Consider the following 277,043-nt stretch of genomic DNA (forward strand, 5'->3'; position numbering starts at 1 on the left):
GCTTCAGGTGAAAGAGACATTAACCCTTAGCTATCTGTTTATGACAGGGCGGCAGGCGGCTCCGGTGGACCTGCTGCAGTCGTGCCTGCGGAGGGTCTCCTGGTCCCGTGGCTCCGGTGGACCTCCCGCAGGCACGGCTGCAGCAGCTCCACCGGAGCCGCAGACTAGCGGACCCTCTCCGCAGGCCAGCGCACGGGGCGGCGAAATGGCCATGCGCCTAGGGCGCTAAAAACGTTAGCGCCAGTCCTGCTCTCAAGGGGGTTTCCTTCTAAAAACTCGCTCCAGCTAAAGGAAAAGGGAACAAAGAACATTGTTCAAAAAGAAAAGCCTTATTTAAGAGTGCACATTTCAAATACATTCAGACTGGCTTCTGTTTTCTTCGGGTATCTTTAATAAAAGGTGAAAGGGATTTTTAGTGGTATCTTGGTGACGGTACCAAGCAGGCTGAGGTCTCTGTATAGCCAACCCTGAACCTTGTTTAATGTCGCAGGGTCATGCTAACACCTTTGACGTTTTGGGCCCATATATTCCATCAAAAGTAATGTAACAGCAGCCAGTGATGACTGTTTCTTTCTTTCTTTTTTTTTTTAGTGGAGGGGGGAAGGTGTCTGTAGAAAATGTCTCCACTTCGGTTTTACTGTCAGTGGGTGGCAAGTCGAATCCCTTGTTGGGAAATCCCAGCATATGCCATTAAGTGCTGGGGTAAAGAGATACCCCAGTGGGTGGGGCTTACTGCCGCTAAAGGGAGTGAGCCGCAGTTGGTGGAAGTAAGTGTCGCTGCACTGGGGCTGCACCAGTCACACCATGGCCATCGTGTCTGGGTGGGCCCTGCTCCAAAGCACAGTGACCCACAGCAGATTTAAGGTGCTGTCCCACTCCTTCCCCAAAACCCCTTTTCTGCAAGGATTGGGCTCTACGCTTCACAACTATTCACTGCTCCACAGAAAGGCAAAACAAGACCCAGCTCTCTGCACAGGGGTGAATTCCACCCTAAAGGCCCAAATCCCACAGTCCTTGCTCAGGGCCATGATGCCCTCTACTTCCATGGATTAGCCAGCAGGAGCAGACCAGAGGGGTAGGGAAACTCAGTGAGATGGATCCATGGGCAATCCTGTAAATCTTCCCCTTGAAAGGCTTGTGGGGGGGGGGGGGTGTCACCAAACCTCCTAGATCACATAATTCTGCTGCAGCAATAGATTATAACCATCCTGCAGGCACAGCTGACCCACCTTATGGTCCCACTGGCTGGGTCCCCCAGCTCTAAGGTGGCGTAACTCCACCCGTCTGGCTTTCACCAAATAAATCTGGCAGTTGGGTAGGGGAGGGTGCCATGAAGAGAGATCTCTTCCATGCCCCTCCCCAGTCACACTCCTAAGGCCCTACTCAGCCACTTCAAAGGAATCAAGAGTGGGAAGATGGAAAAGCCTAGTAGAGCCAGTCTATCTCTAGAAGCTGCTAGGAGCCTGGCTCCTCCTGCCTTAGCCCTTAAACTTCTTGTCTTTGGTTGCCCGGGTAATTATGATTCTTCAAGATGCTTTGGGGGGCCATGCATTGAAAAGGGGGCCAGCTAATTCTGAGATGTAAGCTTTTAAATAGCTGTGTAGAGGGAGTGTGATGTGCTACCAGATTTCACATTGTGCAGCAGGGATTTCTGTTTATAGGTCCTCGGTTAGCTATGTGAATGCCTCTCTTTAAGCACATCCCACTGATAGATACATTCAGCCCAACTTAAGACTTGAATGAGAGTTGATTTTTTTCTCTGTGTCTAAAGAAAATCCTCGTAAGTGATTGGCTGATTTGAGGATAAGCAACACCTCTATTAGACTGTGTTCCTGTTTCATTCCTCTTCTTAAAGTTTAGTTCTGCCTAGGGCCTTGATTCAACAAGGTACCTAAGTACCTGCCTAGCTTTAAGTATGTGATTAGTCCAATTGACTTCAAATCAGTCAACTATCTAAGAGAGAATTTCCTCTAGATATGGACAGAAAGCAAATCTTAATGTGGATTATAGCTATAAAAGCTGTATTCTTTTCCCCTCACACGGTGTGTGTGTGGGGGGGGAGGGGACTAGCAACTACTTTTGTAAGCAACAGCCCTTAATGGTGCTAGAAAAATGCCAAATATTATCTTCTCAGTTCTTAGTGTCTGAGCTATTCTTTCACTAAGTGACGTAAGCACTTTATTAAGGCTGCTGACTTTCAGATATCTTTGTTCTGTAAGCCAACTTCTGCCACCCAAAAAGTGCCTCTTGAGCGTAGGCAGCAGCAGACATTCTGGACGGAATCAGCTAATAAAATTTACTCTCCTGAAAACAACAAAGAAGCCATTGAAGTAAAAAGAGCAATAAAGAGTACATCAGTTTTGTTCCCTCCCCCAAAACATTATTATTTTAGTTTTCACATGTGCTTGCATCTAATCTTCCAGCCATTTTTTTTCAAACTCGGCCTTGGCCTTTGTTTCTCACTGTATCTGCAGCCTCATTTTTGTGTGCCATGTCACTTTGCAGGCTGCTGTTTGAAAGGCAGAATTCTGTGGTGTTCTAGATCCCAGAGTGGGATTTGTTAATACAGAGTTCACCAATGTCCAGAGGATGACCCAGATTCACAAAGAAGCGGGGGGTGGGAAGTGTAGTTGACTGTTAACTAGTGCATGGTTTCAGATGCTGCTGATACAGCGCAAGGGAAGAGAGTCCTGAACAATTTATGGTATTCTGAAGTTATTTAAAAATCAGATGTCAAGATCAAGTAAAATATTTGCCTGCAACTCATTCCTTAAATTCTTGAATGGTTCCCGCACCACAAATGAAAAATGGTCTCTATGTGTTTGCAACACACATTGTCTTCAGTTAATTGTTTTGGGGTCATGGGGCTTAGTAATTTAACATGGATTGATGGGTTATCATATTTTATTCCTTCACGGGCTCAAATATTTAGGATGTTCAAGGTCAGCCTTTAGGCAAGATTCAAGTGTACTCAGTGTCAGTTTAATAGCAGATACATGCTTTCTGGTTGGGTTGCACTGCATCCTCAGAGGGGGACAGACTCCGTGATTTTAATGAGTCTCTTCCACCTCTAAGTCCTTTGATCTGAGGCTCCACATTGGTGCACTTACACTGTAATCGTTGCATGGCCACAGCCCTCTAATGTAGATACACTCCACACACAGTGGAGTTCACAGAAGTATAACTTCAGCTAGGGTGACCAGATGTCCTGATTTTATACAGATAGACCCAATTTTTGGGTCTTTTTCTTATATAGGCTCCTATTACCCCCCACCTCCTGTCTGATTTTTCACACTTGTAGTAAGAGGAGGCCGTGAGATATAAACCTTGGTATCAGAGGCCTGGTATGAGGCCTGAGGCCTGAACTAAGGTAATGGTCAAGGCTTTGCTAACACAAAGCAAAGTTAAGCTGTGGGCCAGAGGCAGGCCCTGCTCACAGAAGCTGGCAAGGAAAGGGCTGATGCTGCAAAAAGAGACATACCTAAAAGGTACCAGACACCAGATATCAGAACATTTGCATACTTGTACACTGCACACAGATAACAAGGAACAGGTTGACCCATCCCAATGACGGGGCCAAAAGGGTAATATGACGGATAGAGTTGTTTTGTTCGAACCAACATGTACAAGGTGAGAGGCGGCATCTTACTGCGTCGAGGGGTTGCACCTCAATATGTCAGGAGTGATATGTAACTTATTTGTACCTCTTTATAAGAATGCACCTCTAAGTGGATGTGTCTGTCCAGCCTAGGGGGCAGTGGAAAGTCCCACTTCTGACTGAGCTGAGTCCATTGTCAGGGAGTACATATGTACTAGCTAGCAGCACCTTGGCCTTCTATGCCGGGGAGCTGGAGACTGGGTTTCTCTTCAACAATAAACCTGTCTTGATGTGCCTTCGTACCTTACTAGAGTCAGTGGTCATTTGGGGTTCTCTCGGTGTCTGCTGTGCCAGCGATCTGCAGAGCCGGGGCAGCACACAGAGGGAACATGCACGCAGCCGACTGATATCAACACTGAACAGAGCACAGCATCACACTGGTAGCATCTGACAACACTTGCCTTCTGGTCAACCTAACTTCAGCTGGTAAATCAGAGTGAACTGTACTCGTGGAAGGTAATTTTGTGCTGATGCAGGGTCTCTGCATCAGGGGTTTGTGCCCCGGTGACTGCACTGATGCAGCTACATGACTACCAATGTCCTTAATGCAGACAGGATCTTCTAAAAATCAACTAGGTAAACTTTTCAGCAATCAGTAACATATGGAGGCCAGGCGTGTATCTTAATGAAAAAATCTACAGCAAAACCATTCATCCAGACCTCAGTTTAGCAAGGTACTTAAGCACATGCCTAACTTTAAGCACATGACTTCAGATGGACGTCAAGTAGTCCTATTGACGTCCATCTGCTTAAACAGATTAAGGTGTATTTCTGTAGCGCAACCTACAACACTAACTCTTTAAAAGCCTTCTGGAACAAAATCACATAATACACGCTAAGGGGAAATTCTGAAAGATCACCCAGTAATTTTATTCATTACAAACTGCAATCCAGCTACACGGTCCTCACCTCCTCGTTTGTTTGTTCCATATTCTGTCCTTTGATATGTTCCCCCTTACACTGCAAGCTCTTTGGAGCAAGAATTTTTACTAGTTTGTTACAGTTTAGCCACTATATAAACACCACATACGTCAACTAAACATACAGAAGGATTCTGCTTGTAACAAATGCTGTATTGTGATTTGATGCATTCTTTAACCTTTAGCTGCTTTAAAACTCACTGGGCTGAAGGGTTAGGGTTAGTGATCGGTTTAATGGTGACACTTTTAGTGACTGCATGGAATTGGGACATAGGAGGATTCAATTTTTGCAGAGGAAAGCTATAGCATTCTTCCTGCAAATGAAGATAAGTAGGGATGCCTGTAACACTGCAGTCTATATTGTTTTATAAAAATACGCTAATGAGTCAATATAATGTAACTGGAATATGCTTCATGCAAAAGGTCTCTTGTAAGGTATCATTACAAATCTATAATCTGAGTGTGATCATCCTATTTATATAAATGTACCACTTGTATCTGCAATTAGAAATATGAAATATAACTCTGACGGCCTAGTGTAATTATGTAAAGTGTGGGCCATTAATGGTGGTTTGGAATCTTGATGACTCCCATTAACCAGGACCATTGTCTGCAGATGGTTGTGTTTTACCTGTAAGTCTTCCTGTATACGTGTGTGCTGGCAATGAAGTCTTGCAGTGATATGTGATCATGTCACCTGAACTGGAATCCATCTTTAACCTGGTGTCTTTCCATTGAGAAGGAAGGGGTGGGAACTCAGAGCGGGACAAAGAATTCCCACCTTATACAAAAGATATATAAAGAGGTGGAACAGAACAAAGGGAGGAGAGGAGCCATCATGAAGAATCCCCCAGCTACCACCTGAGATGGAACAAGAACTGTACCGGGGAAAGTATTGTGCCCAGGCCAGGAAGGTGTCCAGTCTGAGGAAAAAACTTACTGAAGCATCTCTGAGGGTGAGATTATCTGTATTCAGTTTGATTAGACATAGATTTGCGCGTTTTATTTTCTTTTGCTTGGTGACTTACTTTGTTTTGTCTGTTACTACTTGGAACCACTTCAATCCTACTTTCTGTATTTAATAAAATCACTTTTACTTATTAATTAACTCAGAGTATGTATTAATACCTGGGGGAGCAAACAACTGTGCATATCTTTCTATCAGTGTCATAGAGAGCGAACAATTTATAAGTTTACCCTGCATAAGCTTTATACAGGGTAAAATAGATTTATTTGGGTTTATACCCCATTGGGAGTTAGGCATCTGAGTGTTAAAGACAGGAACACTTCTGTTAGTTGCTTTCAGGTAAACCTGCAGCTTTGGGGCAAGTAATTCAGACCCTGGGTCTGTGCTGGAGCAGACAGGAGTGTCTGGCTCAGCAAGACAGGGTGCTGGGGTCCCAAGCTGCCAGGGAAGGCAGGGGTAGAAGTAGTCTTGGCACATCGGATGGCAGCTCCTAAGGGGGTTTCTGTGATCCAACCCACCACAATGCCAGTGGGGGAGGGCAGGGGGGCAGAAATAGTTGCAGCACTTCCTAGTCTTCAGAGACATGGAGAATCCTGAAAGAAAATCCAGAGGAGATTTGAAGTGCAAAGGTTTTCTCAGACAGTTATACGGTCAGATAGAACCAGGGTATGAGGCCATTGCCTCAAGAATGGTCTCATGACACCTCTGTTATCTCTAGCCTAGACCATTTTAAGATTTTAGTTCTAAACAAAACCAAAAACATTCAAACCTTTAAAAATTACCTTTTGGTTCAGAGGACAAAGACATTCCAATAGAAATGGGAAACAAACCATAACCAACTGGTGGGAGGGGGAGACAAGATTAATAAAAAAAATCCCTTTGTGATCCCTGATCCGGCTTCAGAAACAGAGTCAGAAGATTGGTGCTATTTAAAAAATGAGTAAGGGTTAACTCAGCTTCTGTTAGACTGCCTCACTTCACTGTTGTGGTGATCCTCTGTTACAGAGTATGGTTTCTAGTTTGTTTACTTTTTCAATATAGTTCAACATGTTCACGCAAGACTACAAATATGTACGGAGCATAAATCACTTCTGCTATGCTGTGGTCAACATTATTTTCTTGTTAGTTAACATTTTATTAATGTATAGATCCACCTTTTATGCCCTGATTCAGCAAGGAATTTAAGCATGTGTCTAACATTTAGCATGCAAACAAAAGGCCTTGATCCAGCAAAGCATTTAAGCATTTGATGAACAGTAAGCACATAAGTAGTTCCATCAGCTTTGATGGAACCACTCACATGCTTAAATTAGGTATGTGCTTATGTGCCTTGCAGAACTGCGGTTTATATTAGGATGCTTTGACTTGTTATGAACACAGACAGAAGCTGGATTTTGATGCAGGACACGGAGCATTCACTTTGGGCCAAATTCTGCCATCAGCTATTCACGATCAACTCCCACTGGACTTCCCTGAGGATTGTGTGTATATCTGATGGCAGAGTGTGGCCCATTGTGCTTCAGTAGGTCTTTTACATGCAGGTTGAATAGTTACAGAACATATATATGTGGTGAGGGTGACCTGTAAGTTGCCATTGATATTATTTTTGCACCATGCTATTGTTTTTGAAGGCAGAAAGTTAAAAACCAGTAAGCAACCAAATTTAAAGTAAAACTTAGGGGGCTATTCCTCGTGTTTATGTCCACAGCACTTATGCATGGGCTCGAGTCCCACTAACATCGATGCTTAGCTGTAAGCATTTGCTTAAGTTCTTTCCTACTCAGCAATTCACTTAAGCACAGTCATAAGTTCCATGGATAAAATGCCAAAGTGCCTTGCTGAATAGGAATGGACTTAAGCACGTGTAGGCACGTGTTATCCTCACACACAACTATTTCAAATTTGATGACAATATATATCTCCAGATCAGTGGCACCGCTATGGGCACCCGCATGGCCCCACAATATGCCAATATTTTTATGGCGGACCTGGAACAACGCTTCCTCAGCTCTCATCCACTCACGCCCCTTCTCTACCTACGCTACATTGATGACATCTTCATCATCTGGACCCATGGGAAGGAGTCTCTGGAAAAATTCCACCATGATTTCAACAGCTTCCATCCCACCATCAACCTCAGCCTGGACCAATCTACACGGGAGGTCCACTTCCTAGACACCACGGTGCAAATAAGTGATGGTCACATTACCACCACCCTATACCGAAAACCTACCGACCGCTATGCCTACCTTCATGCCTCCAGCTTCCATCCCGGGCACATCACACGATCCATTGTCTACAGCCAAGCACTGAGGTACAACCACATCTGCTCTAACCCCTCAGACAGAGACCAACACCTACAAAATTTCCACCAAGCATTCTCAAAACTACAATACCTGCATGAGGAAATAAGGAAACAGATCAACAGAGCCAGACGTGTACCCAGAAGCCTCCTACTGCAAGACAAACCCAGGAAAGAAACCAAAAGGACTCCACTGGCCATCACTTACAGTCCCCAGCTAAAACCTCTCCAACGCATCATCAGGGATCTACAACCCATCCTGGACAATGATCCCACACTTTCATAGGCCTTGGGTGGCAGGCCAGTCCTCGCCCACAGGCAACCTGCCAACCTGAAACATATTCTCACCAGTAACTGCATACCGCACCATAGTAACTCTAACTCAGGAACCAATCCATGCAACAAACCTCGATGCCAACTCTGCCCACATATCTACACCAGTGACACCATCACAGGACCTAACCGGATCAGCCACACCATCACCGGTTCATTCACCTGCACGTCCACCAATGTAATATACGCCATCATATGCCAGCAATGCCCCTCTGCTATGTACATCGGCCAAACTGGGCAGTCACTACGGAAAAGGATAAACGGACACAAATCAGATATTAGGAATGGCAATATACAAAAACCTGTAGGAGAACACTTCAACCTCCCTGGCCACACTATAGCAGACCTTAAGGTGGCCATCCTGCAGCAAAAAAACTCCAGGACCAGACTTCAAAGAGAAACTGCTGAGCTTCAGTTCATCTGCAAATCTGACACCATCAGCTCAGGATTAGACAAAGACTGTGAATGGCTTGCCAGTTACAGAACCAGTTTCTCCTCCCTTGGTTTTCACACCTCAATTGCTAGAACAGGGCCTCATCCTCTCTGATTGAACTACCTCATTATCTCTAGCTTGCCTGCATATATATATACTTGCCCCTGGAAATTTCCACTACATGCATCTGACGAAGTGGGTATTCATCCACGAAAGCTCATGCTCCAAAACGTCCGTTAGTCTATAAGGTGCCACAGGACCCTTTGCTGCTTTTACAGATCCAGACTAACACGACTACCCCTCTGATACTTGACACGTGTAGGCAGTTAAGCACATTTTGTTTAATCAGGGCTGTCATAAACAGATAGCTAAGAGTTAAGGTTCTTTTACCTGTAAAGGGTTAACACAGGGAACCTGAAACACCTGACCAGAGGACCAATCAGGAAAGAAGACTTTTTCAAATCTGGGTGGAGGGAAGTTTTGGGTGTGAGTTCTTTGTCTTGTGTCTGTGCCCTCTCGGCTATGAGTGATTTTTCTATCTCCTGGCTTTCTAATCTTCTGCTTCCAAGTTGTAAGTACAAAGATAGTAAGACAATAGGTTTATATTGTTTTTTTTTGTATTTACATGTGTGTAGTTGCTGGAGTGTTTTGAATTGTATTCTTTTTGGATAAGGCTGTTTATTCATTTTTTCCCTTTAAGCAATTGACCCTGTATATTGCCACCTTGATACAGAGACTATATATTATGTCCTTTTTCACTCTTTTTATATAAAGCTTTCTTTTTAAGACCTATTGGAGTTTTTCTTTAGTGGGGACTCCAGCGAATTTAGTCTGCAGCTCACCAGGGAATTGGTGGGAGGAAGAAGTCAAGGGGAAAATCTCTTTGTGTTAGATTTACTAAGCCTGATTTTGCATACCCTCTGGGTGAAGGGGAGAGATTAGATCTCTCGGTACTTGTGTTTCCAGGACTGGAAGCAGGAAATCTCCTAGGGTCGTCCAGGGAGGGGAGCCTGGGAGGAAGTACCAAGGAAACAAGGGGAGGGGGTTATTTCCCTTTGTTGTAAGACTAAAGGCATCTGAGTCTGGGGGTCCCCCAGGGAATTTTGGGGGGACCAGAGGGAATCAGGCCCTAAAAATTCCTGATTGGTGGCAGCGCTATCAGATCTAAGCTGGTAATTAAGCTTAGGGGAATTCATGCTAACACCCATATTTTGGACGCTAAGGTCAAGATCTGGGAAGAAATGTTATGACAAGGGCCTATAGGAGAACACAGCCCACTTTACCAGCTGACCAACAAAAATGTACTTGTGAACTAACTGCACTGATAGAAGAAACAATATTCACTGAGTCTGACCAGTCATCAAACATGTCACTAGATTATTTACATGTTCTCCATCCAAGCAAATGGGAACATGAGAGGCCGTGTGCAACATGGGCACTTCCATCTTGCTGAAAGGGATGTGACAACATGGATCACGAGTGTGCGAACGAGGACCCATGTTGTCACTTGCCCATGATCAGCCTGACTACATGTACTATAATCAAAGCCACAAGAGAGAAAATGAGACCAAAAGGCACTGGGTTTTCCAGGTCTGCTTCCATTTAAGTATGGGGGCATTTTGCCAGAATCGTGCCCTCAGTTTGTAACTATACGCTCAATCAAAAGCAAATGTAAGTTGGTTTCTCTCTCTGAGCAGAGCAGTAGGGCATGATCTAATTAAAATGCACCTTGATTGCCCATTCCTACCTGCCCTGTACAACACAATGCCCCTTTGGAATAGCGATGCAGTCATTGTATACCCCACAATGAATAGCAGTGTTCTCGTGCAGCACAAGCGACATTGCTCTGGAAGATGCAGAGTCTCTTCCCAATTGAATAAATTGGGCAAAACAACTCCGTGTGAGGTGGGTAAACACTTTGTTTTTAATGTTCAAATGTTAGCTCAACAGTGCTTGAAAAGAGCAATTTTATGAGTTGTACTGGGGCAAAGCACAATAGCCTAGTGTGCTAATTAATTACCAACTAGAACTCTGGAGGCAACTGAGTCAGCAGAGAATATATAATTAAGCCCAAGACTTTTATAGATGTATTTTAAATGTTCTTCTAGAATTCTCTCTCTGGAAAAATGCAGAGGAGAAGCAAGTACCTGTTAAAGAGAATGCAGGAAGGTTGCAGTACCCAGCCATCATGAAATCTCAGCACAGAACTGTAAAAAAAAGTTTCAAAAGTGAATTATATTGATTTTTCTTTTTTTTTAAAATGTAGCAGTTGTGATCCCAGCAAGTGATCTTAAAATATTGTTCCAAGACCTAGGAGCTCATTGAGTGACAGAGAAAGGAATAGAGACAAGCAAAGACCCTGATCTAGCAAAGCACTTAAGCATGTGATTAACTTTAAGCACGTGAATAGTCTCCTTTACTTCAAATGTGTTAATGGAACCGTTTGTGTGCTTTCACCTTAAGCACACACTCAAGTGTTCTGCTGGATTGGGGTCTAAATTCCCCTTTGATGCACTGCATATTATGTACAAGACGACTTCAAAATGTTTAAAATGAATATTTTCCTTTGTTGGGAGGTTGAGTAAAACTTCCATTCTGACTCCTCTGTGTCTGTTGCTCATAACATTTTCAAGCAAATAAGTTTGGAATTGAAATTTGCTCAGAAAAATTTTTTTTTTTTTTTGTGAAAAGTCTGAGAGGAATTGATTTAGAGATTTTTGAATTATGATTGCATGGAAAAAAAGTATCTGTTCTGATCAGTAATTCTGTGAAGAGATGACAGAATTGGCTGAACAGAAAAACAAACAGCTTGCTTTGTAGCATTCACTAAGATCTAACAAAATTAGTAAGTGGGAAATTTTGTGCATGAATATTGGAATTATGCTCTCTGTTTTTCTTAATAACCTGGGCTTAGAGTATCTCAAAGATGAGAATGGCAGAGTTAAAAAGACACCCTGTCAAATACCTAATGTTCAGAGATATCACAAGCTCTAACAACAATTTTTATTGGATCAGGTCAGTGGTCGATCTAGCCAGTATCCTTTTTACCAGTGGCCAGAACAAATGCTTCAGAGAAAATTAAGATGTTTCTTGCACCTAACATTAATTAATTAACAATATTAACTACAGGATAACCAGTACTCAGTTTGTTCCTAACTCAAATAGTTAGAGCATGGCTTATGCCCTGAACTTTCAGGGTTTATCCCCCTATCAAACTCTCTCTTTTATTAAAATGTTTACTATTCCAAAACTGGACAATTTTTTTATCTATACAAACGTCCAATTTTTTTAAAAAAACCCATCAAAAATCTGATAAGCTTTTGGCCTTAATGATATATTGTGGCAATGAGTTCCAGAGGGTAACTGAAAGAGAAATTAGAAAAAGCTAAAAGAGCATAGGACCTTAGAACTACCTAAAAAAGAGAGTGGACGATGAGTTAAGGTTGGAATCTCAACCTTAATGTCTTGCGCTCACATATAGAATGTTACATGTTAAAACTGTTCTTTGTATCAATATATTATTTTCACAAATAATACAACATATAATGAAAAGCAGCTTCACTTTAGTTCAATTCTAGGGCTTAGGCCTGCCCCAAAAGCCTAGGCCAGCCTGAAAGCTTCTTTTTCACTAACACAAATGGTCCAATAAACAATATTACTTCACCAATCTTGTCTCTCTAATATCCTGGGACTGACAAAGCTACAACACTGCACAGTCTTGCACCAGTAAAGTTTTGTCACTGACTTCAGTGGAAGCAGAATCTCACTGCTATGGAGGGAAAGCAAGAGAGATGCAGTAATCATCCTATTTTAGCATTTAGGCTTGAATACGGTTTGCCCTTGCCTAACCTCTCTCTCTAATCGATGCTTAATGTGGTTTTGAATTGCTAATCTACATTAAATTTCTTTTATGCAGAGTCATCCAGGACCAACATATGGTTGAGGAGCAGGGAGGGGGAAAATAACTGATGGACGAGGAACTGTTTTCCTGCTAAGTTTTAGCACAATGTCAACCAGACTAATCAAATGGAATCACCTTACCGCTTGGGTCATCTGAAGTGAGGCTCAAAGCCCTCAAGGGAGTGGAGATTTGCTGGACACATTTTTTTGACACATCCAAGGACTTTAGGAATCATCCAACTACCTGGAGCCCCTGAGCTGAGAAGGAAAGAAACTTGACTGCTCCACATTCTAGAACAGGATCAGGAGTACGCCACCACCAGGATTATATGGTTCCTCTCCCCTTTTTTCTTCCAGGGGTCCAGGTTAGAATCTGTTCTTCTGACAGCAGGACCATTGTTACTAAGCAGCATGTAACAAAACCCACATTCCCAGTATGTACGTCAGGGAGCTCTGTTATCCCAAAAGCACTGAATTTAATATCTTATATAAATAGTGCACAGGACGGAAAAGCATTGTGATTAAAAGATGACCCAAAACATTCCTTTGTAGGCTAGTCTTAGAAATTCCCCAGGTAAAACATGGTAAACCCACGACAAGGATTTACAAACAATAAATGTTTTTTGCTGAAGTATCCATTATTTCTATAGAACTGAAAAAGACTCGGAAGTAACCTCCACCTTGCAAGCCCGTCTGCTGCAAGGTGGTACTAGAAAATTCTTTTAAAACTGCACGTGCCATTGAATGTTTCCCTCCATATGTATATAAAGATTTCCCACTGGCTAGAGAACTCTCTTTTCTCCAGGATGGGCTCCTCTTCTTACAAGACACATCCAGCTATCATGGGACAAGACTCCTCTTGCCAAAGTTTAAATGTTTTATTATTTTTTTCCCACAGCCTCTGGGAATTATTCTGATCTGACCAGGCTGGTGTAAATCAGAAGTAACTCCAGTGATATCAGTGAGGTTCCACTGAAATCTGGTTTCAGTAAGAAACAGGCAGTGCATTATTGAATTCCTTACACAAAAATGGTCCTTAGTGTTTATAATGTCAGAGAGTGGTTTACTTGCTTGACATTCTTTGAAGATGTAACCAGAAGGTAACTGATCTATCACCATTTTGTTCCCAACTGTTCTCATTGATAAAGTAGCACATTTTCTCACTAAGTACATTTCTGTTCTATTTTTAGAAAGCTTGGGTCTCAGCTTTGAGATCTTGAGGACAGCCTAAGTAGAGGCAGGCTACTGACAAAACCAGGATAGCTGTGCTGCCGCTATGACGACAGGCTAGCAGTGTGATTTCACAACACCCACAACCACAACTACAGCCTAAGAAACAGAGCCTGTAAAATGGGCTAGCCAGACCGGATCTGTGAGACTGTTCCTCACAAGAGGAAATGCCACATGATGCTGACCAGGGACACATTTAATCAGTCCATTTACAGAGCCGATGGGAAATACTTACTAGACCATATGGTCCAAGAATCCATGAGTGCACTGCTGACAAGCTTATTTTTCTCATTGGGACACGAAAAAGGATTCCTCAACCTCATTACTCAGTTCTGGCAGTGCTGCCGTATTTCACCTTTCTGCCACTATTTAGCCAACACAATAGCCCACTACAGAAGAATAGGAGGATTATTTAGGTGCCCAGTTATGGATTTAGGAACCTAACTTTTATTGTCTATATTTAAAAAAGTCTCAGCATCTGGTGGAGTGAAACTGTTCTCACTACAGCGCCTCAAGAACAGTTTTGATAGCTCCTGTGGGTCTATAGTCTCACAAACACAGGCTGTTGCAGGCAATATCTTTTAATGAGAGATTCCAGTAATTATGGAATTGTCCTTACCACACTTATTTGACACTCATGACATGTTTTTCAAATTTTAAAAACTCAAGCGCAACTTTAAACAAAGCAGAAAATGGCATCGGTAAATAACAAACACACAAGAAACGTACCTGACTCGGTATGGGGCCAGTGGCATGGTAGTGGTTACGTCATAGCATAGTGCACATTGGAGCACTACAAATATGAAAATGCCCACCTATAACTTCTATCTTCAGGGGAATGCAAGAAAAGGTTTGCCTTTGTTTATGTGCTGAATGCTCACCTCTCTCTACTGGTTGCTGTAGCAACTTGTAATGATTTCAGATCTTTCAATGCTATGCTAAGCCCTTCCTTGACATGTGAACACCCTGATGTAAACTTGGAATAGAACTGTCTTAATCCCTATGTACCAGGACCTCCGCAGTGCGCTCAGCACTGAGAAAACACATCCACGTCTCCCCAGAGTGATGGATAGCTCTCTCCCTGGCTCCATTTCAAATCTTCAAAGCTTCATGTCATACAGACACATTTTAATACATTAACCTTTATGGAAAAGATCACCTCAGCCTTTATTCTTCTTATTTGGCCCAGTGCAAAATTAAACTATTTAACATCTAATTGGAATAAACTGAATTGCAGGTAGCTTTAAAAATGAATGACAAAATACAATTAAAAAGAGGATCAGACACTTTAATATGGTGGATATGGAGGAATGGGAGGGGAAGTGGAAAGAATGTTATAAGGTCTGTCTGATACACAACCTACCATCAGCTTTTCCCACACACTTCTGTATTAAAAATCACTCTTTCGTGTACAACATGCACTTAAAATTGACAACACGAGGTGTAATCCATTAAATATACTGTCTATAGACAGGAATCATTAGGGATGATAAAAGATTAAAATAAAAAAGCACCAGGGCTCAAAGGCCATTCTAAGATGATGTATATCTGTAGGGATAGTGTCATGCCATTGATCAGAGATCTACTGCAACATGCTATAAGGTCTGGTATTTGGTCCCCTTCTTGCACACATTTTGCTGAATGTACTACTTTGGAAAAGTGACATCACAAGCTCTGGATGGGCGAGGGAGAGGGGTAACATCAGACCCCCAGCTTATTGGCTTGGGTGAGGACGACTTTCAGCACTGGCATGAAGGCAGACGTCTCGCTGAAGTTGCTGGTGCTGACTATGTGGGTGTGGATGTTCAGTCCCTCTGTGTAGTTGCGCGTTTCGATGCTTTTCGCAATGCTGTGCAAGCCGTTGATGATTGCTGGGGAGAGCTGAAATGAAGCCGAGGACACAGAAGGAAGTTCAGCAGAAGGAAATACATCCAGTATGCCAAAGCCAGAAGACTGAATAGCCCAGGTCAAGTATCAAACCACAGTGCTGCTGTGGCACCTGGGTCATCCCTTGAAAAGAGCTAAAGCATTTTGGACCTAAAATGTAGCCTAATGAACTCAGTGGCAGTCTCCTCATTGACATCAACTGACTTTGGTCAGGCCCTTTTATACCAGTGTTTACAGGCTGTTCAGAGGGGAATAATATTAACTGAATCATCAAAATACGAGAAGAAGAAAAAATGCCTGCAGAGCTCTTCTGGGATGGGGCAGGGGGTCAAAGCAAGCCTGTATTCTGGGACATACAGGCAATTGCACACATGACTTTACACCATTATTACACCAGCATCTCCCTGAGTTCAGAGCACCTGTGTTAGTGATGACTATGAACAAGACACATTAATGGTTTTATTGTTATTTATTTACTGACTTTAAGGTCTGTCTCCTCTTCTGTAAGCATGCCACGAGCAAGTGTCAACAACAAAAAGATTTACCACTAAGGAAAGAGGGTCTTGTGGTTATGCCACTGGGGATGGTACCAGGGGTGGCTCTAGCTTTTTTGCCACCCCAAGCACTGGCGGCGCGCCTGCGGGAGGTCCCCGATCCCGCGGATTTGGTGGCTTCCCTGCGGGAGGTCCCTGGTCCTGCAGATTTGGAGACTTCCCTGCGGGAGATTCCCAGTCCCGCAGATTCGGCGTACCCACCACCGAATTGCAGCCGAATCCGAGTGACCGGGGACCTCCCGCAGACAAGCTGCTGAAGGCTGCCTGACTGCCACCCTCACAGGGACTGCTTGGAGCGCTGATGCCTGGAGCCGCCGCTGGCTGGTCCTCAGCAGAGCTGAGTTCAGTAGTTGGCTATGCCACAAAACTTCCTGTGTGACCTTTGACCACTCACTTAGTTCCCCATTTGTAAAATGGGGATGATACTTCCTCTGTCTGATTTGTCTGTTTAGATGGTAAGCTCTTTGGACCAGGGACTCCTATTGTTTGCTTTTAGCACAATGGGACCCTGATCTCAGTCAGGGCCTCGAGGCACTACCACAATACAAATGCCGTAACTCCACCACATGCATGAGAAGTCTGCACACGCTCACAGTGCCAATCGTTCTAGGTAATGCTTAATATGTGAGCATTAAACCTGGATCAATGCCATCTTTTCAAGAAAGTCTCAGAAATGCCTACAGCATAGGAACAGACCTGCGAAATGGTATTCTACTGAAATGTCATGCGTCTAACCAATGATATAATATATATAAATGCAACATCATATGGAAAAAATATTTAAAGACAAAGTAATAAAAGAATAAAACCACTTACTGTCTGTTCCCTAAGTTTGTCATACAGAAACTCCAGGCGTTTGTTGGCATCATCTAATTTCCTCTTCGTTTGCTGCAGGGGAAAAAAGGAAGTGGAGTGGTATTAAGAACACAGTTCTGATCTGATAGTGAGACTATGATTTAGTCACAAAGGGAACCATATAACAAATGAACAGGAGCAACTGAGATTCCCTGATTAGCACTGGACTTTAAGCTGTTTGCTGAGTACCTTTTACCACTGATTTTACTACGAAAGATGAAGACTAGATGATAGTAGAGAGTAGCCAACCCCCACACCTAAGGTTCTGCCCACCTACTGCACTGCAGTAGTACAGCACACGTGTAGTTTGTGAAACATCCTGCGATGTTTTTGGGATTTAAAAATGTGTGACATAAACATATAGTTTACATTTTGTTTTGCAGCTAACTGGAAAAACATGAGTTCTGTTGAATAAAAATAACACTAAGATCAAAACAGCCAGCTGCTGAAGGAATTATTTTGTCCTGAGAATTCAAGGACTGACAGTAATAAAAGACAAAAACAAGAAATGAAATTCACTAGTTTAAAACCTATTCTGATTCTGTTTTAATGGCAAGGCTATTAAGAGTAAAAACAGGAACATGTAAATAAATTCTTACTGCAAGCAGGAAAAAACAAACAAACCCAGGCTACAAAACATCTTTTGTGCCCATTGAGGGTTCTGATTTTGCAGAGACAGAATTTTATGGATGCAGTGTGATCTTTTCTGCCACAAAAATGATATTTCTCTTAGAATAGCAAGTTTTCAACTGTGATAGATTCATGATTCCTGCCCAGGGTGTGGGGTGGAATTTCACCATATTCCACCAAAAGTGCCACATTCATTAGTGAGATGGTGAATTTTCATCCCATGTCATGTTTGTGAACCACTGTGAACAGTAACTTTTGCACGACTAATCAAAGTAAAAACAGAGTCCTCCAGCTGTAAATGGGACAGTGAAACATAGATTCATAGATTCTAGGACTGGAAGGGACCTCCAGAGGTCATCAAGTCCAGTCCTCTGCCCTCATGGCAGGACCAACTACTGTCTAGACCATCCTGGATAGACATTTATCTAACCTACTCTTAAATATCTCCAGAGATGGAGATTCCACCACCTCTCTAGGCAATTTATTCCAGTGCTTAACCACCCTGACAGTTAGGAACTTTTTCCTAATGTCCAACCTAAACCTCCCTTGCTGCAGTTTAAGCCCATTGCTTCTTGTTCTGTCCTTAGAGGCTAAGATAAACAAGTTTTCTCCCTCCTTCTTATGACACCCTTTTAGATACTTGAAAACTGCTATCATGTCCCCTCTCAGTCTTCTCTTTTCCAAACTAAACAAACGCAATTCTTTCAGCCTTCCTTCATAGGTCATGTTCTCAAGACCTTTATTCATTCTTGCTGCTCTTCTCTGGATCTTCTCCAATTTCTCCACATCTTTCTTGAAATGTGGTGCCCAGAACTGGACACAATACTCCAGCTGAGGCCTGACCAACGCAGGATAGAGCGGAAGAATGACTTCTCGTGTCTTGCTTACAACACACCTGTTAATGCATCCCAGAATCATGTTTGCTTTTTTTGCAACAGTATCACACTATTGACTCATATTTAGCTTGTGGTCCACTATAACCCCTAGATCCCTTTCTGCCGTACTCCTTCCTAGACAGTCTCTTCCCATTCTGTATGTGTGAAACTGATTGTTCCTTCCTAAGTGGAGCACTTTGCATTTGTCTTTATTAAACTTCATCCTGCTTACCTCAGACCATTTCTCCAGATCATTTTGAATTATGACCCTATTTTCCAAAGCAGTTGCAATCCCTCCCAGTTTGGTATGACCTGCAAACTTAATAAGCGTACTTTCTATGCCAATATCTAAGTCATTGATGAAGATATTGAACAGAACCGGTCCCAAAACAGACCCCTGTGGAACCCCACTTGTTATACCTTTTCCAGCAGGATTGGGAACCATTAATAACTACTGAGTACCGTTATCCAGCCAGTTATGGACCCACCTTATAGTAGCCCCATTTAAGTTGTATTTGCCTAGTTTGTTTATGAGAATATCATGCAAGACCATATCAAATTCCTTACTGAAGTCTAGGTATACCACATCCACTGCTTCTCCCTTATCCACAAGACTCAGTTATCCTATCAAAGAATGCTATCAGATTGGTTTGACATGATTTATTATTTACAAATCCATGCTGGCTATTCCCTATCACCTTACCAGCTCCAAGTGTTCACAGATGATTTCCTTAATTACTTGCTCCATTATCTTCCTTGGCAGAGAAGTTAAACTAACTGGTCTGTAGTTTCCTGGGTTGTTTTTATTTTGCTCCCATCCCACTACAGAGAAAAGCACTGGGCAATCAACTGCTACTGACTAGTCACGGGATTCTTTCCCACCTCCCACAAAGATAACGTGTACAAGACATTGTTGGGATGAGAAACAAGGGGAGGAGGAAACAGCCTATGATACAAGTAGGTATCAAACCAAAACTACATCTCTAGTTTAAATGTTAGATAGCAGTGCAGTAAATATGACACAACGCCAATTTGTGAACAGTCCACTGAATGCTTACTACATTGACAAAGCCATTATTGTATTCCAGCACCAACATGTCAGCTTACATTAATAATGGAAACCTGTGTCTCTGTCACTGGTTAAAAATATTCAGCATATAGGAGTCCAATAGCCAGTCAATCTCCCTTTCATAACCTACTTACTGTTAGCACAAGCTGAGGAGTAAAAATTATTCTTTACAGCTGCAGTGTTATTGACTCAATGTAAATCTCTCAGAGTCCCTCCGATATTTCCATTGTTTACTTAGAAATGTTTGATTTCTCTAGAACTGGAGTGACAACTCAGGAAATGCACTGAAGCAGATAAAAAGATAATGGACTGGCACTTACAGGAAATGAGCCAGGCACAGCTGTTGTACTTTACCAGTGATAACCCACAATAAAATGCTTCTGCAATAGTAGTAAGACTCTAGTCTAGTCTCTGTACGTTGCCACTAAAGGGCAGCATGATTAAACACTTGAGCAGATCTGAAATCCCATCCTTTAGAACAGGAGTTTGTTTTTTGCAGGGCCTCCCTTTGAAAATATTTCAGGCTGTGATGACTACCCCCATACCATGCCACCCTTACTTCTCTGCTGCTGCTGGCAGCGGCACTGCTTCAGAGCTGGGTGTCCAGACAGCAGCTGCCGCTCTCCAGCTGGCCAGCTCTGATGGTAGTGCAGAAGGTAGCAAATCGCAACCCCCTCCTTCAACAGGCTTGCAACCCCCTTTTGGGTCAGGACCCCCAGTTTGAGAAACACTGCTTTAGACAGCAGTGGTCACATGGTGTGGGAGGACGCAGGCACCACTACAGAGACAAGAGGCACTGAATAAACCCAGTTATTAAAAACTGGTTACCTAACCACTTAATACTTTCCCCCCTTCCCCTCCTTGTGAAGCCTGTTTGCTATCATGAAGCACATGTCACCTTGTGACACAGAGCCCATTGGTGCCAAAAGATAAAGGGTTCTCTACACTGGGTCAGGAACTCCTGACAAACTGACTACACCTAACACATTGCTGCTATATAGAATACCATATGAGATCTTAAATGAAAGCCAGGATCATGCTGGGCAAAAATATCACTGTGAAATGTGTGTACTCATTATATTTAAGAAGTGATGTCAATATACTGAAAATTTGTCCTTACAAGTTTGTGTCCAGATGTTACTCCCCAGCAAAGGTGAAAAACTGGTTTAGCCAGACAAAGGGATGTATATTTGCATGACTGCTTAGGTTCATCTATAGATTAAGCATGGTAAGCCAAACACAATGGGAGCTACGCCTGCATTTCAAGTCAACATATGGCTGTGAAATAAACAGATGTATGGGAAGACACCTTGGAGCCAGTTCCCCAGGAAGGGAATCACTGGGGTCTCCCCATCTTTGGGAACAAAATCTTGAGTTTTTGGAAATATAAACAACAAAAAGACTTTCTGTCATCTATCGACTGAGGAAACCGCTTAAAGGACAGGGGTATTCATGAAAACAAGTATCTTAGCTATGACTAAAACAGCTCTGTTAAAGCCTGAATCCTTAGGAGAGAGCATATTATTTCAAACAGGAAAAGGTGACCATCCATAAGTGTAGACCTGGGATGGCATTTTATGTTTTGTTTTATTTGAAATTTACTCTTCTAATTATTCTTACTCATTAGCTCTTAAAATCTTAACCTTTGTTTTTAAGTTTGTATTTGTTTTAGCTATAAAGAGATTGCAGTGCTGTCTTGCTATAAAGGATCTGATCTCGAGTTGCTCCAGTCAAGCTGTTCCCTTCAGGGACAGCTTAGCTGGTAATGCCCGTGAGTGCCCAGTGACAAGGGCTGGATATTCCAGAGGAAGACGCTGGCAGATGGGACTCAGGGGCTGGGTGTGTGACTGTCACTAGCCCGCAGAGAGAGGTTGGGGTTGTGGACATCTGGAAGTCAGGGCTTGTCTGGGGCCACAGGCTGTTGCTTTCAGGGAGCTGAATTACAGCAGGCATCAGGCAAAGCTGCTTCATGCTGTGGGCAGGTGGTGATGAGGCACCTTGCACCCTGAATCCCACTGGGGAGTGTCACACACCTATCAAAAATGGAGGCATACAATGATCCGTCTGCCCTGTCTCTCAGCTCGGATGCACAATAGCCTCAGCTAATACTCAACTTGGCATATGAGATTTCTTGCTCCAGTTAAAGGAATGGGCTAAACAGACAAACAATGACATGCCAAATCAGCTTAGCGTAGCTCCTACCTTAAGGGGGTGGGTTTGGTGTGAAGAGAGGCAGAGGAATCCCTTTTCTTCTAAACAGAAACACAGTGGAGATCCCATTGCTCTCCACTTCCCAACCCAGACCAGAGCTCCAGTTCTTCCAGCTGGAAGAGAGCCAGAAGGGAGCCCAACGATGCCACTAATACAATGGATGGACTTTGCCCTTGCGGACAGAAGGAATTCCTCCTGCCTTTCTCCCAGTGGCAGTGCTCTACCTAGGCCTACTTATCCAGAGACAAAGTGATCCAGACCTGGAGCCATGTCTCCTGCGTGGTGGGGCAGATCATTAGCACTAGGCCACAGCACTAGTAAAGATCTGAGGTAGAATCCTGCTCCCACCGAAGTCAATGGGAGTTCTGCCATTAACATCAGTGCGGCCAGGATTTCACCACCCTTGATTGTTTCCCATTTGAAATGCCTGTGGTTCTTTGCTGCACTGTTGCTGAATGGCTGCCATGTTCTGTCCCCAACGTGGCTGCCTCTCAGTGGTGAGTGGGTTTCCATCTACAGTCTGTGTCTGATTTATGTTTGTAAAGTGCCTAGGGATCCTTTGGGCCAGAAAGAGTTAAAACGAATGAGAGATTTATCACTGGTTAATGCAGTCACCACGGTGTATGTCTAATTAAAATACTTCTGCATCATAGAGTGCCGCTCCACTAATAATCACCCAATGCAAAGACCTACTGGATCTGTGGCAGATGACAGGCATCTCTGGATGAGAGCTTCAAATGTGGTCTTCAGAATAAGGTGCTCATCAGGAATAGGCTTCTTTGTAATCTTCTCCGCTGGCAACGACTGCACATGCTAAAGAAGAGAAGATGGGGTACTAAAGTCACTTTGGAAACTCCTCCGGAATTGTAGGTACTCTATCATTGTTTCTTAAACTCGTCCCAAGTTACTAACAATCTGAGCACGTTCACGTGCTCCTCCCCTCCATGTCTGCGGAGCTGAGATCATTGAAGAGGCAACATTAGCAGTGTCTCAGCTGGGGAGTGCATCCGATGTCTCCTCTTCAGCAGCAGCTGTGAAAAGCAGGGTAGTTGCAGGGAAAAACTACTCGATTAGCCTGACTGCCTGGCTCAGGGTAGTAGCAAGTGCAAAGCAGCAGCGACTCGGTGGTTATGGTTATAAAGGGACAACTCTGAATGAAGATGGTGGATACAAACCCCACTGATGCTCTTTCAGCTGTGTAAGATCCTGCTACTCATAGTGGGATGAACACCTCCTGGTATTAGTCTTGTTCTGGTTGGGGGGAAGGGGATGCATGCTCTGAGGTTGAGGTTGGTCGATATAAACAAAGGATGGGTGGGAGAAGGACACAGGAGATACCTGTAATAACTGATATATAATCTATGTCCAATGGTTGCCATTACATTGTTTGTTATGATTATCGGGGTTAATTCCAGCAGAATTTCCTGGCATCTCTGCAGGAAAGGGGATGATGGCTTCAGATTGCCCCATTCACAGATACCTAATGGGACAGGCATTGCTACCTATGACCAGGCTGAGATCAACCATCAGGAGGGGACCCAGTATGGGAGGTACTAATCTGTAAGCCCATGGAGGGTCTGTCAGGCAGGAAGCTGGGGGGGGAGGAGGTATAGCTCAGTGGTTTGAGCATGGGCCTGCTAAACCCAGGGTTGAGAGTTCAATCCTTGAGGGGGCCACTTAGGGATCTGGGGCAAAAATTGGTCCTGCTAGTGAAGGCAGGGGGCTGGACTCAATGACTTTTCAAGGTCCCTCCCAGGTCTAGGAGACTGGTATATCTCGAATTATTATTATTATTTTTTTTATTAAGCTGGAAACACAGAACCTTGGGACTGACAAACAGAGAGAGTCTAAAGCGGTGGGAGGAGGGGGAGGGAAGATGGGGGGCACAGGGACCATGGAAAGCAAAGTAAACTCCGGCCCCCAGAAGTGGGGGTGCCCGGGAGAATCTAGGTCAGACAGATATGCCTGTAGATTGTTGTGTTAATCCTCCTGTTTCCTTGTTATGCTTGGTCATACTGTTAAAGTCACAAAGTACTTTGGTTTGTCAAAGCTGTACTGGGTCTCTACATTCACACTGGTCACAGCTGTGAAAGAAAGGCTGCTGGCGGTCAAATTTAGTCAGGCTGCTCAGCCATCACGGTTGGTGCACAGGAGGCTGCAGCCCACCCTCTTGGCTGAGAGTGGGAGAATCGTGAGATTCTACCCTGGAGACGCAGCAAAGAATCCTGTGGCACCTTATAGACTAACAGACGTTTTGGAGCATGAGCTTTCATGGGTGAATACCCACTTCTTCAGATGCATGTGGTGGAAATATCCAGGGGCAGGTATATATATGCTAGCAAGAAAGCTAGAGATAACGAGGTCAGTTCAATCAGGGAGGATGAGGCCCTGTTCTAGCAGTTGAGGTGTGAAAACCAAGAGAGGAGAAACTGGTTCTGTAGTTGGCAAGCCATTCACAGTCTTTGTTCAATCCTGAGCTGATGGTGTCAAATTTGCAGATGAACTGAAGCTCAGCAGTTTCTCTTTGAAGTCTGGTCCTGAAGTTTTTTTGCTGCAGGATGGCCACCTTAAGGTCTGCTATAGTGTGGCCAGGGAGGTTGAAGTGCTCTCCTACAGGTTTTTGTATATTGCCATTCCTAATGTCTGATTTGTGTCCATTTATCCATTTCCACCACATGCATCTGAAGAAGTGGGTATTCACCCACGAAAGCTCATGCTCCAAAACGTCTGTTAGTCTATAAGGTGCCACAGGATTCTTTTCAACCTCATGAAGAAACTTGCACAAATACAGACAGATATCATCTTCCTTTCCAAATGCAAACGGATGGACATCATACCAAATGGACTAAAGGTAAAAAATCCACTGCTATCTACATACTACACAGACCACAGTGAGAGATTATGTCATACTCTATCAAAAAAACTGAGGAACCACCTGATCAGCATCCTATACAGCAAACAGGAAAACATCAGAAAAGAGCTCTCCAACCTGGAGACTCTCATTAATAACCAAACTTCTATACAAACGGACTTCACTAGAATAAGACAGGAGATCTACATTACTCACTTCACCTCTCTTCAAAGGAAAAAGGACTGTAAGCTGTCTAAACTCCTACCTGCCACATGGGGCCACAACAGTGGTACTCCTAACCCACCCAGCAATATCGTCAATCTATCCAACTACACACTCAGCCCAGAAGAAAAGTCTGTCCTATCTCGGGGACTCTCTTTCTGCCCTGCCACCCCCACCAACATGATACAGTTCTGTGGCGATCTGGAAGCCTACTTTCGCCGTCTCCGACTCAAAGAATACTTCCAGGACAACACTGAACAGTGCACTGATACACGGGTGCCCTCCCACCAACAGCACAAGAAAAAGAACTCCACATGGACTCCTCCTGAGGGTCGAAATGACAGCCTGGACCTATACATTGAATGCTTCCGCCGGCGTGCACAGGCAGAAATCGTGGAACAACAACATCGCTTGCCTCACAACCTAAGTCGTGCAGAACGCAATGCCATCCACAGCCTCAGAAACCACCCTGACATTATCATCAAAGAGGCTGATAAAGGAGGTGCCGTTGTCATCATGAACAGGTCTGACTATCAAAAGGAGGCAGCCAGACAACTCTCCAATACCAAATTCTACAGGCCACTTCCCTCAGATCCCACTGAGGAATACACTAAGAAACTACAGCATCTACTCAGGACACTCCCTACACTAACACCAGAAGAAATCAACATACCCCTAGAGCCCCGACCAGGGTTATTCTATCTACTACCCAAGATCCACAAACCCGGAAATCCTGGACGCCCCATCATCTCGGGCATTGGCACTCTCACTGAAGGACTATCTGGATATATGGACTCTCTACTCAGACCCTATGCCACCAGCACTCCCAGCTATCTCCGCGACACCACTGATTTCCTGAGGAAACTACAATGTATTGGTGACCTCCCAGAAAACACCATCCTAGCCACCATGGATGTAGAGGCTCTCTACACAAACATCCCACACACAGATGGAATACAAGCTGTCAGGAACACTATCCCTGATGATGCCACAGCACAACTGGCTGCTGAGCTCTGTGCCTTTATACTTACACACAACTATTTCAAATTTGATGACAATATATATCTCCAGATCAGTGGCACTGCTATGGGCACCCGCATGGCCCCACAATATGCCAATATCTTCATGGCCGACCTGGAACAACGCTTCCTCAGCTCTCGTCCACTCACACCCCTTCTCTATCTACGCTACATTGATGACATCTTCATCATCTGGACCCATGGGAAAGAGACTCTGGAAAAATTCCACCATGATTTCAACAGCTTCCACCCCACCATCAACCTCAGCCTGGACCAATCTACACGGGAGGTCCACTTTCTTGACACCACGGTGCAAATAAGTGATGGTCACATTACCACCACCCTATATCGAAAACCCACCGACCGCTATGCCTACCTTCATGCCTCCAGCTTCCATCCCGGGCACATCACACGATCCATTGTCTACAGCCAAGCACTGAGGTACAACCGCATCTGCTCTAACCCCTCAGACAGAGACCAACACCTACAAAAGCTCCACCAAGCATTCTCAAAACTACAATACCCGCACGAGGAAATAAGGAAACAGATCAACAGAGCCAGACGTGTACCCAGAAGCCTCCTACTGCAAGACAAACCCAAGAGAGAAACCAACAGGACTCCACTGGCCATCACATACAGCCCCCAGCTAAAACCCCTCCAACGCATCATCAAGGATCTACAACCCATCCTGGACAATGATCCCACACTTTCACAGGCCTTGGGTGGCAGGCCAATCCTTGCCCACAGACAACCTGCCAACCTGAAACATATTCTCACCAGCAACTGCACACCACACCATAATAACTCTTGCTCAGGAACCAATCCATGCAACAAACCTCGATGCCAACTCTGCCCACATATCTACACCAGCGACACCATCACAGGACCTAACCAGATCAGCCACACCATCACTGGTTCATTCACCTGCACATCCACCAATGTAATATACGCCATCATATGCCAGCAATGCCCCTCTGCTATGTACATCGGCCAAACTGGACAGTCTCTACGGAAAAGGATAAATGGACACAAGTCAGACATTAGGAATGGCAATATACAAAAACCTGTAGGAGAGCACTTCAACCTCCCTGGCCACACTATAGCAGACCTTAAGGTGGCCATCCTGCAGCAAAAAAACTTCAGGACCAGACTTCAAAGAGAAACTGCTGAGCTTCAGTTCATCTGCAAATTTGACACCATCAGCTCAGGATTGAACAAAGACTGTGAATGGCTTGCCAATTACAGAACCAGTTTCTCCTCTCTTGGTTTTCACACCTCAACTGCTAGAACAGGGCCTCATCCTCCCTGATTGAACTGACCTCGTTATCTCTAGCTTGCTTGCTAGCACACATATATATACCTGCCCCTGGATATTTCCATTACATGCATCTGAGGAAGTGGGTATTCACCCACGAAAGCTCATGCTCCAAAACCTCTGTTAGTCTATAAGGTGCCACAGGATTCTTTGCTGCTTTTACAGATCCAGACTAACACGGCTACCCTCTGATACTTGACAGGATTCTTTGTTGCTTTTACAGATCCAGACTAACACGGCTACCCCTCTGATACTTGATACCCTGGAGACGTAAAGCCTTGAGGCCTGAAGTCTGAACGGGGTGCATTCAGAGAGATCTCTGAAGGGGGCAGAGATGCTTTGAACCATGAGACGGTTTATTTGATTTTGCCTTCTCTCTCAGCCTCTCTCTGGATTTGTCTACATGAAAAAATTGTACTGGTTCAACTTAAATTGATTTTTATACCCATTTCAACTGTGCAAACTCCCATGTGGACATTCTTACCTCAGCTTAAGAGTGGCTTATTTCAATTTAACGGAAACCAATTCCCAATCGACTCATGCTAAACCAAAATAAGAGTGTGCACACAGACTTTTGAATCAGTTTAATTAAACTGGTGCCACTTTCTCAAGTAGTTGAGGCCTAAGATGAACAGAGAACGTTCTCATTCTGTGTCTGTTCTGTGACTAGCACAATCAGTCCCCAATCCTGGAGGGGGTGGTTAGGTACTACCGGAATACAAAACAACATCTTAATTACCGTTACCTGTATGGTATTGCCAATTGGAGCTCCTGGTGCCCCCTCTGTACTAGTTTTTGAGATAGCCGGAGGCATGACTGACTGCCCCAGGGGCTGCTGAATAGGCTGGAAAGGGTTTTGTAAAATGGGCTGCCCTGATGGAAGATGCGAGGGCTGAAATGTAGCCTGGGCTGCAGGTGGCAGTGAAGTTGGCGGCTGCTGCATCTGGGATTGTGGATCCAGGAGAGGATTCATTATTGGGGATGTGATGGGAGCAGGAGGCATGAAGTTATCAGGTATCTAAAGAAAATCAAACAAAAAGTTTACCATGCCTTCTCTGTTCATTATTTCCACAAAAAGGGCTGTATTGTACTAACCCTGTCTTTCAAACACGATGCACCTGTAATACAGAAATGTAGAAAACAATCCCTCTCTGCGAGCTCCTTGTACATTTTTACTTATGACATATAAATTGGCACTGTTGTACAAGTGATAGATAACCAGTACATAAAAGGTCTCTGTTCCAAAAATCTTGTAATCTAAAACCCCAATCCAGCAAACACTTACACACATGCTTAACTTCAAGCCAAAAGGTTAGTCACCAATTTAAAAAGCATGTGATTAAGCATTTACAGGATTGGGATCTACAGGCAGTAGTGGGTACAACGTAGTAGAATACACTATGGAACTCACAGAGTGGCACACAGTCATTAGAACACGGCATTTTTCTTTCAAGAAAATGAAAGCGTAAATGAGAGTGAATCTCAGTTAACAGAAAATTAAGTCCCAAATATCCAGATTACTTAATGATAGCATTACTCAGATGGGAGATAGTCTACGAATACTTCATTTCTTATTGTTTTTTAATCTGTATTGATATTTTAAGATCTTCTTTGCAAGAACAGTTTTTTATTCTCGTCTGTAAAGTGCCTAGCCCACAGCTAACACTATACAAACAATACACTTTTCAAATGAGAGTCAAGCCTCTGGCAAACAGATTTCTATTAAGTCCAATTATTAGTGCCTTTCAGAACTAGTGCCTAAATGTTTGTATGTACATACTCACAAAAGGCTACAAAGGTGAGTGTGTTTTGGAGAGGAAAGAATCAATGACTAAATGGGATGCTGGTTTCTGTTACAACTACAGTAATGTGAAAAACAAACCCCAATTAGACTTTCCACACTTTTTAAGGGTATTAAAGGAAACAGCAAGAAAGTCAAAGATGTTAAGTATAGTTCTGGTTGAATGAAGCTGTAATTATGCCTGGTTGCTTGTCACGGCATGTTTTGGTCACGCAAAAACAGCAAAACTCGCAGCTTTAGCTATAAAAAAAGAAAAATCATGGCCCTCAATGTTTTCAATAATAAATATTAAGTCATTAGTCATGGGAAATTATTTTTAAAAAAGCCTTGTTGGGAGGAGGGGAGAAATGCAAAATATTCTTTATTTTACAATAAAAAAAGTTTTAAAACTATTTTATAATATTTAATTGTTTAAAAACCATTATGAAACCCACACACTATTATACTGAAAATACACAGTAAATAAATCAGTGCGTAAATATTCATGATGGAAGCTTGGATGGTACCAATTAGGGCGGGGTGACAAAGATCATGACTTTTTATTGAAATAACTCCCCAAATCTAAAGATCAGGTTGTGTTATAGCAGCCATGGCTATATCCAAAACATTCCGCAACAACTAATCCAATTACAAAGTATTTTCTAACCAATTTATCATCAAGGCATTATCCATACTGGTATGCTTCCTCCTCCTCTTTGAGAGTATTAACCCCTCTAAAGTTACCCCAGACTGGCAGCTTTGGAGACCAAAGCCCTGAATTTGTCATGTATAGGAACAGTGCAAGCTTCCCCAACTCCATGCTGCCAGTGATGTATGGTAATCCTGACCTGGACAGACAAACAAACTCCACGGGTTACTAGTTACTGTTGTTTTGTCTCTGTGCACATTCACAACCTTATTCTGTGTGCTCAGGCTGCCATGAAGAAATGGACAGATCACCACTTTCTCATTTCACAAGGCCCAGTATGACAGCTGGCAGATGCAAGAATTTTGATCACTGCAAGATGTTCCACAATGAACCCAGACACTAGAACTGAAAGGCTCATTCTACCCTAATAGAAGTGTCATGAGCGCCTCACTCCCGCTATCTACGCTGGCCATGCTGCATTTTCCCACCCAGACTCTTTGATAAAGGTAAAGTTTTATATCATGGTCTCTCATCGTGACACCTCTCACACCATTAGTAAATACCAGGGACCAGATCCTCAACTTGTGGACATTGTTGTAGCTGAGAGAAGTCAATGGAGCTATGACAACATACACTAACTCAGGGTCTGGCCCTAGGCAAACATATTCACGATTCACCTGCTTTTCTGCAAATAACAATGGTCCACAGTATTTTTGCCCCAAAATGTGACCATATTGATTATTAACAACAATTTCCCCAAGAACTCAGTCTCCTTTGAATACATATTTCAGGGTGTTTATGAATGTATTTCAGAATATATGCTGAAAATTTACAATTCTTCCTTCCCTTTAAATGCAACTTTTATTCATGATGCTATTAAATTGCTGTTTGATGATAACACTTCATTTTTCTTCTTCCAGCAATTGTTTTCATACCATTTAGTTAAGAGACTGCTTTTTAAAATGCATCATACAGTACCTTCTTCTTCTTTGTCATTCTGTTCAATGCAGGAGGATCGTTCCAACCATTCTGAGGTCCTATAACAAAAAAAGGCAACGTTAATCATGTGTTAGAATCCTAGAAGATGGGGAACAGACCTATTTGCCCCACTACACCTCCAAATTACTGCTCTACTAACATCTAAAACTCTTAAGCAAGGCTGGCTCTGCCAAAGTTGTAAAACTGGTGGTTACGTGACCTGCTCACCAAAGTCTGGGTTCTCAAATCTGCTACTGCACCACTAATTGTGCTAAGCAGCAAGCCCTGCAGTTCATCACACCGAAAGCCCTTGTGCTCTATCTGCCTTAGAGAGGTTACTTTCTTTATAGCTAAGCTGGAGTTTGACCTATTCATCTTGAGCTTCCCCTCCTGTACATCATACAAATCCCCTGAATGCACTAAATTAAACTCCTAGTGGTCAACATAAAAAGCAAACTACCAACCTCCGATCTCCCAAGAGAGCAATGTTGCACTGCCAAACCCTCTAAATTTTGGCAGTGTTGCTGGCAGAAACACAGTTAGGACCGCACAGCCAAAATATGTTAACATAGTCTCTCAGTTATCAGTTTTGCTACATCTGTTTGTAACGAAACAAATCAGACCATTTGCTGGGCAATTTCTTTTGCACAACCACGTTAACGTTATGATAAAAGTTAATCAATAGTCGATACCTCAAAGAAGTTTGGAAAAAAGCAGTTAAAGGGCACCAAATTCTGCTTAAGATATTTTCTGAATGTTGCTGCTCTGTGTTTTTGTGAAGGATGTTTACATAGCAACAAGATGTGTTCTCCAACAACAACAAAAGGAAAACAGAGAGGATACTCCAAGTGAAGAATAAACATCAGAAGGGCTCCTAAAATCCTAGGTCACACTCACCTGTGCACTCTAGAGAGAGAGAAGGCAGTTATAAACCAGGTTTACAGCTGCGTTGGGTCACAAAAGCAGAGTAGGGCTGTCTGAGCAGACTGGTGATTCTGACCCCTTGGCATTCAGGCCAATGTCAGTAGTAATGAGGACAGAGAAATACGGAATACAGGCTAACTGTTACTAAATCATTTTTTCAGTGGTTTTCATGAGAAATCAGGTCATTAAAAGAAAGCGTTTTTTGTGTACTTGCAAAATTTGCAGTACAAAACTTAGATTAGTGAATTAAAAATTGTTCCAGTATTTCATTATCCACGTTTAATGGGGACCACTGTATTAAAACTCAACATTAATGCTGCTTAAACTGGGGTAATGAGGATTTATTGTACAAAGCCACAAAAAGCCAAAAGAAAAAAATTCAATGGACTTTTTTCACCACAGTGTTTTTCTTTTAATAAACTACGAATTTATGTTCACACAGTGCTCTGTGTTACTTCAGTACAGACTTAACTGGACTCTAAATTTAACAAGCATTTGAGAGTTTTGTTAAACAAGTTCCATAGCCATCATGCCCATAAGACCTTAAAGAGGCCTATTAAACAATTAATTGAAAATCTTTTATCTGACTTCTTGTTAACCAAAACTCAAGGTCACATCCCCTGACCAACAAGATCATCAGGTATTATTTCCTCTACCTATATGACACATCAGTTTTCATAAGATTTCAGAGATGGAGAGCCTGGCTTTTGTAGCACAGACTATGACATCAAATTTTTTTAGCATAACTAATACTGCTAATAATTGTATAGAATTCAGTTAAAATGCATCAACTCATTTCTGTGGTTAAAAATTCCAGTTCTGGTATTATTTATGTTCATTGGGGTATTATAAAATTGGATTCAATTAAAAATGTATTGACAAAGAGCATTGAATTTAGTGTACTATGAGGGTCACATGCATTCCATTAATTTCACATTGTGGCTTAATGATTTCCATTTTATTCTGTAGCTAGTTCACCTTGCAGGGTAGAGGCCTGGTCTTGAGAAGACTGATTTTCTGTAGATAAAATGCAAAAATAACTAAGGCGTTTAAAAAAAAGTAAACATAGCCTAACCTGTAATTATTTTTCTCATAAGCTATTTCATTTCAGCAAGTGTGCAAAGCTTGAATTTTTAATCACCTGACAAAAATATCTAATCTAATTAAATTGCCAGTTTAATAACAACATGAATTAGTGCTATATACTGCCCCGTCAACCCTGCAGAATGACTTTCCTCTGCCCTCCCAAAACATGAGTCTGACTCCTTTCCCATTTAGAATGTCATCATTTCAAGTGGCTCCTAATAATTGTTGCAGAATCCTGACTCGCTTTGTTATCAGGCCAACTGAACCAAGAGACTACTCAGAAACAAAATTCCCTCAACACAATGGCTTCCGCTCAGTAAAGCATTTAAGTATGTGCTCAAAGTGCTAGACTTCAGTAGGACTTAAGCACATGCTTAAGTGCTTTCGTGAATCAAGACCTATATGATTATTTTGTATTTATACTGCATGTCAATATAATGTTTGTTATGATACGAGGTTCGCACAGAAATATAAAACAAGATCCCTGCCCTAACTGAGCTGACAATCCAAATAACATGACACAGCAAGACACTTTGCATCATCTAGAAGGGAAAAGGGGAGCACTAGACAGCTATTCTATTTGCTAGGCATATCTGTCATTAACCCTGGTTTTTAGAGATTTATAATCCTTGCACAAACTTCTCACTGGACTGAGACGTGCACTGTCATAACCCCAAAAAAGAAGGAATACTGTGCAACAACAAAAAAAACCTGACTTCATGCTTAAGATGGATGCCACAGATATGTTCCTTAAACATCTGCCGTTGTAAAAGTCCAGATGGTTTAAAATGAAATTTGAAAGCACTTAGTTTCTAATATGATCTTATTCATATTGCTTAGCCTACTAATTTTTATATTTTTGTGTAAAAAAAACACAAACGGAAAAAACTGCCCACAGAGTTCTAGCTTTTATACCTCCATATTTGAAGGATGCTGGTTTACTGCATATATCCTTTAATCCTAAAGCATTCGATTTTTATTTTTGAATGAATAAAGTTTAAAAAGAAAAACAAGCCACATCAAAATTGTATTAAGATCCTGCATTACAACATATGAACGCACAGAAATTCAAAGTCAAGGATCAGACCTCCATTACTAGGCATAACCATCCTGTTTGCCTAAATTCATAAACTGTGGTAGACACTAAACATCCTGGATTGAATACAGATACTGGATTAATGGTTTATTACAACAATCTATAATCCACTAACAACCCTCCACCCCGCCTCTCTCCTCCTTTCCTCCCTATGACTGGAGGGGTGTTAACAGGCCACTTCGTCTTGAAATGTGTGTTAATTCCTTATGCTAAATGATCTGTTCCACCTTGTATTTAGCTGTGACACTGATAAAGGGCAGGTCTCCATACATATAAAATGCTGCATCGGCACAGCTGCGCTGCTAAAATAAAGATGCTCTTTACTAGGCCAACGGGAGAGCTTTTCACGCAGCGCTGTATACGGTGAGTGGGGAGAGGGCTTAGGTCAGTGTAACTACGTCGCTCAGGACTGAAGAGCTCTGTGTAAACTTGTCTCTCTCACCAACATAATTTGGCCCCATAACAGATGTTACCCCATGCACCTCATCTCTCTGTTTGCACCTAGACATTTGGAGGTACAGCTATGAGCTTAACATTGGCTTTATGTTTTCATTTATTTAATATAATGGTCTCTTACTGAGTGGCCTTTTTCACTATGTGGCACAGCTTCTGTGAATAAGGCACGGTAAGCAGAGTCTATTTATCAAGAGTACTCTGAGGGGATGGAGTTTGAAGAGAATATATATTGTACTTTCAGCATTAAAAACATTTTAAAAAGCAAGTTTCCCCTCTCTGGTTGGTACAGTTTTCTGAGAGAAATGATCTAACAACCTGAACAGAACAGTCTGTTGAAGGTTCCCTGAAACATCTTTTTTACAAAGTTCTCTCAATTGCAGCCACATGGTTCCAACTCGGCGGCCCAACCCTGTGCAAATGAGAAATTCAGCCCTGAAGATGCAGTGAGACTAAGCACGTGACTAAAGTTAAGCATGTGCTCAAACGCTCTGGTGAACAGGGATGGACTTACACACATACTTAAAGGCTTTGCGGCACTGCGGTCTCAGTGCTGAAATCTGCTGATAATCAGTTAAAAGAATTTTCAATACCCAAGTTTAAACGTTTTAAACTTTACACCAACTCTCCCCCCCCCCCAGACAAATTCAGCCCATATTGCTCATGTTGACAGAACTTGATAAAAAGTAGTGTAGGTCACCTTTGAGCAAAAAGTGGAAATTGAAAGTGGCCTATATTACAGTGCTTGTTACTATGGTTGGGAGCTTCTACAGTGAGAGCTGTACCCTACTGCGAAAGAGCCATATGGACTATATTGTTTACACTTTTAACACAAGAAACTTAACAGGTGACAGATCTCTCAACTGCATTCTAGTGACCTATATCTAATAGTAAAATGAATTAGAGAGAAAACTGTTAAAGCGGTTTCCTGCTACCTGCATTTTTTGGAAGGTACAGGAGCAATGCTGTCTGCATTACAGTGTGCAGCTTTGCTTCTGCAAAGCTAGGAAACTTGGAAGCAACTCCCACTCCACCCGTTTTACTAATACCTCCTCCTCGTGGTGTACACAACCCTCACACAAAGATGGGGAAGGGTATCCAACTGCCTCATCATGAAGAGGAAAGGAGAAGGTATTCTGTCCATTTGTAGAACAGATAGGCTATTAACAGTCTCAGTAAGATGCACCCTTTGGGAAGACACATCCCTACAATGTTAAACAATGCTGCCCAGGCTGACAGGCCTCCAAAACTGAGCCAACTCTTCCCTGGACAGAGTGGACACTTTCCTCCTCACGTGTGTGGGTAAATGTAATACCCATGTAAGGAACTGGAGCCAAAGCCTGGGAGACAGCAGTCCTGTTTATCCAGAGAACAGACACAGTCAGGGTAGGGGCAGAACCAGCTTCAGATAAATGCAAGTAACATCAGTGTGCCCCGAGCCACTCTTTGGAGCTCCAGACTGATTGCTCAGGTTGGTCAGAGAACACATCAGCTTCCACTCCCATTCAAGCCATGATATCTCTGATGAGAAGGACAATAATGTTGCCAATTAGTACCAAGTGGGTCTGGGCTTTTTGTGTTGGGGATGCTTGTTAATTGGGAATGGACCAAGACCAAATACATTTCACATCGACCAACAAACAACATTAGCCTTTCAGTCACTACCAACCTGGGTCGGATTCCAGCTGGCAACCTAGAAGCTCTATATCCCATTAGCAACGCCTTGAGCAAACCATTTCCCCACCAGAAAGGACATTTAAAAGAAAGTTCAATGGTTTGATCTCAGAGCCCATTAACAGGAAGCTGTCCCTTTAAACAATGGAATCCTTGCCCAAACACAGCCCTGTTTTCAGTCTGCTGCATTACTCCCTTTATCCCCTTTGAGTTAACAGAGCAGATCTAAAACAATGTTTAAATCAGAATTGCTCATGTAGACATCAGGACTGGAAACGCTGTTTAAAAGTTAGCTGAGAAATAAGCGACATTAATAAAGAGATAGGTTGGTCATCATGCAAAGGTCACTAAAGCAGCTCAAACCAAAAACAACAGTAAAGGATGCTTGGGTCACTCTCTTATCAGACTCAAACATGCTTTTGTGCTCTAGCAACAGACACATGCTATTTTTGTTTTATTTGTTTATCTTATAGAAAAAACATGCCATTGAAGTGTTTCTAAATAATTTGTGACCCGCTTTCAGGGCATCATAAGCACAGTAATCCCATCACAGTTGATGATTAGGAAAACAGAGCTAATGACTGCATCTCTGTGAGGCTATTCAGTAGAAAGGGCTTCTTAAATTAAATTTGATCCAACACTGGGCTTGACCCTCCTTTCATTTATAGATGTGTGAGACTTGGGGATGACACTACTGAGAAATTATGCTAGTAAAAATGGTGCGAGTAAGAAGAGAACCAGGCTCACTGCATCCACAATGGTTTCATATTTGCTCATTTTTAGGTATGGGTTCACCAATCACGTAGCAATTTTGGCTCCGTCAACACGATGGTTAAAAGTGTGCCAGCATCAATTGCATATGAACACTGTTCTAGCATGGTTCCTCTGACCAGGGCAGACAGAGCTTCTTTTTCTATAGCACAGCGTGACTCTCAGAAGATCTCTGTACACATTGATCAGGGAATCAGAGCTATTATGCTAGCATGGTTTCAGCTGTGGTAGACAAGGTGTTACAGCTATACTATGCACAGAGAGGATAATGCCATTTTTAGAAACACTGTGCATGAACCCTAAAACGCAGCCACGTTTTATATTAATAATTCACCAGAACACACAAACTACAACAACAAAAATCCACATAAGCAAAATAACTCCTTTCAAGCACAGACCTGTTCTTTGGGATGCAGGAAGCTCATTGGTTGCAGGCAGAGTACCTGTTGGTCCAGTAGACAGTGCATAAGCCACAGAAGTTGCTGGAGCTCCTGGTCTGCCATGCTGGAAGGATGCACCAGAAGGAGGGGCGGGGAAAGAAGAGCCAGGATTCAAGCTTGTTGGAGAGGGTTGAGGTTGTCCTGGGTATAACTGAGAGGGCGCAGAATGGGGAGAAGCAGAAGGCATATAGGGAGGGTTAGCGTAGGAGGCTGAAGTAGGAGGAGCAATAGGTTGTTGAGGCTGATAGAGTGCGGATCCCCCCGTTCCAAAAGAATACTGCTGTGGTGGCTGATAAGCTAGATAGGGGGAGAAAAGGGAGAGGTTTTGTTAGTAACATTATTAGACTAAGAGAAAGCTACTATCCTCTCCAATTTTGATGCCCCATTCCCTCTTCCTAGCTACCAAGGATCACAACTTTCCTCCTGATTTCAGCTGAGCAGAACACTTACATTTTAGACTAGTTCGATGGCTTAATAAGTAGAAAAATGCACCGTCATGTAGGACACCTAACTTGAATAGCAAGTTCAGGCCTCAGACGTTGTGGGCCTTTCTCCAAAAGCCAGCTATGGGGGAGAGTCTTGCTACTGGTAGGTAATGAGCTAATATCCTGCTAGCGCAGGTTAAAGGTGCCAGCTTGTCCCTCTCTGTAGTGGAGGGTCAGATTTCACATCAGCTTCCCTTAGTGGCAATGCCCACCTCCTCCCTTCCTACCCACTTGAAATGGCTTCCTGGCTACCCAGTTCCCACTCCCACAATGTGGTGCCTGGACTCAGAGGGCCATGTCACCTCACTCTGTTGCTGGAGCCTGAGAGGGAGGCAATGGGAATTATGTCCTTTTTCACAAAGACCTTGATTATCGGCAGCTCTCTGCTTCTCTCCCAAAACTCATAAGTGTCAGGCTGTTACACAACCCATACACTCAAAATTAACAGGTGAGGAAAATTAACAGGTTTTAGAAAGACTGGTGGCTACTTCTGTGGGAGCCTTCTAGATTTCGAAAGTTAGGAGCAACATCATCCACACGATAGCCCGGTCACGTAGGAAAGTAAGGTCCCCACTTGACAGATGGGGAAACCCATACAGAGGAGATAAATGACATGCACACAGTCACAGTTAGTAGCAGAACCAAGGCCAGGACTCAGGTCTCCTCACTGCAAGGCCCCGATCTCATCACTAGATGACAGAACTCAAACACTGTGCCTGGTCTAATTTTGGTGTTTGTCATTTTTCCTCGGCTCCCATAGGATCCTTTCTCCATATTCTCTCTCCCTCTCTCCCCCTGGTTACTCTTATACATCCCGTGTTTCTTTTGTTGTTATTTGTTTTAAACGGGTTACTGCAGCTTCCCCTTCCTCGTTAATCTCCATCTTTGCCCTTATCATGGTCTCTTCCCTGTCCCCTTTTTCTCTGTCTCTCTCTCACTTTGAGCCGACTCTGCAATAGTTGAATTAAGTTAAAATTCCTCCTCAACAAGTAGGCATGCTGCTTGAGAAATACCTGGCTCTGGAGTACTCGTAGGGATCTTTGGCTCTCTGAGCTTTTAGGAATGGCCAGTCTAGGCCTCAATCTAAGATTTGTTGGTAGCCACCCGCTTAATTATAATTTAGCTGTTCAATAGGCAGTGCCACATCATCCCTGACAAAATACCCCTTGGTATGGTGAGTGAACGGGAACAGTAGCAGGAGTTTTCTGTAGATTGTTCCCTCACCCAAAGAGTGGCACTGGTTTCCCCATTGGTCTGAACCTCCCAAACAAACTCACTCCTGCAAATGCTGTGTAAATAAGCCATTGCTACTTACTCTGTGGGTACGGCTGTCGTGCCCCCGCCGGTGAGTACATGTTGTAGCCGGGAGAGGCGGCCTGATGTGGCGACACATTCGGATGAGCAGCCCCTGGTGGCATAATAAAACCTGGGGGTGGAGGATTGTCTCCCTGGGAAACAAGAATGCAGTAAAGAGAAAAGAGATTACATGTAGTCAGTGCTGCTAACAAGTCGACAGCGGAGGAGTTGAATGGGATTTCACAATTTCATATTTAAAGGCCTTGAATTGACATGAACAGAAAATAGCCATTGCCACTGACATAACTGTGCTGATCATTTCATCACCTTCGTGAGCCAGGCTTTTTGAACAATATAAAGGTGAACCACAGCCACATTTACACAGGAAATGAAGAAGCAGACATCCTTAGAACACAAACCCTCCGATATAATGAAGAGATGATGTGTAGCAAGTCACAAAAAATTGCCATCTAGATATTTTAAGACACTTTTTAAAGGTTAAACCTGATATTTCCAACATTAGGCGGAAAGAGAGAGAGGAAAAAAAAGACTACTCTTGCAACACTTGCATGATTCCACCGCCAAAAGGAAGCTGTGGAAGTTCTCACTTAAACTTAAATTTTGATTAAAACACCAGCTAATGCTTTTCCAGGGCTAGCCGTCCGGGTAATATCTGGAAATGTAACAAGAGCTGAATGGAAACAAAAAAATCAGATTGACCTGAACACCTGTTGCTGTCTCCCAAATGCACCGGAAAGCATCAAGCATACAAACTGTATACGGGGGTATTTATTTATAAGGAGCAGGATCTGCTCAAAGAGGAATAATGAATGTTATACCTGTGTGTCAGAGGGAGAGGCTGCAGGAGGATGGCTGGGAAGGGCAGTAGGAGTTTTGTTACTCCAGGTAGTGACAGTAGGGGCAATTCTAACCTGAATTGAACAAAGAAATACCAATCACAGAAAATAAAATTAAAAAAACACAAAACAAAAACACCCTAAAGAGTATCACATTACCAGATGCAACGCAGGTTATAGAAACTCTGAACACACAAAATCAGGCATCCCAGTGCTTCAAAGCAGCCATGAAATCAAGATAATAAAATAAAAATAAAGACAGAGCCTAAATCATTGCACATTCAAAAGCAAACAGAGAAGACAAGTGGTCAAGAGTTTTGGTATCTAAAGGGAACTACAGCAGGAAGATGGACCATAGAGAAGGTACTAACAGTTAGAAAGCGGACTGGTGTTTGAACAGCATTATACATGCCCCTAAAGCCAGCTCTGTCAGAGTGTCATTATTACAAATCTCCCTTTTGTCACATTTTTGTAACTGCTGCAAAAATTCACCCCATGCTGAGGGCTCACACCAAGCAGCACTTACACAATAGCCTGTAAGTGACAAGGCTTCAATGAAATGGAAGTTGACTGCCTTCACGTAAGTGGAGTTTAACTTGGGTTCAGATGACCCTCTCAGGTGTCTTATTTTAAAAAGACAAATTTGAAATCCAGCTGTAGCACATGCACAATAAGTTTCTTCCTCAGTGTTAGTCTCTTCCCATAACTGGGTCCTCAGAGTGCCCCCGGGATACCAGATATCTCCTATGCCCATGTTTTCCGTACTTTCCCAAGGCCTTAGCCCTACATTGTAATCACTATCTTCCTGACCAAGAATGAATGAGCAGGACTCTGTTGGCTTATCTATATCACATCTTTAACTGGCAAGAAATGGCGCTGTTGAGGAATGGGAGATACTGCCGTACACTGAATTCATAGCGCCTACGTTGCATGTCAGAGGAAGAAGACAGGAGGTGAGCCTTAAATCCAGGTCTTTGCATAGTTAGAGTAAAAGCAACAACATTAAGTTACCATCCCACTCAGGAATGACTTTAAAATACCTACTTCTAATAACAGTAGTGGTTTGTTTAGTCTGGAGAAGAGAAGACCAAGAGGGGAAATGATTACAGTTTTCAAGTACATAAAACGTTGTTACAAGGAAGAGGGAGAAAAATTGTTCTTCTTAACCTCTCAGGACAGGACAAGAAGCAATGGGCTTACATTGCAACAAGGGCGGTTTAGGTTGGACATTAGGAAAAACTTCCTAACTATCAGGGTGGCTAAGCACTGGAATAAATTGCCTAGGGAGGTTGTGGAATCTCCATCATTGGGGATTTTTAAGAGCAGGTTAGACAAACACCTGTCAGGGATGGTCTGGATAATACTTAGTCCTGCCACGAGTGCAGGGGACTGGACTAGATGACCTCTCGAGGTCCCTTCCAGTTCTATGGTTCTATGTATTTTTTTATATAATGAGCCATTACAACAACAAATATGAACATTTTAATAACTTCCCAAATATGTATGTGCATGATTTGATCAAAAATCAGTTTGCAATTTTAAAAAGTTAATTAGATGCTTTTCGCCTACAGAAAAAAAGAGTATTATAGTGAAACACAGATGGAGGCCCATAATTAAGCACATGCTTAAAGTTAATCACATGCTTAAGTGCTGGCCTGAACAGGAATGATGGACTTACACATGTGTTTAAGTGCTCTTCTAAGCTGGGACCAATGGCAAGTAAACGAAAAGTGAAGGCTCAAATACTACGTTTTACTTTGCTCTGTCCAATCTACATACTGGTGCATGTCTGTTTGTAACACCCCGTTCATAACAAATCCCTGCAGTACCTAAATGTAGAATTGTGTTTTTAACACAAGGAACCTGCAAGTCAAAAATTTCTTTGCACAGTTCACTTGGAACGTACTTGTTGGTTTGTGTTTAAACCATAATTTTACCTGTATGTAAGTTTTGCTGTTTTTTATTAAATAAGCACAGGCAGTTTTCCCATCCCCTTCCTAGTATTTAACCCTAACGGGTAGAAAACGTGAAACTTCAGTTTGTAGCATTACCAAGACCATCTCGTATCTAGGAAAGCTAACATTTTCCATAACAGAACATGAAAGTTATTGCGACTGCAGTATCACCTTTAAATACAATTCATTGGCTACAGGAAGGAAGGCGAGAGAGAAACAGAAAGGAAAAGCTGGTTTAATTATTTGTAATAATGTATCTGAAAACAAGCACAGTGATACTGCATAAATCTAATGAAGTCTTTTGCCCACTCTGAAAGTTACTTTTTGTAAGTTCTACATCCAGGATATCATCTGGGGTTAACTCTGCAGTAAGGCATTCAAAGCCACGGATATACAAAGGAAGACAACAATGCAAAACACCCTGACCCTTCAGCCTTTCCTCTTCATTCTGCCCTCAAAAAGGCAAATAATTTTGTTTCCCTGACGCGATGAGATGCAGCATAACCCCTTCCAGAATCCAAAAAAGCTGGGAAGATGCAACTACTTGATTTACTTGAAGCATTAGATGCCTCAAGGCCAGAAAGTGTGAACATTCTAGTAAATCCACATCGTCAGCACCCAGGATGTGAAGGGAAACCCAAAGCGCAGACCTAGTTTCTCGTTTCCATTTTCTCCATTTAAAAACAGTTCCTATACCACTAATACATGCCTTCTGTTCTCAAGGAATTAGCTGAAAGCAGCTAGTGGCAAAAGGGCCAGCCAATCAACAATGGCTTGCTAAGGGATTGGCGATCACACTTAAACTAGGAGAACAGCTGAGATGGCGTGTCTCACACCATCCCATGGCAGTAATGGCAAGCCTGTTTCCCCCCATTCTATTATGTAGTCTGGTTTGGTACAGCCTTGAGTCCAATCTAGCACAAAGGTCCCCACCTCCTTTATATCTCATTTGCCTTCCCACCCAATGCCCCCCAAAACAACTTCCTCTTCTACCCCAGATTCACTCACTCATTCTTCCAGCACATCTCACGCTCTGGTCTTCCAGGCCTCCCACACCAGCACTTCAACCCTGTCCAAGGTGCAGATGTTCTCCATACACAGCTCCTACTCCACCTGCCTCTTCCCCACACCCCGGGGAAGAGATTTTAAGCATGAGGCTGTACTGGCCACCCAATCTGTCCATCACTGGACTCATAGCATGGACCAGCAGAATCGGCATCATCTGCCATGAGTTTGCTATTGCAGCTGTGCAGCAATTTCTCTGGATGATTACACAGCAACGGGCTGCAGAGCAAATAGCCAGCCCGACCTTAGCTGAAGAGATGGTAACTGCATGACATGACTGCATCTAAAAAGCTGCATGTGGGAGGGGAAAATAAAATTTAAAAAAAAAAAAAATCCCTGAAGCTATAGTGCTTTGCACTGAAATACATTTGAAATTAAGGAAAAAAGTATCTCCAACCCCAGGCTGCTTGATAAGATATGTGAGAGGTGTTTTCAAAAGCAGAGTAAAGGAAGCATCTACAGAGATGGCAAGAAAGCACAATGGAATTGTTGTCCAAAGGGCTTGTAGGTACATCACACACACTTTGGATTCATGAAAGAAGAAGTGCACAAGCCATCATCTTCAAACACCACGTAGTGCAAGCACTGCTTCAGCTTGACAGCTGTAGATCATTTACCTGCTGATAATACTGCTGGACCGGGCCTTGGGTCATCTGCATTTGTCCAGCCAAAGGTCCAGCTCTTCCCTTAGGCACAGGTTCTCTCTCATACGGGGACTTTGGTGTCTCCTGTCCCACTGGAAGTTCTCCTCGAGCTCTGCAAAGTCTGTCCCGCAACAGCACGATCTTTGGCTACAAATAGTAAACCAAAGCAAACACATAATTACACCAAGTGGAATCTGTGGCCTTAAATCAGCAGAGAGACGGCCACTTACTGATCAGTTAAACTTCAAAGGACTTTTCAGAAGAGGACAGGATACTCCACTGAACAGTGTTCTGGTTGGCTGAAGCAAATCTGTTTGTCAGCCAGAAAACAGGCATTCCAGCTGGATCTGGTGCAGGTGACTCTACTGGAAGTGTGGGTTGAATCCCAAGTTTGGTATTCTCATTCCCAGGCCGGCAGTGGTGGGAATGACAAAGAAATGTGGAGAGGGGAAAAATGGGGCATGGGGGGTGATTGCAGCTACGACCACTGGTGACTGGCTCTAGAGAGCTCTTCTCAAATCCGCACTGGCCAGGAGAATGGCATGCCATGAGCCAAGAAAGGAGAAGAATGAAATGCAATTCTCACAGCTCAGAGTGACAAGAAGAAGAACTTCAGTATATATACAGGAATTAACTGATAGTCCAATAGCCACCCTGCAAAACCTATGAAATTCACAGGAAGTGGTTAGCAGGAGAGGAATTAAAACATTCATTGTAAGAGAGCATTGTCACCTGGGGACCACAAAGCCAAGTCTTGGCTTCACCTTGATTTATTTTCCAGCCCCCTCCCCTCTTTAACTTCTGAGGCACCAGGAGACGATTATACTGAGACCATGTTCCATTCCAGTGACTTTTCCCACCTACGCACAATACTAATCCCTGTCATTGCCGTTCTGAGCGGGAAGCAGAACCCCAAACCACATTGGAACATGTCTTCAAGTGACAGTTTTATACACTGTTATGTGCCACGCAAAGGTCTTCAATTAAAGCTTGTTCATCTAGAAGGGGGCAGAAGGAAAGTTAAGGCCACTTACCTGGTTGGTGTCTGCAGGAAGGAAAGCCAATGCAGTAGCAATGCTCCCCTGTGCAGCCAACAGATTGGCATACTGACTCATCTTCTCAGCCAGAAGAGCCCCGACAGCATCAGCGTCCATAGATCGTGTAAACTGCACAGCCTTACGCAGGATTATTACTTTCTCAATGAGGTCCTGGAGGATTATGACAGCGGAAAAAACAGCAAGTTCATGGGATCAAGTGAGAGAAAACAGCCACTAACTACAGCATGTCAGTAATAGACTGGAGATCAACCTTGCATACCACACAGTTCTCATTACATTATTTTAAACAGAGTGAAAATAAAGGTTTTCCCAACCATTATTAGTTCATTTTCTGTGTAACATTCAGAGAGAGCAAGATAATAGAACAGTAATCAGTGATCATCAATTTCAGTGCATTTTAAAATGTACTGACATTAAATAAACCAGTAGTAATCTGGTTACTCCATAAAGAAAAGCTTTTAAAAAATTTTATTTTATGAGATCTAAGGCACCTGTATATTATCTGCAGCCATTTTTTTCTAGTATTAGTCAACAAAAGAATGTTATTTACTGTGGTTACAAATTTTTTCTAGAAACATAAAGCAGAGATGGGAAAGACCAGTTAGGTCATCTAATCCATTTTCTTGCAAATGCAGGATTGTTCCCTAACGTGCCATTAATAGTGTTTTGGCAACTCTAGTTTTAATCGTCTTAAGCAAAGAGGATTCAACTACTCCCTCTGGGAGACTATTCCACAGTCTAATAGTTCTTACTGACAAGAAATTGTTCTTGATATTCATCATAAATTTTCCCTTTCTTGATTCCATTCCATGACTCCTACTTAAACCCATGTACCATTCAAAATAATTCTCCTCGTCGCTTGCACCACCCTTTAACAACTGTGCCTCTGTATAGGTAGCCCAAAACTACATTGGCCCTTTTTTTCAAAATTTTTAACTACCAAACAGCACTGCAAACTCCATGTTCAATGAAATGTCTACTATCGACCATTGCTCTCTTTCTGAAACCTATTCCCCAGTTTCTTCCTTCCCACAGAACTGCTGTGTTTTGGATTATTTTTCTCCTAGATGTCACTAGTACTTTTTCTCCCAGTTGCATCTCACCTAGGATGACCAGATGTCTCTATTTTATAGGGACAGTCCCAATATTCAGGGCTTTGTCTTCTACAGTATAGGTGCCTATTATCCCCCACTACCCAGCCCCTGTCCTGATTTTTCATACTTGCTATCTGGTCATCCTAATCTCATCGTGTTATTTTCTGTTCACATTTCTTATTGTTCTCTTATTCCTCCACCTTCACTGGTGTTTGCAATAGCTCCCAGTTTAGTATAATTTGTTAATTTCATTCATGTACCGTTTACTCCCTCTTCTAGACCATTAATGAAGGCACAGTGTTTAAAAAATCCAGACCCACACATGAATAGCAATAGTAAACCACTAGTATTGTGTGTTTATTGGACCGTACTCTAGTTCAGTCATGTTTTTCCTCAGTAAGTGAATATCTTAATAAATAAGTAAGCTTTTATCCTCCCAGGATTAAAATAATAGTTTCTTGGATTTCCAGCTCTCTCATATCACAGTTCGCTTTCAAATCCAAAGCGATCTCATAGGACAGCATCATAAAAAGAAAAAATGCAAGAATTCCCTTGTAGTGGGGAAATAGATATTGACTTTGCCTTAAAAGGAGCACAACACACATATGCAAGTCCAAAAAATAAATATATCCATGTCCACCTTCAAAAAAACCTGTGACTAACTATTCTAGGTTTTAATTTTAGGTACTTCGTCCCCAAAGTTTCTAAACCATCTATTCCAAAAGCAGGAATTACAAAACAAATCAAGGTCTCTAATGAACTTAAATGATGTATCAACCCTTGCAAAGAAAGTATATAAATTCAAAAATGCAACAGCCTTATTTTTATAAGCTGAGATAAAAACTGAACATGTTTTGCAATATAGTGTCAGCACAGGCCATTTATAAATAATCTTATTTTACTCTTAAAGTAACACATCACTTTCATGCTCAAGAATATGCAAGTATCAGACGGTCTGTCAAAATCCTGTATAAAAATAAACTTATTTAAAAGTCAAACTCACATACTTACCAAAAGTATACACCAAATTATTACAGCATGTCACTCAACACCTTTCTTCACAAAGACACTAACCTGAAGGGACAAGGGGCTGTTTCCATCTTGAGCTTTAGTCCAACACGCAACTAGTTTCTCTACATTCCCAGCACAAATATAACACAGACAAGCCTGCGTCTGCAGGAGATTGTCCCCTTCGTTTTCAAGTCTAGTACCCAACAGATCTAAGAATTATGAACAAAAAGCTTTTGAGTTATCTCATAAAATACTTGATAATTAAAACAAAAGTACCATTCAGGACGCTTGGACTAGCTCTGGGTAAGACAATGAAAATCCCGGTGATACTCAAATATATGCCCAAACTCTAAATTTAGCAAAACGTAGAAGAGAAACATTAAAATTGTCATTGTTTTGTGTGCACTCACTCGGTCACTTAGGGTGCTGTTGAAAATGTTACTCCCCCTTGCACAGAGGGAATGCAGACATTGTGACACATTCCTGATGCTGCTTGGCCAATGTGGCTCAGTGTTTATCTGCAAAATCATAGGAACCCAAAGTGTGGGAACCCTCTAAAACAGACTAATTGTGCAACATGTTCACGTGTCCAAAGGGGACAAATGATGGGGGCTAGTCTGAGCTTGTCTCACATTTTGCTGTTATTTGCATATACTTGGCAATCTGATTTGCTAGCACAATATATTTTGTTTGTAGCTGTGACAGTATCCATCACGTGAGTAATGTTAATAAGGTTTAGAACATAAGGCTGGTGTAACCATGGCTAGCCATTGGTTTATTATGCTAATGAGACAGCGTGGTATGCAGGAGTGAACACATGGTATGGGTGACTGGATTTCCTCCACATTCATCCTGGATTTCCTACTGACTTGCTGTGTGGTCTTTGGTGAGTCTCAAGGATCTGTTCCTTCATCCACTGACTTCAACAGAAGCAAGAGGACACCACTTCCCTTCTCCTAGCCGTGGTGGGAGAATTAATTTTTCCAAGGTGCTTTTACAACTTAAAGTGCTAACACGGTTGTACACAAAAACAGCTACACTCAGTCAGACCAATGTTCCATCAAGCCAGTATCCCGTCTTTTCATACTGACCAATGCCACATGTTTCAAAGGGAATGAACAGAATGGGGCAATTATCTAGTGATCAATCCCGTCATCCAGGCCCAGCCTCTGGCAGTCAGAGGTTTAGGGACACCCAGAGCATGGGGTTGCATACCTGACCATCTTGGCTAACAGCAATTGATGGACCTGTCCTTCAGGAATTTATCTGAGGGTATGGCTACACTTGCAGCCATACACTTGGAGCGTACCCGCGGCAGTGCTTTGAAGTGTGAGTGTGGTCACGGCGCCAGCACTGGGAGAGAGCTCTCCCAGGACTGCAGGTACTCCACCTCCCTGTGGGGATTAGCTTACAGCGCTAGGAGCCGCGCTCCCAGTGCTGAACACTGTTTACACTGGTGCTTTACAGCTCTGTAACTTGCTGCACTCGGGGGGTGTTTTTTTACACCCTTGAGTGAGAAAGTTGCAGCGCTCTAAAGCACCATTGTAGCCAAGGCCTGACTCTTTTTTGAACCTTGTTATAGTTTTGGCCTTCACAACATCCTCTGGCACCAAGTTCCACAGGCTGACTGTGCGTTGTGTGAAGCAGTACTTCCTTTTGTTTGTTTTAAACCCTGTTGCCTATTAATTTCATTGGATGACCCTGGTTCTTCTGTAATGTGAAGGGGTAAATAACACTTAAATAACCCCCTTTAGTCATCTCTTTTCCAAGATGAACAGTCCCATACTTTTTAATCTCTCCTCAAATGGAAGCTGTTCCACACTCCTAAACATGTGTGTTGCCCTTCCCTGCACCTTTTCCAATTCTCATGCATCTTTTTTGAGATGGGGCAACCTGAACTGCATGCAGTATTCAAGATGTGGGGGCGTTCCATGGATTTATATGGAGACATTATATTAGTTTTTGTCTTATTATCTAACTCTTTCCTAATGGTTCCGAACAGTGTTAGATGTTTTGACTGCTGCTGCACATTAAGTAGATGTTTTCAGAGAACTGTTTTCATGATGACTCCAAGAACACTTTAAGTAGTAACAGTAACCGTAACATTCTGTATGTACAGCTGGGATTACATTTTCCAAAGTGCATTACTTTGCATTTTTCAACATTGAAATTCATCTGTCATCTCACTTTTGAGATCCCTTTGTAATTCTTCAAAGGCAGCTTTGGACTTAACTATCTTGAGTAATGTTGGATCATCTGCAAGCTTTTCCACCTCACTTTTTATCCCTTTTTCCAGATCATTTATTAATATGTTGAACTGCACTGGTCCCAGTACAGATCCTTGGGGGACCCTTTTATTTACCTCTCCACTGTGAAAACTGACCATTTATTCCTACCCTTTGTTTCCTCTTTTAACCAGTTACTGATCCATAAAAGAACCTTCCCCCTCTTGTCCCATGACTGCTTACTATGCTTAAGAGCCTTTGCTGAGGGACCCTGGAAAAGACTTTCTGAAAGTCCAACTACACTATGTACACTGGATCACCCTTGTCTACATGTTTGTTGATGCCCTCAAAGAATTCTAATTGCTTGATTTCCCTTTACAAAAGCTATGTTGACTCTTCCCCAATAAATCCTGTTAATCTGTCTGTCTGATAATTCTGCCTCATCTAGTCATGTTTCTGAAACATTTGAATTGGCATCTCATAAGAAAAGAATATTATATACTGTTTTCTTAGCAGAGGCAGCTCTCATATTAAATGGTCATCACTGCTGGCTTATAGGAAAAGATAACAGTGGTTGCGGTTTGCTTTGGCCGTGAAGAGGCATACCTGTTCTTCCCAAGTACAAACACCCTTGAATTGTACAATGATTTAGGAATGGATCACCTTGAGGGGTATATTTCTTTTATGACAAAAAATTAAAACAATGAATTTAATGCCTTCTGGAAAAAAAGAACTGGATTGACATCCCTGGAGACTGAAGAGCTGTCTGTTCACAGAACAAATACAGTAGGGGGAGCTGCATGTTGAACCAGGAACAGACACAGATTTGGTTGGGCAGGAGATGAAAGACAATAGCATATTGATTTCAAGTTGACTGTATTCCTTTAAAATTCCAATGAGTTCCCATAATCCAAAATAAAGGAATTATCCAATGAACGAACGAATTATGAATAAATTAATTAATTTGAAGGAAAATAACTTTGGAGTATTTAGAAGCATAGTTTCACTAAAGATGAGTAAAATAAATTACATCCATTCTTAAGTTTTCTTACCACAGAGAACTGCAAATTCATCTGGCCTAGCATAAGTCAACACAGCAGCCAGCGCCTCTCTCCAGTTCTGCAAATCACATGACTGAACTATCTCCTTCCAGTTCTTTGTCACAACAGCAGTGATGAGCTGGGAAGCAAAGAGAAAGACTGAATGATATCTTTATAGAATCCCCATTCCTGACACCACATCATTTATATCTATGCTGTGTGCCCAGCCCCAGGGTATTTGGGACAGACACTTCACCATGACTCAACTAATCTGAAAGATTATGTAAATTCATGTTTAGATGGATCCAGTGAAACTTAGAAACCAGGGCAAAGGCAACAGAGGACAGCAAGTATCCTTATTATAAAATTCACACCACATAATGTGACAATCAGGGCAAGGATGCCGGGTGGGGGGGAGCGGCAGTCCCGCAGGGGCCCCCACGAGAATATAGTATTCTATAGTATTGCAACTTCTTTTTAAATGGAAGGGGCCCCTGAAATTGCTTTGCCCCAGGCCCCCTGAATCCTCTGGGTGGCCCTGGATCAGGGTGCAGATGTCCCAGGAGGAAAAAAAAAGAGTCTGAACCACAAAGAATAAACAATTGAATCAACTTATTGAATACAATATTATTATACTATAAATGTGTATTGAATAAGATGTTTTCTGAAAGTTGGTAACACAGTGGTGATTTGCGTTACTGAGTGAGGTACGCATGGGTAGCATGAAAAGCGTTACATGTGTGTGCTGGAAATACGTTCCTAAAAGTGTTCAGACAAAGCAATCTGAGTAGAGCAGATAAACAGGTTTGTCCTAGACAAAGGAGTGTGGATTCACCAGTCTGCCAGGGTCAAGCTTTGCAAGCAAAGTACAACAGAAGTACATTTGCATCGAAGGTAAATAAAGTGATCAAACTAATTAAAAAAGCAAATTGACCAGGAGGTGAAAAAAGGGGCTTGGCGCCTTCAGCCTGAAGAACAAGCAGCAGGGGAGAGGAACTTCTTCTGTGCTTACTCTTCAAATAATACGTTTCAGAGGTTATTGTCTATAACAAGAAAGGGAGAGAACTCCTTAGGTGTCCATCACTGAGAGGACACAGGTACAGCACGCTTTGAGCCCGTAAAAGTTGGATCCCCTAGTCTGAAACGCTATGAATGCTGGTAATTTGATGTACATACAAAAACTGCTTAGGCAAAGAAAGATTAAGTTTTAGTCACTTTTATTTTATAGTATGTTTTCTTTTGTTTTATTTGTAACCATACCTGTCTCTTTCTCTTGGTTAGTATCACTTCAGTGTCTGTTCTTTGTTCATAAACTTATTCTTGTTTTATTACAAAGTCATCTCAGTGCTGTTGTATGGAAGTGTGAGCCTTAGCTAACCTAACATGCTGGTGTGTGTATTGTCTCTCTGGAGGCAGGGAACTTAATTTCTGTGAGTGTCCAGTGAGAGGGACTGGACACTGCAGGGAGATATCTCTGGGGAACTCGAAAACTGGGGTTCACTGATTGTCACCTACAAGGCAAAGTTTAGCGTTTGGCGGAGTCCTGAAGAATTTGCTGGCAAGGGAGACAGGCTGATGTGTCAGAAAGCTGACACATACCTTATCAGCAGCAACACACTCACTCTTGCTAAGGCAGAGTGGGAACATGGTGGCTCACAGCTCTGGGTATCCTGAGTGCAACATCACATGGGTACAGTAATCAGCAAATTAGGGACACTGCAGGTGCTTTACAAATTTATTTTACAGTACAAGGTTAGCTTTGTTTGGTTAAGAATTTAGTTATAAAACTTATGCACAACACAGGGTAAAGTGAGGGGCATCACTGATTTTGTTCCTGAACTGCATGCCAGTCAAACCTTTTAATTCCATTTTATTAAACTCTACGCCCCTGGTAGCCTACTTCACTGCAGTTAAAAGAGATTGCCCTAAGCAGCGGCAACCCAGACTTGCATCAACAATACTCTGTCCACTAACTGAACAACCCCACCCTTTGTCCTGTGAGCCAAACTGCCAGGATCTTGATAGTATTCAGTTTTTTCTTCCTTGCCTGGCTCTGCCCTCCAGTTACTCATCCACTTCAGATGGAATACTGATTTACTCTGCAGCTGTGTTGATATTTAGTGAACAAGGGCCTTGTAAGTAACACAATTGGGCATAGCAAATAGTTTGTATGACTTTAGAAGAAAAACAAAGGCAAGTAACTAATAAAAAAAAACATGCAATGACAAATGTATCACTTATTTGCTAACAGAATGCATAGGTAAGGGATTGGTGTTCTACCGAATTGTCTTTCCCCAACGGATGGATTGCCAAAAGGAGTATTAGAAATACCAGAATGTCTGTTCTTTAAGCCTACTAAAGATATCTAGAAAAGGTCTCGGAGAGATGGACAGGTTTTCCCTCTTTACTCTTTCCCCAGACAAAAGAAATTGGAACTGCCCTTGCCCCAATCGGATCATAGGGAATGGCCAGTAAAGGCCCACTTAGAGACTTCAGATGGTGTGCTAGTGCTGGTCATGCTTTTCAGCCTTACACCCTGAGCCAGAAAAACACTTGAGCAACCTGCTCAACTTTAAGTACAGGAGCAGTCCCATTTGAAGCCACTGCTCCCTGTTAAGCATGTGATTAAGTGCTTTGCTAATTCATGACCTTAGCATGAAGATAAAAAACCTGCTCTTTTCAATTTTCCCTCCGCCTACCACACCGTTAAATGCCTTTCCCTGTCAAAGGAACAGTGAGAAGCAAGAACTGAAATCCACTGTCAGTTTCAAAATGCCAACTTTGGTAACAGTGTGTCTTGATGGCTGCTCCTCTCACCTTCTGCTGACACTCTGACACAAGTGAGCAGCAGGAGGCAAAGAACTGAAGGAGCATTGCCAGCAAGGCGGAAGCTGCAGAGCACAAATAGCCAGATGTCCATATCACACTGTCTCATAGACGTTATGTGATTAGATTAGATCTGCTATTCTTAGATAACCTTTGTACACAGTAAAGCAAAACATCAGCAAAAATCTCTCCTCCAACTGACTGGACAGAAATTAACATAGTAAGTGCTGCAGCTGGAGTAACTACAGTACTTGCTAAAGATGGACAGATAAGAGACTGCACATACACTAAACACTGTTCAAACTAAATATTTATCCTTGTTCATCAGCAAGGATTCTTTTTACTCAGTGTGATCAACAAATTTTAAAAGGATGAGGAGAGAGAGTAGAAATAGGAGTAAAAGCTGCTCTTCGTCCTAGCTAATAAGCCTGTTCTCTGCTTAACAATACACAAAACAGAAAAACACCCCTTCATTCACAGATCCAATGAATGAATTTACCCTACATTCAATTCTCCTAGAAACAAATATATATAGATAGCAAGAACCTTAACCATTTCAGGACTCTGCTGAAAGCCTACACGCACAGATTTTGTTTTAGTTTTCAGTTGTAAAGCTACATACCCTGGTAATTTTGCTTTGCATCTTAGCAAAGTACTTTTTCTGCGTCCTCGACAGCAGCTCTTGTCCACCTGCTATGGCCAATATGATGGCATCAGCCATGCGATTATCATGTAAGCAGAGATCAACCGCACTTTCAAAGCTACCAGTCAGCAAAGCCTGGGTAATCAAACCATCAACATCTGCAACAGGAGGAATAATTTAGTTTTAAAAATTTCACTGCTTCAAAATAAAATAAGCGTTAAACATACAGTTATATAGGTGAGTCAAGTAGCAGCTTCTCTCTCACTCTGTGATGCTGGGCTGTTTTCTTCTCAAAGACCTTGATTCAGGAAAAAAATTAAGCACATGTTTAAGCTCATTGCTATTCAAGACAACACTTTCGTGTATGCTTATGTACTGTCCTCAATAGGGTGGATTTCCTGAATCAAGGCCAAAGAGCCTGCAGCCTTATCACTTTGTGCTATGATCCCAAGAGATCTCAAACGCACTTGGTCAGGCCATACCAGTACTAGGATAAGAGATCTCCAAGAATCACTTACTTCAGTGTCATAGGAAGTCCTGCTAGTATTTCACTAAACAGCATTCTTTCTTCTGAGTCAGTACTGAAACTATGACCCAGTGTATTTTGTCAGGGCTTCTTGAAGTGTTATCTTGTGGATGAGACGTACAAGAAAGGCCTTGAACTTCGGTGGTCACTAAAGATCCCCTGGGAGTGTTGGTAAAAATGAGGTGTTAACACCCATCTCCTGACCAAATCTGAACTCTGCTAACAACAGTTTGTCTACTAAACCCTTCTTCTAGTTTCAGTGTCAACTGGTACAGGATCCTTCCTAAAAATCTGTCTAAAAGTAGAGTTGCTATATGCAGTTAAAAAGGTGTCAAACTACCCAGAGGTGGATGCATTTCAGTGATGGGGGACACAATCCCTGTGTAATTCCTTGCTTTTCCTAACACAGGTGTTGTAGTACTTTGAGATTGTTGGGTGAAAGCTAACACAGATGTGCAAATAATTGAAATGCGGGTAAACAACAGACTCTCTGACATTCCCTAGGCAGAAGGCTCCATATAAAGAGAATTTATGTAATACTACAGTTGTATCTCAATAATTAAAAATATTTGCAAGTACCATGACATCAATATAAACAGGTTTTTACCTCCACTGACAGAGATGTTAAACGTTTCTTTTCCAGATGTCAGATCTTCAGTCTCCTCTTTTGTTCTCTAACAGAGAGGAAAAGTGCAGTTTTTCAGTCTATGCAAAGAATTTGGCTACATAAATCCATGTTTGAAGACATACACCTTACATTGGAGGGCATAGCATGCTTTCTTCAAGCCGTTCCGCAAGGGGCCACTAACTTAGAGCGAAAGAGCATTGTTATGCTCAGTGTTTCTACTCAGTGTCATTAACTTCCCCTGGCACCTGTACAAAGCAAATCTCTGAGCACTGTGGAAAAGCCCTGAACATACCCAGGGATCTACCAAACTATGGACATGTACAAACATAAAAGCACATTGCTGACAGATCACTGGTGAGCATTATTAAAATTAGATGCAATTAGGGAAAAACACTTCAAAAACGTCAGGGTTCACTTCACTGGGAAGATGTTCATTTAAATATGTGGGCGAGTATTTAGACATTGTGAGCAATTGCTTGGACAACAAGATACAGCCTTGGGATTTCCATGCATGAATGCACAGAATAATAGTAATAAAAAAACCCTCCAGAAACTTTAGCTAATTGATCTTCACAGCCTGTGAGGAGTGCAGATGATAACATCCTCATTTTACAGAGGGGAACCAAAAAGTTAAGTCACCTGCTCAAGGTGTCAGGGTGAGTCAATGTCCAAGCATCTAATTGCTCCAGCAGGATGCATCAGATTGGTATGTACCGCTTTTTAAATAAGCATAGCCTTTTTGCGGGGAAAAATATATCTGTATGTTAATGCTACCTACCTAACACTTAACCTCACTGCACAGAGATCTGGGGCTTGATCCTGCAAGGTCCTGGGCACCCTGGCTCAATCCAGCAAAGCATTTAAGCATATGCTTAGCTTTCGACACTGAAATGAGACCACTCACATGCTGAAAATTAAGCACATGCTTAAAAATGCTTTACTGGATAAGTGTCAGAGCATTCAGCAGCCTCTACAATAGAACTGTGTATGATCTTTTAGTTAAAAAAAAAACCCAAAAAACAACAACTATCTCAAATCTGATGTTAAAATCTACGCACAACATGTTAATTTTGGAATTTAAAATGAAATTCATATCGAAATGCATACTACCCAGTGGAAGCCTCCTTCACACATTAGTTCGCAACCTTTTCATAGCGTGGACCAAACCTGAACAGAGAAACTGCTTATTGACCGCGTCCCCTCTCATTTGCCATTGTGCAAATATGCACAGGTACAATACTCACAGAGAGAGAACATTAGAAAGACGCACTAGAAAGGAAATGAGCTGTTAAGGCGGTGGGTAAGCGCATGATAACCAACATAGTTAATACAGAAGCCAACACTTACCTCTCCCAAGAATGGCTCTTCAGTAGATTGGCTATCTTCACCATTACTTTGTACTGATTGGTCAGATTCTTTAAGAGCCTTTTGCAGAGAAGGGAAGATGGCATTTGGAAAAAGTTTGCAGGGGAAAGTGAAAGAGAGAGAAAGATACTCAGCACTGAAGAACACAGATTAAAAGGAACATGAGCCAACAATATACAGAGCGAGTCTGTCAAGAGCAGAACTCCATTTGCAGAAATGTAAATGTCTTCACTTCCTCCGTTTTCCCCACTAACTAAAGCCATACTTAGGCCACATCTACGCTACAACAGCGCAGCTACAGCACTGCAGATTTGCCATTGTAGCTGCGGTAGTGTAGATGCTTCCTACGTCTACAGAAAGGGTTTTTCCACCGATGTAGACAATCCACCTCTCTGAGAGATGGTAGCTATGCTGATGGAAGAATTGTGTCGATCAAATTACTCTGCACAGGGCATGGAGTCTTTCACAGCCCTGAGCAATGTAGCTAGGTCAATATAATTTTTAGGTGCAGACCAGGCCACAGTTTTCCAATTAGCCATCTGAACACATGTAGCCACTTTTTTAAAATTTGACATTTATTGGTGGTAGCCAAAAGAGCATGTGCACGATAATGATATGAAGGGTGTCTGTAACAGACTGACAAAGAAGAGAGTGTGAAGCAGAGAACGTATGGAGAGGGCATATTCCATTACCACTTTGGATCACTAAGAAAAAAAAGATGCATATTCAATGCAAGCCATTCTTACAAGAAAGCTGCGGGAATTTCATATTCAGTCCCACATGCTGAAAATTAAACCATTAGACCAAATCCTTCTCTGTAATGCAGACAGGTATGCTAGGGGAAAAAAGTGTGGCCAGGCGCTGCAGGGAAAAACCTAATTAGTTCCTGCCACCCCAGCCCCAATCAGAGGAAATGGGTTGGGGCTGGATCACTAGCTAGGCCTGTCCCAGAAAATGGCCACACCTGCCCACCTCATTAACAGGGGCTAAAAGCTTGCGGGGGAGGAGTACACTCAGAAGGAGCCTGTTGCCACTGAGGCCTGTGCTAGGCCAAACCTGTAAATAAGCTATTTACAGATAGTTGGAGCTGGCTGGGGGGGGGAGAGAATGGACATAGGAATAAAGAGCATGGATGTTGCACCAGCTTGAAGTGGTCCTGACTGGGAAGAGGGGCCAAGAGGCTGAACCCAGCGGGGCGCGGTGAGCACCCCGTTACAAGAAGGGCCTAGCTTCAGGCCTGCTAATGCATCATATTCACTCTGAGAAGAGTAGGCAGCCAGGGCCGGTGCAACCATTTAGGCGATCTAGGCGGTCGCCTAGGGCACTGGCATTTGGGGGACGCCATTTTCTTCAGCAGCGACCATGGCAGCCAGATCTTCAGCCACCCCAGCCGTTGCCGGCATTTAGGCGGAGGGAGCTGGGGCACGGGGGTGCAGGGAGGGACACCTGCAGCAAGTAAGGGGACGGAGTGGGGTGCGGCACGCAGGGGAACTCCCCGCCCCAGCTCACCGCTGCCCCACCTCCTCCCCGAGCACGCCACGGCCGCTTCACTTCTCCTGCTTCCCAGGATTGCAGCGCCTAAACTGATTGGCTTAGCGCCGCAAGCCTGGGAGGCGGGAGAAGTGAAGCAGCAACGGCGTGCTTGGGGTGCTCGTGCGTGGAGCAGGGGTGAGCTGGGGTGGGAGGGGGTGCCTCAAGGCAGAGGGTGGGGAGTTGCTGCGGGGGGGGCACCTCAGGGCGGAGGGGGAGCTGCCGCGGCGGGGGGAGGGGGCGGCGCACCTCAGGGCGGAGGCGCAAGGAGAATGTTTCGCACTCTAGGCGAAACTTCCATGCACCAGCCCTGTAGGCAGCCCCCTCTATCAGTATCCTGCAATGTACAGCACACACTAGCCAGGGCCACAAACTGCTCCTCTTGACAGGAGCAAAGCACGATGCCTAGCAGTGCATTCCCTGTCTTCTCCCACCCCTACAATCCTGGACCTGGACGGTCCCTAGATCATTGTTGTGGCGAGAGCTCCCTTCCCCAGCTCCCTCATTCCATATGATAAGAGCAGGATTCCCCCTACTGTCTGTCTCCAAAGTGATGAGCACTTAGATGCCACAGATTATATTTCCCTCTGCAACTCCTGTTAGAGTTCACAACACTTGGTTTTAGCAGATGTTTAAGGGAAGATAGAAATTGCAATATAAGTAGTGATTGCCTACAACAACCATGACTTGCTGAGAATGTGGGTCTGCAGAGTGAAAGAGAGAAAAGGAGCTGTTTATTTCTGAGCTAGCTACTAAGGTTATTATTTACTACTTGCTTTCCAGGGTGGTTCTTCCCCCAACACCTTGCAATTCTTTTTGTTAATGATCCGGAGGCTGCAGAGATTGCCTGACAACAGGAAGGATACGACACCTTTCTACACCCACAGACAACAAACATTGTAATGGACACTACAAAAGTATTAAAAAAGCAACCAATATGGAGGAGCAAAGAAACCCCACAAAACTCATGTCAAGATTAATTTCTCTCCCTGCAGACAGAGATCCTAAAACAAAAACACACCAGTAACTGTTAACTGGGCGATAAGAAATAAAACTAACTAATGATATTCACACAGTTCTAGTGCCAGAGATTTCAGGGACTTTTTAAAATATGAACTTTCATATTTTATGTGGAAATTGTAAATTTACAACATGCTCATAATCTCAGTCATTCATATGTTCTGGTATAACTATTGAGTCAAAAGAGAAATGATTCTTACCTGGCACATTTTTGTTATATTAATGTGACAAAAAAGATTTTTGTTGTTTTTGTTTGCTTACCTCCTCTAGTTTGCCATCTACAAGATTCTCTTTATTCAGAGCTGAAGTAATCTACAAAACAAATAAGATTTATTAGAGAAGTAGTTTTCTCTCTTACTTTAGGGTATGTAGCAAGTGTTAACATTTCACAGGTCACCATAAGTTGGAGATGAGATAAGGCCCTGATTGCATGAGAGTTGAAACCATGCTAGAACGTTTCCCTGATCATTGTGCAGAGGAATTTACTTTGAGACCCATGCTAACCAAACCGTGATGGAACTGACCGCTTCTAAAGGTTAAAATCTTCTTGGATTTTAGCTATCTGGGGCAGAGACTGTGTCTTCCCTTGTGTTGCACAATAGGGCCCCAATCCTGATTGGGACTTCTGAGTTCTACTGTAGTAATAAAATAATAAAAATAATATTATAACACAGCTCTCAGGGGGAAAAAGATCCCTATCCTTAGTGATTAGGGAAACTGGATTTTGTTAGGATTATTTGAACCACCACACGACAATGTGTCAGGGTAGGATTTTCAAACAGGCGGAAGAGTTCAGACACCTACCTCTCATTGACTTTCAATGTGAAGTGGGTGTCTGACTCCTTTAGATCTCTTTGAAAATCCCAACCTAATGTATAGATAAAGAGTTAAAATACAGATTGGAAAAGCATTAGTCTAGCAGCTGGACAGGATGGCTTTTCTAATACCACTAATCTCATCTGATTACTTCTAGTTCTACAGGTTGAACAGTATCCATAGAGGCTGTGCTAGTTCGTAAATTTAGCTTAATGCACAAGTTTTTTTCTAGACTCTCATTTTTATTTACATTACTGTAAATACAGCAATGAAAAGTGATATTCCAGAAGTTCCCTTGGTTTGGCCAGAGTGCCAGACCAAAAAATAATAAAATAAAGCCACATGCTACTAGAAGTTCATTCTGGCAAACTGACATCAATTGCTCTTTTTATATTAGTGATAAAGTAAGGAACCTAAAAATATTAAAGAATAAGTTATTTTTTGTTGTCAAGATGTCATTAACTAAGACTAGTCAGTCACTCTGTATTGTTTCAACTCACTAGATAACATGAATTCAGTTTACAGTGCAATTCTTTGCTGAAAACTGGCTCTCTTTCAGACACACTTTTAAGTTTGGAGGTGCCACAGATTGCAAAAATGAGTCAAGTGTTTGTACCAACTTAGTTAAAATTAAAGACAGACAAACTGGAGATTTCAAGGAGGCAACACTGTTCTACTGCAAAAGGTGAAGAATGAAGCATTGAGAAATAAAGGTGATGGCTTGAAAAGCAGGCTCAGAAAAGCATGCCAGATAGGGTGACCAGGTATCCGGTTCTCAACCGGAAACCTGATTGAAAAGTGAACCTGGTGGTTCCGGTCAGGACTGCTGCCTGAGCTGTTGACTGGTTGGTTGGTGGCGCCAGGGCTGGCAGGCTCCCTCTTAGCCTCCATGCCATCTGGTTCTCAGGAAGCAGCCAGCATGTCCCCCTTCCGGCTCCTACATGTAGGGGTCTCTCTCTGCACGCTGCTCCTGCCTGCAAGCACTGCTCCTGCAGCTCCCATTGGCCAGAAGAGCTGCGGGGGCGGTGCTTGCAGAGAGGGGCAAAGCGCGAAGCCACATGCCCACTCTCCCCCTGGGGAGCGTTGGCGTCTTCCGGGAGTGGTGTGGGGCCAGGGTAGGCAGGGAAACCGCCTTAGCCTCGCTGCACCGGCCACAACCGGGAGCTGCCAGAGGTAAGTGCTGCCCAGCACGACGCCACACCCCAACCCCATCCCGGAGCCAGCGCCTCACACCCCCTCCTGCACCCCAAACCCCTGCCCCACCCCTGCCCCTCTTCCCAGAGCCAGCACCCTGTACCCCCTCCTGCCCCAGCCTGGAGCTCCCTCCTGTATCCAAACTCCCTCCTAGAGCTTGAACCCCCACCCCTCCTGCACCCTAACCCCTTGCCCCAGGCTCAGCCCAGAGCCCCCTCCCACACGGCCCCAGCTCAGAGCACGTACTCCCTCCCAAACCCCAACCCCCTCCCCCAGTCCAGTGACAGTGAGTGACAGGGAGGAGGGTGTAGAGGGAGCGGGAGCGGAGCCTCGGGGAAGGGGCAGGGTAGATCCTGGATGGCCCTTAGATTAAAAAAAGTGATCCTGGGCATAAAATGATTGGAGACCACTAGTTTATAGGATAGTAATTGTAATATAGTAGTTATCACAGGGTCATAACTGCATCCTGGGATAATACAGCTTTAACTGAGTTATCAGGAAGCATACTACAGAAAAATGTTATGTCCTCTTACGTGCTCTGTTTTGTTACTGCCATTCCAACTTTCAATCCACATGCCAAATAATATAAGCACCTCAACTTCTGACTCTGTCTCTAATATTTTATATTTCAATATATTCCTCAGTATACATACTTAATACATACACAACTTTCAAGCAGATTTACCTTTTGCCCTAAGTCATCTTTCCTGTACCCCAGAAGTTCAAGGTATTTGCCACGAGAATCTTCTTCAAAATTCACCTTTAAAAAAACCAAAAAACTATTAGTCAAAAGAAGCATGTTTTCATTTTCCCCATTGTAATTTCGACTGATGTGTAACCATGTATTGGAAATCAATGATTAAGCAAAATGTGTTAAAAAGAAAGAACTTAATTGTGGACTCTGAGGACCAGGGCCTCTGAAGATAGCTATGTCTAGTAACTGGACCTCTTCAATTTCCATTCAGTTCTTATTCTGAAAACACAAAAAAAGTCATAACGAATAACAGGGAGTGTATTTTACCTGACCAAATACTAAACCTGAAATCTCTCATTACCTGACCTAGTATAAAGATGTACCAATACTAGGCTAGTGGTTAAATTATGTCAAACTGTCCCCAGAATCTGTAGCTCTTTGCTTCTGCTAGAGCATCTTTTAAAGAGCAGACCCGAAAGCATACCTATTTCAAATATTTCTTGTCCTGCCACCAGTCATCTCTTTTGATCAAGTATATGGATTATTTGATGCCATTTTCAGAATCTAATCTCATTCTACTGTACAAACTAGAAATTGCCTCATTATCTTTACACAGTGTTTTCTGTTTAAAATGTTTTACCATGCACTGAAAACCACTTTTAGTATTGGTTTTAAGAGGCTGGGGAATCCTTTAATATTCAGACACATCTGAAAAACATTACCTTTAAGAAAGACCACACATTCTTCTCAAAATCAGTCTGGGCAGCTTCTATTTTTTTCTGACAGTAGCTGATGAAGCCTTCGGACTGCACAGCTTCTTGCAGCTGATCTGAGCGGTTCAGAAACTCTCTCTCTGTGACAACTTGACTCACATACACGTGGTGCTGCAGCTGCTGCTGCTCAGGTCCTTGTTGATGAGACTTTATATTCTCAAATGTAACTAGCTTCCCTCCAAACTGTAATTTAATAAATAATGTACCAAATATTACAAGGTATTTATACAATGCACACACATTTATACACACACGTTATATATTAGTTACACACACATTTTCTCTCAATTCGTTGCCCCAATCCTGCAAACACTTACACATGTGAGTAGTCTCATTGAACTCATTGTGACTACTAACAGTAGTGAAATTGCTCATTTGCATAAAAGTTTGTAGGATCACAGGCTCAGACTGATAACTCTTAGGAACAGGGACAGTATATTTGCACATCTAACACAATGGGGCTCTAATCTTGACTGGGGCTTCTGATGCTGCTACAATTAATTGTTAAATAATAAAATTACGCATACACATATGGCATGATAAGTGCTACCTGAAAACAATCATAAAAATGTGCAGTGCTACCTTAGACAGCACACAACTGGCAGATTAGAAAGACAGAAATAAAAGTGGCAGAGAAAGAACCAAGATTTGGATAGCAGGAAAAGAAGAAGTAGAAGAAGAAGAAGAAAAATAAGTAACTGATTTGGCTTTAAATGACGTCAGTATAATATAAAGCAAAAAACCCACATACATCCAAATTTCTCAGTTAGCTCATAGAGAACTAGGATGAGCTAATGGGAATCAACATCCCAAAGTACAGTTAGAAGGATATATTAATTGTTTCCAAAACAATATGAATTATACCCTAATGGAGATGTCAAATTTCACTTTAACCTATGAATCAGAGAACATTATGTTGAGACTAGATCAGTATTTTGGCACATATCTATTCTGAGTCAGGGTTCAACACTGAGAGAACAAACACCTAGTACATTCCAGTTATCAGTTAAAAAAACTCTGTAACTTAGAAGTAAGTGAAAAATGAAGTTATAGAACAGATGGCTCTGCTCTCAGTGGAACCTTGCTAAAACTCACTTGGCTAATCTATGACTTTGATATATATATAAAAACAACAAAACCTGGCAGTCTCACTCTTCTTCTCAGCAAAGACTTAACAGCAGAGAGGTCTCATACACTTCAAAGCTGTTACTAAACACAGAGTGTATTTACTATGCAGTGTAGTTCATAATTGAAAACTAAAGTACACATAGCAAAGTAAATTAACTAAGTGTATAGTGATGCAGCACCCATAAAAATTATTTTATAACATATTTATTCACTTGGCTGCCAAATGCAAAACGTAGTACTCCACAGTGGACTTTCCAGTCATTACTGCAAATGAGTGACGCTGTCTTGTAATGCAATATGGCACCCCTTCTACACTGCCTGCAGAGAATATATCAGAAATTTTACCGCAAAGTCAATTTTGCCCACTCAGATGCCTACAAAGGGGCTCTCACTTACTGAAAACGATGCACCCACAGGCCGTCGGACCCATTTGGGGGGCTTCTTTAACGGTAGAACAGTGCTCTGAGGAGTTGTCTGCTGTGGAAGCTGCAACGGAGGGAGGGGCTGCCCCGTGCCAAATGGATCAAGATTCCCAAAGGAGGATGAAAGCTTTAAAGAGAAAGAAATTGATTGCACATTTCCTGCAGTATTCAACGTAAGATACATATTTGTACATGATAATTATTCAACAGTCTAGTGCACTACTTTGGCAGTCAATGCTACCGCCATTTTCAAATACTGTCACATGAAACAAACTATTTTCTTCTCCAACTTCACATTACGTTTTTCAATACCTTGTCTACCTGTTTCTGCCTCAAACCATCTGTGCTCCCTCCCATGATGGAGTAAATGCTGATCCGTCCATCAAAAGAAGCAGCTGAAAGGATAGCGGGGTTTCTGGGACACCACTGAACGTCAAAGCACCATTGGGTATTTGTGGGAAGTTCATACAACACCTGTGCCAAAAGAGTTTGATGAAACAGTATTAACATAATGAACGACACTGTAGACCCTAATGTGTCACTAAAGATCCTGTGTCAGTAGGATGGGTAACCACACTCTGAAACAGGATTATGGTCTCCTGCTTTAAAATCATCTCCATGGGACAAGAGAAAGGAGGGGCTAAAAACTGTGGCTAAAGGCTTTCAAGAGAAGAATGATGGCTCTGTGGTTAAGGTGCTGGAATGCTATTCAGGAGATCTGGCTTCTGTGCCCACCTCTGCCACAGACATCCTGCACAACCCTGGGCTAGTCACTTAGGGTAATTATTTCAAAACCTAAGGGATTCAGGAGCCTAAATCCCATTGAAAATGATTCTATGTTTCTCAGCTGAGAACCGTTGGCTTCCCACTTTGATTCAACAGAGCCATGACCTGCTGCTGATCAGGGCACAGCATACGGCCGATTGCCTTGGAACGAGGGCATGATTGGAAGAATGAGGTATAGCTTAACCTTGGGAGAAGTCTGTTTACTTATGCTGACTTTCACCAATGTTCTATGCACAGTTTTGGGTCTTTTGGCATTATGACAACATCCATAGGAAGGTGTTAGGGCACATTTCAAATAGCCAAAGAAAATGTAGTCATATTTTAAAACTATGTTTCCATGACTCAATGAGTTTCTCTTGTATTATATAGTAACTATGGGAGCCCTCTGTTGGGCGAAAAACTACCTGCTTACTTCCCATAGATTTTAATCAAAGATTCAATCTACTGAATAAAGAATCCACACCGTTTTAAAAAGCTGTTCAGTTAAAAACCTGCAAGGAATGTAATTATTAAAGCTTCTATTAGTTTTCCATGAATACAATCAGATATTAATTCTTACCACTTCTACAGCAAATACAAAATAGTGTCTGGTTGAAAATGCCTTGTAGCGTTAAAAAAAAAAGGGGGGGGGAATATGAATTCCCATCCAACAAAGCTGAAACATGCTTAACTTCAGTTGGACTACGCACCTGCTTAACATTAAGCATGTGCTTAAGTGCTTTGCCAAATCAGAGCCATAAAGATGTAGGTATAAAAACATCTGTATTAGAGTAGGGTACTGCCATTTAAATGGTGGAGTAAGAAATGACACAATCAATACTAATTTGATTTCTCCCCCAAATCAGAGTTCTCATGCGTAGCTTTGAAGGGATGCAGTCAAGACAAAAACCCATGGCCAGGAAGCCCCAACACCTTCAAAACCTCCTTCCTCGGAGTAGGAGCAAAGAAAGCAGGTCCTTTCAAATACCCCACTTCATGGGGCCCAAAGGAGATAGTGAGCAGGTGTTTGGCCTACAAGGCTTTCACATGTGCAAGGAAAAGGGTTCAGGGTTCTCATATGCAGGGCTGAAAGTAGGCTGGTATGGTGTACTGGTAAGAAGCAGCCGCCGGTACTGGCTCATAAAAGGCTGATATTACCATCGCTGCCCCTTTTGTGCCCCCTAAGGCCCACCGACAGTGGGGGGCAAAAGGGGCATCTGCCCTGTGGCCTGGCAGTTTAAAAGGTCCCAGGGCTTCTGGCCACCACTGTTGCTACCGCAGCAGTGGCCAGAGCCCCGGGCCCTTCAAATTGTCGCCAGAGACCCAAGTGGCACTGGGCAGCACGGAAGGGCTGGCTGGGGAGGCTGACCCTCAGGCCCGACCCATCCCCCCCGAGGCCCTGCCCCTTCTGGGGGCCTGGAGCTGAACCCCTGTACCAGTATTTTATCTTACTTTCACCCCGCCCATATAGATCCCAGATTTTTGGCTCATGGTTTCTTTCTTTGGATTGCAAAGAACAGCAGGTATGTCAAAAAACACACTTCAAGGAAACCATGGACAAAAAAAACAAGAGCCCATAGGCAGGTGCACTTCACAAAGCTACTTTCAGCAGAGGCAGATTAAATGGATAAAACTGAACTGACAGTGTCCCTTCAGTGAACCATAAGTGCGAGCAGGGTACAAGTCTTCTTTTGTTCTGGTTTATAATATATATGGCTGACAGTAGCAGCTAACACTTCCAGGTTTTAAAGAGGTCACCTTTGTATATGACTGACCCATTTTTTCTCAGTTGGGTTGTGTACACAAAATGTTTGGGGTCAAAGAACACAGCTTTGGTATGAAGGGCACAGTGTAAAACAAATATGAACTACTTTTTAAAAAATATTTTGCTCACAACACTGTATCATCTATGCACAAAGTCAATATGTTCTCCACTACTCTCCACAACAAATGTAATGCAAAGAATCTTTCTCTGTTTATGACCTTTAAAAGTGGTTTGCATACAATACCTCCCCTGTATTAGGATTAGAGCAGAGAATCTTAGCATCCTTTCCACAGCTGAGTAACAGCTCAGAATCTGCCATACTCCAAGCAATGGTCAAAATACCCCTGTGTGAAAAGCCATAGTAAGAAAATATTAATATAAATGCATGATGATTAATGAGGCACCCTCATTAGCACACATCTAGATTACCTGGCCACTTCATCTTTAAATGCCAAGTCTCCTGCCACCCCAAATTATGTTGAGAGAGTAGAGAAGGTGCTGCTAACATTTGTTTTATTGAAATAGATTTTTTCCACTTTCTGCACAAGGAGGCATGACAGTATAGCCACAGGCTAAGGGCACAATCCAGAAAGGTACCTGAAAGCCAAATACTATATCCATTGATAAAAGCAAGGATATCAAAGGTAGATTGTGTAATAAAATGTCACACTAATACCTGAGTCGGAAAATTGCAGGATAAGAACTGTGACTAATACTTGTGGCAATCTTCTTTTTAGTACCAAAGGGTCAACATTAGCACAGTCAACATCTGCATTTTCTGAGAGTGCTTGCAACACAGTTTTTTGCTGCCCTCCATCCTTGAAAGCAGTAAACTCCTGTCCACCATTTTCACACCACTGTACACCAGGTCAGCCAAAGGTTTAGGGGAGAGTTAGTGAAAAGATTCATTAGAATACACCCCAAATTTCAGCAACTCATTTTGGATTAGAAAGCGCATAGGAGAGTTTGTATGGGTGCATAAAAGCAGCAAAGAATCCTGTGGCACCTTATAGACTAACAGACGTTTTGGAGCATGAGCTTTCATGGATGAATACCCACTTCGTCAGATGCATGACATTCACCCACAAAAGCTCATGCTCCAAAACGTCTGTTAGTCTATAAGGTGCCACAGGATTCTTTGCTGCTTTTACAGATCCAGACTAACACAGCTACACCTCTGTATGGGTGTGGGATCTTTAGATTACCCAACCCCTCATGCAGAAGTAGAGCACAGCTGCTGCTTATTTTGCACCTTTGCAATCGGTTTACATACATTTATGTTTGAGACTTTCTTCTCAAAGGAAACAGCTAGAAATGTACTTTTTAAAATTAAAGCTGGGATCCTCCTTCACAGTTCTAGCTCCTTAAAACCAGCGTGGCCCATTGGCACAGATTTGCTGTATCACTAAAAGTCCAGATTAAGGATTACAGTAGCTGCTAAAGCATCTGCCTTGGAGCTTAAAATTGGGATGGCATTAATACCAACTGATAGAGAGTTGTGTACAAACCAAGATTAGAACGGGGAAAATGGCTAAACAATAAACAAAACTCCAGATTTACAGTCGACATAAATACCTTGTATGGTTTTCCAAAACACGAAGAGGAGAAGAAGCAAACCTAAGATCCCACATCTGAATTACAGGCAACCTGTCATCTTCAGAAGCCAGGACCATCTGTGTAGCCACATCAGGGTGCCAAGCCAAGTCTGAACAGTGCATCTGATAGAGAAAGTAGTGTTAGACCACAGGATAATTAAGCAGAGCTATAAAAAAAAGGAACCCTCTAAAACAGAAGCATGGAGAATGCTGGCTGGAGCGTGGCCCTGTTTATTCCCATTTTGACACTGTATTCTTCTGTAACTAGACCAGTGGCTCTCAACCTTTGCAGAGTACTGTATCCCTTTCAAGAGTCTGATTTGTCTTGCATACCCCCAAGCTTCACCTCACTTAAAAACTACTTGCTTACAAAATCAGACACAAAAATACAGAAGTGTTTCAGCATGTTATTACTGAAAAATTACTCTCTCATTTTACCATATAATTATAAAATAAATCAATTGGAATATAAATTACATGTCAGTGTACAGTATATAGAACAGTATAAACAAGTCATTGTCTATATGAAATTGTAGTTTGTACTGTCTTCGCTAGTGGTTTTTATGTAGCCTGTTGTAAAACTAGGCAAATATCTAGATGAGTTGATGTACTTCTGCGTACCCTCACAGGCACACAGTCTAGTTTAGTGGTTCTTAACCAGGAGTATCAGCCAGGTTACACCATGATTAGATCAAAATTCTCTCCTCTTTTTCAAAGCAAAGAACTGACAAATGGAGTAAGCCCCCAACCCAGCTCCCAGAATGTTGATTTAATAACATCGGGAATGCTACTTGAGTTTAGGGTTTCAAAGGCTAGCTCAAAAGGACACTTGTGGTTTGTGTCCAAAACATATGTTTTAATACAACAAATACAGCAAAACCCTTACATAAATATTTTAATGAAATTAAAAATATATAGATTTTAATGAAAACCACTTGTTAGCATGCAACTAGTCCCTTGCAAACACTACAGCATTGTGCTGGAGTCCAAAGGTGAAACAAGCTATGCTGAGAAACTGGCAAAACACAGATTGTGAAAAGTAAATTAGATGAAGATTGGAGGTCTAAGATGTTATTAGTAACTCATATAAGCAACAACTTGTTTGTTAAGTATATTTTTAAACTGCTAGTTCCTCTTAAAAGTTTTAGAGGCTTTAAATCATTTATCAATATAAATATTTGCAATCACTCATTAATAATTTCCTTTAATAAATTTGTTCATAAATGTAAGATGCCTAACTATAAACACGAACAATTATTTAACCAGAAACTACAACTGTGACCGGTATGACCGAAGAAGAGCCCTGTGGTGCTAGAAAGCTTGTCTCTCTCACCAACAGGAATTGGTCCAATGAAAGATATTACCTCATCCCTCATCCCCTTGTTTTTCCTCATACCCTGGAACCAACATGGCTACAAAAACGCTGCAAACAACAAGGGGATAGTCAGCCTTATGTGGAATATTCACTTGTGCTACTGAGAGACATCCCAAGCATTAGGGTGAGCCTGGAAGGAATTCTGTTTCGGGGAGCTCTCCATGGGACAAAGAGGATGTTCCCATTTCTACAACCCCAATATCATGCGCGTTCCACAGTAAGGCAGCCTGATCTCCTGTCCAGTGCACCAGGGATGTGGACCATTGCCTCTGGAGTGTCTTGCCAGGGAGCAGTCCCAGCACCTGTGCCTGGCTACTGTACAGAAGAGTAAGGGAGTTGGAGTTCTTTGCACTCTCCATCTGAGCTGCAAGGCACAACGTCAACCTCAAGGAGTAGCTTCACTAGGGAAGTAAAACTATTTAAACCTATTCGTAAATGCATCAGCTGCTTTATTCTCTCTCAGACACACACTGTTCCAGATGACAGCACTTCAGACTATTTTAATAAAATCTTCCCACTGCAGCCATGAATGGGTCAATACTGAATTTATAACCAGTCTGACTTCTCACTGCTGAGTAATACATAATGTCCCCTTCTCTTGCCTGAACCCCAAACTCCATACCAAATTCCTTCCCTGCCAAATATTAATTGAATCATTTGCAAAAAAATAATTATTTAAAATAATAATCTATTTTTGGCATAAAATTATAGCCCTTTAAAAATTAACAAATCCTACAGCAGGCAGTATAAAATAGGGACATGTTCCTGTGTCACTTAAGAGTCTAATGAGAATCTGTGCAGTCACTTGTCTTACTATGGCAAGGATAAATCTAATAGTTAATCATTCATGATTATTAATACAGGCTCTTGATAGTTTAACATCATAAATTACCCGGTTGCTGTGGTCGCTGACTTTGATGATAGGCTCATTCTTCCTCAGATCCCACACGGTAGCACGACCACTAGGACTCGCAGACGCCAAGATGTGCTGGACTTGCCTGTTCCATGCAATGCAGCTGATGTCTTCTGGAGGCTATTGCAAACAAAATATGTCCCAACAATCTCTTTTTTCCAACAGAGAGCTCAATTTTTGTGATTAGATAAGTTGGCTAAAAGAACAAGTTTTCAAAGCTAATCTTCATAGCCCACGTGTTCATTTTACCTTCCTGAATAAATAAAATTGACACTAGGAAATTTTAAAACCCACGCATTTAAATATACAGTAGCTTTGTCTATGGGCTGGCTATCTCCACCCCTGCTTCCTTTCTGCCTATGATAAATTTGCCAGCTATGGAGGAAGAAGGAGCAAGTTTGTTGTCTCCAAGAGCTTAATAGTTACATGCAAAAAAAGTATTTAAAAATTGGACTTGTGCCCTTCATTGGTCTTTTGTGATGTATAGAAAAATGAAAAGTGGTGGTTTTTTTTGTTTTTTGTTTGGAGGGGCAAGTTTTTTTCTGCTTACTTTTTTTTTACCTTATCGAGGGAGGGATAGCTCAGTGGCTTGAGCATTGGCCTGCTAAACCCAGGGTTGTGAGTTCAATCCTTCAGGGGCCATTTAGGAATCAGGGGCAAAAATCTGTCTGGGGACTGGTCCTGATTTGAGCAGGGGGTTGGCCTAGATGACCTCCTGAGGTCCCTTCCAACCCTGATATTCTATGATTAGAGTCTGGTCTTCCCTGATTACGTTAGAAATTCCTTGCGTGTCTCATAGTATCTACATTACAAGCTCTCACACCTTAACTCAAAGGGCATGGATCTTTAACATGTCTCCAAAATGTTCATTAGTCATTGGACTAATCTGATAACCTTACTGGGAGATCTGGGTGTGCAAAAGAATTAAGAACTAGACATAAACTACACTACCGCCACAATTAACATCATTATAAACAGAGTCATTGTTGGTTACTTGAAATGCAATTTAAGTCTCCAGTAAATTCAGATTCAATTTTCACAAAGGTGGTGTTCATTACAACCTGTCTGTATTGTTTTATAAAGGTTGAAGCTATTAATGGATCACATTCAAAACAAAACAGAGAAATCTCCACTTTTAGCCTTAACAGTCAATAAATTTACTATCAGAAAAGCACACATACACTGGGGGTTATTTTATTGTTTGGGAGCAAAATATATACAATATATGTACTGTCAGAACATACTTGTACATAATTATTTTAAGGAATGTATCTCACAACAACAGATGTTTTTCGAGGGCTTAACTACATTCAAGGTATTATTTGCAATATTTAAATTAAGTTTTTGAAACCAGAGACTGGTGCTTAGAACTGCTACAATACTGTATGAAATTTCAAATAAATTAAATAATCTGCATATTTTTCAGAGTTCTTTAAATCATTTGACAAACATAACTCCAGTACCTGGGTCTTAGCTCCTGGTGTCATTGGTGTGGCAAAGTTGTTCAAGTCCCAGATATAGATTTCAGACTCATTAGCACCTGATGCTACAAGGTTTGTCTGTAATAGAAAGATGCCAATAGACATTTAGAGTATTTCTGGCATCAGCCTTCACCTTCCCAAACGCTGTGGACCCAATCCATGGAGCTGTGCCAATTGACATTAGCTCAGAACGTAGCCCTTGTCACAACAAGAGCACTTCATAGAGGTACAAGAATCTTTAATGTTTCTAATACTATTTATTAGCCAAGACCCATATACTCTGCTGCAAGTTGAACCTCAATTCCCAGGGCAGTGTTCTTGATTTCTGCAGTACTCATATGCAGAAAATGGACACAAAGAATGGGGTTGCACAAAATGACTCCATTGTACTAATGCCCCAAACCTGTAAACAATTAAACTTGTGCTTACCTCTATTTGTGTTACTAATCCCACTGACTTCAATGGGATCTCAAATGTGACTAAAGTCAAACACATGAGTAAGCATTCACAAGATCAAGGCCTATAAGTACATTTCCTAGATTAAGAGAAGCATTTGAAGCAGTTTTTCAGGTGGAAGAGGAATGCCAAGATAATAGCAATGGGATCTGAGGAGAATGAACTAGAGGGAAAACAACTATTATATCAATGCATTTTGCTCATACTCTAATGCTGGTTGCAAAACAAGATCCAACGTCATAATAAACAAGGACAGAAACCATACAATTTAAACACAGTTCACTGAACTAACCACTGCCTTAGTAAAAACATGTGCCAAAAGAAAAAATGCTACTTAGTAAATCAAAACAAACTGTGTTCTCAGAGAACAGTCATGAATGAGAAAAGATGCTATATCTTGAGGAGGTAAATCCTCATTAGTGATGGAATTAAATTAGCTCTGTGATTACGTCCTTACTACTTTTAAGAATTGAGTCAAGCCAACGAGTTTTAGGCCCCAATATTTTATCTTTATTTTGGAACAACATACAAAAATGGAAGAGTTACAAAACCTAAAAACTAATATTTAGTTGTTATTTTTTAAATTTCAGTGAAAACAGTTTTTGGAAGGAATTTCATCATCTGTCTGCAATCATGACAACACTGAGTAGTGCATGAGAACTGAAAAGTGAACCTGAATAGAAAACAAATAAAAAACAATTTTATTTCAATGTCTAAACAGAAAGATACACAAAGTAAATAGCCTAAATGGTGAAAAGCAGATCACACTTTTAAAATTATTTCAGGTCAAATAATGATTAGTATCAAAGATTGTTTTCTTTTTTAAAATATGCAAAATTATATATACAACTTTCCCCAAAAAAATTACAAGAGAAGAACATTTCCTATAGCATTTTATTAATCCATGTTACTAATCCATGAGTGTATACTGAAGAAAAAAAATCTAACCTGGAAAATATTCACGTCCAAAGCTCTTACTGGCCCAGTGTGCTTGTCTTTCTGTGCAATTATAACTTCACCCTCTCCAGCTATAATTTTAGATGGATCATACAGAATAATATTTCCATTTTCACCACCTGCAATTAGAACTCCAGAAAGACTACCATCTGAAGCCATTGTATAAGGTCCCCATATCAATTTATGGTACCTACAAGATAAAAAATAAACAATATAAGAAAACCCACTGCCATATCATTGTAAGTGTCAGAACATCATAATGTTTTCCCTGATTAAAAAACACTAACACTTTATGGGAGGAAGTGCGGGCTGGTGGTAAGATCAAAGGCACGATGAGACTGAGAACTGCTAGGTTCTATTCCTGGCTCTCCCAATCTGTCAAAAGTGTGACAGTGGACAGGTCACAACCTATATGTGCCTCAGTTCAAGGCTCTAAAGTCAGAATACTTACTTACCTCATAGGATTTTTTGAGATAATGTTTGCAAAGGACCAAGAGATGATCCCTGAATGAGAATTATACGCATAGCCAACTACAAGCGACCACATAAATCTCTGATATTGGTGTATACAGCTTGGTGAATCTGTAAGTATCCAAATTTCCTTTTTTTAAACAAATTGGTTTTATAACAGAACAATATTTCTGTATGTTCAGCCATGCAGAGTACATTTCTTCCGCATAATGACCCACACCCTCTTGTGGCATTGCTCTTACACAGTGGCCTTAACGCATTTGGAAAGCAAACTAACAAGTTTCTACAAAAAAAACAAACCAAACCCAAGAGGTAGGGCTTTTAAAAAAAATTACATCAGCACTAACAGTGCCACCATTAATCAGTATTATATGCTGAATGCTCCAAGTAGCAAGAGGAGTATATGCAGCACAACTAACTTAAATTTTCTCTCTCTAACCTGGTGTTGAGCAGTTCCCAGTAATTACCTATATTAAGATAGTAACCGATACAGGGCCCCGTCTTGTTAGATACTGTACAAGGAAGACATTGTTTCTGTTTTGTACAAATTACAATTTAATTAATTTATAATTTCTAAAAGTTCAGGAAACTGTGTTTGGTGTAAATCTTTGGAAGACAGTCTCAGACTTGTGCATCATTATTTAAAAATGGACTGTAGAGAATGTAATGGAATTAACTTCCACCTACATAATGAGGTGATGTAAAACATGATCATCATCCCTCAGTGGATTTAGATGTTTATATATCTCAGTGTAGCCAAGCTACAATACACTGTCTTTCGGACATACATATCTTTGATAAGAAGACATTAGTGCTGACACTACAGCTTATTCACTGATGAACACTAACAATCTGTAAGTGCTGCACACATCTCCACAGAGTACTATGGGTCAGTGGAAGGACTAATGTTTGCGCTGACATTGTATCTGGTATGAAAGATTAATGGACCTAATCCAGTGTCAATGGAAAGTTTTCAGATCCTTCTCTATCTCCAAGAAGAGCATCTCACGTTTTCATTGACATTGTTATGGCCAATGCACGAGGAACAGAAGCCACTACAATGTTACTGCAAGTGCCACTAAGATGTCAATTGGATGGCTTTTTGGATTTTTAATGCTAATTATATATGTTATAGCTAAATACCCAGCATGAAGAAAGAATTAATATGGGTCTAAATGAAGCAAAACAACCAGGAACGTTTTTACCCAATAGCTAGGTGTAAGTATTGAACTACATATGGAATGCAAAAATAAAACACGGAGGTACTTCAAATGAGTCCCCCACAATACCTAAACACAATAGGATGACACAACATGTGGAAGCTATAACTGCCTTTTCCTATTTTTAAGAGCACACTTAACACTTTCCCTCTGCTCTCTGGAAATTCTTCAGGGCTCTGACCGTTGTCTTCCTTTATATCAAAAACAGAACAAATCATATCAAACCAACCTAATATCCTTCTTTGACAGGGTAACAAGCCTTGTGGATTGGGGGAAGAAGTAGATGTGATATAGCTCAGCTTTAGTGAGGCTTTTGATACTGTCTCACATGTCTCATAAACAAACTAGAAAAATACAGACAAACCTGCTACAAAGTGGGTGCACAACTGGCGGGAAAATGGTACTCAGAGAGTAGTTATCTGTGGTTCACAATCAACCTGGAAGTGTATATTGTGTGGGGTCCTGCAAGGATGTGTCCTGGGTCTAGTCCTAGTCAATATCTTTATACATGATTTAGATAATGGCATAGAGAGTACACTAAAGATCATGCAAATCTTGGATTGGATTAGTCAGTCACATAAGACATTGCAAACCATCTACATCATAGGCTGCAATTCCCACTGTCTCTCGAAGATGAAAGGATGCTTGCAAAAAAGAGCACACACAAATTTTGTGGACAATACCAAGCTAGGAGGGGTTGCAAGCACTCCAGAGGTCAGCACTAGAATTATGCACAATGATCTTGACAAACTGGAAAAATGGTCTGAATTACATAAGATGAAATTCAATAAGGACAAATGCAAAGTATCACACTTAGGAAGGAATGACCAACTGCACAAATGAAAAATGGGAAATGACTGTCTAGGAAGGAGAACTGAAGAAAAGGATTGCGGGTAGTAGTGGATCACAATTTAAGTATGAGTCAACAATATAATACTGTTGAAAAAGATGTAAATATAATTCTGGGATGTATTAGCAGGAACACCGTAAGCAAGACATGAGAAGTAATTATTCCACTCTACTCAGAACTGATAAGGCCTCAACTGGAGTATTGTGTCCAGTTCTCGGTGCCACACTTTGGGAAACGTGAACAAATTGGAGCCAGTCCAGAGATCAACAAAAAAAAGTATAGGAAACATGACCTATGAGGAAAGATGGAAAAAAAATCGGTTTGTTTAGTCTGGAGAAGAGAAAGCTGGGGGGGGAGGGATGATGTGATAATCTTCAAATATGTAAAGTGTTGTTATAAAGAGGAGAGTGATAAATTCTTCCTCTTAACCACTGAGGACAGGACAAGTAGTAATGAACTAAAATTGCAGCAAAGAAGATTTAAGCTAGACATCAGAAAAAAAACTTTCTAACTATAAGGGTAGTTAAGCACCAGAACAAGTTACTGAAAGAGACTGTGGAATCTCCATCATTGGGAGTTTTTAAGAACAGGCTAGACAAACACCTGTTAGGTCCAGATAATACTTAGTCCTGCCATGAGTGCAGGAGACTGGACTAGATGATCTATCAAGTTCCTTTCCAGTTCCACATTTTTATGACTATCACCCAACAGATAACAGCCCAAGATATTTGTGACAGAACAGGAACTGAAACCAGGTCTCCAGAATCCAAGTCTACAACTTTAACCACAAGCCCATCCTTCTTACCTTTCCCAATAAGACTGACACAGGGCTAAAGATTCATACACAGTCCTTGAAGCCCATATCATGGACTGAAGTTGCCACCAAAAATGCATTTTTATAAAGCAGTCCATGAATTCGGAAACCCAATTCATACCTGTGCGAGGAGGAGAAAGTTGCACAGGATTTCATATCCAACGAAGGATCAGACAAGTCCAGTTCAAATATTTCCAGAGAAGCATTGGTACTGAAAGTTGCATCCAACTGTTGAGCAGATGTACCTACACAGAAAAATACTATTGTATCAGAATGACATAATACAAAACATGGAATTTCAAATTACCAAAGCATCAAATCATACAAAGGAAATAAAATCTTCAGTGTCTCAGAGGTACACGGAACACAAAACATTACACATTTTTCAAAAAGGGAGCTGAAAGTAGTTTCAGATATTTCCCCTGCCCCTAAATTCCCTTCCTGGTTTTACAACCAAAATTTCCCATTAAAATAAAATTGGAAAAAAAAAAAAGTGTGTGATTTTTCCTCTCTCCTGCTGCTGTGTAAAAATCCCATACAAATAAAAGAAGAAACTCAGAAATTGACTGAAAGGCAATAGTCCTGGCAGCCAAAACTACTGAAAAACTGCAAGCCATTGGTAAAGACTGGGTCATGAAATCCTATGATTTAGGAGAGAGAAGCCTTGAAATTAAGTTACCAACGCTGCTGTACACTTAGGGTAAACATGCACATTTACAAGCAATATGTGAGCTGGGGTTTTGATTTCTAACGAAAGCTGATACTCCAGAGGTTGAAAAGTGATTTCAAGTGGGCACTGCATTGCATTCTCAATTACTATTTCAGCCTTCAGGACATTAATTTTTATTATAAAATACAAATATAGTGAGTATATTATAATCTACACCATACGCATACAAAGCCCCATGGGTAGGGACCATACCCTTCAATAAGTTACCTGTAGCCAGGTAAATGGGATGTTGTTGGGCAGGGCTCCATGCCTGCATAGCAGTACGATCAATCTCCTTTAACTTCATCCTGCTAAAAGAAGATAACTTTTGTAATACAGAAAATCTGGAGGAAATGGCACCAGTACAACAGAGGGGAGATGGGCTGTACATGGAACTGTGGGAATGATGTGGCGTTTGTAGGGAGGAGGGCAATGGGGAAATATTATTGAAGTTTACAGGAAATTAATACTTGCTAAACATGTTGACTAAAACTAAATAAACCTGGGGAACACAGCAACTGTTGTGAGATTCTGTTCTTAGACCAAATGCCTTTGATAATAAGAGTTTACATGATATAACTTGATATCTTCCAGAAGCTATTACATTTAAATTAAAATACTGTCCATGTTTCTAAATGTCCAAACTGACATTCATAAACTACCATCAGAACTGAAACTACTGAAACTTACCACAAAAAGTCACTACTGAAAACAACCACATTGGTTTCTAAAACCATGTCAAAGAATTTCCTAATCCTGTTCCTTAGTGATATTTTAGGGACATAGTTAACTTGCATTCTAGCAATCTCAAGAAATTAATGTAAAGGAGTTTCAGGTTCATTACCTATCCTTGAGTCTGTCTGTCAATTTTTGTGGTCTTACAACATTTTCCTATTTTTAAACATTGTGCAAAACCCACACAAACAAACAATCCCGACTGATTATACAGAGAAAACAATGAAATTGACTCTATACAAAAGCTTATCAAATGTACAAAGCAGGCAAGCAAGCAAAAAAGATAAAAATATGCTTTTTCTAGTCTCTTTAAATTCTAGTAACTTTAGGTCTTACTTCCAACAATAGTAAGTACAAAGAAATTTAAAAGTATCCCTTTAGGTATGGCCCTCTTCCCAAAACAGGCTGAGGAAGCATGTGTATATAAAAAGATAAGTAACACGAAATACTCATTTCAGACATTAACAGTTTTTCAGTCACCATCTTCTACCTATCACCCATGAAAAGGTTATATGGTCCTCATAATAATGACATTCTGAAATGCCAAGAATTTTCTCCTAATTGTGGTTTCGTTAATGATTTAAAAGGAAGTGAAAGTTTAAGTGAAAGCCTGAAATGCTCAACAACTTTGAGTCACACAGTCCTCACAAGTGGATTTATGCAGCTTTTGTGCATGAACAAAAAGTTGTGTGAAGAAGTGCAAAGGTTAATCATCATGTGATGCAAGATAATTCAGAAAAAAAAAGCAACTGATAAAACTGGTCTTCCAGCTAAAAGTTTTCTGAAAAATGCTCAGTTTTTTCATCAAATGCCTCCTAAGCAGAGCCCAGCACATAGTAATCTAAAAGACTTTGCAACACACAGACGTTTTAAACAAAATATAATAATTCAGGCTTGCAAAAATTTACTTACTCAAGGCAGGGATAACATGGTAATTACCAGAGCTGGTTGTTCCCAAGTAAAATCAAGGTTTTTACTACCCCGGATAAAACTAGTTAGTCCCAGTTTAAGGCATTTGCTATTTTAAAAATTGTTTCAAATTCATGCACATCACATTATACTAGTTTAAGTTACATATTCAAACTGTGGTTACACAAGGCAGTAGCTACACAGATTAATTTAGGATTGTACAAATAAAAAGTAAAACTGCATTGGGATGTAATAATATAGTCATTATGATGGTGAACGTGGGAATGTCTGTATATATCTGAGTTTGTATTTTCTCAAGGAAGTTATACACGTCATGACTCATATTTCCATATTTATATAAAAACAATGTACAGTAGCATTAAGCAATCAGAAGTATGAAAAGTTGCAGACGACCAGTTGTACTATTACTATAACTACAACAGCTAAAACAATGACCTTAACCCATTTGGCCTACAACATTCTGTAGCAGAAGACCAATTTTGATGTAGTGGATAGATGAGTCTATTCCCTAGTTCTGAATGGATGTATCCAAAGTTTGAAAAGATTTGTCTTATGCTTGCTGAACTTGCTGGACACTGAAGCAAATATTTTCCCCACTTTCCTGGTTTAAACCGTATTTAGCAGTGCTCCATCTTACACTTATTTTTCCTGGAAAACTGCCAGACCTGACCAAAGAGTGTATAAAACATAACTTTTTGAACTAGCTGGATTAGTGAGTTTTGCAAGGTTGCAATGGTAATTTGAATATTACTTCCAACAGAAAAAAAAGAGTTTGTTCAACCTTTGCAAAATGCTTATTATAATTAATCTGTTACACTGACCCAAAAATAGACTTTAATATCGTAGGGTAAATTAACATTAAAGAACAACATATCTTGTCCTCTGATTTTTATTTAATGAGGAACATTTTCTTAGAGAAGGGAGTAGTGGGAATACTCAAAATTTAAATGTCTTTATTGGCCACACTTTCTCTGTGATAATAGGAAGGTTTCAATTAATTCTTTCCTGTACTTGATTTCAATCTTGACACTACAGAAGTTCATTCTGACAACACATACCCAGATAATTATACCATGAATACGGCCTACCAAATTCACGTCCATTTCGGTCAATTTCATGATCATAGGATTTTCAAAATAATAATTTTCTTGTTTTCAGCTATTTAAATCTGAAATTTCACAGTGCTATAATTGTAAGGGTCCTGACCCAAAAAGGAGTTGTGGTGGGGTTGCAAGGTTATTGCGTGTGGGGGCGGTTGCAATACTGCTACCCTTACTTCTGCGCTGCTGCTGGTGGTGGCACTGCCTTCAGACCTGGGCAGCTGGAGAACAGTGGCTGCTGGCCAGGAATCCAGCTCTGCAGGCAGAGCCACCGACAGCAGCAGCAAGGATAGCATGGTACAGTATTGTCACCCTTACTTTTGCTCTGCTGCCGGCAGAGTTGGGCCCCCCTCAAGCCGCCAAGCTCTGAAGGCAGCAGCGCAGAAATAAGGGTGGTATGGTATGGGGTTGCCACCCTTACTTCTGCCCTGCTTGCTGCGGGCAGGGTGCTGACTTCAGAGCTGGGCGCTCGGCCAACGGCCACCCCTCTCCGGCCACCCGCTTTGAAGGCAGCACAGAAGCAAGGGTAGCAATACTGCAACCCCTTAAAATAACCTTGTGACCACCCTGCAACTCCCTTTTGGGTCAGGACCCCCAGTTTGAGAAAGGCTGGTCTCTCCCCAAGCGTATATGGTAAATGCACACAAAAGAATAGATTTCATGATCCATGATGCGTTTTTCATAGCGGTGAATTTGGTAGGGCCCTAACTGTGAACCCTGCATCTTACATCAAATATGCACATCATAATCAATATCAGGAGTTCTTAGACTGTTGCTAGACAAAGGTCTTTTCAACAGAGCTCTTGATAATTTAACAGGAAACACACAGTTTGTCTTACTCATATGAATTTTGTATCCTTTAGGGGGATATTTTACAAAGTTAGTTTGTAGCAGACCTCAAAAATCATTTCAAAAATTAGATCTGTTTATATAACTGAATTAAAAACCATTGTACAAGGGCACCTCACACTGAAAGTACCATGTGTATCCTCATTCTACTTTTAAAACTAAGGAACAGTTTCAAATATCTGTCCCAGAAATGCTTTTCCCAAACTTGAGTGAGGTTTAGTTGAGATTCGGCTCTAAGCCAAGCAGGTGTGTGCTCCACTGGGCTGAAGAACGCTGTTGTATGGAAAGATCCTGACTGGACTTCAAACCCTTAAGTAAAAAAGGGCAATTGCACAATCCCTCTCTGAAACTGCTCACGGAACAGATATTACTGGGTGTCCTCATCAAGTGTGCAGACACTCATGAAGTACCTGGGAAATCACAAAGATGCACATTACTGTGTCTAGTTCAATTTTAGATAAGGAATCTCTTGCATTTGCTCATAACAAGGCTTGCTTTTCCAGAGTTTTTTTCTGGATATTAAAAGTGATTTCTACAGTGGATGTACACATAAATTCTACTCTTGTTTTCACATAGCCTATACTTTTATTGTTAAAAACACCAATATATACAGGGCACTCTGCTGCCCACTGTCTGCCACGACCAACTGGGACCCCTCCCTCATAGGAGAGATCACTGCCAGGTGGACACTGAGTGACATTATTTAAATGACTTTGATGAACCAAACACCATTTTAAAAGAGAACATAAAACAGACAGGCTCCCCTCCTCTTTATAACGTAACAGTAAATTTCATAAATTCTTTACTACCACAAGATTGGTTGGACCTCAGTCTAAGGAATACATCTGTTTGGCAGAGTCTATTTTATACCATGGTAATGACATAGCTTCACTTTGAGTCAAAAGGGTACTGGCAAAAGAAAATTTGAATGTTGGAAGTCTTGCTGTTGCCATGTTGGCACTACAGCCCCATCTATACTGTCCAGGAAAAACACGTTACTGCACTTTTCTAGTGAACCACTCATAAATATAGTTCATTAGAGAAGTTCTAGCGTGTGGCCTGATATCCTGAGTGATTCAGCACCTTTGAGGCTCATGGTTTTTTCCAGATATTTTCTTATACTTTTTAGTTATAGTATGGTATGGTCAATATATTACAGTACAGAAAGGCTATAAAAGACACATATATTTTACAAATGAAAATAAAAATTCTCACTAACAATACTAAATTCACTGACTAAAACAGTGAAGAAACATTTTCTTGTATGCACATTTATAATTACAAGTATTTTTACAATATCCATTAACAACACCTGGGAGCTGCAAATCAAAGATTCAGGATTATATTTGGGCTGGTCACTCCATGTAACTGTGGTAGGGTAATATTTACACATCTACCAACTTGGATAATACAAGCAAGACGAAAATCTCAAAATGGTTATTAATACATGATCCTCACAGCAATCGTGCAATCTTCCTAGAATCCCTTTTCCTAAAGAGCTTTAAGGCTCCATTTACACTCTGGTTTCCCCTGCGGTTGGATACTGTGTTTAAAGATGGCTTATACAGAAGGTTTTTGCAAACATGGTGTAGATGGGGCATAAATTTTTTTTAATTAAGATTAGGCTATAAACCCTAGAAGTACCAAACCCATATTACGTGTATTTTGGAATAAGTTATGAAACAGAGATTAGTAAAATATATTAAACAACCTCAGAGGCTACTATGACAAAGCTAGGTCTAATCACTTTTCCCACAACACTGATATCCACAGGACCCTGCCACTGCTCCGGGTAGAGGGGCTGGGGGGAGAGTTTGTCACTTGTCAGCTGACAGCAAGGCAGCTTTCAGCAGTGGTTAATTTGTAATGAAAGAGGAGCCAGGACACAAGTAATGCTGCTACTTTAGCCGCTGACAAGGCAAGCCCAGCGGTGCCGGGGCTATTAAGTGCCAAGTCTAGGGCTGGCGGGGCTTAGCCCTGGCACGAATAAAGCCCTGGCTTTTAGGGACTGGCCCTGCAGCAGGGAAAACGCCCGATCCCAGTCCCAGAGCGGCAGAGCTAGAAGCAAAGGCCGGCCCGGCCACGCCAGCGAGCAGGAAGCCCCGGGGAAGCGAGGCTGCTCTGCCCGGGGGGACCCTGCGAGACAGGGCCGCTCTGCCCCCAGAGACCCCAGGCCCCAGCTGGCAACCCCGCGCCCTGGGAACAGAGAAACCCGGCAGCGCCCGGCCCGCTCCCCCGGGGCCCCGCTTCTCCTCACCTGGCGGGGCCGCGCTCTCCGCTGCGCCGGCTCAGCTGCCTGCCCCCGCCCGAGGCTCCTCCGCGTCCCGCTTCAACGTGGCAGCCGCAGCGCCGCCCTCGTCAGCCCGCCTTCCGGCACCGAGACCCCGCCCGGCCGGCCGCGCCTTCCGGGCCGCGCAGCTCCCAGCGAGAGGGGGCTGGCGGGGGGGCAGGCCCGGCCTGCAGAGGGGCCTAGGCCGTGCCGGTCCGGGCGGCCTGCCGCGCTTCCACAACAGGCCGGCCAGGGCAGGCGGGTCAGACGCTGCTGCGGCGGCTCGCCGGGGAGGCTTCAGGGAGCTCTAATGGCGGAGCAGCGGGATGGCTGCCCCCGCCCCACTGGTACAGGGTTACTTCGCAGCATTGCCCTGATTCACCGGTGCTGGAAGGGGGGGCGGAGGGCACTGCCTGCCCGGGCTTGAAGTGGTGTCCATCATACCGAGGGTTTAGTTTGGTTCAGTGGCTCTCAGTACCATTATACAACGGCTCTAGCACCCCTGCCCAGCCTCTGAGAGGCCTGAAGGAATGAGACATTTGTCCCTTCTCCTTTCCTTGGTAAGGGCCCCAAAACATTGTAGAGGAGGTTCCAACGTACTTACCCAGTACAGTTCTGCACCCTCGTTTCTGATCTGTAACCAAATCCCACTGCCAAACTGTTCTGCTATTCAGTACAAGATGCAAGAGCCTAGCCCTGAAGGCAAAAACGAAGCTGTGGGCAGCTGGCCCCCTTCACCATAGTTTGCCACTCCCAAGCAGGGTGGCCCAAGGGCTAGACAAGCCCCCGCAAGTGTAAAACATTTTGATCACCTTTACTGGGGTGAATGATTGGGATTTTCCATTTTCATGGAAAAGGTCACATTTCTCCCTCCCTGCTGAATATTATGAGAGACTGCTACGAGTCTAATTCCCCAGGTGAAAATAGGGATGGTTTCCTAGCTAACTAACAGCAGTGTTATGAGGCTTAGATCTCATACATGTTTAAGGTACTTATTCTACAGCAGTGAGAACAGAGAATTAAAAGAAATAAAGCCAAGACACCACATAATTAAATCAAGGGCAGCATATCATGTTTATTACCAATACAAATGAAGAGGATTTTACAACAGTCTCCAAAAAGCAATCGCCCAAGATTCACAGGTTGTATTAGAAACAAATGCATTGAGATACATTTCTTGCCTTCACTACTACTTTTTCCACTATAAAAAGCATTGCATCAGCAACTAGATTCCTCTTTTTCATTGAGGGGGTTAAAGGTAAAGAAACAATTTTCAAGCATCTTCCTTAAAGATGAAAGAAGAAATTCAGATGGAACATAGAAACTCTTCACAATTACCTGAAAAGTATAAAAGCATATTAAATTTTTGATAATATAGATACAGGTCTAATTTAGTGCAGATTTAATTTCTACTTCTCAACATTCTTAGGAGTCTTTGCTCAATAAGCCCACAATTTCAGTAAATGTTCCTAAATTCCCCAGACCTGAAGAAGAGCTCTGTGTAAGCTCTTCTTTCCCCAACAGTAATTGGTTGAATAAAAATGTTACCTCACCCATCTTGTCTCTGCATGTTACCAAGCTCAGTAACAGTTCAGTAAAGCCCACAGTCTATTACCACCACAATTAGGATGTCCTCCCAGTAGTGTTTAAACAATTTTTTTGTATTTCTAGCAACAGACTCATTCAATTTTTACACGTTTATTTTAGAAAGAATGGTCATTACTCTGTGGTTTAGCTTATTTTAAAATTATCCCCATGTCATCTCCAAGACCTGTGTCTGAATATACGAAATAAACCGCTAACAAACATGATGGTCAGACCCAAACTAGTTGCACTAAGCTACTGTAGTACACACTAATAGGCTGTAATACACTGTTCTGACATACAATACCAGGCACAAACTTAATCAGCAAACAAATTAACAAAAGCATTAATGCTTACCCACATGTCAACAAGTGCAACCAAAAAGTCTTAGTTCACCTTTCACAAGTAGACAGCAATAGTTGAATGCTGGGGAGGGAAAGGAGAAGTTCTTTTGTTATATATTCAAACCGAATGAATTCCAGAAGTGTATTTTATGTTTTTCTTAATCTGCAAACTGGACTACCAATGTTTTTAGATCCAGTTTTGAATTTTTTACCCCATGTCCTCATCCAGTCAAACACTAATCACAGTGAGTCATGATGTGAACAGCAGTGAAAGGTTTTAATCATTGGACATTAGGCAAAACAAATTAACACATTAAAAAAAAAAACCAAAAAAAAAAAAAAAAAAAAAAAAAAACTTACCACGTTCATCTTGCAAATCTTTAAGCCTAGCTTATTATACATGGTTTGCCAATTCCCAATCAAGTTCTAAAGTTGATAAAAATTAACTTAGTTTTCTCTTCAAAAAAGTCAATTATTCTCTAACCACCTTTAAAATTTGGAAGGGTCTCTAAACCTGAGGTTATTTGAGGCTTTTATTTCAATAGTTTTAAATATTCTACTTTCACCTTTTATTGACTTTTCTTCTCCTGCCCCCCCCCGCCAGAACTTGCTGAACCATGATGTAAGCAACTTTAACTGCTCAGGACAGGAAACAGGCCAGCAAGGGACACAGGCCTGGGAGGAAGATACTTTTCAGGTAGGACACAAGGGATTCTACTACTGCAGCTACTGTTACAGGGCAAAAGAAATAAAAAAACAGAGGTCCCCTTTTCTTTGATGTTTGGTACTTGATCTACACTTAAGTTATTTTGCCAGTCAGGGTGTGAAAAAAAACAAAACCACATCAGAGAAGGGGACTACTTACACCTAACATTGGCAAGTTACAATTCACTGCTAAGTTGCCAAACCCTCCTCTCTTCTACAGTCAGTTTAGACTTTTATGGGAAATGATGCTCCTTCCTAAAGGATGTAGGTGAAATAAAATATTTAGTTCCCATTTTTGAACATCCTTAAATTATTGTTGGATTCCCCAATTAGGGAAATCAGCTATACTTCAAAGTCACTTAATGAAACCCTCACCTGAACAATAGTTAAGTAATATGAACTTCCAGATTCCAAGCTTGCCTTGCAGATCTTGTCAGTAGAAAAATCCCTGAAAGAGTAAGAATATACATTTAAAAAGCAATTTTTCTTCCCAAAATTACATCAGTGCAAAGAGTATCAAACATTAGCAGCAACAGTTATTTGCATTAGTAATATTTATTGGCTTTACCCAGCCTTCCACTTAAGTTATGTCAGCACATTATGTCAGTTTTTAAACCACATATCCTCATCCAAACAGATACTAATCACAGCACATCATGATGTGAACAGCAGTGAAAAGGTTTTAATCATTGGACATGTGTCAAGTAAATATTAAGTGAACAGTAGCACTCAACCACCCCTTGAACCAACACTTCACTTGGCTCTAAGAAGAAAGTAGTAGATGGCTGTCACGTGATAAAGGTTTCACTATCTGATAGCTAATTGATTGCGTTAGTCCATCTTCTAGTGGGCAGTTTATCTACATTACAAAAGCCAGCACAATAAAACATTGAGTATTCTTCTAGAGTTAAGTGTGGGCTACAAGTTAATTCTCCTGGCAACTCAGTTACACTTGCACACAGAAAGGTTCCTCCAGTCAAGGCTAAGGCATGCCAATGGTGGAATGAATCTTGCACCACCATTGCCTGCAACGTATCTGTTCTGTGGAACTTCAAGTTGGATTAGTTCATACACAGTTGAGTATTGAGAGCCATCAATACGATATTCCATCTCTCACCTCCTTTCATCCCCTCATGCTTCAGGTAGATCAATCAACTGCTACTTTAGTCAGAATAGCTGTCCAGGTTCCCTACTTATCACAAGGGGGTCTTAAATTCCAGAAAGTTTTAAATTCTTATACCTGAGCATGTCAATAATACTGCACATGCTCACGCCAACATTAACCCTTACGTGAGATCTGTAAAACGGCAGTGCCCATGGGCCCAGCTGGCTACTGGGGCTACACAGAACAGAGCTGGTACAGCACAGAAGAAGTAAGCCATCCACGGGTTTGTTCCAGTAAAGCACGTAAGGGTTAGTTTAATTTCTGCTGGTGCACTAATCAAGTTACCTTGGGCCTCTTTCCCGTAGAGCAGGCAAGATAAAGAGCCTCACGCTGAAGTGCTAGAGACTGCTGCGCAAGGCCTGAGCGGGAAGCCGTGTCTCTAGACACAACGTGACCCACTGGGCTCTCTGCCCAACCCAGTCAAGTTAAGCACCTGGACAGGCCAGGGCTAACCACGACTCACTTACCCCGGATCTGGGGGACGCGCCATGCAGGCGGCGGGGGAGGCTGAGCGATCGCAGGCCCTGGCTGTTCCTGCTGCTACGTACCCGACTACACAGTACGTAAACTCGGACTCGGGTTCAAGCCCCAGGCCCCTTCCGTCCACACGGGAATGAGCCTATGACCCCAACAGCTCGGCCCCCCTCAGGCAGAGCCCGGCCCCGGCTGAGTCCCAGGCGGCGGGCGCACAAGCGCCACGTGGCGCCCCGACTGCCTCAGGGCCTCCCCGCCTGGGGCCCATGGTGCTGGCTGGGGACAGGGCAGCGTCCCCTCGAGCAGCTTCTCCCCCATCGAGAAGCCTGAGTCCCCCGCTCCGCTCCGCGCCACACGCCCCGTAGCAGCCAGAGACGAAAGGAAGGGAGGGGGGAGAGAGGTATGCGTAACTCGGCTCCAACCTCCCCCCAGAGAGCGCCGCTTCCATTGGATCCAAGTACGCTGGGTTTGATTGGCTGCCTCCTTCTGTGCCGTTTCTGATTGGTTCAACTCTCCTTTGTCTTCCCTCCCTATTTCCTGCTTCCGCGGAGCTATGTGGGGTGGGGTCGCAGACAGTCCCTGCGCTGAGAAGGTGTGGTCACAGGAACGCCGGGAGGTCAGCGACCAATGAAGGCCTCGCTTCCATAGCGCAGGGGCTAGCTGAACGCGAGAACCAATCGGAAAGGGCAGAGAAGAGGCGCTCACCAATCTGAGGGCGCGTTCCATCAGCGCTGGCAGTGGTTGGAGCACTCTCTAGTGCCGGGAGTGGGGGGCTCTTGGCTTGTCCGCGCGCGACAGCGGGACGTGGCCGAGGGTGCGTGGGGCGGCAGGGTGCCGTGCAGCGCGAGAACACCCCGGGCCGTGCCCTACCTGCGCGCGGACCATGACCCGCAGCTGCTCCGCTCTGGGCTGCACCACGCGCGACACCGGGCTGAGCCGGAAGCGGGGCATCTCCTTCCACCAGTGAGTGGGCGGGCGGCCCCTCAGCCGCGATGGTTAGCGCTGAGAGGGGACACTGGGGGCTCCCCTCAGCCCCGCGCGGACAAGTCAAACCGCCACGCGTGGGCTTCAGCAGGGCCGCACCCACGCGATCAGAATCACGAGTTATCACCCCCCTTAAACATGGGGGGGAGAGTGACCTGAGCCGGGGTGGAGGGGGCCGCCTTCCCCCGCAGCTCCCTTCAGTGGATACCTGGAAGGTATTTTTATAATGGAAAAAGGCGAGATTTTCTTCTCATCCCTAGACTCCAGGAGTTGGGACTTGAAGAGAAAACAACCACCACCACCACCAGCGTTGGCGTGAGGCAACCAGCCCAGGGGCAATATTTTGAGAACCATAGAGTGGGGAGGGAAGGCTGGAGCCTTAGGACATGGTCTAAAGAGCTGGAACCCTGCTGGCATATGCTGAAGGGATGTGGGTGCTCAGCCACACCTGAGTTTTAAAGAGTTAAACAGTCTTGGGGTCTACACCTTCCCCAATGAAATCCCCATAAATCATTGTGGCTTCACAATTGTCCCTCCCTCCGTTTTTCTCCCCTCTGCTACAAAGTGAAAGATGCCACCCTCAACGTCACAGAAAATGACAATAAGCATAAATCAGTGGTCCCCAAACTTTTTCGTGTGGCGGGTGCCAGATGACGAGCCACGGAGGACCGTGGCAGTGGATGAGCATCCATCGAAATTCCGCCGACAAGTGGCAACATCAGTGGGCGTCACAGCCAAAATGCCGCATCATCCAGAGGCGTTGCCGCCAAAATACCGCCGAAAATCAGCGGCAACGCCTCTGGATGACGCAGCTTGTCAGCGGCATTTCGGCGAATGCTTATCCGCCGGCCAGTACACGGGTGCACGTAGATGCCCCAGCAGACGCCATGGCGCCCGCAGACACCGCATTGGGGACCCTTGGCATAAATGCTAAAATTGACTCAGAGAGCTGCCAAAATAATTATAAAACATTCCTTTGTCTTTGGCACATTTTAAAAAAAAATTGTACCAGCTCAATCAGTGGTTGAAAAACAGGGTGATGGTGGTGAGGATATATGTTCATAAACATTTCGCCCTGTTTTTCAAATTTTGCCATTTTAACCATTTCACAAGCTCTACTGACATTCAGTGTTCTCAAATGCACAAAATAAAATTGAAAAAAAAAAAACCCACAACCAAAAAAATTCTCTTTCTTTTATAGTAATATTAGAGGATACCTGCAATAATAGAAGATTAAGTATTTTTCAGACAGATTTTGTTTTTTAAAATTGTGAATAGCCTTTTCAATTTCAAACTGAGATTTTATAATTTGACCCAGACTATTGAGTAATATTTCAGGCCCCCAGAACGGTTTGTAAAATCTCAGAACTTTCAACTACAGATGCAACAGGCACAGGACTTACCTATGAAAATTATTATGCTGAAGAGAATTAAAGGGAAATAGAGAGTCCGAGCAGGGCTTTGATCCTGAAAATATTGTAGCTTTACTCAAGTGAGTAGCCCCATTTCAGTGGACTGTTATACTTACACATGTTTAAGCATTTGCAGGATTGGAGCCATAAATCCGGAACTACTGATCCCTACAATTATCTGCCCTTACTTAAAATGAAGGATGAATCCTTTATTTGAGTTTAAATAAAATTGAAATTAATTTTTATTTCAGATGTCGGGGGAGGGGGAAACAGGAGAGCACATGGGTCTCCTAAGAAAAAGATCTTAGGCTTTTCAATTCTCCATCATAGGCAGGTATGATTTTGAGGCCTTGATCTCACACGTTAACATTGCATTATTGTTTTTCTTATCTCCAATGCAGAAACATTAAAGTCCCAGTTTACTAACTGTTTAGTGTCACTTACTAATCAACATAAGAATGGCCATACTGGGTCAGACCAAAGGCTCATCAAGCCGAGTGTCCTGTCTGACAGTGGCCAAATGGCAGGTGCCCCAAAGGGAATGAACAGACAGGTTATCATCAAGTGATCCATGCCCTGTCACCCATTCCCAGCTTCTGAGAAACAGAGGCTAGGGACGCCATTCCTGCCCATCCTGGCTAATAGCCATTGATTGACCTGTCTTCCATGAATCTATCTAGTTCCCTTTTGAACCCCATTATAGTATTGGCCTTCACATCACCCTCTAGCAAGGAATTCCAGAGACTGACAACGTGTTGCATGAAAAAATAATTTCTTGTATTCGTTTTAAACCTGCTACCTCTTGATTTCATTTGGTGGCCCCTTGTTCTTGTGTTATGAGGAGTAAATAACACTTCCTTATTTACTTTCTCTATACCACTCATGATTTTATAGACCTCTATCATATCCCCCCCTTAGTCTCCTCTTTTCCAAACTGAAAAGTCCCAGTCTTATTAATCTCTCGTCATCCAGAAGTCATTCTCTACCCCCAAACTTTTTTGTTGCCCTTTTCTGAACCTTTTCCAATTCCAATATATCTTTTTTGAGATGGGGCAACCACATCTGCATGCAGTAGTCAAGGTGTGGGCGTACCATGGATTTATATAGAGGCAATATGATATTTTCTGTCTTATTATCTATCCGTTTCTTGATGATTCCCAACAGTCTGTTTGCTTTTTTGATGGCCGCTGCACATTGAATGGGTGATTTCAGAGAGCTATCCACAGCGACTCCAAGATCTCTTTCTTGAGTGGTAACAGCTAATTTAGACCCCATCATTGTATATGTATAGTTAGGATTATGTTTTCCAATGTGCATTACTTGGCATTTATCAACATTAAATTTCACCTGCCATTTTGTTGCCCAGTCACCAAAAGGGCAGATGAAATTTAATCATGAGTAACAGTACACATACACCCTGATTCTTCCCCACTTACTTGTGTTGAGTTGCATCTTATTCTATGAATAAATTGCCCCTTACTTATGTACACATATATGTCCATTCTGATCCTTTAATTCCTACTGACTGCAGTGGTGCAAGATCAGACCCTATTAGTGTGCACTTTTATGCCAAAGCTTGATCCTGCAGCTACTCTATCGATGAAACCCTCATTAACTTCAATGAGCAAGGACTCAGATTTTCTTTTGTTTTTTACATTCCCAACTGTATTTGCAAATGATCATAGTTTTGTGATCTTAAAAATAAAGTAATTCATCTGTAATTTGATTTCTCTGTGGATATTGACTGTTGATTCACATCCCAAAAATAAGGAATGTAATATTTTTCAGATCTAGCAAACGTACTTAATTCAGGACTCTTTCCATGCTCAGTCCTTAACCCTGCAATTAGATGTGTGCAGGTTGACAATTCCCACGTCTGCTTGTACCTGGCAGTTTAGAGTCTTAAGTTTGAACTTTCAGAATTCAGCTTTTATGATTTATCTCCATGGGAAAAATCACTGTTGTATAACCCTAGAACAAAGTTTTCCCAAATTTCATTGCTCTCTTCTTCCTCCACCCTCCCACACCCCAAAAAATTACATTTGGGCAGTACCAAGTATATATCATTTCAGCCCGAATGCTGAATTTTTCTGAAAGTGAAAGTGTGCAGGTGAAAAATAGCATCTTTTATAACTGCTATTATTTTGAAAAGGGTAGCATGTATGTTTGAAAGTGACCCAGTCAAAACAGACAGAGGTCCAGGTGGATAGACCAGAGAAGGGAAGACGTTTTGCAGGCCTCCCTCCAAGCATGGATCTCCATTTGAATCCCTAATATTTCAGGGTAGATTAATATTGCATTTGCGGAGTACATGCTGGGGCATCTCACAGAGTGGGATTAAGCAATCCTAACTGCACAGGTAAGACCTGCCTGATCTCAGAAGTGTTCTGAAGTGCTCCTTAATCAGTTTAACTGGGGAATTTGTAACTGTAAAATTGCAACTTTTCAAAACCAAAGTATTTGAATATTAAGGACACTTTTTGTGCTTTTTTATGCCTTTTATCAGTTTGGAATGATTCCAGCGCCTTCAATGGAATTACTCAGGATTTACAGCAGTTTAACAGAGTAGAATTTTACTCTGACTGTATTATGAGAGAGCTCTGCTCATATTTCAGGTTTCCCATTGATGACATACAGCGTACAAAATGGATCCATGCTGTTAATCGAGCAGACCCCAAAAGCAAAAAGGTTTGGATTCCAGGACCTGGTGCCATATTGTGTTCCAGACATTTTGCAGAAGCAGACTTTGAATCATATGGCATGAGAAGAAAACTAAGGAAAGGAGCTGTACCTTCTGTTTTTCTATACAAGGTAGTTAAAAAGAACTTTTCATGCAATTACCATTTTAATAGGTTGAAAACACATTAGAAACCTTAAAGACAAATACTAAAATTACTTGAAAAATTGAGGTTGCAACTCATGTTGTAAGGCTACAGCAACACAAGTTAAAATGTCTGAGTTTATTTTATGCTGTATCACAAATACACTCTAAAGAGGGATGAGGGAAGGAAAACATTCTTTATAAAAGCCATTTTGAATAATTTTAAATACATTACTGGCATTAGTGCTCTTTCAGTTTAACTTAAATAACCCTCATCCTGCTAACAGCTCTTCTGAAACTACTATTGCTTAGAAATAACCTTGTCTTTTCCTAGTAACTAAATCTAAGACAATTTTGTTCTGATCTGTCAAATCTAGGTAACTTGATTCCTGCCATGCCCATGAAAAGTACAGTAAAAATACAACCCTCTTGTTACCGTACATGTGTATTTTTACTCATTTATATTTAAATATTTATTCTGGAGGCTTTCATGCCTACTGAGGGTGGCCATTATTTGAAGGATGAGGCTGTAATCAGGGGAAGGGTGATCTTTTGGCTAAAGCACAGATACAGGGGTGTTGTGAGATTTCATTCATGATTATTTGGAAAGCGCCTTGAAATCCGCAGATTGAAGGCATTTATACATATATATGCAAAGTGTGGTATAACATTCTAATATCTGTTTAATCGATTGTGGAAATAATATAGCGCTCTGCACTTACTTGAAGCTTTTTATAACAAGCCTTTCTGATAATTAATGATAGGAAGAATCTGACAGTTGAATTTTTGAATTGCATTGCACATACCTGTCTCCTTTTCCATCACACCGGCAGTGTCTATATTCTATAGGCTTGTTACACCTTTATTTTTCCTACATTCCAGATATCTTCCCAAATTTTAGATCACATCCCCATTTTTCTGAATTCTTCCCTAGTATATTCATCGCTTTCAAAATTTGAAAAGCCTCTCTTTTATAGTATTAACAAGACAGGCTCTCTTACCCTTTCCTTGTAATTTAGTTCGATGTTTTTCAAACAAACAGTGAGTTCCAAGTCACCATGGGATGTTTCTAGATGGGTTGCAGGTCCCTAGGCAAACATACACTTCTTCCAGGCTGGAGCAGAAGGAAGACCATAGGGGAAAGGGATTTGGAGAACAAACCTGCCTTGCACAAACCCCCCATCAGCAGCTCCTGTTCTGCAGGGCTGGTCCCAGTTCCCTGTTCTGGGCATTGCAACCTGGCACATGGGATCACAGTGCTACTTATGTTTGGTCTGGGTGCTCCTCCATCATAAGGGAGGGGTGGCAGGGCCAAATTTGAATGAGTGGTATTGTGGCCTGGCACATGGGATTGCAACACTGGGCCAAACCTGAGTAGCATTGTGATCCCATGTGCCAGGTTGCAACGCCTGGATTGGGGAGCTGGGTCCAGCCCTGTGGCACAGGAGCTGCCACTACAGAGTAAATGTGGGGCAGACTCGCTCTCTAACCACCACCTGAGGCCTTCCCTTTGTATCCAGTCAAGACCAGGGTGAGGTTCAAGGTGGAGGGTGCATGTATCTAACGGTGGGTCACAGGTGTTGCTTATTAAGAGTCTGGGAACCACTGATTTGATTGTTGAGATCTGATGGCAAATTTTTGTTCTGTGTAGCATCTTGAGACAATAATATCTGTATGTCAAAAAAACGTGTACAGTACCCAGCATTCAGATATGCGGGGAGTAAGTCCAAAAAAGACCTTTCTTAGAAATATCAGCACTTCCTGTTTTTCTGTTAATACAACCAGGAATCTGGCTTGTATTGTTTCACTATAGCTGTGCACTTGTTTTAAGTATTTCCCCCCATAATTAGCCCCATATTCTTTTCTGTATTGTAGGATCCTCTGAGTACATATCTTATAAATAGAAGATCCCAGAAAGCATTAAAGCAGCCACTCTTACATAATTCTTCTGCGGAGGAGGTCATTACTGCAGATCACAACTATAGCTTAAAGAATCCTGCAATGGCTGCTGAGCAACAGACAGAAATGAAAGAAATAATACAGTTGCCTAAAAAGAAACTTGTTGCAGCACGAAGGTGTCTCTCATACCGAGAACGAAATGTATTTAGTTTAATCAATGAGCTTGCAAAGAAGAACCTGCTCTCTGAAGAAGCTGTAAACCTGCTGCAGGCCCAGTTTTCAGGTATTAAGGACATTGTTTAGACAGTAAACTCTTCAGTGCAGAAACTGTACATTTTTTTCCATTGCCTACCACACTGGGGCCTTGATTTCAGTTGGGGGCCTGTAGGCACTAGTGTAATATAAAAATAAGAACCACAACCAAAGGCTTTTTCTTGAAGATACTGTATCTCTAATTGGTTACTAGAAGTTACCTTGGAGGACAGGCCAATATTGTGTATTTAGCTCCCTCAGCTTATACTGAGATGAAGATGAGGGGTGGCCACGCCTCATATGTGGGCCCTAGAACAGTGTGTGATGTGAGATACTAGGCTTTATTGAATAAACATATTCAGCTTTAAGAGATTCAAGCTTGAATCTAAATTCTGTTTAAGTAAGAGAACCTTATATTCCTCTCTCACTTAGAAAGTGTTTAGAAAATTGGCTCTGTTCATTTTGATAATATGAGAGAAAAACCATTTAAATTGCTTTAGTCCTGAGTCATGAATAATAATACTTAGCACTTATATAGAACTTTTCATCTGTAGATCTCAAAGCAACTCTTTCCAGCTAATTCAGGAACAGCATTGACCCTCTCTGAATGGAGCCACATTTCATCCTTCTCCTTTAGAAGGATGTTGGCTGTGACATGGGTCCTTAAAGGCAGTGAAGCGTTAGGGTCTGAGGAAAATGGGGATATCTGGATTGTTAGTAATGTTAAATGTTAAGTGCCACCCCTGTCTAGAAGGCAAACAAGTCGGGATAAGACAGAATCCACTGCAACACACAGAAAAAGGCTAGCATAAGCGAGAGAGTTTTGGCAGGGGCATGGAGGATTTCATCCCCTTTCCCCTTTCTGTAGGAGAGGGAACTCAGCAATCAGTCTGAATTTTGCTTTATTGCAACAAAAGTACTTGAGTGATAGCACTTGGGTATTAGGCTTGTGCCTTGTTAAACACAACATTCTTTTTTCTTGCCTTGTGTCTCATGCCCTGCAACGTAGAGGCATTTTTCATCTGAACCAAATGATCAAACTGTTCACGCTTTTTACCATAGCTGACCTATATTTTTTAAAACAGATTTGCAGTGGGAGCCATGCAGCTGGAGACAGATGACTGAATACTCCACCGAAATGAAGCAGTTTGCCTGTACTCTCCACCTCTATAGTAGTAAAGCCTATGATTATATAAGAAAGAATTGTCCCCTGCCTCATCCTTCCAGCCTGACAAAGTGAGTATTCATTCTCGTTATCTCAAGTTATATTTCCAGGTTGTCCTACAATAAGTAAGAGATGGAGTGTTCAAAGTAAAGATTTCATACAAACAATTGAACGTGACACCTACACTATTGTCTTACATTTTAATTATTTGTACAAAGATGCTAAACAGAAGAGGCTGCGATTGTTACCGGAATATTAACTCATGTCCTCAGAGCATGTTGCTGGAGGGAGAGAGAGGGAGGCTGTGCAGAACAGTTGCACCATCAGAAAATAACACATCCAAAGATTAAATTTACAGTAGCAGAGGTAGTCAGAAGCATGCTGCATTCTTCCAAGTGAGTGATCAGTGGAGAAAGACACATCAAGTGCTTGACTTTGATATCTGTATTCATTTCAGCATATAATAGAAAGGGAACAAATACTAAAATGCGATGACTACTTTAAATCACTACTATTTATATAGTGCCAAAGGTATACATGGTACTTTCCAAACACAAAGCATGACCATGGCCCTGACATGAGGAGTTTACAGTCTAAGATCCAGATCCACTGACTTCAGTGAGAGGATGACTGGGCGAAATACTAGAAAGAGAACAAACTATAAAGATCAGTCCTGGGAGAGGAAGCCGATGGCACTAGAAGAGATCAGTACCACATTTAGAGCACTGTGTGCAGTGCTGGTCACCCAGAAGATATTGAAGAGTTAGACTGGGTTCAGAGAAGGGAGATGAGAATGATTACAGGCATGGGAAAACGCAACAACAAAACCACTTTCCTGTAAGGAGAGATTGAAAAGATTGGGATTGTTTGCCTTAGAAGGAAGAAGAGTAAGAGAGGACATGCTTAAAAGCATATAAGATAATGAACGTTAGAGAGAAAGTAGATTAGTGTGTCATGTAACACAAGGGGACACTCAATGAAGGTACAAATTCAAAATTTATAGAAGGAAATACATTTTATGTAAAAAATAATAATAGATTGTAGAACTCGTTACCACAGGAAGTCGTTGAGAATTTAGTAAGATTCAAAGAGCTATTGACATTTATATGGAGAACAAGAATATCCAGAATTATAACGATTAATGCAAAAAAACTTTGGATAGGATAAAAATCTCATGCTTTAGGATTTAACCAGTCTCTACTTATTAGAGGTCAGAACGAGACCTTCATATGGGACAGAATCTCACATCTGCCTACTGTGGGTTTCTTTCTGGTCATCATCAGATAGGTTACTGAACTAGATGGACCACAGGTCTGATTCAGTATAGCAATTCTTATCTTATGACAGGAGGCCAAGAAAATGTACTAAGTGTGAAGGGGAAATAGGGTAGGAGCTGTTCCAAGCATGCAGGACAGCATGAAAAAAAAATATGAAAGTATGTGAGGCTATAAAGGAACCATTGGAGAGAATGCCAGAGCAGGCAGGTGGAGGAGAGGATGAAAATTGAACTGTAGGAAAATACTGTTATGTTTCAGGCTGCAAAATGTATCATCCAGGTAAGCTTTTTACTTTATAAATAGATGCTGCGTATATTAATTTGCATTGAAAATCTGTCAGCACTTTACTAAGTCCTAAAGCCTGTTAGCGGGTTTTTTTTCCCCCCCTTAGATTATATCTCCTAATTATTTCTATCCTCGTCTTCCAGCTGGTTGTCTAATGATGAAGGTAGTCCAGGCTTCAGCAACAGTATTTTCTTTCACCTTCAGCAGAGAGTCGAGCAAGGAGAACAGGCATACCAGTACTGCTCACTGATGATCGAGGGTATGGCTCTCAAGAAACAGCTGGAGTGGGACTCTGTGACTCAACGTCTGGTTGGGTTTGTAGACCTAGGTGCAGGAGCACTTGATACTGATGAAGCACCTCTGGCCTCAGAAGCTATAGTCCTAATGGCAGTAGGTGTTCTTGGTCACTGGAGCGCTCCCCTGGGTTATTTCTTTGTAAATGGAACCACTGGCCATTTACTAGCTCAACTGCTTTATCAGACCATCAGTAAGCTGACTAACGTAGGTATCAGAGTTCTCTCCGTGACGTCTGCAGCCACTGCTCATGGTGTTGAGTTGGCAAAGGCGTTGGGCATACGTATCGATGCCAACAACATGCAGTGCACTTTTCAGCATCCTCACAGTGCCACTCATCGGATCACATACTTCTTTGATGCTTGCCATATGCTCCAGTTAATAAGGAACGTGTTTCAGTGCTTTCATAGGATACAGTCCATTTATGAAACAGCACACTGGCAGCACATAGTGGACCTAGTGACTCTGCAGGAGACGGAATTACTGCATATTAGTGACAGATTGTCAGGAAGACCCAGAAATAGTGAAAGCTGTCACTTGAGGGTGAACTATGCAGCACAGCTGTTCAGTGAGAGTGTCGCTGGCACGCTGGAATGTCTCCAATTGTTGGGCCTGCCTTCTTTTCAGAACTGCAGTGGGACCATCAAATTTGTGCGCTTGGTGAGCTATCTGTTTGACATTTTTCACGGAAGAAGCTATTACGGAACGGGATTGAAAGGGCCTGTGTGCTCTGAAAATTATGCCAGGATACATCGCCTTTTAACTGAAGCTAAAAGTGTCTTTGTTGCATTAACTGACACTTCGGGGAGACACTTCCTGAAAGGTAAACATAAATTAGGATTTCTAGGTTTTTTGCTTAATGCTGAGAGCTTAAAATGGCTTTACACAAACTATGTATTTCCAAAGAGCATGCCCTTCCGCTACCTCCTGACTTACACATTCAGCCTAGACCATCTGGAATTATTTCTCAGCACCCTCAGACAAGCATGTGCTAGCTGTGATAACCCTACATGCATAATGTTCTTGACTGCTTATTCTAAACTGCTGACCAAGTATAATTTGACACCAGGATTACATCAGAATCTTATTTTCGGTGACATGAACACCTTAGATATATCTATTCTTCGTAGGACAGATTTGGCCCTGGATGCCATTCATTCTCAGTACAATCAGGGTTGTGTGACAATTCCATCAACAGACTACATTTACCGTACAGGCCATATTTCATTTAACTCTACACTGAGTTATGCACTGACAGATCTGTCACTATATGCAGAAAGTGTCACATATACTGCTGGCTGTGTTGCTGAGAAATTAGCAGCTGCCATAAGATGTGAAGCCTGTGTCACTTCTCTCTTTCTGTCAGAAGACAAAATCCTAAAATGTGGTTCACTGTTGTGCATTAAAAAGATTGGGAGCTGGAGTTTGCCATCAGAGAGCGTGCGTCAGGTTGTGAGTATTTCTGAGCAAGTCCTAAAAATGCATGCAAGAGTGAAAGACTATAACCTAAACCTCAAGCAACAGGATATGTATTTAGAACAGAAAATTTTATATGAGTTATCTGAACAGAGTCATCTTTTCTCTGAGTTAAATAATCACCTATTTGATGGGGAGTTGTGTGTCACCAATCACTACACAATGCTGTTAAGGAACATAGTGCAATGTTACTTAAACGTCAGAGCTGAACAAGCAAAAAATGGGGTTTGGAATACTGTTCTGGAAGTCATGGATCAAAGAAGTTGACTAGGAAACATCCATTTTCATCATCATTAAAGACTTATAAATCTATCCAAATCTTAGCTGTGCCATAATTTCTTACTAATTTGTTAAATGATGGATCTTCCCTTGAGTAGTGTTTAGATAAGGTCTGATCTAGGCAACACAGGTGTTGGAGAACTGAGATGGTGTATTTCACTTGACCTCTTGGCAATACTGTGTCCAGCAGTGGCTAATAAAGGAGAGTCTTAGGAGGATTAACTGGTCTAGGTTCCAGTCATACCTGGGATTCGAAGTGGAAAATGAGTTTGATCTCATCCTAAATTCTCATTTATGCAGATTGCACAACCACAACCTATTTTAGAACAACAATATCTATGGAAGGACTAGATTACGGAAGCTACTGGAAATCCACATTGAGGTTCATTGGCAGTCATGTGGGGAAGCTTGCTGAATATCTATCTATGCTATGCCTGGCTCTGGGTAGGGCAGTTAGCCCCTGACTATGATGAATACCAAGTTTACTCATACACGTTTAGAACAGGGCTGGTGGGAAAGAACTGATGGAGTACTATAGCAGCAGATAACTCCTTAGAGCTGCAGAAAAAATACTAAGAAGCAAAACAGCTTAGACAAAACTATTAAAAAAATAAAATAAAGATTTGTCCTAGAGACATGTTTTACTTGTACTGACTGATTACGTAATCACTCTGCCTTTCGCCCTTTAATTCCACTGGCAGCTTATTAGAAAAATAAAGGATTCCAAACTGCTTCCTTTAAGTGCTTAAATCTGAACACGAATTAGGATAACATGAAGCGAAGAAAAGACCTTGATTTTGGCTACCCCAACTGGAAAAAAGTCAGTCAGGTAAGAAATAAAACTGATGGAGTAGGGTCAGATGCAGGGGATCTGTCACAGAATGGAATGGATAGAAAAAACAAGACTTGTTTCTCAATACAGGATTCTACAAAATACTATATACAGGGTGGGGCCAGGTAATCCTTGAAAATATTTAATATCTGCAGATGTGCTTGCCAATGTAGGAGGTCTGCCTTGGGGAGCTTGCAATCTAAAGACAGAAGAACTCAGGACCCAGTAGGAGACCTAGTGCAAAGTGTTGGCGAGAAAGTTTTGGTTTTCTTGTTTCCTCCTCTTAATAAAGTAGGGAAGCCAGTACAGGTGTGGGGAAGCCAATATTTGACTGACAAGGATTAGTCTGTGCAGAGCTCCTTGGAGAAGTGAAGGATTTGGGTGAAGGCCCAACCTATTGTAGTTGACCATGCAGAAGGGAGGGAGAAAGAAATGAAAGTGGGGGGAAGGCTAATATTGGTGGGTAAAGAGAGTGAGGAAGAGCATAATGAGGTCCAAGCTGTACCATCAGCTGATTATACAAGGCCTCAAGGACAAGGAAGAGATGTTAACATTTGATTCAGTGGGGAAGGTGGAAAAGTCCATTTGAAAGAAGTTGTACACAACCACCATGGGACTTGGGGGGAAGCAGAAGACAAAAGATTTAACATAACTGCAACGTATGGTGTAATAGCCTCCTGCTGTGAATCAGACAGATGTTCTTCAGGTTGTGTGTATATTATATTAATATTGTTTTCAAATACACAAACTAACAAAAGCACAGGTTACTGTTTCTCTTTTTTTGCATTGTTATTAATTCCTTACTCCCTCTTTCCAGGACCTTTCTGTATATAGCTGGTTGATGTCCTCCATTCTGCACTGTTTTGTACTAAACAATTAACAGTTTAAAATTCATCTGCTTATTTCAAGCTACTGGGTTCTCATTTCTTCAGTATAATTTTGTTTTAGGATTACTTAATTTCCTCTTTGTGGGGAATTATAATGTGCACTTACTGGGCCCAATCCTGTGAGATATAGAGTACTTTGTAGTCCGGTTGACTTCAATAGTTTAGGGTGCTCAAGACCTTCCAGGAACAACCCCCCTTAATAGCATTGTAGGCTCATGGTCCTAATCACCGGCTGGAGACAAATAGCCATGCCTCGCTTAGTTCCTGTCGCTTTCTGCAGGGCTCTCTTATTTCTTTGTGAAGATAATAAAGAAGATGTAAAAGTAACACAAACACCCATTTGGTGAAGAGTAGTTACTGAGCAGGCCCTTCCCCCAACTTGGGGAGTGGTAGTGGTGAATCCACAAGGCCTGCCTACGGCTTCCTGCTCCCTAATTTACCCCACCGTCCCATGGAGCTGGGTCCTCCTTTATATTGTTCAGCTGAGAGCATGGGCCATTCATGAAGTACTGCTCAGCTCCATCAGCTGATTCCCAGCACCATGCCCTGTACCAACCTGTGGTCCCGGACATCCCAAGCTAGTAGCTGAAGCCTGAATTACTGCTGTTTCTGTTAGAACGGGTGCTGCTGTATTTGTAGCTGCTGAAGTTGCTGTTGCTGCTGCTATGGCAGGATCTGCTGCTGTTGCTTTTGCTTTCCCATCCATTTCACGAGAGCTTCAGGAGCCATGCTTCTCTGTGAGCAATGGCAAGCTATGCCTGCATTGTTCACCACATATAGGCTGGTGGGTCCTGATCATCAGCTGGGGACAAATGGCCACACCCAACTTTCCTTGGGGCTCTGTTTATTCTCCTTACAAAGAAAGAAAGAAAAAAGCAAAAGTAATACAGACAACCATCTGGTGAAGGGTTCAGACTGGGGGCCTCTGGTAGCTACCAAACAGGCCCTGCCTACAGTCAGCTGCTCTGATTACAGGAGAACAGGGAAACCAAAGGAAGAGAGTGCACCTTCCCAGGGAGCTGGGCCCTCCTTTATATTGCTCAGCTGACAGCCTGGGCCCATCGAGGTACCGGTCAGCTGCAGCCACAGATTCCCAACACCTGCCTGCTGGGCTTCTCTCTGGAGCAGGGTCAGCTGCTCCTTGTCCCTGCTTTCTTCAGACACTTAAAGGGCAGATGGTTCTGTTAGAAGCATCATGAAAGAAAACAACGGAATTCCTGTTGACTGGATGATGGAAACAGAAAACCCAAGAACTTTCTATGTTCACTAAGGAATGAGTAAGGCCTTCAGACGTCACGGTGATGGGTGGTGTATGAAACAGAAAGATTTCAGCTGGGGACCTCAAAATGCTTTACAAACTTTAATTATCCCTCCCCATAGCTTTGTGAAGTAAGGAAGAAACTGATTATTTCACTCACCTCTGATATGAAAAGCTGGGGCTGAACATAACTGTTTAGCAGCACATGGTAATGTCACATTCACAATAGTTTAGGGCTGAAGGTGAAAAATTCACTTCCCCTTTTAGTACTCATGGGTACTCAAACAATCCCAAAAAGTGTTGGAGAAGTCTAGATATGTAAAATACACTTACCCCAGCTAGAAGCCAGTCAGACACCATTAAAGTGTCTCCTCGCTCTTGCCTAAAGATGCCCCTAGGTGTCTTTAATGATTGTAAGCAGGTACGACCTCAGTTTTACATATCATCCAAAATAGAGCATGGCCACCCACACAGTCTTCTTAAACTGTCCTGGGGCACTGATTTCAAGACAGAGTCTAAGAAAGAGAAACATTTACTGAATCACCAGCATAGTTTCCTGTTATGTGTTTTTTGGAGGTTTACCCAGCCAAACCAATGTAGTTTGTGAGAGATGATAGGGTCACACTACAAGGCAGTGTGAGTGCAGGCCAAATATTAAGTAAGGCCTGAATTAAAGTTTTGTTTTCCAGAACACAAAAGGAAGGTGTCCAAAGATACGTAGCTGTGATTTTATGCATGTTATTGAAAACACTAAGTTGACCTTGAGGTATAACAATGTGTTTTCCAGTTCAATTACTCCTTGCTTTATTTTAGCTGATTGTAAAATATCAGAACCATTAGGAAAGGGATAGATAATAGGACACAAAATATCGTAATGCCACTATATAAATCCATGGTACGCCCATACCTTGAACACTGTGTGGAGTTCTGGTCACCCCATCTCAAAAAAAGACATTAGAATTAGGAAAAGTACAGAAGGCAACAAAAATGATTAGGAGTATGGAACAGCTTCCATATGAAGAAAGATTAAAAAGACTGGGACTTGTCAGCTTGGAAAAGATGACTGAAGGGGGATATGATAGAGGTCTACACAATCATGAATGTTGTGGATAACGTGAATAAGGAAGTGTTATTTACCCCTTTACATAATACATGAACCAGGGGATAACTAATGAAATGAATAGGCAGCAGCTTTAAAAAAAACCCAAAGGAAGTATTTCTTCACACAACGCACAGTCAATCTGTGAACCTCATTGCCGGAGGAGGTTCAAAGGCCAAAAGCATAACTGGGTTAAAAGAAGAATTAGGTAAGTTCATGAAGGATAGGTTAATCAATTACTATTAGCCAAGATGATCAGGGATGCGACCCCATGCTCTGGGTGCCCCTAAACCTTTGACTGTGAGGCACTAGGGCTGGAAGACAGGTTGTGGAGCACTCCATAAATTGCCCTGCTCTGTTCATTCCCTCTGAAACATCTGGCACTGAGCACTGTCAGAAGACAGGATACTGGGCTAGATGGACTATGGCCATTCTTGTGTTCTTACCAACTGTTATGTATAAATGGGAGAGGTGTAGCCTAAAAATTATTGTGTATAAAACAGTTATATTGGTACATTCTTCTACCTTACAACAGACAAATAGCCTGTGCAGTTTAAAAGCTAAGTTGAGGACAGTCTCCCCTGGATGATGTGAACAGTGCTATGGAAATTTACAAATCTTTACACTGCTGAGGGTACACAACTTTTGAGACAGTGAATTTTCTTGCCTTTCCATGACTCAATACTAGATGGCAGTGCTGAGGCACTTAAAATGCTGCAGGTCCCTTGAAGGACACCAGATTATGCTCAAAAAGGCTCTTTTAGCTTTCTATGCTGGAAGGGCATGTGGCTCTTTTGCTGGTTCCACTGAGCGGTATAGACAGAGCACTATTGTGCTGAACTGTTGTTGAACTCTGGTGGTCATATGGCCCTATTAAATGATCCATGCAACAGGAATCCCCACTACTATCACATCAGATTGATTTATCCAACTGTACAGTTCACAAAGCAGCCTATTTATTCTACAGTCGTTTTTACAAAGTGAAGAACAGTATTGGCTCTGATTTCATGCCAAGAGGCAGAGTGGTTGCATGGACTTCCATGACTCCTCATTCAGTTAGTTGTTGCGGTGAAGCTGCCCTTGCATATGATGCTTTATATAAAACAGTAATGCCCCATTTAACTGCTGTTAGTACTTAGATTGCTAAGCAGGGCGATGGTGTGTACCATGTTAACAGGATTAATCTGTTTGTCAAAGCACCTCATCTACTCTCAGGTTATTTCCATGCTACATGCAGGAGCAGATAGAATCATTCAGCCCATTTTTCAAGGCAGGGTGCAACTCTGCTAGACAGTGATTATTCCTATGTATGACAAGGACATTGTTAGTCTTTTGTTGCAAATTTTTGCCCTGCTAATGAAGTGTTTGAGTGGAGCACTGTATTTAATACCTAGTGCTCTATTAAGCAGTGGCAGAACAGACCTGAAATGGCTCTCAGTGCTTTTTTCTAGACCTGAAGTAACAAAACCACCCAAATTTCAACTCTTCCCTGCCGAAATATTTCAATAATCTTCTCTCATACTTTCATAGCATGCGACATCAGTTTGAGTGATAACTAGCACAGTGTAATATCTCCTTTATGTTTCAAACTGGGCATCACAAAGCTTTCACGCCATTCATCAGGCATCTTCTCTTAAGAATATCACTGAACAGAACTGTAAAATATTTGATGCCTTCCCTTCCCAGTGCATCCACTCATACCTCTTCTGGTTCAGGTGCTTTCTCCTTTTTCATTTTTCTAAGTAACTCTACAACCTCATCCTCCTGTCATGCCTCAGTTCATCTTACATGGTCCTCTGCTGGGTTCTCCTCATTCATCACTCATTCAAAATATTCTCATTTAAAGATTTTTTTCATTCCCATCTCTAAGTTTCCACCACTGAGGCCTTTCCGGTGCTGAGGGTTCAGATGTTTCTGAGGTCTCTGCATTCAAAAGTCCATAAGTCTGTGCTGGTTCACAATGCTATTGCCAGGTGTTACCTTACAATTGATTATTTGTGATCTACTGCTTCTTCTCATTAAGCAGAAATCAATTTGGGATTTATATCCTCCACTGGCATAAGTTATGAGGTGGCAAGCCCTCTTCTGAAAGTGTGTGTTTGCAATGACCACATCCAATGCCAGACAAGGTGGAGGGCTATTTCTCCCTCGGAATTTCTGATTCCAATGTCATGGATGGTTTCATATCTAATCTTCACAGTTCCAGCACGTGCATTTAGATCTGCTCTGATTATTTCTCATGTTTCCAATATGGCACAACAACGCCTCAAAAAAATCCTTTTACCTTTTGAGCCTCTCCTAATTGGTGCATACCCACTTACTATATGGATAGTTTCCTCTTCCCAACACAGTTGGACACTCATCAGTTGTTCCGACTTTCTGGTAACTTCTGTCAGATACCTTTGCATGGTTTCATCCAGAATAACTCCAACCCCATTTCAGATGGTTGAACTCCCTGAATGGTAGATTTTGTGACCTTCCACTAGCATCTTAGCTTTAACTTTCCAATTAACTTTTTGTACATATGCCACATTTACTCTTCTCTGGGTATTCTCATATTCCATCTTGGATATCTCAGTTTACTCCACTTACTCACTCGCTTCTTTAACTTTAGCGGCTCTTGCCCCATTACAACAGTCAGGCCAGGCTGTTGTACATCACTTGTGTGGAATGCCCTGCCCCCGGACTTTACATGTTGGCTGTCCAAGCCTGATACCCCTGGTTTAGCCTTGAGCCTTTTATAGTCTGTGGTTGTCTTGGATGTAACAAGTGAGATTATATAGAGAGGCACCCTGGAGTATGCTATATGCGGATGTTTAATGCTGTGTGTGGAAGATTGTGAGATGCTGCAAACCAACTTGGAACAGTGCAGAGATTTGAGCAGGTGGGAGTTTGAGTGTAAGACTGAGGCTATGACAACTAAGAGATGGACCCACTATAAAGGATACTCTAGGCAGAAAGCTTAGATATGTGCAAGAATTTAAATACCTAGGATTAATGACAGGTTTCAGAGTAGCAGCTGTGTTAGTCTGTATCTGCAAAATGAACAGGAGTACTTGTGGCACCTTAGAGACTAAGGGCTGGTCTACACTACGGGGGAAAATCGATCTTAGATACGCAACTTCAGCTACGTGAATAACATAGCTGAAGTCGAAGTATCTAAGATCAAATTACTCACCGTCCTCATGGCACGGGATCGATGTCCGCGGCTCCCCCTGTCGATTCCGCAACTCCGTTCGGGTTGGTGGAGTTACGGAATCGATATAAGCGCGTTCGGGGGTTGATATATCGCGTCTAGATGAGATGCGATATATCGATCCCCGAGCAATCGATTGCTACCCCCCGATACGGCGGGTAGTGAAGACGTACCCTAACACATTTATTTGAGCATAGGATTAATGGTTGCTGACAATGGTGCCCTCCTGAATGATGCCCAGCATCATACCAAAGCTGCTTGGCACAAATGGCAGGAGCTGAGGCCAGTTCTCTGTGATAAAAAGATGCCAATAAAGTTAAAAGGTGTACAAAACTAATTTGACCCATCCTAACGTGCAGGGCAGAGACTTGACCAACCACAAGCAAATAAATTAGTATGCTCTCTCCTACCGAAATGAAAATGTTGAGATGGCAAAATGGTTGGACACTCCATGATAGGAAATGAAATGAGGTTGTGAGGGGCCTAATGCAGGTTGCCTCAATTGAAGACAAGTTGCGGAAGGCTGGGCTAAATTGATATGGATGTCCAATGGAAACGTGGGAGTTATATTGGTAGAATGGTCCTTGCAATCCTCATGGATGAAAGATGACCAAGTGAGAGGCCAAATACTCGTATATAGACCGTGTATCAGCAGACATGAGAGAGGACAGCCAGACATATAATCATGACTTTTGGAAGAAGGCTATAAAAGTCAGAGCCTTAAATGGGAAGTGGCAAGAAAGGGGGAGCAAAAGCAGCTAGTTATTTAATAAATATTCTGAAAGGGCAATTTATTTATATGCTGCATCTTTTCCTTGCCCGTTGTTGTAGACTGTAATCTTCTTTTGTTTGTAAAGCATCTAGCACACTGCAGTCTCTCCTAGACCACCACCACGGCACTTGAGCTGGTTCTGGAATCAGGTCCCAAATGTGTTTAGTGGCCTCATTCTAATCCGGAGTGATCAACTGTCCGGAACGCATTCATTGCACAATTTAGTATGTTTGACTGTCTGCTCAGAAATGGAATAGCAGGCATGTACTACTACTACTTATTGCAGGCCATGACTGAGATGCGGATTAATCCTTCACTTCCGTGAGCACTGATTTCACTCTAAATAAATAAATAAATAAATAGAAAATAGCTCAAGAGGAAATAGCCAGGGGAGCTTAAATAAAATACAAGTTTTATTTTGTAGAAGAAAGCAGTTTTGTCTTTAAAACTCACCGTTTTTATGCAGTGCAGGAACCCTTACAGGATATACTTAGAAACCTACCTGCTCCTCAATAACTTTTTTTTTTTCATTATTAAACCAATAAAATGCCTAGGGCCAATTTTTCAAAGGCTGTGGCCAAGGTTGCCCCTGAACATTTCACCTTGATTCTGCAATCAGATTTGTATGGAGAGACTCATGTACTTGTATGGAGTCCCACTAACTTCAATAGGATCTTGACAGGGCATGAGGGTCCATCCATATGGATCTGTTTGTTGGATCAAGGACTACATCTGTTCACTCTCCACAGGGGTAGAACCTGGATTTGCTCATGCAGGAGAGCTAACTAAATACAAAAATACCCCTTTGGGCCCAATTACCTGGTTGTGCATGTATATATTTTGGCCCCATTTCAAAGTACTTAAGCACATACTTAAGTCAATCCCTATTCAAAAAAACATATAGGCACATACATGCTTTGAGAATGTGCTCCAGTCCTATTGAAGTCAGTGGTATTTAATCACATGCTTAATGACACGGAAGTGCTTTGCTGATTTGGGGCCTTAGTAAATGCAACTTCGGTGACAACCTGGCCCCTAATTAATAAATCAGGTACTTTAATAAAACTGTTAATGTTCTTGCCAGTTCTAAAGGAACAGAATTCAAAAATCATGTTTACAGAATAATATAAATGTTTATTTTTCTTTGTGATTTAGCCAACTTTTTACAATATAGAAAAGTGTATTTTCTGAATTGGTCTAGTAAATATAAATTTAATCTTTCTACTTTCAGGTGTAAATAGAACTAGAAAATGAACCTTTAACCCCACCCCAGATCTGTTTAAAATAACTGGATGAACTTGACTGTAAATCTCATTCAGCAGTTTGTTGCAAATGGCTAAGGAAGTACAAAAATGATTTAGTACATACTAAGCGGGGGTGGGCGGGGGGTGGGTAGGGGAAACAAGCTCAATGAACGCTTGTTCAAAACAAGTAGAACTAAGAGTATTTGATTGCACCTTCAAAATCTTTACAAGCAATGCCATCATACATCATCTACAACTGTAATCCAAAGTTTCACAAACATTTTCTCCACACTGTATATAAATACACATCACAAAAGGTGCAATTTAGAATAGGACACAAAATATATACAAAATTAACATGGATTTAGTTCTAGACAAAAGAAGGTGTATTGCAATCTGTTTGAAAAATAACTTGATTAGGTCTTACTTTATCCACTTACACTAATTTACATTTATACAAATCTTACTGGACATACTATATTGAGTCACTAAAAAGTAAGATGAATGGCTGAACTATCTACATTTAAAGTTATCGCACTGACATTTTAGAAATCCAGATCCTAATTATTAAAACATACTTTTTAATGAATGGTGGATTCCCTTTTCACAGGTGTGTGTATGTGTATTTGCTACATATACACAAACATATGTCAAAGAATATATACACACGATTACATGGCAAGAATATAAAATCCCTTTTGGAAAATAAAAGTATCAATCTTGTTCTGATAATTGCAGAGAGGATTAAGATATCTAACTAAATAAATGCCTGTGAATTTAAACATGGTTATTTCCTTTCATTAAATTTATAGCTACACTACCAAAAATGTGATTTGGGACTGTTTGTAGTAAATACTAGAAAAAGTTCCCATCCTTAAGTGTCTTCTATGCACAATTGTATTTGACCTGATTTGATTCCTTCCCTGTTCCCCACACAACAAAAAGTCAGCTGTATCTGTTTTTGATGGCAACCTTGAATCCGTATCAGTGTACTTGCATGTCATGGCTCAAACTGCAATCCTAAATAACACTTTTTAAAAAATAAGCCAAATGAGTCCCAAAGATTAAAAAAGTGATATCAAAAAGGTCCACAGTTTTACAGGGAGTCTGATCTTCACACAAGTTCTCTGATTAACTTGGATGCAGCTAGTTTGGAATCCATCTCACACGAAACCTGTGCTAACAGGAAAACACAAGGGTTGGTTCCCTCACACCCAGTAATCTCAGTTTCTGTGTAAATGTACACAACAATAATCTCATTTTCTGCCAGTTTAAGGGCTATATCCTACGAGGTGTTAAAGGCTGCAAATGCTCTCTGGCTTCAATGAGAAGCGAGAATGCTCAGGAACTTGCAGGATTGAGCCCTAGATGCACAATAGCATCTCCCTGCTTGATGCTTATCTAATGATAAAAGTTGGATGGACAACTTGCTTTTACAGCATTGCTTTTAATGCTTTCTGAATGTATGTACAATCATGTGTCCTTCAACTTCCATTTTAGACAATTCAGCAAGGCAGTAATGACATTTCTGTCATCATTTAAGGAAAAATTTAAATACTTTCCATTTTAAAGGTTGTGTCCTGAGGCCCAGATTCAGCAAGGTTTTTAAGAACATATGCAATGCTAAATGGGTAAGTTGTCCCAAGAAGTCAACTGCCCACGTGCTTAACATTATTTGTGCTTAAGGACCTTGCTGAATTGGGTCTTTAACACTGATCCGTTGCCTTCCAGGGTTGCAGCGTGATGTTCTTTTATCTAATTTGGTATTGTCAGTATTGTGAAGATGCTCATTTCTATATATGTCCTTTCAGAATTAATTCCTCCACAGATATACTGTTTTAATGGTCTACTGCCAAAAATATTTTCTTCCAGTGTCTGATTCTTCCATGTGAACAAAGTGATGCAACTCTATACACTGTAAATAATATATATTATAATACTAATTTATAAAGACTCTCTGGACAATTTTCTTAGAGAAAGGGGGAGGAAGAAAACATCTAACTCTTACCAAACCCAAGATAGTTAAAAGCTGTACAACAAGAAGAAAAATTCACCTTCAGGCATCGTCATAAGTAGAAGAGAATTTAGCTAAAATTTAAAAGACTCTACTCCTAATTATAAAAGATTTTCTTGTTTCAACATTATGCAAGTCAATTTAAAACAAGCACCAAATTAACAATAAAATAGTATTAAATCCTCTGCTGTGAACCAAAGTGTCCCTGTGCCTTAAGTGTCATGTTCAGTCCAATTTACCATGGCTCCTATGTAAGAGTCAGCAGTTCATGGCACAGGGGTCACTTTTGGATTTTCCTGCTGAATTAATGACTCTCATCAAACAACGTCCAAATTCCTCCAGGATCATGCGCTCCGCTGCTGCTTTTGACTTGCCCATCTTTTCAGCCTGCTCAGCCTGCGCAAGCAGGCAATCACAGGTTGCGTCAGCCACCTCCTTGGTTACAAAGGTAAATGGCAATCTGAAATGGAAATAAAAACTTAACTGTTGTCATCAATAGGCTACACCACGTGCACTAGCTACAAAACTCTCTCTGAAGCACTGAGAAGTCAGAAGCTGAAGGAAGCCCTCTAGACAGTCCCCACAGCAATACTAATATATACTTGGACATGTTGTCAAACAAGGAAAATTTTGCTTACCTCTCCATTTTCCCTGTACTACAGTCCATGAATCCAATTCATTAACTTTAGGATTACGCCCTTTCAAACAGAAATAGAGCACATTCAAAGTTTTCAATCAGGGCTGATCTGACCAGGATGAATCTGCTCCACAGTTTCTGGGTTACATCTGAGGTTGCCCCAAACTGAAAATACTGAACAAGACCTACAGCTAAGCAGGAAGATCACTCCTCAGAGGCAATGCTGACAGTTTTGTGGCTGCTTCCATCTCTGTACATTTTGAGACAGACTGCAGAATACCATGAAGACAGATAGAGAATGCATAATTTTCCATATAATTTTTTGCTGTAGGAAAACTGCGAACTAACTGATTTAACTTTAGGATTTCACCTGTATTGATGCTAAAAACTGCATTAAGAGAATGTTAACGTTACATGGTTAGACACACAGAAGTGTGGCAAATTTGACCGTACACATGTAAATTTAACTCCGTCTCCTTCTCTGTATACATTTTGGTACAGGTTTTTTTATTAGTATTTCTCAAATGCTACAATGTAACACAAACCAGTTTTTCTATACCACAGATATATGTATACAGTATCTTGCAATTGTTTTTTGTAAATTGCATGTTACTTGCACTCATTTCAAAGTCATAATGATCCAGTATATCTTGACTGACAAACTTGTTATATAAATTCTCTTCTCTGTAAGGGATGTATTTGAATAGTTTAGGCAGCAGCCATGCACTATACATCTTTCGACCAACAGCACTTAAATGCATTCAGGGGATGAAATTAGCTCAACTGCAAATTTTGGTGGCTTATATATTCCAGAAAGGTTTCACTACTACTCGGGACAGAGAGTAAAATGCATTTGTACAGCACGTAGCTCAAAAGGGCCCTGAGTCTGATTGAAGGCTCTTGAGTTCTATGGTAATACAAATATTAAATAACAGCCACCAAAACCTACAGCATGAATACAAATGTCAATGACTGAAGTAATCTTAGCTTGCTAAAATCCACCCCAGCAGAGCAGCAAGATATGAAAACAGTGTTAAAGCCAAGTCCAGAGGATGGAACGTGTTAACTTACTTCCCCCCTCCACAAGTCAGTGCTGGGGCTGGCCTCGTTAACAGGTCTGAGATTTGTGAGGATAACTTTGTCTTTGCAGCTGTTTGTTGCTGGACTCTTACTTCTGCTGCATCTGCTAAGTGCATCAGAGTCTTTCGTTCTGGGCTTTCTTCAAAGTTTTTACAGCCAATGCATTTACATATTGAGGAACACATGATTTTTGCCTAAAAAGAACAAAAGAAAGGGTGATTGGCCTAAAATATTATTTTATTCTCCATTGCTGGCTCATAAACTTAGTATGCACTGGAGAAATTATACATAGTTACAAATTTTAATTACAGACAGTGCAATGGGCAAGAGTGACATTTAGAAAGGAGAAAAAGCCAATGTATTTCTTCAAGACAAGAAACTCGTCTTACCTCATAGCATTCACAATAGTTTTTGAGACATCCTGATCGTTTGCAGTTGCAGCCTTTGCTGTGCCGCCGGTCTGATTCCCCTTCCTTTCCTTTCCCTATTTTGGGCTTGAAGGCTTCAGGGTTTCTATCAAGGCAGGCCTATCAATGCAGATCCAAAAGGTGTGTCACAGTTCATGCAGGGAGCAAGATCTAGAGGACCAGTGCAGTAAGGAGAAACCCAAGATTGTGCTGGAGTAAGTAAATCACATTCTCCTCCCAACCCAACAGGAAAAGGTGACTACTTTCATCCCAGCTGGAGATGTAAAACAAGAAGCAAACTGTCCAGTTTCAATAGCAGGATTGAGTATGTTGAAATAGATACATTGTGACAGGTTTTTCTGTTTTGCAAACTTTAAAGGAGAGAAACAAAACACCCCTTACCTTTATTGCTTTTTGCCTATCATTTTCATGGTCCAGGTTGTTATAACAATTGGTACAGTTGCAGTTATTGCAGAATTCACCATTTGCAAAACAATCACAATACCTGAAATTGGAGACCCAGAAAGGATTTACAAACATGGTATGCAGGCATCACACTAGCTGTGGTAGTAGCCACAGTAAACATTTCTATGATAGTAACTCCTAAAAGCCCCAGTTGGGATTGGGACTCCATTGGGCCAAGTACTATATAGACATGAATGAGAGAATTTCTGGCCGGAGGGCATACAGCATCAGACCCCAAAGTAAAGTAAGTGACAGGGGTATAATCTACAAGTAATGTGGCCCAGGTTCGGCACCACTTTGGTAGTGGCAAGTTTTGTTGGTTTTGTGCTTGTTAATTTTTTTACTGGGGTAGTGTGAGGAATGGCAGGAATGGAGTCAGGGAACAGGAAAAGGAAGGAAGAGGGGAATCCACAGCTCATCATCTGATCAGTCATGAGCAATTGCCAGGGTATTGCAGGCTTTGCAGCAGAGGTGAGTCTAAAGAAGGGATTTGAAGGAATAGGGCTGTATGGATTATATCAGGGATTTTGCCTATGCACTGCGGTAGGAAAAAGAAATCACAAAGGTGCTTAAGGGAGGAGCTGATTGAATAGCTGTCTACCTTAGGTACCTCTGTGAACTCCGTTACTGTAGTGTCTCAGCACCTCACAAACTTTACAGCACCCCTGTGAGGTAGGGAAGGTACTATAGCCTCCCCCCGCCCCCCCCCAAACCCCGGTCTTTAAAATGGGAATCTGAGACATAGAGAGAGTAAGAGTCAGATTTTCAAAGGTACACCTTTACCCTGATATAACGCTGCCCTCGGGAGCCAAAAAATCTTACCGCATTATAGGTGAAACCGCATTATAACGAACTTGCTTTGATCCGCCGGAGCGCACAGTCCTGCCCCCCCCCCCCCCCCCGGAGTGCTGCTTTACCGTGTTATATCCGAATTCTTGTTATATCGAGTTGCGTTATATTGGGTAGAGGTGTATTTGAAATTCACTGATAAATAAATTGAAACCTGTGGGAATTAGGTGCCTAACCTGCCTCACAGGTGTATTGTGAGGACTACCCCATGTGCAAGCAGGGGAAAGTTCCCCTGGAGCAAATGGCAGTTTACATTAGCGGATTACACCACACTGCACCGGTGTCTGGGCACAGATGGCTGTACCTGGAGCAAATCACGTGGCGGACAAGGCCTCAGTTAATTTCTGTACAGTGTTATGTAAATACAAAGTATATCAGCATCAGCATCTTTTCTCCCCTTTAGATTTCACAGAACATTTGGGAAAAGCTGACATCCAGGAGGAAACCTCATGTCTGGCACACATTTGGCTCTCTATAAATAACAATCATGCAGGCTGTGAGATGTCTGAGGGAAAACTAAACATACATGATTAGTTCTGTTCCAGTGTGATGAAAAATTTCTAAGCTCAAAAGTATGTGCATGCCCACATTATGAACATGACACGCATTACATTAAAAATAACCTAAAATTGGCAGATGCCAGACAGATTTCCTAACTTGGACTCAGATGGCTGTTATATAAGCTTCTCTAACAGTAGCACAACCACTCTTAATGCCTTCTTTGTCATCCAAGCATTAGGGAGCCACAAAACAATCTCCTGACATTGTACTATGTGGGAAGGTGTGGCATCATCTCAACTGAACTGATGAAATGCACCCTAGAATACTCAAGGAGTTAATAGAGACGGTATCTGAGCTTCTAACTATTATCTTTCGAAAGTCATGGGAGACGGGAGAGATTCCAGAAGACTGGAAAAGGGCAAATATAGTGCCCAGCTATAAAAAGGGAAATAAAAACAACCCAGGAAACTACAGACCAGTTAGTTTAACTTCTGTGCCAGGGAAGATAATGGAGCAAGTAATTAAAGAAATCATCTGCAAACACTTGGAAGGTGGTAAGGTGATAGAGAATAGCCAGCATGGATTTGTAAAGAACAAATCGTGTCAAACCAATCTGATAGCTTTCTTTGATAGGATAACGAGTCTTGTGGATAAGGGAGAAGCGGTGGATGTGGTATACCTAGACTTTAGTATGGCACTTAATACGGTCTCGCATGATATCCTTATCGATAAACTAGGCAAATACAATTTAGATGGGGCTACTATAAGGTGGGTGCATAACTGGCTGGATAACCGTACTCAGAGAGTAGTTATTAATGGCTCCCAATCCTGCTGGAAAGGTATAACAAGTGGGGTTCCGCAGGGGTCTGTTTTGGGACCGGCTCTCTTCAATATCTTCGACTTAGATGTTGGCATAGAAAGTACGCTTATTAAGTTTGCAGACGATACCAAACTGGGAGGGATTGCAACTGCTTTGGAGGACAGGGTCAAAATTCAAAATGATCTGGACAAATTGGAGAAATGGTCTGAGGTAAACAGGATGAAGTTCAATAAAGACAAATGCAAAGTGCTCCACCTAGGAAGGAACAATCAGTTTCACACATACAGAATGGGAAGAGACTGTCTAAGAAGGAGTATGGCAGAAAGAGATCTAGGAGTCATAGCGGATCACAAGCTAAATATGAGTCAACAGTGTGATACTGTTGCAAAAAAAGCAAACGTGATTCTGGGATGCATTAACAGGTGTGTTGTAAACAAGACACAAGAAGTCATTCTTCTGCTCTACTCTGCGCTGGTTAGGCCTCAACTGGAGTATTGTGTCCAGTTCTGGGCACCGCATTTCAAGAAAGATGTGGAGAAATTGGAGAGGGTCCAGAGAAGAGCAACAAGAATGATTAAAGGTCTTGAGAACATGACCTATGAAGGAAGGCTGAAAGAATTGGGTTTGTTTAGTTTGGAAAAGAGAAGACTGAGAGGGGACATGATAGCAGTTTTCAGGTATCTAAAAGGGTGTCATCAGGAGGAGGGAGAAAACTTGTTCACCTTAGCCTTCAATGATAGAACAAGAAGCAATGGGCTTACACTGCAGCAAGGGAGATTTAGGTTGGACATTAGGAAAAAGTTCCTAACTGTCAGGGTAGTTAAACACTGGAATAAATCACCTAGGGAGGTTGTGGAATCTCCATCTCTGGAGATATTTAAGAGTAGGTTAGATAAATGTCTATCAGGGCTGGTCTAGACAGTATTTGGTCCTGCCATGAGGGCAGGGGACTGGACTCGATGACCTCTGGAGGTCCCTTCCAGTCCTAGAGTCTATGAATCTATGAATGTCCTCACATAATCACACCAGATACTGATGCAGGCATTGGAGTGGAATGGCAGAAAATGGGACACTAGACGGGAAGGGCTCTGAGTTACCACAGAGAATTCTTCGCCAGGTGTCTTGCTGGTGGGCCTTGCCCACATGCTCAGGGTCTAACTGATCACCATATTTGGGGTCAGAAAGGAATTTTCCCCCAGGTCCAATTGGCAGAGGCCCTGGGGGTTTTCACCTTTCTTTGTGGCATGAAGCATGGATCACTTGCAGGTTTAAGCTAGTGTAAATGGTGAGTTCCCTGCAACTTGAAGTCTTTGAACTATGGTTTGAGTACTTCAGTAAATCAGCCAGAGTTTAGGAGTCTATTACAGGAGTGGGTGGGTGAGATTCTGTGGCCTGCAATATACAGGAGATCAGACTAGATGATCACAATGGCCCCTCTGACTTTAAAGTCTATGAGACATCTCACATGATGTAAGGAGCCTCACAATTCCATGGGTAAGTTTCTTTTTTCACTAAATGACATTTTAAGGCTTTGTCTACCAGACTATTGTACTTAGTCTCCCATGAATGGAAAAACGGATTCAACTCCAGTGGTGGTAGCAACAGGAGGAGCCTTCATGCAGACAGGGTTCAGGTGACCACTGGTAGGTCTGTCATCCAAATGGCAAAGGGCAATCTACCCCAGCGTTCCCATGATACTCTCACCAGTGATACCACAAGGTTCAGAAACTTAGAAAATTGCTAGGATAGACACAGCCTAAAGTGTGTCTCATTAAGTATCATATGCACTTATGGCAGGATGATTTGTGGATGGATTGAGAGCCTTACATTGGAATCCTTTTTATATACAGAACTCACCCTTTAGAGTTACTTTAATATTTCTATTTAATGTTGGCAATATACTAAAATATTTGTTAAAGAGAAAATACTTAAAACCACATACACTTACAGTTTCAAACACAGCGACTTCGTACAATTGCACGGCTTCCTGGGGCGGTTTGCAGGTTCGGATGGCATAATTCTGGAAAAGAACCATTTTATTACTGGCGTCTCTCTTCTTTAAGTTCAGAATGTTGATCCACTGAAATCCCATAAGCCAAACTAGATTTGTCTCCTACAATGTGAGCTTTAAAATGTCTATGACACTGATTACAAAATACAATTAGTAGGTAAAAAGTCAAGGAAGAGGTAGGCGATTGCCATGACCCCGGCTGCACGCTATGCTTAAAGAACAGAAAGAAAGGAAACAAGGCTAAGAGAGGACCACATGAGAGGAAAGTGCAACTGAGTGCGCTGCAGCCATTACCCTGAATGAAGACCACTCTCCATGGGGACTGTATCTACATCTGGAGCAGCGGTTTGTGATGCTGTTGTGAATCTAACCAAATCCAGTAATATAGAGAAGAAATAAATTCAGACTATGCCTCTCCCTTCATCTGAGTTATGTGTGAATTAAAAATGATAATGAAATGACAAAGTGACAGTCCTAGGCAAGCAGACAGAGACCTGAGCAAGGGGCAAGCAGCATATGAACCTAGCCATTTAGTTTAACATAAAGAGCATTCTGTGTCAGAGATCAGCCTTAATAACCACTGAAAGCTAGGATTTTTCAATTATCCTACTTGGCCAGCTATATTCTGACCATATGTGGTAACCCTCTGATCCTGACATTCTCCCAGAAGCTGAAAATAAAGGCATTTATTGGGGAGGGGAGGGGGTGTCAGACAGGGATTCAGGATTAGCTCAGACAATTTTTTTTTTAATTTGGTTTGTATTTTTTAAATCACAGCAAACACTTTTAAATGTAAGACTTCCAGAAAAAGGCAGGCTCAGAAGAACAGGGTAGAATTTCTAAGCCTGCGTGGGAGGAGGGGGAGGCATCTCAATTTGAAAAGTTTCCACTTTCAATGTGTTACCTTGGAACTAAGCCAAGATTTAAAAAAAAAAGGTGGGGGGGGCCCTGAAGTTAGATTCTCAAGTTATATTCAGGTATCTACATAAATGGCTGGGTTTTCACAAGCACCCAGCTGCTCCAATCAGCTTCAAGGGAAAGTCCATGACCAGGGCTCCTATGTGCTACTGCCAATACATATAATAAATAACCACAGCCCAGCTCTCTGTTAAACTCCTACTATTGGATTGGGGAAAAAATACAAGATTTGACTTTGACCGAGTTTAGTGATGGTAAAAGGCGCTGGATTGACAGCCAGAGAAAGAGATGTTCTTTATTTAGCCACAGAACAAGAATAGCACAGACCGCACCCTCCCCACCCCACCGTGCTAATTTTTCCTAAAAAACTCTTCAAACAAGGATAGTCTGTCCTGATTAAATACATCACCTTACCATCTTTTGGGGAGATGTTGTGGCAAGCTTTTAAAAGTATTTTCAAAATACTCACCCATTGAATGGTAGCCTTGCTTGTGTCTGGATATTAGATGTCCCAGTAAAACCAGTGTTGCTTGCTATAGATACGTATGATGACTGCTGTAGCTAACAAAACACGAAGTATAAATGTATATTCTGTAGCTTCTACAATTTTATACAACAAGCTTTGTAGTACACAGTTTCTAGTTAGCATTTCTGAAACTGCTGTATGCATCATGTACTCTCCTAATCCATGTTTGTGAATGGTTTGAAGGTTTCACAAACTCACAAGACCTAAGCACTCTAAGGGTTACTCTATATTCAGCAGAAATGTCCTGGTCTATTTTACATTATGTTTTAATCCATTTTATCTTGGAACCTTTGGATTGCATTAGTTTTAAGCTACTTATGTAATAACTTTTAGTCAGATGGATGCTAAAATGCTTTACCAATAGCTTGCATATCAGCTATCTACAGGAATACCTGCACCCACCAGGTGAAAGCTTGGAGTTACAAACGGTTCTCACCCCTTTAATCAGATCCCTTTTCTTTCTTTGCAGAGTGGATCTTGGTGCCTGATCACTGCACCTGTGCTACAAGGGGTGAATCTGAGCAAAGTCACACGAGTCACTGAAGCAACCTCCATTCAGATTTTACTTTAACAGAAATAAGAAACCATGGCTGATTTGCATTCCCTTTGACTGTGGTTACCTGCATACCTTCTTGTTTCATGCCATGATGAGTTAGGTGCAAGAAATATGAGCAGAAAGACCTAGGCACCCAGGACCTTCTCCTAGGAAGCACCTACTACAGGAGCATTCCTCATGCATCGCTCATCAGAATCCCCTGCAGGTGGCTCGGCTTTGTATTTTTTTACTCATTGCTTTCTCAGTGTAAATTTATTTTTCTGCACGAGGCCAGATTTTCAAGAGAGCTCTGCCTTTAACAGCCCCCTTTTAGGCATCTAGATGAAGTGGTCACATTTTCCCAAGTGCTTGGCTGCCAGCACTTCAATATGAGCTATTTGGGTGCTGAGCACTTCTGAAAATCTGGCCACTTCATTCAGATGCCAAAAAATAGGAGGAGGAGCCCTTTTAAAAAAATCTGGCCCCAACTGTGAGTGCTGGACACTTCAGAAAATCTGGCCTATTGTCTTTCTTCCATTGCTTCTTTGTACCAAGGACAAAGATCTTGCTGCATCATTTCCCTCCTGCCATTCACGTCCTGTGTTGTTCCAGATCCTTTTTACCTACATAAGGAAGGTTGTTGCAGGAAGAACTGTACAACAAGGTCTCTACCAATTATACGCAGCATGCCAACAAAAATCCCTGTACATGCTGCTGGACCTTTTCAATCTTAAATCATGCATTTAATTCCCATTCCTTTTCATTCTGATTCTGGACCACATTTTGGCAAAGGGCAAGCCAAAGCCCTAAATTGAAGGAAGGGATCAAAACCATTTCATCATTTTGCCCTGTGCTAACACCATACCTGAGTGACGTATTGAGCTGGAAGAACTGCATAGCCTACATTTCCTGTGCCAGGTGCTGGGGCCAGCACAGTGCCCGGTGGGAGGTTAGTGAGGTTTGGCTGTATCTGTGGCAATGGAGTAGCTGGCATAATAAGTCTTTGTTGTGGCTGACTAGTAGTAACTATCTGTGAAGTTGGGTTGATTGGTTTGGGCACAACCTGGAAGAGAAGAAATCTTTATGACATTGTCAACACATCATTTTTTATCCGCTGCACAAAACTACACTGTACATTTTTTTAAAAAGTCATTCTGAAGACAAGAATCCATGCAGAACAATATAAATCATCTTATTTTACCTCCAGAGTCAGAATTTTGACATCTGTTTGCCAGCTGAAATGAGACTACAATATGGATTTCATGTTGAACTCACCTGTTTGACAGTCTGAGCTGGTACTATTGGGACAGACATCCGCACTGGAGTTGCATTCACCACCACTGGCTTAGCTGCTTAAAAGAAACAATATCCCATGTCACACTATATGTGCACATTTATAAAGAGTCTCTAGAATTTAATCCTGAAGCAATTTATCACTTTCACATACATAGAATAAACAGTTACTTTTGTATGTAAGATGGTGGCGTTTATTGCCTTTTTAAAATGTATTTTGATTATGCTTGTAACATTTTATTTGGGTTACATCCTGTTTATTTCAGTTTATTTACTGTTGTTCTACTTGTTTTTACATTTTAACTTGTGCACTGAGAGTGGACTTAATTTATAAAGTGATTATTTTATTACAGTTTTTTTCCAGTAGCTCTTTGAAAACAGAGCTAAACCTGTTATTTGCAGGAAACATAGTACTGCAAGCAATTGCCAGCTGATTCTCTAGAGCTCTCTCACTTAGGCCCCAGTCAAGCACTGACACACATGAGAAGCACCAATGAATGAATGATGGTTACTCAAGCACATAAAGAGAAGTGTGTGTTTTCAGGATCAGGCCCTGGGAGAATACTGGTAGATCAAAAAAACCTAACTTTTTTTTAAAACCAGTGTTACTGTAAGGAACAAAAGGTTTTTAAAACTGGATTAACTCTTCACTATTTATGCTGGTTGTCCAAGTGGAAAGCAAGAAATGCAAAAACTAACAGTTTCACTCTAATCTATTTCACTTTCAGTTTACTATAGTATTAGTGCTATGCTGCAATGTCTGCACTAAAACATTACAGGATTTTATTTTCTATTGGAATGTATATAATATAAGGGAACAGTTCAAAATAAATGTATGGCAACTGTTCAAAACAATTGTCTTAAAGTCTGGTCAAAGTTTGTTTTCACAAAACCTAAATTTAGGGTCAAATTGGATCTTACATTTTCCCCTTAAACAAGACTCTCTAGGCAGCCTTTTCTCCCCCAATTTTGCTCACCAACGTATTCCCCTTGCCCTTTAATTTATGCCAACATAACATATTTACTAAATATTCAGTACTGCCACCTAGCAAACTGCATACATTTAAGACCAACACTTCTCATCAGTCTATGTGCAGAGCTCCTCTTGGCATTAATGGGAGTGGTATGTAAATCTGCAAAGGGGAGAACAGGTGTGAAATCTTCTGGCTGCTACTGTCCATTCCATCACCATCACCAGAAAATGCATGGTAAAAACAAGGGGTACTGTGCAGTTCTAAATCACTGTCTATCAAAGGATCTCAACAGGCTGGGCAAACATTAATTAATCCTCACAACATCCCAGTGAGGCATATATGGCATTGCTCAGATTTCACATTTGGGCATACCAAGACAGGGACAGAGTATCAGACTTGCAACAATCACCCAACAAGCAGATGAGTGGCTGACATTCTTCCCTGGGAACAACAGCATATCGGGCACCTCAGGAGCCAGTCTCTAGGGAATGAGGAGTTGAACATCACAGCATTTCCAAACGCATCCTGGAGTTGGTAATGGGATACAGAGCCTTTCAAAGCCAGGGGCCTGGTACAAAACTAGCACAGCTGGCCAGGGCCACAGATTTATATCATTTGACATTTTATTTACCCTTTGTGTGTGTGTGTGGGGGGGGAGATATTTGTTAGTGCTTAATAAACCTAAATTAGACAAATAAAATAGGGTATGAATGGACACCACTGACCTTGCTGAAGAGGTTGTGTGTTGGTACTAGGATTCTGACTGGCTGACTGGGTTGAACTGTTGGCTGTTGTGGCCGTAACAAGTCTGACATAGTGGAATTTGCTTCCAGGTACCTGAATCTGCTGAACATTGGGGGCCGTTGCCAAGGGAATTATGGTCTTAAATTGAGATGTACTCACTCCTCCCACAGTGATGGTCTGTACTGCTGACTTCACAGCCTGTTAAACAACACAGGCAGCACAAAGTTACCTGACAGCGGTAGGGAGGTGTCACCGTTTCTATCCCTACATTTGCTAGGGAACAATTCATTAACCCACACAGTACCTCTGTGAAGCACATCACTATTATCCACTGAAAACCCGAGGCACAGCAAGGTTAAGTTCCCAGGACACAGAGGGAGTCGGTAGCAAGACCAAGGGAGCTCGGTCCCATTCTCAAACCATTATACCAGACTCCCAAATCACCAGAATCATCCATATAAGCAAAACCAACTGTCACTCAATCAAGAGCCAATGTCAAATAAACACGAACTATACAGCAGACACTTTGAGAAAGTGCTTTCCCCCAAACTATGGTGAATAAAAACAAATTCAATTTTATGATTTTTCAGTCTGTGTGGAAGTGGATGTCCCACTCTGGCATTGTCGCTCCAACACTCAGCTCTGCCTATGTACAGCATCCCCTTCCACAGCTCAGTATAGGAAGCCTACATGTCACCATGCAGCCTCCAACTGGAAATGGAACTGAGGCTATGAACCCTGAGGCTTTGAAGCAGTGGGCAATAGTGTATGGGCTGGCTAAGGACAAAAAGGAAGTAATGGGAAGTACTGAGAACATGGTAAACAAGTTTAAATCCATGAAATCAGGAGCAGAAGCCAGAGCAAAAAGCATTTGAGAAAGGGGAGAGGAAGCAGGAAAGGAATTTGGTAGGCAGCATGCATGTGAAATCGCAGTCAAGGATAGCAGAACATTAACAACATGTGAGACTTCATTATTTCAGGCTTTTTTCAACCTACACACTGAGTAGAGAGCATGTATTTATTTTAAATATACACATTTGCTGCTCACCTGACTTTCTCCATCACTGCTAACCACTTTTCCATCCTCCTCATCTCTCAAGCTCCAAATCCTGACTCCCTTGTTTACCTTCTCTCCTCGTATCCAGGCTCTTACAAAATTTGTTCCTTCTTCCCCTGTAACATTTCTAAAATCTGCTCTTTTCTCTTCAGTCCCACTGCCAAAATTTTGATTCATGCCATGAAACTGTCTTGTCTAGATGGGCTCTTTCAATTTCTTTTCCAGCCTAGCTGCCTACTCCCCCTTCATCTTCCAAATTTCACCAGCTACAGTTCTGGGCAGAAGCAAAGACCAGATCTACTTATATTCCACTGAAAGCATAAACCCACTCAATAGATTTTATGAGCAAGTTGTTTCTTGGGTATTTTTAAAATCTTTTTGTGCTGTAACCTTAATTATCAACAGCAATTCAGAGTAAACATCATCTATAATCACAGCTATAGCTAACGTGCGGTTTCCACAGACAGACCGATGAGGGAAGAGAATTTCCATTCCTCCTTTAAGGGCTGACCAGTGTCAGAGAACAACTTCACTACTATATGAAATGTAACGTGTGTTCTTTAAAGGGCCTGATCCAAATCTCATGGAAGACAGTGGAACGCCTTTCATTGTTTCCATGAACTTTGGATCAGACCCTGAAAGTTATAACGTTCAGGTGACTTAATTATGGTCCATTGATTGCTTGTATCCAAGCAATAACCAACAGTTCATTAAACAAAGGTTTAAAATGGGAGCAGGATTTGATCTGAGAATGAGATCTAGAGTGTATTTAAGCCCTTAAACCATAGTTCATATTATCAAATATACACATAATGGAGAGACAAAACAGTCAAGACCAGGCTGCATCACTGGTATTGCAGTTTCTCAGGGAGCCCAGAACTATGGGTGAACTTGTTACCCCACTGCCTGAGCAAAAGACACTTGTTGGAACTAAACCAGGTGACACCTCCCTGTCTGTTAGCCGACCAAACAATCTCCTCCAGCCCGTCACTGGATGCTCACAGAAATTACCAAGTAGCTCACCTGAGAATTCACCCTTTAGTATTACAACACTGAGAAGAATTTACAAGTAAAACCAAGAATAAGTTTATTGACAAAGAACAGAGAATTAAGTGATATTAAGCAAAGCTAATAGAAACAGACATGGTTACAAATAAAACAAAAAATAGAACATGCTTCTACAAGAATAGAACTTAACTTTAGCAAGTTAAGCTTATCTAAAACAGTCTCTCACCTAAAACTTTTCCTGGAGAGCCTGCTAGTATTCAGTTATACCAGGAGCCAGATTTTCAAGTCACCTACACCCTACAAGAGGTTTCCTCAGCAAATGGATAAACATCATGTCTTTTCCCACTCTTCTTACAGGCCAGTTCACCTTTGAAATGTATCCTTCGAAGCATACCTCCTGACAAAGTCTCTCTCCCCCGCTGTTTGTTCTTTGGGGTGTAGACGCCATGCTGACATGCTGTCTATGTTGATCTTCAGTTAATTTGCTTTTCCTATTGACTCAGTATGCAAATATAATCCCCATTGTCTTGGGCTAAACCTGCTTAATTTACATCAGAGACAGGGGGAGATAACTATCTTCCCCTCCTGTCTGGAAGAAAACACGTTTTTTCTTTGATTACAGACTTAACTTAAAGCATAATATCAGGAAGTATCCAGACATACATTTCACTTTTAATACATTGGTCATTAATATCATTGTTTTCATATGATACCTTACACAACATTATTTATAGATAAATGCCATGGCAGTAATGCTTTGGTGTAATGAGCTTTCAGGTCTGGTAGGAGTTGCTGTTACATTACAATGAACCCTTTGCCAATTGACCGTAGGAAACCCTCAGCATCTCAAGCATATTCAACACATAAGCTCACATACAAAGTGAAAAGCTCCTCTCTCTGACTAACAGAAGCTGATCCATTAAAAATATTACGTGATCCACATTGTCTCTCTAATATCCTGGGACCCACACAGCTACAACAACACTGTATACAACATGTTTCTGGACAGTTACAAGACACCTTTGAAAGGGATGATAGGTAGATGGCTGAATAAAGTGCAATTTCATGTCACGTTAATTGCAACAAAATTAACAGACTATTAACAAATAAAATTAACAAAGCTATTACTGATATGAAAGAAATCTATACAAGCAAGGATGAGAGACTTGAGAATTTACTAGCCATTACAAAATGTACTAGTACCTGAAAGCCCATGTAATCGCATGGGTGTCAATGACAAAGCCACATGTCTAAAAAAGCCAGCAATGGCTGGGAACTTAAAAACTGGAGAGTACCACACAGCAAATCCCAGTGATGACTGAACCCAGTGATATTTTTAAAAAAAAAAGCTCTAAGCCATACTTTTACCTGTTTCCATCACCTCACACTGACTCAGACTTTCCAAGCTTCAAAGTAACACACTGACAGAGTGACAATCCTGGAATTTTATTATACAGATACCTCATTCACAGAAAGTCATTAGCATTCAACTGCCACTCCAGAATAACATTCAAAGTAGTTAATGATATGATCTTTAATAAAGTCAAGCCATTTTGTTTCCGTAAGCAAAACATTTGCTGGTCACCTACTAATGACACAACTGCAGAAGATCAGTACTCTGAGGTCAGGCATAGAATCTCCGGGTTGGAAAGAACCTCTGGAGGTCATCTAGTCCAACTCCCTGCTCAAAGCAGGACCAATCCTCAACTAAATCATCCCAGCCAGGGCTTTGTCAAGGCTGACCTTAAAAACCTCTAAGGAAGGAGATTCCACCACCTCCCTAAGTAACCCATTCCAGTACTTCACCACTCTCCTAGTGAAAAAGTTTTTTCTAATATCCAACCTCCAGCACTGCAACTTGAGACCATTACTCCTTGTTCTGTCATCTTCTACCACTGAGAATAGTCTAGATCCATCCTCTTTGGAACCCCCTTTTAGGTAGTTGAAGACAGCTATCAAATCCCCACCCGTTCTTCTCTTCTGCAGACTAAACCATCCCAGTTCTCTCAGCCTCTCCTCATAAGTCATGTGCTCCAGGCCCCTAACCATTTTTGTTGCCCTCTGCTGTACGCTTTCCAATTTTACCACATCCTTCTTGTAGCTTGGGGCCCAAAACTGGACAGAGTTCTCCAGAAGTGGCCTCACCAATGCCAAATAGAGAGGAATCATCATGTTCCTTGATCTGCTGGCAACGCCCCTACTTATACAGGCAATTAGAACATATGGACCTACACTAGTCCTTTTTAATAAGCAGCCTGCAAACTTTGCTAGGCTGAAATACAGTGAGAGCCTCATATGGGATGCTCCTAAGCAGACAATTTTCTGCAAGTCAGCAACCAAGTTTACCGCTAAATGAATAATGTAACTCATCAGAGGTGGAAGTCATCAGGTTCAGCATATATTGCCGTTTTGTATTTTAGCAACACAGGCTTACTGGCAAATTTAAACACCAACAGGAAAAGGCTATTTTCAGAGCAAAGAGAAGCAAAAATAGAGACTCAGTTCTTACACATAAACAGGAGACCCCTTTGGAAATCTAACGGTGCTGCCCCGCTTAATGTGAAACCCATTTCTTCTGCTTTAGAGCTAACTAAAAATATTCCCTTAAGTGCCTAGAAGTCACATTTTCTACATTGCACAGCTGCATGGCTATTTTCAGAAGAGGCTGATTTTCCTGCACTAAGGTTTGTCCCGGCGATAAAAGACTAAGTTAATATTTTGGCTCTTGATGAGACCTGAAGGAAGTTCCCTCCCCAGAAAGAACCAGCATGACATCCAATATACCTAATATCACACTACGTAAGTTTTGCTGGGAATTGTGAACCACAAGACAATGCCAGAAAATGCATCCTGTTGTGGCCAGACCACAACAATCCTTCCAACATCGAAAAGCCCCCGCCTACACTATTCAGTCAACATATGGTGTGAAATTAAGTCTTTGGAAGACAGTCTATAAACGGATGTCTTAGTCTGACACGAAAACCACAGTCCTTCCTGAACAGAATACAGAAAAAGCATCAACGAGTCCTTGAAAAGAAAGATTTGAGCTTTTAGTTCATGCTTCCGTAAAAACTTTATTAGGCATGGTATATGGAAGAAGTATGTAACCATAGCTATTTGTGGATACTTCGGTTCATCTTGGGCAAAGCAATCATTGCTGCATTAGATTTTCCTCTGATGTACTGTGTGATTGGAATATATAGCCACTAGGCTGGGCTGAAGAGGCTGCCTGTCTTAACCTGTTTGCATTGTTGTTGTAGCCACGTTGTAGCCTAGGATATTAGAGAGACTATATGGTTGAGGTAGTACCTTTTACTGGACCAATTTCTGTTGATGAGAGAGACAAGCTTTCAAGCTACACAGTGCTCTTACTGGAAACGGTACTTGGAGATTCACAACTAAATACAAGGTGGAACAGTTTGTTTAGCATAAGTAATTAACAGGGGAGCATGGATCAGCATTCATATTGTACTCCAAGTCTGTACCCGGCCTGGGTCTGGGCAACTAATGATCCAACCAGCGGACCAAATTCAGTGATGAATCCTGGTCATGTGCCAGAGGAGGCACATCATACGTACTCTAAAAAGAAGTAGTTAACATATTTTAAGGGAGCATTCAAGGTGACAACTCTGAAGTCATAGGACGGAAAAGCAGGCGTCAGTGGGTTACAGATTTACAGTGATTTGTAACCACCTATGCCCCCATTTTTGTCCTATAACTGCAGAGATGTTTACGGGCCACTTCACCTTGAATGATCTCTTAGAATGTGTGTTAACTACTTAAACAATCTGTTTCATCTTGTATTTAGCTGTGACACTCTAAGTACCTTGCCCAGACCTGAAGAAGAGTTTGTGTAGCTCAAAAGTGTCTCTCTTTCATCAACAGAACCTAGTTCAATAAGACATTCTCACTCACCTTGTTTTTTTAACCTGGTCAGACACACTGGTCACTCTTGGCATGCATCTGATGAAGTGGGTTTTAGCTCACGACAGCTTATGCCTAAATAAATTTGCTAGTCTCTAAGGTGCCACAAGTACTCCCCATTCTTTTTGCTGATACAGACTAACACGGCGACCACTCTGAAATGTTGGTAGTGAGACAACCTTGAGAGAGAGCTGTTTCACCAAAAGAAACAATTATTTTTAAGCTGAGCTAGACTGTTTTTTGGGGTTGTACTGTCCCATTGTCCTGTCAATCTTCAGCACTGCATGGTGCTTCTTACTATAAGGATAATTACGGAGTGTCTGAGATGAAATTTAAAAGAGAAAAAATGAAACAAAGAGGAAACCACCTAACAGAGGTGCTAGTGATGTCTTGTTATACCACACAACAATCCAACAGCCAGCTCTCAAGATAGACAAGCTGAGCCACACAGTGTTAGTTCCAGATGTCCAGAAGTTAAAGTCTCTATTATGCATCAGAAGCTTGTATTATCTCTAGCTTTTAGAGCTACCAAACAAATAGATGCTGTTTGGAAATCCCTTATTTTACCATATATAGCACAACAGAGTATCATCTAGCAAATGTATAGCAGTTTGGGGAAATACTTGATTCTTTTCTACAGCATACTCTGCAAGCACAAACGGTGGACAGCTTTCTCTATTGTCAGCTCTGATTCTTTCTGTGAGTGAGATATTTGTTCATCCTAAAAAGGGTGCGGGACCAGATGCTGGATGAAGCAAAAAAGGTTAAGAGTTTGATTTCACTAGATGTTAGACTCCAGTTCTGGTTTTAAATCAGCTTTTGCACTAGTTTCATGAGTGCCTTCGAGATCAAGGCTCCATGTCCACTGTTCCCTGGTACTTGGGGATTCCAATATGGCAAAATGAGAGACCTGCAGTATTTCGACCAAGTGTTCTCAGTGAAAACAGAGTAGTAGCCTTAGCTCTTTCCTTACTTGTGTGTGCTTGTCCCTTATTACTTACACATTGATCAAGGTATCCAGCTGCTAAAGTTCAATTTACTCAACCACAATCCACGCTTCTTTCTAGTCCTTAATAAAAGAAGAAGATGCAAACCAGATAATATCATCTGCCTAATAAGGCTCAAGTAGCACAATGATGAGAGTAACACGTATCTACAGAGATAAATGAGTGATCTTTGGCAGAAGTGCTGTGTACTGAAGCTATAGGCTCCTGCAATACACAGCCTAAAACTTGGTATGAGCTAATCCTCACTATGGACCCAGTTCTGCAGGCTCTTTAGGCACAGAACTCCCATTGATTTCTACAGGAGTTCATGTGCGTAGCAGCTGTACAATCAGGACCTGTGGGGCAACTTGATAGTGTGTTAGTACCAAGTAAAATAAAAGAAAAAATAAACTGAGAAGATATGAAATAGGCAATGAATCAGTTTGCAAAGTTATGAGGGAAAACCTCCATTCCCCAAAAGGCTCAAACCGGCTCACTCTGCACCTTCTTCAGCTGATTTTGAACACATTATTCCTTTTCCACTTGCAACAAATTGTGGAAGTAGCGGGTTTTCAAAACCAGCCTTTGCTATCACATTGTATTCAACAGCCTGAAAACCCTGAGTTCACTGTCACTGGATTGGCTTGCTCAAAGACTTCTATATTTGTGGAAGACACCACAGTTTGAAAGAAGAAACAATTCTGTATAAAGAAATGGTACAACCTTACAGATTAGGGCTTGATTTGTGGAGAGCAGAGTGCCCCAGTCTCCCAGGAGGTATGCAAAACCTCTGAGATTCAAACCAAAAAGAGAGAGAGGCTTTCTACAGATAACCAGTAAAACAAGTTTCAAGTCCTTTTGACATACTTATGGATTCAGCTTTTGTTCTTCTATTTAAAAAGCAGCTGATGGACCATTCAATTCCCCAGCTTTGATAAGTCATTGTCCAACTGCTTGACTTCCCTCTGCACGCCTAGTGATCTCAGATTTAATAGCATTCATTTTGGCTCTGGGTAGTAAGCCTGCCTGCTCCACAGGGTGATGCTTCTGGTGGCTGACAGTCCCCATGAACAAGAACACCCCTGTGACAGCTGAGTGCTCTCAGACAGAGAGTGGAAAATGAAGCTGACTCATGGAAGATAAAACTGTATAGTACACGGAAAGCCAATATATACCTGAGCAGTTGTATGGTTGACTATGGCCTTGCCAGGGGAAGAGGGTGCTGACTGCTGCACTGTGAGGATCTGCTGTCCTAAGGCTACATTCAGAGGAACACCCACCGTCTTCTGAGGGGAGTTAGGAGGCTGCGAGGCCACCGACACCATTGTCAGCTGCTGAGCAAAATGAAGAAGCTGGTTAAATTCATTCTGCAGTGAACAATTCCATACTACTGAAGTTCTTCAGTGCACTGCATACATACACACCACACTGACACAAAAGGCAAGGTGTTTTACCTTATTAGGGGACTTCAGTGGGGAGATAGCTATTTTATTTGGTGTCTGTTGCGTTGTAGAACCTAAAGAAGGCCCAATAACTCCACTCTCAGAGATGGTTATGGTCTTTGGTGGCGTTCCCGGAGCAGTCTGTGAAAGAACCCTACCTGTAAACAAGAGGCACAAGGTCACCCTAATCACTTATAAGTTTGTTTATGACAGCCTTACAAGTAAAAGGTTTATTTCCATATCATGGGTGCTAACAGAATGCCTATGCATCTCGGCACCACCTCAAAGGGAAAGTTACCTTGATATCAGTGGAACGACACCAATGTTATTTAGATCATGTTTAATGGGCAAGAAAATAGTCAAACTGCCTTAGAAGCAAACACATTGCTTTTGAGAGTTTTCCAAATAAACCTCATGTCTAAAAATACCTTGAAAAGTTAAATTTACATTGATATTTTCAATATGTTTCACTGATTATTCCTTACTCTCAGAGCTGAGTTTTAGCTCAATCTTCTCTGCACTACTCTGACATCATGGTGCCCTACACAAATAGCTAGTTCTGGCATGAGACTTACTATCATCCTGCCCCAGCCCTCTTGATAAATGCCTGCTGCGCGAACACCCAGTGACCTTCCCATTTTTCAGGAAGACCAGCACACTCAAAAGATGATTCTGAGTATTCAAGACAACCCATTGAAGGATTAAAAAGCCAACCAGCAGAAATGAGCTATTTTAGGATGGTAAGGGGAGTTTTGGTTAGTTTATCTGTAAACATTAGTTGTAAGTTTGTTCCTTCGGGATTAGTTTCTTGTATTTTATGTGTCACTGAACAATGTAAATGTGCTATCCCCAGATCAAAGTGCAACCAAACATCTGCTCCGATATGACAGGCAAAGGTAACAAGCTTAAACAAGTGGCACCACTATCTGATCTCTATTTTATTAGAAAACATGGAGGGTCACATACAGTTTGATGCTGGCAAGTGCACTGCTGATTTAGCCCTGCTGCCAAATCAACAGAACACAAAGGATGGCAGCAGAGCAGATGTGGTAGGAAGCAGGAGCTGACGCTCATATGGGACTGACTTTATATTGGTAAGAAATATTTTGTAAAATAGGGATACAAGTATCCAACCTAATTATTAATTTTAGAAAGATTTTTTTCCATTTGCATTCACCTTAGGAGGGATATAATTAAGAGTTTAGGCCCCAAAACTGGCAGCCTGCATTAGGTAATAGTCCATTTTTCTTAGCTTGCTTTTAGAAAAAAAATATCCAAAGTTAATTATCTACACACGCCTCTGTGCTTGTGATAGCTGGCTCCTTAAAAGCCTTCTCACCCTGCTCCTACAGCAGCCCCTGGGAACAGGGCATGTGTATAAGGAGCAGCTCACTAGCCCAACCTTCTCTTCTCCCAGCAGGTAGCCCAGGTTGACACAGCAACCACTGGATGCCCACACTGAGTAGCTTATGGCTATTGTGGCCCCAATCTACCTTCCAATGAAGTCACTGGAAACACATCCATTAATTTATTTCAATAGGAGTTAAATCCGGCCCTGAGGCAATGGGGGGGAAATTGGTGAGAGACAGAACAAAACATGAAATAAAACAAAGTAATTAAAATGGAAATAAAAGACGAAATGGTGGCAATTGGAGTCAGCATGCAGAGCAAGAAACTATGACACTGGGAATACTGGTGTGACACCAGTCCACCAGCCTATTACAAATGGGTGCTCCAGCAGGAATGGGAACTACTGAGATCAACTGCTCCCCTGTGCTCACATCTTCCATGTACAATAGCACCAAATATTTAAAAAGCCATGTTACTTTCCCCTGACTTTTTGATTAAGATGAAAGTATTTGCTCTACAGGCAAGGGCCAAAGACAAGAGAAAGAATTGAGCAGTAAGATGACAGACACGTGTCAACAGGGTTCCATGAGCCCCCTGAAACAGCATTATTCTAGTGAAAAATCCCCTACCCCAGGGAGTCTATACACAAGATTAAAAAATGATCCTATCTATAAGTTTAGTAAAAATGTACAATGAAAAAAATATAACTCCACTGTTACTAATAGCCCTTAAATGAAGAAACATGATGTTCTTACAAACCTGATATGAAAACCTCACCTTCAATACTTTTCAGTGTTTCTAGTTTGTTTTTCTGAAGATATCAGCTTTCCCCTTCTCTGTCTATCCCGAGTACCACTCTTGTTTCTCCTTCCTTCCTAATTGTTTACATTTACTTTAAACTTTAGGAAGCTAAAAGCTAGAAGCTGTAAGATCCTCCCAGTCAGCTTAAAAATATCAGCAAGCACAGGTGCCACACCCTCCCTGTGAGTGAAGGCCAGAGACTCTCTCAGCTGGCAAGCTTGGTGAACACATCTTTAAAAACATTTTTCCCCTTTTCAGAAAAGGAGTTCTACCTATCAGTGACACTTATCTTGTATGGACTGAGAGAAAGAAGTCCTGATTCTCTAGCACATTGGTTTAAAAGAAAAATGAAGTTGAAATACAAATCTTTTAAAATACTGAATTAATTGTCGATTTTGTGTTTCTGTTCCAATGCAAGCGCTTCCAAGAACCGCAGTGGAAACAGACTTAACAGAAATTATAAAATGGCATGTTCTTACATGTAAATTTCTTGCTATAGTCCTAGCTAATTTCCACTCTTTCATATATTACTAGTGAAAATTTAATATGGTTTTGTGCAAAGTTTTTTGTTTGTTTGTTTCGAGGTTTTTTTTTTAAACAAAGTTACCATTAATAAAGTTCCCATCTAGAAGTTTAAGACCAAATTTTAGGAGAGCGGAGAAAGGAAAGCATAAGCTACTTTCTTTCAGAAAAGCATGGAAACCACGAAAAGAAAAGAAATACTACTTAAACTGACGATCAGGTGCAGGAGTAAGGAACAGGAAGCAAAGCCAGATAAGAAAAGGGTTGTAATTCATATTACATGCAGCTTATATGGATAAAAAGTTAAAAGGAACCTTGCAGAGATAGTTGTGTCTTTTCATGGGCCACTTATGCATAAAGTTCAGTAAGTCATCAGACTGCACAGGACTGCTGCCTAAGAGGCTCTGTCAGTCTGGTAGAAGTTGAACAGCAGCCTATTTCCAAGCTCTGTGGATTCCTTATCTTTCATATTTGTTTTAAGAGATAATTTACAGCATCTCCTGGATCTTACTTTTATATTTATGTAGGCAATGGAACTGAACACTGAATGTACACTGTTTCAGTGGTTCTCAACCTATTTTTATTTGCAGGACCCTAACAAATTTCGAACGGCGTTGTGGACCCCTTTGGAAATCTGCTCTCTGTATTATATATAGTTGAATTCTGTTCAGTCAGTTTTCAGTCTAAGTATTTCATGGACCCCTTAGACATGGTCTGCAGACCACAGCCTGAGAACCACCGGTCTAGAAGAGCTGAAAGTACAAAATGGAGAGGGCAAAACCAAGCTGATTATTTCCCAAAGTAGAAAATCATTTCTCGTCATGTTTGTTTATATTTATAGACATTTCTATGAAAGTAAGCACCTATATGTGGACACACCATACAATTTCATTAAAGTGGCACTGTAAGCTTTAAAGTCACATTTCTGTCTGAGAATACTGTCTGCAACAAGTAACATTTACAATTACAATACATGGAAAATATTAGAGGAAAACATAATTTGCTTTCTTTTTTCAGTTCGTTCACTTTACACACTTGCTAGCGCTTTCTGCATAGTGAATCAGTCAGTCCATTTTCTCTGTGAGGATTTTTTCCACATAGCATCAGGGAAAAGAAAAGCATCTTAAGAAAATACAGAAGGTGAACTTGTGCAACCATAAAAACTGGCAGCCGTACTCCAGGACAGGCGTAAGACTTTAAGCTACTTTTTAAACTCTAAGGCTTCAAGTTCGCTGTGTCCCTGCAACTGCTATACAGTATAGGATTTTAAAATAAGGAGGTGTGACTCAACACACCTGCTGATGATCTACATCAGTATACACTTATTGACCTAATTCATTCCCACTGTCTCAGAGACATCATTCCAGGCTTTAGCCAAAGAGAGCCAATGTTATTAATAAGGTACAATTTCCTTCTTATACACATGATTGTGTGTTTAACATTATTTCAAAGTACTTTGAGTCTTGCATAGCTTTTGTGAATTGCATAAAAATAAATACTGTATTATCCATATTTGATCTGTTTAGTTTTTATTAGCAATTTTAAAGTTTATTAATATGCAAATACCTTCACAGCTAGCAATCTGAATGACTGAAGTCTGATATAAAAATAAAAACATGCAGATGTGGTGTACCATCTTAAGCAGCTACATATTAGCTATAAGTTCTTTTAAACTTCTAAAATTCTGAAATGTGATGCACTTCACATAGCATCAAAAGCTACAATAAGTGAACTGCAAGATTTTTATTCAGGATCACCATTTCATTCCACAGCCCTTGAAAAACAGCACAGCAAAACAAGTCATAAAGAAGTACAACCTGCAATGACTGGCGACACTTGAGTTGTCTGTCCTGTAACCGCTTTGCTATTAATTGGTTTTGCAAAGATCAGCTTGGTGATTACTGGGCCAGAAGTTGGTGTTCGGGTCTTCTTAGCAATCTGAAAGAGGGACAGAGAGAAAGAGAGAAAAGAATTTTAAAATAACCTCATAGAGTAGGGATTTGAAATACAGTTTTGCTAGGTTCATAATAAAGGGGAGGGACAACACTCATATAATTGAGAAGAAGTGATTCATCCATAATATTCTGCTGTTGTTTCCCTCCCACTCACACCTCAATTTTTCCCTAGGGAGAGAATTAGCTTGTCATTAGTGCCATTTGGTCAGCCAGTGAAGTAAACAAAGGTGCAGCATAGCCACAGTATTTCTTTTCCAGATAGAGTGAATCTCTTCCAAAATATGTCTGGTCACAAAAGACCCTCGGGCAGAAGTCCTAAAATTGTTTCCACGCTCACCCAGTTTTATTTAAGAAGTTGGAGCATATTCGCGGATACAGAAGTGCGTGATTTTTAAAAAGTTACAAAATGTATTTATTCCAAGTCTGAGTCATTGAAAGAAACTGTGTTTTGGAAATGTTACTCCATCTATCCCAACCTGGAAGCACATTTCTACCGCACAGTTGGTGATGGGGAAACCATGTTCAGCATCTATTGTAAGAAACGCTATCAATCTCTGGGAAATTTTGATACTTATTTTTAAATAGCTGCAAATGATCTGTACACAGAAATGAAGGGTACTTTTTTTCTGCAGTGAACCTTCCATACCTGTGAAGACTGATCCAAGTCTTCCAAAATACGGCTTGATAAGAGACAGGTAATTTTAGCTGGTTGAGGGAATTCAGGTAGAATTGAAGATTTATAAACAAGCCTTTCATCTCCCCATCCAATTTATGGAAATCAAAACCTGACCTCCTCAACAGAACACTAGATTGTGTTAGTCACAGTGATCAAATCTGATACTGGTAGTCAGCTGGCAAAGAGTTGTGGGTTACTGATTTAGAATTAAGATACTTTCCTCCAGTCACTAGGATATATTTTAATTTGCTGGCCACAAAAGCTCCCTGCAGCTAACTGTTACCAGTCAGCAGGTATAAATTGAGGTCCACAGCCTCAGTATTCTAGATATGGCAAGTAGGCATGGTTCTACCTTTAGCTTCTGGGCATTGTGTGGGAGCAAGGGTCAGGAGGGCATATACTCTAAATGAACAGAAGGGGAATTGGGGGGGCATAAGAGGACCTTTTGGAGCAAGAATGGCCTGGTTGCTGGTCCCCAAATACCGACAGATTGGATGACAGTGGGACAACAGAGCGCATCTCTATCCAGTTGTCCCTTAAGTTACAAGGTCATGGTCTAGTTCCTCTTTAGCCTCCCCTCCTCCCCCATTTCTGCCAATGGGATAAAAGAATCCTACAATCTCCCCCATCCCTCACATCTCACCTTGGGATGAGAAAACATATAAACAGGATGTTCAAAGCCCCTGGGATCTTTCAGCCCACCCCCAAATAGTCATGTAGTGGAAAGAGGTAATGAAGCTGGAGTGTGTCAGTGGTGAAACACCTTGCGGTAAGAATGTCATTTCCAGCTTTCAGAACATCCCTTCCTAATTATATGGTTTTGGAAGTGAGCCAAGTTGATCGGAGAAAAATTTTGGCTCCCCTATTAGGCACTCTGACCAAAAGTCAGCCCTGACAATTACCAGTGTGGTAGATTAGAAGTTTATTTTTCCCACTCACCACCACCAGATTTACACAAGTGTAATTCCAGTGACTTGAATGGAGTTGCCACACCATAAAACTGACAGCAGAGTAGAGAATCAGGCCCTAAAACTTGGGATCAAAACCACAATTGCATTTCACTCTAGAGTAACCTACAGAGAATAAAATCTATAAACACTGCAAGGATTTGGATATGTAAATTATGATTTTATATGGCCACAGTAAAGAGACCGTTCAGAGGAAGTTATTGCCGAGTGGGCTAATTTCTGTGATCTCCTATAGAAAACCCTAGTTATAGTAATCACTGACTAAAAGCACCCATAGTGTTTTGTTTTTAAGAAATGCTGCCGTTTTAAAATTGATCTGCATCAGCACACCATCAGCTCCAAGACCTTCAAACAAAAACTAGCAGTTGGGTCATTTCAGATCACAGCAGTGTATTCTGTGATAGGAGTTATACAGACAGCACCACTAGGGGAGTCAGTGCTCACATCTAGCAATGGCTGTGGGAGGCATTAGGCCTGTAACTGTCTGGAGAATCATCCTAGCACATTGGCTGCTGTCCTTTTCAAGGAATTTAGTCTTACTGTCTTGACAATGAAACCTCCCTAGTAAAACAAACCATGCCTCTGTCCTCCCTCACTGGTACTCAGCCAATAGCAGCTAAGGGAAGATGGTTTTAAAACCAGACACAGCTAGAAAACAGATCTCATTTAACAGAAACCATGCACTCCTTTGTGCTGCAGTGCAAAATTATTCCAGAGAGAAAAGCTCTACCTTATTCAGTCCGTGGATCAAGTCCAGCTGTGGCCTGGAGATTTATTCTCCTCACATATACTGACATACTACTCTATGTCTTGGCACTGATTTTCTCTTCAGTTTCAGAAAGAACAGAACCAAAAGATCGAAATATCTTTAAAAAATGTGGAAAGAAAATATAGACTATAATATAGTATGCAGCTCATATCATTTTAGAGCCTTAAAATGAGATAAAATTTACTATTAGCCCAAATGAAAGTTTGTTAGAACATAAGGGAGACAGAAATTAGTCAACAGAAGTTTGAGAGAAAAAAATATTATTAGTACATTGTATTTAATTGTTTGGAAAGAGCAGATCTCATCTACATTGCAGCGTATAATTATGTAGCATGTAGATTTAATGAAAGTTAAGACTTAGCTCTAATAATAGATACTACAATAGATATGTTTAAAATCATAAAATACATTTGTTTTAAAGAGATTTTTCAGTAAAATTGCTTGTACAATTTAAAAAAGTATTATAAATGCACACACACCTGTAACAGTAAATATCTGTCTACTAATACACCCCCTGAAATTGTCTCTGCCCTGTCAGAAATCAGTCACACTTGCTCTGGACTATTACAATAATTCAGTTACTTTTACTCTCTGAAGTGACAAGTGATGTCAAAAAGTCAAGCTAGTCCAGCATACAATCCACATCTAGCAGGAACACCTTTGTTTGAAATGACATTAGGTATTACTAATAAATAGTGATTCATCTTGTTTTAAAGCACTGCCATATATCAGGCTGCTGCTCATGTGAAATATTTTAGGAACACTCGAACCAGAGTTTTGGTGGTGGTTGTTTTTCTTTGCGAAGCAAGGGGTTGCAAGCTTGGGTAGTGGGGAGATCAGGGACAGAGTGGGGAGCAGGAGGGGATAATTGCAGCAGAAACAGAGTGCAACTAATTCTATTTACTTGTGTCTTACAAGAATGTCCATTTTACTCAGCAACTACCCAGGGCTCCCAGGTTCTGCAGCTGTAGAGCAGCCTTGCCATGTGGGCTGCCCCAGACCAGGAACCAAAGAGCTTCCAGGGCATCCCAAATACCCAGCCGGCCCGGCAGTCTGGAAGTCCTGTGGTCTCCAGTCTGGAGCAGCCAGCATGGGGGGTTGCCCTGGAGCTGCAGATCCTGGAAGCCCATCCCAGGACTTCCATATTCCCTGAGGTGGAGCTGGGAATTGAACCCTGGTCAGAGCTAAGGCTTCCAGGGTCTCCAGCTCCACAGCAGGCAGGGAACCAGGTAGGTTTCTGACAGAATCCTGCCTCTGATTCAGCTAAAGTTCATCAAACCCAACTTGCTTTCGCAAGAAATTTCAAGTTTGATGAACTAGTACAGGGATAGGCAAACTATGGCACGCGTGCCAAAGGCGACACACAAGCTGATTTTCAGTGGCACACACACTGCCCGGGTCCTGGCCACCAGTCCGGGAGGCTCTGCATTTTAATTTATTTTTAAATGAAGCTTCTTAAACATTTTAAAAACCTTATTTACTTTACATACAACAAAAGTTTAGTTCAGGGCTCGGCAACCTTTCAGAAGTGGTGTGCCAAGTCTTCATTTATTCACTCTAATTTAAGGTTTCGCGTGCCAGTAATACATTTCAACGTTTTTAGAAAGTCTCTTTGTATAAGTCTACAATATATAACTAAACTCTTGTTGTATGTAAAGTAAATAAGGTTTTTCAAATGTTTAAGATGCTTCATTTAAAATTAAATTAAAATGCAGAGACCCCAGGACCGGTGGCCAGGACTTGGGCAATGTGAGTGCCACTGAAAATCAGCTCATGTGCCATACCATAGGTTGCCTACCTCTGGTTTAGTTATATATTACAGACTTATAGAAAGAGACCTTCTAAAAACGTTAAAATGTATTACTGGCACATGAAACCTTAAATTAGAGAGAATAAATGAAGACTTGGCGCACCACTTCTGAAAGGTTGCCGACCCCTGGACTAGTATTTTCCAGTGGAGTTTCTGACCAGTCCTACTAGTTTCTTTGAATTGGAGTGTGAAGAATCTTCCCTGTAAGCAGCTCTCCCCTAAGGAAATGTGATGTGGCAATATCACAAGAGAAATGCATACAGCTCTCTGCTCCTGAGAGAATATAAACAGGTTGCTTTGCAAGTGTCTTTATTTACAGTAAGGGTCAAATTCTGCCCTGGGATGTGCACTCACAGCTCAGTAGGAACAGCATGCATGTATCTAAAGGCAGATTTTGCCCTTATCTGTTAGATTAGAATATGCTTATGCAAGAATATGCTAGATGATTCTGACCTATACATGCAAATACAGCTAACCTATACACAGTATTCTGTCATATCAAATCTGGAGATGTGACAGAGCAAAGGTGAAGAGAAGTACCACAGCCATTTTTCAGGAAAGATGACTGAACTTGAAGAAACAGGTTCAGGGAGCAGGGTTTGCAGCAGGGATGGGGAGGAGACAAGGGTGGTTTTTAATTTCAACAGAAGATATCATTGAGGTGGCTTAAAAGATTTGCTTTGCCAAAATAGCCCTGGCACAGGAGACTGAAATCTCTATTGCAAGCTATTGGCTCTGCCAGTTATCACAGCAAGACAAATTCATTTAGGCTAACTTAGCAGTTGGAGTGGAGATGGGGCTGGGCATGAGATTAGAAAGAGGCCTGAGTAAAGCCAGATCTACACTCAAAATTTTGCTGGTATAGTAATGGGGGTTGAGGTGTGATTTTTTTTATTATATTTTTATGCTGGCAAAAGCCCTGGAATAGATGCATTTATCACATCATAAGAGTCCTTTTGCTCGTATTGTTTATTTCAGCTGCAGAACTGGTATAAATTATATTGTCAAAAGCTCTCTTTTGGCAGTATAGGTTGCTTCTACACTAGGAATTTTTGCTGGTATAGCAAACCTTTCCTAGCATAGAAGAGGTCCAAGTTTATAATGCATTTTACTCTCAATAGCATTGCAGATTCAACATAGCACTAAAAGAGGGACCCGGATTCTATAGAATGTTTTACTAAATTCCAATTAGTTTTGTCTTTTTCAAAGTAATGGGATTGTATTAGTTACATGAGGTCCAAACTGGAAGACAATGGGGCTGTACAGGTGCAACTGAAGGTCTAACGTGACCTGAACAACTTTTAATACCAGTGATGATCTATGTTAAGAACACAGCTAGATTCTCAGATCCCAGGTTGATTTTAATCAATTCACTTTTCAGAGTCAAACAGCATTTTAAATAAATAAATAAGATGAATTATTAGCACTTTACACAGCCTTCCATTGGTGGATCTCAAATGGTTTTACCAATCAATTAATTAAGCCTCACAAAATCCTTGAGGTAGGGGAGTAGCATCACCATTTCACACACAGGGGAACTGAAAAGTTAATCAGAGCCAGAAAGAGAATCTGGATCTCCTGACTCCCTCTGTCACAATTAATCTCCTAGATCAGGATTCTCAAACTTTGTAAGTGTGGACAAGATTTTAATAGTGAGATTATCTTTCTCTCACAGAACACTTTCCCTCACATGCATGATCTTGTGGATCATGGATTTCTCTCCCATTTGCAATGACATAATATCCCTGTGTTATATTATTTCTTACAAGGAAAAAGCAGAATGAGGGAGGTATTTATATATTTCTGTCTTTGTAGTAGTAAGTACTTTGTTGTTTTTAAAACAGTCAGTCACACTGTTGACTCTTGGTCTGCATTTTTTTCTCCGCAATCCCATCCATTCCACTCCTCTATACCCCTTGCTTCTCTGCACTTGCTTGTTTGCCACTTGGTCCTCTTCTTCTCCAGAATGATTCCCCTACCACTGGCCTACCTTTGACACTACTACATAAACTTCTCTGCAGAAGCAGCTGAAAAAAAGACCTGGCGTCATATGATCAGCCTGTTTCACTGAGAAACTAATGCAGTAGCCCACAGTCCCCACACTAAGCCCTAATTTACCCTTATGGAACTCTTACATATTAAACATGCATGCAGATGGCATAGCTTTATGGGGGGTGGGCGGTGGGTTTAATCACAAACATTAATAGTAGCTTTTGAAAAGCCAAATGCAAACAGTTACATCTATTTTACAAAAGGAACCAAAAGGGAAGAGCAACTTGGTCTTGCAGAGCAGTGATTCTTAAGGCCTTGCAATTGGACATGAATCAATTAATCAGGAAAACCTTCAGGATTCCTAAAGGCAAGAAAATAGCGGAGGACAATCAGGAAGAATTGCAGCCTTTCAAGTCTGAGATACCACGGGCAAGAGGAAAATCATAAACGCTACAACCCGAGAGTGCAACACAGCTTATGCATTTTTAACTTTAGCTTTCTTTTAACTGCCAGCATCAGCTCTACAACTCAAGCCAAATGGCAGGAACTGATCCATTCTTAAATGTTCCTGTGCTGAGCTGCTGAGTCAGGAGGCACAGCCTCTTTTAAAGATATTCTGCCAACCTTAACATTAACAATGGAAGTAAAGAAAAAATCGGTAGGGAACAGTCAAATACTAAAAATCAACATTAGTCAGGGATTTGATCTTCAGCTTTGAGCACTGAGCAATATGAGAAAAGACTGCACTGGAAAATAACACTGAGATTGCATGGTGCTTTAAAATACATAGTCTCAAATGTTCTGCATGATATAGTTTGTGTTTGCTTGCTGTGAAATATCCATTTGGGAGTTTAGTGCTCTAATTTGTTTGCTTATGGCTCCACCATTTTACATGCACAGCAAATATTCTGTTTTTTATATAGATTGAGTTTTATTTTCCCATCCCCAGCTAATTTTGTGGGAAGATCTTTTTTCCAGATTCCGCCTGGTGTGCTTTAGAAATGTAAACAGCAATCGGAAAGAAAGAAAGAAAGAAAGAAAGAAAGAAAGAAAGAAAGAAAGAAAGAAAGAAAGAAAGAAAGAAAGAAAGAAAGAAAGAAAGAAAGGATTTAGAAGAAATAAACTTAATATCCCTGCAGAGTTCAATCTTCCTAAAGGTATATGGGATTAACTGAAACAGTCAGTGAAGAATTCTCTCCACTGCAATACATTCTGATGGCATAGACACATACTCTGCGATAAACCTTAATCTTCCAAAAGGTAGTTGGATGTAAAGAACTTACAATTTAAATACATTCACATATGGCTGAATACACTAGAAGCAATATTCTATATATACACATGGTGAATTCTGAGGGTTGCGTGTGTACACACATGCAAACACATTTCTATCAACAAAAACGAACCTTCAATATGGGAACAGTTTTAGTTTTAAGACAAAAAAGGTTTATTTTTAAAAAAGTTTCATTAGTACAACCCCTTTTACCTGTACTGTTTTTAACTGCTGGGTCTGTAATACAGAAGACTGGGCTGCAGTATTTATCAGCTGACTTCCCGGCGTCAAAGAGGAGACACCAACGACAGGCTTCATCTCTGGCCTCCCTCCAATAGTAACTACTTTGATCTGCTGGGCAGGTACCTTGGAGTCTCCTGCCTGAGCCTGAATTGTGGCCTTCTGAGTCTGGGGTAGCTGGTTGTGGGGTAGTGCTAAGACAATTGGCTGGCCAGCCTTTCCCAAAGTTGTCACAATTAGCTTTTGCCCTTCTTGTTTAATAGTTTGGTTGCCAAGTTTAAGATCAGTGGCCTTGTTCAGAATAATCTGATTGGCTGAGATAGTGACAGGAGTCTGAGCACCAAGTTTATGGAGGCCACTTTGCAAGGTAGATTTTACTGTTGCATTAGTGTCAGTTTTTGTAATTGTGGTATTCAGTGTAACTTGGCTTGAGTGATTGCTGGGCACAGTAGCTGGCTCTGTGGTGGCTGTGGTTGTAGTTGCAGAGTCACTGGCTGAGCTTATGTTCACTATTTCTTCCAGTTCTGTTTCCATAGGAATAGCATCTCCCATAGGTGACGCCACAATAACAGCCTCAATGCTATCATCTTCCATCAGAGTTATACCAGTGTCCATTATCTCCTCGGGGAGTAAGCTGTTCACCTCTGCTGATACCACCTCCATCGTAGATGTTCTGGCAGTAAGATAATGACCAGGCACTGCAACTATATTTAAAAAAAAAAATAAAGTTAATTAGTAGGTCATAAATTATTAAACTCTATGATAACATACATTTCTGCAAAGCTTCATGAATAGTATTACCATAGAGGAACATAAGTGCACAAATACTGGAGGTACAGGAATTTTAGCAGAACTATATTTTCAGGTGAAATTGATTCTTTAATATTTTTACTTGAATTTCCTTTCAATCCTAATTTAGATCAGACCTCCTCCAGTAGCACTGCAATACACCCACATCTCCTTAGGACAGAGAAAGCCAGGAATTAAAATGTAAGAGTTCATGAATGGTTTTAGTGGTCACACATGCCAACATTCATTACCAAGCTGTCATTCTGTGGAGTTGTTTGAAGTAGTGAATGTGCTAATTGTTCACTTGTTTACAAGTATTAATTTCAGTGATCTCAGCAACAGCACATGGGAAAGCAGAGCTATTTTAGTGACAAACTTAGTTACCTATTGAACTTGATCACCAACCCATTTGAGAACCAAGCCAATAGTACTGCTTTTCAAAGCCGTGGGTGATTTCATGCTTCGGTTGTCCCACGGGGTGGGGGGAAAAGCACAGCTCACTTGTTCTATACTTATTAGAAAAGAAAGAGCCTCAAATTGTGACTGTAATATAAAACATCCAGTGAATAAATGAACTAATCTGCAGGACACAGCAGGGTGTGCTGAATTGATTAGAAAGAAAAGCAAGCTTAAAAAAATAGAATTAGCAGTGGGTTCTATACATGTGAGTCTCAACTTGAAAAACCTTGAAGGGGGCAAAATGAAAATGGCAGAATCTCCTGTAAATACGATACAGAAGCATAAATATTGGACTTTCCATTAAAAAAGTAACATATTGTCAGACAACAATGACCAGCATTTGCCTCCTTCCATCAGCTTACTTCTTTCACCTTACAGTGGATGGTCACACTATGTACCCACTTATCATTTACAACATTTACGCTGAACCTCAGGGTGTAACAACCATAACACCTTGCCCTCACAAACCTGGGTTTGCACATTGCAGAGCCAAGTACAGGGGTGCCATTTTTACAGCACTCCCATTCATAATTAATGGATTATTATTGTGGATGCTTTAAAATGCATGGATTAAATGCTGAGGTTGCATTTACTGATTACAGTGCCATTGTGCACCTGTATTTGCACCATTTTATGATAATAGCCAAACTGACCATAGAATAACTGTAGATTGTTCACCCATGAAGTACAAAAGCTAGGGAAAAACTGCAGTATGTTATCTAGTTTATATGCTGACCGGCTGGTGATGAAAGCAATTAACAGAGTCAGGGGTTCCCACTAGCTTCTGTTTATTTTTGTTCATTAAAATGTTGTAAGAAAACTATACAAGAAAAAGATGATCAACAAAACATTTTTATGGTGCAGCTCGGAACTTACAGGTCATTAACAAAGAGTTTCGCACCAAATACACTTTAAGAACTGAGAATCTTGGGGCAGGTCTACACTACAGACTTACAGCGCCACAGGTGCAGGTGTGCACCTCTAGTGCTTCTGGTGAAGACATGCTACACCAACGGGAGAGTTCTCTCCTGTCAGCTTAATAATTCCACCTCTGTGAGAGGTGGTCGCTATGTTGGTGGGAGAAGCTCTCCCACCAACATAGCACTGTCTACACCAGCGCTTAGGTCGGTATAACTACATCACTCAGGAGTGTGAACAATCCACAACCTTGAGCGATGTAGTTATAGCGCAGTAATTTTGTAGTGTAGACCAGAGCTTGGTATTAATGACTTTAGCCAAGTTTGTTTTCTATAATAAACTTGATGGGAAATTTGGGATCTTTTCATAACAATACTTAGCATTAGAACTTTATTCTTTGCCTATTTTGGGAAAAAGCTAATTTTTTAACATACCAGTGTTTAAACCAAACTCCCTTATTTTTTTTTTTTTAGCAACAGTGTAGGAATTTTTTTGTATGGCATCACAAACACAGCTTGTTATGAACAAAAGTAGACTTTGTAGGAATTCTATGGCCCTTTAAAACAAAAAATCAATGTTTTTGTTGCCATCAGGGATCGGAAACTTTTCTATAGCTAATTTAAGACCTACCAGTTCCCTAGGCTAGTAACAAAAGACCACAGAATCTAGTGGATAAAATGCCAGTTTTCACATTTCAAAGGTTGCAAGTTCAAAATTTGTTCCTTCAAATATTTTTTCTACTCTTTTAAAGCAAGGAAGTAATGTATGTGATGACAAATATTTCAATGTTAAAAAAAGCCAAGCTAAAAAGTGACTGGTTGTTTAAATGGTTAAACGAACAAGTCTCTAGTACTAAAAGCCATTTAAAATGACAAACCCTTTTGCAACATGGTTGATTTAGTAGCTACCATATAGTTATCTGGCTGCACTGTTCCTTTGCTAAACAGGCTTTATTTTTAATACATGAAACGTTATTAATTATGCCTCATGTAGGCAAAACTCTCACTCATCTAAGAGAAGCTCGGTCCACAGAGCATCACAACACAAATGCACAAACATGCCTATACTTAGTGGCACTTAAGTAACCCCTCAACTGCAGCCACTAAACCCATTTTATTTTAAGTGGATTTTCTTTTAAATGGATCTCAGAACATGATAAAATAATGCACTGACATTAACATCACTAATAAATTATGCTGCCTTTATTTCTCACATTATACCAAGCTTCAGCTACTAGTGTGAGATAACTTACTCATACGACCCACAGGCATACCCACAAATACACAACTCACTTATTGGCAAGCACGTAAAACTATTTATTTCTCTGATGTCACTGCCAGAAACACCTCCTTTGGAAAACTTTGCTTCTCGGATGATGGCAGCACAGTCTGTAGCGATGCCATGCCTTGTAACCACGGGTACAGAAAACAATACTTCTTGCAAGGACATATTAGATAGTAATGCCACACTGCTGCTTAGAAGATAACCCAAATTATCAGACAAGACTTACCATAGAATAGGAAAATACAAAATCAGCTGGCAATGATTCAGCACTGGTGTGCCAAGACCACTATCTATCATGCTGACCAACATGGTCTCATCATTTCCTTGTGCTCTCCCATCTGTCTGTATCCACCTGCAGTCTCTTGTCTTATACTTTGATTGTAAACTCCTTGGGGCAGGGCCTAACTTTCTGTTCTGTGTTTATACAGCACCTAACACAATGGGGGCCTGGTCCAGGACTACGGCTCCTCGGAGCTACCCCAATACAATAAAATATACTTCCATATTTGGAGGTACCCAAAGTTGCCATCTTTGGCTGCAATGACTTTTTAGGAGAAAGAAAGAGAGAGGAATAGGAGAAAAAGGATAAATGCAGTGAGCCTTGTGGATGTGGAAAAATTGTAAAGAGTCTAGCGGAGAGCAACAAAAATGATTATGGGGCTGAAGCACATGACTTATGATGAGAGGCTGAGGGAACTGGGATTATTTAGTCTGCAAAAGAGAAGAATGAGAGGGGATTTGATAGCTGCTTTCAACTATCTGAAAGGAGGTTCTAAAGAGGATGTATCTAGACTGTTTTCAGTGGTGGCAGATGACAGAACATGGAGTAATGGTCTCAAGTTGCAGTGGGGGAAGTTTAGGTTGGATATTAGAAAAAACTTTTTCACTAGGAGGGTGGTGAAGCACTGGAATGGGTTACCTAGGGAGGTGGTGGAATCTCCTTCCTTAGGAGTTTTTAAGCCCTGGCTAGGATGATTTAGTTGGGGATTGGTCCTGCACTGAGCAGGGGGTTGGACTAGATGACCTCCTGAGGTCCCTTCCAATCCTGATATTCTATGATATGCAAAAAACAAGGAGATGACCCACCTTCTTGTAGGAATAGCTCAGTAGTTTGAGCATTGGCCTGCTAAACCCAGGGTTGTGAGTTCAATCCTTGAGGGGGGCCACTTAGGGATCTGGGGCAAAAATTGGTCCTGCTAGTAAAGGCAAGGGGCTGGACACGATGACCTTTCAAGGTCCATTCCAGTTCTAGAAGATTGGTCTATCTCCAATTATTACCTTTATTACATGTGGCTATAAGAACCTCTCAGTAAATTTAAATCCTGATCCCTATTCACTACTTTATATATGATGAATTTCTAACAAACTGTTATAGCATTACAATAATTTGGTATATATTAACATTTTCACTGGTAAAAATGCAAACCAATAAAGGTAGATAGGATTCTTTTGATGAAAATTACAGAATTAATAGAATAAGCTGTGTAGCACAAGTTAAATGTTAAAAAAAATCAGAATTTTTAAAATACCAAAGTTAATTACATCTATGATCCTTTCCCATTCCCTGTGACCTTGCCAAAGTAATTTCAAACTAATTTACTGAATGCAATTTTCACCGGTAAATAATTTTCCTCACAACAATCCAAAGGCAGTTGGTTAATTTCAGGCATGCAGCTAGTTTTTATAAATCTAAAAGTAGCTACATAAAGTATACATCAAACTTTCAACATAATCCCCAAAATGAGTGACATTCTCTTGTGACCAGCAGAGCCATTGCCTTGTGCCAAATAAAATGAAACAGCTTTGCCAGATACAACAGCTGGTAGATCCTTAATGCTGAAAAAAAAACCTACTTCAACGCAGTGTGCAAATCCTATAGAAGCACTATTTAGAACTGTGTGGGCTCAGAGAATAATGTCACCATATTGAGCAAAGTACCAAGAAAGCCCTTACAGAAGTAAGGGTTTCAGAATCCAAGCCCAAAACCAAGAAAATCTCAGCAAGATCTTTCCACACTAGGATATAACTAGGATATAACACTACCACAACCCCTCAAGAGTAAAAAACCAACCCAGATGCATTGGGCCACATCTGCTACTCACGTTCAGAGCAATATGATTCTCCTAGGTTTTACACTAGCCATAAGCAATGGGACAATACAATACAAGGTTACTTAGAAAAATAATCTTCTTGCAGGATGAGAAGAAAAGATTGTTAAAATCTTTCAGCTCCCAAGAGACAGAAATAGAGAATGAACTGCTCAGAAATGCTACAACAACTCAAATGTGCAGAGATCTCTGCATGTTGTTTGTAGGGGGACGAGACAGCAAATGTGAAAAATTGGGACGGGGATGGGAGGCGATAGGAGCTCATGTAAGAAAAAGACCCAAAAATCAGGACTGTCCCTATAAAACCAGGACATCTGGTCACCCTATGTTGTTTGTGCCCCGTAAATCCAAGTCTTCCACAACTCAATGAAATTAATGGGAGACTTTCTGTTAACTTCAATGGACTTAAGATGGTCTCTACTGAGGAGGACTATCCAAGATTTCCTCTGTAGTGTTTTGCTTTTTGGACTGATAGTGGAGAACCTCACAGATATAGTTGTTCCCTGAAAGCCTAATAGTCTCTAAATACTCTCTGGAAAATACGTCTCTGGAAAATATTTGTGTCCACTATCAATGAAAGAAATAGAGCAGTATGTAGAACTCTCCTTACAGACAGATAATGGTGGCATGTCATCCTTTTTTGTAAATGAAAAAACAGAAGAAAAATTAAAAACACTAAAATTTCAGCTGTCTTAAAAGCCCTACCAATTATAGGCTGTGGTCAGGTTTGGTGGATTGTTTGATTTTTTTTTTTTGCAAAATTGTGCACAATAATTTAGAGCAAACAAAAGAAGCATGTAGAATTTTAATATGGTTAGAAGCATAAAACATGATTCTTTGTAAATAATTAGCTGAGATAACAAAACTGCACTGCAGTTAATTAATTTCTGAGAAGTGAAGAGAGGCTGTAGCTCCAAAATCAATGTTGGTGAGATAAGGTGGGAAGGAGAGGGTAAGAGAAAAAAAATAAAGTCTCCTCCATGAGTTATGGTCTGCAGAACTATTTTTTAAAGCTACTAATTTGGGCAGTGTGTGGTACTTAAGTATTGAACCGATTGTTGCTGAAAAAAATCTACTGCAGAAGCATAGACAGGTTATTTTCTTTACCAAAATAGTAAACCCATACCCAAATGTAAAAATAATAAGATCCATGCAGGAAACAATAATAGTATTTATAAACTTATGTCCTGCTTTTGTTTTGAACAATATACCAACAAAAAATACAAAACTAACAAAAAAAACACAAAACAAAAATGGGATTTCTCAGAATACAATTCAAATTCTAGTCAACGTCCATGAAGGTTTTAGTGGCACATCTAAAAAGGGTACGAAAAAGTAAGCAGCCTAAATTCCTAACTTTGACCTACAAAGGAAAAAAAAAATTGGAATATTATTTTTTGTTTCCTTGTTATGTATAACAGAGGAAATGATTTTCATATGTTAAGCTGTTTTATATTAGAAATTCAGATCTTGTATACCCGGGAAGAGTTAATAGGGGAATTGAGAAATACTAAGTTATGACATTAGAGATACCAAGGAAGTAGATTGTTTAAAACTCTATTTCTCTTAATACCTTTCTAACAAGCAAGAGAAAGAAAAATCTCTTTTTGTTAAGGATACAACATAGCAATCCCTTCAGTTAAGGGCTGCGGAAGCTCTGACTTCACTTGAGTCACTCAAGGAATTTGTCATCAAAAGCAGGGAAGACAATTTACTTGGCATTCCTGATATTTTTAAGGCAAACAAGGAGAATATAGAGCAAGGTAAGGTAAGAACAAGCCTTGTTTTCAAGCCAAAAAAAAAAACTTAAAAAGATGAATAATGAGTAAGGGTGTTCAGACCCTTCTTTCACAAACCATAAAGGAACAAGTAAAAACACAAATCCTTTTTCCCCTAAGAGGGGATTAAGAGACAATAGACCAGTGGAATAAATATGTAACAAACACAAATTAAAAACAGACCTGCAAGGCAGCTGGATTTTATGACCGGTTCTGTTGAACATATAATGCAAGAATAGAAAAGAACCCATTCAGATGTCACACTTTACCAAAGTTATTAAGATGTTAATCACTGCTACAAGATCAAAGTATCAAAGTTTTACATTCCAAAATAATAATTAGGATTACATTACGCTTCACTAACAAAACAATGTCTCAACACAAACCATATAAAAATTGCATTTACACAAAGTACTGGGAAGCACCAATAACATGAACCCAAGATACTATACTATCACTCTGTTCTTGCACTGTCTTAAGGATCAAAAATTCCACCTCCATTTTTTAAAAATTCTTGAAACTATATTAATAGTAAACAATTAGGCCCAAGACAAAAGTAATAGTCAAACTAAAGCAGTGTCTGGCCAATGATTACACCATCGAAACTACGGACTACTGTCTCCTCGAGGCACGGCTTAAAACCCGAGATCTTGAATATTACAATGAGCTGCATACGCAAACTGAAAAATACTTCCCAAAATCTACTCATTAGTAGCAAGTGGGAACCACTGCCGGGCAAGTATGGCTAAGGCATCAATTTCTCCCTTAACGTAAAGTTTAATTAAAAACTGAAGTTTTTAGCCCTTCCATACATTAAGTGAATGTAATCTTATGAGATGTGAGTCTGTAGACAGCCAGCTCCCAGGCATCTATTACAGCTTTGTGCTTTGCAAGGCAGTAACTGAGTGAGATGAAGAAGAACTGGGCAGTTTCACTGTTGTGATTCAGAACCCTATGGGGCGGCAGTGACACTGTCAAGAATTATACCAATTCCATAGTGCTGCCACTGCAGACTGGGAAAGCTGTGAGCAGCGGCAGAAACAGGCACTGGATTTATTCCTGGGGACAGAGGATAAAAACCAAATAGAGGCTGGGGAAGAGGTAGAATAATGAAGACCTCTTCCCATGAGGCCCTCCAACTCTACCCCTGTAGCACCACATAAGGAGGCTCTGTGGAAGCACTGGCCCCCTCTAAACACAGGGGGTACTGGAGGCATAAGCCTACCCCTTAGAGTAGCTACTGGAAGAGGGTTATAGATGTTTTCAAAGAGAATTACTGGTACAGGTTAGCCTCCAAATCCGTACAGAGTACGACCCTGGCGCTTCAACGCATAAACAACGTTCATAGCAGTCACAGTCTTCCGCTTCGCATGCTCAGTGTAAGTAACGGCATCTTGGATCACTTTCTCCAGAAACATCTTCAGCACCCCGCGAGTCTCCTCGTAAAAGAGACCTGAAATAGGCTTCACTCCCTCTCGACAAGCCAAATGGCGAATAGCCGGTTTCATAATACCCTGGAGATTATCCCTCAACACTCCCTATGGCACTTAGCGCCTCCTTTTCCGAGACCCTTGCCTCCCTTAACACGACCAGACATATTCGCTAGAGTTACAGACAGAGCTGGAAAGGGGGAAAGGGAGTTTCTTCTCCCTTCCTGCATCTAGAATGGGTGGAGCTACCTACTAGTCAGAGACTAAAGAGGAGGACCCAAGAGGGATTCAGGGACAACACCCTTGTAGAAATCTAACCACACTCTCCCCCTGCAGCAGTTGGGAATGGAAAAAAGGCCAAGCACTTCAACAGGACTCAGCCAATCAATGTTTTGTAAATTTTTTGTGTCCTGCTCATGATATAGAACATTACAGGAAGGTGGAACAGCACATCTAGAACCCTGATAAAATAAAAAAGATCGACAGGAATGATACAAGCATATTTTCATCAGCCTTCCTTCCACAGCATCTATCTGATTAAAGTAGGTCTATATGGAATATTCCATAGCTGATTTTCATTTCATCAAGTTCTAGATATGCTGTGTCCCCTTACTGTCACATTCTAAGGGTATGGCTACACTTGCAGACGTAGAGCGCTTTGAGGTAAACCAGCCTTCGTAGAGCGCAGTAAGGAAAGCGCTGCTGTCTGTCCACACTGACAGCTTCAAGCGCACTGGCACGGCCATATTACCAGCTCTTGCAACAGCCACAGAGAGCAGCGCATTGAGGTAGCTATCCCAGCATCCAAGTGACTGCAACATGCTTTTCAAATGGGAAGTGACAGGGAGTGTGTTGTGTGTGTGTGGGAGGAGAGAGAGTGGGTTTGGGGGGGCTGAGAGCATGTCAGCATGCTGTCTTGTAAGTTCAGGCAGCAGCAGATCTTGCCCTCCGCCTCCCCTCACCTCTCTCTCTCACACACAGCATTCCACAGTAATGGTTGCTTTGTCTCGAAGCAGATAAGCAACCGGCTGTCAAACGGAGCTTTCAAAGGGCATATCCAAAACAACGACAAGAGTGGCCAAGTGACTTAAAGGGATTATGGGACGTTTTGGGAGGCTGATCAGAGCTCAGTAATGCAACACCTCGTTCACACTGAGGTGGAGTACCAGGAGCACTCTAGCCGTGGAGTCTGAGTGCTCTACATGCCTTGCCAATGTGGACGGGGAATGAGCTAGCATACCCGGCACTGTAACTCACAAGTGTAGCCAAGTCCTAAAACACAGACACAAGTTGTTCCTGCTTTGTTCTTTTCTTCCCACTCAACTCCTTTTCTGGGGAAGAAAGGACAGCAATAATAAATTGTACAACTGTCAGCAGTCCTATGAAATGCCCTACACTTCCAGGCTACTGAACAGTTTTCTACAAAGCAGCATCCTAAAATGCATGGTTATTTAAAAGATTATAAAACATGGATTACAGAGTTATACACTGTAATCCACATAAAAGAAAAATCTCATAATTCCCCAAGTGTGACCTGAAATAGTAAAGAACATTTGGAGGGGGCGTAACCTATGTGTGGCATGAATGAAAAATATAGAGATGTATTTAATAACATTTTAAAAAAAAGCTTGAGTTATGGGGATCTAGTGAACTAAGCTGATTTGTAAGATCACCTGACCTTTTCAACAGAAAACAAAGCCCCACGGTTGTTACCTAATTCTTCTGTACTAGCTGAATGTGCATAATGAGGAGAGATGTGATCAATACATCACATAACAGCTGTGATTCTTCTGCAATTCAAGCCGTAGCTACATTTCATCATGCTGACTTTCAAGAATGTGTATGTATTTTTGTTGTAGCACCTGCCAAACTTCTCAGAGCTGACTAAATTGTTATTTATGCCTCATTGCAAATTCAGGAAAGTCAAATTCCATCTGGTTCTGCTAATTCCAGACATGGAGTGAGAGAATCAATGGGAAACTCCACTTGCTGAGTAACAGTGACTGCCCTTTAATAATACTTAACACTAAGGCTAGGTCTACACTACAGACCTTACAGCAACACGTCTCCCATGTAGCTGCACTATGCCAGCAGGAGAGAGAGCTCATACACCACGCTCAATGAGCAGCGGCAGCTATGACTCCCACCTACATAGCACTGTCCAAACTGGCACTTTTGTTGGTGAAATTTACGTCAGTCAGGAGTGTGGTTTTTCACACTCCTGACCGACAATTGTTTTACCAACAAAAGTGCTAGTTCAGACATAGCCATAGTTAAGGCTAAGAGTTTGTCATGGATATTTTTAGTAAAAGTCATGGACACATCATGGGCAATAAAGAAAAATTCACGGAAACCTATCTGTAACTTTTACTAAAAATATGCATGACAAAATGGGGAGCTGCAGGCTCCCCACACCAGCCGGGGGGCCTGGCTCGGAGCTCCGGGGCACCCCAGCCGCCTGCACTGGTTCTGTGCTCCGGGGTACCCCAGCTGCCTGCTAGAGGTGGCGGGGAACCCTACAGCTCCCAGGAGGTAGGGGCTCAAGTCACAGAGGTCTCTGGAAGTTGTGGATTCCGTGACTTCCTTGATCTTAGTGACAAAATTGTAGCCCTACCCACAGTTACTGTTTGTAGATACCTTTACAGATATAAAGTACTGTTTACCAAGCTGGTTAATTAACACTTCACAGATCTGAAGAAGAAAAATGCCCCTGACACACATGGCTTTTGGCTAATGTATGGCTTGTCCTGCTTAGGAAGGCAGCAACAAGTTGTCAGTGAGCAACTTGATAAATAAGATAACGCTGGGGTTACCAAGAAAACAAAGTTACAAATTAGCTTAAATACCCATGTTTCTTTTGTTCTCTCCCTCCCCCACTTTTAATTACAAGAAATGGTTTTAAGCTGCACAATTACGTTAACATGAAAACCTTAAAAACATTTGCCATTTATTACACAAATATTAAATATTACATTCAGCAGAAAGGAATTGGATACATGCACCATTCACTCCAATAAAACACTGTAAGAATAGTTAGAAGGTTTAATTTTAAATTGGAAACCATATTCCAATTTCACAACAGGCTCCTGTGTAAAAGTAAAGGAAAAGCTGTTAGTCTTTGACCCCTCTTTTGGTTTCATGCCAGCTTTTGTCGATTTCATGCAGTTTCACAGAAACTGAAAAAAAGACCCAGCAATGATGGGCAATATCAATAAACACATGTTGAAAATGTCCATATAGTCAGCCTTATGCTTCTCTACACTCAAATCATCCAATCAAATACGTATTGGACTTCATTACGGATTCTCACCTTAAATTTGACCCAACATTCACATGTAAATGGTGAGAACCCACAGAAATAGCCGCACAACTAAAATAACTGTGAAAACAGCTTTTAGATACACAACATTCCTCAGCAGCTTTTGAAACCCAAACATTATACCACTAAGAACATTACACTAAGAAAGTGAAAAACTATAATCGTGAATCCATCTTCACTGATTTTCATTATCCAAAATGAGAGAACTGTAAAAATGAAGAACATAAATGGGGTAAAGTAGATATAAAAATTGTTTCATTTTTAATTACCTCAAGGGTAACCAAGGCAAAGAAGTTTATTTAGAATATGATGCTTAAGTTTACAGTGCCCCTTTAGTGCCAAGCAGTGGAAGATTTCAGAACGGATGACAATATCACATTAAACACACACCTTGGAACAAGAAATGTTTCAGCTGCCATTCTGGGCCTGATACCGAGTGGCAGGGAGCACACACAATTCACACTGATTTCAGATGGGAATTGCTACACTCAGCACCTCTCACGATCAAGCCCTACACAGTAATTTCAGCAGGAGTGCATCTAAGCATTATTGTTACAGTACAAAGGTCCATTGCAATAAACAGAATACTTAAGCTACAAATTTTAGTAGGACTTTATATAGCATGTTGTGTAATAATTACATAGTATGTTATTGGTGTATCTTAAGAGCGCTGATCCATAAGCAGTTAAACTGCATTTTATAGTTTACTTTGCAGAGTCTTACTTCAGGGAATAGAATACTTACAACACAGATTTTAATGGGGCACTGTATTGCCAAAAAACAGATAATAATATTGCATGGAAAAGTACCTCCCAGTAAAAAGATAATTCCGGATGCGTCTTATGCAACATATTGTTATTCCATCATTAGCTGAATCCTGGTCTTAAAAACAGAGGAAACTAAACAAAAATAATTGCAACACATTCACATTTGGGGGCGGGGGGCAATTTCCAAAAGGCATGAATGGCAATTAGGTACTGTTAAGGCTGTCACTTGAATTTAACTAATCTATTATATCTAGGAAACTCAGGTTCTATCCTACTATTCCCAGATCCTCAACAGAGCTCAGGACAAGCAGAAGAATCTCAGTACAACACAGGTGAGATGAAAATAAGAATTTAATAACTGCAGTAATTTGCAAATATAAAGGCTCTTTTAGCTGAGGATCGCAACGTGCTTTACCAAATATGACAACATCCTCAGGAGTAATGTAAATATTATACCCATTTTACACATGGATTAAACTGAGGCATTAAAGATAGATAAAATGCCTACAATCACATTGCACATGAATCACAAAGCTAGAAGGCCTGACTCCCAATCCCCTGCTCTAGTCACTAGGACGAGTTGTCTCCCCTTTATCCTTCATGATGAAATAAAAACAATCTAATATTACCCACAAAGACATTAAACAGCTGGTGCCTAAATAACCTGGTGACAGTAATATTACAAATACCTAAAGGATTATATTTAAGTTCCCTAACTGGTGCTTGACATGAGTAACAGAATCTTCCCTTAACCACAGGAGTATTTTTAATACACAGTAAAATGTGCCCCAACAATTCAGTACACTAAATAACAGCAGGTATAGGTTTAAAAACAAAATACAAGTAAGATGCCTGCCCATCCCCACATTACTTATGGAATTCACATCAGATTACACGTGAAGGCAAATAGATCATAAGAAAATAAATGACTAATTACACTTCACTAGCAACTCACTGGCCTCATTGATTTATATAATGTAATTTTTAAATTAACCTGATTTTAATTAGAAGTTTGTGGTCTTTTATTTTTGTCTGTGACATGTATGTGTGTAAACAGACACACACGCACACACACACACTTCAAGCACAACAGCATTCCAAATCTAAGAATTTTATTTCTGTGATTTTTGAATAGTGTGGAGGTCACATTTAAGCATTTATTTAAAAAAAGTCAAGGAGCCTTCATATGTCAGAAATGGAACACCACGTATTAATTTTTTAAAAAGAATTTTCTAACATCTATCACACATCAGTTATCTTTCTATCATTAGCAATAAACTGCTAAGCATTTTGAAAATTCACTTTTATCACCAAAAACTGTGCTACTTCCATAAAGAGATAGATAATTATTGCTGGATTCATAATTATTTATTGCACTGCATATCTCTCTTCTAGTTATTATGCAACTGCAAGTGGTAACACTGAAAATATGTGAAATAAGGGAAGATAATGTGCTATGTCTTCCCTTTATAATGCTGTAAGACACATTTATCAGGAAGATCACAAGCAATTTTAATTGCTTTATTGCTTCTGGTGAAATATTTACAGCTTATGATTTTCGGCATCAGGCAAGTAGCAGATGTGATTTCTTATTTACAGGAAATTTGAAACTGACTTTCAATTTCACAAGGTTCACTACTCCTCCTTCTCCCTATTCCTCTTGTGAAATGGACCAATACAGGAACAAAGGAACCTAAAACTCAGAGCTACAAAGCTTTGAAGCTGTTGTAAAAATGACTTTTGTTCCCTTTTCTTTTTGGGAAACAAATAGCGCATGCAACATTTTCTAATGGTTAGACCAGGGAGCTGGGCATCAGGAGACTTGAGCTTTGTTTCCACCCAGCACTGATTCACGATGTAACCTTGGACAAGTCACTTAGGAGGACATTGTGGGGTCCCATTTACCCTCAAATACAGGTTCTATAAAAGTGAAGACTAACAGCAAATTTTTATTCCAATGGAATTGTTTAAACAAAACACCAAACCCTTTGCAGTGCTTGTAACCCAAGCCTTTGCTTTTGAATTAAAACCTAAGTGGTGCTGACTGAAAACAAGACCAATACTGGTATGAGAGACCAGTTTATTTCTAGTGGCTATACTCAGAACCAAATTAGCTATGCTGTTAGATTGATTGATTGATTGATTTTTTGTAATTCTCACTTCATTATGTCAGAAGTCGCAGGTCCACACTTCATACTGTCCCTTTAGCAATCACTCTGTGATTCTGTTTCCCTATCTAAAAAAATTACATACCATCTATGTAAAATGCTTTGAGATTCTCAGGATACTGTCCTTTGCTTTTCCATCTCATTTCTATAAATTCATTTTCTAGGTTTATGAGATTTGTATAGGCACTACCACAATGTGCTGCTGGCTGGTGAAGTGTTGGATTAATAGAGTGAATGATGGCTACTGGCATGCTATTTAACACTATGAGCTAAGATGTGAAAAAAATTTCTATTAATTGTTACCTGTGGGTTGAATTTGCAGAACAACTGCATAACCAAAAATAAAGTAGTCTCGTGTTGATGGACACCGATCACTGAAACTTTCTTATGGATGGACAAAGTTGTCTCTGATTGTTTTTAAATGTTATGCTTGGACCATAACACATGGACAGATAAGCTTGCTTTGTTGGATGGTTTGCTTGTAACTGTGTTGAACGGGACAAATAAATATTGTGCTTAGTGTATCTTATTGTTGATTGATTGTTGTGTGTGTGATAGCTTAGTGGCAGAATTCCTAGGTTTTAATGTCAACTATTACTAGCCCAAACTTGAGCAACTGTGACTGTTACACACCACAGCATTTGTGTGTCAGAATAAATTTTGGATTACAATGCAAGGCAAAGTTGTCCCTATGGAATACAATAGAGAGAATTAAAACCTGCCACTCACTCTGCTCAGAGATGAAACTCTGATTATAAAGGCTGTCTTTTCTAACAGGTGGAATAAAGAGCATACTTCCAAGGGCTCAAATGGTGAGTCCACCAAACATGTCAGCACAGGGTTAAGATCTCTTACTAGAGGGGAACTGTTCACTACACCTTTCAGGAATGTTTTGATAGTGAGAGGGCTGAATGCAATAGAACTGTCCACTGGCAGATGCTACGCTGAGATGGCAGACACATATCTTTATAAAAGACAAGGATAGACTGAGAGATTCTAGGTAGAATAGGTAGCCCAAAATAGATTACATATACCCAGAATGTAGAAATGGATTATTATCTACTATAATACCAAGTAAAAACATTTTCCACTAAAAACTCCCCTCGCACAGAGCATATGATGACAGAATTATTCTATGTCTTGTTATCCAAGCTGTGGCACAGTGCAATTCCAGACTGAAATGCAACCCAAGACTGAGTTCCTGAGACAGCAGGGCCATTGATATCACTAGAAGAAACAAAGACCCCAATGACAAATCTAGGAGATCTGTGTTCTAATACTGTCTGGCCCATGCTGGAACAAACACTCTGCACCATGGTCTCGTTTGGTTAATTTAGTTATTTATTTTTAAATCGCTAACAGAATCAAATAAAGCACTTTTTTCCTCCAGTTTAACAGAAATGCATTTGTGATCCAAATCTGTCCTCACTTGTTCTGGAACAGAACTGAGGACAATTAAAATTGCTGTCTGTCATAAAGAGATCTAGGAAAGGACAGCTCCACTACTTGAACAGCAGGTTCCCCACTGTTTCAAGTACTACTCAGGTCATTCCTGCAGCCTGTGAGCCATTTACTAACACCAATAAAGTTTCAACAGGGGAAGGTTCACTCCTCAGAGTGGAAATTCTTACTGCTGATGAGGCCTTAGGCACTACAGACAGGGCCCTCAAGCTATCTGACACCAATTTTTTCAGCAGGGGTCATCCCTGTCTTTGAAGACAACATCAGCCTTGCTTTGTTCCTTCACAAGGGAAACCAAGAGTTCCTTCCTTGTTTGTGATCTATGCCCTCCTTCATCAGGTGTCCTTGGTGAGAAAGGTATAGACCCTCTGTTGCCTATTGGTGGCAGGTGGTCAAGTGTAAAGGCACCACACAACAAGTGTTGATTGTAGGAATGGACTTCTGCTAGGCAGCACAAACAATGTGAGTGCATGTTTTCCTCTGGAAACTGAAGGGGCAGGAGCACACTGCTTAAATCCATGCTTCGTATCCATTCTTCTGGGATCTTTGGCGGTCCAATCACCCATGACCAAAAAGGATGTTTTTAGCCAAAAGTCCCCTAAAATAGCTTCAGGCACATAACTAGCCGAACAGAACTAGGAACTGAGGTGACTGGGGCCACACAGCACTTTCATAACCCCTGCACTGAACATTCAATGCAGCTGTCCCAACAGGCACTGCTTTCCAGAAAGTTTCCAAAGCTCAGCAGTACAACCCTCAAGAGGGAATATGCAGAGGTATTCCTTAAAGCAGTAGTCCTTTTAAATAATATTCTGTGTGTTGTATAGACACAAACTTTTTTTCAGTAAAAATCTAGTAAAACAAAAGATGAACCTGTAACCTAGTCCTGGCTAATAGAAATAAGTGGAAAATGTAATGCCACAAAAAATCTGCAGATTTTATATATGTATTATCCCCACTGTTACATTTTCACTTTCAAAGAATTAGATTTAAAAAAAAAAGTGATCATGTGAAACAAATGAGAAAGAATCATTTTATTTCCACAAACCACCACCCAAATAAAAATATGAGACGGGTTCTCAACCTTTTTATTTCTGAGGTCCCACTCAACATGCTATAAAAATTCTATGGCCCACCTGTGTTACAACAACTGCTTTTTTTGCATATGAAAGGTAGGGCCAGCATTAGCGGGTAGCAAGCAGGGCAACTGCCCAGGGCCCCATGCCACAAGGGGCCCAGTGAAGCTAAGTTGCTCAGGCTTCAGCTTCAGCCCCAGGTGGGGGCGGGGGAGTTGGGCTTTCTGCCCTGGACCCCAATGACTCTAATGCTGGTCCTGCTTGGCAGTCCCCCTGAGACCTGCTCACAGCCCCCCAGGGGGCCTTGGACCCCTGGCTGAGAACTGCTGTCCTAGAAGACTTTGTTCTTCACAGTGACATGAGAGAAATTAAGATCTATCAAATATCAATGCCAAAGCAGGCTATTTCAGGACAAAAACAATTCCTGTTCCCTATCCTATCAGTTGCAATACACAGTGAGCAAGGAACCAGTTTTTTTTTCCTTTAATTATTCCCAGGAACTACTAAACTAAAATTAAACAGACGTTTTGCCAAAAGACACCCCTTACATTCTCAGACATATGTTAAACAAATGTGACCAGACAAGAATCAGAAAATTCAAAGTTATGGTTCTCTCATGGCAATTTCAACTCCTCTCCCTCACACTTATCTATCATTCTGTACTTCTCAGTGTTATTAAATGTATGCCTTTATGTGTAACAGAACTTATACTGAAGTAAGGGACTGCATCTATACAAGATGGGTAAGGTATGCAACTGTGGGAGTCATGGCAATTTCATTAGTTTTGTGCATTTAAGTTATCCACTATAAAATGTCACCAATATAGGACATATTAGGCAATATAGGTCTCATATACTTCATTTCTAAAGATGAGAAAACTAGTAAGTCATGTCAGCATTAGTGAGGTTCATTACAGGGGGGTCAGGTGGTTCTCTTCCTCAAAAGCATCGCTTGAAAAATCAATTTGCTCACATACCAGTAGGAATCTTTCCCTAATCAGCCATTGCTGCACTATTAAAGATTTCATTTTTAAAAAATATTAAAGAGACAAGACTTAAAATCATGTCTGTCTGAAATTTTTTTTTACCTACTGTTACAAATAACACCTCTAATTAGTGTAAGTGAAAGATTACAGACAAGAGCTTTTTTCTATTTTTTCAACTTGCTTACCTTGAGCACTTGACCACTTTAGCATGCTTTGTGTGTGATCAGTTTCACTTCCTCCCTTATTTAATCAGTTACCCTCTTTCTCTTAATCTTTCACACAAATGAGAGAGAAAATGTTTTATAGTAAAATTTGATATTAAAACCATAAAGACTGGCAGTAGGAATTTAGGGGGTAGGTCTAATACTGAAACTTCTAAAACTCTTTTTTAAAACTGACTAGATATCAAGCAGACTGTGATAAGGTGAATCCCCATCACCTGCTAGAGGAGGAGGAGGTGGAACCCAATTAGCGACAGGCTCCATACCTATTGGGTGAATGCTTTATTGCCTCCTGACCAAAACTAGATATGAGCCGTTAGTCACGCAGATCTTATAAGCAGACTCTGAGAATGACTACAGAAAAGGTAGGACACTTTTCCAGGGAAAAAACCTGATAGAGAGTTTCTTGGGGGCGTGAACCCTAAAGCAACGCTTAGAAAGAGCACAAGAGAGGCCATGGGGAAGCTGCTAGAGTTCCCAGGAAGATGAAGCAGTAGGAGAAAACCCTCCTAAACAAGAAACAACAGCGGAGAAACTCTGCATGAATAGGTTAGGTGCCTGTGGGAGGGAAGTCCAAAAGTAGAGCAAGTATGAGTACTTCAGTGAAGTCTCAGTGGGTGGAAGACTCATTAGTTTAGAGGTTTACTTGGATTTTTCAGTAGACTTTTGTTATCCCAGAAGAGGTTTAGAACTTATGTGACTTGCCCAGAAGACCTTGGAAGTCAGGGATGTGTGAAGATAGGTGGTCTGCAAAGGGTGCCAGAGAAAAAACTATAACACCCTGACTCCAGGGGGTGCATATGTGGTGAGTATGCTATATAATGTAGATGTATCCCTTTAAATTACTAGCAAAGCTGGTCTTAAAACTACATTACCTTTGCATTAGGAAGTTAAGTCATATTTGGGTCAGGAAAGAATTTACTCCTTGATTAGGTTGTCAAGAAACCCTGTGGATTTTTTGCCTTCCTCTGCAGCCTAGGGTATGGGTCACTTCCAGGTTTAAACTAGTGCAAATGGTGGATTCTCTGTGACTTGAAATCTTTAAACCATCATTTGAGGACTTCAGTAACTCAGCCAGAGGTTAGAAGTCTGTTACATGGTGGGTGGGTGAGGCTCTGTGGCCTGCAATGGGTAGGAAGTCGGATTGGATCAGTGGTTCTCAAACTGTGAGTCATGACCCCATTTCAATGGGATTGTCAGGGCTGGCTTAGATTTTCTGAGGCTTGGGGCCAAAGCCCAAGGGATTGAGCCCTGGCCAGTGGGGCTCTGGCCCTCCTGGCTGGGACAGAAGCCCTTGGGCTTCAGCTTTGACCCCCTTCCCCACCTGGGGAAGTGGCGCTCAGGCTTTGGCTCCCCCACCCTGTGCGATGGGACTTGGGTGGGCTCAAGCTTTGGTCCCCCCTGCTGGGGTTGTATAGTAATTTTTGCTGTCAGAAGGGGGTTGCGATGCAATCAAGTTTGCGAACCCTTGAACTAGATCATGAGGGTCCCTTCTGATCTTGAAGGGTATGAGTCTATGCAGACTTAATCTGTTGTTGTCCATAGCTTTAAGCGGCACTGTCAGATTAACAAGATTCTAGTCATTTTCACTGCTGCTATTCAGAATCCTGTGGACAGCAGTGCAAGCAAAATCACATCAGTTTTACACTGCTGATTTGGAAACCTTTGAACAGTGGTAGATAGAAGTTACTCACAAGGGAGGACCACCCAAAATACTGTTAGTGGAGGAAATCATTTTTTCTTACTTCTCTCGGGAGCTTTTGAGCAGAGAAAGCAGCAACAAGATGTTCCTGTAAGTAGGTGCTCATACGGTGCCCAATACTGTAGAATCTCAGCACCTCAAATATCACTAAATGTATCCTCCCTGAGAAGTAGGAGAGTTAATGTCCCATTTACTGCAGAAGGGGGAATAGAAACACATGGAGAATAAGTGACTAGCCTGGGTTCACACATCATATCTGAAGGCAGAGCAAAGAACTGAACATTCTCCTCCTGAGTCCCTTAGCCATCAGCTCATCTTTCCAACAGCTAGAGGAAGTGGCATATGTTATCTACCATTCAGCAGTTAAAACAAAAGATAGAGCATCTAATCAGGCTCTAGGCCCATCTCCATAGAAGAATTCCCAAAACCTTCTCTATTCCCAGCTTTTTCTACCCCTGGCTATCAAAAGGTGGTGAAATATTCAAGCTCTGCTCTGAAGCATCAGGTGGTGACCCTTGTTAGTAGTTTTGATCTGGTATGGCAAACCTATACCATGCACTAATATAGGGTATTTTAAGTGTTAGGTATAATGCAAGAAACAAATCCAAAACAACTTCAAGTACTAGGTGCTCTCAAACCTTAACAAGCAATGTATGCATACTCAGAAAAATGTTACATACACAAAGTGTTGTGAATGTGCTAGTACATTAAATTTAGCAGAGAAAAGAATTTAGCAGTTCAGTTGCCTATAAGCATCACAAAGGCCATCAGACTCATAGGGCACCTCTTGGTCTGGTTATTAATCTGGACAAAACTAAGTGCAGGGCCATTACCAAAGGCCAGCTCTAATGCTATCTTAAAACCAGAGGAGGAAAAGTCAAACATGAAGAGAGTCAGGCCATGTCTGTGCTACCACTTATGTCAGCAAAACATATGTCACTTGGAGGTGTCGGGGGCGAACATCCCTGTGAGCGACTGGGTTCCACTGGCATAACGGTGTGCACACTACCACTCAGCAATAGAGCTGTCGCTTGTGGAGGTGGTTTTATTTTGTCAACGGGAGAGCCCTCTTCTGTTGGCATAGAGCGGCTACATGAGTGATCTTACAGCAGTATAGCTGTGCTGCTGTAAGCTAGCTAGTGTAGACATGGCCTTTAAGTGATGGGGGAAGAAGCACCAAACCTCTAACAGCTTTTCTCCTCCTCTTATGGCATTCCACTAATCCTTCATGTTCACATGCACTGTATGGAGCAATAGCTTCTGAAACCTAAGCCTCAGAATATGTACAGTACAATCAGTTTAAACTCATTCAGAGTTACTAAGGACAAACCCTTCTAAATAATACTATGCTGTTGCACCATGAGTGGGGAGGAGGGATGATAGTTAAGACTGAAGAAGGCTCAGAGAATTCAAAACAAGTCTAATTGGTTCCTTTTAACCAGTTGACACTGCATTCCAGATACACCTGCATGTGTGCAGCTGTATCTGGAGATCCATATTTCAGTGGGTTTAAAAACAAGTGGTAAATCCATGTACTGAATGTTATGGGATTTTAGAATAAAGTACTTAATATTTCTAAGCCAATGTTTTCCAACATGTGAAAGGCACTTGGCATCACTGAGCACAGAGTTCACAGCAAGTACAGTAGAACCACAAAGTTCTGAACTGACTGGTCAACCACACACCTCATTTTGAACGGGAAGTATGCAATCAGGCAGCAGAGAACAAAAAATAAATACTGTACTGTGTTAAATGTAAACAACTTTAAAAAAAAAAGCAAAATTTCAAAAAATTAAAGTAGGGAAACTTCTCCGGTGTTTGTTTCATTTAAATTAAGATGGCTAAAAGCTGCACTTTCCTTCTGCATAGTAAAGTTTCAACACAGTATTAAGTCAATGTTCAGTTGTAAACTTTCAAAAGCACAACCATAGTATTTTGTACAGAGTTGTGAACATTTCAGAGTGACAAACAATCTTCATTCCTGAAGTGTTTGTAACTGAGGTTCTACTGTATGAGATTTTAGAAAAATAGGATGAATTCTATTTAATAATGCACAAGAACCTTTAAGCTAAAAGATTTTTCAGAAAGTTATAAAAAGAGGTAATTAAAAAGGTCTAAGGGCCTAGCTGAACTATCAAGTGTACTCTTATAAAAACACGCCAAGCATTTAACTACCCAGTTAGGGCTGTAGTCTGGGGCATGCCCCTCAAACTTCTAAGCAATAGGAATTATAGGCATTCAGCACCTCAGGATCTCTGCCATAGCTTGGAAGGGTGGTTCTAACCCAGCCAGGTACCACCTACATAAGCAAAATGAAACAATGCTACAATACAATCCCTAACTGTAAATTTGGCAATGTGATAAGATCTTGACCAAAAATGCCTTTACAGAAAAATGCCATATGCTATCCATATGCAGGGTTGGTAGCTGTACTAGTCCCATGATATTAGAGACAAAAAATATTATCACTCACCTTGTGTGTCTCTGTTATCAGAGATGATATGTTGATGTTGGCCAGAAATTTCTGTTGAACGTAAGCATAAACTTGTAGTGACTAAACACTAGTTTATAACCCTGAAGGTTACTTTGTATCATTAACATCTATTAAAGTTATGAATGAGGTTATTCTTTCAGAACAGTTAAACATCAACAAAACCCTTTGGTTTAAAAAACAAACAAACCTTGACAAATTCTGATACCAACAAGATGGTGCAATAATACTATCTCATTGGCCTTTTACACCTGTCAAAGGGTAAAGAGGATGCAGGTTGCTAGGGCTTGCCTAGGGCTTTAAAGATCAACTGCACTACATAAATATTATTTGATGATCACCGCACTCCAGGAGTAGCCATACTTTATAAAAGGATTTCAGTCTCTATCACAGCCCACCCAGGCTGAATATCAGTAGCCCTACCTTCATGAGAAAGCTATCGCTTATTATTTTTAAAGCCATAATATCCCTGCACATACTTTAAAATCCTTTTTTATATATATAAAAATGGAAAACAAAAAAGGTGACAGATTTCTCTCTGCATAAGGCCGCATGTTGTGTCAATGCAAGTTCTAGAGGATGACACACTGAGTCATTTGTTGGCACCACCTGCACAGGTCAAGCAGAAGCTAAGTCCTTGGAAGGTGGGTTAGGCCTTAGCAGCAGCTCCCAATTCCCTCTCCTCTGCACAGCCCGAGCCCCTGCTGTTATTACCTTTCCGGCCAGGCCAGCCCCGACCCCGGGGCACAAGCCCGAGCCGCTGCGTGGGGGGGTCTCACGGCTCAGGCGAAGCAGCAGCAGCCGCAGGGGCGGTAGCAGGAACCCAAGCTCCGGCGGGGCAGGGGCAGGGGCAGGGAGGGGTTCACGGCTGCAAGGCGGCTGGTCCCGGAGCAGGAGGGGCCGGGGGCGGCCGGCCTCTGGCAGCGGTAGGCGGAGGAGGGGGGGATCCGCTGGGGCTGTTTTGCTGCCGATGCTGGTATGTCAGGGGCCGGGATTGGATTTCGAAAGATCCGCCATTTTCACCTCGTCATCACCATCGCATCCCAGCTCGGCGACAAGCGCAGCCCCCGCCCACGGGCCCGGCCAGACCCACCCACCCCGGGGAGCCCCGCCCGCCTGCCCGCCCTCCGAGCCACACACCGGGCCGGGCTGCGTGAGGGGTCGCGAGAGCCCGGGGGCCAGCGCGAGGACAGGGCGCTCTCTTGCCTGCACGTGTGCGGGGGGGGGGGGGGTTCGCCGGGCACCCATCCCTCTAACCCCCCCAATACCCCGCGCCCCTCCCAGGGAGAAGGGAGGAGAGTTGCTCACGAGTGACAAGGAAGTGAGTGACAGACACCAAATGGGGGAAGGGGAAGAGGCAGGAGTTTCAGAAATACAAGTTATTACACGGATGCTACCCCTGGAACTAGCACAAAAGCAAGAACACAAGCCGCTGTACACGCAGACCGCGAGACAGCTGCATGCCTTGCTGCTGTCAGCTACATGAGTTCCTAAACAACAAGCTTCAACCTGAACCTTTTGTAGCACCTGTGACTCAGAGAACCAAGCTGGTGTCACCTTGGCCAACATACACACTCATACCTTATGACAAAAATACAAAGATGGCAGGAAAAGAGAAGAGCTCAGGCAAATATTTTGACACTTAGGGAAAGGGGAAATATTTTACTGCAGGTTATATTTGAGGGTTTTTTTTTCATTTTGAAAACTTCACAGCAGATTAAATTAAGACCCCTCCCCAAAAGTTACATTCTAGATAACTGTAAGGAAGTACAAAGTAACAGAAAGTGGCCCTTCTGACACTAGGCTACTGTACTATGGCATTCAACTACCTGTTTTGTTTTTTCCATTCAACACTTCTAAAACATCAGCGCCAAGGCCATTTTATAAAATGTATCAGGAAATATCAGTCTTATGAAAAAAACATGCCTATAAAATATTCTTGTAATAAAGCAAATATTAGAGCACAACAAGAAGTATGAAAATAAAAACAAAAAATTAATTACTCTCAGGCCAAGAATCCTAGGACTGCCCCTAAAGGTATTTCAGACTAGTCACCAACATATAAGATCCTTCAAAGTCATAGAGTTTAAGCCTATAAGGAACCATCAGATCACCTAGTCTAACCTTTATATCATAGGCTACCCACACATTAAACCAGGTGTTGCCAACCTTTCGGAAGTGGTGTGCAGAGTCTTCATTTATCCACCCTAATTTAAGGTTCTGCGTGCCAGTAATACATTTTAACATTTTTAGATGGTCTCTATAAGTCTATAATATACAACTAAACTACTGTTGTACGTAAAGTAAATAAGGTTTTTAAAATATTTAAGAAGCTTCATTTAAAACTAAATTAAAATGCAGAGCTCCCCGGACCAGGGGACCAGAGCAGTGTGAGTGCCACCGAAAATCAGCTCGCGTGCTGCCTTCGGCACCCATGCCATAGGTTGCCTACCCCTGCACTAAACCAAACAACCCAAATTAGACCAAAATATTACAGCGTACAGGAAACTAAGGATTGGTCAGCAGTAAAGTTAGGTCAGCGTAAGGCAGTTTACATCAGCCTAACTTTGTGTCTACACTAGAACGTTGCTACTGCCAATGTATGTCACTCATTACACAGAACTATTAACTTCACCTCCGTGAGAGGCGTAGAGCTTAGATGGATGCAGGTAGGGCAACACAGTTTCTGTGTAGACATTACATTACTTACATTGCCTGTTAGCTCTCAGCCAGGGGTTGAGGGCTCTAGCAATGCCCCACAAAGTTGTCAGTGGAAGCACTCCTGGTGACGATGCACACCACTGACAGAGGGGGCATACTCTGGACAGGAACCACCACAGTAATTACTGTTGTTGCTGTATTTTGACCTAACTTAGGTTGACTTAATTCTGTAGTGTAGACAAAGCCTAAATGTATGTAACACAGGCACAGAATAAGAGGGATTGCGGTGCACCACTGCTCAAGGCACCTACAATGGCAGGGAACTGATTAAGTGAGATATAGCCAGATAATTTGGATCAAGTGACCTGTACCTCATACTTTAGCAGAAGGTGAAAGACCTACAAGGTCACTGATAATCTGAGTCAGGAAAATTTCCTTCACAACCCAACATATGGTAATCATGGAGCATGAGAAGCGACACAAGTACTGTTGCATCTGATTCCAACTGGTTTATATTTTCTTCTTTTAGGCGTATGGGGAGGAGAATGCCAGAAGCTATAAAACTGGCACAGAACTCCTAGACAAAGTTACAACTCAAAGGAAAACTAAACAGCCAAATTATCAATACTTCAGAAATTAAGGCAAATATAATGGTACTATGGGGAAGAATACTCAACCCCAAAGAAGGAATGCTCCATTATTCCCCCTCTGCAAAGGATCCCCAAACCATACAAAGGTGAAGGAATATTATCAGGGCTTCAACACTGAATGAGCAGAGAACCTCCTCCCCTCTTCAGTAGGAGGGTGTTGCCAGATACACCGGTTTCAGGCAGGCCCCTGAATTTACCTATTTAATTTCCACTTATAAATTTGACCTAATTTCAGCCATTATCTAAAAAACAAGTCTATAGATTCACCTTCCCATATAGTGTTGCCATTGGTTTTACTATACTCAAATTAGAAAAACACTAGCATAATAAAGGAGCCGGCAATTTTGAGATGTAGCATACCATTGTGCACTTCAGAGATGCATATCTAAAATGAACTTTTGCAATGATTCATTATTCATTTCTACTCTACACTGCCCCATGTATAAACATCCTTATTTATACATTGAGATACCCAGGGGAAGTGAAAATCCCATGTACATTTATGGATTTGATTATTTTTCTTTAAGAAGAGATTGATGTAATAAAACCCCAAACGGTTAGTCCTGCTTTTCTCTCCTTTTGATCTTTGCTCCAAAAAACCATGCCACAGTGAATCTCAGGTCTTTTGAACTCCTGCATCCCTTAACATTTTCTATGGTTAACAGAGCCACATAAAGAAAGCTATTAGTTATTATACAAGTTACTATAAAATGCCAAGATATTTGTCATAACAATTAAACAGTCACACATCAAATGATTTTATTTGTCGCTTTCAGAACCTGCTGTGTCTCTGGATACTGTTTGTTCACACAGACAAAAGGACAAAGAGTAAATAAACTCACACACGGCACACGCCACAAAAGCCCCAGCGGCCACCAACCCGCCGAAGGGGGCCAGCAGCCTCCCCTGCCAACGCAGCCGGGTCAGAGGCGGGCCGCGGGGGAGCGGTGACCCCGCCAGCCTCTCGGTGTCGCTTCGCCCCGATCCCCGCAAGGAAGCAGCCCATCGAGCCCAGGCTGGGGCCGGGGGGGCTGCACCAGCCGCTGCCCGCCGGCAGGTGCCGGGCCCGAGGCGCTGAGGTGCCAGGAGGCGGCGCAGGGCTGTGCGGTGGCGCTGACCGGGCCTGGGCCGCCCGCTGACAGGGGGCTGCCCGCACTGCGCTGCCGTCCGGGGATCGGCCCCGGCGCTGCGGCGGGGAGCCCCCCGGCCTGTCCCTGCTGGCGCCCGGCAGCCCGCGGGGTGGGTGGCCCCGGGGATGCGGCCGAGGGGGCATGGGCGGCGCTAGGAAGGGCGACACGCTGGGCTCCCCCTCCGGCTGGTCTCCCTCCCTTCTCCCCCCACCCCGCAGGGGCCCCCCGCGCTCACACTCACCGGGCTCGCGCTCCCCCCTCCCCCGGGCTCGCGCCGCGGCTGCCCCCTCCTCCCCCCTGGGCTCGCGCTCCGCTCTCAGCAGCGGCAGCACCAGGGACAGGTTCCGTGTTTGTTCAAAATCACGCGCCCAGCGCCATTCCACCGCCACATCCCATAATAATGCGCAGCGACACCCTGGCAACCGACTTCGCGTCACCCAGCGAGCGCGCGAGCGCAACTCCTCCTCCTCCCCTCCGCATGCCTGGCGCTTCCTTCCTGCCGCGGCACAGGGCGCTTCCGGGTGCGTGACCACATCACGTCCCGCTGCACCCCAAAGCGGGGCTAGCCACCGCGCAGCGTGGAAGGGGAGCAGGGAGCAAGGGGCAGAGCAGGGCCGGGCTGGGAGGCTGAGGGAGGAGCTTGGCTGTGCGTGTGGATGGTGCTGCAACTTGTGCAGCCGGGGTCTCACTGGGTTGAAGAACAGCTGGGAGAGGCCTGGCAGTGGTGACGCATTGTAGTGCAAGCTCTCCGGTCACCTCCGCTCGTAGCAGGCTGCGGCACTGCTGAACCGCACCCCATCCACCCTGCTGTACTGCTGTCATCGCTGATACCATAGCTAGGAAGAGGAACTGTTTAAGTCAAGTATCAGGGCGTAGCTGTGTTAGTCTGTATCCACAAAAACAACAAGGATCTGAAGAAGTGGGTTTTTTACCTATGAAAGGTTATGCCCAAATAAATCTGTTAGTCTTTAAGGTGCCACCAGACTCCTTGTTGTTTAAGACATTGTTTAAAAAAAAAGTAGTTCTGCACCTATAAAATGGGGCAACAGCTTTGAAAGCACTTTGTAAGATGATACTCCTTGGGTGAAAGGTGTTATGCAAGTGCGAAGTACCCTATTGCTATGCCATTTTTTTCGTGGGCCTACACCCTCTTGCAGGGGAAATGTACTTATTCTGTCCAGCTTCTGTATCACAGATACTCTCCACTTAATGTATTTGTAGGGTGTGGGCAAACAAGGGAATTTTCCTCACCACTCTAAACATTCAATAACTTATAACACAGTGGATGCATTTTTCTCACCGCCTCTGTTTACTTCTCTGTCATTTGCATTGTGATTTGCTAAATATGCTATAGCACAATTTACCTTGCTCCACAGCTTTGAGACGAGTGGCTTTCCACCTCCACACCCTAGAAATTTCCACAGTAAAGCACGAGTGAGAAAATTGGAGAGTTAATTGAGAAGACTGGAACCAGGAGCAATACTTTTTCATGCTCATTTGATCTGCATTTAACTGACAAAGAGACCATGAAACTATATGTACATACACACACAGAGGAAAATGTGAAATGGCTGCTGTGGAGCATCTTTCACTGTACACCACACAAAATACACATTAAAGGTTACAGAGGAAAGTACGATATATTATTTTATAAATTGTATATGACCATGTCATTAATTATTGTACTGGAGAGGGAAATGGTTAAGATTGTGCAACCTTGACATTTCCTCAGTTTTAAGTGTCTAACTGTATACATTTAAAATTTAATGAAATCCTAACTGAAATGATTTAACCTAATTGACATATTGTTTTTGTCTTCACTGAAACATTTCTCTGCAGTGTTTGCAACTCAAACGTCAGTGTTAGTGCATGAATAAAAAAAATAAACTTCCTTATCTATTTTCATGATCCCAGCTGAAGCCCAATCCTGAAAACAACTATCCATGACCAGCCCCCGGCATAAGTGTTGTCACCCATTTAAGTAAATGGAGCACCCAGCACTCCACTTCTCTTAAAATAAGTGGAGAGGTGGGTGCTTAGCTCTTCTGACATACACATCACTGAACCTCAATTATACATTGGTAAAATAGGTAGAATGACTAGATGTCCTGTTTTTAAAGGGACAGACCCATTTTTGGGGACTTTTTCTTATATAGGCCCCATTACCTCCCACCCCCTGCCCTGTTTTTTCACAGTTGTTATCTGGTAATCATAAAAATAGGGAAAGTATGATTGTCTGCTTTTCCATCTATCATAAACTCTATACAAAAAAATAGAAAAGGAAAATAAATACTGTACTGTCTCAAATCTTCTGATAACATTTGTATGATAGACAGGTTATTAACACCGTTGAAATAGAGCTGACCAGCAAAACAGTTTGGAAGGAAACAGAGCTACTATACACGTTCCATTAATCAGTCCCTAGCCCTGCGTCCTTCCTTTTCTGGCAGAGCGACCCCATGGGAAGGAGACAACTCACTCCCTCGCCCCTTCCCCCGGACCCATATGAGTGCATCAGACAGGAGACCCTGCTTTTCCAGGCCCAGCGTCTGAACCAGGGAGTGCAAGTCTCGGACTGGCCCCCTCGCCAAATGGGTTGGGGCGGGGGGGAAATAACAGCTCAGAACCAGCAGTCGTGGACCCGGAGAGGGAGAACGGGGCTGACGGTCCCCTCCCAGGTAGCGGCTCTGCTGCCTCCTCTGGTGTAGTCAGTGTGCGAACCCACTCCCGCCTCAGCGGCAGGCCCCGCCATTGACGTCCCTCACCCCCCAGAGAGGCTGCACCTGGCTGGAAGCAGGCAGCGTTCGGGAGAAGGGAAGGGGTCATGTGACCCTTTTCCCAGGACAGGGGCCATTCTAGCCGTTGCTCCTCTATGATACAAAGGGACGAGGTGGGTTCCCTCTCGCCGGTAGCTGGAGGACTGCGTCTCCTCCTTGTCTGTCGGGGCGGAGGAAGATGGCGGCCGTGGTGAGGCAGGAGCTGGCGCAGCTAATGAATTCCAGCGGCTCTCACAAGGACCTGGCGGGGAAGTGAGTGACGGCCGGCCGGGCGGCCCGTGGTCGAGGCGAAATCGCGGGGGGCGGGGCTGGGGCTGAGCGGGGCAGGAGAGGCACTGGGGCTGTGGGAGAGGAAGTCGGGACTGGGGAGGGCGGCTGCCGGTAGAGGAGGTGGGGAGAGGGGATTGGGAGGGGCTGTGAGGAGAGGGAGGCGGGGGTGGAGGAGGAGGAGGGGAAAGGGGATCAGGAGGGGCTCTGAGGAAAGGGGATCAGGAGGCAGGGGGTAGAGGAGGTGGGGAAAGGGGATCAGGAGGGGCTCTGAGGAGAGGGAGGCGGAGGGTAGAGGAGGAGGGGAAAGGGGATCAGGAGGGGCTCTGAGGAGAGGGGATTGGGAGGCGGGGGGTAGAGGAGGTGGGGAAAGGGGATCAAGAGGGGCTGTGAGGAGAGGGAGGCAGAGGGTAGAGGAAAGCGGATCAGGAGGGGCTGTGAGGAGAGGGAGGCGGAGGGTAGAGGAGGTGGGGAAAGGGGATCAGGAGGGGCTCTGAGGAGAGGGGATTGGGAGGCGGGGGGTAGAGGAGGTGGGGAAAGGGGATCAGAAGGGGCTGTGAGGAGAGGGGATCGGGAGGCGGGGGGTAGAGGAGGTGGGGAAAGGGGATCAGGAGGGGCTCTGAGGAGAGGGGATCGGGAGGCGGGGGGTAGAGGAGGTGGGGAAAGGGGATCAGGAGGGGCTCTGAGGAGAGGGGAGCAGGAGGCAGGGGGTAGAGGAGGTGGGGAAAGGGGATCAGGAGGGGCTCTGAGGAGAGGGGAGCAGGAGGCAGGGGGTAGAGGAGGTGGGGAAAGGGGATCAGGAGGGGCTCTGAGGTTCAGGAGAGAGACATGGAGTAGAGGGGGCTGCACTGACAGCTGAGGTGGGAGGGGAAGGAGGTTTAAACAGGTGCTTAAGGACAAGGATGAGTGTCTTGCTTCGGCCTTTACCCACGATCTGTAACTGACAAACTGGAGAAGCCCCTGGGCTATCTTGTGCATTTTTGGCTGCAATTTGTGCACAGTCTGTCAAACCGTTTTCCCTGCTCAGTCACTTTGCATGTTCTTCTTCTGGGTCTACAGTTATGGAAACGTGAATATTAAATCACAATAATTTGTAAGGAGAATTAAGGGGCAGGTGAGAACTTGGGACTACTTTTAACTCCCTTTGTAAAATGGCCAAAAAAGGTGCTGCCAAGACTTCCGGGGTCAGTGCAAACAAGACCTCAGCTCTGTGTTAAAGATCTTATTAATGTTACAGCTTTGGGCTCATATTAAAATTTGAAGCACTGTATGTCAGACTGGTTTGGGGTTTCAGACAACTGAACTCCTGATCTGTCATTGATACTTGAATTTGACCCGGAAAACACATGATTGGACTGTGCAGAAACTTTATTTAGTAAAAATATGTGATTTTAAACTGCTGTTACTTGAGTGACAGTGCAAAGTGAAAACTCTGATAGTGAGACTATACAAAAATATACTAGTGCTAAAACACAGTACAGCTTCTGTTTTGGTTGCTGACATGTCAAATCACATAAGTTTAAATCTCTCCCATAATTTATTTCCCATAAGGTGTGTTCTTCCTAACTATAATCAACTGTATGGGTTTGTGTTGATGTACATTGTCAAATTAGTTAATTTCAGAAAATTCAGTGTTTAAAAATAGTTTTCTGATAGTCTTAGACTTTAAAGTCTTCTTCACACAGCACAGTCAACTTGTGGAACTCCTTGCCTGAGGAGATTGTGAAGGCTAGGACTATAACAGGGTTTAAAAGAGAACTGGATAAATTAAGAGAGGTTAGGTCCATTAAGGGCTATTAGCCAGGATGGGTAAGAAATGGTGTCCCTAGCCTCTGTTTGTCAGAGGGTGGTGATGGACGGCAGGAGAGAGATCACTTGATCATTATCTGTTAGGTTCACTCCCTCTGGGGCACCTGGTATTGGCCACTATCGGTAGACAGGATACTGGGCTAGATGGACCTTTGGTCTGACCAAGTACAGCCATTCTTGAAGACAAAAGGAACCGTATGATCATGTAGTCTGACCTGAATAACATAGGCCATCAAATTTCACTAAGTAATTCCTGTATGACGCTCATAGCTTTCTGTTGAACTAGAGCATATGTATCAAAAAGGCATCCAATCTTGATTTAAGAATATCTTTTAAATAATATATCATCCTTTAAATAATGTCCTGACTCTTCTTTTTAATTCCTTTTTTAAAAAATCATGTATTTTCTGCACCGCTGCTTCTGTGCAGCAGAGTATCTTAGGAAAGCCTCAGTACACTATCATCAAATATTCTACACATGCCTGCCAGATACCTCTTAAATTTCAAGCTTCAGCATTGTTGCTGCTAATTATCCACTTGCAGAGCCAGGGAAGCACATAGAGAAGAGTTCCCTCTGAAGCAGTGCATGAGAGAGGAAACATAACTAACTGATCATCAAAAAAACAGTAAATCTGACTATGCATGGATTGCTGTCAAATGCACAAAACTGAAAAATGTGGGTTCTTCTGATCTCTTTTTAGATCTTTATTATTATATGGGTTTGGGTTTTTTGTATCACTATAGAGCACACCAGTCCAAACCAGAATGGGAGACCCATTGTGCTACCATGATGGTTTTCATCCTATGGTTCATGGACTCTTGGGTGTCTGCAGACTAAGATTTCCAAAGGGGTCTGTGCCTTCATTCAAAATTTGTAGGGGTCCACAAATGTAAAAAAGGTTGAAACCTTTGTACTAGAATGCTGCACAAATCCATTGTAAGATACTGGCCCTATCCCAAAGAGCTTACAATATAAATAGACAAAACAAACAGGAGGAGGAGAAACAGAGGCATAGAAAGATGAAGTGACTCACCCAATGTTAGAGGACAGGTAAAGTAACAGAACACAGGGCACTGGACCAGGAAGCAGGAGATCTATCTACTGGACAACATTGCCTCAATCTTGCATCCAACGAAGTGGATATTCACCCACGAAAGCTCATGCTCCAATACGTCTATTAGTCTACAAGGTGCCACAGGACTCTTTGCTGCTTTTACAGATCCAGACTAACACGGCTACCCCTCTGATACTTGTAACAATAGTAGTCTTAAAAAATTAACATGGAAAAGGGACTTTAAAGTGATGGTATCTCTTTATATATTACTGTACCACTAAGGCTATGATTCTACTTAGGGGTATAATGACCACTTAAGCCATGAGATCAAAGCTGCAGTAGTTGTTGTTTGTTGATAAAACCTACAATGTTTTGATGCTTACTTTGTAATACATGTTTGAAACAAACAAAATTTTCTCTCCTGGTCTGTGGTGGTGTCATTTCAATCTCCATTCTGTAATCCTTCCTCCTCCCACCAGTATCTCTTGTCCTCCCTGAATCCAGCATTTTTGATCCTCTGGCCCCAGAGCATGACAGACTTAACATATGTAATCTCATTTTATGTACTCTTCTGGTACCCCTTCCCTATGACAATACTAAGGCATTATGCTTATTTATCAGACTTAAGGAGAGGTGCTCTAACCTGCACACAACTACATACGTTATAGTTCACAGTATGTAAATACAAATCTTGGAGGATTTGGGCTGGGGTTTTCAAAGGAACCAGGCACTGAACCTCACTAGGCTTTGGGCACCTAGCCTTTAGGCTTTCTTGAAAACCCCAACCTAAAGAAATATAGCAACTTTAATAGAGAGTATAAGAGAAACAATCTAAACTAAGGGTAGGCATCAAAATAAACAAATTAATAATAATAATAAATAATAATAATAAAAAAACAAAATTAACAAATGAAATATTAATTGTGAACTTTTTGGACAGATATCGCCAGATATTGGAAAAAGCAATTCAGCTATCAGGGGTGGAACAACTAGAAGCCTTGAAAGCTTTTGTAGAAGCAAGTAAGTGTGTCTGGAATAGTACTTGTTTTGTTTATGCATTGTTGACTGAAGACTTGATGCATGTTGGATTACACATTCAGATAAATATAGATTAGGCTATGTGAATGTTTGATGCTCTCTGCATATTCAGTCATGCATCTGAGTCTGCTTGGAGCACCAATCATCACATGTTAAAACATTAATAGAAAACAGACTTTAAAATGACTGTAACCTTGTTTTGTAAACTAGATTTTTTTTCCCCTCCCCCAAACCTGTCAGTGGTACTGCTCTTGAATACACTCATAGACACTACATAGAAACCTAAAATAGATGGTCTTTGCTGAGGACTAAAGTGATTATTAGTTTAAAAAAAAAAAGTATCAGGAAAAAAATGCTCAAGACCTTTATTTGGATATCTTAGAACTGACAAATTTTACTAAAATTTCCCCTCATCAATTGTCCAGACTGAGAACAGGCATGATAAAACTTAGCATGAAGTCTTAATTTGTGCAAGATGTTGTTATAACTAAGGCTTTGTTTTAGTCACAGGTGTTTTTAATAAAAGTCACAGACAGGTCAGGGGCAGTAAACAAAAATTCATGGCCCGTGACCTGTCCATGGCTTTTACTAAAAATACACGTAACTAAAACTTGTGGGGAAAGGGACTGCCTGGGGACCCTGGGGGTGCTGGAGGAGGGTGGCCCAGGTGCTGGTGACGGGAGGCGCGGGTGGCAATTCACAGTCCACGACCCCCTCTTCTGCTTCGGGGTGGAGGGGTGTTGGCGGGGCCACTAGGCTCCTTACCTGGCTCCGCTCCTCCCCGTCCCCCAGCAGCAGAGTTTTGGCTCAGCTGCTAGGCGGAGGCGGAGCTACGTAGCCTAGGAGCTGAGCAAGGGGGATGTTGCTGTTTCTGGGGTGCCCCCATCCAAACTCTGATGCTGGGGGGAAGGGTGGGGATGGCAGTGGCCTGAGCCTGCCCCAGCAGTGGACAGTGGGACTGGCGCAGGGGCTACCTGAACTGCCCCTGTGTAGAGCGCACCAACCACTGCATAAATCATGGAGGTCAGTGAATCTGTGACTTCCGTGACCAACTCACAGCCTTAGTTATAACATACACACCTGAAAATAGGAGTTTAGAATGAAAGTTCTTTCTAAATCATAGAAAGACATCATACGTTAGCCTTTGTCATACCTGAGAACTGTTGTGAGCTATGTAGCAAACAGACAGTGTAGCTTTCTTGGAGAGTAGAATCTAGTTTTCTTAAAATTAAGATTGTTGTTAGTGACTTAAAAAACAGGAATATTCAAAATTACCATTAAAGCTGCTGATTAACTATGGATTGGTGATATCGAAAGCATTGACCTATATTTCTTCCCTTATTTCTTCCTTCTATTGTGTCTTTGAACTAGTGGTAAATGAGAATGTCAGTCTAGTGATCTCACGTCAATTGCTGACAGATTTCTGTACGCATCTCCCAAATCTTCCCGATAGCACGGCCAAAGAAATCTATCACTTTACCTTGGAAAAGATACAGCCTAGAGTAATTTCATTTGAAGAACAGGTAAGAGAGAATTGAGTGGTTGAGATTCTGTGTCCTGCAACATGCAGGAGGTCAGATTAAATTATCATAATGATCCCTTCTGGTCTTAAAGTCAATAAAATTAATGATGAGTATATTTGTCTTAAAGTTCAAAACAGAGTGTTTAATCCTAAATATTGTGTTTTAATGTTTTTCAGTAAAAAATGGACACTGATACTCATGGTCCAATTTTACATTCTTGTGTACCCAGAACTCCTGCTGAATTTGATGAGGATTTTGGGTGTGCAAATAATTCCATATTTGTCCCATAATCAGGATGTTAAGTATTTAGTTCCTGCACTACTAAAAATGGCTTCCTAGAGCAAGGTAATAATCTGGTTATTAGAGAAACAACTGAGATGCAACCTGGAACTCATTGTGCTGCATTGTATAACAGTAACACACTGGGCAGGGTATGTGAAGAGACAGTATTTGGTTTTTTATATATGTATATTTATTAAAGAGTGAGTTCTAAACTTATTTAGAGAACAGTTTATCAGGGAAAATGTTTCCTTGAAATACCAGCTCATCAGTCAGCTACAGAGTTTAGTTCAATATGTGTTGTCAAACCTGCCCATTTTTTTCTTTCTAGATACCCTGCAGCATTAGGTGGTAGTATGTGTGTGTGGAGAAAAGCAGCTTTTATTTAAATATTATAAAATCTAATATTTGAATTGGAAAAACCAGACAATCACTTGCTTTGCTTTACATTTCCATCTGTTTCCTTCTTATTATTTTAATCAGCTTTCATCTCAATGCTTATCTCACCGTTTCTCCCTTGGCCCGTGCCACTTCCAGCAGCTCCCATTGGCCCGGAGTAGTGATCCGTGGCCAGTGGGAGCCGCGATCGGCCATACCTGCGGACGGGGCAGGTAAACACACTGGCCCCGCCCACCAAGGGCTTTCCCTGCACAAGTGGAAACCCTGGCTTATCTAAACATGCCTACCCATGTTACAATGGTTGTACATGGATGAAGCCTATCACACCAAGCAAATGTGTCAATTAATTGTCACAATTCCTCTGTGAAGCCTTGATCCCACATTATAAATCTCAAGATTGGAAACAAGTTATATGAGTGCATTCCTACCTCATGGGGGGGTTATGTAAAGGTTAATTTTTTAGGCCTAGACCTTCACAAATGGCCAGTGATTTAGGGTGCCTCAACTTTGGAGAGCGTAACTTAGCACCTGTAAAAGAGTCCAGTTATTCAGAGGGTGGATGCCGAGTCCTTTCCAAAAATCAGGTCCCTTTTTAGTGTCTCAACTTGGGAATGCCAGATTGAAGCAATCAAAACCATTAGTCATTTTTTAAAACTCTGGTTTGTGTTTGATAAAGATTTTTAGGTGAAAGGAGTCTACTGATCATGAAGCTACTGTATCATGTGTCAGGAAAAATACTATTGATAAATGAGAAGCAGCGGATGGTATGACTGTTAATGGAATATGGATCAGTTTTTATAGTATGCTTTTGTTTTTTCCAGGTTGCTTCTATAAGGCAGCATCTTGCATCAATTTATGAGAAAGAAGAAGACTGGAGAAATGCAGCACAAGTGTTGGTGGGGATTCCTTTGGAAACAGGACAAAAGTAAATACTGTGGTTAGAGACAATTTTGTCCTGCTGAGTATCCTTCTGTGTTTTTTTTTTAATGCTTCCCTAGAGTTAAGTATGTCTGGTTTTTCTCTGCTTATTTCCTTGGATCTTCAGTATTGTCGCATGGTGACAATTGTATAGGTAAATTCAAAATCATCTCTGCAGTATCAAAATACTCCTTGGCTTTCAAAGCACTAACGTATATGGAATACCTAGTCATTAGCATCCTTCTAGCAAATGTGATTAATAAAGCTTCACTTCAAAACACTCTTTATCCCTTTTCCCTGTACATCCCTTTCCTCCTCCATGTACACAAAGGAGTTACTGTAGGCTTTGCCCAGATTAATGTCTCTTGTGATTGCAAGATTGAAATGCTCACACAACTGGATTTCTACATTATATATTTTTCCGCTCCTTCACAGACAATACAATGTGGATTATAAATTGGAGACTTACCTGAAAATTGCCAGACTGTATCTGGAAGATGATGACCCAGTTCAGGCAGAGGCTTATATTAACCGAGCTTCGCTGCTTCAGAATGAATCAACCAATGAACAGCTACAGATCCATTATAAGGTGGTGTAACTTATTTTAGTTTTTCCTTCTACGAGGGAAAGAATACCACATTGAATTATATTAGGGTGTATGGGGTTTTTGTTGTGGGGGTTTTTGGGGTTTTTTTGGTAGCTTTACGTAAGCTTGATAAATAGATTTAGGATAGATTGATAAAAAGATTTTTCAAAATGGACTTGTCTCATTGAAAGTCAATGTGAGCCTAAGCTCCCAAATGTCTAAGTCACTTTAGACTTCTAGGCTACATAAGCAGTTTTGAAAATGTTATTCCTAGCTTACATTTGAAGAATCAAGATAACAGAAAGGACAAAGAATAACTCACTTGAATAAACATCCAGGAAAAAATAAATTTATGATGATCACTGAAACCAAACGAGAAGGAATAAAATGAATTATTTTAAGAAATCATATACTCCTAGAGCAATTTGTCCTCTAGCAAATGTTAGTCTCCTAAATATTACTCTATGGGGTAAAAGCATTAGGGTCAGACTGACAGTACCAAATAGGTGCAGAAAAGCATATAGTTCTAGAACATTACAAGTACAATTTTTTAATATACTAGGCTTGAACTACACAGCTATGAAATTACAGAGTGAGTATAAGCATTATAAGAGAAATTGGAGAGGGAAGACTGAAAAAGCAAAGAAATGCTAAACTCTGAAGAAGAGACACCAAGGAAAAATTAATTTCTGTGTGTATGCTGTAAGTGCAAAGTGTCATTGTTAGTAGTAAAAGGGAGACTTGGGGTTATGAAACATTTGTACTACATTTTACGTACTACTGTTTTATATTCAGTTTCATTTTTAATAGTTAGGCACTAGCACAATGCTGCAGTGTTTGAGATCCAGACACTGAAGGGAAATGTTTCTTTCTTTGTAAACTTATCCCAGCCCACAAAGAAGTTTTTATATAAAAATATTTAATAGATTTTGCAAAATCTAACACTTGAGCTTATACTATCTGACAGTTTTAAATTAATGAAGTGACTGTATTTACATATTAACTGCTGGTATTCCATGTCTTTTGGATGAAATATAAAACCAGGGTCCTGACCACTTTGGCCCATTAAAGGTACATGATACTTAAGAGTTAGTGTTACTCGGATGTCCTGGCCAAATTACAAGATGGATGATTACTTGGCTCTGTCTAAATCCCTGCTGCATCTTTTATTGGATATATATTAATCTTCACTTCCTGTCTGTACTTTTGTGAGATATTGCATTGCCCTGTGGCAGTAGAAATTTCATTTTCGAATTAGCTGCACCTCTACTGTGAGGCAGGTATTAGTGTGTGTATATATAATTCCATATTTGTTTAAATTGGTAACGCACTGTGGAATCCTGTATGAAAATTTATGTAAATTATTATGCTCAGTAATCACTCATGAATTTGACATTCAGATTAAGATTCTGCAGTTTCTGTGGAGATCTCACAACAGGCTTTGGAGGACAGATTGCCAGCATATCAAGTCTCTAACTGCAGAAGAATAGTTATTTGAGCTCTTGCAGAACTTTCCCAAGATGATGATGATGTTTTCAGCAGACTTAAGCAATGCTTATGGAGCCATGCTCTCACTTTGTAGTACAGCAGCTAATGTGTGTCTCTGCTGTACGGTCACTTTCCTACTTAGCTTTTTTCTTACTGAAACATTCTCTTTAGGTGTGCTACGCTCGTGTTCTTGATTACAGAAGGAAGTTCATTGAAGCTGCCCAAAGGTACAATGAGCTCTCTTACAAGAGCATAGTCCATGAAAGTGAGAGACTAGAGGCATTGAAGCATGCTTTGCATTGTACTATCCTAGCATCAGCAGGTAAAATGAATGTCACAGATTTGTGTATTTCTGGCCTTTTATATTCCATATAAAAAAGGATTGTTAATCTTTAATTGATCCCCATAAAGCATAACCTTTTGTGTAGCTCTCATCATTGTAAGATGTAGTAGTGAGGAATCTAGAAGTATGAAAACAGGTAAGAAATTGAGGGTTTGATAGCAGGCCAATAACTATGAGTTTTGAGTATCTTTCTCTCTGCATGCCTAAGTTACAGTCATCTTAACCTGGATGCACAAAAGAACGAGTAATTGGGGAAAGCTTAGGCAGTTTAAAAAAACACTTTGGAAAAGGTTGCAGTAGTTATATCTAAGGAAATTTTTTCTGTCACTGATCGTAAAGTATACCTGGAGACAAACTAAGGGGGAAATGCAGGAAGGATTTTTAGAAAAAGGAACCATTGGCTCATTTCTTAAGGCCTTTATTTAAACTAGGCATCTATTCTGCATGAGGAGACCTACCCATCCTTTGTTTCCAATGAAATACTAGGTGTCTAGACACCACGAGGAGGGGCACATTAGAGGCCTTGACAGTTTTCTATTATAGAAAATATCTATGTGATGCACTCCTATCCTTGCAAACGGTATAGGAGTGAACATAACAGTTTCAAAGCATTGTTCCCTCATGAGCACTGTTTTAGTAAAGTGATATTTACAGAATTTATTAAGGAGATCATTTTGTGGGATTCTTATTTCTCCTAGGACAGCAGCGCTCTCGCATGTTAGCCACTCTTTTCAAGGATGAAAGGTGTCAGCAGCTTGCAGCCTACGGGATCTTGGAGAAAATGTATCTGGACAGGATTATCCGAGGGAATCAGCTGCAAGAGTTTGCTGCCATGCTCATGCCACACCAGAAGGCAACTACAGCTGATGGTACAGACTTCTTTAAAGCACTGTAATGCTGTATTTCAATATCCACACAACTTATCCAGTATAGATTTGCCTAGTATATGCATAGAAATGTGTATATACTCCAAGTGGCTGTCTTTGGAACTCTACCCTCCTTAAATGTATTTATGTTCAATCTTAGATTCAGTTCCTATCTCTGTTTTAACCTGTTGATCTCTTAAGAGATATCTAGAATCCAGCTTCTCCATACGTCATTAGATTATACTCCTCAGTACATTTGTATTTTAATGTCTTCCCTTCTAATGAATATAAAACTCATTTTTCTAATCTTGCTTCATTTTCTGAGACCTTCTCCTCTCAGCTTTTCCAGTTCTTCAGTATATTTGTAAAATGGTGCCCATCAGTTTGTTTTTTTACAGTATGATCTATTTTCTACAGATCTATACAAATCTCTTGTTTTCTGAGTTTGATAGATCTCAGTGTTCGTTTTCCTAACTGCTACCAGATAATATGGATCTAAAAACCGTCAGCTTCGTACCTCCCAAATCCATTCTCTGGTCAGTGCAGCTTTTGGTAAAACAGTTCAGGCTAGAATTTACTAAATTATGTTACATAAACTAAATGACATCATTTGAGCCTTACATTCAAATTAGCGTGTTCTCTAGATTAGAGTGGGTAAGTGCAAAGTCAGTGAAGAGTATGAAATACTTCATGTGCCAGGCAAGCCTTACCTTTATGGATACCTCTTGCCCTACAGCAAGGAAGAAATACTTTGGAAAAAAAATCAAACAGAAAAGTTAGAAAACTTTCCTCTTACCAGATAAGCTGTATGCATCTTTTGAACCCCAAACTCCTATTTGGCTACATTCTATGCGTATGCTGTCTGGTCCAGAACTGAAAAAAATCCTTGTTAATTAAGATGTTCATTTAACTGTTGCAGTCTCTCTCCCTCTCTGGATCATAGCTGATTCTGTCGCCTATTAGAGCAAGATCAGGTGCTAGGTACTGCAAAACAGGAAAAGGCCATCTGTACCCTAAAGAGTTAAAATATTGAGACAAAAAGCAGAAGAAAGGAGAGCAGCAGTATCCCCATTTCTCAGATAGTGAGAACTGAGGCACAGATTAACTCACTTTAAGGTCATACATGAAAACTGTATCAGTCAGAAAATGAATTCCATGCTCCAGAGTTCTAGTCCAGTACCTTAACCACAAGACTACCTCCACTTGGATGTCCTAGAACTGAGCTAGAGAGACTAAAGCCGTTCTTCTAAGTTGTTTACTTTGAACAGATATGTAAATTGTTAGTGTCTTACTGCTCATTTACTTTTGTATGGAGTAATAGTTCTGGAAGGAAACCAGATATGGTTAAATGCTCTGTACATATACATTTACCAAAATTATTTTTCTTACTCACAGTGCAAGAAAAAGTCCATTGAGAACTCTAACCATGAAGTGTCATTTTATCCCGTCTCTAAGGGTCCAGTATCTTGGACAGAGCTGTTATTGAACACAACTTGTTATCTGCAAGCAAACTATACAACAATATTACTTTTGAAGAACTTGGAGCACTATTAGAGATCCCTGCAGCCAAGGTATCCTATTTGATTCCCATGTGATAATTTTTGAATGTAAGACCTGAATTCCATTGGGCAAACAGTGATATTAACAAGTATTCTTGGTTATAACTTTAAACAGTTCAGCTTTTCAAGTTTCAGTGCTTAAGTACTCTGCACTGCCCCTAGTCTTTCAATCACAGGGCCACTATGTTCAAAATGCAAAACATTTAACCCATTTTGAGGGATGGGGAGAGTACTGTACTTGGCTCAGCAACAAGAAGTGGATTAAGCAGTAGCATTGCCTGGTGCCGAAGGGAGTCCATCTGTTCTCTTTGAGCCAGAGGTTGGGCGACAGTAGTGCATAGTCTTAAACAATAAATTAGCGGGGATGATGTGTAAAGGTCAGGCATTCTTTAGCAGTGTCATAAATATGCTGGAAACAAAATTTAATATAATTCTCAGATCTGTGTCTCTAATTTCTATTTTGCAGGCAGAAAAGATAGCTTCTCAGATGATAACAGAGGGTCGGATGAATGGATTCATCGATCAAATTGATGGAATAGTTCATTTTGAAAGTAAGGTTTTTTCCTTTTTCATGGTGCAATTCAAAATACATTGGTTGAGCTGTTCTCTGCAACACGAGCAAGTTGTATTTTATAATTGAGGATCTACTGCTGTACAAGCAAGTGTGCTCGGACTTGCTACTGCCAGCAGATGGCAGAGTCTGTATTGTAAACAGTTCAGCTTGTCTTACTTACAAAGTCATATTTTACTCTTTTCTAATGTTTAAGAGAATGCGTGATGGACTCTATACAAAAGCTGTATCAGACTGCAAAATAATTTCATCCTGTTTAGTCTTGTAAATACATGATGAGTAGGAAGTTCTCCACTTCCACTTTGTGGTGCAATACCTAATTATTTACTCTTTTAAATTTAGAAATAACTATATTGTAGACCTGGTAAATAGACAATACTTTTTTTTGTCACATGAGTAAGTGAACAACAATAAAAATGCTTTTAGTTGAAATAACAGAATTGGAAAGAATCAGTCTGCTTTTGCAAAAAAAATTTTTTTTCCCCTCCCAGCACGTGAAGCTCTGCCAACGTGGGACAAACAGATTCAGTCACTATGTTTCCAAGTTAACAACCTTCTGGAGAAGATTAGTCAGACAGTACCAGAATGGACAGCTCAGGCAATGGAAGCTCAGATGGCTCAGTAAACCTATACTTGGTCTTTTGACTGTAATCTTCTGTGCTGTACAGATGAAATCTACTAGGACTATGAAATGATCACCTGAAAATTATAGTAATATACAGTCTTATATAAAACCCTGAAGTTTTGTCAGAATACTCAATATGGTATCACTGCATGAGAAATATGCTTTGCTGTTTTGAAAGTTGTGGTTTAAAAATACAGGAAGAAGTAAAATCTTAACAAGATGATTTGTGCTGCACATACTGTTTACTAAATTGTGGACTCACATTTCCATTGGTTGTTGTGAAAATATAAGTGCCATGTTCCTGTAAGTTATGGTTATTCCAATAAAGGCAGGAATGAGCCAATTAGATTCAACCTATCCTTTGAGGCCTTTGTTTTAACAATCACTTGTATTTCACTCGCTAGCAGTTTGAGTATGAAAATGCAATATAATTCTAGCCTTCCAAGTTTTCTGTATTGGATTTGCAATTTAGATATCTACTACATCCAGGAAAAGAAATATCCTCATACAATTCAGGGAGCAGGAAAATAAGTTAACAATCAGCATTTATTCTCTCTTATGTTCTGGCAGGCTGGCAGCAGAACCAGTGAAATGAGCATACCATGGACGAACTAGCATTAGGTAGTTATTAAGAACAGGAGAATACTCTTTCCGAGACAGTTTAGTACTTACAATAAAACTTAGATTTCATTACTGCTTCTTAACTATGATTCTAAGTGAGACAAAGACAAATTTGAGGTTGTTGCTTTACTTTATTGATTTATTTCAGATAAGTCGTGCTTTGCAACAATCAAATTACAATGCATACAGCACTTTCTTGAACAGTAAGTACAGCAGGAGAGGAGAAGACTCTTGCTTATGGAGATTCTAGGCCTCACAACTAACGAGTACAGGAACATCTAAAATATGGGAGAAAAGAATTACATTCCTGGCTGAGATTAAAAATACCATTAGTTTTGTTAATACACTACCTTGAAATTTACTTAAGCAATAAGACTCATTATTGCGTATATACAGTGCATAGTTGTGTATTTTAATGAATCTGCCTCAAATCAAGGAGGCTGGAAAGGTATATAAGGACAGGATTTGACTCTGAGTATTGATGGGAAAAAAGATTTAGCTCAGCACTGAGTGCTTTTGAAAATGCCACCCAGGAACTACATTTGCTCCGTAAGTAACACTATTTAGCTTTGTGCAGAGACAATCACAATCATGTGAAGTTCTGCTACATGGTAATATCCCACAAAACTACATCAAAAGCCTAATCCTGAACAAGTGAGTAAGGTCCTAGCAAACAAATCCCATTTACAGGTGTGAGACTACATGGTGGAGATGAAGGAATGGCTATTCACCCCACCTATTGCAATGCAAGGGCACTGCTAGAGCAGGTCTAGCTGCCTAATTCTTGGAAGGGAGACTAGCTTCCTGCCAGGTCCACTCAACCGTTGAACTATGTTGGTCCCCTGTAGCACACACCCACCTACTCCTATTTGTGTGTTTGTTTTGCATTCCTGTGTGGAATTGCAAGTGCCACCTAGTGCGGAATGCCCGCCACCTGTGGTGTACTAACAGGGCTCTCCCCCAGTAATAGATGGTCCTTGCTGCCTGTGGTCTTGCATTCTCAGCCAGGCACTTTGCCCCTAGTAAATGATTATATATTTCCTTTTAAATTGGCTTGGTAACTTGCACTTCACTTACTACCATGCCTCCTCTTAACACAGAGTCAAGTAAAGGGCTTATCTGCTGCTTACATAAAGCCATTATAGATGGCCAGCTGGGGCCCAACGTGACTTCAGTTAGATACAGAAGGGGCGGGTAGAGCAGGACTCCTCTCTATATTGGATAGAAATCTGTTCATTGATTGCATATCATTTTGGTTCTACACTAACTTTTCCATCACCACTACCATTTGTCCTAGAACTAATTGAAATATTGCATCAGAGAAGCTTCTTGATTTGTCAAACACTTACAAATATGTATTAAACAAGTGACAAACCTTACTAGAATATCCCCATTTCCTTCCTTCGGTTAATATCTCTCTTTAGTTGACAAAGAGAACATAAACCACACCAGAGGGTAGTACAGAAATCAGAACAGATGGATCCCTGTTGAAACAGAAAAAATATTAAAGGCTGTAACTTTAAGAAGTACATCTAACTTTTTGTTCACTTTATCACATTGGATTTAAAGTCAGACTAGCATATGGGCTTTCTGTGCTGCCTTTGAGTGGGATGACAGGGCCATTATGGGGAAAATACATTTTAAGCATCCTATTTGGCCTAAATTCATAGAAACTAAAAGATACCAAACCCTACTTGGTTATCCATAGCTCTGCTTTTTACTGCAGTGAGCCAAAAAAGAAAAAAAAGGTTACCTTCTGTAGGAGGCAGAGACACTGGGGGCTGGTAGCAAGTTACCACTTAAGAGGGCTGGTTTAGGTACCAAATAAGTTATTTACAAAAAGTAGGAAGCAGAATTATCTAAGGGTGGAATTTACCCAATAACAACCAGACTTTAGCAGATGGATACTAGACTGAGAATAGACTGGAAGCTCCACTAGATCATCTCAGACCACCTGTGCAGGATTGTTCCTTATAGAATAACCTCGGGGGTTCTGTCCAGTTTCCATTTTAAAATTTTACCGGGGTGGGATTTTTCAACTTGTAAACTGGGTGTCTAGTGTCCAGTTTTTTGCATTTAGGGTTAGGATGTATTCTCATATTCAGCCAAACTATTCCTTTTCTTAACTTCATCCACTTGCTAGTCCTCGCACCACTCCTTACCACACTGCTCTACACCTTTCAGATCTTTACAGTTACAGCCTCCACTATTATGAACTGTCTTAAAACTATAAATATTGAGCTCTGAATTTTCCTTTACGGTCAATACCCGCAGGCTCCAAATTAGTTTCATTGCTCTTATCCAATTTCCTTCCAATTCAACTGCATCTTTCAGATATTGAAGATCCAGCAGGGAAAAAATATGTTCTAGATAGAGAAACTTTTGCCTTCCTGCTCTGATATGAGCTAAAATCTTTAAAAAATTTGGAGCTCTCTATTCGGGCTCCTAAGTGAAGCGGCCAGGTTTTGAAGCTACTGTTGAGCCCTTTAGAAAATCATTTAGGTGCCTAAATAGAAGTTGAGGTTTGGGGGAGGTTTAATTAGCCTGTAAAATTTCTTAATAGATCTCCTAAACCTCCTTAGCTTTGTGTTGTTATTGCTTTATTGAATGTCATGGCCATATTTCTAAACTTCCTAAGTTGCTTCATATTATTCCTCTCCTGTGTTCATAACACATCCCAATTCAGTGTGATCATTCATCTAATTTTCATATATTATCCAATCTTATTTTTTCATTTCTTAGGCTTTTCTGTTATTTGTACTATGGTACACAAGGAGTTAACTCCAGAAACTACAACACTGTAGCGTGAAAAAACACATACATAACCACCTGGTTGACTGTCTACATTCTGCAACACTTTTCAGCTAATCAGGAGAACATATGGCTAAGAGATTCATGCTGAGGGAGTAAGAGTCAAGATTTAGATAATCAACCACCATTTAGCCCAAACTTCTTATCAGGTTAGTATTATGTGCAATGTCTGCATTAGAAATTATCCAATATACATTTAATTTAGATGGATATTTAAACATAACCAATGTCTCATCAGAGAGGGTTCTCTATCTCAGGTATGTAGCAAAACACTTTAAAGGGACATCAATTAATAATGGATTATTGCACTTATACTTTTCATGAAATTATCTCAAAGCCCTTTACAACAGTGCCAAGGAATGATCTATTTCACAGATGGGGAGAACAGAGGAAAGAAGAGCCAAGGGACTTGCGCAAGGTTACACGGTGAGTCGGTGGCAGTTGCAAGTAGAACCGAAGTCTTCAGATGCCTAATCCTCTGCTAATTTCTAGACCACAGTGCCCTCAGCATAAGGGGAGAGTCCTAGCAGCCATGTTCAGATGGGGAGGAATCACACTGGGTAGAACCTGGCTAATGAAAATGTAGCCAACTGATCTGCTTAGATGAATGACATGTTGCTTTAAGGGCTGTTCTTTGAACATGAGCAAAACAAAATATTAAATAGTAACTAACAGGGATTCCGTATCTTGTCCGGTAGAGAGTCCTCATGGCAACGCTTCCGCCACATAAGCAGCATTCATTCATGTCACTTGCTACTTGACATCCAAGACAACAGAAACAGAATACTCCACATAGGCCTGGATAAAGACAAACAAATGAGGCTCACTCAATATTCTCCCCTTCATTCATGGAGGCAGTTAACTTTCACCACCACTTTTAGGAGAGATGTAGAAATGCCTAGAAAATTGGAAGGAGAAAGTTGGGGAGTGCCAATGGGCCAGAGCTAGTGCAAAGGAGGGTAAGATCTTTGAAAGACTTTTGAACGATTAGTGATGTTATATGAGGGTGTAACCTCAACAGCAGCTTGCCTCCTATAATGACTTAAGGCCATTTCTTCACTGCCAAAAATAGTGTGGGTTGACAGTAGGATAATACATGTTTTAGCTGTCTCAGTGGAAGTGAGGCATTGTAGTTTTTACCATGATGTAACTAAGCGAGGTGAACCATAGGTGGGGGAGATAGAGTTGAACTTGTGTAGCTACATTGCTAAAAGCTACACGAGCACTTTGCCTCCACTCGGATTTTACAGCAAGATGGCTAACCCAGGTTAGTTATCCTGCTGTAAACACACTCCTTTTTCGGTCTGTGACCTTCAACGGATCCGGATGAACTTGGCCTTAGGGAAGGAGTACAAGTACTTGCTGTAGTAGAGAGGGGGCCTGGTGCAAGATCTGAGGCCTGAATCAGAGGCTGTGAACCAAAGTCAGGCCATGCATTAGGGCAGATGCTTACAAGTTCACTGTCCGGTACATGAACTTGGCAAAGTTGTTGCGAGTGCACTAGGCACTAGATATTTACATAAATATATTCCAGCTACTACAGATACATCCCAATGTAGTACAAGATAATTAATAGGGATGTTTTGCCCAAGGTATCAGGAACAAGGGGAAATAACAGAGGTCATGAAAAACATAAGGTGGTAGGTAAGTCATTTATCCCAGTCTATAAACGGCAAGGTACCTCGCCTTAGCCTTTTGTGTGGCCAAGGGGACGGCAGAAATTCCCACTGCTGACTGAGCCGCTCCTTACCACTGGGCACTCACGTTAACATATCTGTAGCTCCTATGGGACGCTAGTATTGTACCTTGAAAGCAATAAACCTGGCCAAGTGCCTTTGTCACCAAACCAAACCCATGGTCTTTATGAGAAGCATTGAGGCCTGCTGAATTAGCAGGCTGCACTGCTAGTATTGATAACACTGGAGCTCCCAGGACAAGCACTGAGCAGCCCGAATTATGTTACCAACGCAATGACATTCCAGTCTTCTACACTTATCCACACCTTGCTTTGTGTGTGAGTGGGTGATGAAGCCATCTAGTGACTGGCTGTCAGAGTGGCTATGGGAAATACAACTACAAGCCACTCCTTTAAATAAACATAAAACAGGCAAATGGGATTCTCTCAATTTAAAGTCATTCCCACTAAAAAACTGGAGATATGATTAATCCCAAACATCAAGACACCTCAAACCAAAACAAAAATACAATATTTGACTATCCACTTACAGACTCCACAGTCACTGCAGCAGTCCATCAACCCGGTCTGCCAGACATTACTTCGTGCAGTAGCCGCAGAAAATTGGGGCTGTACAAAGACGACAGGCGGAGGATTCATTTTTAATTTCACAAGACGAGTTCAGAAGTTTAATTTCTGAAAGGAGAACGATAAAAGGAACGGTTTGAAAAAGTCTGTTAGGGACTTGCTGTGTCACAAAGGTCAGGGTGTCTAATGTCATTGTGGTGATGTAATTAGAGGAATGTTACCCACATCCTTTTGTGAAATGGCACATTTCTCACTTCATTGGAAGCAATGCTATCCACTGGATAGTTTTGGTGGACACATTAGACCAAATTGTTGTCTGCAGAGATAGACCACGAATTAATTTGGCCCAGTTTCTTCTGTCCAGATTATGAATGGGTGTAAATTTTCACCCAAAAATCCCCTCTCTCCCGAACATCACACTGGGGCATAGTTCATTCCTAATTCAAAGGAAAGGGTGCCACTAACTAATGGCCAACATATCTTCCAGCAACACCTGACAATTCCCTGGTCATCACCAGGTGAGTCCTGGCCTACTCTGATCAGCCATTCCCTGTGTGATCCAAGACCATCACAACACAATTACTATGGACGTTATTGCAGAAATGGAATTCTCGCTCTTCCTGCTGTTCGCCAAGAGACAGATTAGCCCTAAAATCAGGATTTTCCTGCTGCAGCTAACAAAATTCTGAGATGTCACTCAGTCCTTTACTCAGGCAAACGTCCTTTGAGTTCAGTGGTGGGCTGACTAAAATCAGGAATTACTCTGGCACCAAACAGTTTTCAGACATTTTCAAACAGTCTACATTAGTACATATTGAAAATATAGCCATCAAAGCACCCATGAACTTAAAAAAAAAATCGTTAAAGTTTGAAAATGTTTCAGCTACTATTGTTACACATAACATCTAAGATTATCATCAGTGAAAGATTAAACAAAACATTTCTGATTTTTCAATTTGTTTATTTCGTACATTTAACTACAGTCAGTTTTACTGTTTCCCCTGTACAGTCACTCACTTTCCCTTGTTATTTTCTGAATTTTTCAGTCCGCAACAGGGGAGAGAAGCACATAAGAATGGCCATACTGGGTCAGATCAAAGGTTCATCTAGGCTAGTATCCTGTCCTCCAACAGTGGCCAATGCCAGGTGCCCCAGACGGAATGAACAGAACAGATAATCATCAAGTGATCCATCCCCTGTCGTCCATTATTAGCTTCTGGCAAACAGAGGCTAGGAACACCATCCCCGCCCATCCTGGCTAATAGCCACTGATGGAACTATCCTCCATGAATTTATCTAGGTTTTTTTTTAACTCCGTTAAAGTCTTGGTCTTCACAACATCCTCTGGCAAAGAGTTCTACAGGTTGAATGTGTTTTGTGTGAAGAAAAACCTCCTTTTGTTTGTTTTAAACCTGCTGCCTATTAATTTCATTTGGTGACTCACTAGTTCTTGTGCTATGAGGAGGAGTAAGTAACACTTCCTTATTTACTTTCTCCACACCAGTCATGATTTTATAGACCTCTATCATATCCCCCCTTAGTCGTCTTTTTTCCAAGCTGAAGAGTTCCAGTCTTATTAATCTATCTTCATATGGAAGCTGTTCCATACCCCTAATATTTTTGTTGCCCTTTTCTGAATCCTTTCCAATTCCAATATATCTTTTTTGAGACAAGGTGACCACATCTGCATGCAGTATTCCAGTGTAGATGTAGCCTGAGGATTATGGTACTGATGTGATACAAATATATTAAATAATAATAATAGGATTGGGATGAAGGTACATTTATATTACTCTGCTTTTATTTTTCCCTTGTTCCATATGTGGCAGCACTCTTAGTTCTCCAAAGGCAGGACTTTGCCATTACTTGCACAACTGTAATTTGCTTGGCAACACCCTTAGCCTGTTGGTAACATGATTCCTGGTTTTTGAACCCACATCAATATCTGTTGTCCTACACCCTACCCATGGTAAGTGGAATTTCCTTCAGATAAAAGAATACCTTGTTGCCATTAAGTTTTAAAAGAGAAGCATCTTAATCATACCATAATGAAAGAGGAGTTATGAGAACAGGGCGGTAAATTGTGATTGTGTTCAAGGTTCATTTTCAGTAAGCAGCAGATATACGACTGTGAAACCCTTATTTAGTCAGTCATCTTTTTATAGGTTATGATTCACAGATGTTGGGGACATTGAAATATCAACAGAAACTCATTGATTGCCTCGCTAATCTGCAGGTGCTAAAGGTTAAAAGCAAGCCTGTGTGTTTCTTGTTTCTAAAATAAATAGTTATCAAGCTGTAAAACAAAACCTTTAATATTCCCTCACTTTCTTACTGATAATTGAACAATAGGTCTTTGAAGAACAAAGGGCCTCCAGTCTGACTATGATTTTAATAATATTGCTTCCTTCTTGCAAATCAGAAACATGACAGACCACTTCCAGGGAAACACTGTGGGCTAAATTTGGACCTATTGTTACACATATTAACTGATGTTAACATGACTGCATGGGTAGAAAATAATAAAAGTTACAAGCACACACTATAAACATAAAATAAGGCCTTCATTGTGCTGATGCTTACAAGATGCGTATAGTAGTCCATATATAGTTTCCATGTCAGTTAAGCCATAGGTCCATTCACATGCCTTCTCCTCTGTTCACTAAGAGATGTTGCAAAGTTGGCACTCTGCTGTCACTAATACTATACACATCTCAGTGACCGAACAAGATTGTGGGTGAAGGGATCATTGCATCTTTCAAGAGGGCAGAAAATAGGTGAAAGGAGGATAGAGCACCCTGAAGACAGCAAGTGACATATGCCTTCTCTTAAAACATGGATAATATCAAAGCACATAGGATAGAAAGTACCTTGAATCTTTCTGAAAAAGTTTCACAACCCCAATGCCATTAGTAAGATGCATTTTGTCTCTATTGGTCATTTTGAAATATAGGCAGTCAAATTTAAACTGTAGCAAGGTTATTTTTCAGTAAAATCAGCCTCCAACTGCTTGAGAAATATCTTCTTTGATACATTCATACAGTCTGAACAGTGGCAGGCAAAACAAAAACAACCAAACAAAAATGACTTTCCGCTTTGGTTACATAATTTTGTCAAATACCCATTCGTAGGATTTAGAGCATATTTTGTTTTGTCTTAATCGGTTTGTTGAGTGGAAAACAAAACATTCTCACTTTTTACTAACTTTCCTTCCCAGAAATAGCCAACTAAGTAGCTCTTGAAAGTTTTAATATACTAAGCTTTGCCAAACTCAAAGAAATATGCACATACCACTTGCAGAGCAGTCTTGAAGAGAGAAGAGAGAGTTCCCTTTTCCTGGTTGAACTTCAGCTTAGTCACTTATATATATTCCATGTGCTATACAAATTGCCAATGTAAACTAATCATGTGGCTTTCCAAGATTGCCATCATTGGCTGCTTGTAATCAAGCAGTTTGATTACAGGGTATCTTTAAAGAACGGTCAGCTGTTTTTCCATTATAAAATGATATACATCAAATACGAAATAAATCTGTTATGCAATACCAAGGATCAAATTTTAATCTTGCAAAATTAAAAAGGCATAGTTGAAGTGGAAGAGGGGCTGATTTAAGATGAGATTTTAAGAAAATGGGGGAGATCTGTGGCTCAGGGGTACTTTAGGTATATGGGTGGTGGGCCACTGTTTTTAGCAGTTTCTCAGGTCTGTCATCTACTGCCTTGTCGTATCTACCACCATAAAGTATCTGTGGTTACAGTCTGTGTAAAAGTGTTATACAAGAACAGGAAAATTAATTCTTCAAGGCCCCTTCCATGTGACGATAAAAGAAACAAAGTAATTGTTGCTTTGCAGGTACTGCTACAGAACATCACCAAGTATATAATCCTCCTAATGCTTTTGTTAATGTTTTTTACTATTTCTAAGGCCATCCTGAAAAAATATTAGAAAGTTAGACAAAACAATGGGGCGCGGGGGGGGGGGGGGGGGGGGGGAATAATGCCTTATAAAACTGGGAGAGTTTGTTTGACAAACTCTTGGCCATACTAAAGCATGAGAGATAAAAAAGAATGGACACAAAGCTGTTTCACTAAATGAAGATTTATCAGTTGTTAAAGTTTGCACTAAAATTCAGGCCAGAGCTCTTATTTCTATGCCTTTTTTTTCATGTTAAAAATGTTGATAGTTTATTTTTTTTAATTTTATTTGATGTCCTTTCTTATTTCATTGCATCTTTGACTAAGAGGACATGGAGAAGATGGCAGTTTTAGAAAAACAAGTCAGGAAAAGAGGGGAGGGGTATATGGAGTGAATGTAGGAGGACATCTTCTTCAGATAACACTGCTGGCCACAACAGCCTCCCTCTCTCCCTACATGAAGTTGCAAAGCTATGGCTTCTCTGTTAAATGTTTTTTTATTGTAAAATCCCTCTGCAAATGAGGGGTTCTATTGCACTCTGGTATCTGAAACGTTCTTTAAAATCCACAGATGATGAGCCTACTGTACAGTTTTGGCCTATCTTTGTAAATTGCATTTACAGAAGTTTTTCTTAATTCGTGTTTTTTGCATGCTGGGCAATTTATTTAACCAAAGCTTTAAAAATAAGCTAACTTTTTTTTTTTAAAGTTGGGATAATAGCTCTTTGAAACATTGTCCAGTAATTTTTATTTACAAGACCACATCCTCTTTGGTTAAGACAAAATGAAAATTCTTGTGGGGGAGGGAGAGGTGGGGTGGGGGGCTTAGATGTTACAGTTTTTAAAGGTACTATACAATACAAAGTTTATATAAAACTGCAGAAAAAATAATTCTCTGGGCCTCTTCAGTTGGATGATAAATAAAATGGAAAAAATAAATTATTATTTTGCAGACCACTCTATAAACTATTGCTACAAATGTAAGGATGTTGATTCATTTTGATTCTGTCATGAGACATCTTTAGCCATTGAAAAAAAATGTCTGGGCTTGCAGTTTTGGAGGGGGATAGCTGTACATTGGTGAGATTGGCTTGCACCTCACCATTTTTGTAGGTTTCATGTTTAATTACTGCTGTTCTTTTAGGGGTCAGCTTACGCATTAGGTTACTACAAAACAAGAGTTGTTGCTTTTGAGGTACTTCTCTAAAATACCACTAAGCATATAAAGAGAAACATTTTTGTTGTATTACAATGTTTTTCCATTTTAGTCAGAAATTATCCATCTCACCATTTGGCCCCGGCACATATGCCAAATCCTCCTGATGCCTTTTTAGGTGTTATTTATTATGATTTCTGACATCTCATCCCCCTGAGAAACTAATTAGACAACTGGAAAAACAAAGGGGCATCAGAGGAATATGTTGCCTCCGGTTTGGGAGAGTTGTCTGTTTACCCATGCTAAACTGACAACTACCAAAGATTCCTCTCAAATCTAGATCAAATCTCTAATCTGCGTTGTCTTGTTTCTTCATGTGTCCTTTACAATTTACTCTGGGTTACTCTGTGTGGATTTATATGTGTAACTGTTTTTATGTGTTTAATTATTCTTAATTTCTTTTTTCTATACACTCAATGGGCCAAAAATAATCATTAATGAAAAATATTTACCGCTAAAGCACATTAGATATATTGAGTCTTAAGAACATTTTGTTTGTATCTACTGCCTCCCAAATATTAATTGCTGTTTTAATTTTATTTGTTAAATCCAAGTTTAATCATTTTAATAAATCTACATTCCATCTATACCTTAAAATTCTGAAACCTTACAGTTTTACCTTAACAAAAAGGACATTGTTGAAACAGATGTACAGTGGTAAAGATTCTTTTATACAGAATGTTTTAAACTAAGCTTGCATCTTGTTTCCTGCTTGCGTGTATTATTCATTACCCCATTAGATTTCCTTTAGGTTAGGCTGTGTGTGCGCGTGCGTTTGTGTTTTACATAACTTAATACTGAAAAAGAGATATGCATGTGCTTGTGTGGGTGATACCTACAAAATAATATAAAACTAGTTTGAATGTATGTTTTTGGGGGGGTTGTCTTTAAAACAGTAATTTGGTTTCAATGTATGCTTAATTGTTCTGGGAAGGAGGAGAAGGAAGGGGATGGATACATATGTACATAGTGTGTGTGTGTGTGTGTGTGTGTGTGTGTGTGTGTGTGTGTGTGTGTGTGTGTGTGTGTGTGTGTGTGTGTGAGAGAGTTCTTGCAAGTCTTGCATGCATAGCCTTACTATGTGTCCTTTAGAACAGAATTAATACTTTTCTGAATTTTATACAAGTTATATATCTGTGTTACCTAGTGTCATAACTGACATAGCTACCCTGAAGAGTTCAGAAAACAAACCAACAAAAACAAGTTACTTACCTCTCCAGTAACTGCTGTTCTTCAAGATGTATTGTGGACATACATACATATATATACATATATATATATATATATACATATATATATTCCACTGCAGGTGTCCGTGCGCCCAGTGCACTCGAGTAGGAGAATTTTGACAGGGTGGGGCATGCACCTTCCACGTCTTTGTCCTTGTAGCTGAGGGCATAAAGGGCAGGGCTCCCTCTCATTTCCTTCACACCAGAAAGATGACGACACTTCCAAAGTAGAGAGGAAAAAGAGAGGGTCATGGGAATGTTTATGTACACAACACCTCAAAATACAACAGTTACTGTAAAGGCAATGAACCATTTTTTCCTTCTAAGAGTGATTGTGTTGTACCAATTATATTAGACTAGTAAAAACCAGCAGGATCTTATTAAAGGGGACAAGGCAAAGATGCCACATTTATTATGATAACAATTTATGACTAATAACTGATATCTTAATTCTTATACACACACATTATACCTATTACCTATACACACACACACACACACACACACACACACACACACATTCACATTATACCTATTACCTATACACACACACACATTCACATTATACCTAATACCTATACACACACACACACATTCACACACACACATCCACATTCATCAGGTGTTCTGCAGCTGCTGCATAGTTACCAGTCCTGAAGATAGCTTAAGTTCATGGCTTGATTTTGCAGCTTGGGTTCGTAGCTTGTGGCAGCTAACTGGCCAGGAAAGCTGGGCACAAGGCTGAGCTGGATCTCTGTTGGGCAGGCACCGATGTTCTTCCATGTTGGCAGCAGAATGTTACCCAGAGTTTCTCATCTCACCCTTCTTTTTTATAGGCTTTTAGTTTGGATTCAAAGTCTATTGGTCTTGCTGTGTCACGCTGCCTCTAGGTTTACATTGATCACCCATCAATTGCAGGCGTGACTTTCAGCCTTGGACCTGGCTTTGATCTTCCTTCTGTTGTTCTGTTGTCCTTTTCTTTTTAGGGTGGATGCTTCTTACTTTGTTTAGGGCTGTTGTCTAGGCCTTCAACCGTTGGAATTTGAACTTTATCTCATCAGGACAGGCTGGGGCTGGAGGTTGATTCCATCATTCATACATACCTCATTCACACATCTAAACTAAACTAACAAGATTACAGTAGGGTTTGCAAAAATGAAGGTTGGAGGAAGCTTTTACAAAATGGAGTGTGTGTTTTAAAATGGGGTTTGAATTACAATATGGAACAGAAGTTACAGTATAGGCAAGTGTAGTGAATGGTGAACAGAAGTTACATTAATAAAGTGAACAATTGAAAACAATTTCATTTATCAGTTCTACAGAGAGTATAGAGCCAATATTTATAACTTTATATGCAGCCAGATAGCATAATCATAACCAGCAAACCATAACCTTGTCTTAGAGACCTTATTTGACCTCCTCTATACCAGACTTGGTGCCACTACAGAACCTTGGTTGCAACAATGATCTATATGGTCCCAAATTATATCAATAACATCACAACTTGGCCCAGTCCCATGGGTGCTGGTTCATAAAGGTTTTCAGCATCATCTTTAGGGTTTCATTGAACCTCTTCACCAGCCCGTTGCATTGAAGGTGATACACTGAGGCCCAGGTTCGTCAGACCCCACACTTCTCCCACAAGTACCAGAGCAGAGTTGACATGAAATTGGAGCCCTGGTCTGTAAGGACCTCCTTGAGGAACCACACTCTGCTGAAAATAGTCAGCAGTGTGTCTGCCTTGATAAAGGACAAGGCTACCTCCTCGGGATAGGGAGTAGCAAAATCTACCACCGTCAGAATGTATTTTTTCCCTGTCCAAGTTGCCTTGCTGAGGGGTCCCACTATGTCCACGGCCACCTTCTGGAAAGCTCCTCTATGATGGGCAGGGGCCTCAAAGCTGCTTTCCTCTTGTCCTGGGCCTTCTCCACCCTCTCACAGGGGTCGCAGGGCCTGCAATACTGCTGGACAGCATCAAAGATCCTGGGCCAGTAAAAGTTCTGTAGCAGCCTCTGCCCGGCACGCCGGTCCTGGTGTTCTGAGAGAGAGAGATCATGGGCCAGACACAGTAGCCTGCGGTTGTACTTCTGGGGGACCACTAACTGTCTTCTGATCTCCCCCCCAGCCACGGTTCCACTTCCCCTTGGGGGGCCCATTCCCGATACAGGAATGCATCTCCCACAGGAATCTTTCCCGACAGCCTTCCCCCAGGGGGTTTGCCATGCTGTGGCCAGAAAGTTCCCTTAGCTTCTCTAAGGAGGGATCTTTCTGCAACTCAGCCTGGAATTCAACAGCTGGGGAAGGGATGGGGACCTGCTCCCTCTCAACCCCACCAAGTCCTGTCCCCAGTGACTCCTTTCCCACCGGGGTAGGAACCTGTACCCCTGGCAGGGCACTGCCCTGGTGTCAGGGCAGAATGCCCTTCGCTGGCTCTGGCTATGGGTGATGACTAGGGCACTCTGGTTTGGGGCCACCACCTCAGGCCAGGTCAGCATCACCTCACATCCCAGTGACCTGCATCCCATCCATCTCCAGGGTGATGAGGCACTCGCTTCTCAGGGGCTGCCCCAAACCCACCCTGTAGACTGAGCATCAAGCCTCCCTGAGGAGCTAGCCTGGGAGACTCCTCCCTCTTGATCCATTGCTAAACTGCCAGCCCCACCAGCCTGGGGATCCAGCCCCTCCACCGGCTGCGTTCCCACCCAGTTAACTCTTTGTGGGCTCAGTTCGCTCATTCTGTCCCTGAGCTTTTGGCATGGGGCCCTGTCATAAACAGATAGCTAAGGGTTAATGTCTCTTTCACCTGAAAAAAAAGTAACCTGAAGCACCTGACCAGAGGACCAATCAGGAAACAGGATTTTTTTCAACTCTGGGTGGAGGGAAGTTTGTGTCTGAGTTCTTTGTCTTCTGCCTGAATCTCTCTCAGCTATGAGGAGGATTTTTCTAATTCCTGCTTTCTAATCTTCTGTTTCCCAGTTGTAAGTACCAAAGATCAGATAGGGGATTTTTTATGTTCTTTTGTATTTACATGTCTATAGTTGCTGGAGTGCTTTGAATTGTATTCTTTTTGAATAAGGCTGTTTATTCAATATTTCTTTTAAGCAATTGACCCTGTATTTGTCACCTTAATACCGAGAGACCATTTGTATGTATTTTTCTTTCTTTTTATATAAAGCTTTCTTTTAAGACCTGTTGGAGTTTTTCTTTAGTGAGGGACTTCAGGGAAATTGAGTCTGTACTCACCAGGGAATTGGTGGGAGGAAGAAGTCAGAGGAAAACCTGTGTGTGTTAGATGTACTAGCCTGATTTTGCATTCACTCTGGGTGAGGGGGGAAGAGAGATTGACTCTTGGTAATTCTGTTCTCCAGGCTGGGAACAGGGAGGGTGGAATCCCTCTGTTTAGATTCACGGAAGTTGCTTCTGTGTATCTCTCCAGGAACACCTGGAGGGGGGGGGAAGGGAAAAGGTTTATTTCCCTTTTGTTGTGAGACTCAAGGGATTTGTGTCTTGGGGTCCCCAGGGAAGGTTTTTGGGGGGACCAGAGTGCCCCAAAACACTCTAATTTTTTGGGTGGTGGCAGCAGTACTAGGTCCAAGCTGGTAACTAAGCTTGGAGGCTTTCATGCTAACCCCCATATTTTGGACGCTAAGGTCCAAATCTGGGACTAGGTTACTGACAGGCCCATCTGTGGCCCCCCTGCCCACAGTAATTATACCTCAGGTCTCGTTGGTCCCCAGGGGCCGGTAGGTCATCTCTGGTATTGGCTGTATCTCTCTGGAGGGATTTATCAGAGACTCCCTTCAGGGAAGCCCTTGGGTGTATTTTCCCCCATCAGCATGACCAGTTCCAGATAGGTCATCCCCTGGGTCTTCTGCACACTCAGGAACCTTTTCCTGTACACCTCAGGGGCCAGCTCAAATTTGTGCAGTAGGGCTTGTTTGAACAGTTCATAGTCACCTGCTTCCACCTCATCCATCTGGCTGAACATTTCTATGGGTTTGGGACCCAGTAAGGAGGTGAGATGTCAAAGATGTGTGGCGGGTCAACCTGGTGCGCATTGTAGGCCTTCTCAAGGGCAGTGAAGAAGGCATCTGTATTATCCCCTTCCTTAAACTGAGGCAGCACTTTTATATCTCAGTTGCCTATAGTCTTAGCCAGCGTGGGCCCATCCGCACTCACCACGGTAGGCGTCTCTCTGCTTCTCAGTTCTGCCATTGCCAGTTCACGCTGCCTCTGTCTCTCATGGTCTTCCCGTTCCTTCTCATGGTCCTGCTGTTTCTTCTCACAGTCCTCCAGCTCTTTCTGTTTCTGTCCCTTTTCCAGCTCCAACTGTCTCGCTTCACTCCTGCTGGTCAGGTAGATGGGCTGCCTGGCTACTCCCAGCCTTTCTCGTGGCCCCAGCTGCCTCAGGAACTGGCTCCTTAGAGCGAGCATTCTTTTCCAACTGTGCAAGGCCAGAGGGGGACCGGCCCACCGATGGCCTGTTTCCTAAAGACGTGTTCAGCTATTGAGGGTCTAATCCTGCCAGAAGAAATGCCACATTTTCATGGTGTGTCCTTCTGTATCTCCACCACTCAGGCAGTGCAGCTCTCCCTCTCACTCTTATGATCTTACATATAAATACAATGTTATCATAAATATATACATGTGGTACTCAGTTATGGCTCTATTTCCTTTTGGAAAGATGTAACCACCTTATGTAAAATTGGGCAAAATGCTTAAAATAGTTCAGGCACATTATGTGAGGAAAATATATACACTGAAAATGTGTTGTAGTTACAGAAGTATTTCCCAGGCTTATCTCCTGCAGTCCTGCATCTCAGGATATAAAATACTCTAGACCGGCTATAAGCTGTACAAAGGGAGACTGTCTCTACAATATAAAAAGGTGAATGGTCTAAAACATATGTAGAAAACCTCCCAAGCATTTTAGAAACTAATCGGCCAACATATTAAGTCACGCATGCTGCCCTACCCTCTGTTTATATACCAGACCAGAATACAAGCAGAATCGCTGTACTGTGCTGAGAGCAGGGTGTATGCTGGGAAGTCTCTATGCCCCTTGGACTCTTGTCGTGCCTTTCTCTGCAACAGAATGGAGGGCTGTGAGTGTAGCCACTAGACAAGTCTGTGCTGCAGTTGGTGACATCCAATGTATGAGGTGTATAGGAATCCCATTTGTCTATACCACGAGAGCACCAGTGCAGCTATTCTATGCCAACCCAGCAGGCTAAGGGGCAAAATAGTCCACCCAAAGCCAGATATTTGAGCTTTGAGAGGTGGCACCATTTTGCCCCATGTGTTCTGTGTTTCTTGACTCATTTTATTGCTCAGGGTATTTGCATACCATAATCTTCCCTTTTCTGTGACCTCATAACTTCCATAGCAAGTTGTTTCTAATGTCATAAACAGTGGTGATATGTTGAAGATAAGCAGCAGTAGATGACCTTAAGATGTACAATGTATAGCATGTCCTCAAGCTTAAGGGAAAAAAAGTCTGAGTATTGATTTGTTCTTAATCCTTATTTACAACCTTCTACCAGATTTTTTTAATTTATTTGAACACATTGGATTAGAATAAATAATCCTGTATCCTTAGATAATTAGGGTAGTTTAATGACTAATAGCAATGGAAACCAAGCACTCCACCTAACAAAAAGGCTCTGGGACGGAGTTTGGGTTGGGGGAGGAGGTCTAGGGTGCAGGCCCTGGGCTGGGGATTAGGATGCAGGAGGGGTGCAGGCTCTGGGATGGAGTTTGGGTGGGGATCTGGGGTGCAGGCTCTGGAATGGAGTTTGGGTGCTGCGCGCAGGCTCCAGGCTGGGGCTGGGGGTGAGGACGTAGGAGGGGGTGAGGGGTGCAGGCTCTGGGAGGGAGTTTGGGGGCAGGAGAGGGTGTGTGGGAAGGGGGAGGCATGCATGCTCTGGGAGGGAGTTTGGGGATAGGAGGAGTGCAGGGGTGAGGGCTGTGGGACTGAGGATGAGGGGTTGGTGGTGTGGGAGGGGGCTCAGGGCTAGGGCAGAGGGTTGGAGTGTGAGGTAAGGGCTGGGGGGCTGAGGATGAGGGATTCATGATGCAGAAGGAGGCTCAGGGCTGGGGCAGAGGATTAGGCTGTGGGGGATGAGGGCTCTGTCTGGGGCTGGGAATGAGGGGTTCATGATGCAGGAGAGCAGTGGCGGTTAACAAATTTGCCACACCTAGGCCCTCAAAAAAAATGCCACCCCCCCCCCCCAGCTCACCTTCGCTCCCCTGCAGTAAGCCTGGGAGGGAGTGGGGAGAAGGGGAGTTGTGGCACGCTCAGGGGATGGTGGCCGTGGAGCGGAGATGAGATGGGGCAGGGAGCAGTTCCCGGCCCCCCCGGGTTACTCTCCACATCCGCAGGCCCCAGCTCACCTCTGCTCCACCTCCTTCGAGCGCGCCGCTACTTGCGTCTCCCTCACTTCCTCCCAGTGCTTTTGCGCGGCAAGCCTGGGAGGGAGGTGGAAGGAGAGAACCAAGCTGAAGTTAATAAAAACACATCTACGCTCCACAATGGCACAGGAGAGGCTGGTCGGCCTTGCAACCATCTCAAGAGAGCATGAGCTGGCCCAGATTGTGAACCTCCAAGCAGTTCAAATCTTTGCAATCAAGAAGGCACAGAAAGCACCTCTTTGATTACTCAAACAGATAAAAATGGCAATGTTTACTGTGCAGACAAGAAAAGTTACATTTGCTGTTCAGGCGTTTGAAAGTTAAGTGTTTATTTAAAATTTTTGGACAAGGCATTTTAAGTTGTTAGTTCTCTTTTATCGGGGTAGGTAGCAGAACAGTACCATGAAAGGAGTAAAACAGGAAGAAGGCAGAATTGAGACCTTGGACTCCATCTTTTCCTAGCAGTCCTCTTTCCTGGCACAGCATCCTATGGCCGAGGAAGCTGAAGTCCTCCCATCAACGCCCTCTGCACAGCCATGCATTCATCTTCAGGATGCACGTATCCCTGCCAGGGCCCTTATCTTCAACTGGGAGGATGAATGAGCACACAACTTGTGCCCCCTGATGCTTTTATCCTTGCTCCCAGAGCCTTTTGGTCACTGCTGATTGTTGGGGTTTCCCCAAGACTACTTCCCCTTGGTTCCCCAAGAACTCAGTTCAACTGCAGTCTTGTCAGTTAGGTTCCTTTATTTGGCATAGATTAAAGCTACACTGAGTTGATCAGACTAATTTATATGCCAAATTTATGTCAAAACTAGTTTCAGACTTTCATATGAACCACACTGTTCATTTGCTGCTGTTTTTGTTTGGTTTTTAGCTTCATGCTAACACAGGTGAGGGAGAGTCTACACTATTTCTATATCCATAGAACCAAACCATTTAGAGTCTCTCCTAGATCCTTTGTGGCTATCCCAGAAAAACTAAATGAGTGAACATTCTCGGTACCGAGATTATTGCATTGGATATCTTGCATAAGATCCCATTACATCTGTCAGTTCATAACTCCTCCAAATAAAATAAGGATTCAGGCCATCTTGAGAGCCCTTCTAAGCAACATTCTGACTGTGGACATCTGAAAGACGGCTATATGGTCATGGGTTCACACCTTCTCCAGACTCTCTGCCATTGCTCCATCTTCACGAGTGTAGTGGGGCAGAATGGCCTCCCTCCAAACTGGAGTGTGAGGGACCACTACGTGCCCCGGAGTGGGAGGAGCCAAACCTGCCTTGCCCCCCTCATCAGAAGTACCAGGGCAGGACAGGAAACAGAAGAGAACCCTGGAGCTCAGTTGCTGCTGAGCTACAAGAGACAGCGGACATCTCTTCTAGGGAGCAGACACCTCTGCAAGAGCTCGGCCCAGACTCCAATGGTCCAATGGACCGTCAGGGGAGGCAGACGAGGACTCTGAGGAGCTGCTGGAGCTACCAGTGGCCAAATACCCTGAGGAGACCGGGGATCTTTGGCCTACGGGACTCTACACCCAAACTGTGGTAGGAAATAGCCCAGGGGAACCAGACTTTAGTCTGGTTCTGCTACCAGAGTGTGAGTCAGTGTGTTGCAAATAGATTCCCTGCTCACTAAGTGGCAGATCACTCTCCCACTGTTAGGGCCCTAGGCTGGCACATGGTGGAGTCGGGTGGGCCCGTGCCCCCTATCCCTGCCACCTCACCCCAAGGGTAGTAGCCTCCCCACCATAGGCCAGGAGGTCTGTATTGGTGCTCACCCACTGCCTGTGCCCCTAGACTGCTTTGGTGCTCAGCCCTGCAAAAGCCCCAACTGTTTGCCGTCCCACCCTGCTTGAGGGCCTGGACTTAGAGTGCTACTGCTCTGCCTTAAATACAGGCCAGATCCCTAACTGTTTGCAGCTCTTCCCTGCCCAAAGGTAGCCAGAACCCATCTACAGAGTGTTTGTAACTGTCTGCCCCAGCCAGGTGGCTGTCAGCTAAAGACTGTTTGTGCTCTCCCCTGCCCAGAGGGACAGAGCTCCCTGATAGACCGATACTTGCGGTCTGCCAGTAGTGAGGCAGAGTGGCTTCCCTCCCTATTCGAGAGTGAGGGACTACTACAACCAGCCAGTGCGGACTTCAGCAAGTCTGCACTTCTTTCCCTGTTCCCACTTCCTGCAAGAAATCCACTAGTGAACCACCTACAGTAAAATGTATATTTGCACAATTGTTGTACCAATTATATTAGACTAGTAAAAACCAGCAGGATCTTATTAAAGGGGACAAGGCAAAGATGCCACATTTATTATGATAACAATTTATGACTAATAACTGATATCTTAATTCTTATGCACACACACACACACACACACATTATACCTATTACCTATACACACACACACATTCACATTATACCTAATACCTACACACACACACGCATTCACACACATTCACTCACACACACACACACACACATCCACATTCATCAGGTGTTCTGCAGCTGCTGCATAGTTACCAGTCCTGAAGATAGCTTAAGTTCATGGCTTGATTTTGCAGCTTGGGTTCGTAGCTTGTGGCAGCTAACTGGCCAGGAAAGCTGGGCACAAGGCTGAGCTGGATCTCTGTTGGGCAGGCACCGATGTTCTTCCATGTTGGCAGCAGAATGTTACCCAGAGTTCCTCATCTCACCCTTCTTTTTTATAGGCTTTTAGTTTGGATTCAAAGTCTATAGGTCTTGCTGTGTCACGCTGCCTCTAGGTTTAGATTGATCACCCATCAATTGCAGGCGTGACTTTCAGCCTTGGACCTGGCTTTGATCTTCCTTCTGTTGTTCTGTTGTCCTTTTCTTTTTAGGGTGGATGCTTCTTACTTTGTTTAGGGCTGTTGTCTAGGCCTTCAACCGTTGGAATTTGAACTTTATCTCATCAGGACAGGCTGGGGCTGGAGGTTGATTCCATCATTCATACATACCTCATTCACACATCTAAACTAAACTAATAAGATTACAGCAGGGTTTGCAAAAATGAAGGTTGGAGGAAGCTTTTACAAAATGGAGTGAGTGTTTTAAAATGGGGTTTGAATTACAATATGGAACAGAAGTTACAGTATAGGCAAGTGTAGTGAATGGTGAACAGAAGTTACATTAATAAAGTGAACAATTGAAAACAATTTCATTTATCAGTTCTACATCTCTGCATTTCAAAATTATGCTGTGCTTCTGGGTGACACCCCAGACAAGTTGGTGTCAGCTCTGCCGAGCCTGCTTGATGGCCCATTAAGGACCATCGGCTATACAACTGACCCATTGAAAAAAGGCAAATACACCTTGTAACTCAGCAAAGCATGCAGGGACTTGCCCATGTGACTCCAGATTCCATTTTGCTGTAATTTTCCGCAGTAAGGACAAAGAAGTGTTCTTATACCTGGAAAAGATGATAAAAGACTTATGCCTCATTTCCATCTTGTCTTCAGTCCTGCTTCTTCCCTCTGGAGGGACTTTGCTACAAACAGAAGCTATACACAAAGGACTGATGACCCATCCCAGCTGGGGATGTACTCCAGAGATTGATTTGAACCTGCAGTTTATTCCATCACTGCTACAAACCTGAACCAAGAACTTTGGCGTGACTGTATGTCATTGATTCCATTTAACCAGTTCTATCTCTCCTCTATATCTTTTTCCTTTTATGAATAAACCTTTAGATTCTAAAGGATTGGCAACAGCGTGATTTGTGGGTAAGATCTGATTTGTATATTGGTCTGAGGCTTGGTCCTTTGGGATCAAGAGAACCTTTTTTCTTTTACTGGGGTATTGGTTTTCATAACCATTTGTCCCCAAAACGAGTGGCACTGGTGGTGATACTGGGAAACTGGAGCATCTAAGGGAACTGCTTGTATGACCTGTGGTTAGCTAGTGAGGTGAGACCAAAGTCCTCTTTGTCTGGCTCGTTTGGTTTTCCTTAGAGGTGGAAAAACCCCAGCCTTGGGCTGTAACTTCCCTGATTTAAGCAATTTGTCCTGAATTGGCACTCTCAGTTGGGTCCCGCCAGAACCAGCATCGTTACAGTGGTGTAGTCTTGCTAGGATCCACAGAACCAGGTCAATTAAGCTTTGGGTCAGAACTCCACACTATCCAAATTTGAATTTTGGGATTGAGAGTTTGGGTGGTTAAAGAGCTTTTGCAATGGATGAACAAAGAGCATATGAGGGCCTTGGCAAAAAAAGCCCTGGAAGATTTGTGTTCAGAAAAGGGGATAAGCTTTAGAAAGAAAGCTACAAATCAAGACCTGAGAGATCTATTAATGGCCAGTGATCGGGGGCAATAGTGCAGCCCTTACCTGAGGCTACAGAAGATGCAGAAAAAATTAGTGTGCAGAAGGCAACAAATAAACTGCAACTTGAGCATGAAAGGTATCTAGCAGATCTTCAATTTCTGGAAAAGCAAAAAATAGCTGAATTAGAAAGAGAAGCTGATGAGAGAGAAGAAAGAGCTCGTAAGGGGCATCTGGAGCTGCTGGCTGCAGAGGAGAAAGCTCAACAGATGGAACAGGAGATGGCCAAACTTCAGCTCCAAGTAATGGAGGAGCGAAGAAAGTTATCAGCACCTGGTGCTCCACTTCCCCACCGCCATGAGAAACACTGGGGAATCCAGTCCCAACCTCAATTCTGGGTTACAGCCCAGGGCCCTGTACTGCACATCTAAGTCAAATCTTCTACCCTTATTGCAGTTTTCCCAGTACCATTTCCTTCCTCACCTCTTTACTTCTCTTCTTGGTCTCCCAGTCTGTCCCCTGGGTGCTCATTCAACAGCCTGTAGGCAACTTTTGACTCCCTGCATTCTCTTTCCTCCAGCCCTTCCTCAGCTAGGCCCACTCAGTAGTTGAACCTGAAATCACTTAATTTATCTCAGGTGGGGACCATTCTGTAATCAGGGCTGGTTTCCTCAGAGACTCTCTATTATTATCATAGAGCTCTGGATGAGCTCTGATGAGGGTTGATCTGTCTCTCTCTCTTTCCATATATATATGAATGAATTTTATTGTCAGGCTTTGCCTCTGACCCTCTTACACCAATCACTGTAACTGACTTCTACTCTGGGTTATTTGTTTGCTTTTAATGATATTGGGCCAGCCAATGGTGCTATGCTGCAGTCCGTGAGCTGAGGACCTGGCCCATTGTTCTCATGCTGGGCCAGATTCTGCCACCCTTATGTTGACTAGTACAATACCCCACAAGCAAGCCCCATTGAAATCAGTGTTAGTATAGCAAGGTATTACTCAGCATGAGTAGAGGTGGCAGAATCTTCCCTGTTATGTCTAACTATTCTTTCTACATGTAGCAATGTAAATTAAAGGCTGTTTTCTAAAGACTACACTTTTAAAAGTTGATTTTCTCCCTGCCTAATGCAGCTGCTATCTTGTCCTTAAAATGCAGCATGTTACACAGTCACTGTGTTTTCTCGGTCATGGAAAATTTCTCTTTGTTCAGTCTTTAAGCCCAATTCTGAGAAGTGCTAAGCACCTACCCGTTCAGTGGGAGTTCAGGGTGCTTAGTATCTGGCAGGAAGCAGTTAGTGCCTCTTAGGGTTAAGCCCTTTCTTTAATGTTTTTCCTTGACCTGTGTCAAAGTTAGACTCAGGACTCACAGTTTGTCAGACCACTCTGTTTTATTAGCACAGCGCTCTGCTAATAACATCCAGATAATAAGTCCCAAACAGTCTTATTTATACAGATAAAAGAGCGGGAATTGGACAAAGAAAGCAAAACAGTAAAATTCACCTGGGGCACAGCATGCATATCCTACTTCCTTACTAACTCTTATCGATCTAAGGCTAATACTTCACCAATTGCCCTTAAACGGTGCAATTGTTCTATGTTAATGTCTGTATTCCTGACACCTGGACTGCAGCATTCCAACAGTTTTGCTTAAAGGTACAAACAGCATTTCTTTAATCCTTTCTATTTTCACAATATAATTCATTCTACTTTCACACCTGAAATGAAAACCAATCTAGACTGACGAGTATGTTTTACTCTGTAAGTATGAGCATGAAAAACATCATTCCTGTGACTTGGAATCACCTTTGCCATAGGTTGCGGAGGTTCTTCATCTTGTGTACGATTTTGTGTTTAGGTAATAACTACAGCACCTCTGTCTTGTCTATTTATGTCCTTCTGCTTGTATGTCAGTCTGTGTTGTGATCCTGTGTGTCATATCAGCGCACTTACACTTCTTTGTATAATGTATGAGGAAGTATCTGACAGATGTTCAAGGAGCAGATTTATACCAAACAGATTTATACATGGGGAGAATTGGTGCATTCTGACTTACATATTTAGCATATGTTTTTGAAAGTCATAAAATTTCAACACAGAAGATAGTTTAACATTTTATTATTTTGCAAATGTCAGTTGCATACCTGCTGCAATTATCTGTGCATTTGACCATCACCAGAATGAACACACAGTCAAGTAACTGAAAAATAATCACCTCACTAGATATGAAATTGGTCTTTTGTTAAAGGAGTTGTGCTGAAGGGTTGCCATGTCAGAAGTTCAGACGAATATAGGTCAAGATGAGCTTTCCTTTTAGCCAAAAAGTTCCCCGGGGTTGGAAATCCCCTCAAGCGAAATTAGGATTAAAGGGGTTTAGTTGATGGCCCTTACTGGTTATCTAGCACAGTTTTGGTCTATCAGGGAGATGAAGCTGCCCATAAAAGGAAAAGTACAGGCAAGCTTGACACAGACCAAGAGAGAGGAAAAGGAGGAGAAAAGATGTGGGAAATATGCCATGAATGTTGTTGTGGTGCCGTAATTGTTAGATGAACAGTAAGAGTAAGGGAAATACAGAAGATAATTATTTAGAACTAGTGGGAAGATCTGTTTTTTTCCTAAAAGGTATTTATGGATTGGAAAGTCCAACAGCAATTGGCATTTTATAAAAGCTCTAGCTTTGTGAAACAGTTTTCATGATGGTGGCAGGACAATGAACATAAGTGTCTAGTAGAATGGAGAAAACATCCTCCCCAAAACAAAACTGGGTGCCTTGTATAAATATACAGGGATGAACATGAAGGAAAGACACTAAAATTGTAAAAAGAAACCACCACAGGAAAAATATGCATCTCACTTTGTGTTTTTTGACAAGTGGGATATGAATTTGCTCCATGGTTAAGAATCAAAAACAGATCCCAAAATCAGTAGGTGTGCTTCTACCAGATCCAGTTACAAAGTAGCCAACATCTCATGAGCAGGTCTAAAAATGGGATTTTTTCCTTCATGAAAAGAGTCGGTGCTGGCCCAGACCTTGCTGACTTTCTTGGTTTCCTATAGATGCCAACAGACTTGGCAACAACACTCTGTTTTTTTCTATCCTATGCTTTTCCCAGGTTAGTCATTACTGATGAGGAGTTTACATAAAGCCTCTGAAGACAGTATGTAAAAGTGAAGAGTTAAAATGGCCTTCTTGAAGAAGAAGCAACTTGATGTAACCATGCTTTGGATAGGACAATATTTTTCTTGCCCATTCTGTCAAAGTAAAGTGTCTACACTTTATATGCTAACCTCTAGTGTTTTTATTAGAGCAATTTTCCCCCTCAGCAGGTCATCCAAGTTTGGGAAATATAGAAAAATCATGATGCTACTTGTTTATGTTATAGTGTAATATACCACCATTTTCAATTCTGTGTGTCATGTTACCGAATGCAAACAGGTATGGGATCATACCAGGGTTAGCCTCACTCCATATTGGTTTTGCAATTTTGATATCAAACTGATTTACCTTGGTACTTCAGAACAGCTAGTGTGCACTCTGCTTGATCTTGGCTTTAGAATTTGGCTAGGAAAAGTGGTCAGACAAAAGGATACAATAAGATGGCATGGATATGGAATTGACAATTTTGCCATTAGTCAAAGAAGCACCATTTTGTTCATGGCTATGCACGCACATTGTGCTTCTGTGCAGAAGACGACAACTATGTATTAGCAATTTGGAATGCACTAGCTGGTGCATAGCTTTTCCCCCTTGTTGGTGAATCACATTTCCTTGGGCAATGTAGTAGTGTGGGATACCTGGACTGCACCTTTTAACATTATCTTGAGCACTAGATAGATACCCTGTACTTGAGAGAAGGATCACTACACCTTATTCTGGCCCTGTATCTGCCTAGTCCTGAGAACTCCCAAGTTATTGCTTTTTATTAGGTGGAGCATTTGGTTTCCATTGCTATTAGTCATTAAACTACTCCAATTATTTAAGGATACAGGATTGTTCATTCTAATCCAATGTGTTCAAATAAATTTGAAAAATTTTTGGTAGACTGTTGTAAATAAAGATTAAGAACAAATCAATACTCAGGCTTTTTTTCCCTTAAGCTTGAGGACATGCTATACATTATACAGCTTAAGGTCATCTACTGCTGCTTATCTACCACACATCATCACTGCTTATGACATTAGAAACAACTTGCTATGGAAGTTATGAGGTCACAGAAACGGGAAGATTATGGTATGCAAATATCATGAGCAATAAAATGAGGCAAGAAACACAGAACACATGGCACCAAATGGTGCCACCTCTCCTCAAAGCTTGAAAATCTGGCTTTGGGTGGACTATTTTGCCCCTTAGCCTGCTGGGTTGGCATGGAATAACTGCCCTGGTGCTCTCGTGGTAGAAACAAACCGGATTCCTATACACCTCATACATTGGTTGTCACCAACTGCAGCATAGACCTGTCTAGTGGCTACACCCACAGCCCTCCATTCTGTTGCAAAGAAAGACACAACAGAGTCCAAGGGGCATAGAGACTTCCCAGCACACACCCTGCTCTCAGCACAGTACAGCTGTTCTGCTTGTATTCTGGTCTGGTATATAAACAGAGGGTAGGGCAGCATGTGTGACTTAATATGTTGGCCGATTAGTTTCTAAAATGTCTGGGAGCTTTTCTACTCTAGGAGGTGCCGGCTTTCATTCTTTTACACAGCAAAAGTGAGCAAAATTGAAGGACATGTCATCTGATCTTATGAGGTCTTGCACAAGAAAAGCAAGTATGTCTTAGACCACTTCACCTATTTACATTGTAGAGACAGTCTCCCTTTGTATAGCTTATAGCCTGTCTAGAGTATTTTACATCCTGAGATGCAGGACTGCAGGAGATAGGCCTGGGAAATACTTCTGTAAGCACAACACATTTTCAGTGTGTATATTTTCCTCACATAATGTGCCTGAACTGTTTTAAGCATTTTGCCCAATTTTACGTAAGGTGGTTATATCTTCCCAAAAGGAAACATGATCTTATAGTCCTAATGTAGCATGTACAATACAGAGTAAGTGACGCTTGATTTTGGCAGGGGTGAAAGTAATTGAAAAGACTTACTGGTATGCTGCAGTCCTGAGTGAAAGAGGTGTGGCCTCAACCAGAAGAAGTGTGGTCTTTAAAGATGTAGAGGCCCTAGGGCTCTGGCTGTGGCTGGGAGCCCCAGGGCCTTTAAATCACCCCGCAGCTACTAGCTGCAGAGGTGATTTAGAGGGCCCGGGGCTCTTCACAGCAGCTGGAGCACTGAGCCCTTTACATTCCCGCCCAAGCCTGGCAGCCAGGCTCCTAGGGTGACCAAATGTCCCAATTTTATAGGGACAGTCCCAATATTTGGGGCTTTTTCTTACATGGGTGCCTATTACCCCCCACCCTCTGTCCCAATTTTTCGCATTTGGTGTCTGGTCACCCTATGGGCTCCGGCGGTGATTTAAAGGGCCCAGGGCTCCCCACAGTGGCAGGAGCACCGAGCCCTTTACATTCCCGCCTGAGCCTGGTGGCCGGGCTCAGGTGGGGATTTAAAGGACCAGAGGCTCCAGCCGCTGTAGGGAGCCCCAGGCCCTTTAAGGTGCTGCCCAAGTCCCACTGCCAGAGCTCCAGCAGTGGCGCTTTAAAGGGTCTGGGGCTTCCCGCAGTGGCCAGAGTTCTGAGCTCCTTAAATCCCCACCTGAGCCCGGCTGCTGGAGCTCCAGCAGTGATTTAAAGGGCCCAGGGCTCCCCACAACAGCTGGAGCCCTGGGCCCTTTAAATCACTGCCAGGGAAGCTGGTCCAGTCCGGCACGGCATACCAGCTCTTGCCGGTACACCATACGGGACCGTACCAGCTTACTTTCACCTCTGCTTCATGGCCAATGCAATGTTATAACACATACATAACATGCAGGACTCAGTTATGGCCCTAAGAGTGGACAGGGAACTGCACTGCCTGAGTGGTGGAGGCTAAAGGTATTACTAGTCTTAGGAGCACTCTCACAGTGCCCTTCAAGTGGCAATTGCTGCATCTACAGACCAACAATAATACATGCTCTCTTTGGTGCAGGCCTACACACACTTGCCTGGAGGGTTATAGCCACCACACCCATCACCACCATATGTGCATATCATGGGTGTGTCTATGGTCATGCTCTTCACCCATGGCCATACATGACCCCACATGTGGGGCTGATGGATACCAACAGTACCTTCCTAGCACTCAGGCCATGTCTACACTATGGGCACTATAACAGCATAGTGATGGTGGTGTAGCTATGCTGCTGTAAGTGTGTAATGTAGACAGATGACAGCAACAGAATGGCTTTTTTTCCCCGCATTGCTGTAGGAACTCCATCTCTGAGCAATGGTAGCTAGGTGAACAGAAGCATTCTTTGATTGAACTAGCTGAAGCTACACTGGGGGTTAAGTTGGCATAGCTACGGTGGTCAGGGATGTAGCTCTTTCATACCTCAGTGCCATAGCTATGTTGACCTATAGTTTTAGTGTAGGCCAAGCCTCAGTTAGCGCATGCAGACATATTATGGCTGCTCCCTCTACAGAAACCAAGAAGAGGTTGCTTTCACTCCATTCACCACTGCTATTGTTACATAAGGATGAGGATGTAATTGCAGAGACAGGAGGTCATCCTGCATCTTGAGAGCTGAAACAGCAGACCATAACTACAAGCCCTGGTTACTGTGTTCCACTACTTTTAAATACAAGTAGTTTGTTAAATACAAACTCTCCCTACCTTACTGTGACATATCCCACAAGCAAAGATTACCATATTTGGACTAATTATTATTATTAGGACTAATTATACTTCCATATTAATTAAATAGCATTCCATCAATGGAGTTGTGTATACTATTGGGTGAAAACATGTCACAATCACAATGAGAGTCCATGAAAATGTTACATTTCTTCTGGGAGGATTAAATCCTCAATAGCTAAACACATCTTTATAGACTCATAGGTCAGAAGGGACCAATCTGATCATCTAGTCTGACCTCCTGCACAAGGCAGGCCACAGAACCCCACCCATCCAATTTTATAACAACCCCTATCCCAGGACTGAGTTATTGAAATCCTCAAAAATGGTTTGAAGACCTCAAGCTGCAGAGAAACCACCAGCAAGCGACCCGTGCCCCACGCTGCAGGGGAAGGCGAAAAACCTCCAGGGCACCTGCCAATCCGCCCTGGAGGAAAATTCCTTCCCAACCCCAAATATGGCGATCAGCTAAACCCTGAGCATGTGGACAAGAGTCACCAGCTAGCACCCAAGAAGGAATTCTCCGCAGCAACTCAGTACCCATCGCATGCAACATCTCCCCGCAGACCATTGAGCAGACCTGTCTGGTGGTAATTCAAGATCAATTGCCCAAATTAACGATCCTATCATAACATCCCCTCCATATACTTATCAAGCTTTGTCTTAAAGCCAGGAAAGTCTTTTGCCCCTACTACTTCCCTCTGAAGGCTATTCCAGAACTTCACTCCCCTAATGGTCAGAAACCTTCGTCTAATTTCAAGTCTAAACTTCCTAATATCCAGTTTATAGCCATTCGTCCTCGTGTCTACATTAGTAGAAAACTTAAATAATTCCTCTCCCTCCCTAACGTTAACCCCCTTGATATATTTATATAGAGCGAGCATATCCCCCCTCAGCCTTCTTTTGGCCAGGCTAAACAAGCCAAGCTCTTTGAGTCTCCTTTCATAAGCCAGTTTTTCCATTCCTCGGATCATCCTTGTAGCCCGTCTCTGAACCTGTTCCAGTTTGAATTCATCCTTCTTGAACATGGGACACCAGAACTGCACACAGTATTCCAGATGGGGTCTCACCAATGCCTTATATAACGGTACTAACACCTCCTTATCCTTGCAGGAAATACCCCGCCTGATGCATCCCAAAATCGCATTTGCTTTTTTAACAGCCGTATCACATTGGCGACTCAGTCATCCTGCTATCAACCAGTACCCCAAGATCCTTCTCCTCCTCCGTCGCTTCCAACTGATGCGCCCCCAACGTATATCCAAAATTCTTATTATTAATTCCTAAATGCATGACCTTGCACTTTTCACTATTGTATTTCATCCTATTTCTATTACTCCAGTTTAGAAGGTGGTTCAGATCTTCCTGAATAGTATCCCTGTCCTTCTCCGTGTTAGCAATACCACCCAGCTTCGTGTCATCCGCAAACTTTATTAGCACATTCCCGCTCTTTGTGCCAAGGTCAGTAATAAAAGGAAGTTGCGGCCAGAATTGTCACCGACACAAGGAGAGTATGTGTGTGACATTCCCCTCTGGTGTTATGTGGACTGGTAATCTGTTAGGTCACTCCAGCCTTGCCTTTGGGAGCCAGCCTTACCCTGCTCTGCTGTGAGAATCACCCAGGACTGGGAGTTCACACACAGCCTCTGGTATGTAAGCTGCTCCTTGGATTGTGCAACCGAATGACACTAGTCAATATATCTGATCCCAGACACAACCCTAGGAATCTCTGTCTTGCAGTGTCCATTTATGCTAGCTGGACCCTACAAGCTTATAGGAGTCTGTCAATTTAACAAAGAAATTGATATGTACCCAGCATGTTATCTCAAGGGGAGTCTCTGACATGCTTCAAACCAACTGCACTGCTTCAGGTAGAACATACAAACAGATTTATTAGCTATAAAGATACATTTTAAATGATTATAAGTCAAAACATAAGTAAATTTGCTCAGATGAAAGAAAAGCAAAACATTCTAAGCTGAGCTTAACACTTTCAATGCCCTTACAAACTTAGATGCTTCTCATCACAGGCTGGCTGGTTGCTCTTAGCCAGGCTCTCCCCTTTGATCAGTGCTTCAGTCACTTGGTGTGGTGGGGTCTGTAGATGCAGAGAAAGGAAGAGCCTGGCAAACGTCTCTCCTTTTTATCATGCTCTCTCTTCCCCCTTGGCTCTCCTCACCCACCACCACTTCAGAGTCAGGTGATCATTACCTCCTCGCAGTCCCAAACTGTCCAAAGTAAAACGGGGTGACTCAATTGAGAGTCCAACAGATTCTTTTGTTGCTGCCTAGGCCAGCATCCTTTGTTCCTGTGAGGCTGGCCTGGGTTTGTCCCCTACATGCCCTGATGAGGTGTGAACTGCCTCTGCTCTGGGAGAATTTGTGCTTGGGCTTATTTTAAGTCATGAAAACACATTTTCAGCCTCACATCTATAGACGTGAAATTATAACCTAACACATTACTGTATCAACAGTTACTATAACATCACTATGACCACAATGCTCAGTGCATCATGAGCCTTCCGAAGACATCCGACATGACAAACTTCGCATTAGCTACCACACAATCATATTATAAGGATGGACATGGGGGTGTAGGGTGTTCCCACAAGGTACAGAATGTCACACCTCCCCCCTTAGTTTACTGCAAGAGGGTTAGTCAGTTTGTGTTATAGTTCTCTTGGCATCCAGCCATTAAGGCCATGAGGCAGTGTGCCACAGCTTCCCTATTCACACACAGCAAACTAGCTTTAAACCTGTTTACAGGTATTAATTGAAAAGTAGCATTATCATAAGGTTTAACACCTGCATCAAAATTCTTATCCCAGAACTTAATATTAATACTAAAATGTTTATCACAGATGGGGGTTTACAAGTATCTTTATGATACCACGCCCTCTGTTCCGATAGTGTAGTTTGAGGTTAGTTTGTTCATTATCCATGGTGTCCTTTGAGTCTTTCCCATATAATCAATCACTGGCTTCTCTTTCCCTCCAGTGTTTCCTTCTGTGTGGGCTCTTCATTTAATCATGTTTCTGGCATTTTGATATCTCAGGGTCTGGCAAGATAAAGGTTCAGGGGGATCCTGCACATTGGTTGGCCCTTTGGGGAGCAGTTGCCCAACCCCAGGACTGTACATATGCAGAAAATCCAGCTCCCCTTTTGGGGCTACCCTGTGTTTCCTCCTCCCACCACTGAGTTCTTCCCCACCCCCTAGAGGGCTGTGATCTGTGCTCTCTGGGCTGGGTGTGTTTAACCTTCGATCAGATTCACCTTTTCCCAGCAGCTTCTCCATAACTGCTTTTTGTGTCTCACCAGCCTGGGGGAAAAATACCTCCATCTCTGTCAGTTGCGTCATTTGTGTTTTCACAAACCACCACCTGGCAATTTCCTGCTCTCAACTCCTTTGCTGTCACAGGCTTTGGAGCTGCATCTTGATGTAAAGAGACAGTTACTTTCCAAAAACTTATCAGAAATAGCATCCTGAAAAACTGAGACCAAGATTGGGGTATCCTCACTTGACCAAGAAAAGGAAGTGCATCTTTGCTCACTGACTTGACAACCTAGTGAGGACAGCTTTAAACTAGGTTCAAAGGGGTCAGGTGACAAAAGTCCCAGGTAACCATAAAAAAAAAGGGTGACCTTAATAGAAGGCTACATGTTGGAGAGCGGACATGGCAAATTACATAGGAGGAACAAGAGGGAAATCTGATGACTAGTGCTTTTACATAACTTGTAAAATTAGGCAAATATCTGGATGTGTTGATACATCTCCTGGAAGACCTCTGCTTACCCCCAGGAGTATGCATACCCCTGGTTGAGAGCCACTGTAGTAGGATCCTGGTCTGGTACTATTCAGTGATCAAGACAATGGAATGGAGCATGGCACCAAGCAGGGAGGAGAGGATTAGAATTCAAAATGACTGTGAAACTGGAGAATTGGTCTGAAATCAACAAGATGAAATTCCTTAAAGATAAGTGCAAAGTACTTCACTTCGGAAGGAAAAACCAAATGCACAACTATCAAATGGAGAATAACTAGCTAGGTGGTAGTACTGCTGAAAAGGATCTAGGGGTCTTAGTGGATCACAAATAAAATATGAGTCAACAACATGCTGCAGTGACAAAAAAAGCTATCATCATTGAGGGTGTATTAACAGAATTGCCATATGTAAGACTGTAAACCAACAGCCTCACCCCTGCGGCGCCTCCTGCTGGTTGCTTTAGGAATTAGCTCAGGTTCCAGCCTGGAGCGCCCTCTGCAGGTCGGTGATCCGCCTTGTTTCCTGCTACAGGCCCCATGTCCCTCCCTGGACCCTGGTGCCCCTTTTATGTGGGGTTCTGCCCCCTGGCAGCAACCCCTTTTCCTTAGGGGTTTCCCCTCCCTGGGAACTCCCCACCCTCCATCCCCACTTTGCTTCAGTGTAGGCTACTGCCAGTCATTGTCTAGCCCCATGCCCTGGGGCAGACTGCAGTATCAGCCACTCATCATCAGCAAAGGGGTTTGGACCTGCTGCCTTGGCCTACCCCTGGGTTGCACCCTACAACCCGAGTATCTCCTGGCCTAATTCTAGGCCGCAGCCTGGGACTTTCCAGGCAGGAGTTCCCCAGCTCCTCTGCCTTTCCCCAGCACTGCTTCACCCTAGGTACCTGCTCTGGTTCTCAGCACCCAGGCCCTTCTCCCTCTACAGGCAGAGGAAGACTGTCTGCCCTTGGCTTCCCTGGCCTTCTTATTAGGCCCTGTCGCTCAGTTTGGGGTGTGGCCCCCAGCTGCAGCCACTTCCCCAATCAGCCCAGCCTAAAAGGGCTTTCTCCAGCCCCAGCCCCTTTCCCAGGCTGTTTTTAACCCCTTCAGGGCAGGAGCAGCGATCCACTCTGCTACAAAGACATGGAAGTTATTTTTCCCCACTCTACTCAGCCCTTGATGAGGCCTCAGCAGGAGTAGCATGTCCCATTCTGGGAGCCACGCTTTAGGAAAGAGATGGACAAACTGGGAAGAGCAACAAAAATGATGATAGGATTAAAAAGCGTGGCCTTGGAGAAAAGTGTAGCCAATGGCAAGAAACATGAGGGAGTTGGTATTGATTAGAGCTGCAACACAAGGCCTGTAAGATATTCTGCTAAGCCAAACAAGTCCTTAAACCTAAAGAACAGTTAGCATAAGTAACTGATGAGTGACCCTATGTCAGTTACAAGAAAACTTGCGTGTTACAGTATATAGATTTGCTAGATGTTTTGCAAGACACCAGTTAGCGCCTGCTATTAATATTTCAGGTTGCTCTTCAGACTTTTGGTGTCAGCAAAACTATCAGACGCTTAGCCATAATAATGCAATACCAACTGATTTACATAAAGGCTAATGATTATGAAGTAAATGCATAAGTAACCTATTAAAAGTGAGACACTCTAAAATTAATGGGGTGTGGCAGTTCAAATAAGGATAAGGGATTGAAACAGCTATGCAAACGTATAAACCCCAATGGGTGTCAACAAACACATTATAAAAGATGTTACCCAGCCTAAGAGCTGTGGGAGACACCAGTATGACACCTGCTGGTGATGGTGACGATGAGGAGAATGCAGATGGTGAGAGTAATGACTAATGCTTTGGATTTCCCCATGACAGATGGTCTGAGTGGTGCAAATAGGGAGAGAGAACAATACAAATGTCTGCCCTTTGCAGGCTGCCCATGTGCATATTGTTGTGTGGCTAGTGAATAAAATAAAATTAAGCATTGCAGAAAGAGCAGGGTATTGTCGCTGTTATGCGCCATGAGGTCCCCCGCTAGTGATAATCTCTCTACTGTAACCAGTCTCAGGGCTGAACTCTCACAGATTATTGTAGTGTAGACCCTCACCTTGAGGTAGGTAATTAGTTAAAGTGATCCTTAACTACATGCTGATTTTTTTTAACCTTCTGTAGCTTTGCATGTTTTATCTTGAGAAAAGACAACTGAGGGGGGACAATCTTCACATATGTTAAGAGCAGTTATAAAAAGAGGGCTGTAATCAGTTGTTCACCATGTCCACTAAAGGTAGGACAAGAAATAAGGGTTCAATCTTCAGCAAGGAAGATTTAAGGTTAGATATTAGGAAAATATTTCTAACTATAAAGGTAGTTAAGCTCTGGAACAGGCTTCCAAGGGAGGCTGTGGAATCCCTGTCATGTCATGGGAGGTTTTTAAGAACAGGTAGGACAAACACCTCTCAGGGATTATCTGTGTTTACTTGGTCCTGCCTCAGCGCAGAGGGCTGGACATGATAGCTTCTTGAGGTCCCTTCCAGCCCTATACATCTATAATTCTATGAAGACTATAGATTGTGAAGTAGAATGTGTCCCTGATTCTAGGACAATAATCTCTTGATCAATGGCCTGGTTACTGGAGGTTGTTTCAAGAGGTCTTGGAGCTCTGTATAGCAACAATATCTTGGCCAAGCTGAGACTATCAGTATTAATGTTGCCTGGTCATGTTTTAGCTTTCTGATCAACTTTGGGATCAAGAGAATTGGAGTAAAGGTGTAGAGAAAACCCTCTGACCAGGCAAAGAGATGTACCCCATTTATGAAATGTGAGGTTCAGCATTTCTGTCTTCAAAGAGTACTCATGGTGGTGGCATCTGTGACAAGAGTCATTGTTGGTTCTGGATTGGAGAAAAGAACTCAGGCACAGACATTTTCTGGATCTATCCACCAATCCAGGGAGGAAAGCACTCACTGAGATTCACAAAGCAGTATGTCCAGAGAGTGCCTGAACAGAGAGGAACCAGTATAAGCAGTTGAGGTAAAGGCTGCCATGTGGGTGCATGTACATTCGTGAAGCCAAATGACCTAGAAGTCATAGGCAGGAATGGACCTTTGTCCTGGGTTCATTTTGAGGCTCTTGCAAATATTGGCAATGGACAGAAACTTGTCCTGAGGTCAGTAAGCAGTCACTGTAGGAGCACTGAGGACTGCTCCCATCAAGTTGATCTTCTGAACTGGACTAAAGTAGACTTTTCTGCATGTATTCTGAGTCCCAGATGAATGAACAGTGACTGGATTCTAAGAATACTCACCTTACTTGCTCCTTTGGCTGGCCTGAGGCCAGCCAGTCATCCACACAAGGAAAGAACAAAAAAAGCGGAGAAGGGAAGCTACCACTACATACATCTGGTAAAAACTCTCAGTGCCAGTGAAGTGCCAAAGAGAAGTACCCTGCATTGGTAGTGAGTCTCTCTGACCATTAATCTCAGATACTTCTTATGGCCACATTGAAATAAATATCCTGTAAATCAAGGGCAGAGAACCAGTTTCCAAGGTCCAGGGAAAGCATCATGGAAGAAAGTGAAAGCATTCTGAACTTTAGCTTCCTGGTTAATTTAGTTAGCTTTCTCAAGTCCTGGAGGAGTGTTAGCCAACCCTCTTTCCCTCTTGTGAATGAAGGTAGAATTAGTAGGAATAAAATCCTTTGCCTTCATATTGTGGAGATACTTCCTCTATGGCTCCCAAATGGAGAACAGATTGCACTTCCTGAGGCAGTGAAATTTTTAAAAAAGGCTCCAGAGGCAATTCTGGCAATTACCAGGTGGTAAGCCTAACTTCTGTAGCAGGCAAATTGGTTGAAACTATAGCAAACAACAGAATTAGACACATATAGATTAACACAATATATTGGGGAAGAGTCAACAAGGCTTTTCTAAAGAGAAATCATGCCTCACCAATCTATTAGAATTCTTTGACGGGGGTCAACAAACATGCGGACAAGAATGATCCAGTAGATATAGTCTACTTGGACTTTCAGAAAGCTTTTGGCAAGGTACCTCACCAAAGGCTATTAAGCAAAGTAAGCAGTCATGGGATAAGAGGGAATGTTCTCTCATGGACTGGTAACTGGTTAAAAGATAGGAAACAAAGGGTAGGAATAAATGGTCAGTTTTTCCAATGGAGAGAGGTAAATAGCAGGGGCCCCACAGATCTGTACTGCAATTGCTATTCAACATACTCATAAAGGTTCTGGGACAAGGGGTAAACAGTGAGGTGGAAGAGTCTGTAGATACAAAATCACTCAAGATAATTAAGTCTAACGCAGACTGCAAAGAGTTACAAAGGGATCTCACAAAACTGGGTGACTGGGCAACAAAATGGCAGATGAAATTCAAAATGTTGATAAATACAAAGTAATGCACATTGGAAAATGTAGTTCCAATTACACATACAAAAAGACAGGGTCTAAATTAGCTATTATCATTCAAGAAAGATCTTGGAGTCATCATGGATAGTTCTCTGAAAACATCTGCTCAATGTGCAGTGGCAGTCAAAAAAGCCAACAGAATGTTAGGAACCATTTGGTAAGGGATAGATAATAAAACAGAAAATATCATAATGCCACTTATATATTTACAGGACACCCACACCTTGAATACTGGGTGCAGTTCAGATCACTCCATCTCAGAAAAGATATATTACATACACACACACACATAAATATAACATACATACTGTGACAAAGTTCCTCCTCTACCTTGGGTCCTGCGCTTATTGGCAGATTTGCTCACCTCAGTAATCTTCCCCACAGTCCAGGTCAACTCCTCCTGTGTATGATCAGGAGTTGGGAGGTTTGGGGGGAACCCAGGCCCACCCTCTACTCCAGGTTCCAGCCCAGGACCCTGTGGATTGCAGCTGTCTATAGTGCCTCCTGCACCAGCTGCATGACAGCTACAACTCCCTGGGCTACTTCCCCATGGCCTCCTCCAAACACCTTCTTTATCCTCATCATAGGACCTTCCTCCTGGTGTCTGATAACACATGTGCTCCTCAGTCCTCCAGCAGCACACCCTCTCAGTCTCAGCTCCTTGTGCCTCTTGCTCCCAGCTCTTCGCACACACTTCCTCTCCTCTGGCTCTCCCCTCCCTGACTGGAGTGAGCTCCTTTTTAAACCCAGGTGCCCTGATTAGCCTGCCTTGATTGGCTGCAGGTGTTCTAATCAGCCTGTCTGCCTTAATTGGTTCTAGCAGGTTCCTGATTACTGTAGTGCAGCCCCTGCTCTGGTCACTCAGGGAACAGAAACCTGCTTCTTCTGGGGCCAGTAGTGGATCTCTGCTGTTGAGGAAGGAGGGAGAGGGTTGCTGCTGCTCCCCCCTGGCTGGGCTAGACACCACCACCCACCCCGCTATCTGCTTACTGGCTGGCTAGTAGATTCCCCACCCCCCCTCAGTTGCTGCTGTTACTCCACCTACAGCCCGGGGGGGGCGGGGCGGGGTGGCTGCTGGCCTGGGGTGGCTGCTGGCCTGCTTCCCAGAGAGGAGGGGAGTGAGGGACCCTAGCTCTTGTTGCTGAGGATGCCATCTGAGCGGGATCCCTCCTGCCTGGACACCAGGCCGCCACCACCTGGAGCTGCTGGGGCTACTGTGGCTGTTTCTGGGGAGCTGTTGGTGCCCGGAGGAGGAGGAGGAGTAGAAGAGGACTACCCGCTACTGGAGACCGTGTGAAGACCACTGTGGAGGTGGCATTCCTGGACTGTCTTTCGAACTGTGCTCTTGTGGTGGGGTTTTGGACTGTGTCTGTTGGGACACCGGGGGTGTGACGTGGAGCCTGCCCCCGGTCCATCTGTGTTCCCTTTCGCCCCCACCACCATTGTTGCCTCCTCCTCCACCCCTGCTGGCTGTTTTCCTTCTGCTTTGGACTCCTGCCTCTGGGACTGAGCTGCTCGCCTGGCTCACCACACCCACTTCCATCATTTGGGCCTGCAGCAGCAGCAGCCAACCATTGACTTTTGCACAAGTGCCTGTAGGTGCACCACCTCCCCCTGGACTGACCCCTTTCCTTTGCCACGTTTTTCCACCCCACCTATTTCCCTCTGCGGCCCTGATAGTCCTGCCCCAGCCCTGCAGCTATCCCCGTGGTCCCTCTACCCCATTTCCAGCTCGCCCTTCCCCTCCCCCACTCTGTGACCCCCCAGCCCTGATTGGTCCCTTCCCTCATGCGCCCACGCCCCCCCATGCGCTTGTGCCCTTCCCCCATTTGAGTTTGCCCTTGTTCACCCCCCTATGCCGTTGTCCCCCCTGATCCCCTAGTGCAACTAGAGGAGCCAGAATTCCCCTCTGAGTCGGTGACCTGACGCCCTCCCACCCCTAGGTCCTTGGTTGCTCCCTACACCCCTTTAGCCTTCCCTTTTTGGCACCCTCCTCCCCTGCCTGCAGCCTAACAGGAAGGGGTGGTCGCCTCCTCTCCTTCCCCTCCCTTCGCTGTTTGTCCCCCTCCCCGCTCTCGTTATGGCGGGGGACACGGCGGGGGAGATCCCTCGTGATGCACTCACCGCCCCTCCTCCACTTGCCCCCGGGTCCACTGCCCAAGCCTCTACCTCAGCCTCCACCTACCACCGCCCCTACTGGGGCACTGGCGGCGGCGAGTACCGGGGAGACTTCCGCTGCTGCCACGTCCCTCGCCCCTTCCGATTCGGGGGAGCCCCCCCAGCCAGTGGGAAGGGTCGGGGTGGGAAGAAGGGTAAGCCCCGCTAGAAAGGCCAGGCTCTCCATGGCGGAAACTACCCCCGCTGCTGCGGCCCCGCTACCGGCTGCGGCATCCCTCCCAGCAATTCCGTCCACCAGCTCTGTGGGTATCCCTCGCCCGGCCCCCAGGGTGTACGCCCGGGTGGTGGCAGCCCCCCTCCCCACCGCCACTCCTCCGACCGCTGCTTCCACTACCATCTACAGTGGCCGGGGCCCCTTTCCCACCTTGACCAGGAAGCATGGCATCCGTTGCCTCCTGGTGCCCGCCTCGCCCCATGTGCGGGTGTTGGCGAGGGTGGTGGGGCCCACGGCCATCGTGGCGGCCTCCAAAATGTACGGAAGGGTGGTCTTCTTCCTGGCATCGGAGGCCACTGCACAGGAGGCGGTTGAGACGGGCCTGGCAGTGAGGGGCGTGTTCGTCCCCCTGGAGCCGTTGGAAGACCTGGGGGTCCTCTTAATCCTGACCTCCGTCCCTCCCTTCCTGCCCAATGCCATCCTGTTGCCCGCCCTTTCTACCCTGGGGCTCCCCATCTCCGTCATCAGCCCTCTCCCCTTGGGCTGCAAGGACCCCGCCCTCCGTCATGTTCTCTCGTTCCGCCAGCAAGTGCAGCTTCAACTGCCGCCAGCGGCGCGTGGCGGAGAGGCGCTTGAGGGGTCCTTTCTGGTCCCCTACCAGGGAGCCCACTACCGGGTGCATTATTCAATGGGGGAGGCCCTGTTCTACCTCTGCCGGGCGATGGGGCACGTCCGGAGGGACTTCCCCTTGGCCCAACACGGAGGAGCATCCGGGACCCCCGAGCCCCGGCAAGGCGCTGGCCCTGTCATCACCGGTACCCCTGGCTGCCTGGCACCCGAAGCTGCCCCTCCTCCTCCTTCTCGGTCCACCACTGTGGAGGAGGGTGCGGCGGAGATACCGGGCTTGGGAGAGGGCTTGCCCTAGGGGGAATCCTCCCTCGTTTCTGCTGTCCCACCACAGCCTCCCCGAGTCCCTGAGCCATTGCCCTTGCCCCTCGACCCGACCCCTGTTAACCAGCCCCCGGATGGTGCCATGGAGGGCTGGTCCTTAGTGCAGGGGAAGCAGGGCAAGCAGAAGGCTCGAGCCTCCTTACATCCTTCAGATTCGGAGGCCCCCCGGAAGAGCAGGAAGGAGGGCACTGATGACGAGCCTTCCGACTTGCCCCCGATGACTCCCGTTCTGTGGTGCCAGCTGGGGACACCATGGCAGCACCGGAAGGTGACACCGCACCTCCTCCGGGGTCCCTTCCCGTGGAAGCCCCCGAGGGAGCCTCTCTCGCCCCCTTCCCACTCGAAACATCTGTGAGTGCCGACGTGGGTGTCGCCTCAGGTGCTGGCGGGGAGGGCCCTGGGGTGGTGGACGGTGATCTCCCTTCCATCTACAAGGAGATTGAGGCCCTGGGTCTGACCCCGGTCACGCAGGGGGAGGACGACCCTCTGCTAGCGGGCCTCGATCTGGGCGACCTCACCATGGTCCCCCTGTCCCCAAGTTCCCTTCCCCTAACTGCTGCTTTTGCTCCCGCCTCTGAGGGTCCCCTGGAATCTTCCATCAACCCGGCTGCGGGTGGCTCCCTGTTGACGGCTGCCGAGCCCATTGGGGCAACGGCCAGTGCCCCGCTGCCGAGACCCAGTTCCCAGGGGGTGTCCCTCTTGGGTGTGGAGGACCCGCCCTCCTTCCTAGGCAAGGACTCTGTTAATGAACATCTATCTCTGGATGCCGGGGCTGCCGCATGTACCACAGTGGCTGAGCCCGGCATCATTAGGGGTCCCCTGCCCACTTCCCAGATCCTTGAGCCTGGCCAGGAGGAGCCACCATCCAGTGGCTCAACTATAGAGGCTCAGGATCCTGCCTCTACCCCCTTCCCCGATTCTCTGCCTGATCCCCACCCTACTCCTGTCAGCCCTGTCCTTGTCCCCCCCACCTCCTGTGATGCTAGTGCTGCCCCTGGGAATACCCCCCAGGGAGCAGCTTCAGTAGTTTTTCCTTGTCCCGACCCACCAGGAGCTGCTGTTCTCCTTCCGCCGCCCCTTGTTGAACCGGGGAGCGGGGCAGGTCGTGTGGCGTCAGCCCATTGGATGCCACATCGAGGGTCTGCCCCCTGCCTGCCCGCCTCGGTGGGCCACGGGGCTGTGACGGGGGCCCCACTGGGGGACAATCATCGATCAGTGACCCCGCCCCCTCATGCACTGAGGGAGGAGCTGCGGGAGTTCCTTGAGGACGTCCGTGGCTCCCATAACAAAGTCCAGTTTGCATTCCAGCGGTGGGGGGATTTCCATCAGATCCTCTGGCCGCAAGGGCCCTCATGGGAGAGGGTAAGAGGACCGGGAAGCAGGCCGCCACGGCCTACCGGCGGGTCCGCCTCTTCCATGACTCTTTACTCACCTACGGGGTAGGTCACAGATTGCTGCGCGGCCTGCCGGAGGCCATGGGTGTGTCTGCCGGTGAGGATCCCCGCCAGCCCTCCTCATGGCGCTGATCATCTTTGCCACTTTAAACACCCGCAGCTGTAGGATGGGTCTCCACAGGATCCAAGTGCTCTCCTTCCTCCAGGAGGGGATACTCTGTGGTTTTCCTGCAGGAGACCCATACGGATCCGGTCGCTGAAGCTAGCTGGCGGCTGGAGTGAGGGGACGGGGCCTACTTTAGCCACTTCTCGGTTTGCGTGGCTGGAGTGGCGACCCTGTTCTCCCCCGACCTACAGCCCGAGGTGCTGGGGGTCCCTGAGGCTGTGCCGGACCGACTGCTGTACCTCCGGGTCCGCATGAAGGGGCTTGTGGTTAATCTCGTCAACGTTTACGCCCCGACATCGGGCCCAGAGAGGTTGCGTTTTTATCAGCAGGTGTCCGCCTTCCTCGGCTCCCTGGATCCTTGTGAGTGCCTGGTCCTGGGAGGGGACTTTAACACCATCCTCAAGGAACAGGACCGCTCGGGGACTGAGCAGTGCCCGGCCGCTGTGGACATCCTCCGGGAGATCGTCGAAAGCCACTCCCTGGTGGACATCTGGCTTGACCACCACCCGGACGATGTCTCAACGTTCACCTTTGTTTGGGTGGAGGCCCATCGGTCGCACCACTCCTGGCTGGACCATATTTACCTGTCGCGTTTCCACCTTTCATGGGCCCACTCCTCCAGCGTTCGGCTGGCCCCCTTTTCAGATCACCATCTTGCCACTGTGACGGCTTCTCTCTGCGTGGAGAGGCCAGGGCCGGCCTATTGGCACTTTAATAATAGTTTTCTGGAGGATGCAGGCTTCGTGGCATCCTTCCGGGAGTTCTGGCTGGCCTGGCGAGGGCAGAGGCGTGCCTTTTCCTCGGCACGGCGGTGGTGGGATCTGGGGAAGGTGCGTGCCCAGCTCTTCTGCCGTGACTACAGCCGGGGCACCAGCCGACGGAGGGATGCAGCGATAGGGCAGTTGGAGCGGGAGGTCTTGGAGCTGGAGAGGCGTATGGCCACCAGCCCCGAGGATCCATCCCTCTGCGGAGCTTGCCGGGAGAAGCGGGAGGAGCTCCGGGCCCTTGAAGACCATCGAGCCCAGGGTGCTTTTGTTCGATCCCGCATCCACCTCCTTCGGGAGATGGATGGCGGCTCCCGCTTCTTCTATGCCCTGGAGAAAAGGAGGGGGGCCAAGAAGCACATCACCTGCCTCCTGGCGGAGGACGGCACCCCCCTCACGGATCCAGCGGAGACGTCCAAGAGGGCCAGGGCCTTCTAAGTGACTCTTTTCTCCCCGGATCCGACCGATCCTAACACTTGCAGAGTGCTCTGGGACGGACTCCCGATGGTCAGCATGGGCAACCAGGACCGGCGAGAGCTGCCTCTCACTCTGGCCGAGTTCTTGGAAGCCCTTCGTCGCATGCCCACCAATAAATCTCTGGGCATGGACGGGCTGACCGTGGAGTTCTACTGCGTGTTCTGGGATGTCCTCAGCCCAGACCTGGTCACTGTCTGGGCCGAGTCTTTGCAGAGTGGGGTCCTTCCTCTCTCGTGCAGGCGAGCCGTGCTTGCCTGATTGCCGAAGAGGGGGAACCTCCGCGACTTACGGAATTGGCGTCCCGTCTTGCTCCTCAGCACGGACTACAATATCGTTGTGAAGACCATCTCGATGCGGCTAGGGTCCGTGCTGGTGAACATGGTCCATCCAGACCAGACCTACACTGTCCCGGGCCACATGATCTTTGATAACTTGTATCTGGTCGGGACCTTCTGGAATTAGAGTGTAGGGATGGTCTGTCGTTCGCCCTCTTGTCCCTGGATCAGGAGAAGGCATTCGACAGGGTGGATCACGGGTATCTCCTGAGCACTCTGCGAGCATTTGGCTTCAGACCCCAGTTTGTGGGTTTTCTCCAGGTGCTGTATGCTTCTGCGGAGTGTCTGCTCAGGCTCAACTGGACCCAGACCGAGCCGGTCAGCTTCGGGTGGGGAGTGCAGCAGGGGTGCCCCCTCTCGGGCCAGCTGTACGCTCTGGCGATCGAGCCCTTCCTCTGTCTCCTCCGCAAGAGGTTGACGGGGTTGGTGCTTCGGGAGCTGGAGCTGCGGCTGGTCCTGTTGGCATATGCTGATGATGTGCTCCTCGTGGTCCAGGACCTGGGCGACTTGGCACGGGTGGAGGCTTGCCAGGCTATGTACTTGGCAGCCTCCTCCCGCACGGGTCAGCTGGGTCAAGAGCTCTGGCCTGGTGGTCAGGGACAGGTGGCAGGCAAGCTCCCTCCCACCCACGCTTCAGGCCATCCGGTGGAGCGAGGGTCTGCTGCTCTATCTCGGCGTTTACCTTTCTGCCATGCATCCGTCTCCGCAGGAGAACTGGCAAGGTTTGGAGGGCAGGGTGATGGAGCGGCTCTGGAAATGGACAGGACTACTCTGGTGCCTCTCCCTTCGGGGGAGGGCACTGGTGCTTAATCAACTGGTCCTGTCCATGCTCTGGTACCGGCTCAACACCCTGGTCCCGGCCCCGGATTTCCTGGCCAACCTCCGGATGGCGATTCTGGAGTTCTTTTGGCCAGGGATGCACTGGGTCTCTGCAGGGGTCCTCCACCTGCCCCTGGAAGAGTGAGGGCAGGGCCTGAAGTGCCTATGCACTCAGGTCCATGACTTCCGCCTCCAGGCCCTGCAGAGTCTCCTGTATGGTGCAAGTAGACCGGCGTGGAGTATATCGGCGCACTCCTTCCTCTGCCGCTTCCGAGGGCTCTGATACGACCGGCAGCTCTTTTACCTCCATCCGAGAGGTCTTCCGCGAGACCTCTCCAGACTGCCGGTCTTCTACCAAGACCTCCTCCGGACCTGGAAGCTCTTTTCAACGACCAGGTCCGTGGGGGCCAACCTCCTTGCAGAGCCCCTGCTACACGATCCCCAGCTTCGTGTGCAGGTGGCAGAGTCCCCCGCGGTGCGCCAGAGGCTGGTCTTGGTGGAAGTCACCAGGGTTGGAGACCTCCTGGACTATGACCGGGGAGACTGGCTGGATCCTCTGACGCTCACTCAGCGCATGGGGCTCTCCAGCCCTCGTACTCCCCGGCACGTACTTCAGGAGGTGAAGGCCACTTTACAGCCCGCTGTTCGGGCCTACCTCGACTGGGTCCTGCGAGAGGGCATGCCCCGCCCACCCTCCACCCCTGGCTCCGTGGACATTTTTATCGGGCCCCTGCCCCGTGGACCCAATTGGCCCCCCCCTGCCCTTTCACTGCAACCTGGCTGCACAATCTGCAGCCGGTTCTGTTCCAGACAGCTCCAAGGAAACATCTGTACATGGTCGTGCTCCACATTCTTCTACCTCACCCTCGCATCCCGCCCCGAAAAGGGTGGGACCTCCTGCCAGCTCTCGAGGGTGAGAAACCCCGGTGGGCCAGCTTGTACTCTGCCCTGGTCCCGAGGCCTGCCAGGGATGTCAGTTGACGGCTCCTTCACGGGGCTGTGAGCACAGGCGTGTACTTGGCGCAGTTTACCCCTGTCCCCAACACCTGCCCTTTTTGTGGTGTGAAGGAGACCCTGGCGCACATTTATTTAGAGTGCACCAGATTGCAGCCCCTTTTCCGGCTCCTCTTGACTATCTTATTGCGTTTTTGGTTGCACTTTTCCCCTCACCTTTTTATCTATGCACTCCCCATCCGTGGCCCCACAAAGTTGCGGGATCTCCTTATCAACCTCCTCTCGGCCCTGGCCAAACTAGCCATCTATAAAACCAGGGAGAGGAGGTTGGAAGACGGGATTTCCTGCGACTGTGGGGCCTATTTCTGCTCCTCCGTCAGTTCACGCATCCGGGCAGAGTTCCTCTGGGTGGCGTCCACTGGGTCCCTTAACGCCTTCGAGGAGCAGTGAGCACTGTCCGGGGTTCTCTGCTCGGTGTCCCCATTAGGTTCCCTTCATTTATCCCTATGACCTCACTCCTGATCCTGTTTTTTTCATTAGTTGTCCCATGAAATCATTTGGTGTCACAGACCTGTGGATCCTCCCCTTAGGCTGTGGGGGAGATCCTTTAGCCCGCCCACCTCCTGGATGCCAATAGGACCAGACTCCTGTACCCCACTGGCCTGGGTCTGTCACAATACACATAATATAGAAAAAACTATATTAGATATATCTGATATACTGCATACAGATTTTTTCAAATCTCTTGTTTTATGATCTTGCTAGACAGCAGTCCTTATTTTCCGAGTTGCTGCTACATAACATAGATCTAATTACTAAAAACATCAGCTTCCTACCTCCCAAATCCATTATCTGAGCAGTGCAGTGCAGCTTTTGGTCACATACAGTTTAGGCTACAATTTATTAAACGATCTTCTGTAAACTAAAAGATAAAAGTAGAGCCTTCAAGTCAAATTAGTGTAGTCTCAAGATTAGATTGCTTATGTTCAGAAGCCATGAAGCATATGAAAAGTTTCAGATGCCAAGCACACCTTATCTTTATGAACATTCTTGCCATACAGTAAGAAAGAAATGCATTTAAAAAAGATCAAAATGAAAAAAAAGTTAGGAAATTTTCCTCTTACCAAATATACTGTATCCATCTTTTGAATCCAATTGCCTAATGGCTACAATCTATGCTGTCTGGTCCCAAACTGACAAAAATAAAAATAAAAAGCTTGTTAATTAGTAGGTGTTTTGAATTGTTACGGCCTTTCTCCTTCTCTGGCTGGATAGCTATCATCTATTTGTATTATAATAGTGCTCAGAGATGCTAAGATCAGAGTTTCCTGTGCAAGGCACTGTATGTACAAACATAGTGAGAGGCAGTCCCTACCCTGAACGGCTAAAAAATAATGACACAAAAGGCAGGAGGAAAGAGAGTAGCAGTAACCCGTATCTCAGATGGGGAGAATGGAATCACAGATTAACTCTCTTTTCTAAGGTCATACATGAAACGTGTAGCAGAGTCAGAAAATGAACTCAGATCTAGCGCAGTACCTTAACCACAAGACCATCTCCACTTGGATGTCTTAGAAGGGAATTGAAGAGACTAAAGACTTCCTTCTAGGTTATCTACTTTGACCAGTTACCTATATTTAAGTCAGTTTCTTATTGCTTGTTCTCACCTATAAGGAGTAATAGTGCTGGAAGGAAACCAAATATGGTTAAACGCTCTGCACATATACAATTTTAGCAAAGTATATTTCTTACTCACAGTGCAAGAAAAAGTCTATTGAAAACTCCTAACAATGAAGTGTCATTTTATTCCATCTCTATTTTAATACTCCAGTATCTTGGCCAGAGTTGTTATTGAACACAACTTGCTATCTGCAAGCAAACTACATAACAATATTACTTTTAAAGAGTTTGGAGCACTATTAGAGATCCCTGCAGCCACAGTATCTTATTTGTTTCCTATGTGATAATTTTTGAATTGGAAAAACAAATTCCATTGGCAAACAGTGATATTAACAAACATTTTTGGCTATAACTTTAGCGGTTCAGCGTTTCATGTTTCAGTGCTTGAGCAAGTGTATTGATATAGTGTATTTAATTGGCACTGTTGGGCAGTTATTTAATATATATTTATTATAAGGAACACCTTAGGCATGGAAGTTGTTTGTAACTCTGAAATATTTGTAATGCTGAACAAAACATTATGCTTGTTCTTTCAAAAGTTTACAACTGAACATTGACTTAATACAGCTTTGAAACTTTACTATGCAGAAGAAAAATGCTGCTTCCTTCCCTCCCATTTTTTTAGTAGTTTACGTTTAACACAGTACTGTACTGTAGTTGCTTTCTTTCCTTCTTTTTTTAAATACCTGCTGCTGCCTGCCTGTGTACTTCCAGTTCCAAATGAGGTGTTTGGCTGACGGGTCAGTTCGTAACGCTGGTGTTCTTAACACTGAGGTTCTACTACATCAATTGTTTCATACTACAGCACAGTTTTCAAAGACTAGAGGGTCTTGTTCTAGGGGCTATACCGCAAGTGAGCTATCTGTAGGAGACTGAAAGACTATCACAAGTTCAACATGTTCAGAAGGCAAAACACTGAGCCCATTTTGATGGGCAGGAAGGAAGGGAGGGAGGGAGGGGGTAGCGCTTATCTTCACGCAGCAGCAGCAACAAGAAGTGGATTAAGCAGTAGCATCAACTGATGCCAAAGGCGGTCCATCTGGTTATCTTTGACCTAGAGCTTTGGCGGCAATAATATGCAGAGTCTTAAACAATAAATTGGCGGGGAGGTGTGTGAGGGTTGGGGATACTTTGACAGCTTCATAAATATATTGAAAACAAAAGGAGTAAAATTTCTCAGATCTCTCTCTCTAATTCCTGGTTTGCAGACAGACCACATAGCTTCTCAGATAATAACGGAGGGTCACATGAATGGATTTATCGATCCAATTGATGGAACAGTGCATTTAGAAAATAAAGGCTGTCCCTCATTTTTTCATAGTGCAATTCAAAATGAATTGGTTGAGCTGTTCTCTACAGCATGAATAAGTTATATTTTAAAATGAGGCTCTACTACTGGGGAGCGTTAAGGAACCAGCAGGCGCAGTGACCTCAAAGCAACTCTTAGAGACATATCAACATGATATTGAAATGGTAAACAGGGCCATTCCGAGGCTTGCCAGGTGTCCGGTTTTTGTTAAAAGTCCAGTCGGTGGCACAGCAGGGGCTCAGAGCTATGGCAAGCTCCCTGCCTGCCCTAGCTCCATGTGGCTTCTGGAAGTGGCCGCCAGGTCTTCATGGCTTCCTAGGCGCATGGGTAGCCAGGAGGCTCCACATGCTGCCCCTGCTCCAGTACCAGCTCTGCAGCTCCCATTGGCCATGAACCAAGACCAATGGGAGCTGCGGGGGTGGGGGGCAGCATCTATGGGCATAAGGGCAGCACATGGAGCCATCCATGTGCCTAGGGGCTGCCGAGACTTGGTGGCTGCTTCCTGGGAGCCACCATAAAGTGCCAGCGGGACCCCACAGCCTGAACCCCTCCTGCACACCAAATCCCTGGCCCAACCCAGAGTCCCTTCCTGAACCCAACCCGCCTCCTGGAGCCTGCACCCTGCACCCCACGAAGACTCCAACCCCCTGCCAAGAGCCACCTCCTTCACCCCCAAATCCCTCATCCCTGGCCCCACCCAGAGCCCACATCCCCCACACCTCACACCCCTGCCCCAGCCTAGAGCCCCCTCCTTCACCAGAAACCCATCATCCCTGGCCCCATCCCGGAGCCAACACCCCCAGCCAGAGCACACACCCCCTGCACTCCAAACCCCTTGGCCCCAGCCTGGAGCCCCCTTCTACACCCCAAATCCCTGCCCCAGCACAATGAAAGTGAGTGAGGCTGGGGGAGAGCGAGTGATGGGGCGTGAGGGCAGGGACTCAGAGAAGGGGCAGGGCCTTGGGAAATGGACAGGGCAGGGGTGTTCGGTTTTGTGCTGTTAGGAAGTTGGCAACCCTGGCCATTCCTTGTAGGTAGTTATTAAAGCCATGTTTAGTAGACTTGAATCTTTAATGTTTGCCTGTATTGTTAGAGAATTAAGAATAAATGTTAAGTGAATTTGTCTATGTTTTCATGTCTCTTGTTAGAAGTTTAACAATGTGATCTAATTAGCCTGTAGATGCTAAAATTCTGTTCCTGTCTCATAATGCTTCATTAACGTATTCTATTAAGATGGGATTTGTGGTATAATAATATTATTGTCCTCATTTCTCTTTGAAACTTGTAATTCCACATAGTGAACTACCCGCGAACTATTTTAGTAATTTGAATGGCTATTGTTTAATGTATTGTCTGAGAAAGGACCCATTGAATGGAGCTCAAACAACTAGCTTGGTTTCATCAGAGCCCACTTGGTGGAATTACCTGTCACCACCTCACCTGCTTCAACTATAAAAGAAGCTTCAAAGGCCTGATCCTTTTCATCTTAGAGCTGCTTAAACTTTGATAGGAAAGGTCTAAAGCCACAGGACTGAGGGCTCCAGATTTACTCTGGATTTACCCTGGAATTTTCATGGAAGAATGTGAACAAACTCTGCACCTGTGCTACCTATTGAACTATAATCTTTTAAACTGATCCCAGAAAGATTTTTACAAATCAGCAGCCTCACCATCTCTGCTATGATTATACACACATTTGGATTATACACACATTTGTATGTATATTGAGCTTTTAACTTTTTTCTTTTATTAATAATTTTTATATTTAATAAATATGGACTGGCCGTAAGTGTGAATTTGGGTGAGATCTGAAATATTCATTGATCTGATGGGCAATGGGTCTGGTCCTCTGGGATTGGTAGAACTGTAAGTATGGTGAATAAGCTTTTCAATAACCCCTCATTGGATTGCCTAAAGGGGCCTGTATTTGACTTCTGGTTACCCAGTGTGGTATTTGAGAAGTTATTTTGTTACTGGCTTGGGGAATCTAATTATAGAATACATCAACAATCTTGGGGATAGTCTGTCCCCATTCTTGCAGTCTGCCCTGTGCTGGCATTCTCAGCGTGGCCCGTCTGGGCACCAGAATCATAACTACATAAACCAAATACTGATTTGATTAATCGGTCACTTGTCAGAATACTCAGCATGGTATCACTGCTTTGCTGTTTTGAAAATTGTGGTTTAAAAAGTACAGGAAGAAGTAAAACCTGTTACTAAGAGAGATTTTTCTACACATCCTGTTTACTAAACTGCTTTGTGGACTTGTCGCTTTCCCCTGGTGGCTGTGAAAATGTTTCATGTTCCTGTGAGTTGTGATTATTACAATAAAAGAAAGAATGAGCCAATTAGATTCAATCCTATGATGCCTTTGTTTAAACAGTCACTTGTAGTACTTTACTTGCTAGCAGTTTGAGTTTCAGTGTATGAAAACTGCAGTATAATTCTAACCTTCCAAGTTTCCTGTAATGGATTTACAGTTTAGACATCTACTATAATCGGGGGGGAGGGGGTCTCCGTTGTCTGATGGTTAAAGGAACAGACAAATAAGTTAACGATCAGCATTTATTCTGTCTTATGTTCTTATAGGATGGCAGCAGAAATAGTCAGGAGAGAATACAGCAGACCTAGAGTAGACTGGCATTAGCAAGATATTAAGAACAAGAGAATACTCTTTCCAAGACAGCTTAGTACATAGTGATACTTGAGAAGCAATAGTGAAAGTTAATACATGTGCATGCAGACAAACTTGAGGTTGTTTCTTTCCTTTGTTGACTTTTTTCAGATAAGTCATGCTTTGCAACAATCAAATTAAAATGCACACAGCACTTTCTTCAACTGTAAGCACAGCAGGTCACGGGAAGACTCTTGTATACAGAGGCTCTACGACACACGATCAGGAAGTACAGGAACACCTGAAATAGTGTAGAAAAGAGTTTCACTCAAAGCTGAGATCCAGAATAACAGTGGTTTGGTTAATACACTACCTTGAAATTTACTTAAGTCTAACGCTGCTTGATGGCTTATCATTGCTTCTAGTACAGACCTGTATATTTTAAATGAATCTGCCTCAAATCAAGGAGGCTGGAGAGGGATGAGGACAGGATTTGGCTCTGAGTATTAATGGAAAAAAGAATAAATCAAATACAAGAGCTAAGCCTTTCCCTTTTGTTACACGAAGAACTTTACTACGCGTCTGAAATTCAGACCCTCCTTCATATATGTTTTCTTTTTCCAGGAAAAGGTGAAAGTATTTGCCTACAGTTTGGGAGAGATTTTTAAAAGCTCCCAGCATTGGCTTGACTCCTTTCACTGAAGTCAAGGGAGTTTTTGCACTGACACAGGTTTAGCTCAGCACTGAGTACTTTTGAAAATGCCACCCAGGAACTACACTTTCTCTATAATCGACACTATTTAGCTTTTTGCAAACACAAGAATCACAATCATGTAAAGTTCTGCTACGTGGTAATATCTCACAAAGCTACATCAGAAGCCTAATCCTGAACACGTGAGTCAAGTCCTAGCAAACAAATTCCTTTTACAGGTGTGAGACTGCAGGGTGGAGATGAAGGAATGACTACTCACCCCACCTATTGCAAGGGCACTGATCAAAGGGAGACTAGCCGAAGGGGCAGTTGCTTTCCTCTGCAGCTCACTCAACAGTAGAGCCATGTGGGTTCCCTGTAGCAAACACCCACTGGCTCCATTCCTGTTTGCATTTGACATGCTCTGTTACTTTTGCCAGAGCCGGCCTTATGGGTGGGTGATGTGGGTGACTGCCCAGGATGCCATGGTCAGGGGGTGTTGTGGTCAAGAGGCAAGGAACGGGGCAGGCCTTGTTGCAAGACCATGGAAGGGAGCTTGGGGCAATGGGGCATCTGCGCAACAGCATCCCGCAACTGCAGGGGTGGGGAGGGGAAAGAGGAGCAGCTTATCAAGCACATGCCAAACATTCCATCTTCCTGGACGCACTCTGTTCCAGAGGCCACACTGATTGTCAATCTCATTGTCTAATCAGTGCTCATCCCCACCCTAAAGTGGTAAAATATGCACTTCTAGTGGCTGATCCAGGGGTGATGGGAGGGAGGAGAGATGGGGGTATGGTGGGGGCCGGGAGAGGCAGCAGGGCCTGGAGGTGATGGGGGAGTGGGGAGCCCAGGGAGCAGTGGAGATGGGTGTGGAGCCCGAGAAGGCAGCGGGGGTTAGGGGCACTGAAATACAAGTTTGCCCAGGGTTTGCCATTTCACCTTAGGCCAGCTCTGCCCTTCACATTTCTGTCTCACTGCAGAATTTCAAGTGCCACCTAATGTGGAATGCCCACATGCTACCTGTGGTTTACCAACAGAGCTCTCCCCCACTAACAGATGTCCTTGCTGCTTTTCGGCCTTCCATTCCCTGTCAGGCACTTTGCCCATACTAATGAGGATACTTTTCCTTTTAAATTGGCTTGTATCACTAAGGTAACTCTCACTCATTATTATTAGGGCCTCACCAAATTCACTGCCATGAAAAATGCATCATGGACCATGACATCTGGTCTCCCCCCCCCCATGAAAGCTGGTCTTTTGTGTGCTTTTAACCTATACTCATAGAATAGAATGTCAGGGTTGGAAGGGACCAGGAGGTCATCTAGTCCAACCCGCTGCTCAAAGCAGGGCCAATCCCTAGGCACATTTTTGCCCCAGATCTCTAAATGGCCCCCTCAAGGATTGAACTCACAACCCTGGGTTTAGCAGGCCAATGCTCACACCACTGAGCTAGCCCTCCCCCATTCTATACCTATTGGACTGGGAGACCAGCATTTCTCAAACTGGGGGTTCTGACTCAAAAGGGAGCTTTGCGGAGTAGGGGGGTCACCAGGTTATTTAAGGGGGATGTCATGGTATTGCCACCCTTCTGCACTGCCTTCAGAGCTGGGCAGCCAGAGGGTGCTGGCTGCTGACTGAGGGGCCTAGCTCTGCAGGCAGCAGTGCAGAAGTAAGGGTGGCAATACCATACCAGGCCATCCTTCCTTCTACACTGCTGCTGGCGGTGGCCCTGCCTTCAGAGCTGGGATCCTGGGAAGCAGCCGCTAGTCTCCAGATGCCCAGCTCTGAAGGCAGTGCTGCAGCCAGCACCAGTGCAGAAGTAAGGGTAGCAGTATCGCAACCCCACCCTACAATAACCTTCTGACACCCTCCCCCCCCACCCCGACAGCTCCTTTTTTGGGTTAGGACCCCTATAATTACAACAGTGTGCAATTTCAGATTTAAATAGCTGAAATAATGAAATTTACTATTTTTAAAATCCTATGACTGTGAAATTGTCCAAAATGGACCATGAATTTGGTAGGGCCCCACTTACTGCTGTGGTTCTCTATCACAGAGTCAAGTAAAAAGCTTATCTGCTGCTTCCCCAAATGCATATTATAGATGGCCAGCTTAGGCCCAAGACCACGTCAATTAGTTACATAAAGGGTGGGTAAAGCAGGATCTCCCTTCTATATTAGATACAAATCTGTTCACTGATTGCATTTTCTCCATCACCTCTACCATTTTTCCTAGACCTAATTGATACATCACATCAGAGAAGCTTCTTGATTTATCAAACACTTACAAATATGTATTAAGTGACAAACCTCATTAGAATATCCCCATTTTCTTCCTTTTGTTAATATCTCTCTTTATTTGACAAACAGAACACACAGGACACCACAGGACAGTGCAGAAATCAGAGCAGATGGATCCCTGTTTAAAAAGAACACATATTAAAGTCTGTAAACTTAAGATTTATATCTAACTTTTCATTGACTATCACATTGAATGGATTTAAACTCAGACTAGAATATGGGCTTTCAATGCTACCTTTGACTGGGATGACAGGGTCATTTTGGGGAAAAGGGGGCAGGGGAGATACATTTTAGGATTTTTGTTCCAGATTCATAGAAATTAAAAGATACCAAACCCTACTTGGTTATCTAGTCCATAGCTCTGCTTTTTACCCCCGTAAATCCCTCCCTTTCCTGTCTTCCCCACCCCCTCCAAAAAAAAAAAAAAAAAAAATTATGCGCAATTGCTTGCTGTAGAAGGCAGAGAAACTGGTGCTAGTAGCAAGTTAACTCTTAAGGGGGCGGGTTTAGGCATCAAAGACTTTATTTACACAAATTAGGAAGCAAAGTCAGCTAATGGGTGGTGTTTACCCAATAACAACCACACTTTAGCAGACGGATACCAGACTGAGAATAGAGATTGGAAGCTCTGCCAGATCAAGTCAGCCCATCTACCTACCTGTGCAGGATTGTTCCTTGTAGAGCAGGGGTCGGCAACCTTTCGGAAGTGGTGTGCCGAGTCTTCATTTAGTCACTCTGATTTAAGGTTTCACGTGCCAGTAATACATTTTAACGTTTTTTGAAGGTCTCTTTCTATAAGTCTATAATATATAACTAAACTGTTGTTGTATGTGAAGTAAATAAGGTTTTTAAAATGTTTAAGAAGCTTCATTTAAAATTAAATTAAAATGCAGAGCCCCTCAGACTGGTGGCCTGGACCCAGGCAGTGTGAGTGCCACTGAAAATCAGCTCGCGTGCCATAGGTTGCCTACCCTAGTTGTAAAGTAACCTCTGGGGTTCTGTCCAGTTTCCATTTTAAAATTTCCAGTGGTGGGATATTTCAACCGGTAAACTGGGAGTCTAGTGTCCAGTTTTTTGCATTTAGGGTTAGGATGTATTTTCTGATATTCAGCCAAACTATTCCTTTTCTTAACTTCATCCACTTGCTAGTCCTCGCACCACTCCTTACCACACTGCTCTACACCTTTCAGATCTTTGCAGTTATAGCCTCCACTATTATGAACTGTCTAAAACTATAAATATTGAGCTCTGAATTTTCCTTTACGGCCAATGCCCGCAGGCTCCAAATTAGTTTCACTGCTCTTACCCAATTTCCTTCCAATTCAACTGCATCTTTCAGGTATTGAAGATCCAGCAGGGAAAAAATATGTTCTAGATAGAGAAACTTTTGCCTTCCTGCTCTGATATGAGCTAAAATCTTTAAAAAATTTGGAGCTCTCTATTCGGGCTCCTAAGTGAAGCGGCCAGGTTTTGAAGCTAGTGTTGAGCCCTTTAGAAAATCATTTAGGTGCCTAAATAGAAGCTGAGGTTTTTTGGGGGGGCGTTAATTAGTCTGTAATATTTCTTCTTAGATCTCCTAAACCTCCTTACTTTTGTGTTATTATTGCTCTATTGAATTTGTAATCATATATGTAATTTCTTGGCCAATATCACCCTGAAATATTTCAGTGATAGTCCTTTCCATGTCTTTCACAGAACATTAGGGAAATTAGGCTGAATCTCATTTTATAATTTCATGGCCATATTTCTAACCTTCCTCAGTCCCTTCATATTATTCCTCTCTTGTGTTCATAACACATCCCAATTCAGTGTGATCTATTCATTTAATTTTCATATATTATCTAATCTTATTTTTTCATTTCTTAGGCTTTTCCGTTATTTGTACCATGGTACACAAGGAGTTAATGCTGGAAACTACAGTACTATAGCTTGAAAAAAAACACAAACACAACAACCTTGTTGACTGAACCTCATTTTTAGAATTCTGTCTACATTCTGCAACACCTTTTCAGCTAATCAGGAGAACATTTGGCTAAGAGATTCATGCTGAGGGAGTAAGAGCTAAGATTTAGATAAGTAGTTTGGCTAAATGGCAGTTGATTATCAGGTTAATATTATGTACAATGGCTGCATTAGAAATTATCCAATATACATTTAATTTAGATGGATATTTAACTGTAATGTTGCAGTCTATATGATTTTATTAAAATATGCTAATGAGTGAATATAATGTAACAAATATGCTTCATGCAAAAGGTCTCTTGTAAGGTATCATTACAAAGTTTATAAACTATTGAGTGTGATCATCCTACTTGTATAAATGTATCACTCTTGTATCTGAAACTAGAAATATGAAATATAACTCTGAGGGCCTATTGTAATTATGGAAAGAGTGGGCCATTAATGGTGGTCTGGAATCTTGATGACACCCATTAACCAGGACAATTGACTGTGGATGGCTCTGTTCGCAGGCAAACCTTCCTGTGAGTCAGGCTGGGAGGAATGAAGGCTTGAGGTCTTACTGTGACAAGTGGTCATGTCACCTGAACTGGAATTCATCTTTAACCTGGTGCTTTTCCAGTGAGGAGGTGTGGGAACCCAGAGGGACAAAGGATTCCAGCCTTATGCAAAAGATATATTAATGGGTGGCACAGAACAGAGGGGGAGAGCCACCTGAGCTGGAACAAGGGCTGTACCAGAGGAAACTATTGTGCCCAGACTAGGAAGGCACCCAGTCTGAGAAAAGAAATTTATTGAAACATCTTTCAGGGTGAGCTATTATCTGTACTCAATTGTATTACTGTGTTAGGCTTAGATTAGCAGGTTTTATTTTGCTTAGTAACTCATTTTGTTCTGTCTGTTACTACCTGGAACCACTTAAATCCTACTTTCTGTATTTAATAAAGTCACTTTTTACTTATTAATTAACTCAGAGTATGTGTTAATACCTGGGTGGGCAAACAGCCATGCATCTCTCTCTATCAGTATTATAGAGGGTGAACAATTTATGAGTTTACCCTGTATACGCTTTATCCAGGGTAAAACGGATTTATTTGGGTTTTAGACCCCATTAGGTGTTGGGCATCTGAGTGTTAAAGACAGGAACACTTCTGTAAGCTGCTTTCAGGTTAAGCCTGCAGCTGTGGGGCAAGTAATTCAGACCTGGGTCTGGGTTTGCAGCAGGCTAGCGAGTCTGGCTCAAACTGGGCACTGAAGTCCTAAGCTGACAGGGCAGGAAAGCAGGGGCAGAAGTAGTCTTGACACATCAGGTGGCAGCTCCCAAGGAGGGTTCTGTGATCAGTGACCAATGCCTCATCAGAGAGGGGTCTCTATCTCAGATACGCAGCAAAACTCTACTTTAAAGGGGTATCAATTAATAATAGATAATTTCATGAAAAGTATAAGTGCAATTATCTCAAAGCCCTTTACAACAGTGCCAAGGAATGATCTATTTCACAGACGGGAAGAACAAAGGAAAGCAGAGCCAAGAGACTCGGCGAGTCGGTGGCAGCTGCAAGTAGAACCCAAGTCTTCAGATGCCCAATCCTCTGCTAACTTCTAGACCACAGTGCCCTCAAATCATAAGGGGAGACTCCTAGCAGCCATGTTCATATGGGGAGGAATCACACTGGGTGGAGGCTGGTTAACGAAAACGTAGCCAACTGATCTGCTTAGATCAATGACATGTTGCTTTAAGGACTGTTCTTTAAGCATGAGCAAAACAAAATATTAAATAGTAACTAACAGGGATTCCGTATTTTGTCCGGTAGAGAGTCCTCATGGCAACGCTTCCGCCACACAAGCAGCATTCATTCATGTCACTTGCTACTTCACATTCAAGACACCAGAAACAGAATACTCCACATAGGCCTGGATAAAGACAAAAGAACAAATGAGGCTCACTCAATGTTCTCCCCTTCATTCACACTATCATAGCCTAGTCCCAAATTTGGACCTTAGCGTCCAAAATATGGGGGATAGCGTGAAAAGCTCCAAGCTTAGTTACCAGCTTGGACCTTGTAAAGCTGCCACCACCCAAAAAATTAGAGTGTTTTGGGGCACTCTGGTCCCCTCAAACCTTCCCTGGGGACCCCAAGACCCAAATACCTTGAGTCTCACAACAAAGGGAAATAAACCTTTTCCCTTCCCCCCTCCAGGTGTTCCTGGAGAGATACACAAAAGCAAGCTCCGTGAATCTAAACAGAGGGATTCCACCCTCCCCGTTTCCAGCCTTGGAAAACAGAAGTACCGAGAGCTAATCTCTCTTCCCCCCTCACCCAGAGGGAATGCAAAGTCAGGCTAGTAAATCTAACACACACAGATTTCCCCCGACTTCTTCCTCCCACCAATTCCCTGGTGAGCACAGACTCAATTCCCTGGAGTTCCCCACTAAAGAAAAACTCCAACAGGTCTTAAAAAGAAAGCTTTATGTAAAAAGAAAGAAAAATACATAAAAAATGGTCTCTCTGTATTAAGGTGACAAATACAGGGTCAATTGCTTAAAAGAAATATGAATAAACAGCCTTATTCAAAAAGAATACAATTCAAAACACTCCAGCAACTACACCATATAAATACAAAAGAAAAAAAAACAATAACCCTTATTGTTTTATGATCTCTGTACTCACAACTTGGAAACAGAAGATTAGAAAGCAGGAAACAGAAATCCTCCCCATAGCCGAGAGGGACAGATACAAGACAAAGAACTCAGACACAAAACTCCCTCCACCCAGATTTGAAAAAGTCTTGTTTCCTGATTGGTCCTCTGGTCAGGTGTTTCAGGTTTCTTCTTTCCAGGTGTAAGAGACATTAACCCTTAGCTATCTGTTTATGACACACACAGGCAGTTAACATTCACCATCACTTTTACGAGAGATGTAAGAATGCCTAGAAAATTGGAAGGAGAAAGTTAGGGATGTATGTGCCAATGGGCCAGAGCTAGTGCAAAGGAGGACAAGATCAATGAAAGACCTTTACAGTGATGTCATGTGGCAATTCTTCTCTCTTCCCCCTCATAATGAATGAAGCCCATTTTTTCTCAGCCAAAAAACGGTGTGTTTTTATAGCAGATTAGCTCACACACACTTTAGTTGTCTCTCTGTAAAATTCTAGTGGAGACAAGGGATTTTAGTTTTGACCATGATGAAACTAAGTGAGGTGAACCGCAGGAGAGGGAGATAGAGTTGAACTTGTGTAGTTACACCGCTAAAAGCTACACGAGCACTTTGCCTCCATGCGGATTTTACAGAAAGGTGGCTAACCCAGGTTAGTTATCTGGCTGTAAAAACACAACTTTCTGGAGCTGTGACCCTCAGCAGATCCAGATGAACTTTCTTTAAGTGGGGCTGGAGTACAAGCAGTTGCTTTGTGTGCGAACGAGTGGGTGATGTAGCCGTCTAGTGACTGGCTCTCAGAATGGATATGGGAAATACAACTACAAGCCACTCCTTTAAATAAATATAAAATAGACAAACAGGATTCCTCCATCCCCCATTTAAAGTCATACCCATTAAAGACTGGAGATATAATATAATATTAAGCAAAACATCAAGACACCTGAAGCCAAAACAAAAATACAATATTTGACTATCGACTTACAGACTCCACAGTCACTGCAGCAGTCCATCAACCCAGTCTGCCACAAGGTGCTCGATGCATTGGCCACAGTAAGTTGGGGCTGTACAACGATGACAGAGGGAGAGGCCATGTCTAGTTCCACCAGCTGAGTTCAGAAGATAACACTCTGAAAGGAAAACAAGAAACGAAACCATTTTGCAAGTCTGTTAGGGACAAGCTGTAGTCAGGGTGTCTTGTGTCATTGTAGTGACACAAATGGAGGAATGTTACTCACAACTCTTTGTAAAATGGCACCATGTTTCTCATTTCATTGGAAGCAATGCTGTCCATTTGATAATTGGATAGTTTTGGTGGACACAGAGGCCAAATTGTTGTCAATGGAGTTGGACCAGGAATGAATTTGGCCCATTTTCTTAAATCCAGGTTATGAGTGGGTGTAAATTTTCATTCAAAAGCACATTTCTCCCTAACATCACATTGGGGCCATAGGTCATTCCTGATTCAAAGGAAAGGGTGCCACTAACTGGATGGCAACAACATATCTTCCAGCAACACCAAATGGTTCCTTGGTCCTCTCCCAGGTGAGTTCTGACCCACTCTGAGCCTACTTAGCTTGTATGATCTGACAACATCACAACACAACACACTATGGATGTTATCACAGAAAAGGAAATCTCTCCGATGCTGCTGTTCTCCAAGAGACCACCTTGAGACCAGAGGTTAGCCCCCAAATCAGGATTTTCCTGCTGCAGCTAACCCTCAGCCCAGTTCCGAGATTTCACTGAGTCCTTCCCTCAGGCAAACTTCCTTGGTCAAAGTCAAGAATTATTCTGGCAATAGTAAACAGCTTTTCAGACATTTTCAGACAACAATGGGCAAGTTTCATGAGGGGAACTTTGGTGCTGCTACATGCATTGTTGCAATGCCTAACGTTCAGGCATCCTGTTGCTTCTGGGAATTCACAACCCAGGTACCCAGATCCTATAAAGTGCAGAGGGAGAGTTAGGTGCCTAGAAAAGCAAATTCACAAAAGGAAGCATGCTAATTTTTAAAATCGTATCACATTAACCTTCAATGGAAGCATTAAACATAAAATAAATATAAAATGAATTTTCCTCATTTGAAGAAGGATTTGCGGAGTTAGTATATTTTAAAATAAAGTCATTAAATGATTGTACAAGGTCTTAAAGACAGAAAAACTGCGTGAGTGTATTTCATGCTTTTCTCATTTTTAGGGGAAAATATTTTTAGGTAGTTAGTCCCAAATCCTCAAATGTATCTAGGCGCCTAACTCCTGCCGATTTCATGAATAAAGGACAATATTTAATAATTTATGCACGGTGAATGACTACAACAGGAGAGAGCAACCTGCCTGAGAATACCCCATAGCCCAGTGGTTAGAGTACTCTTCTGGAAAGAGGAAGGTTCAAGTCCCTGTTCCACATGGGGGGAGAGGGGAAAATTGAATCCAGGTGTCTCATATCTTGGCTAAGTTCTCTAACCCAGTGGTTCTCAATCTTTCCAGACCACTGCCCCCCCTCCTTCAGGAGTCTGATTTGTCTCGTGTACCCCACATTTCATCTCACTTAAAAACTACTTGCTTACAAAATCAGACACAAAAAATGCAAAAAATGTCACAGTGCACTATGACTGAAACATGTCCGACTTGCTCATTTTTACCATATCATTATAAAATAAATCTATGTGTGTATAAATATTCGGTGTGATACTTCAGCCTGTCTTTCACTTGTGAGCCTTGTCAGAAGCCCAAGTCCTAGGCAGCGGGGCTGAAGCACGTAACTTAGCTTCACGGGGCTCCCTGTGTCATGGAACCCTGGGCAACTGCCCTGCTTGCCACCCCGTAATGCCAGCCCTGCACTTGCGACCCCCCTAAACCGGTCCCTTGACACCCCACCTCGGGGTGCAACCCCCAGGTTGAGAAATACTGATCTAGATGATTTAAGTACTCCCTGCAAGACCTCTGAATATCCCCAGGTACACGTTGAGAACCATTGCCCTAGCCAATGGGCTACAAGTTCCTGAGAGGGGGGCACTACCAACTCCTTTTCTTCTCAGAAATGGATTAGGCACCTAATTCCAAGGGATGGTTCATGGCTGTGAATCCAGAACAAATGGAACGGTCTCTGTCCAGCCTGGACTTAAGCTCCACTCCTCAAGGGGATCTAAGAGCCTAGGCCACTCCCCTCTTCTCAGTATTTCCCATTACCTAGATTAGGCAGCTCCCCACTCAGCATTCTGGCTTTCGTGGATCCCATTCTTAGGTGCCTAACTCTCCCTATGCATTGTATAGGGAGCCCAGGCATCTAATGCAGGGCAGTGGATTCCACGGGGTACCTAGGTGCCTAAAGGTAAGTCATTGCAAGGCTCAGTGTTACAATGCCTGAATCCCTCTAGTACATTTCTAAACAAAAAACAAAAAAAAACAAAGGCATTAAATAACCATAAAATGTATTAACAATGGAGGAATAAAGATGAGTTGTTATACATTTTCCCCCATTTTAAGAAGGAAATATGCTTGATATGCTGTTAATACACTTCTAAAGTCTGTTAAACAGATATACAAAGTATTAATGACAGAAGAATAAAGGAGAAGTGTTATTAAATTTCTATAATAATCATGCATTTCCTCGTTTTTAGAGAAAATTAGGTTTTATGCAGGTAGTACATTTCTAAATAAGGCTATTAAATAACTGCACAAAGGCTGCTAAGTATTAGTGATAAAGAGAGAAAATATAACCTTAAATTAATTTCATTTTGCAAGGAAGGTGCTGGCGTATAGCCATTTTTCAGGGATCTCCAAGAAAGTTTTTTAAAAGCACAGAAAGTAAAAAAGGGCAAAGTGAAGAGAAAAGAGGCTCACCACACAGTGTCACCAGTCACCACACCAGTCAAATGGCAAAAATCTCTCTTCTGGGAACTTAATATAAAGCAGGCAAAATCACCTGAGCCAATCAGAAGGTATTCTTTAACCATGTGACTTTTTGCAGACTCATATCTCACATTAAATTTCAGCATGTTTTCCTTATAGGATCTGAAGGTTTTTCTAACCTCATGGTCTTTTATGGAATTATTAATTGTCACATATTAAAACATAAATTAAAGACAACAAAATTAAAAGGAACAAGTACGTGATTTCTTTCTCAAACTCCTTTTTTCTTTTTAGCATTAATTTTCTTTGTTTTTAATTCTGGACCATGATTAAAGTTTCCTCTTTACACAAAACTTCTTCAGCAACTGCCTTTTAAAATTCCTAATAAACACTGTTTGAATTATGTGCCTAACCTTTATTCCGATTTCTCTTATTGTATTATTTAAAAGTAACTTATTTACATGGTTTGATATTATGAATATAGAAAAATAGGGCCCTATACACATCCCAGGAGCGTAGTGTCCCCTCACCTTGGTTATCATGAGGCTTTGGAAAAAACAGCTGCAAATGAACAGTTTGATTCCAATGAAATTACTTTTGACATAAAATTTGGGATGCGACTTCCAAAAGACTTTCTTCATGTGAAAAATTGCAAATAGAGGTTCCGCCAGCAGTGCCTGCATCTCAGACACTATCCTGGCAGATATAATAGCTATTAAAAATGCAGTCTTTGTAGAACGGTCCCATGTAGAACAAATTGCCATAGGATCAAAAGAAAGACTCTGTAGGTGTGATATAAAACTGAGTTTAGATTCCAAGATGGAACCAGATCTCTGATAGGAGAGTTGTAGCTCATAGGGCTAGCTTGCCTTTATTATATTCACTGCCTTGCCTTCATTGTATTCTGCCTCTCTTATATTGAGCAGTAATGCAAGAAACCTACCGGCCTGTATCCAGGGCTGGATTAATCTTTTGTGGGCCCTGGTGCCTGAACCGTGGCCCTGCCCCCTGCTCAGCCTGTGCTCCACCCCACTCAACCTCTTCCCCCAAGGACCTGCCGACACTCCACACTGATGCTCCGCCCCTGCTTGGCCTCTTCGCCCCGAGACCCCGCCCAACACTTGCACAGGGGAGGGAGGGTGCAGAGAGGGAGTAAGCAGGGGGAAAGGTAGGAGGGGTCGAAGAGGAGTCAGTGACAGGCAGAACCTCCAGGGGAAGAAGCTGAGTGAGTGTTTGGCCTCGGGGTAGGTGCTGGGGTCCCTTCTCAGTTTGGGCCCAGTGCCACAGCTCCACTGGCACCTTTGTAAACCCAGTACTGTCTGTAACCTGTAAAACATTAACTTCATCAGACAGCATAAGGCTTGAGGTCTTTAAACAAACAACAGAAACTTTGAACAAACAAAGAGCCGAGCGGAAAACCTCAAGTGTTGGGGAATTGAAAGTAGAGTGTTTAAAAGTAATTTCTGACAATAGGAACATGAGTCCAACCACAAGAGTGTCATGGCAACAAATTTTTATATCTAACAGGTGCATGGGTTACATCCGCAGATACCTAACCACAAGAGGGGCATGAGAAAACATTGACATATGATAATAAGTTAAGATCATTTATATACTAACCCATAGGACAGATATTCTCAAACTGGGGGTTACAACCTTCGGGGAGAATCGTGAGGTTATCACATGTTGGGGGGGGGGGGGTCACAAGTACATCCATGAAGCAGACAGCAACTGCCATAAGTAGAGCCCTACCAAATTCATGGTCCATTTTGGTCAATTTCATGGTCATAGGATTTTAAAAATTGTAAATTTACTGATTTCAGATATTAAATCTGAAATTTTATGTTGTTATAACTATAGGGTCATGATCCAAAAAGGAGTTGTATGTGGGGAGGGGGAGTCGCAAGGTTATTGTATGGGGTGTTGACACTGCTACCCTTACTTCTGCACTGCTGCTGGCTATGCGACTGCCTTCAGAGCTGGGCAGCTGGACAGCGGCAGCTGCTGGCCAGAAGTGATTTCAGCCCCTGGGGATCACCCCCGAGAGAAGATTTGACCAACCAGGGGAGTCAGGGGCGGGGTCACCCCTCTTAGAATTCCTCCCACCACTCTCTGCCAATCAGAGCGTAGCATCATCACCCCATAAGTTCCAGCGCCGGACAAAAGAGGCCATCTCTTACCAAGAATGTGTGTTTTAGAAGTCATGGAAAAGCTGAGAGGAAAGACTGGGTTGCATATGCCTGATTATGGGGAAAATATATTTTACAAAACTTAATGTTACCATCTTTTTCACCCATGCCTATGTATTTACTTAAAATACAAAACCTCATAGAATAACCAAACCAATAAGCAAAATATATTTACTGGGCTTCTCTCCATCAGCTGTTGATGCTGGTGAATTTTCCTTTTCAGTTGTCTATTTCCTTTTTCTTTTGCGGCTGTTTACTCTCTGGTCTAAGGATCTCTCATGTTTTGACCATACTGTGGAGCAGACAACATTATTATTATAAAACACATGAAACTGTCCTGTAAATTTAAAAAATAAAATACTCATTAGGCTGTTTTTCTATTTAAAAAGTCATAGCTTTAAAACAAAATAATCCGTTTCAGACTGTACAACAAACACAGGTTTTGAGTTTATTTCTACCATTTTAAAAAAACCCAAAGCCCACAAAAAATTTTTAAAAACACATCTCATTTTGCAGAATAAAAACCAAACCGCTTTAAAAACCAACTTTTAAAATCCATTTTTGAACACATTTTCCACAGAACCCCGTTAGTTTGAAACACACCATACCATCAGTTTGCAGCCATAAACTTTTTTTTAAAAACCAGCACTGTACTTTTTAAAAAACCCACACACGTTTTGCACAAACTCAGACACACACACACACCCCCCAGCAGTTTAAAACACCAAACCAAGAGTTTGCAACAAAATGGTTTTTTAAACACCCACACTTAACAATTTAAACATTAAAGCCAACTCTTTTAAGATGGCAAACAACCCCATTTAAAAAAAAACACACCTCTTTTTTTTCAGAATGTTAGCCAAATAGGCTCGTTTCCCCCTGGAGCTACTCAATTACCCCAAGGAGGCACGGAAGACAGGAAGACAGGAACCAAACTTTTATTCTCGGTCAGCTGATCGGGTGTTTCTCCTCGGCGAGTGCCAGAGAAGAAGACATACCTTACTGGCTTAGAACACCCTTTATATACTAGGTTACAAACATCTTTACGTGCGGAACTTTTGTTAGTCCATACATTTCTTGAATTCCTTTTGCAGAAATGTTGGATCTGTTTAACAACTTCCTCCTAGGTATTTTGCCTACGTGCATTTAAGAAGGGTTACATACGTGTCAAGATTAACTGGGATGGTACTGGGATGATAAGCAGAGGATTGCCATAAGCAAAGAGTTAACAAATTCCTTTTGCTCTAACAAGAATAAAAACCAAACTGGTTTAAAAACCAACTTTTAAAGTACCATTTTGCACAGTAACCCCTATTAGTTTGAGACACACCATACCATCAGTTTGCAGCCATATAACCCCAGCAGTTTAAAAACAACAGTTTGCAATAAAATACCTTTCAATAAACCCACATGCATTTAAAAGCCAATTGCAGAAAGTAACCTATCACAGGATAAAGGGTTGCTGGCACATGGCATGGTTGTTCTGTTTCCACCCAGATATGTTTGGGACTTTGGGTTCAAGAACAAGCAAAAATGTTAGTATTATTCCCTAAATACATCAAACCCCTATAAACAACCCATTTTAAAAACATCACATTTTGCAGAGTAAAACACCATTAGTTTGAAACAAACCAAACCAACAGTTTGCAACCACATACTTTAAAAAAACAAAAACACCACATCTATGTCTTGCACAGACCTCATCTCTCGCACACAAAAACCTGCAGCTTTAAGCACACCAAACCAACAGCTTGCAACCAAATACTTTAAAAAACCTCACACTTATCTCTAGCTTAGGCCCCTGAATCACTAACAATTTAAACATTAAAGACAACTCTTTTAAGATGACAAACAACCCAATTTAAAAAAAAAAAAAGCAACTCTTTTTTGCAGAGTAAAAACCTTAAAAACCAAACTTTTAAAAACACATTTTGCACAGAAACCCATTAGTTTGAAACACGCTATACCATCAGTTTGCAGTCATATACTTAAAAAAAAAAAAAAGCCAAGGTACTTTTTTTAAAAAACCCACACCTATGTTTTGCACACTCAGATGCACCCCTCCCCCCAGCTGTTTAAAATAACAAACCAACAGTTTGCAACAAAATACCTTTCAATAAACCCACATGCATTTAAAAGCCAATTGCAGAAAGTTACCTTCTATCACAAGACAAAGGGTTGCTGGCACATGGTTGTTCTGTTCCCCGCCCCCCTGGTGTGTTTTGGCCTTTGGGTTAAAAAACAAATAAAAATGTTAGTTAGTATTACCCCCAAATCCCTATGGAACCTGTGTAATATCTGAATTTTTTTTTATTTAACACTATTAAGCACAAGTATTGTTAAATATGGTTTTTACCTTGTCCTGAAATGCAGCTTAAAGCTACTGGTTCCACGCTAAACAGATCGCACTACAATAAAGATAGGTACCATTATTTAGCAAGGACTGCATGGCCAAAGACTGCCATTATATAATATATATTTTCAGACTTAGAAGCAGGTGCATACCTCCTCTTGCAGTCCGGCAGCAATTCAATTCAAGATAGTTTCTGCTAGAAGAGGACAGTCTCCAAAAAAACTGAGGTTTTTATACCATCCTAACTCTTTGTTTCAAACAGACTTCAAAAGTCTGTAGTTAGCAGATTGATTCAATCACCACTGCTCTGAATTAATAGATACTTAAGGACTTTAGGCATCCCTCCCCTAACATTCTCTTTTGTGATCTGGGGTGGGGGAATTAAGTTATCTGCACAACTGGGCTGCTTTCGGCTAACTTTTTTTTCCTTTTAGTTACAATACATTTTTCTTTAGGGCCTTCTTACAGTATTAAACAGTAAATCACCATACACATCAACCCTTAATGTTACTGTACCCATTCCTAAGTGGGGGCCCCTTGCAGATATCAATGAATGTCTTAGGGCCTGTTTGTTTGTTTTTTAAACATGTTTCTTTCATGATTCTACAACATACATTTCAGCTTTTTGCTGTCAATGGGTCTCTTTTACACAAAGACACAAGAGCTAGGTTCTCACAAACGATATATTTTTTAAATTTAAAAGACACACTGCTCCTTAAAAACAAACCAAGATGCTCCATTAACACTTTTATCTTTCTTAAAGGCCGTCTAACAGAAACACAAATTGTCACAAAGCCCTTTTCAATAGATTTTTAATTTATTTATTTACAGCTACCAAGTTTTATATCGCATGTTTGTCCCCTCACCATTCTCTAACTTAATCCTTTTACATTTCTTACAAAGAGTCTTTTTCTTAAGCAGTGTTCTATAACTTTTTGTGTGGACCAGACGGTGAATATATCGCTGTAAGCCGGCATCTTCTGGTTTGGTCATTTTCTCTAAAACACAGTCAGGGTCTCCACTGAATTGCACAGCATTTATCGAGGCCACCCCTTGCTTTAAATGTTCTTGGGTTAGGCACAGACATTGCACAGCATAACCTATGGTAATAACAGTGTTCAATAAGCTTTCCAAATACAGCTCAGGACACAGGCCCCGGAGCTTGCAGTTTATATGCTTCGAAGTCCAAGTCACACAGTGCTGCTGGCCTGACGCATCTATGACACAGCCCTCACAATCTTCAAAAAGCTTTTCCCTAAGACAGGGATTAAGGACAGCATAAACAGCAACACGCACAATAGTCCACATGACCTTTTCACGCTCACAACATGGCACTGGCTCAGTTAGTTCCATGCCAAGCTTCCTCCTAAACTCCTCATAGCCGTCACCCTCGGAGTCCTCCTTCAGCAATTTGTATCGGCGTTGAGCAAAACCAAGGCGGGCCCGGTTCATCTTTGCTGCTTGATGCAATGCTTTCCATGGCCTCCAGGTCCTCCAGAAAGGCATCATCGGGCTGTCGAGAGATTTTCAGAAAACAAACAAGTGTAAGTTCCCACTGCTTGTTTTTAGATTTACACAACCCCAGTTCCTAACCCCATTACACACAAATCCTCTAACGTTACTTCTAAATCATTCATTTACCTGAGTGACGTCTTTTCTGTTCACCTTGTTGGCCGGTGACTCCCCCGGGCTGCATTCGCTTTCCTCCTCCAGGGGAGTAGATGACGAGAGACCACCACACTCTTCAGGTGTCTCACAAGCACTTGGGATTTGGGTTTGGGTTCCGGTGTATCCATCAATGGCATATCCATCGACAGCTGGGCCACTCTCTCCTTCTCAGAACTGTCACTGATGTAGCGCTTTCTCCATGGATGGTCAAAGGCTCTCAGGGCTAAAACAAAGTCTGAAGTTCTCACGGGGGAGGTGAAGGAGTCCATGTTTCCTCTCAGCCTTTCCATGATTTCTAAAACATGCATTCTTGGTAAGAGATGGCCCCTTCTGTCTGCTCTGGGACTTACGGGCTGACAGTGATGCACTCTGATTGGCAGAGGGTGGTGGGAGGAGTTCTTAGAGGGGTCACATGACCCTCCTCTGGGCAGTTCATCCTACCCAAAAACCTGCTCTCAGGGTGGTCCTTTGCGGCCAAAACCCATCCCAATTGGTAGAGGGAGGTGGGAGGAGTTCTTAGAGGGGTCACATGACACACCTTGCTTCCTGTCATGTCTCTGGCTTTCCCCCAGAAGTAATACCCTCCAAGTGTGGGACTTCCTGTAACAGGTGGGCAGGGCTTAAGAGGTCAAGGGGTGGTACTAACATTTGAGTGAGGGTAGGGCTCTTATACTACTTGCATGCACTGGGTTACTTACCTCTCCAGTAACTGATGTATTGTGGACGTATGCATTTCACTGAAGGTGTTTGTGCACCCAGTGCACTCAAGTTGGAGACTGACAACAGCAGTGCCACCAGGGTGGTGCATGCACCCTGCATGTCTTCAGGCTGAAAGAAGGCATAATGGGTAAGGCTACCCTATCTCCTTCTCATTTTCCTTGCACCAGAAAGATGACAACACTTCCAAAGTGGAAGGTAAAGAGGGCGGGTCATGGGGATGTTTATGTACATAACATCTCAAAACACAACAGTTACTGTGCAGGTAACTAACCATTTTTTCTTCTTCTAGTGATAATGCAAATATACATTCTACTGTAATTTACTCACCAGCGGGTTCCTTGCAGGCAGTGCCTGAGAAACTTCAGAGCCATTTGAACAGGGAGCAAAGAACAGATTTGCCAAAGTCTGCATTGGCTCGTGAAGATAATGCAATGGCATAGTGTCTGGAGAAGATAACTACAGATGACCACATAGCCACCTTACAGCTGTCCACCATCGTTACATTCCTTAGAAAGGTTTGCAAAGTAGCCTGGGTCCTTTTCTTATTTGGAGGAGTTACAGTTGTCAGTTTGTATCATGATATTATGCAAGACATCTAATGTGATCAATCTCAGTACAGAAATTGTTTACGCATTTAGTCTTTCTCTGATGGCCACAAAAAGAGTCTAAGAGAAACTCTCCATGATTTGGTATTATGAATACAGAAAAATAGGGCCCTATACACATCCCAGGAGCGTAGTGTCCCCTCACCTTGGTTATCATGAGGCGGCTTTGGAAAAAACACCTGCAAATGAACAGTTTGATTCCAATGAAATTACTTTTAACATAAATTTGGGATGCGGCTTCAAAAAGACTTTCTTCATGTGAAAAATTGCAAATAGAGGTTCCGCCAATAGTGCCTGCATCTCAGATACTATCCTGGCAGATATAATAGCTATTAAAAATGCAGTCTTTGTAGAACGGTCCCATGTAGAACAAATTGCCATAGGATCAAAAGGAAGACTTCGTAGGTGTGATAAAACGAAGTTTAGATTCCAAGATGGAACCAGATCTCTGATAGGAGAGTTGTAGCTCATAGGGCTAGCTTGCCTTTATTATATTCACTGCCTTGCCTTCATTGTATTCTGCCTTTCTTATATTGAGCAGTAATGCAAGAAACCTACCGGCCTGTATCCAGGGCTGGATTAATCTTTTGTGGGCCCTGGTGCCTGAACCGTGGCCCTGCCCCCTGCTCGGCCTGTGCTCCACCCCACTCAACCTCTTCCCCCAAGGCCCTGCCGACACTCCACACTGATGCCCCGCCCCTGCTTGGCCTCTTCGACCCGAGGCCCCACCCAACACTTGCACAGGGGAGGGAGGGTGCAGAGAGGGAGTAAGCAGGGGGAAAGGTAGGAGGGGTCGAAGAGGAGTCAGTGACAGGCAGAACCTCCAGGGGAAGAAGCTGAGTGAGAGTTTGGCCTCAGGGCAGAGCATGGGTGGAGGTGGGGGGCAGGGCCTCGGGGTAGGTGCTGGGGCCCCTTCTCAGTGTGGGCCCAGCGCCACAGCTCCACTGGCACCTTTGTAAACCCAGTACTGTCTGTAACCTGTAAGACATTAACTTCATCAGTCAGCATAAGGCTTGAGGTCTTTGAACAAACAACAGAAACTTTGAACAAAGAAAGAGCCGAGTGGAAAACCTCAAGTGTTGGGGAATTGAAAGTAGAGTGTTTAAAAGTAATTTCTGACAATAGGAACATGAGTCCAACCACAAGAGTGTCATGGCAACAAATTTTTATATCTAACAGGTGCATGGGTTACATCTGCAGATACCTAACCACAAGAGGGGCATGAGAAAACATTGACATATATGATAATAAGTTAAGATCATTTATATACTAACCTATAGGACAGATATTCTCAAACTGGGGGTTACAACCTTCAGGGGGAATCGTGAGGTTATCACATGTGGGGGGGGGGTGTCACAAGTACATCCATGAAGCAGACAGCAACTGCCATAAGTAGAGCCCTACCAAATTCATGGTCCATTTTGGTCAATTTCATGGTAATAGGATTTTAAAAAGTGTAAATTTACTGATTTCAGATATTAAATCTGAAATTTTATGTTGTTGTAACTATAGGGTCATGATCCAAAAAGGAGTTGTGTGTGTGTGGGGGGGGGGTCGCAAGGTTATTGTATGGGGCGTTGACACTGCTACCCTTACTTCTGCGCTGCTGCTGGCTATGCGACTGACTTCAGAGCTGGGCAGCTGGACAGTGGCAGCTGCTGGCCAGAAGTGATTTCAGCCCCTGGGGATCACCCCCGAGAGAAGATTTGACCAACCAGGGGAGTCAGGGGCGGGGTCACCCCTCTTAGAATTCCTCCCACCACCCTCTGCCAATCAGAGCGTAGCCTCTTCACCCCATAAGTTCCAGTGCCGGACAAAAGAGGTCATCTCTTACCAAGAATGTGTGTTTTAGAAGTCATGGAAAAGCTGAGAGGAAAGACTGGGTTGCATATGCCTGATTATGGGGAAAATATATTTTACAAAACTTAACGTTACCATCTTTTTCACCCATGCCTATGTATTTACTTAAAATACAAAACCTCATAAAATAACCAAACCAATAAGCAAAATATATTTACTGGGCTTCTCTCCATCAGCTGTTGATGCTGGTGAGTTTTCCGTTTCAGTTGTCTGTTTCCTTTTTCCTTTGCGGCTCTTTACCCTCTGGTCTAAGGATCTCTCATGTTTTGACCATACTGTGGAGCAGACAACATTATTATTATAAAACACATGAAACTGTCTTGTAAATTTAAAAAATAAAATACTCATTAGGCTGTTTTTCTATTTAAAAAGTCATAGCTTTAAAACAAAATAATCCATTTCAGACTGTACAACAAACACAGGTTTTGAGTTTATTTCTACCATTTTAAAAAAAACCAAAGCCCACAAAAAATTTTTAAAAACACATCTCATTTTGCAGAATAAAAACCAAACCGCTTTAAAAACCAACTTTTAAAATCCATTTTTGAACATATTTTCCACAGAACCCCGTTAGTTTGAAACACACCATACCATCAGTTTGCAGCCATAAACTTTTTTTTAAAAACCAGCACTGTACTTTTTAAAAAACCCACACACGTTTTGCACAAACTCAGACACACACACACACCCCAGCAGTTTAAAACACCAAACCAAGAGTTTGCAACAAAATGGTTTTTTAAACACCCACACTTAACAATTTAAACATTAAAGCCAACTCTTTTAAGATGACAAACAACCCATTTAAAAAATAACACACCTCTTTTTTTTCAGAATGTTAGCCAAATGGGCTCGTTTCCCCCTGGAGCTACTCAATTACCCCAAGGAGGCACGGAAGACAGGAAGACGGGAACCAAACTTTTATTCTCGGTCAGCTGATCGGGTGTTTCTCCTCGGCTAGTGCCAGAGAAGAAGACATACCTTACTGGCTTAGAACACCCTTTATATACTAGGTTACAAACATCTTTACGTGCGGAACTTTTGTTAGTCCATACATTTCTTGAATTCCTTTTGCAGATAAGTTGGATCTGTTTAACATCTTCCTCCTAGCTATTTTGCCTACGTGCATTTAAGAAGGGCTACATACGTGCAAAGATTAACTGGGATGGTACTGGGATAATAAGCAGAGGATTGCCATAAGCAAAGAGTTAACAAATTCCTTTTGCTCTAACAAGAATAAAAACAAAACTGGTTTAAAAACCAACTTTTAAACTACCATTTTGCACAGTAACTCCTATTAGTTTGAGACACACTATACCATCAGTTTGCAGCCATATAACCCCAGCAGTTTAAAAACAACAGTGTGCAATAAAATACCTTTCAATAAACCCACATGCACTTAAAAGCCAATTGCAGAAAGTAACCTATCACAGGATAAAGGGTTGCTGGCATATGGTTGTTCTGTTCCCCGCCCCCTTGGTGTGTTTTGGCCTTTGGGTTAAAAAACAAATAAAAATGTTAGTTAGTATTACCCCCAAATCCCTATGCAACCTGTGTAATATCTGAATTTTTTTTAATTTAACACTATTATGCACAAGTATTGTTAAAAATGGTTTTTACCTTGTCCTGAAATGCAGCTTAAAGCTACTGGTTCCACGCTAAACAGATCACACTACAATAAAGATAGGTACCATTATTTAGCAAGGACTGCATGGCCAAAGACTGCCATTATATAATATATATTTTCAGACTTAGAAGCAGGTGCATACCTCCTCTTGCAGTCCAGCAGCAATTCAATTCAAGATAGTTTCTGCTGGAAGAGGACAGTCTCCAAAAAAACTGAGGTTTTTATACCATCCTAACTCTTTGTTTCAAACAGACTTCAAAAGTCTGTAGTTAGCAGGTTGATTCAATCACCACTGCTCTGAATTAATAGATACTTAAGGACTTTAGGCATCCCTCCCCTAACATTCTCTTTTGTGATCTGGGGTGGGGGAATTAAGTTATCTGCACAATTGGGCTGCTTTCGGCTAACTTTTTTTTCCTTTTAGTTACAATACATTTTTCTTTAGGGCCTTCCTACAGTATTAAACAGTAAATCACCATACACATCAACCCTTAATGTTACTGTACTCATTCCTAAGTGGGGGCCCCTTGCAGATATCAATGAATGTCTTAGGGCTTGTTTGTTTGTTTTTTAAACATGTTTCTTTCATGATTCTACAACATACATTTCAGCTTTTTGCTGTCAATGGGTCTCTTTTACACAAAGACACAAGAGCTAGGTTCTCACAAACGATATATTTTTTAAATTTAAAAGACACACTGCTCCTTAAAAACAAACCAAGATGCTCCATTAACACTTATCTTTTTTAAAGGCCGTCTAACAGAAACACAAATTGTCACAAAGCTCTTTTCAATAGATTTTTAATTTATTTATTTACAGCTACCAAGTTTTATATCGCATGTTTGTCCCCTCACCATTCTCTAACTTAATCCTTTTACATTTCTTACAAAGAGTCTTTTTCTTAAGCAGGGTTCTATAACTTTTTGTGTGGACCAGACGGTGAATATATCGCTGTAAGCCGGCATCTTCTGGTTTGGTCATTTTCTCTAAAACACAGTCAGGGTCTCCACTGAATTGCACAGCATTTATCGAGGCCACCCCTTGCTTTAAATGTTCTTGGCTTAGGCACAGACATTGCACAGCATAACCTATGGTAATAACAGTGTTCAATAAGCTTTCCAAATACAGCTCAGGACACAGGCCCCGGAGCTTGCAGTTTATATGCTTCGAAGTCCAAGTCACACAGTGCTGCTGGCCTGACGCATCTATGACACAGCCCTCACAATCTTCAAAAAGCTTTTCCCTAAGACAGGGATTAAGGACAGCATAAACAGCAACACGCACAATAGTCCACATGACCTTTTCACGCTCACAACATGGCACTGGCTCAGTTAGTTCCATGCCAAGCTTCCTCCTAAACTCCTCATAGCCGTCACCCTCGGAGTCCTCCTTCAGCAATTTGTATCGGCGTTGAGCAAAACCAAGGCGGGCCCGGTTCATCTTTGCTGCTTGATGCAATGCTTTCCATGGCCTCCAGGTCCTCCAGAAAGGCATCATCGGGCTGTCGAGAGATTTTCAGAAAACAAACAAGTGTAAGTTCCCACTGCTTGTTTTTAGATTTACACAACCCCAGTTCCTAACCCCATTACACACAAATCCTCTAACGTTACTTCTAAATCATTCATTTACCTGAGTGACGTCTTTTCTGTTCACCTTGTTGGCCGGTGACTCCCCCGGGCTGCATTCGCTTTCCTCCTCCAGGGGGGTAGATGACGAGAGACCACCACACTCTTCAGGTGTCTCACAAGCACTTGGGATTTGGGTTTGGGTTCCGGTGTATCCATCAATGGCATATCCATCGACAGCTGGGCCACTCTCTCCTTCTCAGAACTGTCACTGATGTAGCGCTTTCTCCATGGATGGTCAAAGGCTCTCAGGGCTAAAACAAAGTCTGAAGTTCTCACAGGGGAGGTGAAGGAGTCCATGTTTCCTCTCAGCCTTTCCATGATTTCTAAAACACGCATTCTTGGTAAGAGATGGCCTCTTCTGTCTGGCTCTGGGACTTACGGGCTGACGGTGATTCACTCTGATTGGCAGAGGGTGGTGGGAGGAGTTCTTAGAGGGGTCACATGACCCTCCTCTGGGCAGTTCATCCTACCCAAAAACCTGCTCTCAGGGTGGTCCTTTGCGGCCAAAACCCATCCCAATTGGTAGAGGGAGGTGGGAGGAGTTCTTAGAGGGGTCACACGACACACCTTGCTTCCTGTCATGTGTCTGGCTTGCCCCCAGAAGTAATACCCTCCAAGTGTGGGACTTCCTGTAACAGGTGGGCAGGGCTTAAGAGGTCAAGGGGTGGTACTAACATTTGAGTGAGGGTAGGGCCCTTATACTACTTGCATGCACTGGGTTATTTACCTCTCCAGTAACTGATGTATTGTGGACGTATGCATTTCACTGAAGGTGTTTGTGCACCCAGTGCACTCAAGTTGGAGACTGACAACAGCAGTGCCACCAGGGTGGTGCATGCACCCTGCATGTCTTCAGGCTGAAAGTTACTGCAGAGGGCATAATGGGTAAGGCTACCCTATCTCCTTCTCATTTTCCTTGCACCAGAAAGATGACAACACTTCCAAAGTGGAAGGTAAAGAGGGCGGGTCATGGGGATGTTTATGTACATAACATCTCAAAACACAACAGTTACTGTGCAGGTAACTAACCATTTTTTCTTCTTCTAGTGATAATGCAAATATACATTCTACTGTAATTTACTCACCAGCGGGTTCCTTGCAGGCAGTGCCTGAGAAACTTCAGAGCCATTTGAACAGGGAGCAAAGAACAGATTTGCCAAAGTCTGCATTGGCTCGTGAAGATAATGCAATGGCATAGTGTCTGGAGAAGATAACTACAGATGACCACATAGCCACCTTACAGCTGTCCACCATCGTTACATTCCTTAGAAAGGTTTGCAAAGTAGCCTGGGTCCTTTTCTTATTTGGAGGAGTTACAGTTGTCAGTTTGTATCATGATATTATGCAAGACATCTAATGTGATCAATCTCAGTACAGAAATTGTTTACGCATTTAGTCTTTCTGTGATGGTCACAAAAAGAGTCTAAGAGAAACTCTCCATGATTTGGTATTATGAATACAGAAAAATAGGGCCCTATACACATCCCAGGAGCGTAGTATCCCCTCACCTTGGTTATCATGAGGCGGCTTTGGAAAAAACACCTGCAAATGAACAGTTTGATTCCAATGAAATTACTTTTAACATAAATTTGGGATGCGGCTTCAAAAAGACTTTCTTCATGTGAAAAATTGCAAATAGAGGTTCCGCCAATAGTGCCTGCATCTCAGACACTATCCTAGCAGATATAATAGCTATTAAAAATGCAGTCTTTGTAGAAAGGTCCCATGTAGAACAAATTGCCATAGGATCAGAAGGAAGACTCCGTAGGTGTGATAAAACGAAGTTTAGATTCCAAGATGGAACCAGATCTCTGATAGGAGAGTTGTAGCTCATAGGGCTAGCTTGCCTTTATTATATTCACTGCCTTGCCTTCATTGTATTCTGCCTTTCTTATATTGAGCAGTAATGCAAGAAACCTACTGGCCTATATCCAGGGCCGGATTAATCTTTTGTGGGCCCTGGTGTCTGAACCGTGGCCCTGCCCCCTGCTTGGCCTGCGCTCCACCCCCACTCAACCTCTTCCCCCAAGGCCCTGCCGACGCTCCACACTGATGCCCCGCCCCTGCTTGGCCTCTTCGCCCCGAGACCCCGCCCAACACTTGCACAGGGGAGGGAAGGTGAAGAGAGGGAGTAAGCAGGGGGCAAAGGTAGGAGGGGCAAAGAGGAGTCAGTGACAGGCAGACCCTCCAAGGGAAGAAGCTGAGTGAGGGTTTGGCCTCAGGGTAGAGCATGGGTGGAGGTGGGGGGCAGGGCCTCGGGGTAGGTGCTGGGGCCCCTTCTCAGTGTGGGCCCAGCGCCACAGCTCCATTGGCACCTTTGTAAACCCGGTACTGTCTGTAACCTGTAAGACATTAACTTCATCAGTCAGCATAAGGCTTGAGGTCTTTGAACACACAACAGAAATTTTGAACAAAGAAAGAGCCGAGCGGAAAACCTCAAGTGTTGGGGAATTGAAAGTAGAGTGTTTAAAAGTAATTTCTGACAATAGGAACATGAGTCCAACCACAAGAGTGTCATGGCAACAAATTTTTATATCTAACAGGTGCATGGGTTACATCTGCAGATACCTAACCACAAGAGGGGCATGAGAAAACATTGACATATATGATAATAAGTTAAGATCATTGATATACTAACCTATAGGACAGGTATACTCAAACTGGGGGTTACAACATGGGGGGGGTCATGAGGTTATCACGTGGAGCATCAAGAGTACATGCACGAAGCAGACAGTAACTGCCATAAGTAGAGCCCTACCAAATTCAGGGTTGATTTTGGTCAATTTCACGGTCATAGAATTTAAAAAATTCCCAATTTACTGATTTTATATATTTAAATCTGAAATTTCACATGGTTGTAACTGTACGGTCCTGATCCAAAAAGGCGTTGTGGCGGAGGGGAGGGGTGTCACAAGGTTATAGGAGGGGTTGGTACTGCTACCCTTACCTCTGCCCTGCTGCTGGCTATGGCACTGCCTTCAGAGCTGGGCAGCTGGAGAGTGGTGGCTGCTGGCCTGGATCCCAGCTCTGAAGGCAGAGTTGTGGCCAGCAGCAGTGCAGAAGTACGGATGGCATGGTATGGTATTGCCACCCTTGCTTCTGTGTTACTGCTGGTGGGGCGCTGCCTTCAGAGCTGGGTGCCCAGCCAACAGCCGTCACTCTCCAGCTGCCCAGCTCTGAAGGCAGAGCAGAATTAAGGGTGGCAAAATCACAGTACCCCTTGCAATAACCTTGCAATCCCTACTCCCCTGCAACTCAGGACCCCCAGTTTGAGAAACACTGGTCTCCCAGTGCACTAGGTATAGTATAGGGTAAAAGCACACAAAAGAGCAAATATCATGGGGGGAGGCCAAATTTCAGGGTCTGTGATGCATTTTTCAGGGTCATGAATTTGATAAGGGCCTAGCTATAAGATATATAATTTAAATCTAGTGTTTTAGAAAATTACACACCTTTCCGTCACAATTTAGTGTATTTATTTCAAAAAGTATTGTAAACTTATAATGCAGAGATTGTTGTTCCTAAACAAAATATATATTTGTATTATCACCACTTTAAGGAAACTGGACTCTGGGGACTGTGTTGTGCATGCAGGTTTGATGTCTTGAAACTAACAAGGGGAACTGAGACAATGTTAGAGGGCTTGATTGTTCAGCAGCTGAAGAGCTGCATTGAACTACAGACCAATCAGAACACTGAGATTGACAAAAAAAAGTAATTTATCATTTAACAATCAGAGACACAGGCAGGGGCGGTGCTGGGGGGGCTTGCAGGGAATCTTGTTTAAAATGATACATTTTCAATGTGCCGCCTTCAGACCTGATCCAAGAATATAGCTGAACCGCTCAGTAATAGTGACCAAAATATAGTTAAATTTAACATCCTTGTAGGGGAAAAAATACCAAAGAAGCCCACCACAGCAGCATTTAGCTTCCAAAAGGAGAATTACAGAAAAAATGAGGAAGGTAATTAAATGGAAATGTAAAGGAACAGTCACAAGAATGAAATGCCTGCAAGCTATATGGAAGCTTTTTTAAAACACCATAACAGAGGGTCAAATTAAATGTATACCCTAAATAAAATAAAAAAAATCCAACTAAAAATAAAATGACCACCAAAAAATGCCATCATGGCCAAATAACAGAGTAAAAGAGGTGATTAGAGGCAAGAAGGCACCCTTTAAAAATTGGAAGTCAAATCCTACTGAAGAAACTACAAAGGAGCATGAACTCTGGCAAGTCAAGGGTAAAGTATAATTAGACATGCCAAAAAAGAATTTGAAGTGCAACTAGTGAAAGACACAAAAACTAACAGCATTTTTTTTAAAGCATCAAGCCTGCTGAATGATCAGTGGGGCCATGGGATGATCGAGGTATTGAAGGAGCATTCAAGGAAGACAAGCCATTGCAGAGAAGCGAAATGAATTCTTTGCATTGGTCTTCATTGCAGAAGATGTGAGGGAGATTCTCACACGTAACAAGTCTGAGGAACTATCCCAGATTGAAATGTCATTAGAGCAGATTTTGGAACAAATTGATAAAATAAACAGCAATATGTCACCCAAAACAGATGGTATTCACTCAAGAGTTCTGAAGGAACTAAAATATGAAATTGCAGAACTACTAACTGTGGTATATAACCTATCACTTGAACCAGCCTCTGTACCAGATGACTGGAGAATAGCTAACTTAACACTGAGTGTTTTAAAAAGGCTCCATAGCCGATCTTGGCAATTACAGGATCATAAGCTTACCTTCCATGCCAGGCAGATTGGTTGAAACTGAGGCAAAGGACGACAAAGAGTCCTGTGGCACCTTATAGACTAAAAGACGTATTGGAGCATAAGCTTTTGTGGGTGAATACCCACTTCGTCAGACGCATGAGGCAAAGAACAAACTTATCAGCCATAGATTAACACAATTTAAGAGGGGAAGAGTCAACATGACTTTTGTAAAGGGAAATTATGCCTTATCAATTTCTTAGAATTCTTTGAGGGGATCAACAAACGAATGGACAAGGATGATCCAGTGTATATAGTGTGCTTGGACTTTCAGAAATCCTCTAACAAGGTCCCTCACCAAAGGCTCTAAAGCAAAGTCAGCAGTCATGTGATAAGAGGGAAGGTTAAAAGACCGCAAACAAAAGGAATAAATGGCCAGTTTTCACAATGGAGAGAGGTGAACAGCGAGGTCCCCCCAAGGATCTGTACTGGGACAAGTGCTGTTCAACCTATTCAGAAATGATCTGAAAAAAGGGGTAAACAGTCAGGTGGCAAAGTTCGGAGACAATACAAAATTTCTCAAGATAGTTAAGTCCAAAGCTGACTGCGAAGCATTACAAAGGATCTCACAAAACTGGGTGATTGGGCAACAAAATGGCAGATGAAATTCAATGTTGATAAATGCAAAGTAATGCACTTTGGAAAACGTAATCCCAACTTTACTTCCAAAATGATGGGGACAAAATTAGCTGTTACCACTCAAGAAAGAGATCTTGGAGTCATCATGGATAGTTCTCTCAAAACATCAGCTCAACGTGCTGCGGCTGTCAAAAAAGATAACAGTGTTAGGACCCATTACGGAAGGGGTAGAGAATAAAAAACAGAAAATATCATAATGCCACTCTATAAATCCATGGGCCCCCCACATGTTGAATACTGTGTGCAATTCTGGTCATCCCATCTCAAAAAAAAGATATATTAGAATTGGGAAAAGTACAGAGAAGGGCAACAAAAATGAGTAAGGGTATGGAACAGCTTCTATATGAAGAGAGGTTAAAATGACTGGGACTGTTCAGCTTAGAAAAGAGATGACTGAGGGGGGATATGAAAGAAGTCTATAAAATCATGAGTGGTGTGGAGAAAGTGAATCAGGAAGTGTTATTAATCCCTTCACTTAACACAAGAACTAGGGGTCACCAAATGACATTAATAGGCAGCAGGTTTAAAACAAACAAGAGGAAGTATTTCTTCACACAATGCACAGTCAACCTTTGCAACTTGTGGCCAGGGGACACTGTGATGGCCAAAAGTACAACTGGGGTAAAAAAGGACCACATAAGTTGAGAGGATAGGTCTATCGATAGCTATTAGCCAAGATGGTCAGGGGCACAACGCGAGGCTCTGGGTGTCCCTAAACCTCTGACTGCCAGAAGCTGGAACTGAATAACAGGGGATGGATCATTCGCTAACTGCCCTGTTCTGTTCATTCCCTCTGAAGCATCTAGCACTAGCCACTGTCAGAAGACAGGATACTGGGCTAGATGGACCATTGGTCTGATCCAATATGGCCATTCTTATGTATATTTGTAATATGATGCCTGTTTAATACAGTGTGATCTATTTGACCCAGATTTTTACACATCTCTTGTTTTGTGAGTTTGATAGATCTCAGTGTTTGTTTTCCTAGCTGCTGCCAGACAACATGGATCTAAAAACTAAAGACCATCAGCTTTGTACCTCCCAAATCCATTCTCTGATCAGTGCAGCGCAGCTTTTGGTAACACGGTTCAGGCTAGAATTTACTAAAGGATATTATGTAAACAAAATGACAAGAATAGAGCCTTCCAGTCAAATTAGTGTGTTCTGTAGATTAGAGCAGTTAAATTCAGAGGCCATGAAGAATATGCCTTACCTTTCTGAACACGTGCCATACAGCAAGGAAGAAATGCATGAACAAGAAGATCAAAATGAAAAAAAAAGTTGTAATAAGTTCCTCTTATCAAACAAACTGTATCCATCTTTTGAACTCCAAACTCTTGTTGGTTGTAATCTATGCTGTCTCGTCCAAAACTGAAAAAAATCCTCATTAATTAGTAGGCCTGTGTAACTGCTGCAGTGTTTCTCCCTCTCTGGCAGATAGCTATCTCCTGTTTGTATTACAATAATGCTCAGAGGCTCTAAAATCAGAGTTCCATGTGCTAGATACTGCACAAATATAGTAAGAGGCAGTCCCTACCCTAAAGAACTAAAATAATGAGACAAAAGGTGGTAGAAAGGAGAGTAACAGTATCCCCAGTTTCTCAGATTGGGAGAACTGAGGCACAGATTAACTCTCTTTTCTAAAAAGTCAGACATGATACCTGTAGCTGAGTCAGAAAATGAACGTGGATCTCCAGAGTCCTAGTCCAGTACCTTAACCACAAGACCATCTCCGCTTGGATAACCTAGAACTGAGCTGTAGAGACTAAAGATATTCTTCTAAGTTTCTTACTTTGAACAATTATCTATATTAAGTCAGTTTCTTATTGCTTGTTCACTCCACAAGGAGTAACAGTGTTCTAAGGATACCAGATATGGCTAGATGCTGTATATAAATTTTTAGTAAAGAATTTTTCTTACAGTGCAAGAAAGTCCATTGAAATGTCTTAGAATAAAATGACTGTTCATTGTTATTGCTAAGGTTCCAATCTCTTGACCAGAGCTGTTATTGAACACAACTTATTATCTGCGAACAATAATATTACCGAGAAGAGTTTGGAGCATCATCAGAGATCCCTGCAGCTACCATATTATGCGTTTCCCACATGATAATTTTTGAATGCCAGAAACAAGTTCCAAAAACTTGGCAAACAGTGATATTACCAAATATTTTGGGCTATAACTTTAAGCAGTTCAGCTTTTTAAGTTACATTGCTTGAGCAACAGTGTTGATACAGTGTATTTAAATGGCACTGTAAGGGCAGTTATTTAATACTAATTGTTTCATACTATAACACAGTTTTCAGAAGCTAGAGGTTCTTGTTCAAGGTTCCGTACTCCAAATGAGACTTCTGAAGTTGTGATTAAGTGCAAATGTGAAATCTCTTTGGCCCAGAGTCTTAAAAACAAATTGAAGGGGGGAAAACATCTAAAGGTAGCAGCTTCATAAATATGTTGGAAACAAAATGAACATACTTTCTCAGATCTGTCTAATTCCTGCTTTAAAGGAGAAAAGATAGCTTCTCAGATGACAACCGAGGGTTGCCTGAATGGATTTATTGATCAAATTGATGGAATAGTTCATTCTGAAGTAAGGTTGTCCCTCCTTTTCTGGTGGTGCAATTCAAAATTAATTGGTCGTGATGTTCCATACAGCCCAAGCAAGTTATATTTTAAAATGAGGATCTGCTACATCAGAGGTTCTCAACCTTTTTCTTTCTGAGCTCCCTCCCACCCCGAACATGCTACAAAAACTCCACTGCCCACCTGTGCCACAACTGGTTTTCTACATACAAAAGACAGAGTAGTGTTAAGGGGTACCAAGCATGGCAATTGCATGGGGCTCCATGACACAGATGTCCCTGAGAAACTACATTGCTCAGGTTTTGGTTTCAGCCCCGGATGGTGGGGCTCAGGGCCCCGGGCTTCAGCCCCATGTGGGGGACCCCAGCGAGTCTAACGCTGGCCCTGCTTGATGGACCCCTTGAAACTTGCTCCTGGGGACCTCGGACACCTGGTTGAAAACCACCGTGCTACATGAACCAAATAAAACTTACACCAAAAGTGACCGTGTGGGGTCTTGCTATAGCCAGCAGATGGCAGAGTCTGTACTGTAAGTAGCAGTTTATCAGGTTGACTTGTGACTTACGAAATTTTAAAAGAACTTGTGTGATTGACACTACACAAAATAGTTATACTAGAGTGCAAAAAAAAAAAAAAAAAAAATCATCCTATTAGTCTTGTAAATACATGTTCAGTAGGAAATTTCCCACTCCCATTTTGTGCTGCAATACATAATCATGTAATGTACAGGCAATCCATTTAATCTTCCTAAATTTGGAAATAATTATACTATACATTTAGTAAATAGACATACTTTTTTGTCACACATAAAATACCAGTAGAACTGCTTACAGCTGAAATAAAGTAGAATGGCAAAGACTAAGTTTGCTTTTGCAAATTCATTTTTCTCTTAGCTCCTGAAGCTTTACCAACATGAGACAAACAGATTCAATTACTATGTTCCCAAATTTACAAGCAGAACAGACAGCACAGGCTATAGAAGCTGATGCCTATACTTAAAATTTTCTGATTGTAATGCATTTCATTCCAGGCTATACAGATGAAATCAACTAGGACTATGAAAATACTACAGTGAAACCCCGCTATAACGCGGTTTGGGGTCCAAAAAATTCCATCGCGATAAATGCGGAGTCGTGGTATAGAGGGGTTTCAAGCCAATCAGTTTAAGTCAGTGATCCCCAATGCGGTGCATTGATGTGTGCCGCCTAGTTCCCAGCAAGGGAGAGAAGCCGCGGCCCCATGCCTGCCGGGGACAGAGAACACTGGCGCCCACAGCCTTGGAGTTCTCTGTCCCCAGCAGGCATGGGGCCACAGCTTCTCTCCCCTGCCATGGTGTTGGGGACCACTGGTATTATGCCTTAAAGGGGAGCCAACTTATGATCGCGTTATATGCAATTTCGCGTTATGGCGGGGTGCGTTATTGCCAGATTTGACTGTACCTGAAAAAATTCACCCTTTGCTTCTACTCATTTTCTTCTAAAACCCTAATTGATACAAGTCATAAGGAGTATACAGTATTTTATTTAAAACTCATGAAGTTGATTCAGTGTACCCACTATGGTGCTTTAGCTGCTTTGAAAGCTGAGGTTTAACAGTACAGGGAGAAGTAAAATTTCTGCAGCAAAAATTCTTATTTTGGAATAGCACTTACTGTTTACTAAACTGCGTTGTTATCTGGTTCCTTTCCATTTGAAACTGTGTCATGTTTCTGTTAATTGTGGTTATTCCAATAAAGTAAGGAATGAGCCAATTAGATCAACCTATCCCGTGTTGCCTTGTAATACTTTGCTCTGACAGTTTGAGTTTCAGTGTGTGACAACTGTAATATAATTGTAACCTTCCAAGCTTCCCATGTTGGATTTGCAATTTAAATATCTAGAACATCCTTCTCTTACAAGTCAGGTAGCAGGAAAATAAGTTAACTATCAGAGCTTATTCTGCCTTATGTCCTTGTAGGAGGGGAGCAGAAATATTGTGGGGAGAGTATTCAACAGACCTAGAGTAGGCTAGTATTAGCAAGATATTGGGAACAGAATACTCTTTCCAAGACAGTTTTGTATGGTAAAACTCAAGCAGCAGTAGTAATGTTAAAATTAACACACATCTGTTCACAATAAGTGAAGCAAAAGACAAATTTAGAGGTTTTTTCCCTTTATTGACGTTTTCCTACAAATAGTGCTTGGTAGCAATTACATTAAAATTCCTACAATAGCGCTTTGGTGAACAGTAAATACAGCAGGAGATGGGAAGACATTTGCATATGGAACTCTAGGACACACAAATGAATACAGGAACACCTGAAATAGGTAAGAAAAGACAATTATACACAAGGCTGAGATTAATATTATTGGTGTTGTTAAGTAAATTACAAGGTAGAGTATTAAGTTTTACATTGCTTGAATGCTTACTATATACATCTGCCTCAAAGCAAGGATACTGCAGGGTTGGAAAAAAATGAACAAATACAAGAGCTTACCCTTTTCCTTGGTTTATATGAAGATCTTCAGTGTGCCTGAAAATCAGACCCTCTGTGGTAGAGTTTTGTTTTTTCAGTGCAAGGTGAACAAATCTTTGTCTACATTTTGGGTGGGGTTTTTAAGAGCTCTCAGCATTTGCTGAACTTTTCACTTAAGTTAACGAGTTTTCCCATCAATATCAAGAGGAGCAGTTAGCTCAGTGCTGAGAGATTTGAAAATCCCACCTGTGAGCCACACCTTGACTAGAAGGTGAATAGAACGCTCACATTATTGACATGACTGTGATTCTTGTTTTACACAGAGCTCAAGTTCGGTTAAATGGTAAAATTACTAGGGGCTAATCCTGAACAAGGGAGTGAAGTCCTTCTAAACAAACTGCTTTTACTTGCGGACAACATCGCAGTGGAGTGCAGCTGAGGGAATGGCTGCTCATTCCACACATTGCTATGCAAGGGCACAGCTTGAGCGGGTGTGCCTGCTTCTTGGAATGAAGCATAGTAGAAACGTGGCAGTTGCTTTCTTCTGCAACACACCCAACAGTTGAGCTACATAGGTTCTTGGCAGAACACACCAATTGGCTCCATTCTTTTTTGTGCTTGACATGGTCTATTCCTTTGTGGCGTCCCACTGCAGATGCCACCTAGTGTGGAATACTCTGCGCCTTTGGTTTACCAATGAGGCTCTCCCCAAGTAATAGCTGGCTCTTGCCACCTCATGGCCTTGCATTCCCCTGCCAGGCATTTTGTTCAGAAAAACAATACACTTTGCCTTTCAAATTGGTTTGAGTCATTAAGGTAACACTCAATCCTTGTTGCTGTGGTATCTCTAACATATGTCAAGTACCTGCTGATTTTCAAAAGCCGTATTACAGATGGGTGGCCATCTTGGGCGCAGGAAGACTTCAGTTAAATATACACAGGATGAGCACAGCAGAATATTCCTTCTCTATCCTAATCAGACCTGTTCACTAATTGCATATCATTTTAATTGTATACCAACTTTATCACATGAACCATTTGTTCTTCAACTAACTTTAAACAAGACATTGCATTAGAGAAGCCTCTTGATTTATCAAACACGCTTACAAATACACATTAAATAAGTGACAAACCTTGCTAGAATATCCCCATCTCTTTCCTTATGTTAATATCTCTCTTCAGTTGACAAAGAGAACATGGAGCACAACACACAGCGGTGCAGCAATCACAGAGGAGGGTTCCCTAGTTAAAAAGAATTAAAATATTACCAGCTGTAGACTTCAGAAGATGTACATCTAACTTTTCAGTGACTTTCGTACATTGAATGGACCTAAAAATCAGGTCCACATGGGCTTTCAATGCTGCCTTTGAGTGACAGGGGCATTATGGGAACAAAAATTAGTTAAACAACTTTTACCAAAAGATTTTGCCACAATCACAAATTAAAAAAAAAAAAAGGCCACGCCTTACTTAGTTATCTAGTCCATGTCCCTGCTATTACAAGCAGAAAAACAGAAGACTGCCCACAGCTGGCAAGCAGTTGCCTGCTGTAGGAGGAAAAGAGATTGGGCTGCGGCTACCAAGTTGCCTCTGAAGAGGGCTGGTTTAGGCACTAAAGAAGCTATTTACTCAAATTAGGCAGCAGATTTAAATAATGGGTAGAGTTTACGCAATAACTAACACACTTTAGCAGCTAGATATCAAATGAGAATAGAGACTGGAAGCCCTGCTAGGTTACTGTTAATCTAGTCCGCCTCCCTACCTATGCAGGATTGTGCCTTACATAATGTTCTGTGGGTTTTTCTCAGTTTCCATTTTAATGTCTCCAGTAATGGGTTTTCAGCCCTTAAATTGGGACACTTCTCTACAGCCTACTTTCTTTTCACACTAGGAAATATTTTCAGATACTCACCTAGGTTTTTCATTTCTTACCTTCATCCTATTAATATTTCTTATACCACACCTTAAAATATTGCTCTACACCTTTCAGACTTTGTAGATATAAACCCCTGTATTATTGCTTGGCCAAACTATATATATATATTAGCTCTTAATTTTTCTTAGAAGTCAGTACCACTAGGCTCCTAATTATTTTCACTGCTGTTCTCCAATTTCCTTCCAGTGTATCTACATTCTTCTGGTACTGAAGATCTCACCAGTGAACCAAATATTGTAGGTGTGGGTTCACTAGGATCACACAGAACTACTCCTGCCTTCCTGCTTTGTGACAAAGGGACAGGTTTTAAAAAGATCTTGGTTCCTAAGTACATTATGAATAGTGCTCATCACCCAGAAGCTGTTGTGAGCACCTCTGAAAATCTGGATAATTCATTTAGATGCTTAAATAGGAGCTGAGCTTTTTTGAAAAATCCAATCTACAGTATATTTCTACAGATTCCACAATTTCATTGGTCTTTTGTTGTTGCTATATTACATTTGTAAGCTTATATCTAATTTACTGATCCGTTCCACCCCTTTTCAGTGTTATTCCTTTCCACGTATTTCCATCAATAGAGTATCTGAGTTTTGGATTATTCTTCCCTAGGGATATTAAGCTGAATCTCATTCTTCAATATCCTTTAAACACATGATTAAGTTTAAGTGTCTTTGGAGTCTACTGTATCACAAATGCCAAGTTTCTGTATTATTGTATTTTACTTTTTAGAGGAGAGACATGACCCATGTAAACTCTGGGAAGTGCTGGGAGCCTCAGAAGACTGGACTGAACCATATGCCCAGCAAGAAAGAAGAGTTAGGTGGATTTCCTGGGGAATACCTGAGAGGAGGTGAATGTAAATTCCCACCTCTGGCTAGGCAAAGATCCAACCTATTAAAGCTACAGAGAAGACCACGGTTTGCTGACTACCTGTTCCCAGAGTCTGAAGCTGTATAAAGGAAAGTCTGAATTATTCATGGTTTGTGCTAGTTCTGAGCTTAGGCTGTTATGAACTTGTGATCACAGAAAAGCCCCTTCATGAAGTTTGAAAGACTGGCTCCTACCAAAGCCTTTGTTAGAGTAGCGGGGTGATCTCTGGTAAGCTTATTAGCATGCTCATATGTTCTCCTGTTTTAATAGGGTAAAATCATTGCAGATAAAACCTAAGAATAAGTATGCTTGCTTCGAAGGAGCTGTGTAGTAACTTACACAGTGGGCAATTACAGCTGTTCACAGTCCCTAGAGAGAAAGTGAAGTGCAGACGCAGGCCAGTTAGGTAGTCTGGATTGCTGGGGATGTCCCCTGCCTACATTGTGACTGTGCAGCATGGAAATACCCCAGTCAGGAAGGAGAGAGACATATGTCTCCACCTAAGAGATGACAGCTGGAGAATGGGAAGCTTAAGAGTGGGTGTCCTTGATGGCCATAGAGGGGGAACACAGGTGCAGTTGCCATGAACTGTGACACTAATGTTATGGCCATAATTCTATCCTTCCCAGGTCCCTTCATGTCATTCCTCCCCTCATTGGTGATCCCATGTTCTTTTGAGCATGGGATAAATACAGGATTAGATAGTAACTAACAGGGATTCTGTATCTTGTCCGGTAGAGAGTCCTCATGGCAACGCTTCCGCCACAACAGCAGCATTCATCCATATCTTTTGCAACTTTACATCCAAGACAACAGAAACAGAATGTTCCACATGCACCTGCATAAAGACAAAACAACAAATGGATATTCTCCCCACCATTTATGCAGTCAGTTAACTTTCACCACCACTTTTAGGAGAGGCATAGAAGTGCCTAGACAAAGAGAAGGAGAAAGTCAGGCACGTGCCAATAAGCCTGCGCAAATGAAGGTGAGATCTTTGAAAGACCTCAGCAATGATGTCACATAAAACCATTACCTCAGCTGCAGCTCTCCCCCCGATAACCAATTAAGTAGCTGTACATGACATCACTATTCAGGTCCTCCAAGGAATGGAAAGACAGGATCTGATATCTCATAATGAACTTTAGAGAGCAAAACAAATAGCCGATATTTGAGTTTCACACCATTATGTCTGATTGGAACACCAGCTGGTTTTGTTAGTATATAGTGCAGACTTGGTTTGTGTTTAGTTCATGTAGATCTTTGGTAAATATTTTGATTCAACAATAAACCCTGATGTGTGTGTAGGGCTGTTCCTCAGAAAAACAAAAGACTCATTTCAGAACAGCGGTAGCAAGTAAATGTAATCGTAAATAAAAAAATATAGCTGTCATGTGGTCTGAAGGTTTAGTGTGAAGGTCCCTCTTTAAAACAAGAATACCAGGTGTGGAGTTCTTCTTTAACATAAGTAGTAGAGGTCTATAGTTTGGAATTGAAAGACCAAAGTTTTAGTCCCACCTGTGTGTTTGATATTGAGTAGTTGTGTCTGTTGTCTGCACAGTATAGATTTATTACCAGCTGGTACCAGCCCATTAGCTCTGTGACCCTCCGTTGTCTGCCTGGGGCAGAAGTACCAGCACTCGCTCTGTGTATGTCAGGGGTCGGCAACCTTTCAGCAGCGGTGTGCTGAGTCCTCATTTATTCACTCTAATTTAAGGTCTCCTGTGCCAGTAATACATTTTAACTTTTTTTAGAAGGTCTCCTTCTATGATATATAACTAAACTATTGCTGTATGTAAAGT

General features: G+C 42.5%; 8 protein-coding genes and 4 long non-coding RNA genes across 41 annotated transcripts; 4 read left to right on the top strand and 8 right to left on the bottom strand.

The window, feature by feature from the left end:
• Nucleotides 1-14,308: 14,308 nt before the first annotated feature.
• SEC31A (SEC31 homolog A, COPII coat complex component) lies at nucleotides 14,309-83,254 on the bottom strand. 18 transcript variants are annotated; one of them, XM_050945104.1, is made up of 29 exons: nucleotides 83,236-83,254; nucleotides 76,977-77,059; nucleotides 76,161-76,284; nucleotides 72,676-72,874; nucleotides 71,254-71,349; nucleotides 69,770-69,910; nucleotides 67,483-67,625; nucleotides 66,152-66,251; nucleotides 63,690-63,851; nucleotides 63,352-63,504; nucleotides 61,777-62,010; nucleotides 61,046-61,120; nucleotides 58,612-58,662; nucleotides 55,783-55,860; nucleotides 54,415-54,481; nucleotides 53,261-53,439; nucleotides 49,825-49,951; nucleotides 46,611-46,756; nucleotides 44,419-44,592; nucleotides 43,358-43,531; nucleotides 39,703-39,795; nucleotides 38,883-39,015; nucleotides 37,041-37,379; nucleotides 32,541-32,579; nucleotides 30,639-30,697; nucleotides 27,977-28,249; nucleotides 22,518-22,637; nucleotides 17,001-17,072; nucleotides 14,309-15,624 (listed from the first exon to the last, which is right to left on the bottom strand). In XM_050945104.1, exons 2-29 carry the CDS (start codon nucleotides 77,053-77,055, stop codon nucleotides 15,445-15,447), a joined length of 3,810 nt encoding a protein of 1,269 aa, XP_050801061.1. In that variant the 5' UTR covers nucleotides 77,056-77,059; nucleotides 83,236-83,254; the 3' UTR covers nucleotides 14,309-15,444. The 18 variants fall into 18 exon arrangements, with proteins under 18 accessions (XP_050801061.1, XP_050801060.1, XP_050801063.1 ...); XM_050945103.1 differs by lacking the exon at nucleotides 83,236-83,254 and adding an exon at nucleotides 82,620-82,710 and having other exon boundaries at nucleotides 76,977-77,056; XM_050945106.1 differs by lacking the exon at nucleotides 83,236-83,254 and adding an exon at nucleotides 82,620-82,710 and having other exon boundaries at nucleotides 37,086-37,379.
• A 427-nt stretch (nucleotides 83,255-83,681) lies between these two features.
• LOC127047207 (uncharacterized) lies at nucleotides 83,682-201,098 on the bottom strand. Its single transcript, XR_007773327.1, has 5 exons — nucleotides 201,087-201,098; nucleotides 86,897-87,246; nucleotides 85,640-85,712; nucleotides 84,573-84,641; nucleotides 83,682-83,969 (listed from the first exon to the last, which is right to left on the bottom strand). It is a non-coding gene; the product is annotated as an uncharacterized LOC127047207 (long non-coding RNA).
• THAP9 (THAP domain containing 9) lies at nucleotides 87,261-99,680 on the top strand. 4 transcript variants are annotated; one of them, XM_050945133.1, is made up of 5 exons: nucleotides 87,261-87,717; nucleotides 91,915-92,110; nucleotides 93,996-94,302; nucleotides 95,357-95,507; nucleotides 97,142-99,680. In XM_050945133.1, the coding sequence occupies exons 2-5, from the start codon at nucleotides 92,060-92,062 to the stop codon at nucleotides 99,033-99,035; spliced, it is 2,403 nt and encodes an 800-aa protein (XP_050801090.1). In that variant the 5' UTR covers nucleotides 87,261-87,717; nucleotides 91,915-92,059; the 3' UTR covers nucleotides 99,036-99,680. The 4 variants fall into 4 exon arrangements, with proteins under 4 accessions (XP_050801090.1, XP_050801087.1, XP_050801089.1 ...); XM_050945130.1 differs by lacking the exon at nucleotides 87,261-87,717 and adding an exon at nucleotides 87,774-87,866; XM_050945132.1 differs by lacking the exon at nucleotides 87,261-87,717 and adding an exon at nucleotides 87,852-88,102.
• On the bottom strand, nucleotides 108,205-170,679 carry LIN54 (lin-54 DREAM MuvB core complex component). Of its 5 annotated transcripts, none has more exons than XM_050945135.1 (14): nucleotides 170,521-170,679; nucleotides 142,856-143,586; nucleotides 135,017-135,137; nucleotides 130,539-130,684; nucleotides 130,260-130,418; nucleotides 122,091-122,307; nucleotides 120,374-120,450; nucleotides 119,964-120,161; nucleotides 118,507-118,598; nucleotides 117,057-117,128; nucleotides 112,876-112,978; nucleotides 112,456-112,593; nucleotides 112,058-112,260; nucleotides 108,205-110,809 (listed from the first exon to the last, which is right to left on the bottom strand). In XM_050945135.1, the coding sequence occupies exons 2-14, from the start codon at nucleotides 143,543-143,545 to the stop codon at nucleotides 110,608-110,610; spliced, it is 2,418 nt and encodes an 805-aa protein (XP_050801092.1). In that variant the 5' UTR covers nucleotides 143,546-143,586; nucleotides 170,521-170,679; the 3' UTR covers nucleotides 108,205-110,607. The 5 variants fall into 5 exon arrangements, with proteins under 5 accessions (XP_050801092.1, XP_050801095.1, XP_050801094.1 ...); XM_050945138.1 differs by lacking the exon at nucleotides 170,521-170,679 and adding an exon at nucleotides 166,553-166,877 and having other exon boundaries at nucleotides 130,260-130,415; XM_050945137.1 differs by lacking the exon at nucleotides 170,521-170,679 and adding an exon at nucleotides 166,553-166,877 and having other exon boundaries at nucleotides 120,374-120,447.
• LOC127047209 (uncharacterized) lies at nucleotides 130,695-134,530 on the top strand. Of its 2 annotated transcripts, none has more exons than XR_007773331.1 (3): nucleotides 130,695-131,266; nucleotides 131,472-131,620; nucleotides 133,790-134,530. It is a non-coding gene; the product is annotated as an uncharacterized LOC127047209 (long non-coding RNA). The 2 variants fall into 2 exon arrangements; XR_007773330.1 differs by lacking the exon at nucleotides 133,790-134,530 and adding an exon at nucleotides 131,947-132,641.
• Nucleotides 170,720-172,170, top strand: LOC127047212 (uncharacterized). The gene is made up of 2 exons (XR_007773334.1): nucleotides 170,720-170,800; nucleotides 171,656-172,170. It is a non-coding gene; the product is annotated as an uncharacterized LOC127047212 (long non-coding RNA).
• On the top strand, nucleotides 172,772-186,735 carry COPS4 (COP9 signalosome subunit 4). Of its 2 annotated transcripts, XM_050945191.1 has the most exons (10): nucleotides 172,772-173,308; nucleotides 177,128-177,207; nucleotides 178,597-178,748; nucleotides 180,248-180,351; nucleotides 180,780-180,933; nucleotides 182,590-182,740; nucleotides 183,460-183,630; nucleotides 185,083-185,198; nucleotides 185,653-185,737; nucleotides 186,249-186,735. In XM_050945191.1, exons 1-10 carry the CDS (start codon nucleotides 173,235-173,237, stop codon nucleotides 186,380-186,382), a joined length of 1,221 nt encoding a protein of 406 aa, XP_050801148.1. In that variant the 5' UTR covers nucleotides 172,772-173,234; the 3' UTR covers nucleotides 186,383-186,735. The 2 variants fall into 2 exon arrangements, with proteins under 2 accessions (XP_050801148.1, XP_050801149.1); XM_050945192.1 differs by lacking the exon at nucleotides 177,128-177,207 and having other exon boundaries at nucleotides 173,219-173,308.
• On the bottom strand, nucleotides 187,115-198,655 carry PLAC8 (placenta associated 8). Of its 4 annotated transcripts, XM_050945244.1 has the most exons (6): nucleotides 198,420-198,655; nucleotides 194,413-194,535; nucleotides 192,041-192,185; nucleotides 190,488-190,612; nucleotides 188,379-188,487; nucleotides 187,115-187,281 (listed from the first exon to the last, which is right to left on the bottom strand). In XM_050945244.1, the coding sequence occupies exons 3-5, from the start codon at nucleotides 192,147-192,149 to the stop codon at nucleotides 188,383-188,385; spliced, it is 339 nt and encodes a 112-aa protein (XP_050801201.1). In that variant the 5' UTR covers nucleotides 192,150-192,185; nucleotides 194,413-194,535; nucleotides 198,420-198,655; the 3' UTR covers nucleotides 187,115-187,281; nucleotides 188,379-188,382. The 4 variants fall into 4 exon arrangements, with proteins under 4 accessions (XP_050801201.1, XP_050801200.1, XP_050801203.1 ...); XM_050945243.1 differs by lacking the exon at nucleotides 194,413-194,535; XM_050945246.1 differs by lacking the exons at nucleotides 194,413-194,535; nucleotides 198,420-198,655 and adding an exon at nucleotides 195,369-196,014.
• A 16,680-nt stretch (nucleotides 201,099-217,778) lies between the features above and the next one.
• On the bottom strand, nucleotides 217,779-224,363 carry LOC127047208 (uncharacterized). The gene is made up of 2 exons (XR_007773328.1): nucleotides 220,103-224,363; nucleotides 217,779-219,338 (listed from the first exon to the last, which is right to left on the bottom strand). It is a non-coding gene; the product is annotated as an uncharacterized LOC127047208 (long non-coding RNA).
• Nucleotides 224,364-237,807: 13,444 nt separating this feature from the next.
• LOC127047198 (placenta-specific gene 8 protein-like) lies at nucleotides 237,808-246,607 on the bottom strand. The gene is made up of 4 exons (XM_050945242.1): nucleotides 246,463-246,607; nucleotides 244,610-244,734; nucleotides 240,874-240,982; nucleotides 237,808-238,171 (listed from the first exon to the last, which is right to left on the bottom strand). The coding sequence occupies exons 1-3, from the start codon at nucleotides 246,569-246,571 to the stop codon at nucleotides 240,878-240,880; spliced, it is 339 nt and encodes a 112-aa protein (XP_050801199.1). The 5' UTR covers nucleotides 246,572-246,607; the 3' UTR covers nucleotides 237,808-238,171; nucleotides 240,874-240,877.
• Nucleotides 246,608-254,668: 8,061 nt separating this feature from the next.
• On the bottom strand, nucleotides 254,669-255,860 carry LOC127047192 (uncharacterized). Its single transcript, XM_050945235.1, has 2 exons — nucleotides 255,515-255,860; nucleotides 254,669-255,386 (listed from the first exon to the last, which is right to left on the bottom strand). Exon 2 carries the CDS (start codon nucleotides 255,380-255,382, stop codon nucleotides 254,705-254,707), a length of 678 nt encoding a protein of 225 aa, XP_050801192.1. The 5' UTR covers nucleotides 255,383-255,386; nucleotides 255,515-255,860; the 3' UTR covers nucleotides 254,669-254,704.
• A 5,275-nt stretch (nucleotides 255,861-261,135) lies between these two features.
• Nucleotides 261,136-263,051, bottom strand: LOC127047191 (uncharacterized). The gene is made up of 2 exons (XM_050945234.1): nucleotides 261,980-263,051; nucleotides 261,136-261,851 (listed from the first exon to the last, which is right to left on the bottom strand). The coding sequence occupies exon 2, from the start codon at nucleotides 261,845-261,847 to the stop codon at nucleotides 261,170-261,172; it is 678 nt and encodes a 225-aa protein (XP_050801191.1). The 5' UTR covers nucleotides 261,848-261,851; nucleotides 261,980-263,051; the 3' UTR covers nucleotides 261,136-261,169.
• Between the last annotated feature and the right edge of the window lie 13,992 nt (nucleotides 263,052-277,043).

This window comes from Gopherus flavomarginatus, chromosome 3 (genome assembly GCF_025201925.1).
Source record: "Gopherus flavomarginatus isolate rGopFla2 chromosome 3, rGopFla2.mat.asm, whole genome shotgun sequence".
In the NCBI taxonomy this organism is placed as follows: Eukaryota; Metazoa; Chordata; order Testudines; family Testudinidae; genus Gopherus; species Gopherus flavomarginatus.

What these genes read in the sequence shown, in the direction of transcription:
- SEC31A (XM_050945104.1), bottom strand. Translation starts at nt 77,055, where the DNA reads ATGAAGTTAAAGGAGATTGATCGTACTGCTATGCAGGCATGGAGCCCT. An exon ending in ATGTGTGGTCTTTCTTAAAG is followed by an intron (nt 61,121 to 61,776) that starts GTAATGTTTTTC and finishes GTTTTTTTAAAG; the next exon opens with GTGAATTTTGAAGAAGATTC. An exon ending in CAATTGGCAATACCATACAG is followed by an intron (nt 22,638 to 27,976) that starts GTAACGGTAATT and finishes TCTCTTCTTTAG; the next exon opens with CATGTGCAGTCGTTGCCAGC.
- THAP9 (XM_050945130.1), top strand. Translation starts at nt 87,787, where the DNA reads ATGACCCGCAGCTGCTCCGCTCTGGGCTGCACCACGCGCGACACCGGG. An exon ending in CGGGGCATCTCCTTCCACCA is followed by an intron (nt 87,867 to 91,914) that starts GTGAGTGGGCGG and finishes CTCATATTTCAG; the next exon opens with GTTTCCCATTGATGACATAC. An exon ending in CATCCTTCCAGCCTGACAAA is followed by an intron (nt 95,508 to 97,141) that starts GTGAGTATTCAT and finishes CTCGTCTTCCAG; the next exon opens with CTGGTTGTCTAATGATGAAG.
- LIN54 (XM_050945135.1), bottom strand. Translation starts at nt 143,545, where the DNA reads ATGGAGGTGGTATCAGCAGAGGTGAACAGCTTACTCCCCGAGGAGATA. An exon ending in TCAACCATACAACTGCTCAG is followed by an intron (nt 122,308 to 130,259) that starts GTATATATTGGC and finishes GTTGTTTAACAG; the next exon opens with GCTGTGAAGTCAGCAGTACA. An exon ending in AAGTCGCTGTGTTTGAAACT is followed by an intron (nt 112,979 to 117,056) that starts GTAAGTGTATGT and finishes CTCCAATTTCAG; the next exon opens with GTATTGTGATTGTTTTGCAA.
- COPS4 (XM_050945191.1), top strand. Translation starts at nt 173,235, where the DNA reads ATGGCGGCCGTGGTGAGGCAGGAGCTGGCGCAGCTAATGAATTCCAGC. An exon ending in TACTATCCTAGCATCAGCAG is followed by an intron (nt 182,741 to 183,459) that starts GTAAAATGAATG and finishes TATTTCTCCTAG; the next exon opens with GACAGCAGCGCTCTCGCATG. An exon ending in TAGAGATCCCTGCAGCCAAG is followed by an intron (nt 185,199 to 185,652) that starts GTATCCTATTTG and finishes TCTATTTTGCAG; the next exon opens with GCAGAAAAGATAGCTTCTCA.
- PLAC8 (XM_050945243.1), bottom strand. Translation starts at nt 192,149, where the DNA reads ATGAATCCTCCGCCTGTCGTCTTTGTACAGCCCCAATTTTCTGCGGCT. An exon ending in CTGCAGTGACTGTGGAGTCT is followed by an intron (nt 190,613 to 192,040) that starts GTAAGTGGATAG and finishes GTCTTTATCCAG; the next exon opens with GCCTATGTGGAGTATTCTGT. An exon ending in GGACAAGATACGGAATCCCT is followed by an intron (nt 188,488 to 190,487) that starts GTTAGTTACTAT and finishes CTGTTTCAACAG; the next exon opens with GGATCCATCTGTTCTGATTT.
- LOC127047198 (XM_050945242.1), bottom strand. Translation starts at nt 246,571, where the DNA reads ATGGCCTCTCCCTCTGTCATCGTTGTACAGCCCCAACTTACTGTGGCC. An exon ending in CTGCAGTGACTGTGGAGTCT is followed by an intron (nt 244,735 to 246,462) that starts GTAAGTCGATAG and finishes GTCTTTATCCAG; the next exon opens with GCCTATGTGGAGTATTCTGT. An exon ending in GGACAAAATACGGAATCCCT is followed by an intron (nt 240,983 to 244,609) that starts GTTAGTTACTAT and finishes CTTTTTAAACAG; the next exon opens with GGATCCATCTGCTCTGATTT.
- LOC127047192 (XM_050945235.1), bottom strand. Translation starts at nt 255,382, where the DNA reads ATGATGCCTTTCTGGAGGACCTGGAGGCCATGGAAAGCATTGCATCAA.
- LOC127047191 (XM_050945234.1), bottom strand. Translation starts at nt 261,847, where the DNA reads ATGATGCCTTTCTGGAGGACCTGGAGGCCATGGAAAGCATTGCATCAA.